The 243,793-nt window shown below is 24.2% G+C and overlaps 8 protein-coding genes across 18 annotated transcripts; 5 read left to right on the top strand and 3 right to left on the bottom strand.

The window, feature by feature from the left end:
• The first annotated feature begins 407 nt into the window (after window positions 1-407).
• Window positions 408-17,238, top strand: LOC129607671 (putative histone-lysine N-methyltransferase 1). 8 transcript variants are annotated; one of them, XR_008696831.1, is made up of 12 exons: window positions 408-497; window positions 5,004-5,379; window positions 7,863-7,997; window positions 8,124-8,202; window positions 8,777-10,652; window positions 10,717-12,117; window positions 12,344-12,808; window positions 12,887-13,672; window positions 13,730-13,956; window positions 14,027-16,304; window positions 16,504-16,686; window positions 17,013-17,144. XR_008696831.1 is itself a non-coding variant. In XM_055518819.1 (11 exons), exons 3-11 carry the CDS (start codon window positions 7,879-7,881, stop codon window positions 17,162-17,164), a joined length of 7,029 nt encoding a protein of 2,342 aa, XP_055374794.1. In that variant the 5' UTR covers window positions 408-497; window positions 5,004-5,379; window positions 7,863-7,878; the 3' UTR covers window positions 17,165-17,238. The 8 variants fall into 8 exon arrangements, 7 of the variants coding, with proteins under 7 accessions (XP_055374794.1, XP_055374787.1, XP_055374793.1 ...); XM_055518819.1 differs by lacking the exon at window positions 16,504-16,686 and having other exon boundaries at window positions 14,027-15,950; window positions 17,013-17,238; XM_055518812.1 differs by lacking the exon at window positions 16,504-16,686 and having other exon boundaries at window positions 17,013-17,238.
• A 6,363-nt stretch (window positions 17,239-23,601) lies between these two features.
• Window positions 23,602-39,356, top strand: LOC129607795 (myb-like protein D). The gene is made up of 6 exons (XM_055518970.1): window positions 23,602-23,651; window positions 35,875-35,998; window positions 36,298-36,379; window positions 36,564-37,797; window positions 37,863-38,750; window positions 38,914-39,356. The coding sequence occupies exons 2-6, from the start codon at window positions 35,886-35,888 to the stop codon at window positions 39,354-39,356; spliced, it is 2,760 nt and encodes a 919-aa protein (XP_055374945.1). The 5' UTR covers window positions 23,602-23,651; window positions 35,875-35,885.
• Window positions 39,357-39,464: 108 nt separating this feature from the next.
• LOC129607715 (uncharacterized) lies at window positions 39,465-42,783 on the top strand. Of its 2 annotated transcripts, XR_008696835.1 has the most exons (5): window positions 39,465-40,021; window positions 40,086-40,303; window positions 40,368-41,603; window positions 41,687-41,808; window positions 41,870-42,783. XR_008696835.1 is itself a non-coding variant. In XM_055518879.1 (4 exons), the coding sequence occupies exons 1-4, from the start codon at window positions 39,490-39,492 to the stop codon at window positions 41,747-41,749; spliced, it is 2,049 nt and encodes a 682-aa protein (XP_055374854.1). In that variant the 5' UTR covers window positions 39,465-39,489; the 3' UTR covers window positions 41,750-42,783. The 2 variants fall into 2 exon arrangements, 1 of the variants encoding a protein (XP_055374854.1); XM_055518879.1 differs by having other exon boundaries at window positions 41,687-42,783.
• Window positions 42,784-46,844: 4,061 nt separating this feature from the next.
• LOC129607794 (putative uncharacterized protein DDB_G0282133) lies at window positions 46,845-54,853 on the bottom strand. The gene is made up of 5 exons (XM_055518969.1): window positions 54,715-54,853; window positions 47,939-48,496; window positions 47,447-47,680; window positions 47,102-47,323; window positions 46,845-46,927 (listed from the first exon to the last, which is right to left on the bottom strand). The coding sequence occupies exons 1-5, from the start codon at window positions 54,851-54,853 to the stop codon at window positions 46,845-46,847; spliced, it is 1,236 nt and encodes a 411-aa protein (XP_055374944.1).
• A 10,098-nt stretch (window positions 54,854-64,951) lies between these two features.
• On the bottom strand, window positions 64,952-65,776 carry LOC129607760 (ragulator complex protein LAMTOR5 homolog). Its single transcript, XM_055518932.1, has 4 exons — window positions 65,643-65,776; window positions 65,519-65,580; window positions 65,343-65,457; window positions 64,952-65,249 (listed from the first exon to the last, which is right to left on the bottom strand). The coding sequence occupies exons 1-4, from the start codon at window positions 65,675-65,677 to the stop codon at window positions 65,180-65,182; spliced, it is 282 nt and encodes a 93-aa protein (XP_055374907.1). The 5' UTR covers window positions 65,678-65,776; the 3' UTR covers window positions 64,952-65,179.
• Window positions 65,777-66,162: 386 nt separating this feature from the next.
• On the top strand, window positions 66,163-68,752 carry LOC129607681 (coatomer subunit delta). The gene is made up of 9 exons (XM_055518834.1): window positions 66,163-66,302; window positions 66,366-66,405; window positions 66,462-66,685; window positions 66,768-67,180; window positions 67,247-67,417; window positions 67,480-67,793; window positions 67,855-67,966; window positions 68,053-68,218; window positions 68,335-68,752. The coding sequence occupies exons 1-9, from the start codon at window positions 66,300-66,302 to the stop codon at window positions 68,461-68,463; spliced, it is 1,572 nt and encodes a 523-aa protein (XP_055374809.1). The 5' UTR covers window positions 66,163-66,299; the 3' UTR covers window positions 68,464-68,752.
• Window positions 68,753-69,731: 979 nt separating this feature from the next.
• Window positions 69,732-216,041, top strand: LOC129607646 (protein vav). 3 transcript variants are annotated; one of them, XM_055518782.1, is made up of 15 exons: window positions 69,732-70,074; window positions 70,667-71,127; window positions 169,990-170,171; window positions 184,234-184,308; window positions 203,491-203,885; window positions 204,036-204,382; window positions 213,118-213,288; window positions 213,376-213,579; window positions 213,704-213,823; window positions 213,903-214,019; window positions 214,085-214,464; window positions 214,567-214,812; window positions 215,074-215,358; window positions 215,431-215,599; window positions 215,804-216,041. In XM_055518782.1, exons 2-15 carry the CDS (start codon window positions 70,912-70,914, stop codon window positions 215,873-215,875), a joined length of 2,979 nt encoding a protein of 992 aa, XP_055374757.1. In that variant the 5' UTR covers window positions 69,732-70,074; window positions 70,667-70,911; the 3' UTR covers window positions 215,876-216,041. The 3 variants fall into 3 exon arrangements, with proteins under 3 accessions (XP_055374757.1, XP_055374756.1, XP_055374758.1); XM_055518781.1 differs by having other exon boundaries at window positions 203,491-204,382; XM_055518783.1 differs by lacking the exons at window positions 203,491-203,885; window positions 204,036-204,382 and adding an exon at window positions 212,685-212,790 and having other exon boundaries at window positions 69,737-70,074.
• LOC129607647 (uncharacterized) lies at window positions 208,893-211,046 on the bottom strand. The gene is made up of 4 exons (XM_055518784.1): window positions 210,809-211,046; window positions 210,259-210,352; window positions 210,050-210,134; window positions 208,893-209,979 (listed from the first exon to the last, which is right to left on the bottom strand). The coding sequence occupies exons 1-4, from the start codon at window positions 210,849-210,851 to the stop codon at window positions 209,125-209,127; spliced, it is 1,077 nt and encodes a 358-aa protein (XP_055374759.1). The 5' UTR covers window positions 210,852-211,046; the 3' UTR covers window positions 208,893-209,124.
• Window positions 216,042-243,793: the final 27,752 nt, after the last annotated feature.

Here is a 243,793-nt window from a genome sequence, read left to right as displayed (position 1 = left end):
GTAAATAAAATATGGAAATATTGAAGACTTCTTCACTCTGGAACTAAGAAAATTAAATGAATTGAAAATATCAAGTTTTTACTATTAATTTTATTGACTTGAAATTTACTTTCAGCCGACTAAGTTTGTAATTTTTTGTCAGCCATCTTTGATGTTATTATATTCGGCTTCAAATATAATATACGGATACAGTATACAAAAAATTTCACCAACACATGCATACACTTAATTCTATAGATTTGTCAGATAAGTTTTCACTTGTTGCTTTATTTATTACATTGCTTCTTGTTAGTCATTCTTAATCTGCATTTCAGACTGGAAAATTTTATAAAAAAATTCAATGAAATAAAATTTTATAAATTCAAAATCAATTAATTACATACATATTTACATACATATTCATGCATAAGTGTTATTATAAGTGATAAAATGAATTTGAAAACGAATTTATTTGATTAAACCCTGTGTTATAAACATACACACGTACATACATTTAAGTAAGTAAGTAAAATGTGTTAAATTTAGAACTAGATTGTTAATTCAATATGGCATCTGCCGAAGTGCCATATTAAAAAAAATCTTATATTTTTGTACATCCATACATACCTATAATCTATATATGTATATATATTGTAAAATATACTCATCTATTATGTACATACATATGTAAACGCATGCATAAAAATATCGAGAAGGTAAAAAATTATTTTAGACATTGTTCGTTTTTTTCTTAACGCTTCATATTGACATACATAGGTATGTATACATGTATATGCATAAGAAAATAAATTCATATGTGTTCATTTCTGTACGACATTTCATACAATGTAATCGTATGTACATATGTATACTGTTATTATATGCCTTTGCAAACATAAATAGGTATGTGAATACACATATATTTGCGTATATGTATGTAAAAAAAAATTATAAAAGCGATAATCTAAATAAAACTTTTAATAAAAATTTTTTCAGTCGACTAAAATTTTTTGCGCTTGCGGTTGTTTTTATTATAGAATATCAGCCGTGACTGAAATATTTTCATTAAATTATTCTGCCTTGAGGTTTAGTCACGTTTGATAATTCAATTGAGGAACATATACTCGAGTATTATAATGCGAACTGAAATATAAAAAAAATAATTAATTTTAAAATTTGCAAAAACAATAAGCAAAAAAAAAAATTCAAAGTGGTATTAATACATAGATACATAAGTAAGTCCACAACTTTGTCGAATATTTCATTTAAAAATAAATATGGCGTGAAATAATTAATATTTTTGTGGCAGACATTTTGATGTTAAAAGCGTCAAAAATTTTATGAGAGAAATGAACAGAAAAAAAATTTTTTTGTGTCAATTTTATTTAAGTTACATAAGAAAACTGACGGATTTGATTTTTTTAATAAGAAAAATTGCATGTGGTAGCAAATAGTTGATTGATATTAGGAATAAAATGGCAGCTATAAAAATATTCTTAAGTGAACATTTCGATTTGAAATTTGTGTGTGAAAAATTTTAATTTCTATTTAAAACATATGTACATATGCATTTCAAAGAAATAGTTTAAATTTAAAAAGAAAAATTATGTATTATTTATGAAAATTTATTCAACATTTCATTATTCGAAGAACTAAAAGTGAAACTAATATGAAATATGTATAGGTGAAAAAGGGACGAATTGAAATTGCAAAAATTATCTACTGCATATAAAAAATTCACAATAACACATACTTGAGTTTGAGTATTATAAATTTAGAGTTCAGTAGAGATTCTTATCTTATTGTAAATTTTTCTTACAAAATCGATTTTTTTTAATAGACTCAAATCGAAAACCAGAGTATCGATCCGTCAAGAAATTGTATGGAATAATTTCGATGCGACAGAAATCGATTCAAAATCCATATAAAAAATTATGAAATGTACTGTGAAAAAATTATGAAATTAAGGAATTCGATTTTTAACCGTTTGAGTGCCAAAAATTTGCATATCTGCCGTGAAAATGCCGTGTAAAAAAGTGACTTTTAAAAAAAAAAAAATCATTTTCTAAAAACTTCTAGATTCTCATCGATAATTAACCGATTTTCTTGATTTTTTCTGTGTTTTTCTGAAGAATTGCAGTAGTTATTGAAATAAAGTAAACAATATAATGAACACAATATTTTATTTAGAAAAAAAAGAGAAAAAAACATGAAATAAAAAGAATTAACAATTGTGTTTTCCTGAACATTCGGTGTTTACCCCTTTCTTACACCGAATACAGATCCATGTTGATGGACGTAGTCCCGCACCATCCTTGTGACTACAAACCACACAGTGACACATCATTACTTTGGTCAGTATAATCATCACCCGACTATCACAAGTTTCGTATTACATTTTACGTATAAGAATCGTTGAATATCAATAAAATAAAATATTATTTGCAAAAAAATATCTACTTCAAAGAATAACACGAGTTAGGATTACAGTGTGAAGAAAAAACACGGCCGGTAAATGCGCACTGTACGCGGGAAGTGACACCTGCGCAATCGACGATTATAAACGTTCGGCACTTTTCGGGAACATTCGATTCGAAGAAATTCGACGATCGCTACTGTAACGGTTAATATGTAAAAAAAAATCCAATTAAAAAAATCGCATATCAAATGCCAAAAAATCAATTCTTTTCACATGTCCAGAGTTCATGTATTAAACAAAAAAAGAGAGTAGAATGATTTTTAGAAAAGTTTACACAAAAAAAAATAAATGTATAACTTAGGAAATTCATTAAAAAAATGAAAATTAAAAATTTTGAGAAAGATGTTGAATATAGTTGAATTTGAGCCTCATTTTATCAGATTACGCTGCATTCTTTATCATTTAGCACATTTAATAAGTTGTAAACAAAAAAAATCATTTTCCCAAAAGTTTTAATTTTACTTTCAGTTATGAAACTACAAAAAAAGATACTTTTTGCTTAATTTTTTTAAAATTGTTTTGTTAAGGCTTTTACGAAAATTTTTTTCAAGTAAAAATTAATTAAAACTAGATTAGAAAAACAAGATTAAAAAAATTTTTTTTTTAATCTTCTGTATTTTATTTTTAAATAGATTTTTATATCAATTACGTTACGCAAATTTAAAAATGAAATTTAAAACTATTTTAAATAAAACAAAAATAAATAAGTAATATTTAGATTAATATATAGTATGTACTTAAGTTATCTGTCGAACTGAAGAATTTTCGAAAACTGTTCTTATGTGCATGTGTATACATACATAATTATACAATTTAAAACAGGACGGTTCGGTTCAAGTGTTAAAATTCTCGGAAGGTGGTTTGCTCTAGATTTTCGAAAGAAAAACACGTTAAGGTGGATTCAGAAACTAAGTTGTAAGGGGTAATGTAGCACATCGAAAAAAAATAGGAGATTTTTTTGAGATAATTAACGTTTTTTGAAATATTTCAAGGTTTTCGATTCAAAATTTCGTGTTTGAGTAATTTTTAATTGAAAACGATAAGTGTGACACCAATCATCCGCATAATGTCATGTAGATCTATCTATATTGACAAAAAAGATTTCGAACACAACTTTGAAGTCACAGATCTTTATGGATAAAAACTTTAAAAGGAATGAAAAAAGTTTTTTATTCATTATTTACAATTAACGCTCTGCAAACGATCCAAAACCGAACGATAAAAAATCTTTTTAATTATAATTGGAGGGAGAATATTCCATTTATTCATCAAGCAAGTGGTATATTGTTATTGAAGAATTGATAAAATAAAACTAACTGTACACATTTACGACAACGGTATTAACCCAAAGAAGACATGTAAGTCTAAAAAACATTGTACATTAATGGTTTATCAACCTCCATGAGTATTGGAATAAGTCGTGGTGCAACAGTCTTAAGAGTAAATTTGAATAAATTAATACTGACCGCTTAAACAAAGAGTTAACCAGTAGATCGCTGAAAAAATATTGTAAAACTTCTTTATTGATTATCTTTTCTTTTCTTTGTTCGTTTGAAAATATAAATAATAATACATAAATAATACATTCATAATTCATAAATAATACATAAATTATAATTTTTGGTTTTAAACATTTGGTTTAATTTTTGATATTTGAATTTAAAATTAATTTTGTGCTCTGATTTTATCTTGATTTTATATTTAAAACCAAATTTTATTTTTACTTTATATCGGCTTTATGTACTTAATTTTAATTTTAATGCGAACTTGATTTCTTGAAATTTTTTTTGTTTACAAAAAAAATTTCAATAACTTTCATTTCCTTTTTTTTTACGTATATATTTAACATTATAAATATTTTTTAATAAGTAGATGACAAATGTCAATTAGTGTGAATTTTTTATATAAGAAATTACTTTTTCTTTTTTAAAAAGCAGATGACAAATGGACATTCGCGAATTATTAAGAAATTAATAAATTTGCTTACGACACACAATATAATCAATATAGCAGAGGAGTCAATATCGCAAACAACGTTTATTTGCAAAAATAATTTCATCTAGTAGATTTTATTTTTTCAAAAAATTTGCTTGCTAAATTGATAATTTAATAATTTTACCTGACAAACATTACGTGAAGCATAAAATCCGAATTTTGGGGATTCATTTGCGGGCTCTCCGGGAACTTTTTTTCATTAAGTTGTAATACCTTTCTGCCCCCTGGAGATTATACCAAGTTACTGGCTCAGCATGTATAGCCATTTTAATCAATAAAATTGCTGCTTCTCAACGTTTTAGTGTAGTCAAGGCCAGCGATGCCTTTTTTGACATTTTGAAGAACCGATTCACATAAGATATAGAATTTTCACATTATCGAGAAACAGAAATTCAATAAAAATACAATATATACGTACAATAATTAACATATTTTGACCATATTAATATTAAACAACAAATATCTGCTAAATTGTTTATTATATTAGTATTTACACATTTGATTGTTAAATATTCTATAATAAATGTTATTAAAATTTTTTATATTTTAGGTTAACTAAACAGTGAACAACATAACTGATTAAACTTATTTCTGAATTAGCAAATAAATAATTTCATGATCAACCAAGCGCAAAAACAAGTACAAAATATGGCTGATTATAAAAAAGTTGCAACACTATTGATAAATCAAATTATAATTACATATTTGAAATGATATCCTTATAGCTATATCAATATGAATTTTTTAAAATCATAGTTTAATAAAATATGTAATTTAAAATATTTTCAAAATAAATGCTTTGTGGTTTAAATCTATGTAGTGTTCATATTGTTTTTTAAATAAAATAAAATTAATAAAATTAAAAAAAAGTGATACAAAGCACAAATAAGAGAAAATCAAATTGGAATTCATGTTATTTTCAAAAAGTAAGTGTGAAATACAATGCAAAGCAACGCATTATAAACCATACATAGAACACGTTTTGTTTAATGTTTCTATTTAAATCTAGTTTACCGGAAGGAGGCAAATCGTAGATCTATGACCATGCAAAAATGGCAAACGATTACAATTTCGAAACTATAGTAACTTATTTGAAAAGTTCTGTTATCTCATTTTTTATTAGCATCCTAATATTTTGTTTAAGGGAACTTAAATGGAAAAAGCTTACGTATTTCCTTTTTACTTCCATGATTACATTTTCATCAAAATCGCGATTTAAATTTTTTGGATCACTTTCCATTCTCGCATCACTTTTAAAAATTACAAATTGTACAAAATTGTACTAAATTAATACAAAATTTTTTTTTCTTTTTTTGTCATTGTTTACAAATTCTAATAACATTTGCGTAAACGATTGCAATTTAAAATTTTTGAATTTTTTTGGTATGACAGGGAATTGGTTTTATTTGATACGTATTAACATACGAGGGCTGTCCCAGAATTATGTAGCCTAACCAAGAAAATACAAAAATTTTGAAAAAAAATAAGCCTGGCAGAAAGCCCTATCATTTTAAGAATTAACTGTCACACTTTTATTTATTTTTTTTTTTTTCAAATTATCGACTATTAATAGTAAAGCTTTTCAGTAAATTTTTAATATGGATAAAATTGGTCATCGTTATGTCATTCAATATTTTTATTTGAAAGTCTTAGCCCAGCCTGTATCAAAAGTGAACTAGATTCTACACTAGGGGAGTCTGCTCCCTCATACGCAATGATTAAAAATTGGGTAGCGCTGTTTAAACGGGGCTCTTATAACATTCTTAAATCTCATGTTTGATTTATGAGATAAAAAATCGTACACGCGGACTATGCTGTGTATAAATGTAGTTGCATATAGAAAATTCTGCAAGAAAAGTTCTGTAATAGTTGTGGAGAGTTCTACACTTGCATACATCTACATTACAGCGGCTACTAAGATTCCCTACATCCACTGCCTTTAGGGGATCGCTAAGAACTTCGAGAAAAATTTTACCTCGTTGCAAATTGGTTTCAGGATAGAAGAGTAGCACGAGCAACTATAAAAACGACTTCGCGGATGAGGTAATTAGGTCACTCATCATGCCAAAGTGCAATGTTTCACATGATGGCGCTCCACTTTTGTTGGTAGGTCTATATCATTAAGTTATAGAGACGGCATGTTAGGTGACATGAGATAGAAAATGAGACTTAAAATGATAAGAAAAGTTCTGAAATAGTTTTAGAGACTTGTATGCATTTGCATTACGGGGGCTACTAAAGTTTATCATTGCTATCGTCCCTGGGCCATCGTTCGGGAAACTTCGAAAAAAAATTCATCTAGATGCAAATAGGTTTCAGGATAGAATAGTACAAGGAACTAGAGAAACGATTTCGCGGATGACCCAATTGGGTCGATCATCATCGCATAGTATATGCACGGACAAACGTCTGTGCGGGGGAAGACAAGGGTGTATTTGAGTGAAAGAGATAACTTCTTCGAATCTATAGAAACGTATCTGAGAGTCGCAAAACTAGACAACTATTAGGAATGTTGAATTCATTATAGTTGTCTAGTACCTTCCGAAGCAGTAAACAGACGCGAGTCACATTGTATTGGTTGCCGATGCATATGGCCGTACAAAGAAATGAAAACCGATATTTCGCAATCAGAGAAATTAAGTATTAAAACACTTTAAGAATATTATAAGGTTGGGAAAGAATTGTGAGAATTTTCACCACTGGCTTGATAAGGCACGGCACATTTAAAGAACATATTAGAAAATTGGCTAAGGTAGACTAAGGAAACCTCAAAACATTATCTAGGGAAATATATGTTGATAGTTAATGTGAATCTAGATTTAAGGGGAGGAGGGGGGGTTGGCTGAAAAATACTGCATAACTTTACCTGTCTGTAGTATCAGTATTATAAAACACATAATGGAAATGCCAAAAATATAGTATATACGTAAAATATAGGAGATGTCACGATCGCAACAAATTTCAGTGAATGATAGAATTTATTTAAAGTTTGCGAAATGATAATGAAATTATTGCAACCTAACAAGCTGTGTCGATCAAAACTGAATATTAGTTGTTTATTTCAGTTTTATTATTTAATAGAAGGAACCAATTGATTTTCTAATACAAAATTCGATTTTAGGAAACTGAATCTTTATTAATTGCGTATTTTTTATTTTTGCCCATATTTAATATGTTGTTTTGGTCACATAATAAATGAGTCGTTGGAGAAAACTGCATTTTTATTACTAATTTGCCTTTATTATCAAATAAACAGATAACTTAAAGCACAAAACATATAAGATGACTTGATACTTGGGTTAACAGTTATATATTTACATACATATATATATATATATATATATATGTAAAATATACCTTATTATAATATAGTGCTTTTTAATATTTTTGTCATATTTTTTTTTTTCAGATAAAAATTACTGAACATGGAAGATAAACGATTTGCAAATTTAAAACAGGATCTACCATTTTTAGAAATGTTAGTTTCTAACATAAAGAATTCACTTGTAGGCAAAATTATAGATGTGATCAAAAATAACGAAGTGTAAGTTATTTATAAAGAGACTAAAAATATAAGAATTAAAAATTGCTCAGAATTTATTTCATTTCATTATAATACAAAATTTGTGAAATTATTCGAAATCTATATAAATGAACGTATTTTTTAAAGGCATTCAACGGTTACCGATGAAAGACTTACAAAAATGAAGAACATAGTAGAACAATTGAAGAAAAAACATAAAATTTCGGTAAGTAAATGCAGTTTTTAACCAAGAAGTGGGATAATTTACAACTTCTTCAAATATTTTAAATAATTTTAGATTATATCAGTTTAATTATATGTAACAGTAATATATGAATAATAAGTAACAATAAAAATATTAAAAATTTTATCATGGAGAAAAATAGAATAGAAATAAAGAAACCTTAATATGTACATACCTAAGCATGTTTAAGAAATAAGTTTTATTTTAAGTACAATTATTGTAGTTCCGTATAATGTTTACCGTTCCTTTGTTTAGCTATTACGCTTTTTTTTTATTTGTTTTTTTTTTTTAATTAAACTTGCTTAAACTAGCTTAGTTATTTGCCACCTAGTTCTTTTCTTTTAGTAATGACAGTTTTTCCTCGATATTTAATATTCAAACAATTATTTAATATGTCTAGTCTTTCAGTTTAATTAAAATTTATTTAAAAATATAAAATAGAATTGAAACACAACAGAAACATAAAATAAATTTAATGTAGAATATGATAAATTAAAAGCATTAGTGTGTTCTATGTACGTATATAAATAGGTACACATTTTTGATTTTTTTTTAGGAGACACAAAACAAAGTTGGCATGGACACCTCAGAAAAATTAAAAATCAAGAAAAATGAAGGAAAAATATTGGATTATATAGATTTGGAAAGTAGTGATGATGACGAGAAAGTGAACCAAAACAAAAGCAATAATGTTCAAAAAAATGAAGATTCTAGTGACGAAGAAATAGAATTTTATGAGGTACAAAATTCTACTTCTAAAACAAATCCTCCAAATCCGGTTAAAACTTCAGAAAATGTTATAAAAGTTGAAAAGGATAAAGATCTTGATAGCGATTTAGAAATTATATCTGACTCTGAAGATTCTTTTCAAATTAAATCGGTTAAATCTAATAAAACTGATATAGAAATAGAGTTTTCCAATCATAATCCAACTGATGAAACAAAAAAAAAATTAGATAGCATAAAAAAAGAAGAAAAATCTCTTTTTACAAGAAGAAATGATCGGAATATATCAGAAAAATTGACTGATAAAAGCGATTCAAATGAATCCCGTGAATTATTGAATGAAAAAAAAGAAAATATTCCAATATCTAAAAATATTAAAGACACTAATATAATAGAACTAGAAGATAGTGATGATGAATCAGATCATTCCCATACAGAATCTCTTCTTTCAATGAACTCCACGGAAATGAATGAAATTGTAGAGAATCTTAAATCAGAGCAAATTGAAAAAATTGCAACAAATGGGAGAAACAAAAGTATTGTCGAAATCAAAGATTTATCTTCAAAACAAGTAAATAAATTAGGTAGACAGGATGTAATGAAAAGTCCCTATTCGAATATTAACAAAAAAGCAAAATGCTCTAATAAGGAAATTTCCTCTTCAAAAGATAAAATATTGGATAAAAACATGGTGAATGAACCGCTTTCTAATAACAACGAGGTCTTGAGCAACGAAAATGATATTATAATGCAATTAGTGCAATTCACAAATAATCTTGAGAAGGGTTTCTCATCACTAATAGAACCAAATACAATTGCTGTTAAACCAAAAAATAGGGATCCGCGATTAAACAAACATTTAAATAACACTATTGAAACAGTAACAAATACTGTACCAGCAAATGTTAATTCTCAAATTATGTTGTCTAAGAGCAATGTTAAGGTTGTATCACCAATATGTCCAGTTCTTGCAGTTCCATCATCATCAATTTCATCTCAGCAACAGTTATCAGTATCGGCACCAATAATATCACTTCAACAATCCTTACCAGTACAGGCATCAATAATTCCAATTCAACAACCAATGCCTGTACCCCCACCATTAATTCAACTTCAACAACCTCCATCAAATATTGAAAAGTTACCCATGGTCGTTATACCACCTTTTCGTAAAACTAATCACCCACAAAATCCTATCACTGTTCCACCGCCTCCATCATATCATAAAGAAGACATTATAAGTGCCTTGGAAAAGTCTGAAATGCTACCAAATCAAAATAATGGAAAAGCCAATAATCTTCAAAATAATAATTCGAAACCTATTTTCACAACATCTAAACAAACTTATGGTGAATACTTGAGACAGCGTGATGAAGCGAAATTAAGAGCTGAAAAGGAAGCTTATGAAAGAGGTCTTAGACAGGCAGAACAATTAGGTTTATATAATTCAGCAGATAATATAAGAAACAAGCAAAAGCAAGAATCAAATCCTCCTGACAAGGAAATAAATAGCGCAGTTCCCACAACGTCAACAAACTCAAAAGTTGTGGATATTGATAAAGGTCGAAAATCAGAAAATAATGAAAAAACAATTGTAAATATTTCTACAAAACCTGATACAAAAGCTTCGGACGTAAATTCTGAAAATAATAATGAAGAAAAGAACAATAAAACAAAATTTGTTAAAAAAAAAGGTAGAATAACAGGTATATTATTTTTTTTAATACATTTCTTACTTTACATTAATTACGATTAATAATCCTTTTCCAGTGTTGTCTGATTCATCTTCAGAAAATGAAGACGAATTCGTAAAAGAACCAGTTCTTAAGAATAAATCAAACGAAAACAAAGGACAAAATGAATTAAACCCAAATAATACAATAGCTTTATTGAAAATATTCACAGATTACTTGGTCGAAAAGCAGATACTAGACGAAAGTAAAATTGAGTCTCTTTTAAAAGATGAGCATTTAAAAAAAATAAGTACACAAAATGAAAAATCTGTTATTACAGAAACAAAGAAAACGCAGAAATGCGATATAATTGATCAAATAGAGACAAAAGAACACATACCAGAAAAAGTTAAGCGAAGTAGAAGGGTTAGTAAAAAATCCACTACAAAATCACATGCAAACGTTTCTGATGTTGCAAATGATAAAATGTCTAGAGAATTAGAGAAGTTGCATGAACAAATTGATGGATTTTATGACCGAGATGAAATATTAGCTGCAGCAGGAAAACATCGTGCTTCATCAAAGTTAGCTTTACAAAAGATGAAGAATAAGACGGCAGAACAATCTCCAAATGACGATGAGTCATCAACAGATGGTGAAACACATACAAATATAATAACTCTTAATAAATCTACAACTGAAGATCAAATTTGTACAATATCAAAAGCGAAATCTATACTGCCATTGCGAAAATCATGTTATGTCCAAATATCAAATAACATTAGTGATCCCAAATTTATAAAAAAAAATAATTATAATAAAAATGATAAAGCTATTGAAATTCAATCATCTCTAAGTGCACTGACTTCTGCACATTATGAGTTACAAAATATTATAACAAATGAAAAATCAAATATAATCGCAAAAGATGATGATTATGATACGGACGATTTTTCATCACACTTAAAGGAAAAAAAAATTAAAAAAAAGTTGAATAAAAAACTAATTTCAAATTCAGTTGTTCCCAAAAGAGAATTAAAAATTATTTTGAAAAGACTCACACCAGAGGAAATTTCTCTCGCATCAAGTACAGATAAAGTACCAGTTCTTAAACCACTGTCAGTAGTACCAGCATTATCTCACTCCCAAACTGATAGATCAAGGAAAAAAAATAATTTCCAGCTAAAAGAAGATATGTTAAATACTAATACAAGTCATCATTGCAAAAATAAAGAATTTATGAAAAAATGTATTCTATGTAATAAAAGTCCTAGAGATATTGTCTCACATTATGTAAATCTTCATTCAAATGAGTCAAATAGTGAAGTGTACTGTGCACGATTACCTAATATTATTGTTGAAAAATTCAAATACGAACATATTATTGGAAAGCTGTTGGAAAAAAATCCATTTAAATACGAAGTTGATTGCATATTTTGTGGTGATAAAATTTTTGGTTTTCATACTGAGCTTTACGAACACTATGCACAACATACAGGTTAGTATGGTTCACTAACCATTAACTAAAAATATAATAAAACTAAGATTTATTTCAATAATTTAAAAAATTTTTGTAAAATGGCCCCTTTGAAATGAATATTTTCAAAGTATTCCTCTCTCTTTACACATCGATAAATATTTTTGAAAACTTATTTTATAATTTTTAAATGAATTTTTTCTTTTTAATTCTTCTTTGAAATATGTGCATACTTTTTTTGTTGTAGGTGAATTTGCTTGGCAATGTAATTCTTGTAATAAGAAATTTCCGTCTAAAAAAGATGTCTTAAAACACTGTAAAACTTCATGCGTAAATGATAGTAAACCACTGAGAATTTATGTTTATAACAAGGAGAGCAAAATTATTGCAACTTTTTGCGCTGCATGTAATTTCATACAATTAAATAAGGCAAACATTATACGGCACTTACAAAATCATCACTTTATTTCAAAAGAACCAGAAAAACTTTGCGAAATGTTAGTGTTGGTCGAATTTTCTAAATCTTCATCAACGACACGCCAATTATGTACTTCATATTCTTCCATTGATGTGAATTTAGAAGATTTTTGCGACAATAATTCTAATGTATATGACGAAAATGAAATAAATATGATTGATATTGAAGAAAAGGTGAAAGAAAATATTAGTTCGAATGCAGAACAAAATTTTTCGACCGCAACCAATGATAATGGTTTGTACCACTATAAATATATATATATATATATATATTTATTTTTCTAATTATTTTCTAATTTCATAAAATTTTAAGATATCGACATAAAGCCTATGGTTATGGAAGAATTAAATGAAATATTTTGTGAAACTTCTACATTACAAAATGGACAAAATGAAACAGAAGAAGATAACATTGAAAACGATGTTGTTGACATAAGAGATGATGATGATGACATAATTTACATTGATTCAGGAGATGATGAAAGTGATGCAACTTTATCAATTAATTCAGATTCAAATTTTATTAGCGTTAGTGATATTCAACATGAATCGACACCATATGTTCATTCGAAGGGAAACTGTCCGTTAAAGCCTTGGCTTAATGATTGTTGTAGTTTAGATAAATCGAAATCTAAAACCATTTTAGCTAATATGGATTTATCAAATTTCTTTAAATGTATAAAATGTAAATTTTCAACAAATGCAGATGATCAAATGCTGAATCATTTAAAAAAACATAGATTGGATAATTTAGTTGGATGCTTATCACAAAACAGTATTGAAGGCGATCAATTTGAATCACGAAACAATGAAGAAAACTTTGAATGTTGTTATTGTGGTGTAAAGTCAAAAGATCCGTCTGACTTAATTTTTCATATAAAATCTGAACATGAGGGTTCAAATGTACAGTGTTCAAAATGTTTTTATAGAAGTTGTTCCATTTTTAGCGTCAAATTGCATATAAAAATGTTTCATCAAAATGATGGTAAAATAATAATATGTGAAGGAACTGAAATTCCTGTTTTAAAGCAGTTTGAAATTATGCTCGAAAAACGTCAACAACATTTAAAGCCTTTTGAATGTCATCTATGCAAAAAAGGTACTTTTTTAATTACTAATATATTTATTAATAATTCAAGCAATTTCAAACTTATAGGTGAAAATACAAAATTCTATCTAAAGAATGATTATGAGAAACATTTTAAAACTATGCATAGATATATGACTATTCCCTCATTAAATAACCGTGGTATGTTGTGTTGTCTATATTGTACGTTTGAGACGAATTTAAAACAGGAAATAGGAAATCATATGGCGAATTACCATCCTAACAGAGAACAATATGTAGCATTTAGATTTAGAAATCCAAAATTTAACAAAAAGGTATTTTGTGAACTTAGCAAACAATATCAGCTTGGAATTATATTCTAACGATTTTATTTCATACAAATAGAAATCTTCTTCCACTCCGGACTCAACATTTTTAGTAGATTTATCAGAATCGGTTCTTAAAAGTAATTTTATCGACCCTGTACTTGCTAATAAGAAAAGAACCAGTATTTCTGCAAGCAAAAGTACGTTGAGGAGCCTTGCAGATAAAAAAAATGAAACAATAAGGTCTATTAAAAATCTTTCAAATGATTTAGCAGTATGTTGTGATTCACAAGAAAATGAGCAGTGTACTGAATTTGCTAATACCCTAGAATCTTGTCAAAATGAGCTCTATGAAATGGCTAAGCTTGCTGTATTTCATACTGGCTTTATTGAAAGTAATTTATATGTTTGTCCAATGCAATATTGTAAACTTCATTTCAACGATTACGAAAATTGGTTTAATCACGTAAAAAGCAAGCATCCGGCTATATTGAATTTGAAATTTAGATGTCCACATTGTCCCAATTTATACGCAACAAATGAATTCAAAGAGCATTTTGATGAGAACCATCTTAAACATAAATATTTTTGTTATATTTGTGGAACTTCTGCCATCTCGAAAGATAAAGTAGAAAATCATTTCCAGGAAAAGCATCAAGTATCAGATACAATATGCAAATTATTATTGCCAAACAACAAGTATACTGAAGAATTTTTCGTAGTTCTGCCAACTGAGGCAAACTGTGATAATAAAACATTAATACTTCATATGAAAAATATATTGATTAAGGTGCCTCATAAAAATTTAAGTACGAAAGAAAAATCAGTGATATTACCGAAATTTGTTGCATTGGAAAGTGAGCGTTATAAATGTCCAGAAAAAAATTGTTCATGGACAACTCAATCAGAAAAGAATTTAGAAGAGCATTTTAAATACATTCATAAAACTAGCAAATCATTTAAATGTTTACACTGTTCTTTTCATATTGATGAAGGAAACCGAGATTTTGATCGTGTAAAAGATCATTTACGTATACATGGAGAAATTTTATATGTTTGCACCAAATGCCGCTTTTTTGATCATCAACGCCAAATTGTACAAAAGCATATTAGAACAATTCATAAACTACATCTGAACATGACCAAAATTGTACGTTCTTTTCGAAATGACGTAGAGAAATGTGTTTATCAAACATGTTTAGAAGAAGGACATATATTTTTATCACTTTCATTTTGTCCAATATGTGAAGAAGATTTAAAAGATCCTGATAAAATTGTAGATCACCTTAAAAGCCAACACTCTGTTGATGTAATCTTTGAATGCCAATATTGCAAAGGACCATTTACAAAGTTGGATTATGTAATTGGTCACATTAATAAAGATCATGACAAAGTTTTAAATATACGGTGCAATTTTGAGTACATAAAAAAGTCCACCTTCGACCAAACAAATATTCAAAACCAAACTGAGGTAAAATCTGTTAAAGAGAACATTTCATTTTCCACAAATAATAAGCGAACAAGAACAGAAGATAATGCAAAAGCTGATTATCTGCAAATTAAAAAAACAAAAATTGAAGATTCAACAACCGAATCGGAAAGAAAATCATTTCACGTATATGTTTGCGAAGAATGTACCTTTGAATCATTTACACGATCAGATTTGATAACACACAAAACGCAGGTACACTCAAATAATTTAGATTCATCGATTGCTTCGTCATCAACATATGAAGGTAGCAATAACAAGAATCAAATAAATTGCCAACATTGTAAATTTAAATGTAATACACAAGAAGCTTTGAATGAACATCAGTTAATAGAGAATCATGTAAATGATAAAGTAACATACCGCTGTAACAACTGCTCTAACAATTTTGAGAATTTAATGGATTTAAAACTACATAATTTAATGGAACATAATGAATTATTAGCTAAAAAACCACAAAAAGTTATTGAAACCGATTTATTACAAAGAGAAAAAATATATCACTGTGAGTTTTGTAAGTTTTTTACAAATTCGGTACTCATAATGAGGGAACATAAATACAAGCACAAAACCATATTTTATAAAAATGAAAATAGAAATACTAATAACAACAATTATAATAACAATAATAACAGTAATACAAATATTAATAATGATAATAGTAATAACAGTAATAGTAATAATAATAATAATAATAATAACAATAATAAAAATAATAACAATAATGAAATTCATGTCAATTCGATATCAAATATTGCACCAAGTAGTTCTATTTCTAGTCATCCTTTAATAAGAGTAAGGCCTATTGAAACCTTGATCGATCCAAAAGTAGCTACTGTCAGGTTACATACGAACGCTTCAAATGAAGGTAAATTTTTTTAAAATCATCTTTTGTATTTTATGTCAAATATATATGTACATATATTTTTAATTGATTTTAATAATATTATTTTCAAATTTTACGTGCATATTTGTCCAAAATTCTTTTAATAACTCGGAACTTATTACGGAACTTATTTTTATTATATTTGAAATACATATAAACATATTTTTTTTCCTTTTGTCAGTAAAATATATGAAAAATCCAAGGACAGGAGCTACAGACCTGAAATAAAATATTTAAAATATTTCAACTAATATAAAATTCTGACGTTATATTAAAATCGCCAATTGTTTTCCAGATACGTTTGTTTCTAAGAAAGGGCTGTAAAACAGACTTTAAAGGAGGCTAGTAAAAAGTACATTGCTAAGTACGTATCCAAAAGTCTCCAAATTTTTGAATATATTTAGAGAATAGGTTTATTTTTTAAATTTAGGTTCAAAAAAGTTGCAGACATGGTTTTTAGGTCATATTTTTAATTTTAAAGTCGCGTAAATTAAGCACTAAGTGATCAGCCAATATATACATACATTTGTTTTGCCCTTCCAAGTTTCTGTCCATAATACTATTTTACTCGAGATGTTTAGCGGTGTGCTTAATTTTGATCTTTGTACTTTACATTTTCTTTAACATTTTAATATCAATTGTAATTCTGCAATCACATATGTATTATAAAATAATTTTATTTCATTTCAGGCGAAAACTATAAAGTACTGCGAAATATTTTAGAAACAAATCTTGATCAATCAAATGTTCAAAGAATACCAACAATAATTACCCAAAAAACTGGCTTATCACATAAAACAACAACACCACCAGTTTCAACTGTATTTCATCAAAATTTATAAATTATAGAACAAAATTTAAGAAAAATTATTTAAAATGCGGAAAACTTAAAATTTAATATAATAAAATTTGGAGCAATCGGTGATATCAAAACATTTTTATGTTGTTGTATAATTATAATAATAATAATAATAATAATGTCTAACTAGATGTGACTTTCGTCTTTTATGAATTATGAACAAATCATTTTTATTAAGAAAATTTTCGCTTCTTATAGATTTAAAGAATTTAAATAATTAAAAATTGAATTTATTATTTTAATCATATTTTTTTTTTTTTTCTCAAATTGCTTCAGATTTTTGAAATGTGTAGAGATTTATGTAAATATTATTATGAAGTGAATAAAATTTGTTCTAGTTAATATTAAAATTTATTTAAAAATCTATGAATTAGTTAGAATAGATAAGAATTGAAATTAATTCAATTGAATTAATATTTTAAATAATCCGTTTTTTCCAATTAAACAAATTTAAAAATTTTATATTTTTATTTGTATTTTATTTTGAAACTTTTGAAATTTTTTATTATTTCTTATCAATTTTTTCTAATTAATATTAGCTTAATTGAAATTGTTTTTGAAAAGTAAATATTTAGGAAAAACTGAAATATTAATAAAAAGAACCAGTATAAAAGAAGACTTTATCTTATTCAAAACAATAAAAATTCAAATAGCGTTAGTTATGTAAGTTGTAAAATATGTAAGTATAGTAATTTTGTATCAAAATTATTTTGTAAGTCCGACTATTAAAATAAGGATTGCTATTAAGTAATATTAACAATAAAAAAATTATGTAGAAATTCAGTGTTGCAAACTAGAAATTTTTAAATTTTAATTATACGTTTTCGATTAAACTAATTTTGCTTCGAATTTAAGTTTAACGTTTTGTTTCTGTTGTAGTAGGGTGTAGAGATTGCGTTACTAAAATATTATTGAACCAAAAACTATATAAATTTATAATTAATTTGTAATAAATTTCTTTAGTATTTAATTTAATAATAGGGGCCATAAGAATTTTTTGCATCAAAGAAGAAAAATGGGTCCTTCATCATTTTTTTTATTCATTTAATTCAATATTTTTTTTAAATGCTTATTTTGAAATTTATGATATGTATATAAATTAAATTGTTTTTTATGAGAACACTAAGGCTTGTTAAATATAAGTTTTTATAATAGATAAATGAACTTGATAAAGTTTTTGTATTCTAAATTCAAGTTTTGTATTTTATTATATATTTAATTTTTAATGAAACAAAAATATTCTCAGAGCAGAAATTTTTCAATTGAAAAACTTGAGATCTGAACAAAAATCATGTAATTTTAATAATTTTATGGGAATGGAAAAAAATGGTACATATGTTGATTTTATTAAATATATATTAAAGTAATATTTATTTTCAATAAAAAATTTAAATTGATTACAATTAATAAAATTGGAAAACAAAAGTTATTCTTTTAATGAAAATAATGAAAATTTTTAATTTGCATCCTGATAATACAAAAAATTTATTTATATTTTTATATTTTCGTTTATTTTTTATATTAATATTTAAAATTGCATTTATATAAATTAATATATAAAAACATATATATCTTAGAAATTTAACAATCCCACAGGTTCAACGTCTGGAAAAACGTTTTAAATTCTTAAAATATTAAGATAATTTTCTAATTACTAAAACAATTATAATTATGTATTAATAAATTTAGTATTATATTATCACATATTTGATTAGAATTTATTTTAGTACATAAAATTTTCAATTATTGTATTACAGAATACCTAATAATAATGATTTTTTTATACACGATATACATTAGCTGATATACATATATCGTTAGCGTATGTATTATATTAGAATTATTAAAAGATAACCGATAAAATCGATAAAATAATTTTTGTACTAAAAAAAAAATCTAGGGGCCTGTCATTATTGTTTTTATTATTCAGATTTTTTCTAAACTTTTATTCATTTTTGTTGTCATAATTAAAAAATGAACTGTTAAAAATAGTTACCAAATGAACTGTTAAAAATAGTTGCCATAAGCTCAGCATCATCATTTTTAAAAATGAATGACATAGCTGTCTATTATTTATTAATTTTTTTTTTCTGTGGTGAAAATTAGTTTTTATCTTTCACTCATTTTTTCACTTTTTTGTGACAATAATGACATAAGATCATAAAAAGTCTATCAAGGCTACAAAATTCATCGAATAAAGCCACAAAGCCAAATTATTTAGTTTAAGAAATTATAAATGCAAAATATTTAAATTATCATCTATATTCTCTGTATTAGACGATGCATAAATTTTTGATGATGAGTTTATATTCAAATTTTACAATTGTGTTGTAAAAACATGCGCAATGTAATTTATATTCTTTCATGTTGTGTTTTTATTTAAGCTTCAATTTTATAAAATTTAGATTTTATAATTTAAATATGAAATTTTTTGTATTTTAATGTTGTTAAGTTAATATTAAAGTATAATTTTCCTTAAAAAAAAATTAAAAAATAAAAAATTGTTTTATTAATAAACAAAAATTTCTAAGATTAAGATTATAGATTTCTTTAATGATTAGGGAGTTTTAAAAATTCAGCCTTAATATGTTATATGATTGAATACAGTTGAGAATTACTGTCAGGAACTAATTATAGGTTACTTTTTCAGAATCTATTAATATCTTACATTTTTCTATGTGATTTTCTTTTTCAAACTTAAATGCTTTAAAACTTTAAATATGCTACGATTCTCGAACTTAGCCTTTTGCAGTTTTGATTTATCGAACATGGTTTCAATTTAGATCAAAGTTAAAAGTGAATTTTCGGAAATCTTCTTCGTTTCTGTTTAATTCAACGGGTATAAGGGGTATTATCGTGCAATATTGAACGAAAGATGCGAATTTGAACATTCAAATTAAAAATTAGCATTCAATTACAAGGAAAGTAGGAACTAATTTTTAAAGTAACAAAAATTTTAAAGTAATTGCTTGTAAATATTGTAAATTTATGAAAAAATTAAAAACGAAATTATTTTTCTTAAGAAACAAAATAAAATTTTAAAAAATGTTGAGATCAGTAATTTTAATTGAACCAATCCATATCAAATTAATTCATAATAAGAGCCATTCATTATAAATTCATATACATATGTATGTAAAATATGTATGTGGTTGCACATGTAAATAAGTAACATACAAACGTAAAATTGTAAGAGAAACAAAATTTTATTTGTATATCCAATTCCAAAGTTGCTTTTTAAAAAAAATTTTTAAAATAAGACTTGGAATACTTCTGATCTAAGGTAGATTTTTAATTTAAAATTTTAAATTATACTTACAACAGCAAAATTAAAAAATCTGATAATTTTTTTGTGTTCCAATTTTAATAATTAATAAAATAATAAGAATTTAATAAGAATTTTATTGTTGACAAAATGCATATGAAAGCATTTGGATGCCATACTTAATATGTACATATGCACGTATGTACTATGGTGAATTTATAATGAAAAAATATGAGAATTTTTTTAGCAATAAAAAAATTGATTTTATAACAAAAATATTCAAAAACAAGAATAAATAGAGTTGACCTTGTCAACTCTGGGTTATCCGTACGAATTAGTTATCCTATGTACGAATAAATATGCCATAACTGACTGTGTGACAGATTATGACTTTAAGTTGCCGTATTACCATATTAATTTATGAAAAATTTCAGTACCATGTGTTTTTCAAAATACTGTGTGCGCCAAACTACTATTGAAATTGTATGGCAGCTACAAGAAAGAGCTAAGAAATTTCAACGAATTTTATCAAGCACATCGGCCCTACTAATATATTCGCTTGTGTGTAATATCAATATTACACCTTTTATAGTTTCTGAGATATGGCCAAATAACTGTTGAAGTTGTACGATAGCTAACAGAAGGAGCCAAGCAATTTCAACGACTTTTATCAAACACATTGGCCCTACTAATATATTCGCTTGTGTGAAATAGCAAAGCTTTTATAGTTTCTGAGATATAGCCAAATAAATTTTGAAGTTGTATGGCAGCTACCCGAACCGGTACCCCGATCATATCCAATTTAAATAGTGTTCTGGAACTTACTACAATAAATCATTTGTGAATATTTCGTGAACTTATGTAGCTCAACTAGTTTTTGAGTTATCGCTGTACATTATTTGTACATACTCATGTACATATACATACATGCATATGTTTTTTTACTAATTACATATGTATGTATGGCCTAAGTTGTAAAATAAATTCAGTGAATTTACTGGAACTGAGTACATATTTTTACATTTTTATTTTAAATTAATGTATTAATTTTATTAAAAAAATTTTATTTTAATGCATACATACATACATAATACATATGTATGTATGTTCATATTACGTACATGCATACGAAATTTTGCAAATGTTTGAAGTTTAATGAGAGTTTGTGATCAGTTTTCCGTAAATAAATATTAAATGTTACATGAATTCTATTTTTAGAAATGTTAAGAAAAAAAAAATTTTTACAGATTAAAATATTAGTCCTAAACAAATATACTTACATACATAATGTGTATTCCTTTATACTTACATACATATGTATGTACTCATAATTTTTTTACATTCTTTACTACGATATTTGAAAATTTTAATTCGGACACATTTAATATGCGTACATACACATGTGTGTATATTAAAAATATAAAATGTTGTGTATGATCGATATGAAATTTTGAAAATATCGTAATATTTTCATGGCATATTTAGAATAATTTTTCTTTAAAATAGTGTTACGTTATTCAAATTACTGAATTTATGAGAAAAATCCTTTATTATCGAAATTGCAACACTGCCTAGCCCTCTACATACTTTGATATTATTCTACGAAAATTCTTTTTTTTTGTTGTTTGTTTTGTTAGTATGTATATATATAGTTTTATTCTATTTGATCGCCATCCATGTCCAGTGTGACATTTTTATGTTATTGCCATATTCATTGGAATTCTGATAAATGATTAATATATTTAATAGAAATATAAAACAATTATGAAATTTTTTTCGAAAATTCGAAACAAACATAGATACTTACATATGTACATTAACAGCATAATCTCGTATCTTATATTTTTTACTCACTTTTTTATTCACTTTCAAATCAGAATTCTCAAGTATTTTCTAATGGATATTTCATTTTGATTTCCAATAAGATTACTCATTTTTTCAATTGGATTTTTGCAATTTTCTCTCAAATTATCGACTGAACGTCTGACTTTCAAATACAAAACGAATAAGGTTTGAATTCATTTTAGAAAAAAACGAGATACACAATATTGAATAATTAATCTGACTCGAAAATTACATTATACAAGAATATGTTAGATAAATTTCTCACTTTCTTTTCACTTTTCGAGTAAAATATCGAAATAGAGAATCGGGCCCTACATATTTATGAAGAAATGAAGTAAGTTTATGTAAGTTATTTTATTAAATAAAAATCTTTTTAATGGGAGCAAATAAACACAAACACATCTATCAAAAATGTCAAAATTGATGTCTTACACAAACAGAATAGAAAAAGTACTATAAAAAAAACGGAAAAAGTACTAAAATAATATAAACAAAATTAAAATGGGTTCGTAAATTGCATGTGAGTGTTCACTGTTCATAACGATTTTCTAGTCAAGAAAACTTTGTATACAAATTTAAATTATAATAATTTTGAGTTCTTAATTTTCCAGGACATAGTATTGTAATAAAGGACGCTGGACCGTAAAAAAAATTCGTTCTATGAATTTTTTTTTTTTTTAAATTTTCGACTGGTAACACTATTGAAAAATATGTAATATCAATGTGTGCAATTTGATCCCCACTTGTTTTTTTTTTTCATAAATTTTTTGCAATTTTACAAATCATAAAATCTTATTTTTTTTGATTTAAAATTAAGTTGTATAAAAAAAAAGCAAACTAAACAAAAACCAAAATACCGTTATTTTCCTTTATAATGCGCATAATTTTCAAAACTTTGTACAGTCTATTGCTGGATAGAATTTGATTTGGTTATTGTCGAATCTCATTGACTTACATAAGTGATTTGAGTTTAGTTTGTACTGTGTGTCTTGTGTTTAAAGAAAATAATAATTTTAATATGTAATTTTTAAACATTTTAAATTGTGATCTGAAAATAAATTGTATTTTAGTTTATAAATATTTTTGTATATCGTAGATTAATTGTGCCAGCAATAAACAATTGTGTTTTTGTTTGTGTTGTACCTGATTGTGCTTTTTTAGTGATTTTAATTAAGTATTTTAAATTTAGTTTAAAAGAATTTTAAATTTAAGAATACCAAATTTAGTACTTATGAATAAATAGGTACATATTTCTTTAATTTTAAATTTACGATATCCTAGCTTCTAGTTTGGAAAAAAAAATCATTGACTAAATTAAAAAAAAAAAATGTATATAGAACTTTTTCGAAAATAAAAGAAGGTAATTTTTTAAAATATTTTCTTATATAATTGTACATACATACATACATACATACATATATATGAATTATATATACATATGTAAGTGCAATTCTGAAAATTTAAAGTTTAATGTTTGTGAAACAGTACTACGTACGATACGATACGCCTCTGTTACACATACTGAATTATATGCACATATTTACGCACATACTTTTTTTTAAATGTTGACATACATACATATTGTATGTTAAATATACATAATATGCTTATTTTAAAAATAAAAAAAAAAAACAGTTTTTAAATTTTGCAGTCATTCATGTGCATATACATATATACATATATACACATTGAGGCTTATTCTGAGTTTTGAATCATTAATTTGATAATTGTAATTATCGTAAAAAATTCGATATTATTGTAAACACAAACCGATTCATGCAAATGATTCGAGTCTATAATAGAAGTTTTTAAATTATTTACGATAAACATACATATTATGTATATCACCATATAAAATTAATTAGATAGATTTAGAAAATTCATAATATCTGGCTTGCTTTTTAAAAAACTGAAAAATAATGTTCTTGTTAAAAATACACATCACCACATACTTATAATAAATACATATGGTATAATTAAAAAATTTTCTAAAAATGTTCAGTTTCTGAAAATTTGTTCAGTATCTCAATCTTATATCTGCTTTTACGATAAATATCTTAATCTATTAGTAATTCGATATTCAAAATAAGATCACTAAGTGGTATCGATAAATATCGTAAAAAGTTCGACATTATTATTGGAAACCTAGACCTTTCATATTTCATATCAAATTCATAAAAATGATGCATGTCAATAAAAAAAAGTTTTTGAATCATTTACGATAAAAATCACTTTGTAATTCGATACTCAGAAATAAGCACTATTATGTATTTTTGAATTTCGTTTCTACCTAAAGTGTAATATCGTTAATTTGCAAAATTTTATTAATATTAAATTTTAAAAGAATTTTCTTTTTCATTTTCCGCTATGTATTAGCAAAACGCTTTTTATTACTTACTTTTTTTTTTTTATTTTATTCATTCATATTTAAATTCGAATCTCAGAGTATAACTTAAGCCTACGAAGTTCAATTGATAACTATTTAAAATTGTTGATGGTAATAAGTTAAATGTGGAATAATTTCGAAATTGGGTAACGAAAAAAGAGAGATTAATTTTCGATAACAGGTTGCAATCTCAATAAAATACACTTTTTTTTTTTTATTTACTATAAATGTTATTTATCTATAAATGTAAATACAGTGTTTCCAATACTTTCTTGCTCAATTTACCACCTTTAGTTCAAAAATTCCCATTTTTGCGCCTTTCCAAATCCTATTCTCTGCCATATAATTTCCCTTTAAGAAATTTTTATTTTATACCCACATATCTATGGCATTTTACTTAAATAAAATTCTTATTTAATAATTTTTTTAATCGCATAACTTAATAATTGTATAATTTAAACAAGTACTTTTCAAACTGTAATACAAGTAAAACTATATCAGATTAAAAACTCCAAAATAAATAATAGGGTTTTTTATTTTTGATCAAATTTTTGGTCTTTTTCACTTGACGTTTTTAAAATTCCCTCAAAATGTGAAATTTCCCATGATTTTATTCTTATTATTGTAACAAATTTATTGCATACTGAAGGACTTTTTTTTTTTCCCCCCTTTCTTATATGAACATTTTGAGTGACGCTGACAAGATAGAAAATTGTTTTATGATGGTGTGTATGTATGTATTTTCATTATTTAAAAATCATGAAATGTCAACTTCTATAATTTGACAGAGAGTAACTCTGTTTACATTTGTGACAATGTCTCTTTACGATCTACATCATATTTTTTCCCATTTGTTAGGTTATATTGCTTTTTAAACTATATTTTTCGTAAATGGAATGCAAATATGTAATTAGATAGAATTCCCAATTTTAAATATACGATATTGAAATCAAAAAAAAAATTATTGTCATTTCTTTTAATGAAAAACGTCATTCATATTTTTATTAAGCGTATTTTTTTTAAAATAGCGCGGTAAAATTTTGATGTTCCGCACTTATAATTTTGAATTAGCTTTATTACTTTTATTACTTTACAGTACAAAAATAATTTTATGTTATGTTGAGAAAAATGATCGTAAAATGAACGAATGTATTTGTGGTTTTTTTTTGGTTTGCAATATTTTTATTTTACAGACACGTTTTGTTTGTTTTTGTTTTTCTTTTTGTTTATTAAAATAAGAAATATTGTTTTATTTTTCTTAACGTATTTTTATTCCTTTGCGAAGTTCAAGACGGAGAAGAAGTTTTGTGTTTCGTAGTTCATAATTAGTATTATTGGAATTTTTTTTTTTTGAAGCTGTTGTGAAATAACTAAAAAATTTTAATTTTTCAATATTGTTTTTAAAAATTTTAAAATTTTGTAAATAGATAAATTTCTCTGTGTACGATATTAAAATTTTAATTGCAAGTGAATAGTGTTTATAAAGGATTTTTGTTGAGTCTTTAATTCACAAATTATATTGTGAATATATAAAAATTATTAAGTACTTAATATACATACTTATGTATGTGAACAATTATATACAACACGAAAGAAATATAAAGTGTAAAAGTACCAACTAAAATTTAAATTTCATATTTGAAAATTGGAAAAAATTTACAGGATTTTTCGTATTAAGGTTTGCAGGCAGATAAATATTTTCAAGAATGGTTCTTTCATAAATTTCCATTAAAAAAATCGTATGTGAGTGCAACTACCGACATACATACATACTTGTTTTCGTGCTACAACCTGTTGAAAAAAAAATCGTCCCCAGATTTTTCTTTCATATAAATAAATGCTAAAAATTTCAGAGTCATGCAAAATAGAGTAACAATTGGACATTTGTTTCAAAGATAGTAGATAATTCATTATTTTTGTTCTTACAATCAGTTAATCATGTTATGTAGTTGGTTTATGGTCATATAATTAAGTCGGATCAAATCCTCTGCATTTAAGGTTAGTTAGTCTTGAGCAAATAAATCAAATATTCTTCTGAGAGAATTAATTGTTAATTATATAAAATACTTACAAAAAATTGAAAATTGTTCTTATAATTTTTTTTTTTTTTTTGCTCAGTCCAATTCAAGAAATAGTAAATTTAATTATTATGTAAATTGTATTGTTTGTGATTAAGATTGAATATCCAAAATATGAATGTTCCATAATATGAAAAATGTAAAGTAATGGGAAAATAAGTATAGTGAATCCAAATTTATTAAAGAACGTTCATTTATGGATTGTAAAATATGATAGCTATTTGCTGTTGAACAAAAACTCAGATGATGAAATATTTACTGAAACAAAAATTCAAAGACCAAACATAAAATCTTCCTGTGTGATCAATTAATGGTTAATAACAAGAGGTATATGCCTCTCTATCGAACATCTAAATTTTAATTCAGTACTTAGCTAATTATTAAACTTAATTAACACGATACATGATTATTGCTCATATATTCGATGTACAAAAACTAATTTGAATTGTCTTTAAAAAAATTTTTGATATTAGAACAGAATTTTTTAACATTTCTCATAGTTGAGCTTCATTAAATATTTCTTAATTATATTCGCTATCCTTGAAATTTAATATTTAAATTCCTCGTATTGCAACAATGAACATATAAATTATTTGGAAAGATCAGGACTTGAAAACTGATTTGCGAGCCGATTTTACATTTTTCACCATATCTATGGAACGAATTGATGGAATTTCTTGAAATTTGATATTTGAGTTCTGGTTGTTACCAAAACTAACTGGCGAACATTTCATTGAATTCGGGTAGCACAAAGCGAAACTCTACTAAGAGTCAAATTTATATTTTTCTAGGTATGTTAACTATAAGCTTACTAATGTCCTAAAAATTGGAAATAAGTATTTAACAGACATTTTTATAATATTCTGTAACACTTTCACTTAACTATACGATACACATTGCGGTCGGTCATGTGCTGATCACATCAAATTTTTTTTAAATATTTTCTTATCCATTTGCAAGTACATGTACATATTACCTTGAGATCGGAAATGTAATAATTTCAAAGCCAAGAATATCAGATCATTTGCTTCATATGTACATAAACATAATATACCTACATAATTATTTTTAAATTGCATATTGTTAAAATTGTAAATATTTTAAAAACATGTGCATTTTTTTTCCAACTTATGTAAAATTGAAATTATAAATTTTAATTAAATTTCATATTCATGAAATAAATATTTTGTATATATATATGTATGTTAAAAAATTTATTAACATACATACTTACATTATAGAAATTAATTTTGTTTATAAAATACAACAGTTTGCTCTTAACTCTAAATTATCGTAAAATTATAAAAATAAGTGTGTAATTTGATTATGATTAACATGTATGTATGTATGTCAATTATGTTTTTATAATATGCAATATTATAATATGTATAGGTATTAATGTTTATATAAAATGTGCAAAATTTATAATTTTGTTCTTGTTGATCTTTCAGTTCAAATGTTTTGAATTTTAATCAAAATTAATTCTAAATGAAATTGGTTACGTCTGTCGATACGGTTCCTCGAATTGTTTTGTGAAATTTTTTCGGAAGTTTTGTATACATTTTATTATTATGTGGGCTATTATGTGTTGTATTGTCCAAGTTTTTATGGATTAATTAAAATTATCTAACACTGCTGTATATCCAATCTAAATTTAATTAATAATCGCACAGCCTCGTATAATATTCAATTTCAAATTCATAAATGATTCATCGAATTTTCGGATATAGCAGTTACTAACTGATATTAGTATTTTAATTATTAACAGTAATTAAATAATATGTTCTGGTAATTAAATAAAAGATAAATTCCAAATTTATACTCATTAAAATGCATTTGATTTATTGCTTTTTTAATCAACATTAATTTTTTAATGAAGTAATTATGTACTTGCAATTATTTAAATATTAATTTTTTTTGAAAAAGTTTTATACTAACAGGTGCTCATTCATTTTATCATAACTCTTTCCATAAGGTATCAGTTGATCCACAAGGTAGCAGTGATTTTAAAAAAGTGGAACTGCAGTAACAGTTTGCTGGGGATGAGCAGGAGCCGGGTTCGCACTATTGCGAATTTCTTCACGGGGCACTGCCCAGTGAAGTACCACCTGCATAGGCTGGGGAAGTCAGGCTCCCCGCTGTGCAGATTTTGTGGGGGTGGCGATGAGACCGCCGTGCACATTCTTTGCGACTGTTCGACACTGGCTGTTCGGCGCCGCAATTGTCTTGGACATGGGACCCCAAGTGTTCGGGAACTGTCGTCCAACTCCATTAGAGATATCTCCAGCTTTGTGGTTGGGACGAGGATACTATAGATGAGAGCGTGGGGAGGCTACAATAAGTCAAGAATGGCTGCGGTGGCTTGGGGGGTTACTCCTGTCCCACTCGGTTCCCTTAAAATCTACAATCTACAAATCTAAGATATCAGTTACGATTTGTTGATGACTAAATTTGTGATTAAATCTGATTCAAATCTGATTGAAATCGTTCGATTTACATTTTACATATTCAATTAATTTTATACTTTTATTTCAAAATTTTTGACAATAAATGTTTTAAATATTTGCAATCTATAAACTGACAAAATGAAATTAACAAGATATTGGGTTTAGTCACGGCACAATTTTGTTAAAAAATTTGGGTGACCGAAAACATAGACTCCTATAATGTACAAGTAATGTTAATATTTTTGTATTTGTGTCTATTGATTATTGTACAAAAAATGAGATTATGTTATTCTTTAGTCCATATATAAATTTCGTACGGGAAGGCTGCGTCGCTGTGCGGTAAAATAATTTATTTGCTTAATTTTATAATATGAGAAACTGTTTATAATTAAAACAGTTTCTGATATTATAAAATTAATAAAACAGTAAAATAGTTACTATCATAGCAGTAATATTTTACTGTTTATAATAACTGCATACCATTTTTTATTTTATTATAAGTTATGGTGTACTAGGCAAAGGACCATGTTTAATTTTACTCTATTTTTTTTTTTTTTTTGCTGTTGCTCTTGGCAAAGATAGTTCTTATCAGTTGATGAAATATTTTTAATCAAATAAAGAATATTTTTTTTTTTAAAGAGATAAGCTGTTTTGAAACTGTTATATAATTTACCACTAAGAATTTTGGAATATAAATAGCGTAAAATTAAGTTCAGTTTTTAGTTTTTAAAGTTATAAGATACGATCAATAACTTAAATCGGGCAAATTATAATTGTAATTAAAAATATTTTTTATTGTAGATAGAAGTGTTTTGTATTCTTATAGGTATTTTATTATGAAAAAAATAATAAATAACATATAAATAATGGTCCTTCTGAAAACGTAGTTCTAACTTAGTTCTAGATTGCAATATGCACGTTTAATAAGAACTGGGTTAACTGTACAAAGCAACGATTTTAAAAAAGTGAAACTGAAGTAGCAGTTTTTTTGAAAACTACAACTGTAAGTAAGACATTTCAGAAATTTTTTGCTACGTGGCATTCTTAATTTTATAACTGCTACGATAGCTTAATTTAATTTCAAACAAGATGAATAATGATGATATAGAAGATTTACTAGAGTAAGTTTTTTTCTTTTTTTTAGTTTCTGTAAAAATTAATCAATATTTACATATAACCTGAGCAATTTACAAAACGAAAAATATTGGGACTCCGACAATTCAAAACATTTAACTCAAATATGGTAAGAAGATGAAAAGGGTTTCAGTGAAAAAGAAAAAAGAAAAAAGAGTATGTTATGACGCCAACGCCACCGGAAAATAGAAAATATTGACCAGAACTTTCCTTTTACAGTAGATAAATGTCATAAAAAATTTAATAAGTTATTTACTACTTATAAAAGGGTAAAAAATCACATTTTTAGAAGAATTTCTAAGTGTTGCATACTAAATAATTTTCAAATAACTATTTAAATTAAAATTTAGTTTATTGTATTGTAAAAGAGTTGACAAAAATTGTGATATTTGAAAAATATGAATTTTAAATTTTGAGTTTTAACGCCCTCAAATTTTTAGAGCATTTTACGCTTGTAAATTTAATTAGGCTATCGATGTTTTTCATTTCAATGCTTTTTTAATATAAAAATTTTCAATTAAACAGATCAATTAAAAATATTGAAAGTAAAAAAAAAATTCGTTGCCGTTAATTAAATTAAAAATGTACGAAAAAAATTCCATATAAATTAAATCAATTTTTAAGAAGCCATTCCTAAATGCAAAGAAAACCCAAGAAGAAGAAATCTGATGTGATTAGCACATAACCGAACGCAATGTGTATTGTCTAGTTAAGTGAAAATGTTACAGAATATTATAGAAAAATTGGAAATAGTCTGTTAAATACTTATTTCCAATTCTTAGGACATTAGTAAGCTTATAGTTAAAATACCTAGAAAAATGTAAATTTGGCTCTTAGTAGAATTTCGCTTTGTGTTACCCGAATTCCCTGAAATGCTCGCCAGTTAGTTTCGGTAACAACCAGAACTCAAATATGAAATTTCAAAAAATTCTATCAATTCGTTCCATAGATACGGTGAAAAATGTAAAATCGGCCCGCAAATCGGATGAGTCCTGATCTTTCCAAAAAATTTATATGTTCATTGTTTTCAGAATATTAAATTTCAATGAAATCGGTTGATTATTTCTCTTTATATACGCAAAAATGTATATTTGGCCCGTAGTAAACGTCCAGCTGCTGAGGCCTGATTTCTTCCAAAAGTTAGGAGGTTTCGCGGTCGGTTTAGTGAAGCTTACATATAAAATTTCAAGTAAATTGGTTTAATATTTTCTTTAAAATGCTCAAAAAAGTAAAACGGGCCCGCTAAAAAGTGCAGTTCCCGAGGCCTGATATATCCCAAAAGTTGATCAATCCGTGCCATGGTCGAAATAAACTAACATATAAAATTTCATCAAAATCGGTTCAGCCGAACTTGAGATACACGCATACACACACAGACCGACAGACCAACAGACCGACGGACCCACAGGTTGCTGAAAATAGTTTACTTACACTTCCCTACTATGGAGAAGTGCATTCCCACACAAAACTCGATATGCAAAATTTGTTGCCATCACATCATCTACCTATTGTATACACAATACGGTCGGTAAAAAACAAATCCACTATTACCTATTCAAAAAGCAGGAAAAAAGAAGATTTTTTTCAAAAACATGTGCGACTGTTTTTAGGATTTCAGTTGATAATAATAATAAGCAACAAAAAAAAAAATTTATTTTTTCTTATCGTTTCCAGTAAATTTCCATAATATTGTTCACAAAACCACAAAAGAAAAAAAACTCATAATTTTCAAAAAAAAAAAAAAAAAACAAACCCAATTATTAATAAATCGTTTTATGTTGTTGTCACGTATACTGGTACATTCCATGCTTGTGACGGCTATGTCGAGTCCATATAATTAGTTGTTGTACACACACATCAGTATAATGTATGGAAAATTTTCCGGGTCAATCATGTACTACGGTACAGGCCTGGCATCGTCAAATAGTTTGACAAACCGGAGAAGATAAATAGCTATTCATACTCGTATATCATGAATGCATGTAAGTGTATAACCTCAAATTTTTGAACCTAATTTTGAAAACAATCGGGTGTCAATTTTGAAAAATGCGGGTGTAAAATCTCGTTCATACAAGAAATCAGATTTCTTAACTGCAACTTTTAGAAATTCATATTTCGGCTTGAAAGCAACTTCTAGTCATATGGTTCATGTCCAAAATAAAAACTTATGATTACACATATTTACATCAATAAAATTCCGTTTTGAATTTAGAACCCAATGTGGAAAACTAAATTATAAATGTAAATTGAAATTTCAAAAAATTTTTAAATAGCTTTAAATTTTTAATAGAAAAAATATGGTATGTATATGTATGTATGAATGAATGTATGTATGAATGTATGTACATATGTATGTATATTCTATAAGAGATTTTTTTGTCAACAAACCATATACATACATACTATGTGCTAGAAATAAAACTAAATTATTTTAAGAACAATTATGTTCCAAGGTCATAAAATTTTTGAGAGTATTTCGGTAATTATCCTTCTTGAATGAATTCCAAAAATTTTGTTATATTTTTCTGTTATAGTATTTTATTGTATTTTATTACATGTTGTGTTTTAGAATTTGCTTTTAGTTCTTTATCAATTTTGTTTTTTGTATCAGGTATGTCCCATTGTTATTATTTGTTCGCAAGGCGTGAAATATTCCCCTCTATTATGAACATCGGTATCGGCCGATATATTATCGGCAGTTCTCATCGGTTTTGGGTTTCTTCTGTATTATGAACCGATACCGATAAAAATATTTCAACCGATTAAAAGAAGCTTTTTCATACAAATTTTTGTTTTTGTAAATTGGAGAAAATGTTTTTTTTTCTAATGACATTTGTTTTCTTTCAAAAGTTATTTTCAAAAAATTTTTAAAACTATTTTGAATTTGGTTTTGATGTGCTAAAAAGTTGTAGTAAGAAAATTATTTTCTGTTAAATTTGTAAAATAAAAGTATACATATATCGGGAAAATGTCACGTGCATTATATTTTGAAAGTGAAGAAACGGTAGTAAGTGAAGAAACGCAAGCTATTCAAAGACGACATATAAGAGATTCAACTAATCCATTGGATTTAGACAACAAAATGTATGTTTATGTACCTATTTTATTTTATTATTTATATAATATGTACACATTTTTTAGGTTTATCCAGAATTTCAGATTATCATTCCTTGCCAGGTTTAAGTCCTCTTCCATTTTTTCTACTAACCGCGCAATTTGTTTTTTGTTGCTTACGATTTTACTCCTAAATAAAATATATGAATAACATTTTGAAAGAAAATAATTTAGAAAAAATGCTTACATTTTAAAAAAGCAATTAATTACACCAGTTTCCTTGATAAAATGAAGATTTTACAAAAAAAAAATCTGTCGTCTAAAAATTTGTACCCGCTTTTAAATCGGTGAAAACCCGACAATTTATCGTTTTCATAATACCAGCTAATACGTTTCCTATACAGGGAAAAAAAGCTTTCCCGACTCCGATAAAATTTACCGATAAACAATGTTGGTAATACAAACACAAAATTTTGCCGATAAATTATCGTTTATCGGCCGATACCGATATACATAATAGAGGGGATTGATATCAGGAAAAAAGAATGCGGGAAAAATTTTGTTTATTTTTTTTTTATACTAAAGAGGAATTATAACCTCAAAGATTTGGATTATATTATATTAAACATTTTCTCCCTCTTCTTCCAAGTATATCATCAAATGATTAATTACCTCTAGTGGATTGGGTTGCCGACGAATTTCTGGACATATGAACCTTCAAACCTAGTAGAGATATTTCTGTTTGATAGCTAACATATTTCCTATCAGGCAACTCAGGTAATCATGAATTGCCAGCTTCAAAAGCGCCAGAGTGATTGCATGAGATTCGATATAGTTAAAGAAGTCTTAAATAATTTTTGTTCGCAAATAATTTTTTTTGTTTTGTATTCTCTGTTGTAAAATTCAAATATTACTTACCGAGATACAATGTATGCTAATTGGCATTCAACATTGTAATATTATGATTAATTATGTCAATGTGTATATGATAATAATTATGTCAATGTGTATATGGTAATTTTTATAGCAATATTTGATTTACACAAAATATGTAAAGGTTTCAATTTCAAGAACAAATAAAAAATAAATTAATCTAAAAATATAAAATTTAAATAAACAAAAATTTGACAAGAACACATTTTGACATCAACATTCAATATGCTTTATTGATTAAACTTATTTCTGAATATCCAAAATAAATATCCTTTTAAGGATAATTGGAAAAACACAATAGTATAAATTTCAATATATGTTTATTGAATTACGACAAATGAATAAATAGTTTAGTTATAAATAAAATAGGCAGCAACTTAATTTTAATACAATAATTCTAAGTAAATAAAAAAAAATTACAATTCTCAATAGCAAGTTAGGAAGTTGGTCAGATTGAATTAATAATTTTATTAGATATGTGTGTACATATATATGTATATATATATATATATATATATATATATATATATATATATTTTGAGTTCAGAATTTCATAAAATTTAAATATTATATGTAGACTGGGGCTTTACTATGTATTTACTAAGTATTTCACGAAAATCAAATTGATTAGTTAGGCTCCCTGGAGTGTGGCTTTCAATTGTTTTAATATTTAAACATCATTAATATATATATATATGACATCATTAAATTAAATTAGGGATGAATTTAAAATTGAATTTAAAAGGAAATTTTCAGAATACAACTGAAATGAAATATAATAAATTAAATTAAAGAAACGTCATTAATTTTTGATTAAAGCAAAAATTATTGTATTTTCTAAATAAATGGCATTAGTCTTAATTTAATAAAGAATTACAGAATAAGTCTAAATTTAAATTTGTAAATAAAAGTTAAAAATTTTCTGCTATGCTAAAATTTTGAAAATTTTTAAAAATTAAAATTTCTTAAATCATTTAATCATTAAGTCTAAGTTAAATATTTTAATATTATTTTCAAAGAAAACAAAAACCTTACACGTTGGCAACGCCGTATAATGATTCTAAATAAAATGTAAAGCTCATGTGAAAAATAACCTTCCAACCTTTTTTGACCTTAAATTACTTCAATGTTTTAAGAAATTTTCAAAAATTTTCAAAATTTTATTAAGATCTTTTTAGTCTTTTAAGGAAATTTCAAGTTAAACACGGTACAATAAAATGTTTTTTTTTTTTCTTTTCACACTGTATGACGTCACAGAGTATGAAACCATTCTGCGGACCCATTCAATTCGATATAATTTTTAATTTTTTTTTTATTTATGTATCTTTAAAAATATCAGTAAAGATTATGTTGTCAAATGTAAATTTAACCCCCCAGCAATTATCGTATTCAGCAATATTTTTATAGAATTAAAAAAAAATTTCTACATTTTAAGTAGGTATGTACATAGTATAAATTTTAAGTATGCCGGGATTTTACAAGTCCAAGTTAATTAAGAACAAAAAAAAATTAATTAAATTTTTCTATTTTATTCTTTCCTACTTCGCACAGATCTTTGCATAATGAAAACTATAAAAGAAAGAATCGAAGATATATACAAACAAATTCCATTTTTGGAAACAATTAAAGATCCAAATGTAAAAAAAGTGGTCAATATTTTAAAAAAAGATATAAGGTACGTTTAAAAGAAAGATTTTCTATTTTCATTTGATTAAGCAATAAGAAAATACATATGTACTCGTATGTATGTATGTTTTTTAAAAATTTTTATTCGAACTGGTAAACAATTTAATAAGTTTACAAATTATACTCGATATATGACTAAAATTTTGAAAATCAAAATAGAAGTCGTGTTTGATGTAGAATGCATATTTGCTTCATTATGTTTAGTTGCCCATTAAAAAATTTTATAAATTCAATCAATATTGTTACAATAACAATTTTATTTAATTCGCAATTTTTATTTGATTTCAGAAATATATTGAATAACCAAGAAAAGCTGGAGAAACTGGAACACTTAATAAAAAAATATAAAACTATATCAGTATATAAAAATGTAAGTATTAAAATTGGAATTCAGTTAATAAATATTTTTATATTTGCAAACAATTTAAAAAAATATACAGTCCCTCTCAATATTTTTTTTTGATTTACAAAAAATAATATTGAATTAAATTATACAGTCCCAATTTTTTTGGATTTACAAACTGTAATATAAATATCTTTTATAATATTTTAAGGCTTTGGAAATAGAAAAAAAATTTACACAACAACAAAGAGAAACTGAAAAGGTAGCACAGCATGAAACAATAGTAATATATAGTAGTGATGAAGAAACAGACAAAACTAAAGATTCTACAGATGATCATCAACAGTATTTAATACCTCCTAATAAAATCAAAAAGGAAAAACTTAATGATTTCAAAGATACAAGAGAAAAGGAAGAAATTCTTTTTACAAGGAGAAAGAAATCAACTGAAAATATTATAACAACTGTTATTGAAATTATTGATAGTGAGGATGAAGTTCTAACTAATTCTAATCATACTTTAGCTAAGCAAAATATTTCAGTTGATAATCTTAAGCTAGAATTAAATGAAAATGAAAATTCGTTTAATGATGAATTAAAAAATAAAAGTATAAGAGAATTAGAGCAAATAGCTCTTAATATTTTGAAAGTAGGTACAAATCGAAACAATACCAATCCTGACAGTACTTCGGTTGACATCAGAGAAAATTTTGTAGAAAATTCATCTAAATCATTAATAATTTCCCAAAATGTTATAACACCTACGGCTAATAATTTATATACAGCAGTTGTACCAGATCAAATTTTTAATATAGGATCTGAAATAAACCAAATTGTAAGATATAATACACCTACTCCAAATATACAAGTTCAAGCAATGTCGACGACCACTGATTTTTCTCCAACTATTTACCATCAAATACCATTGAATTCGTATTCTTCAAATACACTATTTTCTTCAAATTCTGAAATTTCAATTGAAAATAATCAATTTTGTAATATACAACATAATATTGTTGACAGTACTCATTCAACAAATTTATGTTATAATGAAAATTTTATAAGTGCTTCCCAAAATTCAGAAAGTGTCATAATGCCGAACTGTAATAGACGAAAAAATTTAATATCAAATACAGCAGATACATCACAGCCAGTCTCAACAACAAGAAAACGCAAATCATCAAAAGATGAAGATCTGTCTAATAAATCAGAAAATTGCTCTAGTAATAGACAATTTAATAGCAAAAAACTCAAAAGTAATATTTTAACAGACAGTACTTGCACCGACAACATTGTCATAACTAATGTACGATCTATAAATGAGAATGAAGAAAAACAGAAACAAATGACAACAGATGACAATGAACATAACATCTCAAGTAAACCTGCTAAAATAACTAGAAGAAGATTCACATACCATGCTTCAGATCTCAATAAAGTTAAAGGTGAGATTTTAGTTTTGCAATACGTACGTATTAATTTTATTTATATTTAACATTTTGTATTTTAGAATCGAATGATACCTCAATAACCCAAAAAGTGAAACAACCACAAAAGATGAAAGGTAGACGAAAATCAGTTTGTTCTCATCTTGAAAATGATGTTAATTTAAGAGAACTTCATGGCCTCCAAGAGCAATTCTTAAATTGGGGTTATACTTTACCTGAACCCAAAACACATCGTCCTGCATTTAATAAAGCTTTGCAAAAAATAAGACGACATAGCAAAGTTTGGGATGAAGAAGAAATTGCAGATTTATTATCAGACGAAGAAATAAGAAAGCCAAAACAAAGTCGACGTAAGTCTGTTTGTATATCTGAACCTGAATTTGAAAATAATCGCAATTCAAAAGATAAGAATTCCGCATTGAATATTTCTGCAACAGCTAGAAGTAAAGAAAATGAAGAAAAAGAAAGATCCGGTAAAGAGAATATAAAAATTGTTTTGAAAAAAATTAACTGCGAAACATCGGAAAATTGTAATAGTAATCAATTAAAAGATTTACAATTTGAAGTAACAGCAGCAAGCAATATAACTAAATTAGATGAAGTAATTGAAACAAAATCAAAAATATCTAATACACCAAAAATTATATTTAGAAATACAGATCAAAATTTACATTGTTATAATAAGAATTTTATGAGTAAATGTGTAATATGTGATAAAACAGTCAATTCTATAGTTTCTCATTACGTTAACAATCATAATAATATCAAAAATCATGAAATATATTGCTCTCGACTTCCTTATTATTTAATTGAAAAGTATAAAAAAAAAATATTGGAAGCGAAATTAATTAAAATTATTCAACTAAAATATAGATGTAAATGTGCATTTTGTGATAAACAAATTTATGGAGCTCCAAGTGATTTCTATGAACATTATTCTACGCATACAGGTAAAGAAATCTTTTTCTTTATAGACCAATTGAAAACCTCATTCCCTTCAACATTGAAGGCAATTATAAACATTTAACACACAGTTATTTCTGTGAAATTATTACATGAAATATATGTAAGTAATTACATTAAACAATAGATTTCGTACACTTTTTCTTTTAGGTGAATATGCTTGGGAATGCGATAAATGTTGTAAAAAATTGCCTCATGAAACAAAAATGATTGAACATTGCGAACATTGTAAGAAAGGTGGTAATCCTAAAAGAATCTATGCATATCAAGAACAAAGTGAAGTGGTTGGTTCATTTTGTGCTGAATGTAAATTCATTCAATTAAATAAATCGAATGTAATTAAACATTTGGAAAATCATCATTCAATTGCAAGAGAACCAGAAAGATTATGTGAAAGTCTCGTACTTGTAAAATTCTCTGAAAAAGCAAAAATGACTAATATAGAAGAAATATTTGAAAAGAATTTCAGTGAATTAAATACGGAAAGTTTTACAGAACAGAAATTTAATAAACCAAATTCTCAAGAATTGATAACAGTTTTGAATGAACCAGTTTGTGATTATATCAATAATGGTAAGCTTACACAATTTTAAAATAAAAATTAAATTAATTACTTAATTAGAAATATAATATAATATTTTATTAACGTTTTGAAAAAAAAAAAAATAATCCGTAAATATTTCTTTTTTAAAAGATAAATCATGCAGAATCCTGAAAAGTGATTCAATGAATGAAAGTAGTGAAAAACGGTCGAAATGTACACTAACTGAACCTGTAGAAATTGTGACATTGCCTGTACTTTCTGAAATGTATATGATGAAACCATGGCTAAATAATGATAATATTGATGAAAAGAAATCATTTTCAATTTTATCAAAAATAAATTTATTGAATTTTTTTAAATGTATGATGTGTACATTTTCGACAAATTGGGCTGATCAAATGCAAAATCATTTTAAAAGTCATAAAAGTATTAATTTGGAATGTTGTTATTGCAATGTAGTGTTAAATAGACCGCCGGATTTAATTAAACACATGAAAATATACCATGCTTCATGTAATTTTCAATGTAGTAGTTGTTTTTATAGGAGCTACTCAGCATTCCATGTAAAAATTCATATCAAAAAATATCACAAAAAAACTTCTAAAATTATTGTTTGTGATGGTCCAGAGCTTTCAATGAACGCTTTATTTAAGGTAATCATTGAAAGTAGAGAACGTTATTTAAAACCATATACTTGTCATTTATGTAATGAAGGTAAAACAAAAAAATTATATAATCAAAACTATATTTTTTATATGTTATATATTTTTTTTTTTAGGCAAATGTTATTTACAAGAAGATTTGAGAGATCATTTCAAGCGCAATCATTACAATTCAGTATTTTGTAATTGTGATTATCATGGATTATTTTGCTGTTTTTTCTGTCACTTTGAAACTGACTCAATCGAATTGATTGAAATTCATATGGCAGATATTCATGCTGAAAAAGGATTATTTGTTGGTGCCAGGCTTCGAAATCAAAAGTTGGAGAAACATGTACGTAATTGTTAAATGAAAAAAAAAAATTTAAATGTTAACATGAATTTATTTTTAAAAACAGAAGAAATCAATACAACTTTATGATAAATTCAAAATGAATTCAACTGTTATAATTGATTTATCAAATATTCTACATGAAGATCAATTTTTGGAATCCAAATTTCTTAAACAAAAGATGAAAAGAATTTCTGAAAATATGGAAGACTTCAAAAAAATAGCTGAAAACGCAAATGAAACGGTTTGGAGTTCTGATGATTACACATCAAAATATTTAATTAAATATTCATCAAGCTCAAAAGAAAATTTAGATAGATTTACAAGAAATAATTCTTTAGAAAAATTGGAAAAAAACTTTCAGAAATTGACAAAACTAATTGTTTCATCTTTGAATGATAAAGATTTAAAACATCCATATTTTTGTTATTTATGTGGCATTTGTACTACTTCATTGAGTAAGTTGGAAAATCATTTCAGTATAGAACACAAAATACTGCAAATAAAAAGCGAAAAACTTGAACAATATTTTATTGGTATACCAAATGAAATCAACTATAATCGTTTAACTTTATTAATACATATTGTTAATGTATTAGATCTCAAAAAGCATGATATTAAAAATAAAAATAAAAGTAAATCAAATTCAAATAAAAAATTGTTACAATTACCAAAATTTATTCCATTAGAAAAAGGACGTTATAAATGTTTTGAAAAAAATTGTCCATATGGGACACAATCAGAATCTTTATTTTTTGAGAGTCATTTGAAATTAATACACAGATCTATAAAACGTTTTGAATGCATTCACTGTAATTTCAAAATTGATAAGGTAACATGTGATTTTAATGATATTAAAAATCATCTAAGAATGCACTCAGAGATTTTATACACTTGTACAATTTGCTTTTTTTATAATCATCAAAGGCAAATTGTTCAAAAACATGTTAGATTAATGCATAAAGTTGAAATGAATATAACAAATGTTATACGTTCACAAAAACATGATATTGAAGAATATTCTTTTACTACATGTTTAAAAGAAAATGAAAAAATTCTTAAACAACATTTTTGTTTAATATGTGGTATAGATACAATTAAACCTAAAAATTTTATAAAACATTTGGATAAGGATCATTCTATTATAATAATGTACGAATGTCAATATTGTAATAACTTATATAATGTATTAGATAAAATTATTGAGCACAGTAACAAAGACCATAAGAAACCATTGAAAATTCGATGCGAATATGAATATAAAAAGAATATTGATCATACGAATGAAAATTTTAATGAAAGTGTAAGTATATTTATATTTTATTTATTTTATTTTTCATTATTTATATTTTATGCTCATTTTTTTTTTTTTTATGTAAATTTTAGATTGACGAACATTCATCAAAATCAAAAACAAGCAAAAAATATTCAAGAAAGGAAAAAAAATAACTAAAATGTAATCTCACTATAAAACAAAAATTTTGGGAATTTCATCTCCATCTCAATCAGTATTATATACTAGCAATTATTAAAAAAAAAATATGAAAAAATAATTTCATTATATTGTAGTAAAATTCAAAATGAGGAAAAAAATCAATCGAATTTTATACAATCATCAATAATCATAATCCATTGAAAATGAACATGAAAATTAATCGTAAAAAAATACCATCAGCTCTATCATGAATTTCGTTCGTAGCTCTGAAATTCGGAAAATTACTTATATGATTACATTTGGAAATCATATGAAAATTAATCGTAAAAAAATACCATCAGCTCTATCATGAATTTCGTTCGTAGCTCTGAAATTCGGAAAATTACTTATATGATTACATTCGGAAATCGTATTATTAATTATGAATTAGTAAAATTCTGCTCCGAATATTCTTAATGTAGTTATCATAAATTACATTCGTAGTAAAAATTACCCTCGAATGTCTACGAAAGAAATAATCACTCGTAACAAGCAATTTAAAGAGAATAGTCGTTACTCTAACACAGTCGTTATTCTAACATAATTTGAGTTAGTCTAAAACAGTTAGCATGACAGGAAATAAATTCATATTCTCAAAAATTGTTTTTTTTTTTCACTTTTAAAAAATATTCAAAAACTAAATGATACTGCCATTGGTGATTCATAATCTCTACGAAAGAAATTTGTAATAGTACTGAAATTGTAATTGTAATCAAATAGTTATATTCGTAATTCGTAGAATTCTACGAGTGGAATTCATGACAGAGCTGCATATTTTACTCTCCACAAAAAGATACATTTGTATATTAAAGAATCTTTTTCTGTAAAATAATATAGTTTAGTAAATCATAATTTAAAAAAAAACCAAAAACCTGATAATGAATAAGTGATTGTGCTATAAATAATAACATTAATATTTGATCTCAACCAAAAACATTGTCAATTTCGAATTCTTATAGAACAATATAAGTGGCATATAATTAATATAGATTATTATAATATGAAATCATATCAGAAATTATAAAAGTAAATTTTGTATTACTTTATAATTAAAATTGAATTAATGATATTGCAATCTCATTATAAAATAAAATAATTTTTGTAATCATATGACAATTATTTCGAACTTAAATTCTATTAGTTTAACAAGCTATAATACAATTTTTTTTTAAATATATTTTGCATTAAATAACAAAAAAAAATATATTTTATATAAAAAAAAATGTAGATTTTAAATTCAATTTGAAAATTATATGAAATTTATTAAAATTTATAACTTTCTAAGTATTTTTCATAATATAATTTTGTTAAAATTTAAAATATCAATATATTTTTTTTTTTAGTTATTAAGGAATCTATTTGTAATTAAGTACTGTAATAGCAGCGGAGATATGTGTTATAAAATAATTTAATAATTGAAAGAAATTAGAATTTAAACATATTGAAATTTTAAAAGTGCAACTTTTCCAAGAAACCTTAAACCATTATTATTAATTTTTTTGTTTTTGTTTTATAAATTTTATTATTTTACATTACATATCAATAGATTTTATTGTTATATGAATATAAAAAAAATATAATTTTAAAAAATTTATTTTATAAAAAAATTCCATGTCAATATTAAAAATGTACGTACATTAAAAGAAATAATAATTTAATTTAATTTAAATGAAAATTTATTATAAAATTAATTAAATATTTTATTATTATTTAATTTAATATAAAATTCAACATTATATGTCTTTATTTTATATTCTTTTACTTTTAATATTAATAATTTGAAAATTTTGTTTATGCATGTATTAAAAATAATAGATTGTTTTAACAATTTCGTAAATACATTTATATAATTTTAATAAAAAAATATTAATATTTATTATGATCGGCAAAGTGAATGAAATATTTGGCGAATATAAATTTCTGGTATTATTATGTTATGGTTAGCGAATTGGCCTGAATTTTAGGCGAATGGGGCATTCAAATCTGTCGTATGAAAATTCTGTGTGATAAGCTTGACGAATGAAACCAAACCAAAAATATCAAAATAATACATAAGTGTTTTTCTTTATAAGATATTATAGCATTTTATAGTGTTGTAATGGAAAAATCCAAACTATCTATAAATAAGTTTATAAAATTCTTAAAAAAATACTGCACAAAATATTGATTGTTTAATATTAATTTATACGTCAAAAAAGGAATCAAAAACAATTCGAGAATTTAAATAAATTAGTAGACAACAACTACGACATTGCTAAAAAACAATGTACATATGTGTGATATTAATCTCATTATTTTCGGTAGATTTTCGGATGTCTTGCGGTAGCAACATTTTGGATATGGCGAATGAAATCATTCGCCGATAAAATGTCATTCGATTCTCCTAGTTCATTTGATTCGCCTACTCATTCGCTTCGTCGATCATAATAACGAAATATTTGTAATAAATTTTTTTTTTTTTTTCATTAAATACCTATTTTAAGAGCATAATTTCAAAATTATGATGATTAATGTAATAATTTCATTACTATAACAGATTTATTGTAAAATTTAATAATTTTATATTTATTTTGAAAAATGATTATCACAAATATCAGAAAATATCAGTATTAGTTTTTTTTTATTTAAAATGAATGAAATGATTTTTTTTTTTAAGTTTTTCATTTAAAATATTACCAAAAATTTATTTTAAATACAACAAAATGATAATAAGTTTATTTTTGGTTAAAACAAATTTAATTATTCTATTATTAATATTAAAATAAAAATGTAGTGTATAGTATAATATGTTCAAAATAATTTAGTTTCCTTAATTTAATTGTAAAATTGTTGTAACATCTACGATTTTATAAATTATAAGCTTTCCAAAATGTTTTCGAATGTGCCATCGTGCCCACTTACTAATATAAACTTGTTTCAAAGTTCATATTTTTCCATTATAAATTTAAAAAAAAAAATCACATATTTATTTAATTATTTTAATACTTTCAATATTAAAAAAATATTTACTATATTAAAGTAGTAACATGGATATAAAAGTACAAGAAAATTTTTTCTTCTTTAAGAATTAAAATTCTATTCAGTCTAGAATTGGTAAAAAGTAATGGGTACATGATTCATTCACACTATAATTTGTTCATTCACACATTTTATTCGTTTTGTTATTGTAATAGTTTTTAATATTTTTGTTTTCTTTATATTTTTTTTTTCACCTTTTTTAAATGAAATGAGTACTTAATAACCAACATACTAATTTTTTTTAAATTTGTTCTAAATTAAGTTACCAGTAAGCATTTAACATGAACCAAATTTTCCAAAATGTACAAATTAATTAAAAAGTAAAAAATGTAATAATAAAAATTAATTTTATATTTAAAATTTTATAACAAATAATTAAACATTTAAATTAAATAATTAATTTTTATTTAAAAAAAATAATTAACTTTGAAATGAAAGTGCATTTATTTCAAGTGATTTAATAAAAAGCATAGCCTTTTCTCATTATTTTAATTAAATTTATATTTTTTTTTTTATTTTAATATTTAAAGCCTTTTTATAAATTATAAGGGGCGTTTTTAAACAAATTTACATAGCATTTTTTATATTTTTAAACTTAATTCTTTTAAGAGTTTGTAAAGTACCGAATCACTAGAGCTTTGAATAGCAAAGAATGGTTTGAGTGGGATTTAGGCAACAGGTTGTAATTTCGAAAAAATAAACAAAAATGACTATTTAGTGATTTTCATTCCAAAAAAATATGGTTTTCATACAGGATAGAGCTTTGTTAAAGAATTTCTTCGTACAAAATTTTTTCATACAGAATATTAAAAATTTTTTTCTCGGAAATAAGACCTAGCTACTACTTACGTTTATTTCATTATGTAAACTAAATTACAATATTAATATATCCGCATATTAGCTATTTATGTTTGTCAAAGTGTTTGAGCATATTACAACATGAGAAAAGACGAATATGGAAAAGATTCATTTACAGAGAATAAGGGAATGTGTTGTATAAAATGTAGACTTGATTATGCCAAGTTTATGTTAGATTAACCGCAAATTTTTTAACGTCAAAATTTTGTTTTCAGTTTGCAAACTGTCTGACGTATAAAACTTTTACGGACAGAAATGTAGTAAACTTTTTACCCGTAATTGACTTTGAATTTTGATCATCCGTAAACGTCAAAACAAAAAAAAAAATTTTTTAAATTTAAAATAATTTTATACTTACATATTAAAAATTAAGAAAAAAAATATTTTTTATATTATTTTTAACGTAATGATAGTCACTCAATACATCAAATTTATTTGCTGAATTACTACGTCAGACTCTCTGCATGTAAAAAAAAAATCTACAATTTTGACGCTTAATTGCTTTTTTTTAAAGGTTTAAGAATTTAAGCTTTGACTGAAAGTAAAAACGCAGTAGAGTATTCGTAAACTCAGACAACTCAGATTTTGTAAAATTTGACGTTTAATAATTTACCATAACCTTCTCTGGCTTCAGAGTTGCAAATACAATTAGTTCATAATTTAATTGTTGAATATTGCAATAACGCAATATTACTGCTATTTTGAAGTCATGCATTTCTAATAAATGCCTTTAATCTAGTCCAGGACATATTTTTAAAAAATTATACAAATTAATAAATGGGATATTAATGCATAATATTAATAATACATACATATTATATATTCAAGTAAAAACATATTAAATTAAATTTTTTTATTTCATTTTTTAATTTACAAAAAAATTATAATAATAAAATAAAAAAAAAAAAAAAAACTTTACTAACTATAATACTTTCACATAATTTTTTGGAACTATCGTTTCTGTTTTTTTTTTTTCTTGCTAATTAATTTTACATTGTATTTCTTCAATGCTAACACACTTTGTTTCCTTTATCACTTATAAACCTCAAAATTATTATTTTTAATTAATTTAATTTTGTACTATTTTGTCAATGTTGATTTTTTACATTTTTATATTTTCTTTCGTTTTACATAATTTTTTTTTGTCTATATTCTATATTAATTTTAAGTAATTTAAACAATATAAATATTAATTTAATAACGTTTTAATTTTTGCCTCCAATTTGATTCTCCGGTATCAATAATAACAACATCTTCTTCATCATCATAATCATCAGCTAAATTGAAAATTGAATTAAATTGTTGATTACTATTATTATTATTATTATTATTTTGGGTATCATTATTATTATTTGAACAATTATTTTCATGAATTTGTTGAATATTAATACTATTATTATTACTATTACTCATTTCTCTAAATTTCATTACAGTTTTTAATATTTCGGTACGAAATGGTATTATTAAATTTTCATCAATTCTACGTACACTATTTAATAAACTACGAAAGAAATAATCATGTTCATCACAGTTAGTATTTTCTGATTTTTTTAATATATCTAATAATTCATTTAATATATCTGTTTTTTTACGTTTACGTGTTGTTGAACGTTTCATTTTTGGTGATATTTTTGTTGAATTATTTTTATAATCAATTTTTCTTAAATCTTCTGCTGCACCAATTTTATTATTATCAATAATATTATTATGAATTTTATTATTAATATTATTACTTTCATTATTATTATTATTATTATTATTATTGTCATCATCATCATTATTATTATCATCGATACTATCATTAGTAATAAGATTTTTTTTATTATATTCAATTGAATTAAAACGAGAATTATGATAACGATGATTATTATTTATATTAACGGTGGTTGTATTATTACTGTTATTATTATTATAAAATTTTAAATCATCATCATTTTGCATACTATTTGGATTTGGTGATTTTTCAGAATTACTATAATGGCTTTCAACACTTAATAATGCTGTTGGATTTGTATAATTTGTTGCAAAATCTTGTAATTTATAATTAATATCATTATGATTTGTAAAATTAATATTTTTTAAATGTTGTCGATGTTGTCTTTTATTATTATTATTATTTTTATTATTTGTATTTATTGAAATTTGTTCATTTGTTGAAGTTGAAACTAAATTATATCCAATTAAATTTTGTGGATCATTCGATTGTATTGATGATGATGTTACTGGTGTAATTGATGTTGTTGATATTGTTGTTGCTACTGTTGATGATTTTAATGAAAGATTTTTACCAAAATCATCATTTATTGATCCTGTATTATTTGATGAACGTTTTGAAAAATTTATTGTACTATTATTAGGTTCAGATGATGGTGATCTTATTTGAATTTCTAATGGTAAAGATGATAAACGATCATCTAAATTTAATGGAAAATTTGTTTGTTTTTGTAATTGTAATAGAGCAGCATTATCAGCAAAACCAAATTGTGCTTGATATAAATTTAAATAATCAAAACTATTGAATTCATCTAGGCCAGCATTTGAACTACTACTTGATACTGATAATATATTACTATTTTGATCATTATCCCAATTTTTTTTAATTATTGCACTTGTTGAACGTTGTCGTCTCTTTTTTGTTGTAATATTATGACCAGGTATCATTGATGTTGTTGTACAACATTCACTTGATGTTGTATTAACACGTGCTTTACGTGTTGAAAACGGTGCTAAAAAAAGCATACGCTCAAAAAGAGCCCAATATGATTTTTTATTATCAGTTTTTGACATATGCAATTGACGAACAAAATAATCACGTAAATATCTCCATCTCTTTTGACAAACAGGAACTAAAAATAATAAGAAGAAAAATTATGTTAATTAATTTAAGAAAGCAAAAAAAATTTGAAATAAAAAATATTAATGTTTGCTAAGGAAATCCTTAATAATAATGAATGATTAAAGGCGTACTAAAAAATTACAAAATTTTATAAATTCCCTTCAAACATAATTTAATTTAAGTAACAAATATTACAAACAAAACTCTTATTCAATTTAATGAAAAATTTCATTTATGAGTCATCATCTTTTATGTTATGAATGCAATTCAATATTGATTAAATCATCTTATATAACGGTAGAATTATAACAATTAATTGTGGCATTATTCATAAAGTTCCCAACACGTTGTTAATTTTTCTCTTTTAGGCTTATTTATTTTATTACTCTCATTAATTGTTATAACGTTTACTCATATCCTTGAATCAGTAAACTGTTATACACTCAACTATTAATAATTAATTACATATATTTTTAGCCATTTTATAGGTTATGTTTACTCATGTATAACAGAATTCATGAACAAGAATAAACGTTTCATATTTGAGATATTATATACATATTATTACATATTCACGCCTAATTGTATGCAATTTTGAATAAATAAATATTAGGCAGTTAGAAAATATGAAAAATATTCAAGTGTAATTTCCTTAAATTCTTAAAATACCAATAATTAATATATAAATCACATAAAACTATATATCATATACAATAAATAATAAAAAAAGAATTTTATTTACGTATATATGTATGTATATAGCAATAAAAGAACGAATATAACAATATAACAATAATTATTATTATGATTTTCTATTCAAAGAAACTGGTTTTTTTTTTTTTTGTACCTCGTTAGTTATAGTATTATTCGTACATAATATGCAATTTATAACTATTTTATTTACAAAATATTTTCATGTGAAGGGGGAGGGAGAGAAGGAGGAGGAGGGAATATGAGGATATAATAAAGGGGGCAGAGATGTAAAATTAATGTTATACATAATCAAATTCCTATATTCCTATAAATATTATACATATATTATATTATAATAATTTTATGATGTATAAGGGTTTGTAATATTGTAAGCACATATGTATAAGAGTTAGGACATTAAAATTTTGTTATTAATGATACTATATCTTGTTTCTCTTTTACACCTGGTTGCTATTTAGAAAAATAGTCATAATCATAAACAAATTTCTGAAAATTTTGCAAAATTTTCTATTATTTTATAATGCTAATTTAAATTCTCTTCTAATCCTATACAAATCTCTTTTTCTTTATTAATTTTTAGTTCTCAATTTCGGCACAAATTATATTCTCTAATCGCAATTTTGTCTCACAGCACTCTCATACGAATCTAGTATCGAATAAATTTAATGTAAAAAAGCTTTTTTGATTTTTTTTTTTTTTATTTAATTTTAATTCTTATCTGTGTGTATTTTACGTTAGTATTAACGGTTAGTGGAGCATATACCAATATTACTGTACGATAGAATACAATGTAGAAGGCACGTATAACATATATTTATATGTAGTATATCCACGTTTGTATGTATAAAAACAAATTTAACATATGTATATATACAATAAGAATAATAATAATAAAAAAAATGCAATGTAATTTCAAGGTTTTTTTCGTTAGAAAAACGCGAATAAAAAATTGTTAACCAAAACAAAAGTTTAATTTATTGAATCATTTTATGTAGTTGAGAAAAGAAACAAAAAAAAAAAAACAATAATAATAATAACAATAAAAAGAATAACAACAATTAAAGAAAACAAAAAAGCTAACAAAAATATTAATCAGCAACAAAAATAACCACCATTAGTGGGAACTTTTAGAATTTTTATTATAGTTATTAAGAATCTTACCTTATATTACAAAAAAAAAAAAAAATGTGCGAATATGTGGTGTATATGTTTGTACAAATGTGATCATACATTTATATATTATATAAAATTGCCTGCCATGTATATGTGTATGTATGTGATCAATAATAGTAAGTATACTTAATATTTCTATACAACATATTCGATTATAATGAGCAATTTAGTATACATAGACCTATAAAAATAATTCCCTAATCGGCAACCCATACTTCATATTCAGTACGATATTTTAAGTTTGCTTCCGTTTAAATATGTGTGTAATGTATAATATTCTAAACTATGTATATATAGACTTTAGTGATTTGGATTGAGAGTAGTTTTGTAGCTAATTAGCGATATTAGTAAATTTGATCTTAAATTTTCGTTCTTAGGCACGATATTCCTGAAATTTTTAGAAAATATTAGGTAGTAAAACGAAGGTGAGGCAAATGTCTTTTAACTGGAAAAGACCGGTTGCATATTAATAATGCACAATTTCGGATAATAAATTTTAAAAAAATTTTATTCTGGTCAATTTTCTAATTTTTTAGACCCCATGGTTTTTGCCTGATATTATTCCTGAGATTTTTTCATTATTATGTTATATCAAAAAAGGTGATAAGAATATAAGGCTCGGTTTTCTGTAAAAAAAAACGATAGGTTAGTAATGTGGAATTATGAGTAAAGGACAATGAAATGAAAATTTATTAGTAAAATTTTGATTTTTTACTGTTAAATATCTCTGACACTAAAAAGTCTTCGACCCCACTGACATATACTAATTGAAGAGGAATTTCATGAGCTTCAAAATTAATATACAAAGCAATATTTGCAGTTTTATCAATAAAAATATGAAAATTAGACGGTTTTCAGAAATTCCGACTTTGAGGATTTTTAATTTGAAAAGGAAGATCCAAAAAGCAAAATGTCACTACAGATGTTTTTGTTCCTCTGGAGGCATTCTATTAACTTGTTACGGGAGTACTATCGAGTCCTCGGACACCATATATAAGGAAAATGTTAGAATTACTGTGGTTTCGTTCCTTTTTTCTTTCTGACTTTTTATAAGCAGCCTTTTTATATATAACAATAATGTCACTCTAACATGCTAACTATGTAAATATAAATAATGACATACAATTCAGCTTATAACTTGTATTTGCTGAATTGCGTAGAAATAACAAAATTAATTTTTTATAGTCAAATTTTGTTTGACAATTTAATTGTGACATAATTAGTGATTAAGATTGGCGACCACTGAAAAATTGGTTAATTGTGTGTATGTATCGTTGTGTATGTAGTATATGTATATCGACAAAAAAATGTTTCTCTATAGAATAATAATTTATTATTTAGTTGTCTTGTCTTAAATATCCAAGTATTCAAATCATATTGGTTTAAAAGTTATAATTAATAACACTACACAAAAAAAAAACAAAAGTAAAATAAAACAAAATAGTAGAAAAAAATAATAGTAAAAAAAAAATACGGGATGCTTTTTTGATTTTAAAGTACAATGACAACAATACATGCGTTCACCGTTCATTTTATAATTGTTTGTGTGCATGTATATGAATACACAAAGGAATTAAGAAATATATTTGATAGACATTTAGTTATAACTAACTATAAGTATATAAGAAATATTTTCTAATTATGCACAAATATATATTTAGTTAATAATGTCGGTATATTAAGCTATGTGTATAAATGCGGAGTCTGAAAATGCACTATTAATATTATTATAGTTTTACCATATGTATGGTTTGAGTTAAATATAAAATGTACATAGTTAGTTATCAGTAAGTTCATGTTCATACTTACACCTGAATAATTACATAATTACTTAACGCAAATTAATTTAATTATAGTTTAACGCCATATCGTAATTTTTAAACTTAAATTATTGTACAATAGAGCAACTTAGATATGGGAGTATTTAAACAAATTCAAATATGTGTATGTAATACATTATTTTGCATATAATTAGGCGAAAAAGTAATTAAGTGATAAGAATTATTGAGTATTTATAGCTTTCTGTAAATGAACCTATTTACACGTTTATGCAATGAGCGAATACACAAGCACAGATAGCATTTTCCTAATACTACTCACATCCTCTCTTCGGTAAATAAATTTTATTTTTGTTTGAGAAAGAGCGTAAGAAGCATAAAAGAAGGACTGTGTGTTGGAACACATTTTTCATCTTAAATCTGAAAGGGTTAACATTTTCTTAGTTTGTTTTATATTCAATAAGATCATTTAACTAAACGTATATCAGCATTTATTTGGAATATTAAATATAGTTGATTCAGCAGCAATTTCAATTAAAATACATTAAGTATTTATAATGTCTTTGATGCTACTCAATAAATCACTGCCATCTACCGGCATATTGTAAAACATGCATATATATTATAAGAGAGTGGTTTAAAAATAATCGAACTAAATAACAGAATTATATAAATTTTATACAATATAACAAGTAAAATTAATTTTAAATATAATGTAATTAATTAAAAATCATGCATTTACAATAAACGAGCATGTCAAATTTGAAATTTATCGTAAATTTCCCGTATTTACATATATGTATGTGTATTTACATAGAATTATTATAATTAGAAACATTAAAAAAAAAATATTATTGAATTAATTTAAAAAAATTTTTTTTAAAATTGCAGAACATTTAATTTTTATTTTTATATGTTTTTTTGCTTTTTTTTTTCTATTTAGAGGTCGAACAACTAGTTTCGGACTTTCACGTCCATAATATTATAAAATAATAATAATAATAATATACGATACGATATAATTACGTAACATAAAAATGAAAATAAAAGCAAAGAAAACAAGAAAACAAGAAGAAAAAAAAAAAGAACATAAAGATTTAAAATTGACGGATTAAACGCGTTTCTGTTTAGCTTTTAGATTTTTTTTTTCATCTCTTTGCTATTTTTAAGATATTTTTTTTCTTAACAAAGTTGAAAGAGAGAAAAAAAATCAAAGTAACGAAAAAAAAAACAACAAGAGTTCGGTATACAACACAACGGTTGCTATTAAAGTGATCAAATCGTGATTTCCTGGTTTTATTTTAAATTCATTATTACTACTTTTTTTTTTGTGTGTATTTTGTATTTTTTTTTTTCTTATTATTCTGAATGTTTTCATGTTTTTGCTTAAAAAAAATCAAGAACTTTTTGTTTTAATACTTTGTAAATTGCAGAGAAGTGATTGTGTGGGAAATTTTTTTCAAAATAAAAATTATTAATGCAATTTTATTTTTTTTATTTTTTATTATACTTAAATTATACTTTATGTTTGTGAACTTTAAATATTTTTTAATATAAAATGTAAAATCATTTAATACATTATAATTATATATGTAAATATATAATATATATGTATATATATATATATAAATGCAATAAACGTGATTAAATAATAAATTTATTAATTGAGAAATTAATATTTTATTCAGCAATTAAAATTACTATTGCTGAATAGCTCATTTTGACAGCTTAGTTCAAATTCGTATTTTGATATACTTCTTATAGAATAAAATCAGTTGGAAGTTTGGGCGAAACTTCATATCTATTTGTTCGAAATTGCGTGAAAAGCAAAAAATATGACAGAAATATCTTTTCTATATTCTTTTAAATAAAATATTGTGACTAGTATTTAAAACAAGAAAAAAATTTTTATTAACCCCTTAAATTCTTTTAAAATATGACAAAAATTTTAGGATAATCAGGGGTATAACAGAGCCTGCTCCTGTATACCCCATCTTTGATTTCACCTTAAATTTGAGTATTCATTCAAAACAACGCTATCGAGTGATCAATACAAGTAATATTTAAAAATATGTAATATCAAGGCACAGTTAGTACAAATGCTGGTAATGTCATATAAAATTGTGACAACTGTATATCGTTACTTTTAATTGGTTTGTTCAGCTTTATATATTTTTGATTTGAATTTCAAATTTGACAAGAAAAATTTTCACAAAATCACTTCACCCTATATTATGCTATGCAGTATTCTTGAGTTCTTTAATGTAATAATAAACAATGTTATTCTTAAACTAAATTCAGCAATTTATGATTAAGCTGAATTAGATTTAAAACAAAAAATATACAATATTGCAATTTGTAGCTCACAATAATTATAAAAATAAAAGAAAATATGTAAATATAGAGGCGCTCATTGCTTAATGTAAAAAAAAAACCTGGTAAAAATTGAAAATAAATCATTTTAATTTATTCAGCAATGTGTTTTCAATAGCTGAATGCTATGTTTATATTTTATGAATATTAAATTACAGAAAGCTGCATAAAATTATTAATATTAACTTACCAGATAATTGCATAGCATTTGATATTTTTTCCCATACTTGTTTAACATGATCCTTATTACTATAAAAAACATCTGTTTTATCATATATACATGGCTCGGATTCAACTAAATCAATTAATCTTATATTAAGTTCATCCATTATTTTTATTGATATTATTTTCTATAAATTAATTTTAATAAATATACTAAAAACGAATTAAAAAATTTAACCAAAAATAGTAGAGAATTTTTGTCAACTATTTTATTTATTTACACTGTATATACATACATACATAAATGTTGTATATATGTTTATTGTATACTATTAATAACATTTATAAAAAAAAAATTTTAAATAATTGTTTAATCACAACATTTTCTTGTTCTGTTAAAAATGTCTAGGTAATAAGTAAGTCCTAGTTATTTTCAGCGCGTAGCTGTCTGTATATATTGTTATGATTTCGAATTCCAAAAATCCAAAATCTCTGGTTATTATTGCAATAGTAATCCAATATTCTTGTATAATAGAAATAATTTTTATTTACTAAAATGTGTGTATCACACACACATACACAAATAAAAATAATTTAATACAATAAAAGTTTTTTTTTTTAAATATATAAACGAAACGTACGGAATACGTAATAGCGGCGTACAATAATAAATTACAAAAATCGTTGAAAACGTACGTCAATACATACAATACAAACGTACAAATAAATTCCGCCGTTTCGTTTCAAAACATCAAAATTAATATGAAAAGCACCATTATAGCAGCAGCAGTTAAACAATTTATGTAAGAATTTTTTTTAACAAATGAACAACAAAAAACAACAACAAGAAAATAAAAAATAATTTAAAAAAATTCTCTTTGTTTTCTAGCAATGTTGTTTTTTTGTTCTGTTTTATTTTTCTTGTTTTCATAAAATTTGTAAATATGCCGCTCGCCCGCCCGCCTTTCTTCAACCAAAAAAAAAAAAAAACGCGAACGATCCGGATTCCGGAAAGTTGAAAGATCAACAATAACAAATGATAAAAAAAAAATACTACAGAAAGCGTGTAAAACTTAAGATCAAAAATAATAAAAAAAAAATTTAAACTTATTATTTTTTTTTTTAAATTTTCTTTAAAAATTTTGTATTTTGAGAAAAAACCAAACGAAATAAATAACACAAAAAAGAAAAAAATAAAAAACAATAAAAAATAGCGAAAAGCGGACTTAGACTTACAACAACCTCGCAATTTGAATGAGTAAGCCAGACTACACTGTGTACACTCTTTAAAAAAAAAATAAACCTTAACTTTAACTAGTCGTAGAGCAGAGACGTTTCACATTCGCTTTTTTATGTTTTGTTATTTTGTTAGTTTGGTTGCTGGTGTTTGGCGTATTTTTTTTAATGTACGTAAAATTCTGTTTTTGTTTTTCTTATTTTTTTATTCTTGTTATTCTCGTGTTTAAAAAAAAAAATGTTTTTTTTTTTTCGTTTTGTTGCCTTTTTGCCTTTATGACTATTATTTAATTTTTTTTTTCCATAATAATATTCTCGTATCGTACGTATGTACAGATTCAACACGATAGAAAACCGTGACAATACAATATACAAATATATATATATTCATATATATATAATATATAACAAGCTCGCGTATCAAAACACTATGTATAGGTACAGGGTATATCACATTTCATGTACACGTTAAAATCAGAAATTTACTTTTTGTTTTTAAAAAATAGTAGCGCATATGAATTGCAATAGTTCTGCATTAATACACAATTCAGCTTGAAAATTCTAATTCATTATGCAAGAATAGTGCGTAACATTGCACTACTAAAAATTTCAAATAAAAAAAATAAAAAAATAGTGTTAGTGAGACAAAAATAATGAAAAATTTCAAAGTAACGGCAACACTTATTTATAAAATAATTAAAATTGTGATAATTAAAATTGTAAAATTATATTTAAAAATGCGGATTTGTGTTACACGCAATTACCATTTCATATTCATACTATTTAAGTGCTATTTTTTCCTCTTACCAAAAAGTTTATATACATACATATTTTTATTTGTTGCCACAGTCTTATAAGAAAAGGAATTTTTAATTTAGTTCAACTGCAGTGCAGTTCTAAGTATAGTCGAATATGCTTGTTTTGGAATCCGGAAAAGTAAATATGATGCCTGCAGATCAGTTCAATCGCTATACCGCAACTAAATTTCACAAGGTATGTTGTTATATCTAAAAATTTTAAAAATTTATTTTATCACAAAAAGTGAAGGCGTTTTTCATGTTATTCAAAATAAAACTCCATAACACTTTCATACTTTTTCCTTTTTCCATCACAGAAATGTTCATTCAATTTCAAACAGTCAACTACATATGTATTAGTATAATTTTGTTTCATCATTTGTCCACTTTTTTTTCCAGTGTCAATTTCTAAATAAGGTACACAAATTGAATTCGTTTTCATTTCCAACATTTCTCCATGATTATGAGATCCTTAAAGAAATAAAATTAAGAAATGATTAAGAAATAATACATGCATACATACATACCTATAAATCCTTCAATACATTTTCTTTTTGTAAATTTTAAATTCAGCTACAATTTAAACAGATTCAATACTGTTATAATCTAATATTTTATTTTATTGAAAATTTTTATTTTTAATTGAAAACTTAATTTTCAATTAAAAATAAAAATTATTTCACATGAAAAATCTAAAAAAAAAAATTTAAAATTCAAATAAAGTACAGCGACAACGACTGTCAAAATCAAAAAACAACAACAGTGTTAGCACTATAATGCGTAAATACAATTCGGCTCTTTGTTGGTATGTAACACTCTCAACTAGACGCTCCCATATAAAAATATGGGTAATACCTAAATACTCGTATAATACGCACTTTTATGTGGGTAATTACCCTACAAGAGGTATTGGTAATTAAAAATAAAAATTGCTAATGGAAATCTTCCTAAGCACCAGTTTATCTTATCTACAATTTCATTTAATCTAATAAATCAGCACATTATAAGGCATTAACATAACATTACTGCAATTTCAATATGAGTGAGTGAGCAAAAAAAAATTTCTATGATAGTAAAAAAATTTGAATTTCTGATATTTTTATTTGGACGCACTCTGTGTGTACATACTTGAGTATGAGATTTTATTTTTTTATTATTCTGTAATTTTTTTTTTTAACCTGAAGCTTGAATATATTTAAGACGAGTTGTTTGCGCCGTTCACTCACTCACTACATTTTATAATACTTTTTTTTTTTTTTAATTTAACTCGCTATAACGAATGCTAAAATTTTTTTTATCTGTTTTTCATGTTTTTTGTTTTTTTTAACTAACTATTATTTTTGTTGAATTTACTATTGTAGCGCAATAAGCGGCAGTAAAATAACAACAACAACAAAAAACCTAGTTACTTACATTATTTCTACAATAGTACTTTTAATATTATCTTAAAAAAAATATATTATATGCATAAATATACACACAATCATAAATAACGTACACTTAAAGAAGAAAACAACAAAAAAAAAACGCAAAAAAAAGAAACAAACAAAAAAGCGCTCTCCGTATTTTAAATGCAAAAAATAAAATAAAAAAAGCAAATCGCGTTTTTTCAATGATCTTTACTTTACTTGCTTTTTAAACTTTAAAATTACAAAAAAAAAAAATTAATATTCTCTCCCCCATCATCATTCAACAAACAATATAAAAACAGAAAATGAGCAGAAAAACAACAGAAAAAAAAGTTGTTTAATTTTCATTTTTATTATAAAATATTTCGCTTGCTTTTAGAGATTGTGTATAGAAGTCGAAAAAGTTTAGTTTTCAGTCTAGCATACTTTATTATTGAATTGAATGATAATAATACCATAAAAGATAGAATATGAGTAAGAGCTAGTGCTTCAAATCTACTGTATATGTAGCATATTTGCTCATTTTTCAAAAGATTTTATGCCACAATAGCTGAGTTCCATTGACGTTTTGAAACTATTCATGATTATGCACATCAGACGAATTGCATATGCCAAATATCAATTATCATACAAATGAATATTACATGAAAGAACCAAAAACATGAGTAGATTGTAAATGAAATAGTCTTTTTGGGTAAATCAATAAAACATAATCTTAACTTTTATAATTTAATGTCAAAACAACTCCAAAAACACAAAATATCTCTGTTGTATGTGACTCTGTTATAAATGGCTCTGTACCATTTGTACCTGAACAAGTATATGTATATGTATGTATAATAAAAAATAATATTAATATTCTACTTTTTTTTATCTTAGTTCGCTCCAGGGAGGAATATAGGGCTGGTGCGTGATTTTGTAGATAACCATGAACCAGTTTTTTACGTCATTGAGTTTACTAGGTAAGTGACGAGTCTACCGTAAAATATACTCTATTTACCTCAGTTCAGTATTAAATAGTTGTTGGAAAATTATAATATCCTATAAATTGTACTTCTTTTTGAACATTTTAAAATTTCCCAAAGGTAACACTACTAAAACCCATACTATAATACAGTAGTACGGTGTTGAATGTTCAACAATCATATTGTGTCTTTTTTATTCTGTATATAATAAATTAAAAGAATATTGAGAAGAGAATACTAACTAGAGATTAGAGAACTACAATATAAAAGTATAAAATACAAAAATGTATATATACATGAGTATGACGTATGCAGTCTGAGAAGCAAATATTATTAAAGGTATACCCGTATGCAATACAAAAATACAAATACGGTACGAGTAATAAATTAAGAAGAAGTAAGAGATAAAAATTTATAATAATTATTAATTAATTTATAATGAGATGAAATTAAACATTTTTTTTTTCGTTATTATTGTTTGAACTTGTCAATTTTGTTATTATTAGAAGGTGAGTTCATAAATTTCAACATAATAGTATTAATTAATAATATCCTATTTTTATTAGCATAAAATAATGAGCATTTATAATAGCTGTATTGTCAAAAAATTTATTTTTTATTCTATGAAATAATAAAAATATAAAGAAAATAAAGTAGTTATAGTGATAATTATAATTTTATTTGAAATTACTAATAATTACAATTATTAAATTTCTTATCTGAACTTTAATGTATCATTAAAATTTTTTAGGTAAACAACCTCAGGCTGACGCGCGGCTATCGAGGGTATATTTAGGTCACTTACCAGTGCAGTAATTTTGATTTTAAATATAATTAAAACCAATTCAATAGTACTAAAATAAATTAATAATAATTGGCAGCTCTATGCACCTTTATGATGCGCAATTCAGCTTATATGAACTAGACGCTGACTAGTACATCATAACCGTATTGGTACATTTTTGTTTTTCAAAAAAATGGTTTTCATTTCCGCTAAAATATATGCAACGCCAAAGCTCATCTCATATACGGTCTGAACAGTTAAGTATTATATACTTGTTAAAATTAAGAACTAGAGAATGATTAACGAATATCATTAATTTTATTACAAAATGTCAGTGGTAAGAATATACAAAATTCAGTATGAATGAAATGTCAAACTCAATACTGCAAAAAAAATTGCAATTTCTATAATATACAAGTAGCAAACTAAGCGAGTATCTACATTCGAATTTATATTTAATAAATGTATATACTAAAATTGTATACGAGCATGGACGGATTCGCGATCATTAAACGAGAGGAAAAAAAAGGAAAAGTAATAAAGTTGGGTCAAACCAATGGTTTGTATTGTAGCACTTTTCCCTTCAGCAAGTGAAAATTCTGCTTTTAAATACAGTCTATGTATACCTATCACACATTCTAAAAATTATTTTCATTCATATACAAAACTCTTTCTAGGATTGCATATATTTAGGATGACGCATATATGCAGTGTTTGAAATAAAGCAAAAATTAATATAAAAAGGGATTAACATAATGCTCGATTTTAAGGGTTAATTGTGTGAGTTAAGAAAAATAATTATATTTTTTAATGTCATGGATTTTACCGTTAGCTTTTTGTGTTTATAGAAATTTGAAAAAGCTTGCGGTTTCGGAAATATAAGGTGTCAAAAATTCAAATTTTACAAATTTCAAGAGGCAACAACTTGAGAGGGGAAGGAGATGGAAAAAAATTTTCTTCCAACGAAATAAATTATTTATTAAGGTCTAAAAGCCCCTAAAGTTTCAATCTTCTACAGACTAGGATCTAGAAGAAAAACGAGATCAAAAATTTGGAAAAAACGGACTTTAGATAACGGTAAATTTGAGCGGCCATTTTGTTTTTCTAAAGTTAACCTTTAGTATACCCCGCTAGGGGAAGCATGCCACTGCCTTTCTGCGTTTGCTAAATTTGAAAAATCCTTATGGTTTCATTGCACTAAATAGTTAAAGAATGCATTTTTAGGGTTTCGGGGGGGTATAATTTCTAAAGGGGGGGAGATAGATAAAAATTTTGTTCTACGAAAATAAGTTTCTAGTAAAACTCTATGTACGTACAAAATTTCAGCTTTCTATCTTCAAGGGTGTAGAAGTTTTGTAAACAGACACACGGACAGACGGACGGACGGACGGACGGACAGAGTGAAACTAATAAGCACTTTTTTTCAAAATTTTTTTGGAAAAGTGCTAAAAAGAAACAAATTCTTATACTGACGAGAGATAAATTGATTGTTATTAAGATTAGATTTACGGGTATGGCAGGTAAAGGACGTTAACAAAATTTTTTTTTTGTTTTACAATATTTAAAGTATATTTTGTTTTTTATTTCATGTTCGTATGCATTTATCTATCTTATACTCATAAATAGCTTTCAAAAAATACTGTTTCAAGCCCAAATGATGTGATGTTAAAGGTGGCAAAAAGCAAAAAAAAACAAAAACAAAAATACATAGGTAACAGTCTTATACTTAAAATTTTAGTTGTTCTTTTCAATTTTTATTGTTATTTTTCTAGGTGAGCTCATACTTTTTGATGTAAGTATATACTTTATTTCTGTAATTTTTATTTGAAAGCTATTCATGTACAAATGTGTGTAAATTTGTAACTGAGTAAATCACATTTGTATGTGTACATACACATAATTTGATTGCGTCGTTTAACACTGTTATTGTCAAAATTGCTTATATTTAGGAGTTTGGGCTGCTGTATATTGTTATACTATTAAAATTTACATATATTATTTACACTAAATAAATCAAGTTGAAGTCGATTTTGCATTTTTGAACCATTGTTTATTTTGAACAAATTTGTAAGAAAGTGTGGATGTCAAAGGTAACTTATTGTTTCTAGGTACATATGTATGTATGTTTAAAACGGATTGTAGCTGGAATGTTTATTAACACAATATTGAACTCATTTATGGTTTGAAATCTACAATTGGAACATCAGGGCTAGTTACAACACTTGTAAGCTCTCATAAAAAATAATAATAAACAATTTTTTGTAAAATCAAAATTAAAAATTGAATTGAAAAATTTTAGATTATTTGCTATTGGGCCCCGCGAGGCTCCGCAAATATCAAATCCGTTTTTGCTGTTTTGTTTTTTATTTTAGTGATGGTTAATAAAGTTGCTATGTTGTGTTCAAAAATATTAACAAAATTATTTTACTATTTTTGATATTAAATTTTTTTTTTCGATTTGAAAAATTTGGAAACCAATATTGTTAAATTTTTTTCTCAGGTGGAAATATTCACACATCTATGTATATACACAATCATACAATTATACACCTGCATAATTGTGTGGCAACAAAGTAAAACTACTAATCAGACAGAATTAGAAATTTCGAGTAAATTAAGTTGAAAAATTTTTAGATTGTTTGTGGGAAAATTGTTCTTAGAACTGCTCAATGAACTCTGCAATACAATTTAAAATATAGTTTAAAATTAAGTTTATACAATTTTTGGTCAAATTTTTTAATTTGACTTGAACATCTCAAAATTTACTGAATTGAACGGTAAGTTTGTTAAATTTGAATTTAAAAAATTTCTGGTAAAATTAAAATTTTCTTGCTCAGTTGAATTACATAAATAGTTTTGTCTTATTGCCACAGAAATAATAAAATTTTAATAACATTACGTATACATATATTATGGGAATTAATAGCTCGTTATGTAAGTATAATAATAATGGTTAGTTGAAAGTACATTATATTTATACACAATATATGTATATATAATATACATACATACATATGTATATTGTAAAAAGTTATAATGTTAAACTGTTCTGCACTATAATAGAGGTGATCTTTTCAGTCGCTTATTTCTTTTTTTAATTTTTCTCTTTGCTATTGAAAAATATTTCATTTTATACATATATAGAGCTACATAAATGACTGTATATATGTATATTCCAAAATACAAAAACAAAAATAATAGTAAAATGCAGAAGCATAATAGTAAAATATATAGAAGCGTTATTGGTACAATGTACGTGGTGCTATGTATGAATTTAAAGTCTTGCATAGCACTAAATCTTGTTAAATTTGTAATTTCAAATATCTAGAGAGAGAGAGATGGATGGGCTTGGTTAAATTTTTATTTTTCATTTATTTATTTACTTCTTTAATTTTATTATTTTATTTCGTTTTTATTTTATGTTATATATGAAAAAAACGTGCATCTTATTATATTCTCATTAGCTCTATGGTTGATATTAAACATTTTAACATTTGCAATCACAAAATGAGATTAATTAGGAATAAGGATGTTACCTATTTTTACAAAATGTTGCTACATACATATTGTTTATGCATAAATTTAAGTTTCTAATCTCATTTTAATTGCCCATTGCAATTAAAAATAAAATATTATTGCGTTTAGGTTTAAGGTAACCAAAAATTCGCTTAACTAATGATTTGCTTTATAGAATTTTTATTTTCATATTCGACAAAATAAATTCCAATTCCAGCTATTTACATTATCATTGCTTTGGGAATAAAAGAGTTTTTGAAATTGCAAATGGTCTTAGGTCAGTTTAAAAATAAACCATTCATATAATGGAATGCGTCAGAGGAAATTTTGTTAGATTCCCTTATTAACTATATTATAAAGAGTGAGTAAATTAGTAGTGTTATAAATAATAGTGTCTTATTAACATATAAAGTAATTTTAAAATACAAAAAAAAATAATAGTAGGTATTTATTTTTTCCCATGAATCAAGAACCAATTTCTAGCATATCATTTTTTTTTCAAATAATCTTAATTTCCAATTACATGATAATATTAATCACATTTATAATTAATTATTTGTTTCAAAAGCTCTTTCAAATCAATATTTAAAATATTATTCTTTCTTTCTTAGAACAGAAAACTCCTGATCCCATAAATTTGCTTAAAAATAACAAGTTATTAATTACAAAAAAAAAAAACCAAAATTGCATCTTAAATCAATCAATTAAAATTAGAAATAACTATTAGTATATGAGTTAGTAAATGTGTTAAAAAAATATGTATATATATATATGTTAGTTTTAATATAATTAAATGATTTGTTGTAAGTTTGCAATTACATAGAGTGTGCAAGTATGTATATAAATATTTAATTACTGGTACATATGTACATACATACAAATAATTAATATATTATATCTAGAGAAACATATTTAAATTCTAATTAACTCAAACCTGTATTTTTTTTTTAAATTTTGAATTTAAATAGAATTATTCAATAAATTTCACTATAATGATTTTAACATTTTCTGCATTATTAATTAGATTTTTCACATAAAATACCTAATTCATACATACATATTATTATTTTATATAATTGTCTGTATGTACTTAGATTATAAACCTGATTATTGCAGCAATTCAATAAAAACAATAAATCGGTTCCGTCTTGCAAAATATATTTAATAATAAAATAAATTATTAATTTTTGGTGTAAAAAAACTTAAGTGATTTGGAAAAGAAGAAAGCTAAATGTATGCCTTTTATCGCTTTTAATCAATTTAGCAGTTGATTCCTTATTCAGTAAATTAAAGTATTCCTTGGTCAGTAATAAATATTATTAATACAAATTTGTAATTTCTGAAGTGTTATGAATAATGTAAACGCAAAATAGAACACCTATCAGCATTTAATTCAAACGAGAATTGAGACACCAATCAGTGGTTAATTCAAATGCTAAATGAGACACCAATCAGTATCTAATTCAAATTCGAATTGAATTACGCACTGTTTGGTACTTCATTTTACATCGTACATTGCGTTCAATTAAATGACAAAGTGCATAATTTGAGATTTATTAAAAAAATTACAAACTAAGGATTCTAAACATTTTTCTTTAATATGTATACTATAATATTTCAGGTGTTTAATTACATAAATATGAAACCTAAATAACAATTCCGTATTATTTTTATAAAATATTCTGTTTTAATTTAATATTATATTCAATGTATAAATTATATTTTATGTATATCATACGATTTGCTTAAATTAAAAATAATAATAAAACAAAATAAAAGTACCCAGTTATTTGGGTCCAGTTGATTGCTTATAAATAACACCAGTAAGTCCACCGTATTTATGTATTAAACAAGTTCTATAAAAAAATATTTAATTTTTTTAAAAATTTATGACATTTTTGAGTTATAATACATATATATTATCTAAAGAACATTAAAAATTTTATTACTTATTTCCATAATCTAAAGAAATAACTGGTGGATTAGCGTTTGGTTCTAATTTACAAGCTTGCTCTGAGATAGCGATTGCAATTCCAGCTGCTTTTGTTGATATATTACCTTTTGCTAAAAATTATTTAAAATAATTTTAATAATTCATTAAAGTTTTATGAGATTGATGGATTACCACTTAAACATAATCCCTGTTTATCAGCAAAAAGACACCCAATTGTATTCGGAGTTGAAATTCTATAAAGGTATATTATATTAAAAAAAAATTGTTTATTTTAAAATTTATAAAAGATTATTACATTTCATTTATGGTTTTATCTAAAGTTTGTTCCATTCTGTTATTGGAAATTCTTATTTAAAATTTACAAATATGTATGTGTTTTTTTATGTTACAAGAAAATTTTATTTTATTAATCTAAAATGAATTGATTTCGAAATATAAATAAATCAATGTCAGAAAAAGAGAGTCAGCTGACATTGAAAATGAAATCACAGTGTTGACGCATTTCAATTTTTGGCAAATTTCAAAAGTTTTTTGTTGAACTAGGTTACTATATTCTTACTGTATAATAACTAGAATAATTAAAAATTTTAATAAAATTCACTATTAATATCTGACACAGAAATTTTATTTCTTCTTGATTTTGCTATGAGAAATCGAATGAAAATTGCATAAACGCATTCATAAAAAATTTATGGACATCTCAAATTCACATTTAGTTTATTTTTTTGCCAGTTGGTAGCCTTGCAAATGTTTACTACAAAGTTTTTATTTTGACAACTGACATTTTTTGTATGTGTCACACATATTGACATTTTTGACATTTAACATCCCAGCACACGTCACCGAAAATCCGAAATCTTCGTAAGGAATTTTTTGGATTTATAAGTTTTTTGATTATATTTAAAAATTTGGAAAATTTAGAATCAAATTTCAATCTAATTTTGTATTTAAAATGGTAAGCTTTTTATAATGTGAAACTTGTAATAAATATGTTAATGTTATTAAATAATATTTTCAGGTTCTTATCGCGTCAGCAGTATGTACCAAAAGCGGCAAAGGTAAATAAAAGAAAACGCATGTTATAATTAAATTTCTTATTAAAAAATTTGCTTAGTAATAATTTCAAGGCAATTTGTTGAAATGACCAAAGCAAGAATTGAAGGTCTGTTAGCTGCTTTTCCAAAGTTGATGACAACTGGAAAACAGCACACATTTGTTGAGACGGATTCAGTGCGTTATGTCTATCAACCGATGGAAAAATTGTATATGTTACTTATTACAACAAAAGCTAGTAACATTTTAGAAGATTTGGAAACTTTACGTTTATTTTCTAAAGTTGTTAGTATTTTTCGCCTTTTTTTATTTTGAAGCTATAATTAGATAACTAAGTCTTATTGTAAACAAAAATTTATCTTTTTAGATACCAGAGTATTGCCACTCACTAGAAGAAAAAGAAATAGTAGAAAATGCATTCAATTTAATATTTGCTTTTGATGAAATTGTTGCATTAGGTTATCGAGAAAGTGTTAATTTAGCACAAATTAAAACTTTCGTTGAAATGGATTCGCACGAAGAAAAAGTTTATCAAGCGGTTCGACAATCACAAGAAAGGGAAGCAAAACAAAAAATGAGAGAAAAAGCAAAAGAATTGCAAAGGCAACGAATGGAAGCAGCAAAACGTGGTGGAGGTATTGGAAATTCTGGGTCGAAACGTGGTTACTATGGTTTCGGTGATGGTTTTGGTTCTTCAGGTGGAATCAGTAATACAACAGCAATTACTACCCCATCGATCGATGTATCTAGTAACGATATAAAGCCAACAGTTAATCCAACGTAACTAAAATAAATTTCAAAATAAAATAAAATGTAATTCGAAACACAAAAATAATATAATTTTAGTAAACCGGCATCTAAGAATGCTTTGAAACTTGGCGGAAAATCTAAAGATGTGGATACTTTTGTAGATCAACTTAAAAGTGAAGGTGAAAAGATTTCTAATCTAACTCCAGCTTCAGTTACTCCTAGTGCTGTATCAAAACCGAAAATCGCTTCTGACGTTCATACGGAAAGGTAATATCTAATTAATAGTCATTAATTAATATCTTAAAAGAAAAATTTAAAAACTTTTGTAGTGTTCATTTGAAAATGGAAGATAAAATTGTGGTTCGGCTCGGTCGTGACGGAGGTCTACAAACGTTTGAATTATCTGGTTTGTTAACATTAAGAATTTCTGACGAAAAATTCGGAAAAATTAAAGTAGCGTTAGAAAATAACGATACTCGTGGAATTCAATTACAAACACATCCCAACGTTGATAAAGAATTGTTTAAGTCGAAATGTTGTATTGGTCTTAAAAATCCCGCAAAACCTTTCCCATTAAACACTGACGTGGGTGTCCTTAAATGGAGGTATCAAACTCAAGATGATTCAGCTGTACCACTTACAAGTAATTTAGTTGAAAAAAAAATTTTATTCTAAAGAAATAATTAATTTAATTTTTATTTTAGTTAATTGTTGGCCATCTGAAAATGGAGATGGTGGGTGTGATGTTAATATTGAATATGAATTAGAATGTCAAAGATTAGAATTGCAAGATGTTTGTATAACAATTCCGTTACCGTAAGTATATTTTTATATTAATTTTTGAATTTTTTTAAATTAATGCAAATTCGTTGTTATTTATAATTGTTTTTTGCTTTCTTTAGAATGTCAGTACATCCAAATGTTGGCGAATGTGATGGAACATATACTTTTGATTCCAGAAAACATAATTTACAATGGAATTTGCCTATAATTGATGCTTCAAATAAAGCTGGATCTTTAGAATTTAGTTGTGCATCTTCAATTCCAGGAGATTTCTTCCCATTGCAGGTACTTTATCTTCACTTAAGTAACATTAATATTAATATTTTAAACTATCAGCGCTAGTATTTTAAGCAAATTTTGATTTTTTTTATTGATTTAATTATTTGTTTACATATTTTAAGGTATCATTTGTTTCAAAAACGCCATATGCTGATTTGAAAGCAAAAGAAGTTATTGCACTTGAAGATGAAACACCAGTTAAATTCTCTAAAGAAACATTCCTTTTTGTTGATAAATATGAAATAGTTTAAAAAATAATTTAAAATTAAAATTGATAAACTATTATCAACAATATAGTTCTTATAAAAAAAAAACATTTAATAAAAAAAGCAAGGAAAAAAAAAATATTTACTTCCCCTTTTTGAAGTGTTAAAACAAAAAAAAAAAATTTAGGTGAAATAGAAAGAAATGACCATTTTATGTACGTACATAATTATATATTAATACAATGTAAAAACAAAATGTATTTTTTGTTTACAAAATTATTTGCATTAAAATATTTGTTTAATTTACGATTTATGATTTATTCGCAATAAAGTTATATAAATTCTAATAAAATCTCTTTTCATACACTAGCAAGAATTCAAATTGTGTAGGTCCAACAGTAGTATAGAAGAAGAATTAGGATAATTGGAATGCTTAATACCTCAATATAGAAAAACAAGTTGACTATTTAAAATTTGATTTGGTTTTGTATAATTTCAATGAATTTTTCGGTTTAAATATAAATTAAATTAATCAAATTGTAAAATAATTTACACATGAAAGCCTTTAAATGATATTTCTTCAGCTCCAGCAACTGTCAATAATATTCAATTAGATATTTTAAACACATTGGATAATTTCCTTGAATATTTAGCTTAATTAAAAATATCTTTTTAATTTATTCAATTCTATATATTATTTAAAAATATGTAAATCAAATTGATTCTGTATGTTAATTTACAAAATTAATTTATTTACGAAAATAAAAAAAAAAAATTTCAATTCTATATATTGTAGATCTGACATTAAAATAAAATTTTTCGATTATTTAAATATCGATTCAATACAATTTTTCTGTTTTTTATATTGACATTTTGTGACAATTTATTTTTTTTCTCTTTTTCACTTATTCTGATTATTTTGATTTTGTTTCTTTTTATTTGACATAAATACAGGCAGGAAATGTCATTTGTGTGGAATTTGTGAATTAATACGGTTGGTGTAGTTTCTTTTTTATCTAAAATATTTTAAACGTTCTTCCGTCGGATTCGGAGATATTTTTTATTACTTTTTGTTTTCCTTATTATTATTATTATTTAAATTTGATGGAATTTTAAGAAGAATAATATGTCTATTTAATTATAATAAGAAAGAAAAGAATAGAAAAAAATAAACTATTCTAATTGTGACTTAAATAATATTTTATTTTTTTTTGAAATTAAAAAAAGTAATTTTAAAATTTAAGAAAGAAATTTAAAGATAAGGAAATTTTTGAAATTATTTTTTTTTTTTTGGGAGAAGTGTAAAATAAATGAAAGAATTGTAAAAAAAAAAAAATTATTTTCCTGTTTTTATTATTATTTTTTTTAATTTTAACTTTGTTTTTTTATTCCCGTAAAATGATTAAGTTATAAATGTACAAACAAATATGATATTGGGCTTTGTTAGTGTGTTGTGATTCTATAAACATACAAAGTGTTTGACCATTTATGTAAAACAGCAAAATTAAATAATAATAATAATAAAAAAAAACTAAATAATCTACAAAACAAGAGAGAGAAATACAAAAAAAAAAAAAAAATAACAAAACAAAGCCTCACCCTATATCGTACTCTTACATAGCGCAAAGAATAAACATTTTGGCATATCCGTCTATGGTTTATCCAAAAAGAATTTAATTTATTTCTAATATAAAATGGAATAAATATATAACCATATATATATATATATATGTAAAATGTATATATATGGACATAATATATTGTTGTCTAAATAAATATAATATAGAAACAATAATAATAATAATAATAATAAAAATTTTGCCTACAATTATTTAAAATTAAAAATTATTTTAATAAAATTTTTTCTTCTGTAATTATTTATGGCTTAGGCCTTATTTATATCCAGTAGAATTATATTAATAATTATGTATATATTATTTGAATATATTTGTATGTAATATGTGAATAAACATACAACTTCATACATGATATTTAAATGAATATTAATTTTTTTTGTAATTTGTTATATTTGAAACAATTTAAATAAATAAAATTACATATTGTTTGTATGTACGTAATATATGAAGTGTATTTATTGAGACAAAGCTTAAAATTTCTTTTAATTTCTCAATTAATTTTAGTAGATACCAATTTGAAATATGCCATTTATTTAAAACTGCCTACTACATAAATTAACTAGATATAACAGATTATTTTATATAAAAATTTTTTTTTTTAAATATTACAGAAATTAATCATAAATGTTTATATAAAGTGATGTTTAAATAAAATATAAATTCTACTTGGAGACACAAAACAAAAAAAAAATAATCAACAATTAAAAAAAAAATTCTATTTTTTTTTTTTTTTGTTTCATATGAAATACAATCCAATACAATTTAAAAGAATAATAAAAATAAACAATAAAAAAAAAAAACACAAGTGACAAGAAACAAGTAGAAGAAAAATAAGAATAAACAAAAAAAAACAAAAATGGCTATGTCAGAAAATCTATGGCGGGAATGTTCTGCCTGGTTAACGCGATGTAAAATTTTAGCACCAGATCATAAAGCTAATTGGAAAACATCTGAAATACGTGTTTTAGCATTAACATTACGTGATGGTGTATTATTATGTAATTTATTAACATTTTTAGATCCAGAATCAATTGATCCAAGAGATATACATAAGAAACCACAAATGGCACAGGTATGTAAAAATGAAAAAAGAATTTTCTTATTTTCAAAAATAAATTTGTTTACATTCATATTCTAATTCAAATAATATTCAGATGAATGCATATTGGCCTATTTCAGTATAGTCATTTTCTAATCAGAATTTATTTTAATTTTAGGTGATTTTTGAATTTATTTGAAGCTGACTTGTTTTTAGTTCAATAATGAGAAGAAAATAATTGTTTATATTTTATGAATTAAAAGTGCCCACTTAGGTGACTATGGCTTGATACGATCTGGTGATTTTCGTATTACGTTCATATTCACAATTAAATATTTAGTATTTGATTAGGAATTATAATTTCACATTATTTATTCAAATAATTTCTTACAGTGAACAATTTTTTATACTTAAATGAATAGAAGTACGTCCTCATAGTATATATGATTGTACTTTTAAGTAAATGGGTAAATTATCTATACATATTATCTATATATTGTAAAAATATATCATGTTATTAATGTTTTTATTTAACATTTTAAAAAATAATGAATACCTAACTTGATTTTTCCAATTTTAGAATGAATGTCAAATACTTATTTAAAAAAAAAATAGCACTCAACAAATTTCAATTTTTATATTATTAGTGTATAGACTAAATTATGGCTAGCAAATTTAAAATTACAAATAAAAATTCAATTTTAACATGTTATAGTTTGATTAGAATTCATAATATTTGAATAAACTCAAAGATGCAACATTTGTTATTAAAGCAAATGGACGTAAAATTACATGTAATTGTAAAAGCAATAATATTATATTTTATGTAAATAAGAAGTAAGCCTAAATATATTGTACATGCATATACATATAATTTAATTATAACAAGTAAATTCTTATCGTACAACAACTTTTTACTTATTTAATGATAAAAATTCAACAAAAAAAAAAAATTATACTTATATGTAAGGGAAAGAAAATATTTTAATGCAAATGAAGAAGAAAATTTTTTATTTTCTGAAGATAAAAAACAAGTTCACACTAAGAGTTTTTGATAATATTCTGTAAATTTTTAAAAAATTTTTCATATTTAATTCATAATTATTCTGTAATTATTTTATAAAATGCTTCTTTAGCTTTTATTTTAGCTCATTACCTATGATAGTTAAAGAAATTCTTCTTAGCTATTTTCAAAATCTTAATTTTAGTAAAATTATCGTAAGTACTTATGTAATTATTTAAACTGAGTAGGTAATATGTAGATAATAATAATTGGTCACTGAAAGTGTTGCATAAGAACTGTAATTGTAAAATGTTTTCATTTATAACAGTTTAATTCTGAATATTAAAAAATTAAAATGTAAATTTTTAAAACAAGTTAAGTAGAACCTGCTTACATACTAGTTACAGACGTTTCATTTTAATGTATAATTCAAAAGTGTATTAAACACACTTTTTAAAAGAAAGTGGTTTTTGACTTGAAAGCAACAGGTTTATTTTATAAAACAAATTTAGTTGTAATAAAGCATATGAAGCACCTACAATTTTTTGTATGTAATACAAAATAATTAATTATTTATTAAAATTAACCTTTATTACTCGCATCACATACAATGAATTTATTAAAATAATGAATCAAAACTTGTTGCATTTAATCTTTTTTAAAAAAAAAAATTAGTATAGAATTATTAGATAACCTTAATTTGTAAATATACACGAGCTAGACATACTTAGTTGAATAACTATCCCTTGAACAAAATTGTTATACTTTGGTAAAATAAATAAATTATATTAAGTAATATAAATACGATACTTAGTATAATAATAATAAAATAATTACGATATTGAGTAACAGTTAATACGATATTGAGTAACTAAAATTTTTCTGAGTATGACTATTTAATAACATTATTTTAGCGGGAAAAATTCTATTATTTCTCATGTATATTCGAAAATTTAATTACTTTTAGAAATAATTACAATTACTTACATGGGAAATTCATTGAATAAATTTGTGAGAATGAAAAAACGAATTTTTGGTACTCATTTTATTAAGTTACTAATCTTATTTCTTTATATTGTTCTTATATAATGTATGCAACGACCAGACAATTTTAAATTCAATTTTTAAAATAAATTTTCATTTCCAAATTATTCTTAATGGTTTATCTATATATTTTTTACAAAAATAATTATTAGAACCCTTTTGTTTCCATTGAAATATTAAAAATGACCTTGATTTTTTTTTTTATTCTTATTAAGTACTTATCAAAAATTATTTTAGTAACCTAAAAATATTGAATACTTAATTTCTTAAGTAAGTACACAAGATGTAAGTTATTGGTATTTTGTTATTTTTATTTTTTTTTTTACTTGTGTATCCTTAAAAATTTTATTAATTGATCCTTAAAAACATGGCTATTTTCGTTATTCTTTGAATTTCAAATTTTTATTTTGGAATCATTTATTTTTAGAATTATTCACTTTAAATTGTCCAAGTGTAGGTTTCATTTAAAAGCGTAGTATTCAATTTTTTTTATTTCTTAATTAAGAAATTCAAAATTATTTAATTAGGTATACAAGTTCTTCTTTACAATTTCTAAATTTTCGTTTTCGGTTTACTAAATTCCATTTATTTTTGATTTCGTAATATAATGCTGCTATGTGTTTCAAGTGGTCTAATCAATAAAATATTTATTCTTGATAAAGAATTTCTCTTTTTTGTAATTCGTAAATCTATTTATAGTTTATTGATTTTTGTGAAATTTTACCATAATCTTTTTTTTTCTTTGCTGTGGCTATCTATATAGGTAAATATTAAAAGCTGATAAGAAAAAATTTCTTCTAATTTGATATGAAAAAATCAATTTCAAAAATGAGTAATTGTTATTACAAAAGTAATTTATTTAAATGTTGATAAGTAACTAAGTATTGTATTTACTTATATATTGTGTGGGTACTTGAAATTTTAGGTACTTAAGTATTTATCTATTAAGTTGTTGTTGTGGAAAAGTGAATTTAATGTTACAAAATATTGAAATTTTAGCTGATAATTGATTTTGTATATTTAAATTAGTAAAAGAATACAGAAAAAGAAAACTTTGTCAATGAAAAATTAAAAAAAAATTGATGTAAATACTTGCCGCAAACTAGACATTGTAGAAGTTTCTTAATTAATATTATTAAAAATAGAAAATGAATTTTTGATTTTAATATTAATAACCGAATATTGATGGTATTTTTATGGTATGTTTTGTATAAATAAATCAGCTGTTTATGATCCAGTGTTTATTGTATTTCTGCGTATCTTAAGTATTTTCGTAATGATAGGGTAAATTAATCATTCCGCTGCAAGCTTAAGTAATAATACTTTCAGAAATAGACATAAATTCAAAATTTAATCCAGTTCAGCTCAGTTATGTAATAAGCTAACACTAGATTTCTCCAGAACTATGGAATGAGAAGTGTAATTGCACCTTTTAAATTGAACCATGACTCAGGAAAGCAACTATACTTATTAGGATTGGGATCACCAATAATTCTTCTAAATGAGTTTTGTAGTACTTATGGTCAAAACAATAATTACTGAAACTATTCAATTTATAATAACAAAATTTCGCAAAAGCGAATTAAGCAACAATTTTGTATATGTAATTAAAATTGTATAAGTTCTTATAGAATTTGCATTTATTTGTAATTTCTGCAAATTTGCAGAATAATTTAATTTAATATCAGAAATAGTGTTAAAAATTCGAGGTCTAGATTACAAAAAATTGACAAAAATGATTTCAAGAATAAAATTACAATTCAAATTTAGTTGGAAATTTTAACTCCTATTTGTGTTCAGTTCATTTTCATATTCAGCCTAATGAAATTACAATTTAATTGTGCTATTAATTCTTATTAATTAATTTAAAATGTTTTTCATTTACAATATTCTTAACTTTAAATAACACTTAGTTAAATAACACAATTTCCTGCCAAATAAAATATTAATTATAACTAAATATAAGTAAGTACAAAGTACCTACTTATAATTAATTATAAATAACAGTTAATTCGAAAGTTTTTTTTTTGTTTCATTTAAGTATTTTATTCTTGTCCATTTCGTTATAAGTTTTTTTTGTATTGAAATATTTTGCATTTAAGTATCGAATTGAATAAATATTTGCAAGTTTTTAACGTTACTATATTTGTGAAAATATTAATAATTACTTAAGTATTTATTTGTTTTTTTTTTTTTTTTAAGTTTATTTGTATATAAGTACTTTGTACTTATATAGAAAGAAAAATGACTAATAGAGGCTAGCAATTATAATTTGTAGACAATATTATTATTATTTTTATTCATCTATTGTCTTTATAATGTTTTGATTTAGAAAGAAATTGAATAGTTATTAAGTAATTGGGGAATAATTTAATTAAATGTAAAAATAATTTAATATTATAAGTACTTAGTTATATAGTTACATTACAATGTGAATAATGTGCTCGTATCAATGACCCAATTTCGATTATCCGCTTAGAATCATTTATAATTTATAGAATAATGTCATTTTAAAACCAACTAACGTACTTATATAACAACGTCATACAATCTGATATGTTGGAATTACATTTGTGCTACCACATTATGTGAACAATTTTAATAATTCTCCCATTTATATTGCAATTTGTTATTTGAAAAGTTTATCTCGTGTTAGAAAATTCTTAAAAATCTACTTAATACTCAATTTTTATTTCAATCTTTAAAAATAATTTCAATTTTGTGGCAATATTAAACAATTTATTTCTAAAGTGCCTACTGAATTTTTTTTAATTTTTTTGGAAATCTTAATTATAATTTGATACTGTCTATACAATATTCACATAATATAAGATTATGATGATTTTTTCTTTGTTCTTTTTAAATTAAAATAAACATTTTATGAATCAAAGAATTTTAATATTAACATTCTTTATATTAATTGTTTGAGAATTTTGTTAAATTTTAAAATGTTTAACCCTATACAGCTATAAAGCTTATTTTTGTCACACAATTAATTACAACATACTATTTTTATAATCTTAGTAAAAATGATCATACTTATATAATTATTTAAATTAAAATTAAACCTTTATACAGTTCACGTTCAAAAATTTGTTATACTTATACCCAACACTCAATAATACAATAATTTATTGTTAGTTCTAAAGACTTCCTAATTTTATTTAATGGTGAATTTTTAAAACACTTTTATTTATTAAATGGGTATTTTAAATTTTGTTAAAAAACCAAAAAAAAACAAGTAATTTTTGACTGATAACATTACACTTTGACAACATTGTTTATCTCAAATTTTCAAAATCCCTTAAAATTTTTTTGTAAATTTTTCCAAATTTTCAAATTAGAATTAATGTGTTGCCGAGAGATATTTGTACTATGTACATTTTTTCATTAAATAAACTTACTACTTAATAGACTGATTAATCCCAAAGGGTACATAATAGAGGGTTAAGCGAATCTCATATGTTATTAAATACGATATAAACATTTATCGTATATTATGTATGTGTTTATATCCTGTTTAAAATAATAATGATTTTTTAATGAATGTTTTCAATAATAAATTTCTTACAAAATAATTTCATTGATCTTTAAGTGTACTCGTATTTTATTTGAGAAATTTTTCAATTTTCTTTACCGTTCTTCAAATATTGAATAGAGTAAAAAATACAAAAACACAAACACAATTAAAAACAAAAATTTGTTTCTGTTTATTTTTGGTATGTTTAAGAAAAAAAAAACAAATATTTTTTAAAACAAAATTATTTACTTTCTTGTCTATTTGACTGACTTTGTCTTATTTAGAATTTCAAAATTTCGAATTCATATACAGCGAATATTTTTCGAGAATTTTGAAAGGATTATATTTTGGTGTTCTACTTCGCCCACTTTTAGGGGCCAGCAATTATTTAACACCTTTTAATAGTTAACTCCAATAATTACCAAAATTTTAATTAATTGTAATATTTCCCTTTAATTTATTAATGGTGGGGTGTTATCGCTTCTGTCGAAATTCTATTCTAGATAATTTAATTCTAATGTATATCCGAGTCACAAATCAGTTTTAAAACTTCTACATCGTCAAAGACAACTACCATATACTTATTCTACATGTATACTTTATTGTTATTATCATACTGCATTTGAAAACAATAATGTATTAAGAACGCATGTATGTATTTTAAATATTCAACTCCTAAAAGTATGCAAAATTAAAATTTTTAAAAATGCATTGATTTAAAAGTTCTTATTTAAAATTTCTTTTAAATTTCATTCAACTTTTCAGTTTTTTAATTACAATTTTGATATCTTCATTCATTTCTAATTGAATTTTTTAATTAAAATTCTTTAATTATAATTTTATAACAGCTTGAATGAATTTTAACAGGAAATGTGCTTTATTGAACATTAACTTTTATTTTCATTAACAATAGATGGCCTAAAACTAACAAGTGACATTTACTTGTTTTGACAACAAATAAAAAGTAAACAAAAAAAAATAGCAAAAATTCAAACTCTTAAATTTTTTTTTTACTTTTGGAATTATTGATAGAGCAAAAGAAATCTAGGATTCGCTTAATAGACTGTTCAAGTTACCTAAAATACTTCAATTTCAGGCTCAAATATCTTTTAAAAAAATTCTGTCATTTTTTCTTTTAAATTCTTTTAGGTTTCATATTTTTACTTAGGCTCTTTAAAGTTAATTTTAAAGGCATTTGAAAATTTCTTTTGTTTACGGTAAATGCCATTGCATTGAAATTTAATTTTAACAGATTTTGGCTTTTATTTTTTTTTTTACTTGGGGTAAATTAAATGTCTAAAAAGGTCAACAAATTTTTTTCTTTTACGTTCAACTTCGTTCATTGACTTTACATTAGGGTTTTTTTTTTTTTTGGGCGTAAAAGAAAATTTTTCTCCTCTTTCTTGAGTTATGGTGAAAGTTTTTCGATTTTTTGTTTTTATGAAAAAGTTAAAAATTTTTTTAATGTTTTTTTAGTTATCGTTTTTATCAGTTTATCGGTCTCTTTCAGCTTAACTTTTCTGTTTTTTTTTAATGTCCTTTTTTTAAAAAATTCATTATCCTTTACCTGAATGGCATTTACAAATTTATTTTTAAAGTATATGTAATTTATTTTATGAAAATTATGATAACAAAAAAAAAAATTTACATTAAATATTAAAATGAGCTCATTGTATTTAATCGAAGACTATAAAAGTTAACGATTTTTGAATAATAAAATTAGATTATGATGGTGTTGTTGACAAATGTCATCTTGTAAAACACGAAAAAAACAAGAAGAAGCATAAAACACAATGTTGGTCGTAAGAAAATATTATTAATTTTGATAGTCAATAAACCGAGGGCAAACACCTTATTGCAGATCTGATTTGATATCGTCTTATTAATCAATCGAAATTTTTTGCCAGAATAAGTTTCGCCGTCAACAAATCCAACAATTTTATTAAATATTTCAATAAACAAAGTTGAAAAGTTAAATTTACTCAAATGAGAGTCATAGAATGAAAATTTCACTGTAATTAGTAATCAATGATCAATTTTACAGTTAGAATCATTTAAAAATGGCTAAAATATCACCTACCTTTAATTCAAATCAAAATATCAATATCTCTCATTTATTGCAGTAACATGCGATTTTTTATAATAATTTGATTAGAATTTCTAATAAATTTCTAATAATTTGATAACTAAGCCCTAAGGCATTAAAATTTTGAATTATATTCAATTGTTTTGATTCGTGGTAATTGTTTGAGAAAACTCCAAATTTCCGATGATATAAGTTTTGTATGTATTGTAGATAGAGTGAGTTTTCAGCTCGTGTACTTGTGTTCAAATGTTATTTTTGAACTAATTTTAACGAAAAATATTGTTGTCTCGAATATATGTATAAAAGTGAGGTTAAAATTTTTTTTTGGTTTGTGCGGTTAACAGAAATAATTTCCAAAATTACTATGAAAATTTAATAAAAAAAAATTTATTCAAAAAATTAACAAGAAGTTATGAGTAATCGCACAAGCTACACGATTATTACCATATACTGAAGACAGCAGTTAAAACAATTGAGAACGTGAGCACAAAAGGCACAGTAATTTTAGAAAAACATTCTCGATTGACTGAGAATATTGAATATTCTCGTTTGTAGTAGGCTTGTGTGAAGTCTTTTCAAGCCTAGTATGAATGTGATATGCTAATACTCTATTTCCGTTTTGGAATCTAATGTTAACCCTTTAATGCATGAATGTTTCTTTACTTTTTAAGTAGCAGAGCAAAATTGTCTGCCATCTTATTTATTGAAATTTCAACATTCAAATTTTCAAAACTCAAACTTTTGCTCTCTCGTGTTTATCTATTATCTTCATACTATTATAGGTCTCAAAGAGTTAGGGCTGAATCAATAAAGTATATTATAATGGGAAAGAACTCGAATAATTATTAGTTTTTTTTTTTATTAATTTTTCAGCACGTTTTCTATATTATTTCAAAATTAAATTTTTAATTTCAAATTTAAATTAAATATTTAATTATATTTTTCTTAGAAAATTCATCTTCAGTTTCATAAAGATATTGTTGTCTAGTTTAGTAGAAGTAAAACTTATTTTTTTTTATGATAAGTAAGCACAAATATTAATTACATACATTTTAATACTATTTTCAATTATAATATAGCTTATAGTCGAACACAAGTAAGTGTATATAATAAATTGTATGCGCATCTTTGGGGAAAAACTTTTCAATTGAAATGGAAAATTAATGTATAATTTTTAAATATTAAGAGTGTAAGCGAAAAACATTAGAAGTGGGAGGTATAGTATTCGCATCGAGTTTTACAAATCGAGACTTAAGCAGGCCTATGCATTTTTTCTGTGTTAGTTCAATTGGAAAACACTACTAAATTTAAAAAGATAACAGTGTCAGCCTTTTAACAGTAACAGTATTGCTTTTTTGTAAATGAATTGTTTTGCTTGTACTTTTATTTCGGTCCCGTGCTACTTTCGATTTAGCTTAGACTTATTAATAAATTTTGCCAAATATTTTTAATTTTGAAAAATTTGACTGTCGATTATATGCTGTTCACATCATTGTTATAATTTTTTTTTTCTGTGTAATTCTCAAAACAATGTACACAAAATATTAATTTTAATGTCCAAGCATAATGCTTATTATTTTGTTTTTTTCTTGTTTTATAATATTCTCACTATATACATACAAATATAAAATAAAATTATTCTAAAAATAGTTTCCTTTTTAAAAATTAACCGTATTTGTATATACATATATACTTACATACTACGGAATTTGTAGTGGTATAGTAAATTTTGAATATAAATTGAAAAATAAAGTTCTCAAATGAATTTTTCAAGGTAAAATTCACTACTTTATATTATTTAAACGTGAATTCATTTGTATAAATTAATTGTACATAATCTTGTAAATATAAAATTATATTAATAAATAATAAAAATGTTTGTTTTCTCTTAAGTATTAAAATTGTGCGTTTCTAAATGAAATTCTCTCCGTAAAAATTTTATTAAAAATATTATTTAGAAAATAATAAATTTGTTTTTTTTTTTTTTTTAAATAGAATTATTTATTTTTCATAGATTTAAATTATATCTTATATAATACAAAGAGATTTAAGATAATTTTCCGGGTAACTAACATTGTATATATAAGAATAATTAAATCATAGGCCGAATTTGTAGAGTATGAAAATTGTTATAATAATTTGCACTTGTATGAGCTTAAAATATAAAAATTTTTAAATTAAAATTTAGAATTTTCTATTGACATTAATAAGTGTAAAAGAAAATTGAATTACTTATTTTCAATTAATTAGAACTATTTCGGGACTACTAGGAATATTTAAGGAAATCGATCGCATAAGAAGGCTATATTTTTCATCTTGCCGATTATTTAGTCATTGCGAGTACCAGCGAATTTTAATACAAGATAGTAATGAAAAAGTTGTTAAAATCTTTAAAAAATTTATCGTTTTTAAATAATCAATAATAGTAGCATGGTAGCAATGAAGTAGCATCATTAATTTCATACCATTTAATTCATTTCTTCTGAAACAATGTAATTTCATTAACCCCATTAACTATGGCATGTTAATTATTTTTACTACCGCAAATATGAGACCAACAGGCTGCATTTTTGGCTGCATTTTTGGAGGAAATGAAGTTGAACGCTTAATAATTTCAAATAATGATTTTTTCTGAGTATAGACTCCATTACACCCAGAAAAATATTCACAAATATTTTCTTATATATTTGAAAATTTTTTTCTTTTTTAGTTTAGAAATTTTGTTAATTTTGTTATAAAAGAATTAGATAATTTTCAATTGATTTTTAAGTTTACTATGGCAATTAGTTAAAGAACGACGCAATACGATGATCTCCTTGATATTTTTCGCGGAAACATTCCATATACAGTGAATAGGAATGAATAAAATTTCAATCATTTTACTCATTTATTTTTTCACTCACAAGCAATATTTACTTTAATACCACGACTCTTTTCAATGTTTTGGTGTTATTGTATGATTTTAAGAATATGGTAGTATTAAATCAAGCGACAGGTTATTGTTCGTGTTTTGTCACCAACATTAACTAAAAAAATGCAATATTTTCAAAATTAATTTGGAAAATATATGATTTAGGTTAGGAAAATTGTTACATCTGTTAAGTAAAAACATACAAAATTATTCCGTTTCCACACTTGACAATAAAAGAAATATGAAAATTGTTTAAGTTGACAAAATACATATATTAACGTCTCTCTTATTAGGGCGTGTAAAATTATTAAAACAATGGGTTTTGATTTATTTACCAAAAAAAAAAAAAAAAAATCCCCTTGCGTTTGAATTAAAGTCACGTATCCTTAGACATTTTTTGCACAAAATTTTTCCTTCAATTAACAACACCTTTGCTTGTATACTATTGTATATACTAAAACATCTTCAATAATTCAAAAAGAGTAGGGGTGTAAAAAGGTAAATTTGTAATTTTTTATTTACAAAAAAAAAAAAAAACGTCGAAAAAAATTCTTATATGTATAATTTTTTACGGTAAATTTAGTAAGTCACGTACAATTTATTTCTACCTGCGATTTAACGGTACTTAAGTTGTATGGGGGTAGCTTTTGGGTTAAATTGAAGTTAAATATATTAAAAGAACCGTAAAATTACAATTAACCTAAACTTACAAATTCATTTATTAATAAAATAAGAAAATAAAAAATTTTACAAGGCGTTTAAAATTTTAAAGTGTGACATTTACAAAATGGCGCACCATATATTTTTTATTATTCATAAATAACAATTTTTTGTTTTCTTCCAAAGTTATTTAAGTTAGTTAAATTACCTATATATTTGTGTGTTATAAGTTTGGAATTGTAGATTAATATTATATTGAATACAGGTTAAAGGTCACAATTTTTAAACATTAAATTGTGAATATATTTTAGTTTTAATAATTTGAACTTTAACTTCTAAATATGACGTTTAAAATATAATTACTGAAACACAAGCTTGCTTTATCAATAAATGATTCTCACATACATACATATATACATCTTGATATTTAAATTTTAGATTACAATATTGTGCAGGGGAACTTATTTAAATTAATTGTTCGAGAACATAGTATATTAAACTTAATTTATATTGTATGTGAGTATAAGTATAAAAATTATTTTAGGTATTATGAATTAATTATCACATGCTTGAGTAATTTTGTGATTAAATCAAAACTAATTTTGTTTTTTTTTTTTTTGGAATTTGCGCTTACGAATTCATCATTATCAATTAGAGTTTTTTGTTAATCACTCGAACCAAAATTTTACATTTCTCAGATGCTTACAAATGCTAATTTAGTCTAGAAAATTTCCCTTTCAATTTGGTATTGCTTATACTAATACTCTCATTTTTCGGAATTTTAATATATATTTTCGAAAATTTATTCAAAAATATTTGTTGTCTCTTGCAGTTTTATAATATCAAAGCACAAATGATTTTTGTGGAAATTTAAGAAATTTTTGTTATCAAAACCTTTACATTACATTTTAACATTTTTCTACAAAAAAAATAAAATTAAATACAGACTATGCATATTGATATATCGAAATCGAAAGATTGTTTATTTAAATTTCGAATATTAATTTTCGAAAGCACATTAAATTTTAAATTTTAATTTTTAGAGATTGCAAAATAATTGGGAGAGTTCTATAATTTTAATTATAGAACTCTCCCAATTCAGGTTTACATGAAATAAACACAAATTAGTAATTACCCACTTATTTCCTTCTCACATATTGAGAGTAACAAAATCGAGTTATACATTATTTTCTTACACAATATCGAACAACTCAAAGTAACCAAAAAATTTAATGAAGATTGTAACGCTTTTTTACTCTCCAATTAAAATATGTGTACATTAATAAGAGGTACTCGTATATTTTTATAGCAATTTATACTCTCAAATATGCTGACTTAATATTTTTGATCGATTAATCATTACTCTTGAAAATATAATAGAGAGAGTCCGCTAGGAGTCTCTATTATCGCAATTTTTTTTTTAATTACGTGTAATTACTCTCAACATTTTGAATCTACTATTAAAGCATAGTTAATTAAAATATGTAATTAATTCTATTATTATATAATAATTTAAAATATAGAGAAAATTTTTTTTTATAATTATTAACAATAATATTAAATTGATAATTAATTAAATTTGAATTGATTAGTTTCTATGTAGAAATTCTATATTAAATTCTATACAGTCTAATTATATAATCAATTAAAATAATATTAATATTTTTAATTAAAAAATTTGTTATTGATTAGATTTGATAACTTCATTATTATTATAAAATTTAATAATAAATTTTCGACGGTGATTTTTATATTTAATAATTTTTAAAGGTTTTTAACATCATAATTAAAGTAAATAAACTTTTGTATACAAAATGAATTCATTTATAAATTTTTCATATTATTTTTTCTTAATAAGGTTCATTGATTCCAATATTTTAATGAATTTCTTTTTCAATAATTAATTTTCATCATTATTACTTATATATATATATATATATATAAGTAATAATGATATATATACTTAATTATATATATATAAAAGATTAATATATTCTCTAACATAGTGCAGAGTACTTTATAAAATAAGTGTGTAAAAAATCTATGAGAATTTATGTATGTAAGGATATATATAGTGAAAGAGGGTAATTATTACTATTACTTACATAAATCTCATCAAAAATATACGTATATATATATATATAAACATATCTACTTATTATTTTATTAAATATCAGATTTAAAGCTTGTTCGGTTTAATAAAACTTTTACTTACGATATAATCAATTTAAAAAAAATTTTTTTTTTTTGTTATCCTATTAAATAAATATTCTTTTAAGTAGCTTAAATAAGTCTTACCCCATATACATTCATATTAGGTATAAGTATATATTATAGTATATGTACATAATTGACTTGAAGAGAAAATATCGTAGGATAAAATTCTTATATATATAGTGCAATTATTTCTTTCACTCTGTATAATATAAATTTTAATTAAAATATTACTTTATTAACGATTGAATCTAAAAAAAAGTGTAAAAGAGAAAATTTTTTTTTGGAATTAAGAGAGGGAATTATTAGTATTAAATAAGGCATATAAGATATAAATGAGAGTAGATACTCATTTACTGTTTTATACTCCACCTATGTGGTGAGAAGAAAACAATTAATGAGTGTCATTATACGTATTCGTATACAAAATAATTTGAAAAGAGTTGAATGCTGTTCGTATTACAGGAGCACATTTTAATCTCATTATTTTTCAAATAGTCTATTAGGGACTTGTAATTTATGTGAAAAATTTTGTAATTTTCAGTTGTGGAAAATAACTGGCTTATTGATACTTCATGATATCTAGTTTATTCGAAACTCTAAGGAAAAGGTTTACCAAACAACCTTGGATTATGGGTAGGAAAATCCATTGGTACATCTTGGTTTGGTATAAAATTTTAATTACCATTTAAAACGAAAATCTAATTTAGTTAAATATGTATACAATATTACCGATTTATGATAAAAATTAATAAAATTTGAATAATTTATGAGACTGTCTTTACTCTTCTAGAATATTTCTTGTGAGCAAACAAGTTTCTATTTTTATTTTTCTAACTATATATAAATATTCTCCCTCTTGTATCCTCCTACATAATTTTAAAATAATATATAACACAACTAATAACTAACGGGTGTAAGTTTAATTTGAGCTATAACAGAAAATTGAATATTTACGGTTATTTAAACAAAAAAACAAAAAAAAAAATAAGAAAAATAAAAAAAAAAATAAAATTTTCAAAAACTCTCATTTTAGGTGACTAACTTTAAAGGTATTTAAAATTTTTCAAGAAAGAGAAAAAAAAGGATACTAAAGAAGCTTGATATCCTTTTTGAATTTTTTTTTTAAGCAAGATTATACGTACAAGACTTATTTAAAGGTAAAATCCTTAATTTTCTTCAAAATAAAATTGAATCATAGTTTTCTTTGGTATACAAAAATAAGGTCCTTATTTTGTCGTTTTCTTCTGTGTCAATTTTAATTGGAGCAAAATTATGGATTTTAAGGTTATATTTTAAAAGTTCTATGAAATTGATATGGAAATCATGTAATTGGGAAACAAAATTAAAATTAAAAATTTCGCCAAGTGAGAAAAAGTCTGGAAAAACACGGACTAGTTGTCAATTAATAATTTAAATGACAATTAGTCCGTACTTTTCATGCCTACGTTAACAACATTTTCTTACGCGTTCTAGTAATAATTCCGAGCAAAATTACGACTGCCTGATTATGCAGACTTTTAGCAAACAATTTAAATTTTTTTTAAATAACCAGATTTTTTACACATTCCAAAATTTTTTCTAGCTAATAAACTATAAATCTTAAAAAATTTGTTTATTTTATAGTCTGACTTGACTTTGTTTTTTAATAAATTTAGGAGGACGGCAAGGGAAAATAAAACATATTGGATTAGTCTAGAAAGAGAAAAAAACAAATTTTTATTTTGTTTACATGAAAGTTTTTGTTTGTAGTAACAACGAAAATTTATTAAGGCAAAATATGCTTTTAATGCTTGAATAAACCTAATAAAATTATGAAATTAACCCTAAGGATTAATTTGAGTTTTATGAGTAGTTAGGTACTTATATAATTATAAAACATTGTATATATATTACATTATATATATTGATTTTCTATATATCATACTTACATACATCTATAAATAAAATTGTTAGTCGTGTTATATATAGGTAATTACTTTGTTTTCTTTTTTGTTTTAATATAATTTTAAATGGTTTTAATTGTGGAATAAATTTAGGTGTAATTAATTGAAGAGAAGATTAAATAAGGGATTGTTTGATGAATAAATTATAATTAAAAAAAATGTAAAATTATGGGTATATGGGTTATTAGAACTGCTTAAACTTGTTGCTGAGTTACCGGAGTTAATTAAAATAAGTTATGTTTTTTAGCAAAGTTTTTCACCACAGTAGAGGTCAGAACCATTAATAAGTAGCAACTTGTATCCCGATAAAACTTTGTATTACACATACAACATAACAACATACAACGTAAAAACATCCAATGTAACAATATAGACAACATACAACACACCAAATACAACATACAACATACAAAATACAACATACAACATACTAACATACAACATACAACATACTAACATACAACATACAACGTACAACATACAACATACAACATTCAACATACAACATTCAACATACAAAATACAACATACAACATACAACATACAACATACAACATGCAACATACAACATACAACATACAACATACAACATACAACGTACAACGTACAACATACAACATACAACATTCAACATACAACATACAACATACAAAATACAACATACAACATACAACATACAACATACAACATGCAACATACAACATACAACATACAACATACAACATACAACGTACAACATACAACATACAACATACAACATACAACATACAATATACAACATATAACATACTAACATACGACATATAACATACAACACACAACATACAACATATAACATACACAACACACGGCGCACACGTCTTAAACACGCAACATACAGAATAATTGGTTTCAAAATTCTACAAAATTTTACGTACAGGGTTTTGTTCTGCAAGCCGGCGTTTGAATGCGGTGTATATTTAAAAAATGTGTCTCAAAATTTGTCAAACAATTATTGCACTCACTTTTTATGATTTTAATTTTTCTAAAGACTCCACACTATTGTTCTCTTATTCTGCTCGAATTTTAGTATGGTTATTATTCAATATAAATTCTCAAACACTTAATTAAAGAGTATGAGACAATTAAGTAAGCAAAATTTTTGTATGTTAGAATCCTCAAATGAATTTGCATGTGTAATTTCAGTTTCTTAGAAAAACGCATAAGAAATCATTAAAATTCATTAATTTTTTTTTCATTTTTTCTTTTATAAAATATTTTAATTATCATTGGGAATGGTTTTAAAATATTTTTCGCAAATTTTTAAATAAAAAAAAATATGAGATTTTCATTTAACTTTGTTACGCAGCCCTCCCCCTTTTAAATAATTAAAAGTTTAAAGCTTTAAATAACGGCAAATAATAAATACGCCATTTTAAAAAAAAAAATTACTAGGAAATTTTGTAAAAAGAAAATTTGAAAATTGAGAGAAAAAAAAATTGTTTTTTTTTTTTTTTCTTCTTGTTTAATGAGTTTGCAAGGAGAATGAAAATTTACTTGTACAAGGATCAAAAGACTTTACTTAAAAAAGTTTTTTTTTTTTTTGTCATGACATTAACAATTTTTTTTTAATGTACACATTCATTTTCTGAGTGTATAAATTTTTTTTTGTAAATTTCATTGGAATTTTTTAAACTGAGGAATTCTTTTTTTTTTGTTTTCCTTTTCCATCTCAATCAATCTTTATCATAATTAATTTTTATTAAGGATAATATGATGAATATACTTTAAAAAGAAACAAAAGTTTTAAATCAAAGTTTCTCTGTATAAATATTTTTAAATATAAAAAATCAAAGAAATAAGAAGTTTTTTGATAAATTGGTAATTTGGTTTTGGGAGAATGGGAATTGCAGGAAATGATTTAAGTGAAAGAAAATTGTTTAAAACATGTGTAATTTCTTAGAATTTTGTTTATGGGAAATTCGAAGATTTTTGCTGCAAAATATTTTTTTGCATAGTTGCCGTTTAATTTAAATGAAAATTTCAATGGCTTTATTGTAATTTCTAGTAAAAAAACTATATGAAATTATTTAGTTTTTTTTTTAATTCTCTTTAAAATTAAAATAAATTAAACAAGTCAGAAATAAAATTTTTTTGTGTCCCGAAAATTATGCAATTTTTTGAAAATATATTTTATTGTACGCCAAGACAATAAAATAAATTGGTTGAATAAATAAAAACGCCAAATTGGTTTTTAAAAATTTCATTCAAAGAATTCGAGTGAAATGTTAATAAACGTAAGCGTGTGGGAGAGAAGGATGCTAATGAACATAGCTATATTCTCGTTCTAATTAGAATTAACCTAATCAAATTACTAAATTCAAAATGACTTTCATTTTTAAAATTTTTTCCAAATAATTTTTAAATTTTAGAAGGACCTGAATAATATATGAGTCATTTTAATGTTGATATTAAATTAGATTTTTTTTTTTGTAACGAATGAACTAAACCCTTATTTTTTTTTCTGTGTGGTGTCTCTGGTGAGACGATTTTCTTTATGAAAATTTCCAATTTGTTGTGTCCAAAATTATATTTTCAATATTTTATTCCACGTTTACATACTATGCTCCTTTATCTACGTAAATCTATTTTACGGTATTATAAACATATTATGCAAATTTTTTGTTCATCAAGGACTTTTTTTTATAAATTTTTTCTTATTTTTTTATTAAAAATTCTATTAAATTGTGTTGATTTTTAACAATAAAAAATTTAAAAATTTTTTCTCAAACTTAAAGTTTTTTTTTTATAATTTTGATATAAGCCAGACAACATGTACAATATTTTCAGCTTTTACAATAAATAATTTGATTTATTTGAAATATTTTATGAAATTTATATAATTTTATAAAATAAATGTGTAAAATGAATTAATAGTATGTGTTGAAAGAGTTCTGAAAATATTTGAATGGATTATTGTGAATAATCTAAAATTATAATGTAGTAATAAGAAGAAGGGGGCCCCATCCGGATATCAACGTGGAGCCGATGCACCAGGTCAAGGTAAGAAATCGCTAATATTTTAATTTAGTGAATATTTTGAACTGCACTCTTTTTTTATAGTTTTCTCTCAAGAAATCTCTATAAAAGTATCCACGCTTTCCGTTTGGTTGTTGACATTCTCAATAATTATAGGCATATATCTAGTAAAAAAAAAACTTGTGTTTTTCTTATATTAAATTACCACAATAAAAATTTTCTCCCAGAATTATACTATTAACAGTGCCAAAAATATTAATATATTTAAGGGGAATAATTTCTTTTAAATTTGTTTACACAGTCAACAATTAAATGTAATTATGTTGCTTTTAGTAAACATTGTATAAATATACTGTGTATAAATTTGTTCTATTTTGTAAATAAATATAAAAAAATTCTACCTTTATACAAATTTATTTCATTTACGGGAAATTATACAATATATGGTAATTCTATGTTTAGTAAATCAACAAAATAATTTGTTGTATACAATGAAAATTTTCGACAAAAATTATATTGTTTAATTTTCTTACCTTACTGTAAATATTTTTGTCAAAAAAAAAAATATACCTTATTAGATTTTACTTGTATACATATGCATATACACATAACGTAAATAAAGTCAATAAATTAAATATATGAGATTACGACAAATTGAACACACAGAGATACTATAATTGAGTTTTTTCTCTATTTCTCTCGTATACAAGGTGGCAAGATAAAAGACAGTTCTGAAATTTAAATTAGATTAGAGGATCGTATCAATGAGAATACTAGTTTATGGATATGCAAGATGTGCTAAAATTAGCGAAAGATGCAATGTCATATGAAATCATTTAAAAATTTAAAATTAACTAATGTTGATATTCAAGAAGAAAATCTTGTCTTGCACTCTCCAAATCATATTAGTCATGTGCCTTTATAAAACAAGAACGGAATTGTGTTTAAGCCTCTTTAGTTTAGAACCTGCTTAACTGTGAACATTGTCTCCTTGCAAAAGTTATACTTGCTCATGAGAGTCTATCTGTACAATGGTATACATATAGTAGTGCACATTGAAACTAGACATCCTGTATATAGTAAAATTTATTTTGACTAAAAGTTACATTTATACATACTCGTATATGTGATAGTGAATAGGATGAATTCGAAAAATGATTATCATATGATGACGACGTGTCGTCCTAAGAGTCCTTTTTTTTTCATTTTTTTTTTTTACTTGTAATTTGTTTTTTTCTTATTTTTTCGATGTTTCGTTTTTGATGTTTTCCATAATGTAGATGAGAGAATTATATGCCATAGTATATCGTATATATACTTACATACGAACGTCTTCATCTATATGGAATGATAGGGATATATGTAAATATGCAGACATATGAGACTTTCAAACTCGTGTCACATAATATAACAATTGAAAATGTTGAAGCAACGCCTTAGACACAAGAGACTTTTTCAAACAAAAAATATTTCTTAATTTTTGCTTATTTCAATGTAAGAAGTATATATTTATAGTATATTATATATATACATATATATATATACTATAAATATATTATATGTATATATATATATATATATATATATATATATATATATATATATGTATATATATATATAACATATATATATATATATATATATATGTATATATATATATAACATATATATATATATATATATATATATATATATATATGTTATATATAAAAAATTTGTATATGAATTTGTGTGTACATTAAAATATATGCGAAAGTATGAGCTAAGAAACTTATACACGAATCCTAGAATCAGTCGGAGACGATTTTTATACAAGCAGTACACAATGCTTGTTGGAAATAAATTTCGGCATAATGTTTTATACGGGCCTTGATGTGATTATTATATGGAATCACTCAAGATTTATGCTGTATTGTAGCCATTTGGGTTGTCATCTACCTACTGAACATATTCTTTATGGTTAATAATATAGTTTTATAGTATAGTATTAAATTCATGGATCTTATTAATCAGACAACTGTTATTCCGTATATACTTGTTATTCCGTAATCACCCTATATATTTATAAGAATATTCTTTCATTATTCTTTTGAACTTACAAATAATATTTTTGTAGAATGAATCAATCATTCATAATAAAAATAATACAATTTTAGTCCTTTAGGATTCTTACCCAGGATTACGTTCACTATATTACAATATTTTGACAGACAGCTTACAGTTATATTATACAAAAATGAATATAAAAAATGAAATACAAAAATTAAAGTTGAAAATTTTTTATTCATATTATTTGATTAAGATAGCGACGTTATGTTGCAGGTTGATCTTTAAGGTTTAATTTCAAAAGTTCATTATAGTTTAAAGGATCATAAGTTTATACAAAATTTAAATGATATTCCTTATATGAGTTTATTTTATGCAATTAATCTTCGAATTGAGTAGCACTTGTTTAATTGAAATTATAAGTAAATTCTAGGAGATTTCATTATAAAGTAGGGGTTATAACCTGAAATATTGTTAATAATTTCTTAAAATTTCCTCCTTCTTTTACTTTGCATTCTGTTTATCTTAAATTTCTATATTTTTCTATATTAAGTGTGTTTGTTTTTTTATCAAGGATACTTGAATGTATATGGTGAGTTTGTTGAAGAAATTATGCAGTAAAAGCTGTCATTTAAAATATTTCTATAAATCATTCTCATTCTTTTCTATATATCAAAATATTGCTGTATAAATTTTATCTCAAAGACTCTTTCCTTCTTTATCGTAAAGTAACGGTAGTTGAATATTAAAAGTATAATATGTTAAGTAAAATAATTGAAAAGAAATGAGAAAAGAAGAGAGGAAATGTCATTTATAGGTCTCAAATTTTTTCGTGGTATTTTCCTTTTAAACGCCTCTTTTGTTTTTTCATCCAAGGCTGCCCACGATAATTTTTAGGAATTTGTTTTCACTTTAAATTTTTCCGGTGTTTGTCAATGAAAGTGAAGTGTCCTGCGAATATAGAAATCATTTTTAAATTTAATTTTTTTCAATAAATTTACATATAATTTAAAATGGCGAATAATAATTGGATCCAGTCAGAAAGTTTTAGGTCAATGATAGTTAATAATGTGAAAAGAAAATTTTATCAGTGCGATAATGAAAAAATTTATGAGTCAAAGGTAATTTAAATTTAAAAAATTGAAATGTAGAACGCGGAAAACTTTTCTTTTATGAGTTTTTGAATTGAATGGAAAAATTGTTATTGTAAATTGCGTTAAGCTTTGATTTTGATTAAATTTTGTTAAAAAATATGAAAAGAAAATTTGACTTGAATTTTTAAAATTTTGATTTTGATTTTTTTTTTTTTACTTGTGTATAACCTTTGATATTTTTTTTAACAAAGTATATAAAATTTTGGAGTATAGGATTTTTATATACCTTTCGTTCTAAAGATTACTTTTTTGGGTTCTGCGAATATTCAAATGCGAACGAAAGATATAAGTGTATATAGTTTTTTTTTTTTTTTTGCTTTTTCATGGTGATAAATCGCGCGAGGAAATTGTTCTTGTTTTTTTTTTTCTTGAAACGAACTTATTGTAGGTTGATGGTTATTAATTTTTGAATATCTTAATTTCTTCTTAAGATTAATAGTGGGAATTAAGATTGTTATGTAGGCGAATTTATTTTAAGGCAAGTTGTATATATCTTTACCTGGATAATGAGGAAAATATCCTGGTTTGTTAATTAGAAATAAAGTGTGTATGTTGTTATTTTTCTCAAAAATTTATGTTTAAAGTATTCTGAATGAAATTCTGATCCAATCGCCTAAGTTAATATGCTTTAATAATCATCATAAAATGAAATTTGTTCAACTGTTTCTATAATTTCTGCTTTTATATCAAAAAGCAAATTTTTAATCTCATATTTTCTGAGTGTATACCAGTATCGGCAGTGATTTCGCTCTTTCATCAAAAATATTCGCTTTAATATTCAAAAAGCAATAGTTTAGTGTAATTTAGGTGCCTGCCGCGCATCACATTTTAAATACATATACCAATATGTTGTTACACTGAGAAAAATTTTTGTAAGAAAATGATAAATCCTAATATATAAATAATTTCTTTAAAAAAAGATTTTTCGAACTACAAGCTAATGGTCTTATAATTGATTTATTGTTACTATTGGATTCTTCCCCTATAAATATGCAATTAAAAATTTTTTTTTTCCATTATTGTATTTTTCTCTCTAATTTTATTAAAATAAAAAATATTCTTTTGCAATATTAATAAGAAAAACATAAAATATTTTTTAAATTTATGACGATTTTTAAAGTACTTATTATAAATATTATTTTAACATTTTATTTGATGTCATGAACTTAACAAATTAAAAGTCAAAAATCAATAAATCAGAAAGAGAAGGAAGAATGTTATGATTTTCTCAACAAAAGTTAAAAATTCTGTTTTTTCTCATTTTTGTTTTGTTGGTTTTTTATTTAAAAAAGTTCAAGGTTTACGTCAAGTATACAATACGTATAACAATTCTTACTTAATAACTTCCTACTGATTTCAATTTATTTAATTTAATAAAAACTTAAATTTATTGGTTTTCCTATATTATAAAAATTTCTTTTTAATGTTTTAGGGAATGAAAACTTTTTAATACATAATAATATTTTTATTTTTATTTAAATTTATATTTTCTTTAAAAAAAATAAATTTATTTTATATTTTAATTTGTTAATGAATTTATTGAAATACTTTTTATCAAAATTCAAAATTTATTTACAATTTTTACTGAGTTACGAGTAATAACAAATTTCTTTTTATAATATTTTATTCAGAATTTAAAAGTACATTTAGTAGCATGTGAGAGCGTAATAAATTTTCAAATGGAAATAATGTTGTAATTTTATATCCTTTTTTTTTGTTTGTTCGTTAATAAATAAACACCTTTTTTCGGTAAATTTATGCATTTTAAGGCATTAACAACAACTATTTTTGTTTGTTTGTGTTTTCTTTGTGGGATTATTTATTTTTTAAAATGAAGAATTTTATTTGTAGGGTTTTCTAATTTACTTTTTAATTTATTTACCATTGTATTAGTGAAAATGTAAGTAAATAAGAGCAATGTAGAGGTTATAAAATTGAAATGGTTGTAGTTAAATTTTTATTCCGGTTGAATTTTATTCTGGATATTTTGACTATCCTTATTATTTTTATAGAAAAACTTGTATAATTTTTAAAAGTGTATATTTTGAGTATGATTTTAGCCTAGTACCTAAAATATGGTTGATTTTCATAAAAAAATTCACTTAATCCTTCTTTTTAAGAAATTTGGGTTTTACGATATTTACGATATATTAATATCGTAAATATCGTAAGTTTACGATATTACAAAATTTAATATTTTGTACCGTTTTCACATTGAAAAATTGATAAATTTACAATGATAGGTAAATTTACGCAGAATATTATAGGAATATATGTGTTAATAATATTAAGATTATTTCCGACACCGTTGTATATGATCTAATTGAATTCCTAAACAATTTTATATAATATTGTTCATATTATTTTTTAAATAGAGGTAAGAAAATACAATTCAAACAAAAAAAAAAGCAAAAATCATCGCTGATATTTTCGCAGACACTCAATTTACGATTTAATATAGGATTTCTGAAAATCCAAATACACTTCAAATTGTTTAAGAAAGAAAACGAAAGTTACTAAAAATAAAATGTGACCATAAATTTGTGAAAAAAATATTTTTTATATCCTTATTATCATCACAGGATTTACAATAATTCCAAATACAATAAAAAAAAAAATACGAACAATATCACTTTTATACTTTTACGTTTTTTCTTTGCTATCTCAATTACATTGTTTTACTTTCGTTTCTGAAGGATGAACCAAAAAAAAAATCATGAATTTTGAATATGAAAGTAAAAAAATCCGTAAAGATAAAACAATGCGGCGGCGAGTATGGAAAAAGAAAATAAAATGAAAATTGACAATGCTCTCTTTTATTTTTTCGCCTTATGAAAGGATTTTGTTTTTTCAATCCAATTAAAAGCTATAGACGGTCATTTCAATCTAATAGTCGTATCAAAAAGTGTCGTTGATTTTATAATTTTTATTTTGGTTTGAAAAAAGATGAAATTAATTTGACTTTTTTATATTCTTTTTCAGATTATTTTTAATATTTCTTAGAAATTGAGCTTAAAAAAATTATAAAAACAAAACTGAATTTTTCTAATATGAAAGAACGTTATGAATGGATAAATGAAAATCTCTTTCGCTTTAAAATTTAAATTTGAGAATTAAATTGCAACATTTTTTATTCAATAAATAATTTTATTAAGTTTATTTTAAAAATATTTTTAAATTTATTGCAAAAAAAGAAGAAGAAAATCGGATTATCCAAATCAAAAGGAATGGATCAGAAAATTAAATCCCAAATTATTGGTATATTGAAAAATTTCTATTGTTCATTTCTTTTCTTCACCGACTAAGAAGATTGTATAAATTTCATGTAATAATTTCACATAATTTTCAAGTAATAAGAATTTCATTCGCAATTATATGCATGACAGTAATTCAAATAACAATTAATGTTTACAAGTAAAAATATCACTGTAGGCAACAGCATAGCAAATTTTACATATATATAACTATACATTTATTTTATATTTTGTGAGAGGGAGTTTATAAATTTGGAGAGTGTGTAAATCTGAGTTGCTATAAAAATTGACAAATGATAATATAAAAATCATAAAAATCAAAGTACATATATTTATGATAATGAACTACTATTATTATTATTCTTATGTGGTTAACTGTTGACATTAACTGATTATATGTACATATATGTGTGCTCAGAGAGCATATGACAAGTGAGTGAATGAAAGAATGAATGAACGAATGAATGATTAATGTGTTTATGATTAAAATGATGATTTTATTAGTTTTTTGTATTGAATATGAATACTTTGAGAATTATTTTCTCTATGTTACACTTGTTTAATGTTGAAATTCTTATGAACGAAAAATTCTTATATGAATAAATCAAAATAAGGAATTGTGTTCACTAACATTATTTCTTTTTGATTTTTTATTACTTTAGAATCACTCTCGTTTCTCTTTGACAAAAAATCACGCTACACATTTTATTAGAATTAGTTTTATATGCTATTATCGCATTTCTTCCCATTTTGTATTGCAAGGTTAAGTAGTGATGAACCGTATCAAAACTGTAAATTGCAATTTAAATTCTTGATGCGATCGTGGTTGTTTATTGTTTTTTAATTTCTATAAACTTTTCTAAACGTCTTTCTTTTAATAAGGCATTTACTTTGTATTTGTAAAGAAAATACGAGTTAATTTCAAATATTGCAACAACTTTTGCAAATATTTAACACTAACCAGTTTAAATTAAAAATATCATAAAGGAAAAAAATCTAATAATATCAATCAATTGCAAAAGTTTTTTAATTAACTATTAGAAATTTTTCATCTTAAATATTCATTTTAATTTTAATTATTTCAAGTATACATGTTGTACGGTGTTTGTATTGGAAAAGTTTATATATATCTAGAGGTTTCAAAATAAATTCTTCACTATAATTTTATAATCGATTTTTTTTTTGTTAATAAAACCTATTTTGTGGATTGCGGTTTTCTCTTTTAAAATAAATATATTTTTTTTATTTTTCAATAAGTATAAATGAAATTAGGGAAAAAAACATGTGTTTCCAGTGATTTCTAAAGGTTTGTATTTTCGAAAAGCATAAGCAGTAATTGTATTTTGCATAAATAGGCTTCCCACTTACACTTTCCGAAAAAATAAAGTCTCATTATACGAACAAAATTGGTGTCGATTAAAGACTACGTTGAATGACTAAATGACATTCACTTACATTTTGAACCGTTGAGCTAACAAAATAAGTACCTTAGAATAAGACTTTTAAAATTTAGAAAAAAAATCGGTATTTCACAGAGTGTTTATAGAGAAATATTTCTTTCATTTTGGTTAATTAGACCTATTTCAATTATCAATTATTTTAACTATGGTAGGATTTGTATATATAAATATTGATTTCTTCAAAACTCTTTTAGAATTGTTTGAAATCATAGAAACGTAAATTTACAATAATACAGTTCATAAACCAAATTCAGTCTGGACTTCAACCACACTAGATTCATGACTTGAACCACACTAAATTACTTAATGTAAATGAACTCAAATGGATAAAGTTTGAGAAATTCTGTTAAATTTCACTAATGTTCCTAATATTTATTACATTGTTAAAGTAATAATTTATTTTTGAAAAATTTAATTTAAAAATTCATTTTAAAATCACCTGATACCCATTATCTATAGATGTTCAATACTAAATATTTAACAAATATTCAAACATTATTTTATTTTAATTCTGATAAATCATTTCATATGATTGTATATGGGTATATAAAATTAATTTTCATATAAAAATTTAAATAGCACAAAAAGGAGTTTTAAAAATATTTTCGTACAATTTATTTCTTATATCCTTTATTATAGACCAAAGAAAGAACCTTGAAAAAGAAGAAAAAAATTTTTATTTTAAATTAGATTTTGGTTTTAGAAAAATTGTTTAAAAACAAATTGTTCTTTAGGTTTTTTATTATAATTTTGAAAAATTTTCTTTGTTTTTAATTAAAATTTTAAAAATCATATAGACCTCCTTTCCTTTTCCTTTACAGATTATTAGTACAAGAGGCGTATAATTTTACTTCAGCTTTTTCTATAAATTCCATAACTATTATAGAATGTAATATTAAAATATAATGGATAAAAAAATTTGGCTTAATTAAAATCCGACTACTGGCTTCTTCCACTCTTTTAAAACGTTCGACTCATCAGTTCTTCTGGTTTTTTAATTGGCTTCAGTTGTTTAATCATTTCTTAATCCTTGACCTATTATACCATCTTTATAATAATACACACTTTTATTTATATATAAATAGTATTAATCAAATTGTTATATTATGCGTATAATTATATTTATATGGTATACATCTATAATGTGCCTGTAGCTATAATGTTACTTAATATTATGACAATTTTTTTTTCATTACACTTTTTCATCCTTTGTAATATTTTATTCCTTATGATGAAAATTAACAATTTGATTATATAAAATATGAAACATTAAAAAGAAAAAAAGTAAATGTTGCTCTCATGACATTTTCATATAATAATTTATGACATTCATATATATTTTATTAATGTTTCTGATAAGTGATACTGTTTCAACTTTCGGAAACATCCTAATTCTTATGTATATTGTAAATGATTATACTTAATAATTGAATTTCGTATATTAATCCAATTTTTAAATTTCCTTTATATACAGTCTGTTTTACATTCCATTTATTGTTCGTGTAAAAGATTATATTGGTAATATAATAAAACCTATGTTTTAGTTTTTAAAAATTTTACAAGGTTATAATTTTTTACAATACAAATTTTAGCCATTTTACGCAAATAACGCATTTGTTTTTCAATATTTTTGTTTAAAATCAACTTTGTCTCTGGATGAATTTAAATTGTTTTATTATTTTTTGAATTTTTGTGTTTTATTTAAGTAATTATTAATTTTTTTTATTTAAGTTACATAGTTGTAATCGAGACCTTTAAAATAAATGCTGGTTGAAGTATGTGCGTTTTCGTTAAGTAGAGGCTTTTGCCTCGAAAAAAGTCCTTTCTCAGGTCGATTCATGGATTTGTGATGTCATAATCTATTTTTCACCATTCAAAATGTTGGTTTTTTCTTTATATACGCAGATTTATGACATTCATATATATTTTATTAATGTTTCTGATAAATGATACTGTTTCAACTTTCGGAAGCATCCCAATTCTTATGTATATTGTAATTGATTATACTTAATAATTGAATTTCGTATATTAACCTAATTTTTAAATTTTCTTTATATATAGTCTGTTTTATATTCCATTTATTGTTCGTGTAAAAGATTATATTGGTAATATAATAAAACCTATGTTTTAATTTTTAAAAATTTTACAAGGTTATAATTTTTTACAATACAAATTTTAGCCATTTTACGCAAATAACGCATTTGTTTTTCAATATTTTTGTTTAAAATCAACTTTGTCTCTGGACGAATTTAAATTGTTTTATTATGTTTTGAATTTTTGTGTTTTATTTAAGTAATTATTAATTTTTTTTATTTAAGTTACATAGTTCTTATCGAGACCTTTAAAATAAATGCTGGTTGAAGTATGTGCGTTTTCGTTAAGTAGAGGCTTTTGCCTCGAAAAAAGTCCTTTCTCAGGTCGATTCATGGATTTGTGATGTCATAATCTATTTTTCACCATTCAAAATGTTGGTTTTTTCTTTATATACGCAGATTTATGACATTCATATATATTTTATTAATGTTTCTGATACGTGATACTGTTTCAACTTTCGGAAACATCCCAATTCTTATGCATATTGTAATTGATTATACTTAATAATTGAATTTCGTATATTAATCCAATTTCTAATTTCCTTTATTTATAGTCTGTTTTATATTCCATTTATTGTTCGTGTAAAAGATTATATTGGTAATATAATAAAACCTATGTTTTAATTTTTAAAAATTTTACAAGGTTATAATTTTTTACAATACAAATTTTAGCCATTTTACGCAAATAACGCATTTGTTTTTCAATATTTTTGTTTAAAATCAACTTTGTCTCTGGACGAATTTAAATTGTTTTATTATGTTTTGAATTTTTGTGTTTTATTTAAGTAATTATTAATTTTTTTTATTTAAGTTACATAGTTCTTATCGAGACCTTTAAAATAAATGCTGGTTGAAGTATGTGCGTTTTCGTTAAGTAGAGGCTTTTGCCTCGAAAAAAGTCCTTTCTCAGGTCGATTCATGGATTTGTGATGTCATAATCTATTTTTCACCATTCAAAATGTTGGTTTTTTCTTTATATACGCAGATTTATGACATTCATATATATTTTATTAATGCTTCTGATAAATGATACTGTTTCAACTTTCGGAAACATCCCAATTCTTATGTATATTGTAATTGATTATACTTAATAATTGAATTTCGTATATTAATATAATTTTTAAATTTTCTTTATATACAGTCTGTTTTATATTCCATTTATTGTTCGTGTAAAAGATTATATTGGTAATATAATAAAACCTATGTTTTAATTTTTAAAAATTTTACAAGGTTATAATTTTTTACAATACAAATTTTAGCCATTTTACGCAAATAACGCATTTGTTTTTCAATATTTTTGTTTAAAATCAATTTTGTCTCTGGACGAATTTAAATTGTTTTATTATGTTTTGAATTTTTGTGTTTTATTTAAGTAATTATTAATTTTTTTTATTTAAGTTACATTGTTGTAATCGAGACCTTTAAAATAAATGCTGGTTGAAGTATGTGCGTTTTCGTTAAGTAGAGGCTTTTGCCTCGAAAAAAGTCCTTCCTCAGGTCGATTCATGGATTTGTGATGTCATAATCTATTTTTCACCATTCAAAATGTTGGTTTTTTCTTTATATACGCAGATTTATGACATTCATATATATTTTATTAATGTTTCTGATAAATGATACTGTTTCAACTTTCGGAAACATCCCAATTCTTATGTATATTGTAATTGATTATACTTAATAATTGAATTTCGTATATTCATCTAATTTGTAAATTTTTTTTATATATAGTCTGTTTTATATTCCATTTATTGTTCATGTAAAAGATTATATTGGTAATATAATGAAACCTGTGTTTTAATTTTTAAAAATTTTACAAGGTTATAATTTTTTACAATACAAATTTTAGCCATTTTACCCAAATAACGCATTTGTTTTTCAATATTTTTGTTTAAAATCAACTTTGTCTCTGGACGAATTTAAATTGTTTTATTATGTTTTGAATTTTTGTGTTTTATTTAAGTAATTATTAATTTTTTTTATTTAAGTTACATTGTTGTAATCGAGACCTTTAAAATAAATGCTGGTTGAAGTATGTGCGTTTTCGTTAAGTAGAGGCTTTTGCCTCGAAAAAAGTCCTTTCTCAGGTCGATTCATGGATTTGTGATGTCATAATCTATTTTTCACCATTCAGAATGTTGGTTTTTTCTTTATATACGCAGAGTAGGTGTTAATGTACAAAACTGAAAATATTTATTTTTATAATTTCTTCAAAGACAAAAAAAGGAAATAAAAAAAAAGCACGATAATCCTTAGGGAATGACCGAAAAATCTTGTTTGAGAAAATTTTACCAAAAATTATTTTAAGAGTTTTTTTTATGTTCCTTTACGATCAGTTATTTTTAGTAACACACAAAATGTTTATTTATAGAATTAATTTTTTTTTCATAATTTCATGTTATGCTGTAATTTTGTTCGTCATAATTATTTCGACTTGTTTATAAATAAAACAATAAGGAATATAAGCAAATTTTAATAAGGCACGAAGTTTATTTTTTATGTTAAAAAGCAAACTCTTAATTTTAATTTTTAACAAAAACTTTTTAATTTTTGCTCTAATTTTTCTTTTATTTTCAATTTCCATATCGAAACCATAAGAATCTCATGGATTTTTAATTAAATTTAGTAGAATGAATAAAAAAAACTTATTTTTTCCTTCTTATATGTGTAGGAAGTCGTACACACATAAGGAATTCATTGAATTTATTATGAAATTAAAAAGAAGAAGAATAAGAATGAACAGGATTCTTTCAGAAGAAATACATATAAGTTTTTTTTTTATCTTATATTAAAACATTTTTATATACAAAAATTTATTGGTTTTTTTTCTCTAAGCAAAATTTTTTTACTAGCCAAATATATTAGACTTATTTCCTTTAATAAATGTTTTTTAACTCCCAAATTAATTTAGTGTTTTTTTTTTTTGGGAAAATTGTGTTTGATATGGAAATTTTTCCACATTTTAATAAATTATATCTTAAAATATTATTTTAATAAATAAAGCACGGCCGTTCTTTACTAGGCCTCACAAATTTGAAAGTGGAAATTTTTGCTGGAAATCGTAGGGCGGGTATGTTAATGGTCACCAAGACTTCCTACCTTCGTTCACCAGACTGACTGCTGTCAAGTTCTTGTTATTGTAAAGAGGCAGCAAAAAAGCATTTTAGTTTCTTTTAATAAATATGTATGATCTTATCTTTCCGCTGCTACTGCTATAGAAGAGATTCTTCCTTTCGGAACCCAAGACTCCTGATTCAGGTACTACGCCGTCTGTTGTTTTTCCTTCATCCAGTAATTGAAACGTTGTAAAATTCATGCAATTCATTTTAAATCAAATTCTTGTCAGTACATTCGGTGTTAAGATGTATTTTTAAGTTAGAATTCTTTAATTAAGTAATAATTTAAGCTTATACAATTGAATTAAATTCGTAGATTTATAATTAAATTGTATAAGCTTGAAAATCAAATTAAACTTTTAATTAAATGAGTTAATTCCAAAAATATTAATAATGCTCACACATTAAAAAAATTCTTAGTTTAAAATTCATAAAAATTTAATATGTCTTAATATTTAAAATTTTTATTAAGAAGTTAAAGAAATTTCTCCAATTTTTTTTCCAAATAAACAAAGTAATTAATTTAATTTTTTCAATTTTTCTTTTACTTTATAATTTCTCACATTAAACATCTTTGTTTAAAAATTTTCTTTATATTAACTTAACAATTTTGATAACATCCTTTTTTTTTGACATCTTGCTTTTCCACCCAATCTTTCTTTCCCATCCACACATAACATAGAATGAAAACAAAACCTTAAAATTGAATAAGAAAAACAAAATAATAAGTTTGAAAACTTGATTTATTAATTTAAATTACTTCATATAATTTGTTAAAATAAATATGCAAACAAATAATAAAGAAAAAGAGTTGGAGGAATCACTTGAAAATTTTCTTATATTTTTTTTTTTAATAAAATTTTCCATTATCAATTCTTTTAAATTTAATTTAAGAAAAAAAAAATATTCATACAATAACAAGGCAGACAGATCAAAAGAGTCTTAGAAAAATATGAAGAAACCCTGCAAAAAAAAGTTCTTGTTTTCCAATTAAATTCAAAAACAATTTCCACAATTTTTGTTTTACCTTGTTAAAAAAAATAACAGAAATAAAAATTAAGAATAAAAGAACATAATAATTTCGATCATAAAATTTCGAAAATTCTCGGATTTAATTTTGGCCTTCAATTCGAAAAATTTACATGAATTTTAGAATGTGAAATGTAAACAGCGCCAAGTCCTTGCTTATTTAATCGGTGAGGAACAATAAATCCTATTTTATTTTGAAGAACAGTTGCACTGCTGTTAAAAAAAATCCATTATACATTTTGGTATTAGTAAATTTTATTAAGAAAGAATTGGTTATTTTAGTCGAATTTGTACATAATGAAAAAGTATTTAATATGGGTGTTTCAACAATATCATTTATCATCAATGTCACTCTTTCTATTTGATTTTTTATGTTTTATTTCTCTAATATAAATTTAAAACAAGTTCAACACTTTTTCTAATTTATTAAATTACTTTTACTGCCTTCCTGCTTTTATATCATATACTTGATTCTAAACATAACATAAATAAGATTTTCGCTCTTTTATATTTTCTTTTGGGATTTATTTTGTTATATAAAAGCAATTTGTTTTTATTTTATTGTTGAAAAATATATTCATATAATATATATTTATATGTGCATATAAGTATTATGTATTTTCGAACCCAAGTTGACATTAAGACACCTACTTATATGTAATATTTGAAGATATTATCAGCATTATGACATATTATTACTCTTACTCTGTCCCATATGTTCATTATATTTTTGAGTTTTCCTCATAATAATTTTATATTTTAATGAAATTCATGTAAAATAACTATACATATACATATATGCATGCGTTTATGTACTGGGATAAATATTTTATCAGGTATATGAAAATAATGTAAATATGTACGTTAATGTGTCTTGTTTATTATTATTATTGTGTTTATAATTTAAATTCACATTTTGTTTAATTTACGATATTGAGTGTATTATATAAGCTTTCTTTTATATAAGTATAGAAAAACGGTGTTACATGTTAATTGAAGTTATTTAAATTGTATTCGAAAATTTTGTTAGTAATTAAGAAATTTGAAATAGAAGTTTTTGTTTTAGCCAATTGATACGCGGGATGAAAATTCGGTATTAAATTTTGAGGTTTCGATTCTGAATTTAATATTAACTTCATTATTGCGAATTTACTCTGACTCCAAGACTCAATTCAACCGCAATTGTTACTACGGTTCGAACTCCGAATCCGATTAAAACTCTTACTTTGATTTCGAATCCAAATTCAAGTTCTACTTTGACTTTGACTCTAGCAGTGGTTAACTTGACTCTAATTCTAACAAATTGTGAATTTATTACCGTTTTCAATGATTGATTCAACTGCAACTCTGATTCGGAATCCCAATTTTACCCCCACTCCGACTCAGACTCTTGCTTTAATTATGGATCCGACTGGGAATGTCACTACAAACCCCACTCTCAATTCAAGTTTCTATTCACAATGTACTTCAAACTCTTTTGAATCTGATATTGAAATGGGTTAACCTTTAGCCTTCGACTCTGTACACACAAATCCTTTTTTGGAATCGGCGTAGGTATATTTAACAATGATAGCCGTTCCTATTGTTAATAATAAAGTTTTTGAATAATTATTAAATACGTTATACCTATGTGCGGTTTAAGCCTAATTTTTCATTTCTAAAGTCTTCTCTAAATCTCAAGTTCTTTTAGTTTCCTAATAATATTAAATTTATAAATTTGCACCTCTAATAATAAAAATAAAATTTTGTTGTTGTTCTTATGACAATATAAGTATGCAATTATAAAAGTTTCATTATTATTAAAAAGTTGAAAAATTATTAAAAGTCAAAGTCTGCATAAGTAGCAGAATTTTTATTTTTCTTTTTTTTTTTATAAGAAATATAAAAAATTTAATGATGTGTTTCTATGCCATTATTTTCAATAAAAATTATTAAAGCATCTTTATCTTTTACGATAATATTTATATAAAACTTTTGTCATTTAATTTACGAAATTGGAAACTTTTTTCATACTATAAAAATAATAAAGAGAGTTGATAGTTATTTAGATTTGTATATAAACCGTTACATAATATACCTAATATGTATGTGTTTGTGTAAAATTTAGGTTAATATTTAAAGATATTTAAAAGGTTAATAACTGTTAACGTGTTTTTCTTTTTTATTGAACCAAAAACCAAAGTAAATGTTTTGTTTACTAAAATTTTTAATGATTGTTATAGGTTTTTATTTAAATGACGGTTACTGTATATGTAAGAGAAAGATAAATACTTGAAAAGGACTGTGTGAAAGGGGAGAAATACTTGGAGAAAGATATTGTACTAGTGTTATGCTTTAAGAAAATTTTTATATAAAATTATCACTAATTTTTGATAGAAAGTACTAAGTGTGAAATTTCAATGTTAAATTTCAAAAAACATTAAAATATTGGAATTTCCCATCTGATGTATTAGCTACCTTTCTTTGATAGTCTACTTCAATGTCGCTTAATTAAATATTTCTTTCATTAAATCAACATCTACTACAACAACATCTACTGATCCTCAATCAGATTTCAACTTCGACTTAAACTCCGATTCCTATTTTGACTTCGACTCCGATTCTTATTCCGATTTTGACTCCGACTCTGATTCTCAATCCGATTTCAACTTCGGCTTGAACTCCGACTTCTATTTTGACTTCGACTCCGATTCTGACTCCGACTTTTGATTCCGAATTTTATTCCGATTTTGTCTCCGAATTTGATTCAGACTCCCATTTTTACTCAACTCAAATTCTAGCAGACTTTGATTCTTGAGTTTGAATCTGATTATAATTCCAACATCGTTTCTGATTCGGATTTCTTTTGTCTCTACTCCGACTGTGGCTTATAATCCGACTTCGATGCCAATTATTTTATTTCTGTAGGTATTTTAGAATTACAAATCCAATTAATTAAAGATAACTTCGGCAGTTATTTATACCAAAAAATATCAAAATCACTCGAAAATGAAAAAAAATTGTTTATGTGAAATTCAAATGTTATTTCCATGGTTTTTTCAACCAAATCTCGGGGGATTTGGATATTGTATTGCATAATATACTTAAATAGAGGACAAATATTTTTCTCAAGGTTGAATTTCTTCATAGCACAAGTTGGAAGTGTACTAATACACTTTTTTTAATAGTTCATTTAGAATAACAAAGCATTAATGTTCTTCTTTTTATTTGATAATTACTTTTATACTACACGACTTATAATATTTAAACAATTTGAATCCGGATGAAATTTTACTTTATTGGGTTAGTTTAAATACCATAGTTATTAAATTTATGTTTAAGGCTCATGTTACAATTTTATAATGAAATTAGATAAGAGGAGGGTAACTTACATAATTTCTTTACATTTTTTCTGCATTCTTATGTAATTTAAATGCGTAAATTTTTATGTGTTTTCAGTTATAAAATTTTTCGGTTTGGTTATTTTGCGACACAAGAAAAAAAAAAAAAAGCGAAAGTGTAATCTTCCGGATATACAAAAAAAAAAAAACAAAAATACACACAAGAAGAAAAACAGGGAATAAAAGAAAAACTGTTGCTCTCAAGGGTCAGGATGTTTTTGTGTTTTTATTAGTGTATTTTTTTTGTGTAATAAAATTGAAAAAGGAAAACTGATATTTCATTAAGGGATATAAAAGACAAGAAAAACAAAAAAAAAATGGTAATAATAAAATTCTTTTAACAAGAATTTGTGGGATGTTTGACTTTAATTCAAGTTATTTTCCAAAAATTGGGTTATCGTAAATGATTAATTATTATGGATTTTTTTTTTTTTGATATTTTCCTTGATTTAGTATTTGAAATTATATGGCGTCTGTGATTCGGGTTTGCTCCTGAAGTTATTTATGTAAATTTCATTTTGATATATTCTTTTGCACATCCCACATAAACGTGCGTTATGGAAGCACCAGGAATTTTTATTTAAATCTTATTCAACTAGAAATTATCAATGGTGCACCGCTTTGTATACCATCAACTAAATCATTCGGGTTTTCAATTAAAATATGAAAATACTTTATAATTAGTACAAAACGAAGGTTAATCTCATGTCAACTTATGCCTTCGAGCATCTTTTATTGCCTAATATTGTTGATATAATTAATAGAAATCTATTCCAACAACAGTTTTTTACTGACAAACTTGTAGATTTCTCTAGTGGGCGGCGATATAATCATGAATTTAATTTGAACTCGCTAATTTTATTAATTTTTTTGATATCTTATTAGTATACAGTTGATTATTCTGCACAGACATGTACATATTCACATCCTTGCAAAATCTATCAAAACCATCAAAATATTATTAAACATATTAAAAAGTTCTTCCTCTTAAATGAATTTTTCAAAAATTATTTAAAAAAAAAAATTAAATTCTCAAATTTTTAAAGTATTTGCCACTCATTTTAAATTCTTTAAGTGTGTTAAAACTTTAATATGTTCATAATCTTTTATGCTACTTAAATATATACCCGCATATAGCATATTATATACTCATATTTATTTATTTCTGGCTATTAGCTTCGGGATACAAACTAATATTATTGGTTTTTGTGTGAGAGAAAAAAAAAAGGAAAAAAATCCAATAAAATTCAAATCTTTTAACATGATTTAACATTTTTTTTTTCTTGTGCTTTCCTCCCAATTGTTCAACGATGTGTTAAGTGTACAAACAGCAAGACATACCGAATGTACATATTTTGTATATAATATTAAAATGTACATAAGAAATAAAAAATAAAGAATGAAAAAAATTAAAAAGAAATCTTGAAAGAGTAAAAATGGGGTAGAAAAAAAAAGAAAAAATAAAATATACCGCATTCAAATAACCTGTAAAAAGAAGGCAATGGGAGGAAAAATAAAGTTGGGTCAAACCAATGGTTTGTATTGTAGCACTTTTCCCTTCAACAAGTGAAAATTCTGCTTTTAAATACAGTCTATGTATACATATCACACTATTAAAATTATTTTCATTCATATACAAAACTATTCCAAGGATTGCATATATTTAGGATGAACGATTTATGCAGTCTTTGAAATAAAGGAAAAATTAATATAAAAAGGGGTTAACATAATGCTCGATTTTAAGGGTTAATTGTGTGAGTTAAGGAAAATAATTATATTTTTTAATGTCATGGAATTTACCGTTAGCTTTTTGTGTTTATAGAAATTTGAAAAAACGTGCGATTTCGGAAATATAAGGTGTCAAAAATTCAAATTTTACAAATTTCAAGGGGCGATAACTTGAGAGGGGGTGGAGATGGAAAAAAATTTTCTTCTAACGAAATGAACTATTTGTTAATGTCTAAAAGCCCATAAATTTTCAAGCTTCTAAAAGCTGGGGTCTAGAAGAAAAACGACATCAAAAATTTGGAAAAAAAGGACTTTAGATAACGGTAAATTTGAACGGCCATTTTGTTTTTCTAAAGTTCAACTGTAGTATACCGCGCTAGGGAAAGCAAGCCGCTGCCTTTCTGCGTTTGCAAAATTTCCAAAATGCTTATGGTTTCATTGCAACAAATAGTTAAAAAAGGCCATTTTTAAGGTTTTGGGGGGGTATAACTTCTAGAGGGGGGGAGATAGGTAAGAATTTTGTTCTACGGAAGTGAGTTTCTAGTAAAGATCTATGTACATATAAAATTTCAGCTTTCTATCTTCAAGGGTGTAGAAGTTTTGTAAACAAAAAAAGTGTCCACGGACGGACGGACGGACGGACGGACGGACGGACGGACGGACGGACGGACAGAGTGAAACTAATAAGCACTTTTTTCAAAAAATTTTTTGGAAAAGTGCTAAAAAGGATTTCAAAAACTTAGAATTCTTAAAAAAAAAACCGAATTCAAATACCTAATTTGGTAATCAAACAATATTACGTATGTATCCTTAAAGCATTTACTGTATAAAATAAGAAAATCAAAAGAAAAAAAAGAAGGGTTTGCTTCATCACTGTTTTAGGGTAATCAATTTTTTAAAAATTTTTGAAGAAATTTTTGTTGTACTGATCTATTCCTTTTCCTTCGAATCGCCTTCTTAAACAAATTGCCTCAGTGTTCGAATTGCCCCAACAATTGCCTCGATAGGGAAATCGTCCAACTGCCTGAATTGTCCCAATAGTGAAATCGTCGCAGTAGTCATATTGGCTAATTGGTGGGTAGACCAATAGCCTTAGCAGTCCGCCTCAGTAGTCGAATTGTTTCAGTGGTAAAATTGTATCAGAAGCCTGTCTGGCACAATAGTAAAATCACCTCGGTGGCTCAGTTGTCTCAGTAGTCGAATCGCCTCAGTAGTGAAATAGACCTCATTAGCCGAATTATTCCTATAACCGTATTGCCTCAGTAATGAAATCGCATCAGTGGCTCAATTGTCCTAGTAATGGAATCGACGCAGTATTAAAATCACCTTAGTAATCGAAAAAATATCGTGCTTTAATAAAGTTGCGAAGATTTTTTTTTAAAATTTTTCTTAAAAATTTACAACCAACAATTTTCCAAAAAAACAACTCTTCTAATTCTTACCCCAAAATATCCCAAATTACACAATCAAAGTGTAGTCTATTTAAAGTTTATAATTTGAATATAATACGATTGGAATGACAATTTTATTATACCCATATAACACGTTTGTTTAATATACACTGTAAAAAATTTTCGTGTTATAGAAAATATTTCACTAATCAATCTTTGAAATTATGTTTGTCCATTTAAATTATCTTGCAAAAGAGCAATGTTGCTCCATGAATAAGTAAAATCACTTCGCAGAGTACCTATTGTACTCTAGGAGAGTACTTTATTTTACTGGAAATTTTTTTTTCCAGTAAAATCGTAATTTTTCTTGAAAATTTTATATTTTTTTTTTCAATTTCACTGTAAATTAGCTCCTTCATCGACTAAATTGTAAAATTACCAAATATAAATTAAATTTTTTTTGCAGTGTATATTTCAAATGTGATTACAAATTCAAAAAATGAAATCCAAACTTCAAAAAATAGAGCAAACAAAAAAAAAAAAGAGTAATTTCTTTTATCTTGTGCACATTATTTAAGTATATACTCGTATATTATTAAAAAACATTTTTTGAATCAAAATGCTCTTGTGCTCTTTATATGTAATCTTTGATTCGTTACGACACTTTAGAGTAAAATAAATTTAAGAATAATACTAGAACTGTTTCTACTTATGTACACATACATAATATTCTTTTCATACCTTATTTATATCCTGATTATCATTTTATTCGTTTAATCCTTATACATCACATAGTATAAAATTTATTTTCCCATAATACCAAAAAAAAAAAGTAATACATGTATACATATATATAAATATTTTGTCCGCCCGCCTCAAATGGGAATATTTTACTAATTCAAAACATGTTCAGTACAACAAAAAGCAAAAAAAAAAACAAAACAAAAAATAAGGATCAACAAAAATTAAATAGAAAGAGGAAAAAGAAAAATAGAAAAAAAAAAAAATGGAATAGAAAATTAAAGAAGAAAGGACGAATAAACTTTATGATGTATTGACTATTCTGGAATTTAGATATTCTTAAATAGGGTATTAAAAAATTTTAGGAAAGTTTTTCTTTTTTTTTCAAGTATTTCTCTTCCCAATATTTTTCTCTTTTAAAATAGACCTTATGTCACTTAAAGAAATGAAGACAAAACTAAGTAAGATTTGTTGGCAAAAACTTGTTTCGATTATTTATTTGTCTTTTTGTTTTGAATTTGGTTCTTTTTTGGTATTCTTTTTGTTTTTAGTTTATAAAATTTGCATTTTTCGAATATTTTTATTGCAATAAATTATTTGTTTCTTCGTTTATGCTATAAAATTCTATCCAAATGCTATAAAATTTGGTTCCAATATCACCAATAGCCAATCTAACTGTAAACATAAATTCTACACTACCCCAGCTGGAATCCGGAGATACTGTGCAATGAGGTGGACGCAAAAACTGGAGATTCCGAAAAATCACATCAAATTGGCAGATGTTTTTCTTATTTGGACAAAAAAAATATTATTTTATTAATTAAAAAAATTAAACATATACTAGTTCAAAAGTCCTGTCCAAGAATACTAAGCTGCAGCAGTACAAGACTCTTGTTCTTCCGGTTTTAATTTATGGCTCGGAAACTTGTACATTGTTCAGGAAAAGTGAGCAATGTCTTGGTGTTTTTAAGCGAAAGATTCTTCGTCGCATTAAGTACCCCAGCAAAGAAGAGGAGAGTGTTCGATTCCAGACCCGAAGGATAGATAAATCGAGGTAGGCCGCAACTTCGTTGGAGGGACAAAACTTCGGCGGGTTTGGAAAACCTTCGTGTTTCCAATTGCAAGAGAGCCGCCCCGGACCGTGGTTGATGGAAGAAAATGTTAAGTCAGGTTCAGGACCTTTATGGTCTGTAACGCCTAGTAAGAAGAAGAAGAAAAAACATATGGTACTATTCATATTTTAAATAACTTTCATACCCTCTTCGTGCCATTCTCTATGCGGACAATGGTGCTCGGTAAAACAGTTTTACTCCTTCAGTGCCGTTATTTTGTAAGCTGAATCTAGTTGTTTTCATGCAAATATTACTTTTAACATAAATTTTTATCCCTAAACAGTGGTGGTTTGTAGTTAAATGTGGCATGTGCGATAGGTTAGCCGAAAATTAGCAGACATATACAGTTTTGTTATAAACACACCGTAACCATCAGGTCTTCATTAAACGTTCGATTACAGATTGCCTATTTAGGCTTCCCGGAAACCTATCTTAATTAAATAGTTTTCTTTAAATATGCCATTCTTGTTTCTAAATCAAAAAATTCTTTTTTTCAAATTTGAAAGACTCTAAAAACTAAATTTATTTAAATTTAGGAAGATTTTAGTTTCAAATGCTGAAATCCTTTAGTGTACGTAATAACTATGATGTTAACAAATGAACTTTTAGTCTCACACATAAATTTTATAGTGCTCAAAATTTTTCTTCCAAACAAACTTATTTAAAAATAAATTTCATTAAATATTTCTGAAAATAACTAGGCTATTTCATTATTACTAAAAATTTAAATTACATTTTTAATATTCTGGTTTACAAACTTCAAGTATTTTGCGGAAAAAATTTCCTATATTACGTAAAATCAAAGTAGAGAATGGCAAAATTCTTTAGAATTTTTAAATATATTTCGTATTCTACTATTTCTACAACGAGAGTTCCAATACAATTTTAGTTTTATTATCCTTTTTGTTATGTAATTTCACCGCAATGATTTTGTACAATTAAAAATTATATAATTTATTTTATCCTTGTTACTTATAATAATCCCTTGATAAAGTTGACAGATCATGTATTTTTGTGGCTTTTATTTTTTTATCATCTTTATAGTTATTATTCATTTTATGAATTATTGTTATAAGAATTGTGTTTTCTAGGACGATTTGGTGGTTTTAATATAAAAATGTTATTGTGTGTGTGTTGTTTTTTACATGAAAATTTATTGGTTTTCTTGTCTATATCGAAAAAATAAATATTTGGTATTTAGAAAAATGAACTCAATTTTAATTTTATTAATTTTTTTTTTCTATCATATTTACAAAAGTATTGACGGAAATGCTCTTATGAAGCCAATATTTTGCTCGACTCTCTCGTCTAATTGACAATCCATTTTTTCGCCGAATTTTCATCATTATTATGGTCTCCATGTTGGAAAATATGAAATTTTATTAGGCAAACAGAAGGAAGCTCTCAGTTAAGAAAGAAATTTCTAGGTAATCGCAGTATTCCCTAGGGTTATTATCCTTAAAATTCTAGCTCTTTTTAACTTACTACATGTAAAATATTGTAAGACGACTTATTTCTTTTATACAAATGTCAGAATTTCTATTAAAATTATAATTAAGCAAATAATCCGTTAACTCAAATCGGGATTTTTCTTTAAAATTTTCAAGTAATTTCTCTTCTACACCTTTACCTTACTGCTGTGTTACGGTAGATCAAATTGCCCGTTACCTAATATTTTTTTTATTAGAATAAAAATTTTTTTTAGCAAGCTAATTCACATTTTTATAGAACGAGAAATATTTGGTTAACACTGTTATTTTAAGTGTACTCTCAAAAATATGCAATATAAGAAAATCTGACCATTTAACAGTGATATTCGTTATTTTGAGTATTAAGGTCTACAACTATATAAAAAGGCGCTCTAGACTTAAATTGCCATATTTAAGAGCTATAGGAAGGCGAGTATTCTACCACTGAATTACCGATGTATAACCACTTAACGAAAATGTGCTATTGTACACGAAATATTTTTTTAATCGATTGCATTCATTTTTTTTTTGCCGTGGTATAAAATTTCGTCTTTTGCCCTCTTTTCTTTTTTTTACAATTGAACTCATAAAAATGTGGGTTTAAATTTTGTTTATTGTGTTATGAAATCCTTTCCTATAATAAATAAAATACTGCTCTTTTGTTAGCAAAATTTAACGAATTCACGTTTTCAATTTATTGATAAACTCTTAGAAATAGTTCTTCTCTGTGTAGTGTAGTTGTATAAGTGATTTCACATACATATACTCATGTGTATATTATGTTCATTATAGTTTGTAATTTGAAATGAATCCTTAATAAAATAGAACATATTACATGTATAGTACACGTACGTTAATCTATATGTGAATTCTTGTCTGTGTAAGTGCATTTAATGTAAATTTTGCATTTAATGCAAAAAAAAATTTGTTTTTTTTTTTTTTCGTTCTCAATTGTCTCTTTTTATCGAGATTTCTCTTCAAGTGAAAATCTTTAAATTGAATTTAATTTTTATAAATTTCATTATAAAAGAATAAAATTTGTTGGTAACAATTTATTTTGGATGTGTTTTCGTGATGGTTGCGATGGTTGTGACGGTTGGATATTGAAATTTAATTTTTATTGTACACAAATTGAGGTAGTATGCTTACATTATTTAGGATGTGTAAGGTTGGATGTGATGATGTAAGAAATATTTATTACATGGCGTTGAAATATTCTTATTTATTTTGGAAAATTGATGATATTGTGTAAATTTAAATTGAATATTTTGAAGATATCGTATAGAGGAAGAGAAAGAGAGAGAGAGAGAGAGGGAAAGAAAAAGAGAAAGTGAGAGCGAGCGAGACTGTACAATAAATTTGTAAATAATTTAAAATTCGAAAGGAACACGTAAATCTTTTTATGTTCTTTAAAATTTTATAAACTTTGAGATATTTTACAAATTAGGTACAAGTTCATTTTGTATTCTTATTTGTATTTTATGCATATATTAATGTTTTGAAGGTTCTTCATACCGTTGTACATGAAAATGGAATTTGACAGGGATTTATTTTTTTTTTTCTGTTTTTTGAAAAATTAACAAATGCACTTATGAATAAAATATTCTTGAATTATCTGTTTGAAGAATATAATATGATTGATATGTTGATAAGAAAAGGTGGTAGGGTAGAACAAATTTTATCGAACCATAGACTTTCGGCTGGCTCGGATTCCATACGGTGTGAGGTGAATTATTGAAAGAAATAAAAAAAAAAACTGTTGGAATCAATTATAACACTCAAGGGTGTCCTACAAGACCAAGGATATTTAATAAAACAAGGGATTTTATAGTATGCCAGCATAAAGAGCGATCATGCTTACAAATTTTGTGAAAGAGAAAGAATACATCTACCTAGGTATATAGATAGATGCTAGTTAAAAAAATAATTACTGCGATGAAGCTTTGATTTGCCGAACCTTACAAGTTTTCTCAAGTTAAAATTATTATAAAAATAGATGCTTAACACCCACGCAAAGTGACGAGATTATTCGGGTCCAATACAAAATCTATTCAATTTAGAGGATAATTTTATCCTTTCTGGCTCAATATATAATCTATAATTTTATCGTTTAAGGAAAGGATCTGGCTTACAAAATCTCATATCTACCGTCGTCAGTTTGCCAATTAAAGCTTTACACTCATCCAGAAGATGTAGTAATGAATTTTCTACTTCCCCCTTTAATAATAAGGTACTTAATATTTGCTTAAACTGTTTAATATTTGCGCGTTTATTTTTTTTAATCGAATATTTGCCATAACTAATTTATTTTTAAATTAATATTTAATATAAATTTTTAAATTAATATGACAATTTGCATATTTTTTATTAAGTGCAAATTTATTATAACTAATTATTAGTTGGTGTATGTCAACAGTAATCATTGCGTTTAATTGGCAATTTAATATTAATAACCACAAAATGCATATTTATAAGTACTTAGATATATATTATGTAATTAAGTTATGTGGGCGAATATTAAAAGTACCGCAAAATTCCTATAATTGACTTCATATTAAATTTTAATTTATTTAAAAAGGAATTTTTTATTTAACTTTTTCTGTTTCTAATAATTTAATTTTTTTTTTATTCTTTCAGGTAAGACAATCGTAATTATATGGCAATGACAATATGGCAAAAACAAAATTTCATAATTTTCCATATATGGCCGGGGTATGAAGTTTTATTTTTAATATTTCAATTATCCTGTATATCTTTAAATTCTTAAATTTAGTATAACAAATTCGTAGTTAGTTTAAGGAAAATATTTTTGAATTTAAAATCATATATGTATGTCTGTCTTCAGAAGAGGATTAGGTTGCTAACTGTTTAGGAATTAGTGTTGCTAACCCTTTCTTGCTCAAAAATTCTGATTTTTTCAGTACTGTATTTAAGTAAAATATATATTTATGCATTTATATACGATTTTTAGCCTTTTTCCCTTGAAGGTTTCGAAATTCCCTCAATATGGGTAATTTCCCACGATTTGGTAAAAATGTTCTGAATATAATAAATTCTGACTACCGAATTAAAAGAGCAGGAGAGCAATATTATTTAAGAATAAAATTTATTGTAATTGTTGTCTGTATAGAGCTTAAACCACAATTGTCCCGTATTAGACTGATCAAACCTATAGAAATTTTATGCGTGGTTTATGTTATCGCTTTTTTTTTTCAAGAGAATAATTTACTCAATTTCTTGCATTATACTGCAAAAGAGAAAACCCATAATAAATCGACTATACTTTTGTTTTATCACTATATATTGGGACTAAGTACTATATGCAATTAAATACTGAATTGCGACCACAGAATCCCTCTTAAATCTTTTCCATTATCCCAATTTATTCTTTATTGTTCATTTACTTTTAACATTTTATCGAAGTGCAACTGTAGTGGAATAAATTTAAAATGTTTTTTTAAATTATTTATTATAGAAAAAAAAATTCTTCTACTTCTACTCACCAATAAAACAAAATTGGTTTTCATTTGTTGTATAAGTTTGAATTTAAGAAAATGAAACAAAGTTATACTTTGTCTTCTACATTTTTGCATCTTTCAAGCACAATTTTTTCTCCATTTTTTTGCACTTTTGATTCTCAATAAAAAACGAAAATGGGTGAAAAACTTTTAACTATGTAAAAGAAAATGGAAACTTTTTTTCAAAGATTTTCTAAAATATTTTGAAACGTTATGTAAGCATGACTGGATTATAGGGTAAACTCAAAAAAACTAATAAAACTTTTTTGATATTGTTTTTTTTTTTTGTTGAAAGAAGAAAATAAAAACGAAAATTACCAGAAATTCGGAAAAATAAGTCAAAAATTTTTCATTGTTTGCTTTGAAACCACAAAAACTTATTCGATTCCAAATTTACTTTTGATTTGAATTGCTGACAGTATATTTATGATGACATATAGATTAACGGTAATTGAATAAATGCAATAAAATTAGAAACAAATTTCAATAAAATAACAATAGAAGTTTTTGAGGAGTGTTTTTGTCAACTTAATTTGGTCATTGAAAAAATTGGCCAAATTGTAGAGAGCCATAATCTCAGTTTTGTGCCGTAGTATTTTTTTTCTCCTAAATATTGAAGGTTTAATTGATACAATTGATGCTTTTGTTTTTATTGGCCTGTCCGGAGTTTAAACCTGAGAACATTTGGTTGAAATACAATTGCCATAACAACTGCACAATTGGTCAGGTAAGTGATGGATTAGAAGTTGTAATAATACGCGCTCAAGTGTTTCTTATAGCGACTCTTTTGTTTGTTTATTCGGATGGCATGAACCAAGTCAATTGAATAAGCTTTATTAAAATTTTGCTTTTTCCTTTACCTTCAAAAGAAGAACAGTGCAGTTTAATCAATTCATTTTAAATCAAACGACTCCTTATCCGATTCTTTACTAAAAATTTTATACGAAATTTGGTTATTGGTTCGTTTTCAAAAGGTATGATTAGCGTATTGTTGTGTAATGTGATACCTGGACACTGGACCCGGCTCTGACAAAAAGTGAGCCCAATTTTTTGGTAAACAAATACGGAAAAAATTAGAAATTTTTTTTTTGAAATATAATTTTTCTTTTTTAAGTTTTCAACGCCGCCCATTGCATGTGCTTATTTTGCATATATCGTAGATCCGGTGCTGCCTGGACATATTGTGTAATATGTTCCATCTTCAATTCTCTTAGGATTATGACCGTTTGGCCAATACTTTTCATATAAATTTATTATACGGATTTCTTATAGAATATTAACTAACCCGAATCAAACCATTTTCAATTTCATTCAGGGTTAAATTTTGTGTCAAAAATAAAGTAGTGTAAAAAATATATAAGAAGAAAGAGTAAAAAAATAGATGAGATCTTGATCATATTTCAGTACCAATTTCACTTATATCTTTTACTTTACTTTCATACAATTTTCATTCTTTATATTATTATTTTTTTCACTTACTGTTTTCAATTGAGTAAACACTTTGTGTGTAGGTACAAGTATAATAAAAATATATTTGAGACATCTGAGTTTACCTTTTTTATGCTTTAAAAAAAATTTATGATTTTTAACATTTTGTTTTCGTTTTTTTTACGAGTTTTTAACGATCCGCACTTACATACACATTGTTAATGCAAGTGAATGTTTTAGCAACTACAATAAAAACCAATTCAATAAAACACACATTTTAAGGAAAACCCGTATATATAAAATATCAATGACATTGATATTAATGTTTATCCACACCTGCTCTCCTCATACATAATGCCGTCTATACACACATAAATACATAATAAAATGATAATAGTGTTAGTGATATATTAAGCTGGTAAATATAATTGAATTACCGTTAATGGGTTTTTATATTACAAAATGAGGTATTAAATTAGAGTGAAAAACTATTGGTACATTGGTACGAAACAAATAATAAAAATAGAGAAGAAAGTAAGAAAAATTTCTGCATTTTGTAAAAGATTTATGAGTACATACGCTTTACTTTTTATTTTTAACATTTATATAAATGCAGTTAAGCTCTTGGTTAATATTTTATAGTTTTTTAAATATTTAATTACAAATTAAAATTGTAATAGTACTGTATAACTATTAAATTACAAACAGTTTTAAAATTTTCTATAAATTTAAAGTATAAAATATGGGTTGCAGTATTTTAAGTTACGAATTAGAAAATACGTGAATTAGATATACGAGTACGTGATAATGTTGGCAGTGAACGTGATGATGTTGAGAGAAGAGTGTAACACAAGTGTAATGAAACCTTTCTTGTCGAACAATGTTACAACTTTAATTTCTCTTTAAATCGAATTTATTTAAATTATCTTTCTTAACCGCTTTATATTCTTAATATTTGATTTTTCTACTGATATTTTGGCATTCTCGATTCATTATTCATTGAGCTTTCATGACTCTATTCCTTTCAACACTACGAGGGCTGTCCCAGAATAAAGTCGCCTAACCAAGAAAACACAAAAATTTTGAAAAAAAAATAAGCCTGGCAGAAAGCCCTTTCATTTTAAGGATTAACTGTCACACTTTTATTTTTTTTTTTCTTTTCGGATTACCGACTATTAATAGTGAAGCTTTTCAGTAAATTTTTAATATGTCTTAGAAAGCTCTTAGTCCACCCGGTATCAAAAGTGAACTAGATTCTAGACTATGGGAGTCTGCTCCCTCATATGCAATGATTAAAAATTGGGTAGCGCAGTTTAAACGTACAAGCTGTGAAGATGAACATCGCACTGGTCGACCAAATGGGGTCACCATGCCAGAAACGGTTAAAAAAATTCACAAAATTATGCTAGACGACCGTCGATTGAAAGTGCGTGAGTTAGCTGATATAGTAGGCTTATCAAAAAAAGCTGTACATCGGATATTGACCGAAAATTTGAACATGAAAAAGCTTTGCGCAAGATGGGTGCCGCGTTTACTCACAATCCACCACAAACAACATCGTGAGGATGTTTCAATGAACTGTTTGGCCATGTTTACTAAAAATAAGACCGAATTTTTGCGTCAATTTATAACAATGGATGAAACATGGGTTCATCATTACACTCCTGAAACAAAAGAGCAGTCGAAACAGTGCTCCAGGAGGGGAGAACTTGCTCCAAAGAAGGCAAAAACAACTTTATCGCCTGGAAAAGTATGTATGACTCAAATTATATATGCTGCCGCATTATGCGATCAGTTGTGTGCATTCACTGAATGGCTAATAGACAATAATAACAATAGTTTTCCAGTCGTTTAAAGATTTTATTGAATTTCGGTAGTTATTGAACACACATTCTTAAAAATTGCAATATTTCTTGTATAGCTACTTCAGTAATAATTATTGAATTATTGAGAACATACATACATATATATGTGTCTGTATAAATACTCCACTGTACTTTTAACTACATATCATACTTTTCATTGTTAATTGAGAATTTATTTGTATTACAAATTTTTATAAAATTACAAACAGTTGTAATTTGTATGTAGCAATATGTAAGTGCGGAATATTTTCGTATTATAATATATAATATATGAGTGTATATGTATATGTACATAAATGTAGTTAATAAAATTATAAATAACTAAGTGTGCTAAAGTATCCAATATCAATTTTATAAGAGCATTTTATAAAATAATGAAGAACAATAGGTATAAGGATCATATGTTCATTTCACTGTTATGCTATTGTTACTGACATCAAATATTTTTATATTGTTATTATTATTATTAGAGAGAAAGTAATTGCAATTATAAAATTGTATTAAATTTTTAGAAATTAGCATACATATATATACTATATAAATATATATATGTATATTTATATATGAATACATAAATATACTGTACATATGCAATGTGATTGTGTATATTGTTTTGCATAAGAGAAAGACAATTTAATTGATACTGTACGAGTATAAATTATAGAGAGATATAACAAATAATGTGAGTAATACATACTTGTATGATTAAGTGCGTGCAAGTCAATATATGTAATAAAATGTTATACAACTTGTTTGAATGTATAAATATCTATTTTTAATTAGTTTATGTATGTGGGTACATAAAAGTTAACTGAAATAATTATATTCTATTGAATATTTTAATAACGTGAATTGAATGTAAAATATTTTTAAATAAATTCCAAAATTTATTTAAAATCGTTGCTATATTTGTTTACAATTACATATGTGTGGTTGTATGTGTGTGCTGTGAATAATAAATCCCAGTCAGTTTTTTTTTTTAAATTTTTGTGTATGATTAAATTATATAGACCTATGCACGTCAAATACTTGGTTACTTTTTAAAAAGGTAAGACCTCACCATCTGCCTTGTCCATCTTTTTCAGGTGGACTGAACAATAGTTTCAAAACTGGACGACCAAGTGTGGTCGCTATCCCCCACACCAATAGAGATATAAATTTTTTTGAGTGAGATAGGGCCGGGCAATTGTCCCAATGGTCGACTCTGGCTCGTTCTTCCAACCCATTCAAGATATGCTGGATTCTTGTTTTTGACACCTTAATAAAATGAGTTAATTTATAATTTCCGTTTATGTCGCGGCACTCATATTAAAGTTAGCTTGTCCTACCTAGTCAGGACATTAAAAGCATCAAAGCACTCTTTTAGCAATTCGAATTCCACTATATTTGGCGAAAGGATCCCAAGAACATCCCAACTATTTGAGATTTCTCGTGATATACTCCAGAGATCAAGATTTCATACACATCTAGTGTTGTATAACTACAATGCAATACAAGTGATTACTTTTAGATAATTAGAATGCTATTGTTAAAATTTTCTGAAAATAGCATCTTATATACCATTAAGTCGTTATCAATCAATTTTATTTCAAACTCATATTTGTTTACAACCTATATACGGTTTTTATTGATCTAAGTTTTTATCCCAATTATTTTAAGTAAGTAGCAACCGGGTGCATTGAATACTTTTCTTAATTTACTTGTAAAATGTTTTTGTACTTGAACAAATTTGAATATTAAGTAAATATTTTGTGTAATTGTATATTTGATAAATACCAAAATTCTAATTGGGAAAATTTATTAAAACATATACAGGTATATACAGGTATACATTATTTATATAGTATTTTGTTGCATTATATTCGAGTAAGTACACAATTGAGGATATAAACTAGTATCAATTACTGTAACTATACGTGTATATTGATAAATTCGAATATTGTTTACATATTTTCGAATTTGGTTTCTGGTATATTAAAATAGATTCTATAAATGAAAATTTTGCGTGGGTATGTTGTTTCTGTTTAGGTATATAGAAGACATACATTTATGTGTGTATATATACAAAGTATATGAATGAGTAGAATACACAAGTAGAGAATAAACAAAAGATTATAAATTTGAAATAGTTTGTTGTTTCTCTTGTTATTAAGGATTCTATCATAAGGAATTTTAGAAATGTTTCGGAAAAAATATTATGGGAAACTTTTTGTTTTTGTAAGAAAATTGTGGTTTTGGGTATTGTCTTTGTGTATACCCTTTATTATGATGATGCTTAATTATATTTTAAATGATGAAATTATAAAACATACTCAAAATTTTTTTTATACCCCAATTGTTAACTTTTGTTTTTTTTTTTTTTTTTGGGAAATTTGAATTTAAAATAAGTACATTTTTTTAATATTTCCCATGAGTGTAGTAAATAAAATGAGGTTAAAATTTTTTTTTTCTCACAAAGTATGTAGTGAATGAATTTATTAATCTTTTAAACTTTTATACTTTATCAACCCAATAAAATTCTAATTTCTTATATAACTATGGGTACATAATTTATATTTCAAGTATATTGGGATTACTTAAGTATTTTTGGGGTTTTTATGAAGATTCCGGCCTTTTTTTAATAATTTCTGAAAGAAGAAGATTAGGTTATTGCTTAATAATTTGGTGCAGAGTTGGTTACCAAAAAATTTATGGTGACAAAATAAATCATATAAGAAAAGGTTCTTTAATATTTTAGAATTTCCAATAATTGGTGAAAATTTTTTTCTCCTTTTTTTGTTGGAAAATCGAACTTGCCAGTGAAAGTCGATTTTTGCCTTAAAATCTTCCAAAACTTGTATTTGAGATTTGTGGTATATTTAAAGGGCTACACAATGGGCTATGGATTTAATGTGAACGAAACAAAAGTTTTTTTCCCCCCCACCACAAATTTTGTTATTAACACCTATATTCTAACAAAAGTTTTTGAACATAGTTCCATTGGCATATCTCGATTGGTACATCTAACAGTCACCACAATAGAAGTTAGTACTTTGGTTGATCAGAATTTTTAAATCTGAAATTATATCTCTGATTAAATAACCCTCGTTATATCAATCGGAAATAGTGGCGATTCGAAGTTTTAAGCGAAAATTTTTGTTCTATTCGAAAAGTTTTTGATTTTCTATATGTACATTAATGGTTTTATTTAATTTTGTGAGTATACCTGGGTTATTCTACTTTAATTATTTAAAATGCATACTTAAATTTTTTCTCATTATGAAAGTTAAATGTAAATCCTTTGACTTCTTGATTTTAATATTAAAATTTTCAATTTTTTTTCTACACATTTTGCATTTTCAACATTAAAACTTTAATCTGAAAACTTCTTATATCAGAAAATATTTTTTCTTTTTAATTCTTAAAAATTATGTTCAAGTCAACTTTTAGGATTTAAATTGTATTATTTACTAGTTTTTCTATACTTGCGTATACAATAAATTTCTTCATTGTAAAAATATTTATTTAAAAAATTTTTTCTTATTTTGTATTTAATATGGTCTTCCAAGGTTCTCTCCTCTGTATATACTTACGGGAAATCTATATAGAAAAATTTTTTGAATTTATGGAAAAGAAAAATGAAAATTTTCTTTAGTAAAGTTTTTCAATTTATTGATTTTTTTTTTATTAAATGAAAGAAAATCACAAAAACAACCTTTGTAAAAAAAAAAAATGTGTAAACCTTTTAGTAAAAAAAAATTTTTTCCGGATATTTTCTAATTTTTTAATACATTAGATTTTGCAAACCTCATATGATTATATAAGATTATGTCTGGACAATGCAAAGAGATAAATTGTTCGGTAATTTTTAACACTGTAAAATTTTATATTTTTCAATTTGAATTCAGTCTGATTTTAAAGGAAAATTTTTGCTCAATGGCCTTGTTAAAATGTGCTTTGAGTATAAATTAAGTCTCAATTTTAGATTTCATTTTTGAATTAAATTCTAATTTTTTATAATTTTTCTAATAACATTTTAAATTAAATTCTTACGGAATAGTAATAGAAATATAAGGACTTTCAAACTTCCAAACATTGAAATGTTAATAAGTCTGCAACTCTGTTAATTTGCAAATCTGTATGGTTTATCAAATTATATTTACTTTTTTTTAAAAGCTGTGAACCCGGAACTATTTTGAATTAAATAAATTAAATATTTTCAGTACAAAAAAAAAAACGTTAACCAGTAAAGGGTTAAAATTTCGCCCGCGTGTACCGAGAATTCTTACATAAAACAAGAAATCTCAAATATTTTATGGAATCACAAAAATTTCTAAAATTTAAAATTTTTCCATTTTTTCTAAATTAAAAAATTTTCAATTAGAAAATTGAGATTTTTAATTAACTTTGAATTAAATGAGGTAAATTATATACAACTGGATTCTTTAATTAAATGCATTCAATAAACAGACCCGGTTCTGACTTTTCAAACGCCCTACACGGCTTCCGAAAAGTTCACCCATCGCTTTTAAAGCAATGAACAGTAAACAAACATTACATATTACGCATAATAATTACGGTTCTACTTTTCAGCGCTCATTGCATATGATTACTATGCATATATAGTTCATCCGGCGCTGTCAATAACCATAGTGAAACTATAAATTGTTAAGGTAATCAAAACTAAACTATATTTTTAATATAGCAATATTTCTAGAATTTTATAGAATTAACAGAAATTTATCCTATTATAGTTCTTGCTTGCTATATTTTGCAAAAAGAAAATGAAAATATCGTGAAATTTAATATTCTGCCATAATTATTTTTTTTTTCCCAATATTTTATTAAATTTCATGGAATTTAGCAATTTACTTTGTATTATTTTCTCTTTGATGTTATACAACAAAGTGTAAGACTGTGTTTACTCTTCAATTTTTGTCAGATTGTGACATTTTGAAAATTTTGCGTAAATTTTTTTTGTTTGGAAGGAATTTAATTTCTCCCCTTTTGTTTTTCATTAATTTTTCGTTTTTCTATAGAAAATTTTTAATTAAAATGTTTTACTGTAATTTTTTTTTTTTGGAAATTTAAGACTGGCAATTGAAAGCCAAAGTATTAATTTCATTTTAGTTTGAATTTTCACCAATATTGTTTTCTTTTATTTCTGGAATTTTTCAAGAAACTTTGAAAGCTGAAAGCTTTTAATCATATTTTCAATTAATTGCTATATGTGTGTATGTTAAGTTTTTTTTTTAGCATTAACCATGGGTTCTAAGTGATAATTGAATTGATGTTGTATTTAGCCAGTTAAGATTATTAAAATATTACTTCTCAACTATTGTGGTTGGTTTGGAAGTAATACGTCAACGAAGTGTTAAACAATACTGGTGCGCTAAGTGGAATATAAGGCAAAGAGCTACGACGTAATTAATAGAGAATGCTCAGAATTATAAAGTTGAAAATTGTGAACGCACAAAATTTTCGGATATCAGAAACTAAAATTTCAACAAGGGTTAATTATTCTGATTTATTTGTTTTTACAATTAACCGGCTGTGAAACTGATACACTTCATAATGTAAGGTCGCTTATTACGTGGCAATTCCAGAGATATTTTCGTCAATAATTGAATTTTTTTTTAAGTTTCCACGAAATAGTTTTACCTGCTTGTATAAACGTTTCGTTAGCCTACGTAAAAAGAGAAGAGAGTAATTAGAATTTGTGGAAATTATAAGAAAATACTGCGGTTAAAATTTTTTCATTTCATTTCAATTTTAACGTCATCAAATTATAAATTTTAAATATTCTTGCTTTCTTAATCATTTTATGTATTTTTAATAGATTCACCGTCATCAAAACTGCACTCATTTATTCCTACAATAAGAAGTAAGCACGTTCTAGAAGTTTCCGTGTGACGGCGTAACTGTACTTTCTAGAAAATACGTGCAAAATAGAAAAATTTAACAAACATTTTTACGTAGCTGTGTGGTTTATAAAAATTTTTTTAACATATTATAATATTTTTTCTAAACAGTAATTCCAAACCACAGGAAATATTTACATTACAATCATAACAAATCATATTATTGGTTTTGCAGAAAACAATAACAATTGGTGTTAGGAATTTCTCTAATTAAATTCGAGTTTTAATTGAAAATTTTTAAGTTAGGTTAAGCGGCGCGTTGTTATTTACAATCAGAAACTCTCAAAAAACATAGGTATATAAGGTAGCATAATGCTGCGATTCAATTCTTCACTTCAATTGTTTTCACTCCATCAACCACTCCGAAGGAATGGAATTTGCATATCTTACAGCCCGAAGTGAGTGTTTCCCTTTGTGACTGTTTTAAATGTGTATTTGCTAATTCAATTAAATTATTAGTTATTTTTGAAGCTCACTCCAATCCATAGAATATAATGGTGTAAGATTGTGGCCTTATCGAGATACATCACAGATTTGAATTCTTTAATTTACTCTTTTCATAGAATAAATGACGCCATTCATCGGATTCTAAAATATCCAAAACGATTCGCGGATTTTACGTGGAAAAAATTTTATTCTTATATTTGAAATTAAAAAATTTGTGTTGCTTGTAATGTTTTTGATTCAAGGCAAGAATTATCGACCACCTAAAATGAAAATAGAAAATGATGTAGACGATTATAATTTCATTAGTTGCCAATTTCCTCGTTCTTTTTTTTCTATATCTGAAAAAACGAATCGGATATCCTGGTAATAAACTAGTAATATTTTCTCTTCTTTTTCTTTTGTTCTAATTTAATTGAGTTTTTAAAATAGTTATTCAATGTTGTCAGTGTTTTTTTCTTTGCTTCTCATTATACACACTTTCATTTGACAATTTTAATTCAGCAGTCAAAGTATCCTTGGTTTCATTTTAACTTTTACCAATTATCCTTTTGTAATAAGAATTTTTCTTTTACCGCAACATGTTCTATTCCATGTTTATATATATATATTTTTCTCTTTGCATTCTAAATTTTTTATATTTCGGTTTTGTATGAAATTTGCTGTTTCTTCTTCCAATATTTCCGTACCTTTATAATTTTTTGCTTTGATATTTTCCTTTTGTAATCATATGAAGCCGAAAACGAAAATAAGAAAAAAAATTTAGTTAAAACTGATGGTTGTAAAATAGCACATTTCCAAGTTAAAATGAAACCAAGCAAAATTGCATAACCGAATCAATATTTTATTGTTATTGCATATTTTTAGGATCATCATTTATTCATGGAATTGTACCATTAAATTGGGTTAGTTACAATCTTTATTTGTTACTGTAGTGTGTTTTCTTTGCTGTTTGGCAGTAGAAAATGAATTTCACTTCTTCTCTTGTTTTGAATTTTTAAAAAATACTTGTCATTTCAACCTTTTTTAATTTTCGAAGTGGGGATGTTAGGTAAAAAATTTCTTCCAATGCAAATAATTTTCTTATCAAAATCCTGAACCTAACCCTAATCCTGAACTGTCAGTTGTCACGTTGTATTATTTTTTTTTTTTGGTTGGCCACACTTTACCACACAAATGGCACAAAATTCAAATCCTTCGTCAATTTTGAGACATCATTTAAAATTCCACCTCTTTATCTTTAAGTGTGTAGGAGTTTTTTGAATAGACGTACTGTAGAACGTACAGACAGTCGAACAGATGGACAGTGAGAAATTATTAGGCACATTTGTGTTTTTCTCAATATTATTAGAAATGTTTGTACTCGTATACTAACCATGAAGAAGAAAGTAACTAGTATAATATTTTAAAAATAACAATTCTATTATTAGAATTCGTTGGTAATCATTACGTTTTTTAATTGTATATGACATTATATATGTATGTGTATATAGGAAAAATTATTCAATATTTAAAAGGTATTTTTGTAAACTTTACGTAATCATTAATATATTTTTGTTAAAATTACTGGTAAAAAGTAGTGGTAAATAAAATACTTTTGGTATCTTTTTAATTAAAAAATTGAGTTAAGAGAATAGAAAAGAAAATTTCAATGATAAAGAAATAAAACTAATTTTAAAAACGTTTTGGTTGGGATAGGTATTTACCACAACGCCAAAATAAATATTATTTTACTTGGAACTATAAACGAAGGATAATATTATCCTTGGAAGCTATAAATAGAAGAGAACCTAAAGTTCATAAATTGTTCATATATATCGAATTTTTATTTGGATTTCAAAGAATTTTTAGTAGATTTTTAAAATCTAGGTTTTGGAAATTTCAAAAAGAAAAAAATCAATTTAAAAATAATTGCTGTAAATGTCAAAATTATATAGGGCTAAATAATTGAAAGTGGACTTGTATTTCCTTGTTACAGGCGACTATTTATTAATCTTTTTATGGAAAATTAGTTATAAAAGTTAGGAAAAAGCGGATTTATGCGACTTTTCTATAATAGATTTTTGGAAATCAGTTCATAGTCAACATTGTTTAGAAAAACCCCCCATATTCTTACTTGAACTTTCGAACCGACGAATTATGGTTTTCTTAATTTTGTTTTCTAAAAAATTTTTTTTATGTATTCCTCATTGCCGTTGTGAGGATAAGGCTTCCACATATCCTCTAAATCTTACTCTGTTTTGTGCTAAATACTTAACCTCTGACCATGTTTTTCCACATGATTCAACTTCTTTTAACATTTTTCTACGCCATGTATTGCAAGGTCTACCTACTATCCTTATGCTTTGTAGATTCCACTCCAAAGCTTGTTCCAATATTGTGTTGTTAGTTTTCCGTTGAATGTGACCTAAACATCTGCACTTTCTTTCTTTTATTGTTATATCTATTGGTTTCTGTTCTGTAATTGCCTAGAGTTCTACATTTTTTATTGTCATTGGTCAGAACATTTTACATATTTTCCTCAGACATTTATTTATGTATATCTGTATTTTGTTGATATAGGTTGTGTCAGTCAATAATGTTTCACAATCATATAGTAGTGTTGCTTTTACACAGGTGTTTAATACTTTAATTTTTGTGTTTCAGGGTGGGCAGGGTGACTTCCAGACATGTAACAGTCTGTTGAATGTTGATTTTACGTTACACAATTTGTGTTCAATGTCCTTTTTTTGTACCTTCATCCTTCGAATTGTGGTCATTTTGGAATCTAAAATATTTTTGCTCTATAAACTTTTTAATTAATAACTAAGATGTTTTTTTCCTGTCTCATTTTCCTGTTTGTTTTTTTAAATTTAAAAAATAAATTTTCAATATTTTTCTTAAAAAAACAAAAATATTCTTTTGAAAAATTGAAGTTTCCTCTACAGAACTATTGTTAATGATACCACAAAGACGGAAGAAAGAACATTTTTATGTGGGTACAAAATATTTCTGTTTTTTTTTTTATTTTCTATCTATATTATAGGGGCGAAAAATGTGTGGGGTCTATTTTCATTTTAAAGTTTTGCAATTTTTCTTTTTTTATGACTTTCCGATTCTTCGCGTTTATTGAATTTTCATTAAATATATTTTGTATTTGCGATATTATCCTATTTGTCAATTTAATCCTTGTTTTTTTCGAAGATATTAAAAATTAAAGCTTTAAAATTATAAATTGTAAAAAAAAATTTAGTTTTTTTTTTTAGTGTGGTGTTTTTAATTTTAAAAATTGAATATTGCATATTATTGGTGGATTTAATAAGATTAAATTATTTTTTCATTGATGGAAAGTGGCTGTTGCAGCACATATTGAATTGTATGTGTCAATTTTAAAGCATTTAAAGGATTACAGATATTTTCAATGAGAGTTAAAATTGTTTATAATTTGAATAATTTTTTAAAGATACTTAACTACTTATGAAATTAAATTTATATATGAAATTGATGCGCATAAAACATAAAATAAGGCAAGTAATCTCAAATAAAAAAAATCGAAAAAAAACTATTCGAGCAGAGATAGCACTTAATGATTGACGTTACATGATAAGAACAACACGATAACACGCAAGACGTGCGCAAAATATTGTTATCTTTTTTTGAAGAACAGAGAAGGCATTTTATTATAATCGACCTTACGTGACAAGCATAACACACAAGGCATTCGCAAAATATTGTTATCTTTTTTTGAAGAACATAGAAGGCATTTTATTACAATCGACCTTACGTGATAAGCATAACTCGCAAGGCATTCGCAAAGCATTTTTATTTTTTTTTGAACAGAGAAGGTATTTTATTACAATCGGCCTTACGTTAAAAGCATAACACGCAAGACGTTCGCAAAACATTATTATCTTTTTTTGAAGAGAGAAGTCATTTAATTACAATCGGCCTTACGTGATAAGCATAACACGCAAGACGTACGCAAGACGTTGTTGTCTCTTCTCAAGCAAACATTGAATTTTATCACAATTTCCGTTAGAGAATGATTAGAAACGCATATTAGATAAGATGTACGCAATTGCTGCGGTAAATAATTACGGTAATAATTTGCAGTAAAAATTTGTTGTTTACCGTTTTATTTCATATTTTATTTCTTTTATTTTGATTTTAAATTTTTTTTTGTTTTTTTGAGTTTTTATTTCATTTTATTAGTTTTCCATGGAGAATTTCTCAATTTCATTGAAAATTTTCTCTTCTTTCTTTTCAAAAATAACCTTTAAACTATAAATTCACTTTGGTTGCTGTAATGCTGCACACCGTCATAAACAAAAAAAAAATATTTAATTATTAAATGTTATTAATATTACTAACGTATTTTTTCTTAAAAAGAAAGAAAGAGAGAGAACAAAAAAAATTACATTTATTTTTTTAAATTAATTCTTTTATTTTTTGTAATTATGTTTTTTTTTTCTTTCTCTCTTAATATTTATTTAACCTAAATTCCATTACGCCTTCATACTTGTTATTATTTCATCCATTACTGTATTACATTACGCCTTTGAATATCATTTTTTTTTGTGTTCTGTTGTTCACCTTCATAATATATTAAAAAAAAAATTTCTGTTAATTTCTAAAGGATTTTTGTGTTTTTCTCTTGGGTTTTATATATGAATATTTTTTTTATTGTTTTGTTTTTGTTGCTCTACCTTCATCCTGGATTGTATTTTATTTTCATCTGAATTAATAATTTTTCTTTTTTTTTGTACATAATTCCATTTTTGTTTCATTTATGGTTTTAATTTAATTTGTTTTCTTAACTTGTCATGTACATAACATTTGATAGTAAAATTATAATAATAAAAAATAAAAATATGTTTCTTTTAATAACAAAGAGAGAATTATAAAATAAAATGAATAATAAATTAAAATTTTAGTATATTAAACACGTGGAGAACATCAATACGTAACATATTATTCTATAGAGATAAGGTTAATGCATAGTGGTATGCTATTGAAAAGATTGATTGCATTGGCTCGGAACTTGGAGAATTTTATTCTAATTTTTTCCATTTAAATATTATTCCATTTAAATATTATTTAACTATTATTTTGTAACGTATGTTTTGATTCCAATTATTCCAATATTCTATACGATTAAATTCAACTTTTGTTCCAAGTAATTTTTCAATTCGTTTCAACTTATTATCAAATACATGTAATTTTTCAAATTGTACCAATTAATTTTCCAATATGTCACAACTAATATTCCAGTTTGTTCCAATGTATTTTCCAATACATGTAATTTTCCAATTTGTACCAACTAATTTTCCAAATTGTTCCAACTAATTTTCCAATTTGTTCCAAGTAATTTTCCAATATCTACCAAATAATTTTCTAATTCGATTATATTTGCAATTCAAATAAATAAGATTGAAATTTGAATTTAATCAAATTCAAAATTGAGCCTTTGTAAGCCGCTTTCGCATATTCTCAAAATCAATATATAATACTTGTCGTTTAAAAGCTTACGTAATTGAATTGCAAAAATCTAATTTAATTTTTCAGAGTTTCGACAAATTTAATTTGATTCTATTAATTTTTTTTTAAATCTCAATTCATACTTCTTCTCGAAATCAGGCTAGTTTTATTTCTTTAGACCTTAATTTTCTAAATTTATAAATTTTTTTAAATTTATTCATGAACATTTAAAATTTACTAATAAATTGTAACCAGATTAGTTTGTCTTTTCTAAAGTATTTTTCAGTGTAACCAATGAGATATCAATTGATTTTTAATGCTATTATAGGATTTTTGTATTCTACATAAACTTACTTTGAAAAAAAAAATGAGAACTACAAAACCAAAAAATTTTAATTTTGAATTTCTCTTATATAAAATATCTATTTTAGATTATTGATGACAAGAGAAGGAATATAAATTATCATCTATGATGATGATGAGAAGAGACGGAGAAAGATAAAAGAGTGGGAGAAAATATATTTTTTTATGTCAAGCATTAATACTTTCCCCCCCCCCCCCTCTCCCTCTCTCTAGCTCTTTACAAATATCAAATAAAATTGAAAATAAAATTGAAAATATCCTGTTGCTCTTTTAATGATTTCTTAAAAATAACAAAGAGCATCATAATAAAGCAACAAAAATAACAAGAGAAATAAAAAAAATATGAACGGAAAGAGAGTTAGAAGAAGTGAGAGAGAGGAGAGAAAGAGCTTGAAAAAAAATATATATGATGTAACAAACAAAGGTTAGAAATTTTCTTTGAAAAAGTTTAAGGTATGAAAATGAAAATTATAACAAAAAAAAAGAAAAAAAAAATTGATAAGTACGAAAGAGAGCTCTTAACATTTTGTGATCTTTTGGAAGAAAAAAGCATAAAAAAAAAAATTCATCATTTTTTAATTTTTGTTTTTTACTACTTGCTATTTTTTTTGGTTTGTTGCTGCTGTTTTTTTTCTTTTCTTATTTTCCAACCCCATTTAAGAAAGGAAAATTTGATAGTAAAGTAAATATTTTCCATTTGATCCCTTTATGTGTGTGTGTATTCTTTGTTATTTTTGATATTTTGTTTTGTTCTCTTGTTTGCTCCTGTTTTGTACAGGTAAACAAAATATTCTAAATATTTTTTTTTTCTAATATACGAAAAATGTTTACAATAAAAAAAAAAAAAGATCAATAAATTTGTTTTGAAATGTACTTAAAAATTTTATTTAAAAATATCGTTTTTTTTTTATTTAGTCGGTCTATTTTACTGTTGTGGTAAATGCTGTTGAAATTGGTTGAATATGTGTTTGATTTTTTATTCCAAAATTGCAATTTAGGCAATTAAATTGATTGCTGAGCATGTCGCTGCTCAGTCATAGAAGTCATAAGTTATAGAAATCGGCCTAAATTGTGAGAAAGTCGTACTCTGGCAATTTAAAAATTTTTCGGTAAAAGAACAGTTATTAGAGTCAATGGCTAAATACTCATATAAACAAAGAGTAAATTATTATAGTTAATTTTTATATTCTTTAATATTAGAATTAAAAGTCCCCCCAATAAAATAATCAAAATCCTCGATAAATATTTGGATTGTTTTATTATAAATCTTTGGACTGTAATATTTCAACACTCTAACCCACAACATTAATATAGTTGGAATAATAAAATTAAAAAAGAAAAATTAATCCACTTTATATTTGTTATACAATTTTTAATTTTATAATTCAATTCCTATTATTTCACAAAGTATTTTAATCCAATACGAGAAATTACATTTTTGATTTGAGCCAAAACAGCGAATATAATAATATTGCATATACTGCGGGCATTGTATATAGTTCAGCACTGTAGTTGCGTAATATTTAATGTGCGGGCGTTTTAGAACAAAATTCTTGTTATTCTTTTATTATTGGTTTTACACACTTAATAACCCTTCATTTCTTATTCAAAATAGTTTTTTTTTTTAAAGTTGTCCTTTTAATACAACAATAAAAAAGTAACCATTACGATAATAATTTTATTTCCTGTGTGTTTATTCACTAAAATCCACAACAAAACAGAGGAATAAAAATACTACTAGCAGAAAATTGTTTAAGGTCACCGCAATTCTTATTTTTCTGAAGAAAATCCTTTAAAAAGGAAGCAAAATATTTTTCATAGTCTCATCGTCATTTAATTTTTTGCTATTCTTGTATAACGTTAATATGTCTGTGTACGTGTATTATAATATTTTTCTTATATTACTTATTATTTTTCTTATTTTATATTCATTTATTTTTTATGATTTTATAATAACATTTTAAAAGGATAAATTTATATAAAATTCATTTTAAAATTTTTAATATTACCATAGTTATTATATGGTTGGTTTATTTTCTGCAATGGAGTATATAGAATGTAATAAAATTGTTGAAAACCATTAAGGAATTAATTTATTAATAATAATAATAATAATAAGTAGAATTTTGCATTCAAAATCATTATTAGAAAAATAATGTAAAAGAAAAATGTTAGTAATAAAAATTTTATTTTCTTTTTTATAGTGTAAATTTAATTATTTTTTATTTTATATTTGTATACAGAGAATATGCAAAATTTGACCTTTAATATTAATCATTTTGTTTTTATCAACGTAAAATTATCAACACAATCTAAATGGAATATAAGGAGAGGAGCAAAGTAAAGTGTGCATAGGGTTGATTTTATTTTGTTTAATTAGTAACCATTTAAAAGATGGTTTTTCTTATGAAAAAATTCATTGTATCAAGTACCACAGAATATTTTAGTATGAAAGAACACGCGGAGGGGGGGGAGGGGTTTAAAAATGTGATCTTAAAAATAAATATTTTAAAATTTCCATGAATTTGCAGCAAAAAGAATAAAATTCCAAATAAGTGAATTAGTTTTCCTTTTGTTTCCAATAATTTTGAAATTTCCTGGAGATTTTCTGCTTTCATAATATTTCTATTATAAAAATTCATTACTTAATCGAGGAGATTAAAATTTCTTTTCAAATAATTAGTGTCGGATTTATTATAATTTTTTATAATTTATAGATTTTTAGTTGAGATGATAAATCCCTTTACGAGAAATAATTCATTGCATGAAATATTTTTATATGGCAGTATAATTTTTTAATAGAGACAATATAAAACCAGGTAAAACAAATCAACTTGCATACTTTTAGGAGAAATTATTTAAATCACATTGAAAATATTTTCTCACGTTCTTTTTCTGCCGGAATTAGTATACCAATTCATATTTTTAAGTAAAGAAGAGTGAAATTCTACGAAGGACGATGAAATACAAGGAAAAAAGAAATTGCATACTTCTAGGGGTAATTTATATTTCTAACATTTTTTCTCATTTAAAAAATTCTTAAAGAGATTTTATAATTTTTCTTTTAATATTTTCAATTTTTTCATTTTCTTAATCAAATTTCATATATAATATTACTTAACAATTTTCTTAAAACTTCAATTTCAGTATAACAATAAATTAAAATTCCATGCTAATTGTTATCGTATTTATAACCTTATTGGACGAAGTTTTCCAAAACTCATAATTAAAGAAGTTTTATTTATGTAAACTGCATAAAAATTTAAAAAAAGTGAAAGTGTAATGATTGATTGAATTACAGTTTTGCAACAAAATCATTCATCAATCCACGTATTTTGCATTTATGCACTTAAAAATAACATTCCACCACACTTTCATACACACATAAAATATTTATTTTATAAAAAATACAATATGAGGATCATTTGTTAATGTTACAGAATATTTACATAAACATAACATAAAAAAAAAGCAAAAAATAAAATGAAGAGTGAAAAAAAATATTGCCAAAATTTATGCAATATTTCATAAATTTCAACAACATAAGAGCATATAAAATGTTTCTTTTTCCCATAAAAAATTAAATATTTTGTACAAAAAATAACTTTTTGTAATAACGAGGAAAACAAAGAAAAAAAAAATATTTTCAACATATTTTTGTGAAAATACACTTTTTTCCTTGTTTTTAAATGAGAATTAATTATTTTCCCTATTATCGTTAATAACAGGATATTTTATTTCTTCAAGGTTTTCTTCATGTACCTTATTCATTTTATTGTTTTTAAGTGTATACTCATACCTATTTAAAATGTCTTCATGTAAATACATATATACATGCCATTCATATGTATATACAGCATATTTTGTGTATAGTAATATTTTTAACCCTTAAGCATTAACGTAAAAAGAGCATGCTTTAACGCCAAACTAGGAGACGTTTACTATAGGAGCGGTTATGTAAGCGGTTAATAAAAAATTATAGCAGGCTGTTATTTTGAAAATAATGTTCTCCTTAGTTGACTAATAGTATTCTGCATTTGTTAGAGAAGAACAGTGTAAACGAACGAAAGAGATATTTAAAGAACAATTCTTTGAAAATCACTTATAGGTTAAATATATGATATTTATTACGCCCCTTTTGAATATTTATAAAGTATTCGAGAATGATACAAAAAATTCAAGGAGAGAGTGAGAGAAAATAAAAATTTTTTCACATCTGTGATTGATACTGGGTTCTGCCGCGAGACTTACGCTAGCGGTAAAGGGTTAAACATAAATATAAAACCTCATCTAAATATCTTTATTACACATATAAATGCATTAAGAAACAATGGAAAACAAAGAAGAAATACATATAACTTAAATGAGAATAAAAAACAAGAATATCTTTAAAATTTACCATAAAAATCATGTACGTCAAAATTTATCTTTCCTTTATCTTTAGACGCTGATAATGAAAATGCAATGAATATAAGAACTATATGTATATGCACTTGTATAAAAATATATTTATGGGTGTTTTTCTGCATTTTTGTATTATACAAGAAACTGGAGTGAAGGATTCAAAATGAATAAAAGATGTGCATGATATTCATTAAACTTTTTCTTTCATATCTGTTTTTCGTGTAATATGCACCGCAAAACTTTGTATGCTGAACACATTTTTTCTTCTCTTTTGTGTTAACTTTGTTTTTCAAATTTATTTAGGGGAGTTTTTCTCTGGTTTCTTCTCTAAAAAAAACTCCAAAAAATAAAAACTTTTAAATTAAAAAACAAGAATTTTAGTATTGGATAGATGATATTGGAGCATAATATGAAAATTGTTATTTAATTTGTAATTTAATCCCTTTAAAATTTCATTACAAGTTTGAAGTTCATTTTAAACGAAAAATTATTTAAAAAATAATTTCCATGAATTTTTATTCGAATATTTTACGAAAATTTTTAAATTTACGAAATGAGAACGATCTAATATATTAATCTTTTGATCATAATGTAATTTTGCATAAATTTAGGAGGATTATTAAATTAAATGGTAGCAATTCACCATCTTTTGTGTGTTAATAATTCTGGGAAAAACGAGGTGACAAAAAATTTAATTTAATTTATTAATTTTATTGCATTTAATAGAAATTACTCTTGAACGCCTATTTAAAAAAGAAATATCCTAGCGTTATGCAGAATTAAATTTTTGAAAATATTTGCTGTTTTTTATGGTCCTTTTATATAATTTTTTTAAACACCTTTTCTTATTAATATTTTGTAAAAGCGCTTGGTATTGACTACAATAATAAAAGTATAGCAAGAACAAATTTCTAAATTTCTTATCGTTTTTATGTAAAACCTTATTAAAATTTCTTTAGCGTGTTGCATGAAAATTTTCTGACATTTTCTCTCACTCTCTCTCGTTTTTCCCCCCCCCACTGCTTTCTGGCAATCCCAAATGATACTCGCTAATTTTTAAAAAGTTCAATGAATTGGTGACAAAGTGTGGTGTAAAATTTTAAATGGTGTTAAAGTTTTTTTTTCCTTTACTTTATTTTATATGCGGGTGTACTGGTAAAAATTTAAAGTCGATGAAAGAAAAGAGGATGATAAACAAAAAATATTTAGGGAAAACAAGAAAACAAAAAAAACATAAACAACAGACATACTCAAAAAATGCTCTGACATATAGGGTCATTCTTATTTCATTCAAGATTAGAGAGTTTATTTATTTGTTACAAAGAATTACAAAAAAATAAAAGGGGATTTTCTTCATACGTGTGTTTGTGTGTGAGGATTTCTAAAGATATGTGTTTCAAATTAAATTTATCTTACATTATTATTGTTGCAAAGGATATTTTGTATTTTATTATTATATTATATATTATGGTGATCAAATAAATATTTCAACTAAAAATATTTAACCCATTTTGGAAAAATGTTCATAAAATGACAATTGTGGATGGTGATGCGGAGTTGATAAAAAATTTTGGGTGATTTTGGTGACCACGTTTTCGAAATTAAAAAAAAACCTGTGATTTTGAAATTCCTACTCTTTGACACTAGTTACTCTATACCCAACAGTTAAATTTGAACTCCGAATTTTCAGTTTCCATTTATCGTCTTCGATGTTGATCTTTTGTTTCTTACTCTTCGACTACGATTGTTTGACACTGAGTGTTCAACTCCGAACCTGATTAACTTTTCTAAACTAACTCTTCGATTTTGTTATCAGAGAATATCGTAATTTGGACTCCGAATTTTTGAGTTTGAGTTTTAGACTCCGAACCTGAATAACTACTAGTTTAGTTTCTAAACTCTAATTTTTGGACTTAGTCTGATGTCGCCTTAATTTTTGAATGATTCTAAATTAGAATCATAGTCGCTTATTCGACTATGATTCTTCGGTTCCGATTTTTCGAATTCTTTGATTATTGCGATTGGTAATATTGGGTTAATATTATTTTTATGAGCATATGTGTACATACATATTAAATGTGTTCGACTATATAAGCCAGCAGAATGTATTCCCTTAAGGGGATTAAATATAAATTTCATTTTATATTTTTTTATGTTATTTTCTATTGTTTTTTACTTTGGCAATATATTTTGAGTTTTGTTATAGAAGACAGTTTTTTTGTTTTGTGTGTTTCAAAAGTTTTTTAGTTTAAAAATAATATTTCATCAACTAATTTTTTTTTACAGTTTGTGTTTAAAAATATTTTCATATAAATATATTCTGCAACTCTACATATATACAAACTATAAGTATTTAATGTCAAAAAATAATTAAATCATATATTAAAAATTTTATATAATTATGTTTGCATTTTTTTAAAAGTAAAATTTTGAATATAAAGATATTTAAAAGTTAAAAGACAAGTTCTTATTAATAATTATATTTTGCTGTCGACCACTTTCCGTTTTTACGAGATCAAATGCCAAATATGCTTCTCATATTGTTACTTGAATTATTCTTGCTGTTTCTATACAATATCGGCGACCTGGCAGAGATTGAGTCTCACTTCTTCGGGCGCGCTGCGAACTTAGGGAATGTAAGGGATCTCAGCCGGTTTTTGAAAAGTTCAGACCGTTCGAATGGGAGGCAGAAAAGGAGGAGATCCGGCGGTAACACAACGTGCTTAAGTAACTTAAATGAACTCTTCGGCTGGTCACGTCAACTTAATCAAATCTTGTATAAAGTAATTCTTGACATTTCTTTATTTACTTAAAAATTGTAACAGTATTTACCAAGCTGAACATATCAAATGAAGTGAAACACAAAATTTCAAAAAGAAGTTCACCTGCAGATTTTCTGTACTATTATATAAGAGCAAACTAATTCATACTTCTTTTGTTATTGCACAAAGGAAAAATTTAATAATAGAAGATAAAAATTTTAAAATATTTCTATTTCAATTTGTTTTATAAAAATGAAAATTTCTTTTTTGTTTTTCTTCCCAAAATAAATTAAAAAATCTTTATTATATTTTTACTTAATGTACCCAGAAAAACAATTTCATTTTCTCTACTTTCATTTTTAATGTATTGTGAAAGTAAACTATTATTATTGTTATTATTTTTGTTGCTTTTGAATAAACTAGATCAAGATTCAAGAAGGAAAATACCAAGGATTTAATATTTTCTCTCATATGAAATAATGCTAAAATTGTATTTGACTGTAATTTTATGAAATCCACATAATAGTCTCAATATATTTAAAAATTATATTTGGCTCTCTGTCTTTAATATAAGAACATGTTTTGTTGAAGATTAAGTTCGAAAATATTTAACAAAATTTCTTAAAATATTGACAATTTAGTTTTAGTTTTTGTAATTGAAACTAAAACGAATTTTAATTTAAAACTATGTGTTGCATTTTTAAAATTCCAACAATTTTCAAGAATTTCAGCATCCCATATCATAAAAACTATCTATGTATATTTAAATGTTCAGTTCTTATGAGAGAATTCAGAACCATTATCCACCCTTGGTTTTCAATTGCAATTTCTTTGATTTAACAATGACAATACCGAACGTATATGATTATAGTTTTGTATTTTACATGCTTGTATTTTTGGAATTTTTCCAACACAAATGAACAAATAAATTGCATATATGTAGGCGTACATTTTAATAACAATAATTCTTAAAAAAAAAAGTTATTATATAAATTGTTGTTTAAAAAAGAAAGAAATAATAATTAAAATTTGTAAATTTTTACTTATATATTGTAGGCTTTGATGCCTTTTTTCGTTTACATTCTGTCAGTCTTTTTTTTATTTAATATTTTTTTATATAGATTTATGTAAGATCTAAATGGAAAGCAAATAATGAAAATAGAATCCTTTTTATAAAATGAAATGCTATTTTCTATTAAAAAAAAATATATTACATGTGAAAATCTATATAATAATTAAAGTGTGCACAAAAAAACTCGTCATCATTCAACAATGTACTCATCTAATGAGAAGTTTACCACTTTTAATTTAAAGTGCCACTTGAAGGTTGTTTTTTTTTGGTAAATTGCTGTTCTATAAAATTTAAATAATTTTAAAATCAAATGGTTTCAAAAATTGTAGAAAATTAAAAATTTTGAATTGGTAGTTCTAATTACTGCTGTCAGTTCCATTTTCTAAACTGTAGTAAACATCATACGTTAACACAACAATTTTTGCTTCAATTAAAAGTTTTCACCACTTACCACTAATTTACCATTTTCCTGATATTTATATGAAATATGTTTATAAATTGCTATAACATTTTATTAATTTTGATTCCGTTTACTGTAATATTGCATGTAAGATTAATATAAAATTTAAATTATTTTTTGTTAGAATGAAGGTTTTCGGTGGCTTCCATTTATCAGTCGGAATCACAAGTATCATTTAACAACAATACCTTCAATCAATTCATTTTTTTTTTTATTTAAATTTATTTACGAAAAAATTCTAACTGTGCTCTACTATGGGGGACATGAAAAATTTCAATGCCAGGAACATTTCCTTCATTAATTTCCAAAAAACGTTGAAAACCCGACTGCTCTCTGATTTCATCTTCAATCTCATTTCTCAACATCCACTACGATATTTTGCCTTTGACGCTCTGACTTCTATTCTTCAACTCCTACTCTTCGACTCCGACTCTTCGACTCCGACTCTTCGACTCTAACTCTTCGACTTCGACTCCGGCTCTTCGACTCCGACTCTTCGAATCCAACTCCGACTCTTTGACCCCGGCTCTTCGCATCCGACTCTTCGATTCCGACTCTTCGACTCCGACTCTTTAACTCCGACTCTTCGACCCCGACACTCCGACTCTTTGACCCCGGCTCTTCGCATCCGACTCTTCGATTCCGACTCTTCGACTCCGACTCTTTAACTCCGACTCTTCGACTCTGTGATTCCGACTCTTCGACTCCGACTCTTTGACTCCGACTCTTCGACTTCAACCTTTTGGCTCCAGCTTTTCGACTCCGATTCTCTGATTTTTAATGTTCTGTTTCGATTATTCAACTCTGACTATTCGATGTCGACGTTTCGGTTCAGATTCTAGGACTACACGTCCCATATTTAAATCTAGAAAATAAAAATGTATGCCGTTCATTAGAGTAGGCTAGCTTAGTATACTATTGTGACAGCATTTCATTTTCTTCTTTATTTATATTAGAGCAGTTTAAATTAAAGGTTGTTTAGACTGTGCACGCTATTCTTTAACACACAAACTTTATATAGGATATTAAAAAATTAATAGGATATAAAAAAATTAAAAATTCTTTAATATTATTAAATTTATTCGATATTTTCAAAGTTGGTTAAATGTATTTGACACTATACTTAATCTTGTATTATTGGAAAAGTTTCAAAAAGTAAATGTAGTGTTCTTTTGAAGATAAAAGAATTTTTTTTTTTAAATTCTTTTTCTCTTCTTTATTTTGAAATCATAATCATACGAGGTTGCAGAGTGCACCTTAACTTTTATGTGTCATAAAATTTATAATAAGTAGTAGATAAGTTTAGTTTGTTTTTTTATTCATATCCTTTTTATTGGAATTTTAATCTTTGCTTGTGTATATGTGCATATGATTTTAAGATTTAATACTTTGCAAGAAACTAGTATATTGGTATTGGGTAATTGGGAGCAATAAATCTAGTTTCAATGCTTGAAATGTAAAGAGTTTAATGTGGTAAAATTTGATATATAAGGCTCGTTTAATATAAAAATGTCCTCAGTTTTCAAATATTTTTGCATAGCTTTTTCCTAATTTATCGATTCTAGAGAAACGGCGCTTTTAACAATTTTTTAATTTAAGCAACATTCATGATTGCAATTTTGAATGTGCATCAATTTATTCCACTTTTATGTGAATTCTTAATTTTTACGAATTTCAATAAAATTTATTATTAAATTTAATATTTTGACAATTTTTATTATGTAAATTTTTAGATATTGTAAAATATTGTAAAAAAATACATAAGATGTTTACAAAGCATCACAAAATTTAATAAAATTTTACAAATTGAATTCTCCACCTATATCATTTAGTATCTCATATTTTTGTAATATTATTGATTAAGTTTCATCACTGATTATACCCGATTATACATAAATGTTAATTTAAAATATTTAAGTAAATATAAAACTCATATATGTATAAGTATTCGTAAAAGAAATCAATATTAGCTATAAACTTTTACTGGTGTGCACATAGAATAAGTGTTTGCTTCAATGATTTTGGCATGCCTTATGTAATAACATCAAACACACCTACACATGTATTTGCTTTGGTGTATAATGTAAGTGTCAAATATAAGGTGTAAAATATAACATTATGGAAGGCACTTGTTCTTTCTTTAAAAAAAAATTTTGGTCTAAAAGACTATTTTTTTTGTTTTAAACAAAAACATTCTCTACATATTAAAAATGAAAATTTATGTTAAATGAATATTTTTTCAAGGATATATAAGGATATTTTAACACAATTTTTTATTCTTATTTAATATATGTGCATATTATATAATACAGTGTGTCCATAATTGGATGGTATTTCCAAATTTACACTGCGTATAGTAGAACGAATTCGGACGGGTAAAAAATAAATGAAATTTTTTAGAATTTCAATAATTTTTGTTCCAACTGCAGTCTAACATATAAGATGAGACATTCCGGGATGAAGTGCAAACTTATATTTCGGACTTTCATTCACCAATAGTTGGGCAGAAATTTTAAGAATTAACATGAAAGCAAAATCTGAGTAAAAATTATTTTCTAATATTCTATTGCTCATGTACTCCGGAAAGACTAACGAATTTTTACCACTCTGTGTATTCACACATATTGTTATAATGTATGGAATTTTCGTTTTAAATTAATTCAAGTTAGAATGTTCCATTTTGAAAGCTAAAATAAGCAAAGAGGGAAATTTCAAAGTCAACAATTTTGGAATTCATTAAAAAAATTCATTTTTATATTTTTGGTACTTACCTATCTAGCTGTGTATGTAGTTGTACGTGTAATTATATGGTGATAACACAGGTTAAATATAGTTGGAAAGAAATCCATAGCTTTCATTTGGACCTTCAAAATTTTTAATAATGCTCTTTTTTTTAACATTTATCAAATAAATTCTTCTAAGAGAGAAGAATTTAATTTAATTTTTAAAATTTTTTACTAAGCACGTAATAATTTATGTAAATTTATAAAGGCCATACAATATAGATTTTAGATCTGCATCTACTACTTATTTTGCTTTGATGAAAAAAAGAGATCTATCGGATTAAAGCAGAAAAATCATGAATAATTATTATGCGTTTTCAAAAAGGATTCGGAGGGCATTGAAAACTTTTTTAAAAAATTTCTTTAATAAAAAATTTCAAAAAAATTTGTTTTAAATCAATTCAGATTTGTTGTCTTAGACACACAGAAAAATAAAAATGCAAGTAATGAAAATTTATTGAATTTTACAAACAAACATTGAAGGTTTTACAATAAAGTAAAGTTTCCCTTGAGAATAGGAAAAAAAAAATAATCAATTTTGTTTTCTCTCTATAATGCAAATATTATGAAAAATATCGGCTCTTGTCTTTTGTATATGCAATAAAAGAGATTGTAAAAAGATGTGTAAATGAAAGGGATAAAATAAATTTTTTTAGTGTTTTGTGTGTGTGTGGGTGTAAATATGAATAATTTCCTTTAAGTAATGTATTTGTGCTTTGTATATAAAAATTTTTTTCTTTTAATGTTAATTGTCCGCATATAAAAGTTTGTTTATACAATCATTATGGCTATTTTAATTTTTTAATAAAATATTTGATTTTTATATTAAAAAATTTTTGATGTTTTTCATTTTTATGAATAATAAAATTTGATAAATATTTTTCATCATTGTTAATATAAATGGAAGATAATTTTATGCTAGTAAATTTTAATAATGTGTTGTATAAGTTTTTATAATATGGGGAACTGACTGCGTTGTGAATGCAAAGTCAAAGAAATCAAATGAATATCCTCAAATTTTTTTGAAAAAATACTCTCCTTTTACATTTTTAATTTTAAAAGGGTTTCTTTGTACACCTTTTCAAATTACGCTCGTTTTGCGTAATTACCCTCGATTCGCGTAATTACCCTCGATTCGCGTAATTACTCTCAAGACGCGCAATTAACCTCAATTCGCGTCATTACCCTCGATTTGCGTAATTACCCTCAAGGCGCGTAATTCCCCTCTATTCGCGTAATTACGCTCTATTGGCGTAATTACCCTCCACTTGATCTTTTGAGTTAAAAATGAAAGTGCATACTTAATTGTTGATTATTCCATTAGTGTTTGTGTAATTGTGACATTCGTAGGGATTTGAGTGTGCCTGAAGTAAATGATAAAATAAGAAACTGCCCTATGAAACATATAGGACTCGTTTGGAGCAGCATGTAAATATTGAGACCTATCGACTAATAGAGGAGAGAGTCAGGGTAGAAAGAATAAAGCAACTGAGACAAATTGGCTTAGCTTAAAGTTTTCGAGGCAGCATTTCTGTGTTTTCCTTGCCGGAACAAGAACAAGAAATTACGATATGGAACAAAACTAATGGTTAGATAGTGGTAGTGTTTTAAAATTTTTTTTTTATTTTTAAATTAGAATTTACCAAATTTTACAGGTTTTTGAAAATTCAATTGGATTTCAATTGAAAGTCGACTTTAATTGCAGACATTTTTTTATGTCCTAATATATAATTTTTGGTTTCAAAAAAGACCTTATATAAGAAATTTCTGTAAATGTATTTGCATGTATAAAAATTTATTAATTTCTTATGTTATTTTAAAGTTAAATTTTAATATTCCAAATACAAATATAAATATTATGTTTTAAAGCAAAAATCATGGTCATTATCTTTCTCTTCAACATATAACTACCCAAAATCGTGTACATGGCATCGTTTTGTTCACTTCAATATTGTAATCGTTTATGATTAATCATGCTTTTGATCATTTATAAATACATATAGCTTAAAATTGTAATTTTATATTTTCTTCCGAATATTCTCTATATATAATATTAACTTTATATTATGTCAGAGTATCCTTGAATAAATCATTAATAATGTAATATACTGTGTACTCATTATTTTGTACTACATCACCAAAATCAGAATATTTTTAAATGAATACGAATGTGAAACTGATTTTTAATTAAAATAATTACACGTACTTGATGATATGCAAAAAAAAAAAAAAAATCATTTTTGAGTATATTTTGTTAAAGTTAAATTTTAATAAAGTACATTTTAATTACCTGTTTGTGTATACACGCATTTGTTTTACATAAAATGTAAATGAATTTGACTATATTACCTGTGCATTTTTAATGTGTATAATATTTTTTTTCGACATAATGACTAGTAAATATTGAATTTTCCTAAGAAAACAATTTGCTGGAATAAAATTTTGTAGTGAAAATCTCGACTTGATTAATTAAAATGAGTAAACGAAATGATTTTTGCAAAAATTTAGAATTTCAATGAATTTATGAAGTTTTTTCAAATATTTCTCGAATGATATTTATTTTATCCTCAAATTTTAATACTCTGGAATAATTTGCTTGAATAAATTCTTAAAAATGGTGTATTCATAGTTTTGCGCAGTTAAAATTCAAAAGTTAATTTAATATTCAATTCGAAATGAAAAAAGTGTGATTAAGTATAAATTTTAATTAATAAATTGTGTGTTTAGTAGAAGCACTGTTGCAGTAAGGAAAGAGACAACCCATGCCACCGCTTGGAACTAGACCTTCAAACTTAAACTCTCTTAGAGGATAGAGAATTCGTGGAAAGTATGATGTATGTGCTCTAGTACCTCAACATTCTGGCGATTCCGTGTAATATACGATGATTGAACACCCAGTCTATTGGTCGTGTTAGTTATTAAAAACGGTCTAATTAAGGTCCACATAATTCCTGCATTGCATCCATTTAATATTTTTTTTTGTCATTTATTCAACTTTAATCCTTAAAAGTCAAATTTCTGTCAAACTTATCCTACACATTCGTATAGTATACATATTTATACTTTCAAATAATATCAAGGAATTTTATTTCTATGTTTTTTTTAAAGCGGATTAAAATTAAGTACATGAGAAATATTTTAAAGTTTATATACAAGTAGAACAATGTTGGTTTGTCCTAATCTACAAATATGCGTATATATATGTATATATATATATATATATTCATTACTGTACAAATTAATATGAAATTAAGAATTGAATGCAAAAAATCGGTTGCGTTATATGCTATTTTGTTGCATTTCGCCTAAAAATATGCAAAAAAAATATTTTTCAATTTTTCAGAAAAAACTGTTTTTATAGATATAATTTTAAATTTTCATGTAAATTTTTTGAATTTGGATTTAAATTTTTGTGAATTCATTCATAATAGTAGAGTGAAATCTAAAATTTAAATAAAATTGGACAGTTAGTTTGACCAAAGATTTCGTATATTTATATATGAAAAATTTCAATGCCATTACATGATTTTAATCCGCTTAAATAATTTTGGGAATAAAATCATTTTGTGTTGTTTTTAGAATTTAAACGCTGTGTTTATATGTGTTGATTGTGTGCAAAAGCAAATAAGAGAGGAATGTTTGTGCTATTTGCTTGTATGAAAGCTGCTCATCATTGTTATGATAGCGGTTTTTTATTAAAAAAGGATAATTTTAAATAAATTTATTAAATAAAATTTTAAATATAGAATTTAAAAATCGAATTAAATAATATATTTTTGGAAATTCAAAGAATTTAATCGAATTCATTCTTGTAAAAGGGACATTGTTCTTGGCTAGATGAATATACGCTATTGTTATTCCGAACTTGTATTAATTGACACTCAATTAGGCTAATGTACTGACAAAAAAGTCAATTTTTATAAAATGTTGAAAATGTGCTAAAAAACACTGAAAAATGTTCTAAAATAATATTTAAGATTGTTAACCTTAAATATGCGTACAATTTTCCATGTTAAATTTCCCATGAATTAGGTTACTAATTAATAGAAAATGTATGTATAAAATATGTGTGTGTATATGTGTTTAAAATCTACATTTTCATTTTGAAATTCTTAATTAATTTAATTTCTTTTTACTCAATGTTTTGCAATATTTTAATAGGATTAGAAAGAAATAGATGAAATTTTTAATGAAAATGTTTAAACTTTACTACACACATATTTAGTATGGTATTAAGTGAATTGAATTGTGTATATATATTTTTGTGAATTTGTGTGTAATATACGATTTAATATATTTTATTTAATGTTTTCCCGCTATATAATGAACAAATTAATTAATTTGTGTTTTCAGATGCAAATTTCACATTTTAAATTTAACATATATGAATAATTAGGTCGTTTACTGTGATAAAGTACGTACACCTGTGTATTTGTGTTATGCACGTATTATGAAGCGATATGTATATTCTCAAATCATACCTAACTAACATATGTAGTTGCACACGCATATATATAATTTGAAAATCTTTGTATAACTTATTTAAGGTTATTTTTAATTGAAATCCAATTAACATTTTAAAAATTAGTCATTAATAAAATATTACACTGTTTTTAAGAATATGAACTTTAAAATGAGTTGAAAATACTTTAAAGTACATTTATTTTAAAATAAATTATTGTTAAACGGAATTATATTAGAGAAGGTAGGGCGGCTCCTGAATCATTGAGTGTAAGTCACTTTCTAATTGAAAATGAAATTTTGCATGCAAATGATGCTTGATTCTTAAGTATTTCCGTTGACACTTGTTATACGCGTATATTCAAATTAATTTGAAATATTCAAAAATTTTCATTATAAATAAATTTTGAGTACTCAATTTTCCATAAACAATTTAAATAATTAAATAATAAATTTTTAAAAAAAATTCAATGACATCTTAAAATATGAAGTTTCTTTTATATTCTTTTAACAAAACTACAAGAGAGCATTTACAGAAGTAAAAGATTTTTCTACATTTTCTTTAAGTTTTTCACATTTAATCTTTTGCTTCTTGTTATTTATTCTATTCTGTTGCAATTTAATTTAAAAGAGAGCGTTTATAAGTACATACGAGTACATGCATTATAATTTGTATGAAGTTTTTAAAATTTATTCAAAGAGAATTTTAAAGTATTTTCTTATGGTAATTATAAAAATAAATATTTTTTAGTTTTTTAATTTGAATTTGTTAATATTTTTTTTTTAAACTTTTATTCTGTTGTTCATACAATAAATTTTTTGTTTTCTTGTGTACTTACGATTAAAAGAAGAAAATGTATAAGATGCAGAATGTATACCAAATCAAAATGTAATTATTTTAGTTTAAAAATTGAAAAAATACAGTAAAATGGAATTAGAGGGTACAATCAATACAATAAGAAAAAAATTTTTAAATACACTTTAAAAAAATTGTTTGTTGAATTTTACCTTAATTTGCTGGAAGACAGATTAAGTTAACGATTTAAGTGATGTCATGGTTGACAGTTTATAAAATGTTTTGAATTTGGTTTCTGATTTGGAAAATGAGGAATGATTACTAGTAAATAGCCTTTATTTTAAATTATTTCAATAAAATGAAAGAATTTTCAATACCATTTCCTAATATAGAGCACAAACAATTGCAAAATCACATCACGTTGAAGGTTTTTTAAATTGTATGAGCCCTTGAATGAACTCTACATATCATTTACGTTGAATAAATTTAGATTGTACTGTGGTTGTTGTCTTATATATTTTTGAAAGAAAATTTCAAAAGACAACAATAAAGTTGAATGATAAACTTATATTGTGGAAAAGTTCCTGAAACTCTGAAAAACAAAAGCTTGTAGATATACATACCCCAAAAAACCATTTAACTTTAACAGGAACGTTAAATAAATTGTAGAATATTTTTTTATAATAAAATATAAATTTCATTCACGACGTACAAATGTGTATGTATATAGGTATGTTATTTTATAAGGATATTTTAAAGGAAACTGCAACAATAATAATGAGTTTTTAACATGACATTATTACGAATGCTTATTTTCATTGACATTTAATTGCAATTTGTGTTTAAAAATAACAAAAGAGTAATTAAGTTGAAAATGATAGTTAAGTTTTTATTCTTTTTTTTTAATTTACTTCTTTTTTTAATAATAATAATTTTTACCAAGGATTTTAGAGTATTAAATATAGACAAAGTTTTAAAATGTTGAATGAAGACTATTTAATTTAAGCTTAAAATACGAGTACGCCTTGATAGTAATTTATTGAAGATTGAGGAAAATAAAATTTTTGCAGTCCTTTAATTTCACGAATCAAACTAGAAATATACTTCTATCCATCCACATAATTGTTTTCCGAACGCGATATATCAAGTCAGACATATGAATTCCTAAGAGTACTCAATCACCTCCCAAAAGAGAGTGAATCATTGAAGTTTATCAACGAGTCTTTGGTTGGTTCTAAAATGGTTTTGGTTTCCCACTTCTAGTTAGCACGCTATAATTTTCAGCTTACTTTATTGAGGCTGCAATTGAAGCTGAACTTTTTGTGAATAAGTAGGTTTATTTCCAACCATATCGGTATATCTATTGTATATCTCTTCCGCAGTCTCTGTGAATGCATAGCCATTTATCCAGAACTATCGATATAGTTACTTATCCGCTTACATTTATTTGCGTCTATTCCTCGTATTTTTAACAATTCGGAAAAACCTGAATACGTAACGTTATCAAAAGCGCCATTTATTTCCAGAAAGTAGCCATGGCATTCTTATAAAACTTGATTAAATTAGTTTTCTTCTTTTTGGTTTTTTCTTCTCAATTCAGTAAAATTTACGTAATAACCTCCATCCATAAGTAAAAAATTTACTACTAAACTCTACTTAATATCCTTACACAGTAAGCTACAAATGAAATTTCTTCTTTAATATTTAAATTAATAACATTACTGGAAATGAGTGAGAAAGATGCTAATAGGCCTATTAATGTGGTAAAAGAAGCAGTCAAATTCATTTTATTTGAATTTCTCCAATTAATTTGATGTGATTTTTTTTCTTAATTTTAGTAATTAAGTAAAATTGATTGGAATATTTCAAATTAGCATAGAGAATTTTTATAGCATACAATAACATTTTATGAGAATGAAAGAAAAAGAGAGAGGGGGAGGGAAAAAAGTAAATAGAAAATAAGGAAAAGATTGTGTGAGAGAGAATGAAGAGAGGCAAAAATAGAGAGAGAAATAAAAAAGCATTCGCAAAAATTTTATTGCTACCACTTAATCAGACGTACTTAATGTTGTGTGAAACGATAAGAAATGTTTGTAGAAAAAATTGAGAACAATTTAATCTAAAGTAAGTAAAATTTAAATTTTATATAAAGAATGTTGTTGGTATACAATTTTAATATTAGGGAAATGTTGAGAAGTTATTAAAGAGTGAAATTCTTAGGAATTGAGATGCAGATATATATGTTCGAAATGAGCTCATAAATCTTTTTTATATAAAATATTTTAACTTACCACATAAAATTTAAAGTTATACTTTTAAATTGTTTGTGTAAAGTATGCTACGCTAACAAACATGATCAGGGGAATACTTGTCCGCATAAAGTGCGTACCATATTTGCCACTAACCAGTTTATATAAGCTTCAGCCGTTCTAGTTTTTGATTCTTATTTAAAAAGGAATTTGGAAGTAAACTATTTAACGAACACGCCAACTTTTATTGCCAACCAGCCAGAAATTAAATCTGTGTGAGACGATAAGGGTTAAATTAAAAAAAATCAAATTTCAATATCTATTAAATTTCCGATTTTTTAAATCACTAAGACTCATACTACATGAGGGTACACATTAAATTTACAAATCTATGAAAAAAAACAACTGAAAATCTGAAAAAGAATCCTTGATCTAAATATTTTAATTCGAAGTTAAAAGTTACATATACATAAATGGAGCAACCTAATTTAGAAAAGCAAGTATAATAAATGTAATCTTAAAAAAATAATTTTCATATAAAATTTAACCGTTTATTACCGAAATTATTTTAAATTATTCAACGGCTTTACAAATTTCTTAGCTTCTATTTTTTCTTTCCTCTTTAAGAATTTTAAATATATTTTAAGTATAATAATGGCATTTTTCATGGAAGTTTCCGCAATCTTATTGGAAAAGGTGAAAAAAAAAGAAAAAACAAAATGAGAGAAGAGGGAAAAAAAATATTGAAAATTTTTTTTCTCTAACAAAAAAAAAAGTTGTATGCTGTCCTCTTTGTTTTTTTTTTCAAAATTCCATAATCTATTTTTCTAAAAATAAAATTGAAAATATCAAAAATTCCCGGAAGAATATATATATATATATATATATATATATATACACATTTTTATAGGTAATAACGATATTCTAGTAAACACACACAAACACAATATGTTTTATAAATTTTTTTGCCTTTAAGACATAAAAAACAGGCAACAATCTTAATATTTCCATATTGAAAGGAAAGCTTTACAACAACATACCTCAATTCAATCAATAAATTAAATAAAAGAAGAAACTCGAAGGAAAATCTAAGGGGTTAGAAATTGTACGGATACAAACAGTTTTTCAAAATGTTAACTGCGATGTAGGAAAACTCTATAACATAAACAGTTAGAGAATAAAGATGTAGTTGTACGTTAAAGAAAAAATTCAAAGAGAAATGTAAAAAATTCTATAGTTAGGAATACCATCTGAAATATATATTTTTATATAAATGAAAAATTCGGAGAATAAACCGAATATTGAAACTTTATTTTGCTGACTTCCTATTTACACTGTCGTGCGACTGTGACGGAGTTAGATCCAAAGACTCAAATAAAATTCTCAACATAAAATTCTCAAGAATTCGGAAAAATTTCGAAAATTCGGACTAATTTCGAAAATTCGGACTAATTTCGGAAATTCGGACTAATTTCGGAAATTCGGATAAAATTCGGAAAAAATGTATTTAGATTATTTTTGAACTTTTAATCAACTTAAGGTTATTTGGTATCCCTATAATTCTAGTAAATTTCAACAAAGTTTATTTGATTTTGTACGTTTATAAAAAAAAATCATTTATTTTATGATGCGAATTTTTTTTTCTCTTTTATTAACAAAAAAATTTACAGGATATTTCTTTATATCCTGTTGATAGGTTTTTTTTTATGATAATTCCGGTATATTTCAATTTGATGAAACGCAAAATATGAAATTCATATTTTTAGCAAAAAAAAAACAGAAGAGAAAGAAACAGAGAAACAAGAACAGATCCAGGAAGAAAACAATAAAAAAGTTACTAACCTGTTTGTCGTATTGCCTTGTTTATTTATTGTTTTTTTTTCATTTTTCGATTCAGAATCAAATTTTATATGTATACATTGGTATAATATAACGGTAATATAGTATTGCTACTTTCTATTTACCTTTACATACATATTAAATTATATTTGAATTGTACGCCATTGTTACTTTATTGATTCTAATATTATAGAATTGTGTACACACAAGTACGTACACCCTATACACATTTTATTTAACTTTAAAGGAACATTATTTTACGATATTCTTCTTAAATAAATATAGGTTTATAAAAGAACCAAATAAATATGTGCATATGTGAGTATGAATTTGACTAAATAATGTATTTTTTTTTTGATAATCTAAATAAAATTGAGTGTAGGTGAAGAATATTGAAATTAATATCATTGTAAAAAAAAAAAGGATGTGTTTACTGGTCGATGAGTGAATAGGGTAACATGATAGCATAATAATATTAAAAAAAATTACATTTTTTTTTTTAAATTATATTGGTAATAATATAAAATAAATGATTGTAAAATTTGATATTTCGAGAAATTATAGGCACACGTATAGGATACGTATAGGATTTTGAGAGAAGAACCAGGAAATGATTTTGTTAGTGTATGTGTGTGTGTAACTATATACGCATTTAGGTTTTGCGTTTTTATATTTTTAATGAAATAATAAAGGCAGGTTTTATGGGTACCTATAATCTGATTTCAAATTTTTAAAATATTGAATAGGTGTAATTTAATTCTTACGTATACAGTTACATGATTTTTCTGTCAATGATTTTTTGTAAGAATTTTTAAATTAATATTAAATTTATGATTTTGATTATTTGAAATCCTATATATATTTATTGATTATTATTTTATTATTATTTGAATGACAATACTGTTGATTGTTATTTAAAAAAATAAAAAAAATAATGCATTTTTTCCCTCTTTGGAGGTGGAAAGAGTTGACGAGAACTGGCGGCACTTCGTCGTCCATGCTATAAGCTATTAGTATGGGTGTACTCACTGGACGTTGCCTCTTGTTTGTCTATGTAAAAAGGATGGGAAAAACAAAGAACGGTGTCAGAAAAAAATAACGATGCCTGTCTGGTGGAGCATGAAAAGGTGGAGCACTTTATTATTTAAATGCGACGTGGTTGCTCGCTTACGACTAAAGTGCTTCGGAAGGGGCTTTGTGATCCTTTTCACCTTTTTTACCCGGTCTGTAATTTTGAAATTTATGTAAAAGAATTTAGTATTATAATTATATTTTAATTAATTCTGTAATTTGATCCACTTTTGCCCTAGTTAGGATTATTTAGTTATTTATTCTCATCCTAGAGGTATGCAATCAAATATACTACAGAATACGTATAGATACGTATAGAAGATTTTTATATTCTTCATGTCCATTGACTTAATTGACATGTTTGTGAATAAACTCATTAATAAAGCATTAAATATTAATAAAATTTTCTAATTTAATTAATTGAATTCAATTGGTAGTGATTAAAGATTAATGCATTGCAAATCACGTTGACATAATTAAATTAATTGTATTGGTATTAATAATTTAAAAATTAGATTATAAATGAGATTTTGTTCACATTAAATCTAAATGGAAAATTATAATGGGAGGGAGGGATTATGATTGTATTTGTATACGAAATAATTTTAAAAAGGACCTCAAAAATAATTTTTTTTTTATTGTTTTTTAATTAAAATATAAAAATGCAAAGGTCATCTGCAGTTTACTCGTTTTTTATTTCAAAGGTGATAAAAATTTATTTAACATTAACAAACAGAAAAGCAAAACAGAAAACAAAAATGTCCTTAAACAATTTTTTATATTTTAATTATTATTTTGGAACTTTTGTTTATATAAAAATTTTTTATTTAAATTTTCCATTTTATTTGAGTTAAATTCAAGGTAACTAAATAGTTAAATTTAATTTTTGTATTTATATGTAAATATTTTAAAAATGTGGCGGGAATTGCCTATATTTTTAATTTAGTTTGTTTTGAATTTCGCAAATCTCCAGATATCTCCATTTGTTTAAAAGTTTTTTTTCATATTCTTTTGATATTAAGGAGTTTTAGTTTTCAATTAAGTTCCAGTAGAGTTTGATACAGTAAAGATTTGATAGCTTGGATTAAATTTCTATTATTAACTGACTGCTGGCCAAATCTGCGCATTATCAGATTTTCCCCTTAGAAAAACACTGTAAATTTCATTAATTTCTCCGGCCATTCAAACATTGGTAGATCAGAGAATACAAGAACAGCTGAGCGGTGCCAATAATATTAAATTAATGCAAATGTATAAAAGTGTAGATTATGTTTAACTTTAATTCAGAACTTAACGTACACTGATTAAGCATATTTAACGTCATTTTTTCTAATTAAAAAATGAAATTTTTTGCATATTATTCGCGTTTTACACTTTACATGAACTAATTTCAAAAAATTATAAAAATACACAATGTACGCATATGATTTCGATAGTGTAACGTTAAAATTCAAGTTTTCTTCACAAATTTTAATTAGTTTCTTTATTTCAGAACAAACTGAAATGAAAGTTTTCAATGCTTTCAAGATTTATGTGTCCATGCGTAAGATTTGTGTTTAACCAAAATGTTGATAATTCGCTGTTAATTAAAATATTAATTAAGTAAAAATTATGTGAATTTTCTTATATAACTTTTAATAATATTGTGAAAATTTTGAGGTTGTCTTTGATTGTTTAATATTATTTTGGGAAAATTTCGATTTTTTTTAAAAATATTATTAATGAAAGTTTATTCAATGATTTGTGCACCAAGTATTTTTTTATTTTTGGAAATTTTTCATATTTGAATTATTGGAAATTGCTGTAATTAATTGGTATTTATATGAATTGAATTTTTAATTAAGTAATTCAACATTGGATGCGTATTTTTTATAATTTTAGAACACTCGACTGTGATGTAGATTTTTGTATACAATGTTGCTAATACTCGTACGTCTACGGAAAATAGTTATGCTAACTTATGACTGCTCACATAGTAGTCATTAAATATATTTTTAATTTTAGACATGTACCGAAAATAATTTGACAATATTACCCAAAAAATTTACCCAAATTACCCAAACATTTACCCAAATTACCCAAACATTTACCCAAATTACCCAAACATTTTCTAATACTTTTTTAATTATCTTTTTAATTACTGAATTCAATAGAATTTTCATAATTTATAATAGTTTAATAATTGATTTTATAAGTATTTAAATAAGAAATTATGCTTATTAAGAGTCTATTATAGACGTACATATATAAGTATATAGATTATACAAAGTTATTATTCATTGTAATCATAATTATCCTTTGTATTTTTGAATATAGACCAACAATATATAAACAATAATTTTTTTATAATTAATTATTCAAATACGAATTAGAAATAATGAAAATTAATGCGTAATATTATCCGTTTAAATATACAAAATTTAATTATCTCATTCTAATATTAAAAATTTTTTTTTTTCCAATAAGTTTAATTAAAAATTTTTAATTAATTTTCCACAAAATAATTACATAAAAAGAAATATTATTTAAATAAGAAAAATTTTTTAACGTAATTGTATAATATCGTAATTGTAATAGTAAAAGAAATTGTTAAATTAACAAAATGAATGAAAATGGTGAAATTTTTTACACCAAAAAAACGAATTACTTTGAAATATAATCAAAGAAAGTGTTATAGGTTTTGTTAGAACATAATTATATTGAATATTTTATAAAAGAAAAATTTTTTTTATTTTAGCCCTTTAAAACCTTATGCAATTAATTCAATTAATTTAATAGAAAAATTTTTAATAATATTTTTAATATAACAATTCTACTTTTTATAGTTTTGCGTGCTTAAGTACTTGTAAAATAAATTGTAAAATTTATAACTTCATTTGTTTATTCTCAGAAAATATTCTTTTATTTTTTTATATGTATATTTTGTTTATTTTTGTATCAAACCTGGATCTTGTTGTATTGTGTAAACAATTTCGATTATACAAGGTGTTACGGTAAAAAATTACATCATTTAATTTAACAATCTTAAGAATTTCTTGAAGAATGTAGACTAATACTTTGGTACCGAGTAGAATTTCAATAATTTGTGCAAAAATTATATAAAAATTCTTAAGAACAAAATGATTTATATTAAAATTCAAAAATCAAACCTTTATATATGAATGTAGAGCAAGTCTTACAAAATATATCTACTTTTACAAAGCGATAATTGAGAGAGCATGTCACCGGCTCATGTATGATTTGTGCTGTATGAGCGATTTTATGTGTATTAAACAGTTAATTAACATTTAATATCTTTTAAACTGTATATCCTTTGTTATTAAATTATAATTATAATGAAAGTCAAATAAAGATCAAGTGGAGGTTGTAGATTGCAGAATTGGGCAATGATGCATCCCACCATGAGCGTCCAGTGTCCTGCCTACAGCAACTTTCCTGAAGGGGTGTCCAACAACGACATGCCCACTACCCAGAGTCCGCCCAATATGGCCCCTCTCTTATGGATCAACGCTCCACACTCACTGAGAATATGCACTATAGCCTCTTCCCCTCCATCAGAGTACCTGCAGGACTCGGCGGTACTTAAACCGAGCTTACTTAGATGTTTTCTAAGCTTTGACAGAGGAAACCTGTGAGAATTTTGACATCATTCCGCGGCATTCTTATCTTAAATAGTAGAGTAGAGGTTAATTGATTTTTTAAATTTTGATTTCAGCAATAACAATTTTTCCGAAAATATGCCAGCATTAAGGCATAGTTTTTTTTGTTTTGAAAGCATTGCACACAAAATAGGGTGTACAGCGACCGACATCACGTAACTGATGGTATTTTCTTATTATGAGTACGTCGTAAGCAATTTATTAAGAAGTGATTTTTGTTATCCTATTCCTTAATGATTTGAAGAGTCAAACGGTAGCTCTTTACAAACAATTGATTTCATTCCAACTTTTTGTTTTTTTGGAGTTGACAATTCAGTATTACTATACATATTCAAAGTCAGAATCAATTTCCGGCATTCCGGAATTAAATTTCCTCTTGAAGTTAAAGAGTTCGTCAAAAAATAAATTTTCTATTTTGTTTTCCGCCGATACCGCACAATTTTTTCAACAAAAAAAAATTTTTTTAAGATTTTTTTTATTTTTTAAACTTTTTTCTCTTAATAATTTTTTTTATGGCTTAACAACTGTAAAACCATAAAATAGGTCATAAGAAAAACTTTTTTTTTATACATCAATAATACTTGTAAATTCATGGCTTTTAAACATTTTTTATTTTTTTACATCAGGAACACTTAAATTCGCTATAAACTATATTAAAAGCGAACAAAAAAAATTTATATTTAAAAATCCTTGGAATCGAATTCAAAGTTAATATTTTGCAATAAGTTTGAATTTATTGTAATATTTCTCTTTTATTAAATTTGATGTTAAAAATATTTATGAATTTTAAGTAGTACTTAAGTAGCGATCTATTAATAAAAAGTTGAATTAATGATTTTTAATCTAAGAGATTAACAGTAAATGTAAATTTACTTACATACTTCTGATCCTTAATATTTATTTACTTCAATTATATTTTCATGAGTGTTCGAATATAAATATTGCAATATAACAAATGGGGTATTTGTTTAAGCTTTAGAATTGAAAATAGTGAAATATTGCATACTTTTAGGGAAATTATTGATCTATATACCTGTTTTTTTTGTGGGAAATCATCCTGTATTCTCAATTACATCCTGTATTAGTATTACAAACTTAGTTGTATTGTTTATACATTGAAATGCCTTGCAATATCAAATTGTCTCAACTAATAAACGACATGCAATCCAAATCTTAAACATGAATTCTAGAATAGATAGATTATAAAATATTGAAAATCAAGGTCACATGTTATATAAAATTTTATGACAAGAGTAGACATTTTGTCAAAGGTTGAAAATGTTTCTCTCAATTAAAATTTTGGAGAATAGCCAAATTTTGAAGAAATTTTTAAAATAAAAAATTTTTTACTTTATATAAGAAACTACTTGCTCTATTGAAATAAGGAACATTTACGGAAGAGAATAACAAATAAGAAACTGAAAATAAGAAACGAAAATAATTTTTAAGATAAAATATTTTTTTTGACAATTTTCCTTATAAATATTATCCTTTTTTCGCACAGTCCATTTTATACAAGATACAAGGTTTTTTGAATTATTTTATTATAATAGAACCTATAAAAACCTTAAGTATGATTGTATTGTATTGCATTTAAATCAATCGACATCTACACTACACGTAGCATCTTGTGACACAAAACCATAGAAAATCTGTTTTGTTTTGGTTGGGAGAATCAACAATAATTTTTTAAAGCAACAATGCATGCGGTACGTAATTTAAATTTTTGTGTTGCCCACAAATTTGAATCGCGACTGAAAAGGTTAAAATATTTTGAATTTTTTTCATATTATGGTCAAGAATTATGTTCAAACTTCTATTGTTGTGGTGTACTAAATATTAATGCATATTTTTAATAGTTTGTTAAATTGAAATGTAACGAAGTTGAACGAAAATTTAAAAGGAATTTAATGGCAATATTAAAAAAAAAGAAAGTTAGTCTAAATGTTATGTAATTTTTTTTGACCATGAAAATTAAAAGTACCGTAAAATACATTTATAATAATAATTTTTCTATGTGTACACATTCATGACAATTAATATCACAAGCTTTTCACATAAATGCAACAAATACAAAATAACAGAAGTCTAGACGTCGCCATAAAGTTTGGTAACGAAAACAAAAGAAAAAAACTTTTTAAATATGATTTTTTTCAAAATTTAAATTATATTATGCTTATCTGATATAATATCAGAACTGAAAATCTTGTATAACTTCGAAAATATTTGAGGAAAAAAGCGTTCGGAATGCTAGAGGAGCCTTGCAGGACTTCGACAAGTTAGAGGCTTTTGGGAAATTATGACCACGGGCTCCTTATGAAAATAATAGGATTCGGCAGGAATCAGGTGAGAACTCTCACCGGGATCATGACGGGACATTGTAGGCTTAGTGGTTACCTTAGAAAGCTTGGCCTAGAAGAGAAGGTGCTTATAGGTTTTGTGGAGGCTGGATGAGGACTAATCCGTACACCTTTTGAGGGAATGTGGGGACCCCGCCTGCATGAGAAGGGAGGTACTGATACAACAAATATGATTTAAAATATGCTCCCATACAAAAGTTTTATCTACTCCTGCGGGGCTATACAATGGTATACAGCTATGCATATAGATACGAGACAGGGAGTATATTTAAAATTTCAATTATGGGAAGTACTTATATATACTTATATAGGAAAAAACTGATTCAAGAGGTTATTTATTTGAATAGGTATATTTGATGAGCTGTCATTTACCCAACACTGCTTGTTAATAATAAAATAAAGGTCATTTCCGAATTTCATGAATTTTAATTAATTTTTAATTTAAAGCCGTTACCAATAACTAAAAATGAATTAAAACTGTTCATTTAATAAAAATTTTGTGTAAAATAAATTCAAATTAATTTGAATTTTTTATTTTTCTTTTTAAATAAATTGTAATTAAAATTTTGTCATCTTTTAAGATTAAGAGACAAAAAAAAATTTATTACCCACAAAAAGGAAAAACAGCAAATTTTTAATTTGAAATTATTGAAGGTTAATTTTTTATTTACTTTTTATCAGATTTTTTCCTACTTCCAAATTATTTAAATAAATTAAAATTTCAATTAAAAAAATTTTCAAAGACAAATTTCTATGGTTTCTCACCTCCTGTTTGTTTGTGTTTTTTATCAATTTTTTATTTAATCTGAAAAAATTTGTGATTTTATTGATTTTTGTATTAAATTGAAAGTTTATTGCGAAAATAAATCACAAGAATTTAAGGATAAATAGAAAATTTCGTAGTAATACATTCGGAAATTTTTTAATTTCAAAGTTCTTAGACAAACAAACATTTGTATTTCCGGCAATATTTTGAGCACAGAATTTTTATTTATTTTAATAAATTAAAAATTTACATTTTCCTCAAATTTTTATAAAATGTCACTTAGCACATTTTTATTATAGATTTTCGAAAATACTTATTATTTCTAATATTAAATATTTTCCTCAATTAAATTAATTTAAATACTTTAAAATTCCGTTCCGGTTCTTACAACTATAATTATATTACAGGAAAATATATTTCAAAATCACACACATACTAAAAATTTTTATTCAATTATCCTTTAATTTCTCATACATATTAAATAGTTTTGTTGTCGAATGCAAGCATGCCTGCTGCGTAACTATTAAATTATGTAAAAATTGTGGTAATTTTTATTAAATTTCTCTCAACTCTTATTTTTTCTTTGGTCTTGAGAACCACTTGAGTGCAGTAAAAAATTAATATTGCTCTCATATTGTGTTATTAATTTTCTCTATATGTAATTTATTCCTTAATTGAATTTTAATGAGTTAAAAGAGTTGTATAGGTATATATTGGCAATATTCTTATCATATAATGAATAATATTATAAATATACATACTTATATGTGTATAATAAGCCACTACATATATTATATGTAGTGTGAATATACAGTCATTAATAAGTACAAATTTACAATATCTGCTTTGCTTTGCACTATTATAAAAATATTTTAACAGTATGGTTTAAGTCTACCCACCATAGAGTTTGTGTATTGCACTGCACTGTTACAGAAATTATGCGGAAAATTAATAAATTTATTCAAGAAATTTTAAAAGACCTAGTATATAATTTACATAATAAGAAGTGGTGAATTGGGGAAGTATTCAAATTCAAAGCGTAAAACTATTCTGTTATATCCAATTTAATTAACCCTATTTACACAAAATATGTTCAACTTCTTCCTTGACTCCTTAAAAAATTATCTTATTTTATTTATTGGGGTTGACTTTAATATACTTACAGAAAAAAAAAACTACTCATCAATTTATTTATTTTGTAATTTAATAATATTTCCCAATATTCATAAGGAGAGGCAGGGGGGGGGGGGGGCGAAATTAATAGAACAATATGTTTCACATCGAACACATCTATATTTCATTTAAAAAAGGACTTTTTAAGTATAATATGACATGGACATGATACACTTAAGTATTCAACAATATGTTTGATTTGATAGTATTAAATATGTTAAAAATCCTTGGAGGGAAAATAATAAAAACCACAATATTTAGCCAAAAAAAAAAGGGATATTTTAAAATATCCTTAAAATTTTTTTTTTTATATTTTTGTTTTTGTTTTTTCTAAACTAATAACTTTTTAAAAAGGTTATGCACGTTATTATATTATATAAAAGGTCATAAGGGGCTATTATTATAGTTTTCTATAATATATATTTACTTATTAGCTATATATGAGAGTAAATTGTATATTTGTGTATGAATAAAAAATTTTAATATTAAAAGCTATTTTAACATTGTCTCTTTATAGTGAAACAGAGGTTACTTTAATAAATTCTATTTATAATAGAGGGTTAACATTAAAAAAATTTATAAGTATAATAAAAAATTTGCTGTTCAGAGAAATGTGAGTGTATATATAAAACATTAAATGTGACGAAATGGTATTTCATTTAATTGAAAAACTTGTTAATATTGTGGTATAGAGATGGTATAATTTGGAATTAGGTGGTTATTAAAAAATTATGTAATGTGATATTGTGATTTATGATAATAATTTTTAGATAGAGCTTGGATATAGTTCTAAATTTATGTTAACTGTAATGAATAGTTCTATACTTAGCAGTAATTCTAGAATAATAACTTTGAATGTGATATTGGAAATATGTCTAATGCGACAAGGGAAATGTGGCCAAAGCTAAATTTACGTAGTACAAGAGATCTTTTATTATCTTTTTGACTGTAATATCGGGCTCATATTAGAGTCAATTCTAACAGGGCATGGCGGAACATGGCGAAATATTATCTAATTGGGGAAAATGCCAGGGTTTTTATATAGCCAGGTGTAACAAAGCGAGCAAAGAAACCATTATTACCTGTCATGCTCATATTATTCAGTGCTGATGAATTTAAAGCAAATATTTCTTGACTAGTTTTTGAGCGATTCATGTTGGTTTGAATAAGGTGAGTAAGGGAAGAGATTTGGTAGTATCACAATGGATCTAGATAGCCTTATTGTATTCTTCAGGAAAGTACATCAACCTAAAATTAGCCTCTCTAAACTGGCCCAAAAATATAAGTGAGTTTTGTAATGTAATTCCGAATTCTTGTGAAATTATAGATAAGATAGAATAGTATCAACAAATTTATCCTTAACATAATCGAAAACAATTAATTTTCTTAAGGAATAATTGTTAGAAATGTTCTCTGTAAAGATTATAAATATTATTTGAAATGATAATTTTTTAAAATCAAAAAGGATAAATTATTATTCCTTTAGTGAAAAGGTCAATAAATTTAATTAAATCAAAGAAAATAATAAATTTTTTTCACTATAAATTTTGAATATAAAAGTTGTGTATATATGTGTTTGTATATTTTTATTGTTCTGTATAACAGAATACATTTATTATCAAAGTTGAAATGAGTAAAAGCATAAAAATTTCTTAAAAAGGATTATTGTGTTTCACACTGTTAATTTTTTTTTTTATTCAAATAATATTTTAATGAAATTATATTTAAATATTAATATTTCTGTAATGCAAAATTTACTATTTTTAATAAAATAAGAGAAAAGAGCGGAGAACAATTTCTATTGTTAAACTAAATGATGAATTTTTCATATTGAAATATTTATTTTTGAATCTTAAAGAAAAATGTAGACATAAAAATATTTGAAAATCAATAATAAAAGAATTGATAACTAAAGAAATTTTTCTAAAAATAATTTTTGATATTGAAAAAAAAAAAAAAAGAGACAATAAATACTGGTAGTCCTATAGACAATTTAATGAATGCCCCATGGTGTATCTTTGAGCTCTTCCCGATTCTCTGTCACATTCTCGTCAACAAGACACGTTAAAACACCAACAAAACCCGTTAAAACCCCATTAAACTGAGATACTTTCTGTTAAATGCTAACAAACATCGCATTCTTACCTTATTCCTCTTTGTCAAGACAGCATATGTTGTTTCATAAATTAATGAGCTATACCAAAGTTGTTTCTCATCTTTGTTTCCTTATTTTTAATTTCTTCATTGTAAGAAACATCAAACAGTTTATTTTTGTAATGCCGACTTCCATAACTTGTCTGGTTGGTTCGTCGATCCTTACATTTCTTTTAAAGTTACAGTGCTCTAGAACCCAGCTTAGAGTCACTCCATATCGCATATTGCCGACGAAGTAACTTCCCACCGTTCAACAATAAAGGAATCCAGTTCCTTAAGATCTATCCTCTTTTTCACATAAACTATGACGCTATCACTCGCTACATAATCAACCGTCTCCAAATTTATTGGAGGACTGCGAGCACTATAGTCTGAGATAACACTACTGTAATCCAGTAAAAAACCCAGCCTTATCTCCGAAGCTCATTTTCTCATAGAATGCCGTGGTTCAACTAGTCTTAGAAACATCAGTGTAAAAAGAGAAATTTCCGCAATGAGGAACTCTCCTCACAGTTTTTTCCGCTCTGGAAGAAGAGAATCAAATATTAATTTAGTTTGCACATTTCTGAAGTCCAAATCATATTATGCCGCATATTTCTGCCAAATTATTCACTTATTACCTATAGAACCAAGTCAAGTAAAACTTCCATGCACCTGGATGGTGCCGTACTGCAAGTCCGTAAGTGTTTTAAATGATAAAAATATAAAATTTTTCTATGTAAATTCATTAAATAAAATTTATTCACATATGCAGTTTTAATTTTCTATTAAATTTACCTACATACTTGCATTTTGCTCCATTAAATGCAAAATATTTTTTGCTATATGGGAATAAATTCTATTTAAACATGGTTAAATAGTTTAAGGAACAACTAAATATAAGTGAAAAGATTTATATTTCACATAATATTCGAAAAGCTCACATGAGAATAATAATTATTAGGAGTATAAAAGGATGAAAAAACAGGGAAAAAAATGAAATAAAAAATTTTCCCCAATGGCGTTTTAAAAATTTTTTTTAATTTTTTTTTTTTTTGTTGTATCGTTATTCAAATGAATTATTTTGCATTTGTTGAATTTTAAGGTTAGAATATAGAAAATATTTGACTTTTGATATTTTAGGTTTGGTTAAGTTTTCTTATTAAATCCAGAAATATCTGGCGCCATGTTCTTATTGAATTACAAAATTAAACTCTATATAATTAAATTATAATAAAATGTTATGCAAATAGAATGTAGGATGAAAAATTTTTATGAAATCTGATAAATCTAATAAGAATTCTTTTATATTTAATTATTCAGATACTCCGGACCAAGACCATATCTCTTGTCCATACGTCTTATAAAATATATAAAAATTGTTTCCATATTGAAAAACTTGCATAAAAATGCAACGAATTCTCTCCATTATAAGGCATGAGTTTTAAAAAAATAGGGTTGCGGCTATTCCTTTAGAATCTGATTAGGAAACTTGAAATGAGCGTACAATATTAACATACTCATTTAAATATTTCTGTGCTACAAGTTTTAAAATGCTGTATAAGGAGACGATAAATGCATCAAAAAATGTGTTAAAAACGATAAACGCGCATCAAAATTTTGTGAATTGATTACCATAAGTGTTATAAATTATCGTCTTTTACATCACATACAACTCATTCAACTATCACGAACATTTCAATATTAATTTCGAAGAAATTTTCCTCAACTTCAATTATTTGTGTTTTACGCGTAATTGTGTGAATGACAATTTGGTATACTGTAATATTAAAATTCTATTGAACACTGAATGTAGATGATTTAAAAGATGGTTAACTTTTATTTTTATTTTTTAATTAAAATATAAAATTAAAGAAAATAATATTAAATGTTTCTGAGAAGTCTTGATTTAGTTCTAATTCTAAATATTTTAATTACAATTGGTAGAGTGGGATGTACATGCGGTATAACAATTACGTTTGAATTTCAATTTTTCTAAAATTACTCGTACGACAATAAAACGCATAATTTTTAAATTATGAAAACTCTCTATATATTGCGTCAAAACAATATTATATTTATATCACCAAGGATATTTTTCAACTTTTAAAACTTTGTATAACAAAATATATGTGTATAACAGTTTGTATAACAGTTTTCTGTTATATGTACTTTATAAGAGAAGGAACCCAATATTCGACTACTTATTTTCTTTTAACAAATTTTAACCATTTCCAAATTTGTATAACATCTCTTCCTTTCCTTCTACGAAGAGAGAATAAAGGAAGTCTTCAATTTTCGATTTTATACGAAATCTCATTATTATATGAGTTGTTACTTAACCGAGATTCCATTTGATTTAAAATTCTAACACTCTAAAAAAATTTTTTTTTCTAAAACTAGTTTATTTTGAAGCAAGTTAATTATTGTAATTTTCAATATGGCACGAATAAACGATCAAAATTTGCTCTCTAGAATAATAAATTTTATTATATCCATATAATTTACATCTATTTACTGAATATGGAATCATATACAGAGAGAAATAGAGAGAGAGAGAGGGATTAATAATATTGAAATTCTGTTATATATATTTTGTTTTTATTTGTCATCATAATGTATGTATGTCACAGCACGATTTAATTTGTACCCCTAACTGAGTGGTAAATATTATGTTTTAATCCTGTGGAGAGAAAATGTTATATGCGTTACAATACGTTTGTATACATACAATGTAAATATATGGTTGAAATTATTAAGTGTATATGCAAAGCAATTTTCTGATAAATTAATTTTATCTATATATATGTGTACATATATATTTTCGAACACATATGTGGGGCTACTGTGCAAAATATCTTATAATTGAATTCATTTCGGTTGATTTTCTTTTAAAAATTGAATTTTGTTACATTAAGGATATTTTTAGTATGTGAAACATGAAGTGAACATAATTGAAAATTTAATTATGTCCAACAGTTTTAACAATAAAAATTTTTTTTTGGAATATTGTAGGAATATCGGGACATAAAATGGAATTTAGAGACGAAAATTTGGGGATTTTTTTTTTTGAGTAATTCTATTAAAAATTTTTAATAATTGCATTTTATTTATCCATTAAATTTTCTTTGTTATTGAGAGTATAATTTTTTGGAATATTTCTTTATTATAATAAAATTTAAATTTAATTAATAATTTTTAATGGAAATCTATATGATTTAATTAAATATTTTTATTAAATTTTAGACTAATTTATTGGGATGTTGCGTCAACGTAGAAATTATTCAATTTATTCTTTGAACTAAAAAAATACTGAGAGAAAATAATATTAGATTATTGTTAACATCGTGGATTTTTTTTGTTGATCGGGATTCTTTTGATAGGTGATCTTTAATTCATTTTGTTATACGAAAAAATAATTGTATTATAAAAAAATAATGCGAGTATTAACATAAAAAATTTGTGTATTTCCATATATCAAAATAGTCCAAATGTTATGTAAAGTTCTATAGAAGCAAAACCAATCTATGATTCTTTTAGAACAAACTGTATAACAGAATTGAATTTTCTTGAAAATTTTGAATGAAATCTTATAACCCCATAAAATTTTTCAATATCATTCGTGCACTATAGTGTATTTTCGAAAATTCATGAATATCCGAGGTAAAATAGCTAAAGTATTTTTAAGTTCATAAATTATTTCCACGTATTTTATATTTTATAGTTATAGTTGTAAGGATTGTATGAGTGCAATAGTAAAAATACAAAAAAAAATATTGTTCTTAAGTGAAATTTAGGACACGAAATTTGCATATCAATATTCTACTATTACTTAAAATACTAATATTATTTGATTTTCGTTCTCTTTTTTTTTTTTTGGCTCATTTCCAACAAATTTTGAGCAAAAGTGTGAGCTTTATAATACCAGCTTGTTTATTTATACGCTTTGTTCGTCCGGCCATTTGATGCTTAATTTTCAAATTCGGTAAACGTACTGTCAATGTATTTTCCTAAGTCGTAATTCGGACGGCTCCGTAACTTCAACAAAATCTTCCCCACTCAATGTTATCCTAAGTCCTTAAATTAAAAATTAATATTTCTTAAATCATTATCACATTATATTGCATATTGACAGTGTAAGCCTCCTACATATATGTCATATGTATAAATATTGCATATTTTTAGGAGGAAGCTAAACCTCCTCAATATATGTAATTGGTGACAAAAAATTTATTTCAATAGAATATTGTTTTCATTGTTTAGAATCGTATCTACTTAGTAAAATATCAGTTTTAGATCAAAAATTATTAAAAGAAAATGTGCCACTTTGTAAATAAAAAGTTTAATCAACTGCAAATTTTGTTCTTATTTCAAATTATGGAAATCTCTTTCAAAAAGTATAACTAACTATATTTCTTTATGAAATTTAAAAATTCAAGAAGTCACGTAATTCTGAATATGCATCCATTTTGAAAATAAAATCATTTTTTATTATATATAGAGTAAATTTTTTTAAAATAATTTTTATTTTTATTTAGTGAGATAAAATTCGATATACGGTACGTTTAAATATTCATATTTTGTTTTTCTTTAAGTACTAATTTCATTCGATTATCGTATTAAAGTTAAAAAAAAAAAGTATTTTAGTATCTTTATATGAAACTTTCTATTATTGATATTATTCTTGGGATATGAAATCACGTACATACGTTAAAATCCTTAATTCGTGCGTCATGTTTTTATTCATTTACTATTTTCAATGAAGTAAGTATCTTATAAGGATGTGCATTGTAAATGTTTTTGCATATAAATTATGAACTTTTAACTGGCACCATCTTATTATGTTGAGAGTAGATAGTTGGGTTTAGTTTTGTATATTATGTGGGTTAAAGTGCTATTCTTTCAATATAAATTTAGAATTTAAAGATTTATTCAAACGTATTTGAATTTATTTTTAATATTTGAATAATTAAGAAAAATTTTAATTAGCCTTGAATTCGTTAATGCACTGATAACAGTAATTTTCAATTTCACGTAAATATGAATTTCTGTAAGCTATTGTCGTGCAACTTAGCAATAGAGCAAAATTATATAAGAAAATAGAACAACCTAAAACACGGTAAGAAAATTGTTTCATAGAAAATCGGTTACCTCTTCGATGGGAGAATATTGTTGCTGTAACAGATCTCTTGCCGGTGCATTGTCTCATCTTCGAGTAGGTCAGAAGAATCGGCTATTCATAAATATTCTTTGTAGTATCTGGCGTGATGGCGAGGAGGAAGAGGACGAAACGATGGCCTGCCTCCTATTTTTATACCGCACGTTTGCGAACTCCAAATAAATATTTCTTGTGTTTCTCTTCTTTCAGCCTACTAAGATCTTAGCGAATTTGATTGCTAGGAATTTAAACCCGTTTTCGATAATTAAATTTTCCCTCGCAGAACCGCGACAGCCTTGTTCGGCTTCCTTTTAATTCTTTTAAGTATACGCTCAATTACAATAAATATTTTTTTTAAGAAAAAATTAAAAATTTTTTTTTTTCTTTATTTTTCTTTTACAGTTTCTCTGTTGCATTAATATTAAATTATTTTTGGATGCATGTAAAAATCATTTTGGATTAAGAGAATCGGATTTATTTGAACCAACAATGCTTTATGATTTAACAAATTTTCATCGTGTTCTATTAACATTAGCAAAATTATCACAATGCCGTAAGGTACAGCAATTACATCCAAATTTAATGTAAGTATTTGTTTTTTTTTTCTTTAAATATTTTGGAATATTGTAAATGTAGTAAATATAGGTTAAAAGAAATTTATAGAATAGCTCGATCTTGTGCTTACTGGACTTGATTTTTTCACCTTGTTGCCTATGGTATGATTTCAAATATAAATTTCATTCTTGAAACTATGACTATAGATTAAAAAATTCTCTAGCATTTTTGTTGAAATTCAATAAATTTTCCAATATTATTGAACATTTAAAATTTCTTATTAATTGTTAATTTTCAATTGAATTTCGAAAAATTCATATTTCAAGTATTTTATTTTTAAGGATATATGAGAAAATAATTTATTTGTTTTGCAATTTCCAATTTTAATATCCTGAATTTAAATGGAATATTATTGAATTAAATTGAATATTGCCTTATAGAATTTATTTGTGAATTGTTAACTATATTTGAGGAAATTCGCTGTTTTCTATAGTTAAGATTATTAATTTAGATTTGAAAATTTAAGATGATCAAATTTTCGATGAAGGAAATTATATTTTAAATAATAATTGAATAAATATTTTTAACAAAAATTTTCATATTGTTAAAAAAAAATTGGCAATATGGCAAAAATATTTTTTTTTTCTATGAATTTTTTTACAATAATTTTTTGTTGTTGTTTTCTGCGTGTATAGTTTGTTCGATTAATTTTTTTTTAATATTCAAAAATAAATTTATATTGGCAATTGCTCATTACTCCGTATATATATACTTACTCTATTGTAATTCTTAGAAATTTTCATTTGCAAATCTTTTTAGAATTTCACAGAAAAAAAAAATTACTTATTTTTTTTTTATTCGCTTTCAAATTAAGTTTGATTTCTTCAAGGACATTTTGTTGGTTTTTACATTTTTGTTGTTTTTTTTTTCCATATTATGTACTTAATATCATGATTTTCCTATCTATTCTAATTTTCTCGATATTCTATATAGAAAAACTAATTTGAAAGCAATGGGAATTGAAGCGAATACTCTCGTAGGAGAGATTTTAAAAATGAATTATTGCTTATGTTTTTTTTTTTTCTATATTTTCTCATCTATTCTAATAATAAAAATTATCAAGGATAATACATAAATATTATACATATTTAAATATTATGTGGATGTTTCTGTAAAACTACGTTATAGGTCAAGGTTTATATTTTTACAAGAATGAAAATTATTTGCTTTTTTAGGATATTTGAGAAAAAAGAATATATAGGGGAAAAATATACTTATTAATTTTATTTTGTTTGTTTATTAAGGCAAGCCAAATTGGAATTGCCATAAATATTTCTTAATTTGTAAGAGTACAGTCTAATGATAACTCATGTTTTATTCTTCCTCACCTCTATAATTGTCTTAAATTGTTTTTGAAGCTTCTTACATGGAGACTTTTTAGTTTGTCAGCAGGAAGATCCTCTCAATGTTATGACCTTATATACTTTACATTTCTGTTTATTTTTGCTCCTTTACTTCCCTTTAATTACTCTCTCCACATTTTTCTTTAACTTTCCAAAATTTTGTATATCGCCAACTGTATTTAGTTTAAAAATCATCACATTTTTTTCCAAATTTGAGATTAAAATAAATTTAATTTTCATCATTGGCATTCCAGTTCGCATTCTATTCTGCCATAATTGGTAACTTTTCCAATAATGTCGGCAGCAGTTATTTCTCTGTTATTCAATTTCAAAATTGAATGAATAGATATTTCAATTTATTCCTATTTTGTTTCTAAGTGTAATTTTTCAAGTCACTAAAGCATAACATTAAAAGTTCTGTTATCATTCATCTCCCATTAACTTAAAGAAGTTAGCAATCCTAGAAATATGCATAAAATTCTTTAAATGAAAAAATTTGCACGAAATTAATTCAATACCTGCTTAGTTCGAAAAATTCTTAAAATACCTAAATTTTAAAAATTCTTAAAATTTTTTTGGAATTATGTTTTAACTCACTCATTTGAATATTTTGCTTGGAAACTTCATGAGTTTGGCTAATTTTCATTGTTGTTACCAGGAAATTTGCTTTTTTATAAATCAAAGACAAAAGCTTACCCTAAAACCTTGAATTTTGTTTTATGTATTTGTTTTTTTGTTAATCCTTTTGTTGTTTTTGATTTGAAATAAAAAGTAAAGCAAATAAATTTTTTTTATTTGTTTGGTATTACAAAATAGTCTAGAAAAAAAAAAAAAAATAATTCGCAGAAATTTTTTTTTTTGAAAAAAATAAAATATTTTTTTTCGCATACTTGTAGGAGAGAAATAATGGAAAAACAAAGAATTTCTTAGAAATTGTTTGTTTTTTTGTTTTATTATCGATTTAATTTGGACATGGCACTTAAATAATATTGCAAGGTTAACGCAATATAAGCGTTGCGCATAAATTTACCATTAACTAACAAGTTACATAGAGATCTAAATGTTAAAGGCAATTTAACATCAATGCTTTTAGGAAACTAAAATGGAATTATCAACTGGAATAGTGAAGGTCTAATAAATTTGATATTCTGTAATGTTCGTACGTTTTTGTATGCGGTGAGGCAGTTTAAGTAGGGCCGATGAACTCGAATACTTTTTCAGTGGTTATTGTAACAGCAATTTCTGGCCGGTTCTACCATGTTGAGGAGATCATAATATAGGCCGGAAAACTAAAAGAATCTCAAAAGGCTTAATATAACAGATTAAGACCTATGATCAATAAATTTAACCACTAAGTCTTGAGATATTGTACGGTCCATTCTCAGTAGGCGTTTTGGTAGCCAGGGGTACGGAGTTTCTTTGATACCAGGTCAACTTAGACAGCAAAACATAACAAAACAAACAAACGAACAGGTAAACATCGACATGACACTAGCACAACGGGAATGTACTGACATGTCACAAGCCACAATAAAACGATATAATCGAGATGTGAGATTCAAATCAGAAACAAGATACGACAAAGAAAGATATGAGAAATATTCCCCCTACACCCACTCAGCAAAAGAAAATTTCTATCCTGCCTTATTTAGAACTGCAAAATCATACGAGCAAAAAAAACACTCCAACGCCAAAATAGGAAGAGGAGAATCTTGGCAACCAAACAACTTTGCTTGCCACCTTTAGAAAATCTGAAAGATTTGTATGACTTCAGAAAGGAGGGATCTTAGTGGTACCGGTGAATACAATTGTATTAGTCTCCTTTATATAATCCCATTAGTCTACCTTTTAAGTGCATACTTCTTTTATACAATCGCATTAGTGTTACCGTCAGTGCTTCTGAGAGGTTGCCTCACAAATCCTTTAATAGCTAATAAATTGAATTTTATTTTTTTTTAACTATAAATTCGTTTTTATTGCTCAAATCAAATCTCTTGAGTGATTATCATAAAAATTATTTAAGTGTCTAAAAGGTATCTTATGAGGACCCCCAAAAAAAGAGCACTTAAATATTTGACACGTTTGTTTTTAATTACAAAATTATTCCTTTTTCCTTTATGAATTAAATAAAATCAAAATTTTAATTTATTAAAAATAGAATAATAAAAAAAAATCTTTTGTTCGAGTTTCTAAAGCAAGATTTCATATTGAATGAAGAGGAAATGAAATTAATTATAATATAAAAAAATAATTATTGAAAAATTCCGAAATTGAATCAATAAATATAACGCACAGACATGAAATGGTGATAATAATCAAAAAAGGAAAATAAAATCCATTAAAGGACATCCCTAATTATATAAAACATAATGAAGAAAAAAAAAAAACGGAATGAAATAAAATTTGAACTGCGAGAGTTTTTTTTTTCCCTTCTTCTATTCCTATTGGTATCGTAGTTTCTCTTGTGAGTGCGGCTACACCGTGAATAGTAGTGAGGAAAAGACTAGTATTGCTTTACTATCCAATACCATATGGCACAATTTTTAACAACATAACATGGTGTTTATTTAAAGCTAAACTACTTCCTATGAAAATTCGGGTTTTAAAACGAAAATTTGAAATCTCAGTTAATTGCTCAACTTTTTGTTGAGCACCGTCAAATAGGTGCCTAAGCAATTCTTAGATCATAATATCCACTGAGTACCGTTTAAAAATTCTGTAACGATTTTATGTTATTTTGGAGGACAAACACTATGAAACTTTAAAAAAAAAAATTTAATTTCAGAAAGTGGTCCATCATAGGGCGCCAGTATTATATTTTTGAAGCAAATTTAGGAAAAATATTTAATTCAATTGAATTTTAAAGCCTCGTCTCAATCAATAAAATAAACTATTTTTTTTTTTTTTTTTTGGAAAAAATTAGTTTTTAGGAATAACTGGGCCCTCATTGGGGGCCAATTGTTTTTTTTTTTTTTTTTTTTTTGAGAATAAAAAATTTTATATAAAAAAATTTCACCATCTCTTCTGCAGCTCTTCTGTAACACTAGTACCAATTTATTTGTTTAGCACGTTTAAACATCATTGGGGAAATGGACAATCTGGCGGCCCCGTCTTATGAATTTTACATTAAATTTTTTCATCTTGATAATTGTCGTCGTTGTTATATCTCCCTCCTTCCCCCATTTTATTTTTTAATAGAAAAATAAAATTGTTCAGTGGAATGAAATTAAAGTGTGCTGAGTTAAAAATAACATTTTTTCTTTTCATTTAAATGTCAACTATATTTTGGGGAGGGGGGGGGACAAAAACAATAAGGACTAAAAGTATATTTTATAATTTATGCATTGAAAGAGTAGATTTTTTTTTTCGAATTTCTTTATATAAAGAGGCTTACACAAAAACAATCTAATTTTATTTTAGGTTAGAATTATTTATTTATTTTTTTTAGTTGTTTTTGTTTTTATTTCTCCTTTTCAATTCTTGGAATCTTCTTTTCGTTTTGTTTTCATTATAGGTGTTAATAAGAAAAAGCACTTTATGATCAAAGATTTTTTTTTTTCTTTTTTTAATTAAAACGTGCCTCATTTAGATTAGGGTCAATTAAAATATCCTTGTAATGATTATGTAAGGAAATATTTAATAAAGTTAAGTCGAATAAAAGAATTAAAAATTTTTAGTCCCCTTCTATAATAGAGAAGAGAAAGGTCAGATATACACTCAAATATTCAAATATTGACTTTAAAGGTATAAAATTTTTTTTGGTAACAGAAGGTGAAGAATGGTTTAAAATTGTGAAATAAAAAAATATAAAAGAAAAAAAGAAAAGAGGTCCTTAAGAGGCTTTGTTTTCTTGTTTTTTTAAATTAAAATAACAAAAAATATTTTTAATTTTCATTCAAATTTTTTATCTTTTATAAGCCAATAATTTGTCCTTTTTCCCTAATCTTAATATCTGTTAGGTTTTTGTTCTATTCTTTTGAAATAAATTTATAAATAAATCCTAATTAAAAAAAAATACAATATTTTCTACAAGAAATTAAAAATATGCTTAGGAAATTCAAGAATTTTAATGAAAAAACGTAATTTATTTGGAATGTATGGGAGTGTTTGTTATTAACCCTTTTCGTTGCACGGGTTACTTTAAGATAACTTATTCTTTTAACCTGAAATTTCTATCCATTTTCAGACACCATGTTTGATTTCCATTACGAAAGTTGGCAGTTTTGTTCTGTATCAGGCAGAGTCCAGAAAAGTAGTTCTAGTGTATGACATTCTTAAATTCTTAAACTTCATAATAAATTTATTGCCAAATAAAATTTTAGTGTATTTTTAATACATTTCAGTTTGATGTGAATTTTTGATTTTCAATCTGGATGTTAGGGTTATTGAAATCACGTAAAATATTTGTATTTTATTTTATTTACATAATTCAGTAACTAAAGGGTTAAATATTTTGTTTAATTAATTTTTATTTTTATACATTTAAGAAAAATTAAAATAAAGCAGCTGTTTTTGATGGGACTTTTTTTTGTTATTATGTAAAGAAATTTAATATTAAAACAGGTTACTTAATATTTAGAAATAAAGTTTTCATTAACACGGCCGTATTATTGAGAAACAAGTATGAGAATGGGAGAATAATATTAAATCCTCTGAATAAGTATAATAAAAAATTCCATAACCTGAAAATTTTTTAACTCATCTCTTACAGTTTTGAAAATTATTGAGAAAACAAGTATAGGGTTAAAAATCTTATTCAAAATTTCGAAATTCCTTATATTAAAACAAACATATTCAATTGAAATATTTTTATTTTTATGGCCGTCATTCAATCTTAATCAAATTTTATATTCATTTTTAATATTATACTATACGTCACATACAATCGCATATATGACTATATCACGTACGTTCTATAATAAAATTTTTTATATTGTTTATCCTTTATATATATCGTAACAAATATTTAGAATTTTTTTGCTGGAAATTGATTGCTATTTTAAAATCCAATTTTATTATTGTCATAAAATCCTAGATAATAATAAAAATTTTGTTACCGACCGTATTGTGTAAACAATAGGTAGGTTATGTGATGGCAACAAATTTTGCATATCGAGTTTTCGGTGGGAACGTACTTCTCCATAGTAGGGAAGTGTAAATAAACTATTTTTAGCAACCTGTCGGTCTGTCGGTCTGTCGGTCTGTCGGTCTGTCGGTCTGTCGGTCTGTCGGTCTGTGTGTGCACGCGTGTATCTCAAGTTCGGCTGAACCGATTTTGATGAAATTTTATATGTAAGTTTATTTCCACCATGGCACGGATCGATCAACTTTTGGTATATATCAGGCCTCGGGAACTGCACTTTTTAGCGGGCCTGTTTTACATTTTTGAGCATATTGAAGAACATATTCAACCGATTTACTTGAAATTTCATATATAAGTTTTGCTCTACCGGCGATGAAACCTCCTAACTTTTGGAAGAAATCAGGCGTCAGCAACTGGACGTTTACTACGGGCCAAATATACATTTTTGTGTATATAAAGAGAAATAATCAACCGATTTCATTGAAATTTAATATTTGAATTCCTTGTATTAAAACAATGAACATGTAAATTTTTTGGAAAGATCAGGGCTCGAAAACTGATCTGCGGGCCGATTTTACATTTTTCACCATATCTACGGAACGAATTGATGGAGTTTCTTGAAATTTGATATTTGAGTTCTGATTGTTACCGAAACTAAATGGCGAGCATTTCAGGGAATTCGGGTAACACAAAGCGAAACTCTACTAAGAGCCAAATTTACATTTTTCTAGGTATGCTAACTATAAGCTTACTAATGTCCTAAAAATTGGAAAGAAGTATTTAACAGACATTTTTATAATATTCTGTAACACTTTCACTTAACTAGACAATACACATTGCGGTCGGTTATGTGCTGACCACATCAGATTTTTTTTTTTGTTTTGGTACAATAACATATGGTTCTATTGCATATATGTAGGCGTTTATTAATATTTTCTTCTTCTATCTTGAATTTTTATTAATTTATATTTATGAATGTAAAATTTTAGTATGTTTGTCTAGTATTTTGTTTTTAACAAAATTTTCGTATTCAAAATAATTAATTTAATAAAAAAAAAAAAAAAAAAAAAAATATTTTATATTAGAATGATTTTTACAAAAAAAATTATATTGGTTTTCTCCTATATGAAAAATTTGAAAATTGTTTGGGTATTTCTTAAATGAGAAAATAGATTCAAGTAATTTGTTTACAATGAATTATTTGGAAATGAAAATTTAGAATTATGAGTATATTTGGAAAAAAATTTAATAAAAATAATTTTAAAATTTCAAAAGAATTTTTTAAAATTATTGTTTTTAAAATTTTTGAATTGATTTTTAAGAGTTTAAGAGAATATTTCAATGTTATTATTGGGTTTTACATAAAATAACTGGGTTATATAATAATTATTTTTGCCCAATTAACTTATAAGTATATTTATTTGAGTCAGTTAATTTGGAATATTATTTTTGCATTAAGTTTTTTGTTTACTGAAATTTTAATTTAAAAATTTTATAATTTTTTTCAAGTTTGACCTGGGTCTTATTGGAATATTTGAATTCCTCATATAATATTTAAAATCTTCGTGCCAATTTTTCGCTAATTCGTCTATGCGGAAGTTTATTCTATACAAACTTATGATGCATTTTTGGATCCAGCATCATATAACAAAATATTGTATAAGATTTCTAGTAAAAATTTGTTGTCTAACTCAAATATGTGACTAAATTTGAACTAACATCCCAAAATTTAGGTTCGAAATTTGAACCTTTATTTAATTTTAATAAATTATTTTAAAATAACTATTCTTTCAAATACTTCAATATTAAATCCGACAACATATCCTTAAATAAACATATGCAATTATTTATGTATGATAATAAAATTAATATTTTGCAATCCACCTTCAACACATTTGAATAATTTACATAATTAACAGGCTATGATATTGTACCTGTGTTCACAAATAACTATAGAATAATTGTAAAATTCAATTAAAATATACTATATCTATATATACATTATTATTCTATAATATTATTGTTCTTTCACATTTATACCTAAATTTATATTCTTTATATTAATTTTTCTTCCTACGATTCTAATATGTGTGTGTATAACACTATAATGTAAAAAGGATCGAGGAAATTCAATTTCCTTTTTTTGTTCAGGAACATTGGAATAAAAACACAAGTACAAGAAAACAAAAAAAACATTCAAACACCTACACAAATATGCACATACATAATTTATTATCGTAAACATTATTATGATTGTTTTTGTTATATACTTTCATTCGACTTTGTTATAATAATGTAAGTACTTAAATATATGCATACAACACAAGATATTTATATTGTAATTTAATATGCGAGGACAGAGAGTGAGAGTGAGTTGAAAAATTGTCAACACGCCTTTAATGTTATGTGTTGAAAAAAAAAATGGGAATGATCTTTTTTTTCAGTTTTGTTTTTTTCTCCCCTTGTTTGCAATTTTCCGTCTTTGATGTGAAATTGGCTGGAAAAATTTTTTATTTAATGAAATTTGCTTAATTTATTATATTTGACTTTCTATTTGATTTTTTTTAAATAATTTATTTTAAATTTAAAAAATGGTCTAAAAAAATTTTATGAAGTACTGAGATTTAGCAGATTTTTTTTTTTTAAAATTAGTAAAAATATTTTGTTTTTCTGCTAAAAATATTTTTCAAAATATTTTCGAAACTCAAATCCTTATCATTCTCTTGTTTCTAAAGATATAAGGAAATTTTAATATAATTAAGGCAAACACCTGCCGGCCATAATAGTCGTCATATACGGCAAAGTATGAAAATATCAGAAAAATTCGGCTAAAATTGGCATTATAATCTGTCAAAAAAAAAAAAAATTAAGATAAAATCAGCAAAATTAGAAAATTGAAATTTCATATTGAAAATTAATTTTTGTGCTAAGTAATTGAAAATAATTATTATTTTCTTCATATGGCAACCGTAGTTTGCATTATAGTGCTACTAAGAAGTGAAATTTTGCTAAATTTAGCATTAAATCTGTCAAAAAAGAATTAGTAATAATTTCAAATTGTTGTTCAATGCTGTATACTGTTCTAAGTTTAATTATTTTTTATCTCCCATTTTCACTTATAATCTGCTTATATTACTTATTACTTACTTATTTATATACTTGTGTTTACTTGAAAAATTCAAAATATTCTTCTTAATAAAGGTTAAATTTCATTTTGTTTAAAATATTTTTTTTTTTCACACAAATTTTAAAAATTCATAACTGACCCTTATTGTAGATTCTATTTTTAATTTTATTTACTTTTAAGAATCTTATATAACAAAGAAATATTATATACATATTTCAAAAGTAAACAAAAATATTAGAATAAAATTATGCTAACTTGAAATTTTTACTCTCCCTTCTCTATTATAGATGAATGTATAAGTAAATTTACTATTGTTAATTTAATACTGTTATGTTAATGAAGTGTAAAGGTGTTAACCCTAACCGATTAAATAAATGGTTTCCTTTTGATTAAGTTTCTTATATTTTCTTGTGTATACATAAAAGTTTATGAAAATTAGAAGACAAGTATATATTGTTGTGCTATGTGTTATACTTGTATATAAAAGAGTGAAAGAAAATGATAAAAAAAATTATGAAAGTAGAGATGGCAATTTGTATATTTTGATTGATACAAATATGACATTCATTTTTGACACTAATATATCATTTAAATTCAGGTGTTAAATTTTGAAAAAAAGGAAAGAAAAAGAGTTTCTGTTTGCTCGAAGAGGAAAGAATATTAAATTTTAATTAAATTAATTTAAAATTTTGGAATGTAGGGGAACAATTTCGAAAGGGAATGTCGAAATGTTTTTAAATTGCTTTCGGTAGATAAATGAGAAATTCTACAATACTCGATGTTTTTGTGTAGAGATTTTAAAATATTTTTTTTGTAATATTTAAGAGGATTTTTAATTGTAAATATAGATAAGAAATTATGTAGAAAGATTGCTTGTTAAGAGAGAATTAGAGAATATCGGGCAAAAAATGTTTGCGTGCGTGTTTTTTGACCAGATAGACCCGAGTCCTTTGCAAAATCGGTTTAAATCTCTGGCATATGCATTGGCCAGGTCTGTAACCCGCATAAGAAAATACAAAAATCTTCTACCTCACCCGTGCCAAAGCTGATTATGGGAACAGGTGATGAGCCACCGTTTCCTCTTCCTTCTTGTCACTCCAGCAGGGATCGTTAGCGCCCCGCTCATCCTCCTCGTATGTTCGCCATGATGTAAATAAGTGGCTTACATTATATTGTGTTTGTATATACTTATTTCAAAGGTAAATTTCCATGTTAAATATTAATTTGCGCCTTCGTAAATAATATTATTTAAAAACAAGCATGTTTATTAATTTTATTTAATAAATTGGAAATTAAAAGTTAATTTAATTTATATAAAATCATATTTTGTTAAATTTTTTTTTTCATATAAAATTTTATTATTTTAATGGAATATTAAAAAAAAAAATTATTTCTTAAAAATTTTTTGTTTTCTTTTCAAATTATTATTAAATTTCATTTTCCTTCATATTTTATTCATTTAATTTTCAATGAAATGTAAATGTGTTTTTGATATTTTATTTAATATTTTGCAAGAAATTTTCAATTGCTTATATAAATGTTATTTTTAATTTTCACTAATACTGCTTTATTTTTGCTTTATGAGAATTTGATCGTCAGCAACTTATCAACTTTGTATGTCAGCAGTATTTTCTCAATATTAATTCTGAGAATCAGAAATGATCCGCTCAACTCTATTATGTAGTATGTTGAGCTATACTGTTATTTTTTCTATTCATATATCTCTTATCTCATTCTCTCTTTGAATTTTTTAGAGAAATTGAGTATTCGAAATGGAGTGTGAAAGTGGCAAAACATTGTGTCAGTTGTGTGAGAAACATTGCGATTATAAGAAGTGCTAAGAAACTGTTAATAGTAATATTAGAGAATAATGATAATATGATCGATATCTGATCTATAATCTGATTTCCTTGAAAGCCTTAAGCTAAATTTAATCATAAATTTAATTTTTGAAAAATTTCTAATAATAAAAATTTCATTTCTAATATATTTAATTACTCCTTTGTTCTATATTGCAAGCAAATAAATATAATTAGAGTTTTAAAAGCTCTGTTAAAATTTTTAAGGTGATTTACAAGGATATTCTATAAATATAAGGATATATTATATTATTTATCACTTCCTACATTGCACTAAAATTTAAAATTACATGTAAAACCGGATGGCATTTTGAAAAAAAGAAATTGGTATTAAAAATTTTCAAAAATAAATCAAACATTATAAACTTCTATTTTTAAATGAAAATAATGAAAAATATATAGAGAATATTAATATCATTCTAAAAATACAATAGAAATAAGTAGATCCTGTAAATAAAATTATAAATTAATAGAATTTTCCATATCAAAGAAAAAATTTTTTTCAAGATAAATTTTTTACTAAAAATGAACGAGGACGAATTCATTTGCTGAAAAAAAAAATGTAGAAATGTGAAAATAATTTTTTTTTCTGTGTAATTTTTAATTATAAATATAAACTTAAGTTTCATGATAAATATAAATTTAAATATAATGAGATTTTCTTTTTTTTTTGCTATAGGTATACGCCCTCATATACAATTCAATATAGTTTGCATAATTCAAGAATTTTTCGGGAGAAAAAAATGGAAAAATAAATCACCAAGTTTTTTTCTTTTTTAGTCATAAACTTTTCTAGTCCTGTTTTTTTTTGTCACCTATATATGACTGGCTTTTGTCTTCTACTTTTAATGTGTATAATAAAAAAGTAGTTAATCAAATGTACGGTTTGTAAAATGGCACATTTCCACCATGGTTTTGAACTTGTATTACTAAAATTTAAGGGCTAAATAATCAAATTTTGAAGTAATACTCATTTCCTTATAAATTTGCATAACTTTAGGAGGAATCTTAAACCGATAGTATTCAAAAAATTTTATAATACCGCAAAAATTTAATTTAATAACAGTGGGGATTCTGTGTATCAAATAAAGAAATCAATACGACATTTTGTCGTAAAATATTCTAAAAATTTTATTATAGACACGAATCATTTGTATGAATTGGTTTGTGTTTACAATAATAATATCGAACTTTTTACGATAATTAATACTATCATCTAATAATTTAATAAACAGAATAAGCTGCAGTATAGATGAGAGTATACTACCTTTAGATGAGAGTATGATTACAGTTACGTTTTTACTCATATCATTCCCAAATTATACTTTTGTGCAAAATTACTCTAGTTTTTTTTTTTTGGAAACTTACGCAGGTAGTCACCAAAATGAAGAAATTATATAATACTCGAATACTACTGTAATATTCACTCGATTTTAGTAGATAGATTAGGTAAATTCGTGCGTTTGTCATTGTGGGAACGATATAGTAATTTCATGAACCTTTGAATGTTGGAGAAATATCAGACTGAATGCCAATTATTTTGTAAAACTTGTGGTAACTGGCCCTTTCTAAGGTGCAAGAACAAGGAAATTTAATTGATCTCAAATAAAATACCATACTATATACTTGGCGGACATACTGAAACGAATAGGCACGTTTGCTTGCAAATTCTAATTTTTTTGTCGTTCTAAAAATAAGTAAATAAAAGGACAATATAATCATAATAGAAAAGGAGGAAGAAAAGAAAAACAAATACCCAAAAAAAAATATGATAATGATAACAATTTGTTTCATTTTTGAAATTTACATAAAAACAAAATGACAACTAAAGTAACAAAAAAATATTAAGAGAATTTGTTGCCTATTAATGTCAAATTATGTTCATTATCCTTAAAATATACACGCATACGTACATACATACATAATATTATTTTATGACATAAAATTATTTTCATTATAAATTAGATTAGAGGTGAAAATTTGGGTTTTCTTTTAATTATTTAAAATCATACTTATATAAAAATTGTAGAGTCATTAATATTTTTTTAGTATTTAATATTAAAGATTGCCCTTTTTTTTTAGAACTAATGAATTTTACTCATGAAATTATATGACATATATTAAGTAATTGTATTCTAAATTAATCTAGCATTAGAAATCTGTATGCGTTTGTATCTGTAATCTGTATGAGACTTAACGCTCTTCCAATATGCCTTATATGAGTTTAAAATATTGAAATCAGGCTAATTAGGTATGATTATTTGATATACTAAAGAATTTATTAAACTCTGCCAATTCTCTGCCATGCACCTGACATATGAGACTTAACAACCGATGAGGCTGATCACACAATATTTAATCATTTTTCTTTATTATTTTACGACCATTTGTTTTCAATCATCCCTATAATAAACAGCATTGCCAATTATCTATAAAATGAAGTTAAATTTTCCAAAAAATTATTATTAAATACCAATTCTTAAAATTCTTTAGTTTATCAATTACATTAATATTTACATAAATATTTATTATATCGTAATTTTAACGTATTTAAACACACCTACACACAACTATAAAAAAAAAAAAATAATAATTTTTTTCTCATTTTTACAATTGTAGGGGTTTTAATGTTCAGCTGTCACAAAATGAAAGAAGTCATTCAGATGAAGCAATTTATAGGGATTTACATTCAACGTAAGTATTTAATATTTATATACACACATACATACCATTATATAAAAGTACAATATATAAAATACGCACTAGTACAAGCAAAATTACGTTACAAAATTTTTGGTTTCGTAAATTCTTATTATAAATTTGAGTTTCAATTTTTTTTTTTTCGTTGGTTTTCGTTTTTTCCGTTTTTGTTGTTTTGAATTATTTATGATAAAGTTTTTGTATTAAGATAGAAAAGGCAAAAGTAGAAAACCAGAAATGTAAAAAAAAAAATTTTTTTTTTGTTTGTTTGATATTTTTTATTTCCTACACAAAAACGAATTCGGAATTCGGCTTTTGTTATAAGGATTTTTTTCTTTTTTGTTGAAGAAAAAATTACACGCAACAAAATAGACCATTAACTGGATTAGGTCAGTCTCGTATTTTTTTTTTATCATTTCACTATTATCATTTTTGCTTTTTTTTTCAAATTCCATTTTTATTAGAACATTATCCTTATTTTCCTTTTTATTTATTTACCTTAAGCAACAATATTACATTATGTGGGATTCTTGTGCTTTTTTTTTTGATAAATCCCACTCTTTTTTATTTTCTTTATTATTTTTCTCTCTGTTGTTTTCTCTTTTCACTCCTCTCACTATTCTTGTAATGAATGGTGGAAGAAGTGTAGTACTGTAGTAGAGTAATAGAATTGTTTTCACTTCTGCCTTTCATAATGGTAAAGAAGCAAAAGCAATGTCATAATAACAGTAGAGAAACATAACAGTGAAGAAAGAGAAATTATTTTGTCATTTGAATTCTTTCTAATTTAATTTTTTTTTTTACAGAAGTTTTACCATACAGATCGTTTTCTCTATTTTCAATTACTTTATAAAAATTGTACAAATGTTGTTGTTGTTAATGTTATCGTGGGAAATGAAAATAAAATGAATGTAGGCAAGAAAAATTAGAGAGGCCAAAAAAGAAACAAAAAATGAAATGAATTATTGTTTTCGTATTTATTGAATAGTTAAGAATATTTTTTGACTTTCGCTTGCTGTAGTAAATTTTGACATACATACGTATAGAAAGAGAAGTATATTATTATTGTGTGTATATGTTATTATTGTTAAGAAATTTTGAGATAAAGAAATTATGGCTATTTTATTTATTTATAGTTTTTTTTTTTTTGCAAATGAAGTGCAAATATCAAAAGTTTAATGGGGTGAAAAGTAAATTTAAGTGGAGAGTGTGAGAGAGAAGAATAGAGAGAAATAGAGACGATATTAATATGTATGTAGTTAAAATGGATGACATAACAAATTAGTTTCAATAAATTTTAATTAAAATAAATACAATAATAATTAATAATGTTAATACACAGGATAAATTTAGATGTCTTATATATTATTAAAAAAAATTAAGATATAATTTATTAAAATTAGTTGTAATAGAGTAGATGTGGGTTGTTTCTCTTTAGAAACATTATGAATGTAATCAGAAGCAAACCATAAAAGAGTAGAAATGATTTTATAATTTTTAAATGTATTCGAGTCTCGTTTTTGTTAAAAGAAATTGATTTGTATAGAAGGGTGATTTTTGCATTTAATACTGGTTGAAGTTTATTTCGAGTGTCGAATTATTAAGTTTTTTTATTGGACACCCGTGCGTCACTTTTACGAATCGAATTGTGTCAAATATCGCACTTTTGAAATTCGGCACTCTGGAGTTAAAATCTCTGAATGATTCTCTTCCCTCATTTTCTCATGATTACGTCACTCATACTTTCTTTTTTTTTGTGAAAAAAAAACAAATTCTTAAATATCAAATTATTATTCTCAGAAAATCATTTTAAAATTCAAAAGGATCCTATTATTTTATTTGACTTATTCTTTCTTATATTTTTTCTTTTTTATGTTTTACAATCTTTGGTTAGACTATGCTACAAAGAAATAAAATGAGTATGGAAAAAAAATTTTGTTTTTTTTTTGAAGTTGAAAATAACATCATAAAGCTATTAAGGAATTTCCTTTGAAATTGTAAAAATTAGTTAAAAACAAGGTAAAAAAAAAAAATATAAAGAAAAAAAAAATCTAAATACCTGATAATATTTTAGCATTTTGTTGTTAAGGACATTGATCTTAAAATAAGCAAAAAAAAACAGGAGAAAAAAAACCCAAAAAAAATGAGAAAAATAACTTTTGTTTTCAATTATTCTCTTTCTTTCCTTTGTATGTCAGCAGTATTCTTGTTTTTTTTGTGTGGTGACTGATTTTTAGAAACAATTACTTCGCATTTCTCACTCCTCTCTTCTCTATTTTTTGTTGCCATATTTTTTTCATAAGACTTCAATTCCCCTGCTTTATAGAATATATGAGTAAAAAGTGCTGTTAGAATTCTTATTTTTACAATTTTTTGATTTTACTTCATCAGATTTCATTTCAAATAAAATATTACATTTTAATAATAATAATTTATGTACATTAATATATTTTTACAAATATACGATATACAACGATATACGATATACATTTGAACATATATACGATATACATAAATAGAGATTGACGTTATAGACAATGAGAGAGAGGGATAGAGACAATATTTTTAAATTATATTATTTTATTTTATGAATATTTATGGGATTTTAAGTTTTTTGTAATATAGAAAAGTGTACTTCATTTTGTTATACTGCATATGTACTGCATATAGCGTATGTGTCTCTTTCAATATTTTATGTAAATTGATGTTGAGCAAAATATGAAAAATGAGTCTGGTCTATATTACCGAACCCTGAATTATAAAAAGAATATAAAAATTTCGTTAACATTTATTGTTAGTCGAATGTTTCCTTGTATTACACTTAAATTAGCAAAAAAAAGAAATGCAAAATATTATGTTATAACACAAAATGTAGAATAATAGGAATTGCATATTATTAGGCTATTAATAATCTAATGAAATCGAAATAAATCTATGATTAGCACTTAATTAAAAAATTATAATATGCCTATAAGCTAAAAAATTATTTTAGAAAATAAAATTTTCCTTTATTATTCTTTGTCTTGTCTCATTTTGATAATTAACCGTAGGCAAGTAATATCATATTAATTTTTGTCGACACATGCACATAATAAATCTATACACACTTTTAAAAATTAATTAATAAAATAATTATTATATAAATGACATATGGGCTATATTATCAGATTTAGTCAATTATTGTTTAATTCTAGGAAAATAATTAAATCAATTTTAGACAATATTTCCATGTGTTCATTTAAAATAGTCCTTGGTCATTATTATGTAATATGTACAAAAAATTTTGAAGAGTGTTATAGTATGTATATACTTGCATTCATATACGTATATATGGGTTTGTATGCATGTACCTATACAGAGGGATTCATCAAATTTTCTTAAAATCTTTGCAGCACTGAAACGGTTCCGTTTTAACAGTACGTTCCAAAAAAAAAAATTTTTACTCATTACACGATCGTTTACCCGATGGTGTATGGCTCTTAATTTGTTTTTGAATCGTCCGGTTTATATTTCAAACAAGTTATAAAAAGAAAATAAAATGGAAACGTTTTTTTAAATATTTTTGCCTAAAAGTATGCAATTTTTTTTTTTAATTTACATGTACTTTTAAAATTTATTAGTTAATTTTCTTTAAATTTTTGGCAACTTCAGATCACAGATCATTGCGTTTTCCTAAAATTTTTCTTAAAACTTTTTGATTTATTTCTGTTTAATGATGTGTGTGCTTCTTGTGTGAGCCGTAGAATGCCAATACAAATTAGAACACGTCTTTAAGGACATTATCCAGGAACACATTAAAATTTTTTGCTTTAATATTAAAGTGTTATTTAATATTATTTTAAAATTAATACTTCGGAACTATATAAATATCCTTATATTATATAAATTAAATGTGATGGCTTTAAATGAAAAACAAAAATAGGTCATTGAATTCTAATTTTTGTTAATTGCCATATATTCGAGATTAGTTTAAATCTCTGGCAAACATGAATAAAATTTATTTTTCTAAGAAAAGCAAACAATAAAACAATATGGGCATGAAAATTTTGAATGCGTATAAAATTTATTTACGCATTTCATTTTTATACAATACAAAGATTTATACAAAATGTTAAACTATTAAAATTAAATTGAAATCATGTACATAAATTTGTAATCTTTATAGGCATTAAAAATATTATCAAAAATCTAAAATAAAAATTATCCGGGCTATCAAATCAAATTAAATAAAGATAACTTTATAATTTATAAGCTTATGTATTAATTTTTAGCAGGAATATCGAATTTCCATATAAAATCGATTAATTTAGAAAATAATGAAAAAAATAAATTTGGATAATACCAGTGGTTTGTAAAGCAGTATTTTTGCGTTAAATAAGTAAAATTACTATATTTTCATTAACATACCAAATATTATTGCAATATTTTATATTATCAATATAAAATATTGCATACTTTTAGGGGAATAATCATAATTTTAAAAGAAGCGTTAATATGATGGTCGAATCCACTGAGTAATTAAGAGAGTTATAAGACAATTAATTACAATTTTTTTTTGTTGGAAGCACATTAATTTCTTTTTGTTTTGGATAAGCTTGCAAATTCGGAAATAGAAGGTGGCTAAAATTGAAGTTTTACCGAATTCCAGAGAAAATACTTAATAGCGGGAGGGAAGTAATGTAAAACAAGGCTAATTCTATATTATGATTAATTTTAATGGTTATTTTGTCATTTTAATCTTTAACTATGCTTTGCTACGTTTGTGAAATTTAAATAATGTTTGTGCTTTCAATATAAAAATTTGTCCGAAAATGGCAATTTTGGGACTTTAAGTGACAATAACTTTTCTAGGTTTAGAGGGTATATAAAATTTTTGTTAACATATAATTCAGGATGGCCGTACTGAATGAAACTAATAATCACTTTTTTTGCTGGCAAAATACTGAAAAGAATAAAGAAAATAAAATTTTAATGATAAGAAACAACAAATTTGTCTCAAGGATTTTCCAATAAATTCAATTTTATTACAATCAAATTCTTGTACATTATATTGTTATATAAATTTTCTTTGTATATAAAAATTTATATATACAGGAGTATTACGGCAGTAGGTTGAAATGTACAAGAACAAAATTTTCTTATTCTTGCTCTTATTATTATTATTTTTTTTTTATAATGTCCTTATAATATCCGTTCTTATATTATTAATCTTTATCGATTCTTATATAGATTTTTTTTTTGATTTTATTTTGGTACATGATATACACGTATAATGTCAGATTGAAGGATTATTATTAAACTAAAAATATAAGTAGCCATACATGCATAGACAAATGCACGTATAAGATAAGAATTAGATAGGCTCTATTTGATTTCAAAAATATAAATTATATTATTTTGAGTATAAATGACCAGTCTGAATATATTCATGTATACAGGATCGCATATAAGCATCATACATATGTATATTATCAGTAAATGACTATAAATGTGTCAGAACAGAGATTATTAAAATCTTATTTAACTATATAAGGGAAAATTCATATCGATATGTCGATAAGTGTGTGTGCGTTAAAATTATATTACGTATTTGGAGAAAAAAATTTATATTTTTCCAGGAAATCCGAGTATCACAATAGCAAAAATTTTAAGTATAATAAAAGTCAGTTTATTTTTTTTTTTTTCTATAAATAGTACAATTTTTTTTGTGTGGTTTCTAATTTCATTACAGCTAATATAAAAGATTTTATTACGCATAATATGTGTAGCATACTTTTACATTGAAGGTAACGTTACGTGATAAAATTTTTATAGAATTTCATTGAAACTGATAAACAATTGTGTTAAATTTACTATATGTACACATATCAATCATATAACAGAATTATTAGAATTTAGAAGATTTTAAGAATTCTATACCAGTTGGAGGGAGAACAATTAAATTCCTATAAAATTTTCTCTATTAATTATTAGCTATTCTATATTACTTTAAAATTTAATTAATTTACAAATTTAATTTTGAAAAAATCTTGTTTTGAAAACTTACGCTTTAAAGCAAAAGAAGCAATATCAGTGTTGTTGCGTTGTCGCTTTACTTAAGTGGGATCTATTGCTTGTTTTGACGTCGAATACTACCAACTACTTCTTGTTTTCATATCTCTTGCTCTCTTCCAGTTTTTTTCGTATATTTTCAGCAAAATATGTTGCATATATAGCAAAGGTTCATTGTATATTAGCAGTATAAGTGTAATTGAAAAACGACTGGGCGGCACTATGTGGCTTAGATTAAATCCGGGTAAAATTACGGTGATAACTATTAATATAGGCGAAAGAAGTTCGTACACTTTCTGATGTCTGTGCCGTTCAGTCTTGTGAGGAGGTATGAGTACAATAATGTCTTATAGCCTGTTATCGGAGCGTTGAACTTATACTGTATTACTTTCGTAGTAGGTGGGTAATAGCGTTGAACATATACCATATTTTATAGTAGAATGATAGACTAAATAATTTTAGGCAGGCACAATTATGTTATATTGTATTAGGTGCCGGAGTATCGTAGAGGGTAATGAGATATCCGATGTTTTAGTAAGGAATCGGAATCAGCCTGCAGATGATTTGAAGAGGGCTTAAAAAAAGAGATTAAAAAGGTGAAATCAATGAGATTCTTAGAGAAATTTTCCGAGTCTTTCATACACTAAAAGTCTTTTGGGTGACTGATTACGATCAAAACCGATTTAAGAAATTTATTGCGTGAAAATTCTTACGGGTCCCCAGACTGGTCAATGTTGACTTGACTAAAACCCTGAAAGACAAGTGGTCGAATGCAATTGCAGAATCTGTAAGGAGATGGAGCAATCCACTGTATACGTTCTTGGAGAATACGGAGTGCTTGTTGATCTAAAAAAGAAGAAGGTTTATTGTGGGTAATTACGCACACTTTATTACAATAAAAAAAATTTATTTTTATTATTTCTAATATTAAAATCACTAAAAATTGAGTATCTACGATGCACGTTCTGGGATTATGTCGAGTATTTATTGATCTAAAAAAGAACAAGATCTATTGTGGGTAATTACCCAAATTTTATTACATAAAAATTTATTTTTATCATTTCTAATATTAAAATCACTAAAAATTGAATACAAATTTTTAAGCATATTTTTTCTCAACCTTTTATTCAAAAACACTTGGTAGTCATCGTCACTTTAATGCCTAATTATATTATAAGAAGAGTAAAATTTTTAAAATTAAATTTGAATATTATCTAGTCCTTTTTCATCCTTTTTGCTTTTGAAAATAACCTTCTATTATGTCATATGGGAATAAAATTTTTTTTTATTATATTTTTTTAATTTCTCATCATAATACCAAAAATGAAAATTCAAATAAAAAAGTTCATTGAAATTATATAGCTAGCTATATGAAATTCAAGTTCATTGCTAAAAAATTATAATTGAATTGAATTGAATTGAAAAGCAAAAAAAAAAAATGTCACCTGAATTAGATTTTTATTTTTAACAGATTTTTCTTTAATAATACATGAAATAATAAATTTGAATTGAAACAAAAGAAGTACGAGATATTATATAGGGACTGACTATAGCAACTCCTTTGAGATTTCCCTTTTTGTATAAGATTTCAATATAAAATATAAGAATCTTGAATTCAATTTTGAAAATTCTTCAAGATAAAAATAAAAGTCTATGTAGCTATATAAAAATAATGAAGAAAACCTTTATCAAAGGTCGACATTTTATTTTATTGTTTTAAGTTTTGTTTGATTTTATATATGTACACTCAAAGAAATCTCATGTATAATTAGGGATTTTCAAATTAAATTCAATGAGAGTAAAAATTGTTGACAATTTTTGATTGGCATTTTTTCTCAAGTACCACCAGGGTTCCTTCATTTTTTTTGAAAAATTTTACTTATTTCCTTAAAATCATCAATTTTTTTATTTTAAAAATTATTTTAAAGGTAATTCTTGTTTTATTTTTTCAATTCAAATGAAATTTTTCAATAAATGCCAATATTATTATTTTAAAATACCTTTAAATGAATTGAAATTTTCGGAATTTAATTCTCATGCATAATATTAATTGGAAACGAAGTTTATTCAAAGTAATTTCAATTCTATTGTAAGTATTTTGAGTTCTTCAATTTTCAAGGATTATTAAAATTTATTTGAAAATTTCATTATAATTTAGGTATACTAAAATATAAAAGTTGTTCTTTTAAAACTAAAATGAAAATTAAAAATACTATTAAATTACAGAAGAAAATTTCGAGGAATTTTAAAATTATTTTTTCGTGGAATTTTCGTGAATATTTAGTAATGGATTGAAAACTTTCGTTAAATATGAGAATTTTGTTCTGATTTTAATTACTACTTATATTCAAAAGAGAGTTATTTAACAATTTAAGGTGAATTTGTTCAAAATACATCCATGAATATTGAATTATTTTAAGGAATGCAAATATTGAGATTGAAAATTTTTTATATTTAAAATTAAATTTCAAATTTTAATTCAAAAATATTATTTTGAAAATTCTTATTCATTAATTTGTTCTCATTCAATAGGATTTCCAATCCAACCCAAAATTTAAATGGAATTTTTATGATTTTGAAAAAAAATTTCCCAAATCCAAAAAATAATGTTATTATTTAATTTATGAAAATTAATGCTAACATTTAATTTTTTTTAAGAAAACCAGAAAATAATTGCAAAATGAGGAATTGTTGAGGCTCGCTTTGAGTCATTTTCCTTAAAATCGTAAATTTTCGGTCCCAAAAATGATTATGTAAGCGAGGAATTACTGTACATGGAATTTCCTTTCATAGGCTAAACAGTGTTGTAAAGCGTGGTGTTAATGTACATGGGATTTCTTTTTATAGAGTAAACAGTGTTGTAAAGCTGGGGATTATTGTACATGGAACTTTCTTTATAGAGTTAATGCTGTTGTGTGCTTTATAGTTTCGCAAATATAGCTTCTTATCAAACACTACAGAATTTTTCAAAAATATTTTTAAATTTCTATGAAATTTTGAAAATTTATTTTTCTGCAATGCGAATTAAATTTAATTTAAATTTTTGTTTTTGTAAAAATTTTCTCAGTGTATCATACTTAATACACACATGATAACATTTACATATATTGTTAAATAATGTCGCTATAGGGAAAATACAAAAAAAAGGAGAAAAGAATTCGCCTACGTACGTTGAACACGGGCGCGTTGAATCATCGAGACGTATGAAATTTTTTTTTTTTAATAAAAATTATGAATGAATGAAAAAAAAAAAAGAAAAAAAGGAACAAAAAAAAATTCAATTCCAAGAAAATTTTTCTAATAATTTTTCATTTCTTAAACTAAAATTCGTTTTTTTTTTTTTAAGTATATTCAGTCGCCGCCACCGCCGCTACTACTGCCGAAAAAATCCTCAGCAGGTTAACAAAATTACATTCAAAATGAAATCGTATAAATAGACTTTAATTTTTTTTTTTTTTTTTTACTTTTTCATCTCATTTTGCTGTTATAACATTAAAAATTTTTGCTCTTATAACCTTTTACATATTCTTCTCAATTTCTTATGACATCCAACTGTTTTATATATTAATTTCCCAAAAATGTACCAATTTACAATTGACTCTAAGTGTGAGAAAATATTATATAAAATATAAATTGTATTTAATAATGAGAGAATAACTGAGAACTGTATGAGAAGACTAGAAGTAAAAAAAAAATAATAATAAAATGGCGATGAAAATTAATTGAGTACCAACATAGGAAGAAATTTTTATTAAGAAAACAATATGAGTGTAATAAAAATCTACTCTATACCATGATATTACTTATATTTTATAATTTTTTTTTTTATCTATATTAAAAATGGATATTCAAGGATATTATTTTAAGGATAATATAATAATATAAATATAAAGAAATATTAATAAAAGTCTCCAGCATTTTTTTTTATTTCAATTTGCAAAATATCCAATTTTATTTAATTAAGAAATTTAATTAATGATATTAAAATATCATTATATATAATTAAACTTAATATATATTATATATATGTATATTGAAAATTATAAATAATAGTAAAGTAATAATTGCCATATATACACGTTTTATAACTCAAGGACATTTTTTTTTTTTCATATTTAATTTTTAATTAATGTTAATATAATAGTTAATTAGGCACGATTTTCTACTGAAATAATTAAAAATTATTGATATATATTGTATGTTTATGTATGTATATAGTAGGAGTATAAATTATAAATTAGTAAGAGTAATAATTTGCTTCCCGTAGATCTAAATTTATTGACGGTATTGTTTTTGAAATATAAGATTATTATTAATCTTAATTAGAAAAAAGGAATAATAAATTTATTAATTTTCCATTTTTAACCCATTGAAACCCGATTGAAATTTTTATGTGTTTAGGATGTGAAATTGCAAATTTTTATTGAAGCATAGAAAAATTCATAGATGGGATCAGAAATTACTAACGCAAAATCATATTCATAAATAAATCATGAATTATGAAGTTGTAAACTCTTACAGTTGTGGACTCATCTCGAATAGGATTGAATGTCATATTATCTGATTTGTTTTTTTTTTTGATAAACCATGATATTATACACGTCCGGATATTAATACTAGATTTCGGCCTTAGAAAAAATTACCAAAATGAAGAAATAGAGCACACATATGGGGTAGAAGTAGTATGGAATCAAAATTGCAAATGCTTTCAAATAAAGGGTCTAAAATACAATTTTTCCAATTATATTCCGTCCTAAATATATTTTCGTAAAGGTGTTAATAACTAATTTTTACTTTTATTAAAATTTGTTAAAAAAAAATTTAATTTATACAGTAATAGAATTTGCTCTAGTATTGCGAAAAATTCCTCATTGTACTGCAAACAATACTGAAACCAGAAATGATTAAACCAATAAATTGTTTTTTGTTCTGTATTAATTTGAATCATGTTTCATATTTGAGTTAAAATTTTTATTAAATATCTTAGTTAAGTAAAAAGTGATCAATTTGCTTTTCGACATTATTTCTTATGGGATTATTAACATGACATCCAAATTACTACAATATCGTATTTACAAAAATTTTCCGATTAACGTTATACACTCTCTACTTTCTGATTTCAATTTCTATTTTACAATCGAATTCATATACGTATATATAAAATGTATGGTTTTAATTGTAAAACCGCATTAAACTATACACATTGTCTGTCTCTTATATAAAACAAATTAAGTGCACAAATATTTTAACACTAAATTAACCTTAAAACCTACTAAAAAAAAATTTTTAAATTCTTTTATAAACCCAATATATAAAATATGTTCTGTCATACTCGTATATTAACCCAATTCCTTTTAAACTCAAAATAAGTGGGTAGAACGTATATGAAATGCTTAAAAAAGAAATAAGAATTTTTAAGTTGTTAATGCTTTTATAAAACATTTTATATACAAAATATATAATAAATTTATAGTATAACAGTTTACGGTATGTATATATATATATATACAACATGCAATTACATAAGTGTCGTATTTAAGAAGAATTTCTATTCCAAAATAATCAATAAATTATTTCTGCTTGAATAAGGAGAGTAAAAAAGAAAATCCCTTTAAAAAGATTTTAAAGGTAATCGAAATTTTTCTTTTTTATTTATAAAAGAGTCCTTAAAGTATTTATTTTTATTTACGCCATATAAATTACCGATTATTACATACGTACATACTTACATAAATTTTTTTAAAAATTTTATTCTTTGTCTTTTTGTAATTGTTTTGTTATACATAGATTAAGTACAATTGTTAAAAGTACTTTTTTTTTTATTTTCTAGTCTAATGGTCTTGTAGAGTACACTAGGTTTAAACAACTTTAATATTTTTTTTGTTATACAAGTTTTATAAATTAAATTAAATGTATTTAATTGGAATTGAATTTTTTTTTCAAATATCTAAAATTTGTTGCAAAAATTAATTCGTGTTTTAAGAATATTAATTGTATTTTTGCTCTAAAAATTAAATGTCATTGAGTTTTGGAATATTTGGAATTAATTTTTAAAATTTAATAAAATAATTTGGTTGAAATTTTGCAGGATAGCTACAATTAAAACTCACCTTCTAGAGAAATTTTTGATTGGGGCAATGGTGGGGACAAAATTACTTCGAAAATTATCGGAAAACGAGTTTAATACAGTGACTAATTTAGAGGGTCTTATACAGAATTGGCAAGTTGCGTTTAAATGTTCACGATTTAGAACAACTATTATTTTGGAAATGTACGAGAGCGGATGAGGGGAAGGGGGATAATTAAAAATTTTGTTCTGCAGGCAAATAATTTTCAATTTCCAATATTTAAAATTCATTCTTGAAAGGCATATATAAAAACAAAATCTCTAAAGACGAATTTCTATGAAAAGAAATATGGAGAACAGACAGACAGTGTGGTATGATAGACAAACAATGTTGTTTTCTAGTGATAAAGAGTATGCTGGTCAAACAAAATTTTAAAATTTTAACATTTGACTGCACATACATAAAAATCTTAAATTCTTTTAAATTAAATTTAAATTTTTTATCCTTTTTGTTTTTTTTTTCCCATTTGTATTATTGTTTAAACTTACAAAATTTATTTGTGGTTTTATAGAATTGCTGAATTCAGTTTAAACATAAATTACCGATACTAGAATTTAGTAATTATGAGTAATTTCCCCAAAAAAGATAATTTACATTTTTTTTTAATATTAAATTGTGTATTCATTGCTCACATCATTACTCACATCATTGCTATTATAACAGCACATAACAATTCCAATTATTTATTGTGAAGCACTCTGCTTTATAAAAATATTTTCAATTAAATTATAATATATTATATAGGAAATATGTAAAAAAATCATTCATTTATAGATTTATATATATATAAAATAAAAGGATATTTTAATTATTTAAGTACATTTGCATATAAAAAAAAAATTATAATTTATTATGTTATGATCCTTGTTGTACATTTGAACAGTATAACAATAATTTATTTCATTAGACTTATCATACATATATACAATATATATGGCCTTAAAATAATTTGTGCCCAACCTTAAAATATTTACAATAGATTTAATATTTCATATATGTATAAAGGTTTCCATATATTTTATGTTCGAATGCACTTATGATATCATGGGCTTAAATTAAAACATAAAATCTCATATATTCAAGGGAAATACAGGAAGAAATCTACTTCCCCCCCGTACATTGTATAAAAATTTAAGGAAATTTATAATTTGAAGGTAAAAATTATTTTTTTCGTGCACTAAATTAGAATTTAATTTTTTTCTTGTTGTTTTTGTAAGGCTGGAATTTTGTAATTTTCTGTAATAATTATTTATGTCTGGTTATTATGAAATCTGAAATTTTTTTCCTTGATCTTTGGTTATGACACATAATCTATATTGTGTTTGGTTGAATTAAAGGAATGACCTTAGAATTTTATTTTTATTGTTATAAATTTTTCTCATTAAGGACATTGTTTTTGAAGTCAGAAAAATAATTGCTTGCTAATTGGTTCGTCTGTTCAACTGTCTCCTCTCAAATCTTGCATACATCTTTTAAGGCAGTGATTCCAAAAGTGGTTTATATAGACTCCCAGGGGTTCTTGAAGATCTGCTACGGGTCTACAAAAAAAAATATGAATTTAATATTAATAAGTTTCAGCAGTACCTTGCTACTGTTAGAAGTTTAAATCTATTAAAGAAAATAGCAGGGGGTCTATCAAAAATTGAAAAAACACAACACTCTCTCTTCTGCTTGGGAACTTCTGCTTTAATGTATGGAATTGAAATTTTATAGTTAAATCAATTTTTGTTTGAATGTTTTTTTTCCCAATATATCTCGTTTCGAACAACTAATATCATCGTATATAATATATTTGAACAAAATCATTTATTGAATATTCCTCCTAGAGATATGCAATTACATATAGTAATAATAATGTATTAGTTTTCCAATTAAATTCTGTAGTTCTAAGGAAAAATAGTTTAAATTTTAAAAATGTGTTTCGAATAAATTCTTAACTAACTTAATTAAATTGACTAAATTTTGATATAAAGCATAGAAACTAAAGGTCTTGCACAGAATCCGAATTCGAAATGAAATTAAGAACAATTGAATTTGTTTTAGACAATTTTTGTGTTATAATTGTTTTTGTCTTAAATTGAAATGTGCTATTTTATGAGCAAAAATTTTGCTCTACTTTATTATGTTTGCTTCTCCAATTTGAATGTACGAGTATAAGTACAATATAAATTTTATATATGAATAAAAAAATATGACAAAAAAATGGTTGACTGTTAAGTGAACAATTCTTTTGTTTTGGATTTTTTTCTTTTCGAAAATGAATGTTTATTATAATAAGCGTTTTAAAAAAAGTTTTAGTGGTTATGAAAAATTAAAAAAATATTTTTTTTTTCTCCTTTCACATTTTCATACAAAAAAAAAAAGAGATAAGAGAATTTAAATAGTTTTTATAAAAAAAAATAGTTTTTTCTTATTTTTTGTACATTTTTTTTTAAATTTCATAGGAAAAAGGATAATTAAATTTTATAGTACAGTAGGTATATGCACAACATTAATGAATAGAACAATTGAGAAATTCAACAAGAAGGCTCTTGTTTTCTTTTTTCTTTAATTTTTAGTGTAATTCCCCTATAAAAACTATATGATCTAGGGATGACCTCGTTATTTCCATAGTTTTACATAATTTTATTGTTTTCAAGTGTATTTGTTGCTAGTCAAGGTTTGTTTTATGCTATTATGCGTATATTACGTACATTATAATGGACAATGAATAAATAAATAAAAAAATTTATTAAAAATTTTTCATTATTTTCCTATTATTTTATTTAAATCCAAAAGGAATTCTATATATTGCGATAAGGAGGAAAATTTACATGCAAAAAATTATTCAAGATTAAATGGTTTTTTAAGTTCTATTAAAAGTTATATGGGTTGTTCAGCATTTTATTTTTAAAGACCAGTTCAAGAAGTAATGGAATAGAAAAATTTTTGCAAAAAAATATTAAATATTTTAGAAAGAATTTTAAGAGTAAACATTAAAGTTATTAAATTTTCGTGTTTCTTAGTTTAAAGGCCAGCTGATATATTAGCTACTAAAACTAAAAAAAAAAAATTTTTATTGCATACTTATAGGATTTTGTTTTATATTCTCATTAGAAAATTCCTATATTTTTCAGTAACTTTTAAAAAATATATTTTTTTTTTAAATATATAAAATTTTTTGGTAGTTTTGAAGAATAACAAAATTTATTTTCATTAGAAATATGTAGAATAAACAAAAAAATATAAAATTTAATTAATTAAAAAATAATATTTTCATAAAATGTGAATGTTTTCTCTTTAAACTTATTTAAATTTTATTTCTTGTTGGTCTAAAATTTAATATAAACGTGTTTAAGCAATATTATTGCAAAAAAAATGTTTAAATATGTTAGGAATTAAGTAGAATGTAGAAAAAATTAAATTGCATATTTATAGGGATTTTGGTATTTGTCATTCTAATTCGGTTTCATGTTAATTGATATGGTTGAAAAGGTTAAAAATATAATATTTTTCATTTAATAAAACTGAGATTCATAGAGAAATTAAATTTTTCTTCTAGAATTTGTTTTGTTATAAACTTGTCTAATTAAAAATTGTTACTGTTTTTAATACGATCTATATTTACATAATTATAGTATTTATTTAGAATAGCTAGCTATTAGAATTCTCCATAGAAAAATTGTAATAAATATGAAATAAAAAAAAAAGACATGAAAACTTTAATGCTCACGATTAGGTGAAAAATATTAATTTTTTTTTTGTTGGTCTCTTTCCGTGTTAAAAGTATACGACCGTCTACATAAATAAAAAAAACGTATTTTAATTATTTGACCATAAATTTTAATTCCTGTCTGTTGGTGTAAAATATTTTTAATTTTTATTTTTTTTTTTTTGTTTTAATACCACTCCCTGCAGGAGTGACAACCATTTAAATATTACGGTAAAATTTTTCTATTTTTTTTTTTTAAATCATTATTAGCTTGCATTATGTTCCATAAATTATGATAAAAATGAAAAATTTGCATATTTTTAGGAGAGAGTATTGTTTTTTAGCCTTGAATTATTTCTTTTTCAATTCTTTATAATTTTTATGCTGTCGAGTGAAAAACTTGGAAAAAAATTTGAATTCTTTAAAAGATTTTTTTTTTCGAAAAACTTCTTTTTTTATTTTCTGTGAACTTTGGTGCAAGATAACGGAATGAAGTTTGTAAAACTTTGAAATATTTTATGAGGCTGATAAAAAATGTTAGGGAAAGAAAAAAACTTTAAATATTCTTGAAAAATTTTTTTTTTGAATTTCTTAAAAATTTTGTGTTTAAAATTTATTGTTTCTTTCGTTTTTGTTTGTTAGTCGAATACTTAAGGTTTGACATACAAAAATCTGGATTTTCTGAAATTTTCTGGAACCATAAGTTTTAACAATGTAAAAATATATATATTTTTTTTTAATAATTCTCATAGGTTCTAATAGGTTTTTAACAAATTTTAGTTAATTTGTAGATTTTTTTTTTCATATTATACGTTGTTCATACCGGTGTTGTCGTAAACACGCTTTCATACATGTTTGAAACACATTTAACTTTAATTTTTAAATGATACTCGTATTTTTTTTTATTCTTGAATAAATTGTATAGATTTTTACTAATTATTATTGATTATTTATCTATTTTGATTTTATTATTGGTTACATGTGAATTTGAATTCTCTTTCATGTTCGAAATCATACCGCATATTTCAAATTCTCAATAATATCATTCGAACTTTACTTCTGATTTGTTTGGCATCTTCGTGTTCGCTTAATATATAATACAGAGAATATAGAGTAACACTATTTCAGTCTGAGTTCACCAGGATGTACCAGAACAACTCTTTTTTTTTTTATAGAATATGCTAATGAAAATTTTTATAAATTTTGGATTCAGAAGCGCTCTGTATAATAAAAGCTTGAATTTTTCAGATTTTCTAATAGAAGGAAATATTTTTCGATTGCGTTTATTGCATAGTTTCTTAATAATTAATTAATAAGAGAATTTTTTTGTGCAAAACTAATATTCATATTTTAAAGTTAGGTCCAATTTGCTTTTCCAATTTTCTCTTAATAATGCAAGTATACAAATTCTAAATTGCTATATTATGCATACCGCAAGCAATTTATAAACGTTTCAATTGTATACTCAGTATAGTTGTTTCGAAGTTTTAATAAATTTCTTTATCATCAATCAAAAAAGAAATCAATCGAATCAAGAAAATATTACAAATCAAAATCTAAAAATAGTTAAAACAAATTAAAAATCATTTAAAACAAATGATTCTATAATTTATTCAGAATAATTTTCTAAAGAGAAAGTTTAATAAAAACTTTTTAGTTTTGAATAAAATTAACATTGAAATCAGAATATTTTCTCTTTTTTTTTTTTTATATTTTTTATGAAATATTGCAATTCATAAATATTACGAATATTTTTCCTATGAATTAATTGTTCATTGTCAATTTAAATTTTGTATACATTTCATATAAAAGAATGAAGAAGAAATAATAATTGTAGATTCTCTACAACATATAGTGCCAATTATAAATTTAAAAAAAAAAAATAAAAAATTTAAATGTAGCATGCTAATTTCGGAATAGTTCTTTGTTGTAATAGTAAACTAAACAATTCTGGAATTAAATTTATTAGAATGTTACCAGAGGAGATGGAAAATTTTTGTTTGTAATTGAATTTTTAAAAGATTTAACAAATTTGATCCAGAAGAGCAAGAGTATTTTGACTATTATTTTTCAGTTGTGTTATTATTACGATTAGGTTGACAAATCAGAAAAAATTTGCTTTTAAATGTAGGCTTTTAGGCCTACAAAAAATTCAGTTGAAATATTCATAGGCACCGATGAGTTCATTATTCTAATTTTACCAAAATTTTTCATGTATATATGAAAGAATTTTTTTGTAAAATTTGCAATTCTGATTTAAGATTAATTTTATTTTTTTGGCTAATGTATTTTTGAAAATTCAATACTGTGTTGACAATTCTAAGGAAACCCAAAAAAAAAAAATTTTTTTTACGTCATGTACTGAGAAAAAATTTGAAGTGGCCGTACTATTTTAAAATCAGAAATGTTCTTAGGAAAAAGCTTTTTTTAAAAAATAGTCATGGCTGACGCCAAAGGAATTACAAATTCCCTTTTTTTTTCATGTTTCTTGCATGACAAATTGGCAATGCATATTCGATTTTCAAAAGTACTGCTATGTCAGGAATTAATTTTTAAAAAATACTTTCATGGCACTTTTTATGAAACAAGTACTTTTTACTAGAAAAATTAGAAATTAATTTTCAACAACACGGTTACTTATTGGATCAATTCCCCTATTCCTGTATGTCATAATTGAAATGTCATAAAATTGTTATGCTACGGCAACACTATATTTTAATTAATATTTTTAATACTCTTGTAACTTGTGATATTTAGATAACTGGTTTCTATTTTTGTATACAATTTTCAATTTATTTCTTTTTGTTTTTTTCATATTTTGTGTTTTTTTTTTTTGTTTTCATTATTATTATGGATTTTTACTGTTTTATGAATATTTGTTTTAGTCTTGTATTATGACATTAACTATACATATATAAATAAAGTAATAAAAAAAATTATATAAAAGTAATTGAAAATAATTAATTGATTACTTTATAAAAAAATATTATTTGTACTCATTAAAATTGTTTCGTTTCATTAAATTGACACATAAACAAGCTACTTACAATCCATTTTTTGACATGTAGGTACTTACGTAATAATTATGTTTTTTTTATTTATTTTACAATGTAAATAAATAAATTAATATAAAATAAATATTCTTGTCTTTTTTTTTGTTTTGTTTTGTTTTCTATTCGAATTATTTGTAATTGGTAAAAAAAAAAATTGAACAATAATAAAATTTAATATATTGTGTAATAAAACAAAATATGTATAACAATTTATATACATCGAATTAATTAAAACACAAAAAAAAATATGTAGTGATGATAGAGAGAAAAGGAGTAAAAAGCCTACTAATAATGATTCAGCTAGTAGCATTGAAGAGGACGAAGATGATGATGGTGATAATGATAATAATAAAAATCAAGATGATAAAGAAAATATTGATAATAATAAAATAAAAGATAATGATATTAATTGTTGTAGCAGTAGTAGTTGTAATAATATCGAATTAAATGATAGTGATAATTGTATTAATAATGATATAATTGATGATAATACAAATGGTGCTAATAATCAATTAATAATAAATAATGATGATGAAAATAGTGATATTATAATTAATGATAAATCATCATCAGATACATCAGTAACAACAACAACAATAAATGGTCATCATAATCATCATCGTCATCATCATCATCATCATCATCAAGGTGATAATAATTATGATGAAATTGATGAAAAATTAAAAAGTGATAAGAATGATGATAATGATATTAATAATGAAAAAAATGATAATAATAATTTAAATATAATAAAAAAAAATAATAAAAAATTTTTATTAAAAAGTTCAACATCATTAGGTTCAACAATAAATTTATTAGCAACAACAACAACAATAATAACAACAACAATATCATCAACAACACCAACAACAACAACAATAACAAATACAATACAAACAAATAATAAAATAATTGCAACAAAACAATTATCAGATACAATTAAAAATTGTTGTTTAGAAAATAAATTAACATTTGAACAACAAAATATTATTGATAATAATAATAGTTTAGCTGTTGCTGCTGCACAATGGGGTATTATGTCACATTCGGATACATCAGATTATTTAAATGATATTGATTTTGAAGAAGAGAAACGTATCTACGAAGATTTATGTTATGTCACGTTTTCATCAAATTTACCCGAGGTTATTATTAAATGTTATAAATTTTTGTTTTCGTTTTTCGTTTATTTTTTTTTTTTTTTTTTGTTGTAGAATAATAATTCAACAATATGCTATATTAATTATGTAGTATGTTACATGAGAGTAAATTTATATGTTATACAAATATAAATATTGTATATGTATATTGAAATTTTTTAATTTTGTAAACATTAAAATGTGTAATGTTAAGAAATATAAATATTACAATATATTATTAATATGTTTGTATGCGTATTGTATATACAGGCATCTGTCAAATATCACGGTATTCGGACTACACAAAAGAGTGAAAGTTTTTTTTCGAAATATTTAGTTTTTAAGTTAGAAATGGAAAGCTGTAAACGTTATTAATTTTAATTTTATATGAAAATTATAAAATTTTGCAATTCTAGCGTCTAAAATTAATATTTGAATTTTAGGAATTATATTACGAATTTTAGGAATTTTTTCCGAATTTCGTATAAAGTCGAGTCTTGACTCGACCTCTTTCACGCTTTTTCAAATAAAGTCAAGTTTCCGAGCAAGATCAAATTTCATTTCAATTCTGAAAAAATATAGATTATTGTAATTGATCTTCAAAAATGTTCTTGGATCTAATAATCTAACAAATTTTCGTAATTAAAGGAGACTATGCAAAGAATTATATTAAACTCTTAATCTCATTTATGTAATTTCATTGTTCAAGAGAAAGAAACAAAATAACCGTGTTATTTGACGGATGCTTGTACTTAGAAAGATAAATAAATATATTTGAAAGTAGATGGTTGGTTTACATCCTGTTTTAAACAAAAAAAAAAAAAAAAATTGTTTTATTTTTATTTTTTTTTTTATTTATTTAAGTAATCTTCTTTTTTTCCTTTTGCTTTTCTTCCGATTCTTAAGAATTTTTAATCTGCTTGCAGTTCAATTGTTTTGTTTTCTTGTTTTTGCTCTATTTGTTTTTTTTTTTTTTTGAAGAAGTATAAATAGAGTATATTTTTTTATATAATAGTTTTATGTGTTATGAAAGGGCTGTTAACATGTTACGTAACGCAATTTTTGGTATTATTTTTAAAGTGAATAATAAGAAATTGTTGAATGCCTAGTCCCTTTAGTGTTGCGTAATATGTGAATAGCCTTTTATATAAAGCATTCAATGAATGGCCTTTTTGCAGTTTTATTTTGTTACAGAATAAAATTTCAGATTTTTAATTTATATGCCTTCTACTTCGTAGTTGAGATTTTGCAATAAGTTACATTTAGTTTAAAAAATCTAAAATTGTGATAATATATTATTAAATTCATTAATTAAATTGTTATATAATTATAATTTAAAATCGAACTAAATTAAATATCAGAGCTAATTCCGAGATTTCTCCAATTGATAGCGATATTTATCACTAAAAATTTTAAAATGCATATTGTAAACAGAAATTTTTTGTCTAAATTTTTTTTTTTGTATTGGCAGCAATAGTATCAAATTTTTTCTGTGTAAATATCGCAATCATTTTCTAAATCGATTCTAAGAATAAGCCTAATTGTCAGATAAGAGTCACTTTCATGTGACTGTGAATTGTCACATAACAGTCACTTTTATTTAACAAACAAGTTTATTCTGACAAAGTTCACAATACAAATTCCAATTTTCTGTCAAAAATTAATATTTAATTTAATATTTCATACACATATTTTGTATATTTAACTAAGATTTCTAATAAGAAAACAAAAACTCGTGTATATTTTATAAAATTTTTCATTTTAATTTCATTTTTTAATAAAATATTGATTTTTAATTTTTTAGAAATTAAAAACAAAAGTGTAGACAAATTTTTCGTTTTTCTTTTTTTCAAATTATTTACGTAAAAACACGTGTGCATTTAATAAAAATTTTTTAAAGAAAATTCATTATTCTATACTTAAATTTTGTTTGTAAATAAAAATGAGAAGGAAATCTTATTTATCAATAATTTGTTTTCCATGAAAATTCGGTTTTCTTATTTTTTTAAGCTTATATAATTATTAGACTTGTTTGTAATCTGATATATTTTCTTTAGAATTTAAATTGATTCCAAAAAAAAAAAAATGAAATAATAAAATTTTTTTGTATACAAAATATTGGTTCACTTTAAAACATAATTGTGTTAATTATTTATTTATTTATTGCATGAGCCTTTGTTTTTTTACAAATTCATATTTTAAATCGTAATCGAATTTTCAAATTATTCATAATTTCTAAAATAGGTAAGTATGAAAGTAATTTATTGTTTTTGTATTAAAAATTTTTATTTTGATTTATTTAAGAATTAAATAGAGAAATAAAATTTAAAATTTCTGATTTTTATTTCTGCTATACGATTTTAAAAGATTTAAATTTAGAAGTCTTAATGGAAACTGAAATATTTGAGATTATAATCATAATATTCCAAATTGTTTAATATAGACTTATATCTGTTTTGTTTCTAAATTCAAAAATTTTATTAAATTTAAAAAAATATGATAAATAACATTTTCTTTTATGCAAAGGCAAATTGAACGAATTAAATTGTACTGTTTTACATTTAATATTTATTATCCTTTTTCTATACTATTATTCATCTGGTTCTGAAAATCTTGTAAAATCATCGTGATATTGTAAATATTTGAAAAAAAAAAATGCTTAAATGGATAATTAATTATAATACAAATTAAATGTAAAATATATTATTAATACGTTTAATACCTATTATTGTCTAAAGTCTTAGGTGTATTTTTACAAAAAAAAAAAAAAGATAGCAAAAATTTTAATTATGGTCTAACCCCTAAGGTGTTTAATATAAAAAATTTCCATTTCAAATGAATAGGAAATGTATTTTTAAAATAGTAATAGTCTCAATTATTGTGATCATTTCATAAAATTTCCAATACTTTCATAAAATACTTTCATAAAAAGACCAATACTTTCATAAAATTTCAATTTTATCATTATTTGGAATTTATCCAAATTACAATTTTGTTTAAATGATCAGCCATATCTCGCGGGTGTACAATAATAATGTTATGTTGAAATTCTTTAAAAAGATGATTATTCGCCATCCTAAAAAGTTAATATATTTTTAATAACAATAATAATAAAAGTTTTAAAGTAATTATAAATTTTGAAAAAATCTTCTATTTTACATAAATTTCGCATTTTAAATAAGTATAATGTATAACATATGCAATATATGTAGTTCAATAAAACTTTAATACCTTACACTTACTTATTTATTTATTTTAAAATTCTGGTGATTTATTCTAGTAATACATACATATAAATTGATAGTTAAGTAATTGTATTAAAGGTCTGGAAAAATTATTATTTAACTTGATATACTTGATCAAATATCAACTATCCTTAAAAGAAAAATTTAATATTTTATTGTAACATTCTTCAAAAATGATAAAATACGCAATTTATAAAGAAATTTCAAAAAATACTACGTATCAGAATCAAGTGTTGTAAATAACAATAACCTTATATTCGTATATAAAAGAATATTATTCGAATTCAATTTAATTTATTTTCATCTAGTATTATCTAAGTTTTCATATGACTTTATTCAAATTATAATAATAATGATAATAAAGGAAAAAACTTGTATAAATTACTATTTTATTTTTATAAATTTCCTATTCTCTTATACATATCAAATGTATTGTTCTTTTTTAACTCATATAAAATAAGAAAAAAAATTTTACAAAGAAAAAAAAAACTTATATGACCTTTAAGTTAAGATCTTCTCAATATAAATTGAATTTTATTTATTATGTGTGTATATATGTACATTTATTTTCAATAAAAGAAAATAGAAAAAAAAAAAATTTCTTTTTAAGGACATTTTTCCATAAATACGAGTAGTAAACTTATTCATATTATTGTTATAAATTAAACAATTACGTGTTTGGGATTTATTGTTTTATATTTTTGTAATATGATATACCCATTATATAACAATATATTATTACATATTATTTATTTATGTAATATTTTTTACGTAATATTTATTTCTCAATTTAAAATGCCAAGACGATTTAATAAAAATTAAATTTTAAAAGTGTAAAACAAAAAATTAAATAATGAATACATAAAAGATTTTTTTATATATGATAAAAATTTAGATTTTTGGAATAATTTTCATTGAGCATGTTAATACTCGTACTTTAATAAATTTCTTAAATAAGAAATTCTAAGACATACATTTAAAATCAAATAATTTGTAATACCTCATTCGGTTTAAATGTGCATATTATGAAAATTTTTAAATTTCTTCCAAATGCACTTTGGTTATATTGTAGTCTGAAATAATTTATTTAAGTTTGTAAATTTATTATTGCTTAACAAAAAAAAATGTATTTCAATAAAAAATTTGTAAAATTCAAAATTTTTTTTATGAAATTTCATTACATTCCTTAAGTTAAAAATTATATTTTTAAATTGAAATGAAAATTAAATATTTTCAGATAATTTTATATTGTGTATTTATTGTTTGTCCTGACAAATACATATAATATGAACATATTAACAAATTAATACATTTTAATATATAGTAATAATAATTTGACATTAAAATTAATTAAAAATGTTTTGAACTCAGATGCATTTAATATTTTTGAATATTAAAACGTACTAAACGTATGTTCCAAATAACTAAAAACATAATTTAGATATTTTACTAGATTCTTTCGTTTGATTTTTTTTTTAGGTAAACTTTTCAATTATTCTGATGTTAATCAGTATCACTGCTATCATAACTACTAGAATCATATTCTTCGTTATCAATTAAATTTGAAACATTAATATTGGGATATTCTTGTTTAATAACTTTGGCAAATATTTCACAAAATACATTCAATTTTTTAGATAAACGATTTGCTGATAATTTATGACTAGAATAATTACGTTTTAAACGTTTTAATTTTTTTTTAAGTTTACGATATTTTCTTTTATTTTTATTTATTAAATTTATTCTACTTGATATATCTGATAAAGATGGTTTTCTTTTTTGAGATTTTTCTTTGGTTTTAATTGATGATGATGTTGGTGGTGATGTTAATGTAGAAGGACCGGGTTCTAATATTGATACTCTTGTCGATTTAATAACTGGTTGTTGTTGCTGTTGTAATTGTAGATCATCAACATCAATTAATAATTGTTGTGGTGATTTTATTATATTTTTGTTAAGTTGCTCATCATTTATATTTAAATTTTTTTTATTAGATGTTATTAAATCATTACTTGAATTAACATTTGATATAGATGATGATGATGATGGTACAGCAACATTTAATGTTACCATTGGTTCATCATTTTCAGAAGAATCCCTTGAATTTGATAATTGTTGTTGATTTTGTGATACATAACGTGAATGATTATTGGTGGTGATAATTTCTCCTCCAGTTATTGATTGATTTAATGTTTCATTTTCAATTTCTTCAAGTATAATACTTTTATAATCTTTTTGAATTTTTTCTTTAACTTTAATCCAACGATGAATTTTATCAAAAAATTCCCATTCAGCTGTTAGTAAATCTAAAGTTTCATTATCAATATAATTATTGATTGCATGTCTTTGAACTAGGTTCTAGAAAGGAGATAAAAATTTAAAACAATTTACAAATTTTCAGAACTGATCATGTTTTTTTTCCAATTACTTTATATTTTGTTAAAATATTTGTCCATTGTTTTCTAACAAATAATACATCAAATGATTCCATATCAGATACTTTCGTTAGCTTTCTAAAATATAAATAATTTTTAATTATTCATGTAGGTTGAGTATTGATATTTAATAGGCAAACAAATAAAATTCATAAATTGTTTTCATTAAAAGTATTGTTTTTATTATTAAATTTCGTATCACCTCCAGGAATCCGCTAAATTGAAAGCTTTTTTGTTGAATAATACATCCAATGTTATTCGATTATCCACTAATTTTCTTTTATGTTCTAAGGACCCTAGAAATAAGTATAAAATATAAATATATAAGCATGTTCTAAAAAAAATATTGAAAAAAGAAATGTCAAAATATAGAACAACAAAAATTTGAGAACACATGGTGCCCTAATTTAGATTTTTTTTAAATTTTAATTGCTCGTGACCAAAGTGCATTGGTAAATTCAATGCAAATAGCCGTTTATCTATCTAAATCAACTATTTTGAAACTATTATTTCCGCAGGTATTCCTATTGTACATAATATTTTGTATACCTTAATGGTTTTAAAACAAATCACAAAATACTAGCAGCAGTTGGTTACAATCAATAATTATTTTTTCTTGTTATGCCCGTAAAATATAAGAACAATTGTGAAGTAAAGAAGTTTTTCAAATAAATTTCAATATCGTGTCATATTTGCAAATTTACAAAAACAATCATAAAATTAAATATTAAATTTTAAATTTTAATACTTACATTTTTTATTAGTTCTTGTTTTTGCATATGAATGCATTTCCATCTTGATGAAATTATAAATTTCGCGATTTCAAAATTTATTGAAAAAGTAGCTCGTAATATTTTTTAATTTGATTTTTTTAATTATTATCAATTATATTTGTAATTAAATATGTTTTTTTTTATATAAATTTCAAGAAATTTCTTTCCAGTCCTCCAAATTTTAGGTACACCATGCGCACAATATGAGAAGTAAAAATATTCTAAAAAGAAACGTCACGTTCTAAAGAGAATATGACGTTTCTAAAATATCAAATGTTTTTTTTTTTCAGCTACATATAAGCATATAACTAGAAAACAACAAAACACATGTATGTATATCATATCGCTGAATATGCTTATAATGTTTTTCGTTTGAAAAGTTCTCATTTTTTTTCTCTCTCTATCTTGCATGACAGTTTTATAGGAAAATGTTGCTCAAAATAATATTTTTCCAAATGATATATTCACAATTGTAGGTGTAGTAGTTCACAATAGGAATTTAAAAAACGTGGAACGTGGAAAAAAATATGAATGTTTAAGGAAATTTTTATTTTGAATTAATTTGAACTAGAATAAGAATTTCAAATTAAATAATCTGAATTTAAAAATTAATTATATTAAAATTTCAAAAAAGATAATTAAATACAAAAATTAAGTTAAAAAGTATATTGAAATGACAAATTTTGAAATTATTTTGAAATTCTTCTGAACAAATATTTCTGTTTTAGGAAATATCCGTAAAAAGTACCAACTTTGGAAATTCAAAAACAAAGTTTGTAATTTGCGCTAAATATTTCCTGGAATTGTGATTTTATGTACTTATTTAAGATTCAAACATTTTTTTATTATTTAAAAATACTATTGACTTTTTCAAATTTTTCTTATCATTTTTCGAAATTTTTTTCCTTTACAGGAAGTAAAATACAAACAAAATTATTATTTCAAATTTTGAATTGTGAATAAACAAAATTAAATAAAATTGAATTGTGAATGAATAATTCGTTATTTGTCATTTCATTTTGGAGTCACGTGTTTTGTCATCACTCCATATTACATATTATTTTGTTTCCCTTTTTTGTTTTTGGTTTTGGATGTTAAATAATAATTATGAATGAAAAAGTAAACAAACTATGGAAAATGTTTGGTTTTTTTTTTTTGTTGGTAACATTTTAGTTAAGTTAAAAACCAGAAAGCGCAAAATGTGGTTGTGTGGTTATGTTATGAATGAATGCTAGTATTCCTATAAAATATTTTGGCAACAAGTAAAAATAGTAAATTTAAGTGTGTATACAATAGAACTAAACACCATACTACCTAATTGTACTTGTTGCTTCTCCAATATTAATTGAATCTTTCATAACAGTGCTTTTCAAACAGTAAGATATTGAGTTTTCTCTATTTATTATTCTTAGATAATTAATGCTAGAAAATAAGGAAATTGCGTCAAAAATTTATCATGTATATTTGAAACGATATTAAGTTGTGATTTGTTAAGTATGTAATTGGGTTAATAAAGATAACCTCAATCAAAAATTATATTAACTACAATTTTAAAATAACATTTAGAAAATTTATAATTAATCGTTGCCAGTAAATTAAAAGTATTGAAAAAAATAATTGATGTGCCTGAATTAAATAAAGTTTTATTAAAATTTAATTTTGACAAATAAAAAATTTTTTATTTTATAGCATGAAAAATTATATTTTCAAAATTAATTTTTTTTTCTTTGTTATTTTTAATTTATTTTTTATTTTATATTTTCTTTCTCTTTTATGTTTGTTTTATCTACATATTCTGAAACTTATTTTGGATATTTTGCTCAACAAAAACAAAATAATTCTACCATTTGTGTAGAACTTCGGATCATAGTCATGTTAACGGTCATGCTGAAGATCTTGATACAAAAGAAGAGGAAGTGTATCAAGATTTATGTGCAATACAAAGAGCCAGTAGAAATCAGGTATCTATAAATGAAGAAAATAAAATATTGATTGCATTTAGTTAATTTGAGCGTTTTAAAACTATTGTCGCGCTTCTATTAAGCGCTGCGATAAATTTTAACGTATTAGTCAAGTGAACGCAAACGCAATCATATTAACAGACATTTTTGTATAAAATTCATGTTGTTAAATTTAATGTAAGTATTGCATGATATTTTATACATAATATTTATTAAAATTATGTAGCTTATCAAAATATAAAGAAAGTAGATGTAGAATATTATTAAATAAATATAAACTAAAACTAAATTTAATACTTTATTAATTTTTCTTTTAAAAATATTTAGTTAACATCTTCAAGTGCTAGTTTTGAGCAAAGAGATTATGTTATACGGGAACTAGTCGATACAGAATCTAATTATTTGGATGTATTAAATGCATTACGGGATAAGTTTATGCAGCCAATGGAGAAAATGTTAACAAAAGAAGAAATAAAAATTATTTTTCCAAGGATATCAGTAAGTTTTATTTTATTGTTTTTAATAATTGAAATAATTTCCTTAAATTTTTATACAATATTACTTAATCTTTAATAAATATTTTAGGAATTATCAGCAATTCATACAAAATTTTTGGAAAAATTACGTGAAGCTATTTTACCAAATACAAAACTTAAACTAAGTCAAGTATTTTTAGAATTTCGTGAACCGTTTTTAATTTATGGAGAATATTGTTCGAATGTTACAAATGCAATTGATACGTTGTGTGATATATGTAAATGTAATAGTCTATTTGAACAATTGGTCATGGTAAGAATTTCGAAAATTGATAGTATTGCATGTCAAGATCAAATTTATTTTGTATTCCTTGTTAATTGAATTAAAATCTAATTCTTTTTTTAATTTTAATTCTTTACTTGTTTTTTATAAATAGCAATGTGAAAAAGAATATAATGTTGGAAAATTACAATTAAGGGATATATTATCAGTGCCAATGCAGAGAATTCTCAAATATCATTTATTATTAGATAAATTAGTTAAAGAAACATCACCAGTAAGAATTTTAACAATTTTATAAAATTTATTTTTACTACACATGTTTTTCAATTTAATTAATATTATTCATCTTTTAGGTACATGATGATTTTAGAGGTTTAGAAAGAGCCAAAGAAGCAATGGTTGATGTTGCTCAATATATTAATGAAGTTAAACGTGATTCAGAGCATTTAGCTATTATACAAAAAGTTAAGGTAAAAATTTTGGCAATTTTAATTAATAAAAATAATTTACAAATATTTAAAATTTTCGATTTTAGGACAGTATAGTAGATTTACAATTACCACATGGTAATGATTTACCACAATATGGGCATTTAAAATTAGATGGAGAATTTCAAATAAAAGCGCATGATGATCAAAAAACAAAACATCGTTATGCATTCATTTTTGAAAAATTAATTATATTAGTAAAAGTTTTAAGTACAAAAACTGGTGAAACTCAATATACATATAGGGATGCATTAAATTTATCTGATTATCGTGTTGAATTTGCTCATACACGAAAAACTTTAGGACGGGATACACGCTTTAAATGTCAATTACTTTTGGCTCATAAATCAAAGAGGACTGCATATACATTATATTTAAAATCGGAAACAGAAAGAAATAAGTGGTGTAAAGCTCTCAATGAGGCAATGTAAGTATACATATACAGACTTTTTACATCATTGTGCATATGGTATTATTAATTTAACATGCTTTATTATTTTTTTTTTTTTTTTTGCATTTATAATTTTAGAGATAATTTAGATCCACCCGGTTGCCGAAGTACGAATCATAAATTTGATATAACAACATTTGAAGTTCCTGTTATCTGTCGACATTGTTCAAAATTTTTAAAAGGACGTATACATCAAGGATATCGATGTAGAGTTTGTGAAATAGCTGTACATAAAGGTTGTATATCATCGACAGGTCGATGTAAACAAAATCCAGTTAGTTTACCACCACCAGTATGTGATCGTCAGTTATCTGAATATAATTGGTATGAAATATTTAATACCCCCTTCAATTTATATAAAACTATAACTATATACAGTATGTGTCTAAAGTGAAGAAATCTACTTTTAGTTTTAAATAAAATATAATAAATGTGTTGTTTTTCAACTTGGCTTTCTCGAAATTTCAATTATTTAAGTCGTTAAAGCAAGACAAAAACTATAAAAATTTATTTAAAACTAAAAATAGATTTAAATGCATACGTGTGTATGTTTTTTAAAAATAATATTTTGTTTTTTAAATATAGGTTTGCTGGTCCAATGGATCGTGATACAGCTGCTGCTAGATTGGAAACTAGTAAAATTGGAACATATTTATTAAGAGTTCGACCCCAAGGCGCCCTTAATCCAAATGAAACAATGTATGCACTTAGTTTAAAAACCGATGATCATGTCATTAAACATATGAAAATTAATCAAAAACAAGATGGTGATACGGTTATATATTGTTTGTCTTCAAGACGTCATTTTCGTACAATTGTCGAATTAGTATCGTATTATGAAAGAAATGATTTGGGCGAAAATTTTGCTGGGTAAGAAAAAAGACAAAAGATTAATATTGATTTGTTTGGTAATTTACAAATTATTTTAAATTTTTATTTTAGCTTAAATCAATCATTACAATGGCCATTTAAAGAAGTTATAGCAACTGCAAAATATGACTTTGAACCAAGAGGTTCAAATCAATTACAATTAAAAGAAGGCTGCCAAGTTTTAGTTATTGGAAAAGATGGTGATAGTAAAGGATGGTGGCGTGGTAAAATTGGAGACACAGTATGTTTTAAAAACAAATTCTATTTTTAAAGTCTTTTGTGGCATTTTAAATTTATTATACAAAACTAACCACATTTTTTATATAATTTTGTGACTAATTATAGTAGTTAAAAAAATTAGTTTTACTTTAAATTTCAATTTAAATTTATTATACTTATTAATTGTATATGTATATAGAATAATTATATTATTTTTAAATTTTAGGTTGGATATTTTCCTAAAGATTATGTGCAAGAGCATTCATTCGATGAAATCAGACAAAATGAACATCTATGATATTATAATTATTTTGTTTATATTGATCCAGCAGCATCTTCAATACGACATAATAGTAATATTAGTCAAAACTGATTCATTAAATTATTAGTTAATTTAGAATGTATGTATTAAAAAAAACATACAATATTAGATATTTTATTTAAAATCATGTTTAACAATTAAAATGTATAATAGGGAAAAAAATCGATAAAAATACCTTTTATTGTATTTACATTTAGATTTAAAATTTTAGAATGTTAGTCATAAATATATACATATATATATATATATATATATATATATATATATATATATATATATATATATATATAAATATATATAAATATATTATAATATTTAAAAATTTCGAATTTTAAAAATAAACTTCAAAATATAATTTGAATATTTTGAAAAAGAGTATACATATATTCCGGTATATTCATAAATAAACATAAGAATATTATTATATTAAAATAATAAATATGTAATTTAATATATTTTAATATTTAAATAAATATATAAAAAATAATTAAAAAATTCGGTAATGTAACTAAAGAGCTTTAAAAGAAATTATTATTATATAAGTAAATGACTTACAGAAAATATTAATATACAAAATCCTGTGTACAATAAATTTTGTTTTACATACATATATGAAATATATTAGAAAAGTATAGATTTGGTCAGTAGTTATCAAACATAATTTCAAAAAATTGTATACATAAATAATTTTGTTTTTTGATTCAATTAATTGAATCTATATAGAATCGAAATATTATCTGAATTTTTTCAATGCATTTTGTTGAAAATTTCAAATTTCTAATACGAATTCATTTGGAAAACTAAAGTACTTGTATAATTCTTCTTAACCTAACTAAAATAATTTTTTATTCTTTAACCTGAAAGCAAGAAATATAAATTTCTGTGGTTTTATATATATTAATGTTACTGTATATCATACATAAAATATTTATTTGGTTTTTGAGAAAAAAACTTAATTATTGGTTTTTTGTAAACGTACTTTGCTAAAGGTACATAATTACAATTCCTCACTATTACGGATATAGTTTGTTGAAATTTTAAATAATGGAGTAACTTAATTAAACAATAAATCACATTTATTTTGCTTATATTATGTATACATTTTAACATCCAAATATCTTACAAAAAACAAAAATAAATTATTTGACTGAAAAGAAATTAAATTGCCAACTAAATTTGAGTTTTACTTTAAACTTCCATATTTGCTTTAGATTCTTAAACCACATATTGTAAAAAATATAATATATTTTATAAAATTTTAAAAAATTATGATTTTTTATATAAATCACCAGAATCTACAAATAGAATGAAAATAGTGTTCCACTTTTTAGTTTTTGTGAAAACATAAAACAAAATATCTTTTCAAGTTATTAAGTAAAATACAAACTTTGTACATATTTGAGATAATTCATAATTAATATTTTTAAAATGTTAACTGCTTTAAGTATGCTAACAAATTTTATATAATATTTGAAAAATCTTAGTAATTGACTAAACAGAAAACATTAATTCAGTTGAGATTCACAACAAAAGTTTCGAACAACTATTTACCTAAATCGAATTATCTTTATATTAGAGCGCCTAATAGTAATATAATACGGAAAACTTTAAAAATATTGTAGATATATAAAAATTATTTTTGGAAAATTCATGATATTTCATGTAATCAATAAAAAAAAAAAATTGTTATTTAAATATAAAATTTAACTAAAATAAATAAAATTTGGAAAATCAAATTATATTAAAATAAGAAATTAAAAAAATCGAAATATCAATATATTATATAATTGATTCGACATACAAAATACAATTATAATTTATTGTATATCAAAAAGTTTAAAAAATTATAAGAGAAAAATTAAAACAAAGTAATGTGATGAAAATTTAATGTCCATACAGAAATTTTACCATAAGGTCAAATGCATAGAAATAGAGATATTGTATGAAGCTTTCTATATATTCCTAGCATATTCCACAAATTAAATATTTAATAATAAAAGAAAAAAGTTAAAATCAATAAATATACATATAAAATGTAATTAAATTGAAAAAAAAAAAATTAAAAATTAAAAATAATTTTTAATAATTTATGAATATCATTTACATTTCATTCTAAGCTATAATATTAATAAAAATAATGAAATTCCACTTCAAATGTGATGATATAAACCTGAATTTGCATTGTTTTTGCACGTAATGAAAGAATCATAATTCATCTTTATTCTTTTAGAGCCATGTCAGTTGTCATGCGATAATAATAAAAAATTTGGTAATTCTAGACTAAAAATCTACTTGAACTGAATATCATCTTATTATCTCAAGTGATGTATTTAATAGAATATGGTTAGATATTCATTGATTCAGTTAATTTAGTTTATATTTGAGATTATAAATTTTAATTAATTTACATACCCAGACAAACAGTTTCTATGAAAGAAACATTTTTGTTAATTGAATCAATAATTTGTAATATAAGTCCTCATAATGAAAGTTCCCTGAATTCCATTGGAAAAACCTTTGAAATAATTTATTGTGTAGTTTTTTCCGAAATATACGAAATTATCAAATAATATTATAATAAAATGAAATGTAAATGATATTATAGAATATTTTCATAGGTTCATTATTTACGAAACGACGAATACGTTGCCTGAATTTTAGTTAAAAAAAAAATATTTTTATATAACAAAAAAAAAAAACAAATTTAATTTTGGTTTCAAAATATTTATTAAGCAAAAACATTTTTTTGTTGTTTCATTAAATAAATTATTTAAAAACAAAACAATTTATAAAAATTAAAAGAAATTAATTTTAAAATTAAAAACATAAAAACTAAAAATTTATAAAATATTTATGTAGGTAGATTATATTTATGTAATAACAAAAAAAATTTGTATGAATTTTTAAATGTTACAAGAAAAGAAATGCATGTACACATATTTATATACATTTATATATATGTATAAAAGTATATTTGCCAAATAGTTTAACTAATATTAAAGCCGAAAATTAAAGAGTGAGTTTTAAATATTTGGAAAATTGAAAATAGTATATTTTTTCATTGAAAGGAAAATATTTTTGTGCTGGCAAATTATTTGTCAGTAATTAAAGATAAAAATCTAAAAATTATAATTTGACACTTGTATTTCAGTTCTTCCATAAATGAAGGCTAAAATTTTCTTTTTAATTTTTGTTAATTTTATTTTTTATATATATGTGAAGAAAATTTTACATCTCATAAATTAATTGTGCCATATTTAAACTTAAATTAATTTTGTAGAAATATAAAATGAAAAAAAAAAAGTACAATAATAGAATTAAATCAATTAATTTTTTACTATAAAGTTGTAAAATTTCTTTAAGTTACTATAAAACATAAAATTATTTATATTTCTGTATTTTTTCGTTTCTCACCCGAAATAAATATTTTCAATTAAAAATCAATAACAGAAAATATTAAAATGACCTTTTGATTTTTTTAAATTTCAAGAGTTTTTCAATTTTAAAAATTCAATGATTTTGGAAATAAAACATTATTTTACATTCGAATTGAAATATTTAATATTTTTAAATATTTCAATATGCGAACATTTTATTTTTTATAAAGGCAAACATTAATTGAAAACAAAATTAGAATATTACTTTAATTTTATAATTTTATTATAAAAACAATACGCACTCGAAATTTTCATCTATAATATTTTATAGAAATTATTATTATGCTATCGACGAAATACATAATATTTAAATAACTATTAAAAAAAAATAATTATGTGAATTTCGAAAAAAAAAAATTAATTCACTCTCTTGTATTTAAAATTTTCATATTAATGTTTTATTAAAAATTGTGTAAAATTGTGTTATACATATATAACTATACCGCTATATTATAAATTTAATATATCAAAAATTAAAAAAAAAAAGAACAAAAAAAAAAAAAAACAAATACAAAAAGGTTGTTTAGTCCTATCTAATTAATTAATTAAAATTAATTCAAAATAAAAATCAAATAAATAAAAAATTTTTCTCTTTAGCTTAATTAATCAAAATGTTTAATAAGAAACAAAAAAAAATTTGTATCCTTTTCGAAAAAACAGACAAAAAAAAACCAAAATATGAATTTTTGATAAATATCTTCTATGAAAAATAATTAAGTGAAAATATTAAACGAATCCATTTTATTGATACTATTTGAAAAAAAAAATATTAGTCCTATAAAAATTAATGTAATAAAAGCATGCGAAAAATGCGGCCTAATCAAATATAAATTCAAAGAAAACAAAAACAAAAAAAAAAAAAAAAAAACCGAAAATTAAAAATATAAAAAATTAATGGAAAAATAAATATAATAAATAATATTAAATTAGCTATTCTTAATTGAGAAGCATTTAATTTAATTTTTTTGTATTTATGCGAGTATTAGAATTTGATCTGTTCTGCAAATCTGTTCGAACATTGCTGGTTTCATGTTACACGAAAAAATTCTTTATTTCACCTTATTTTTCATTCAATAAAATTTGAGAACAATTGTAATAAAAATGCTAATTTTAATTTAAGATCAAAAATCTTTATGAAATATATTTTGAAAAAAAAAAAAAAAAAAACAAACTGGAATAAGAATTTAATCTTTATCTAGTATTATTGAAAATTATTTGTATTACAATTTTATTAATATTATTTGTTTTCAATTTATATGATTTTAATATTGGAATTTTCCTTCATTTAAAAAAATTTGATATTAATTTCTTTTTTTTATATCTTTGATTAAAAAATATGAACATTTTGTTTTTATTTTTAATTATATTACACGTTTATATTATGTTAATTAAAATTATGTTTTTTTTCAAACAGAATGAAAAAATAATAAATTTCGTATGTTAAATAAAAAATTTTTAAAAATAAAACTTAAAAATTGAGAAATCAGAAATTAAAAATAATTTTTTGTTTTGTGAAAAAATTATAATGTACAATTGCAAAAGTTGGTAAAGAACAAACAAATTAAATAAATAATATTTAAATAAAAAATATTGAAATAGAGAAGTTTTATATAAAAAATGTATTTTTAGAATTTTTTCTTATTTTTGTTAATTTATTTTGATTACCATTAATTCAATAAAATATTTCAAATTAGTTTATTGAACAGTTTGTACTGAAATTAAATACAAAACAATTATAATTTTAAAATTAAAAATTTTTGCAAAAATAAAAATATTCTCTATTTGGAATATTCAAAAATATAAATTTGTCATTATAAAAATAGTTATAAATTGCTTTTATTTTTTTTTTTTAGAATTATCAGATGATTAAGTACATATTTTATTATATTGTTCAACATATTTCACAAATAATGATATTTTAAATGATTTCTTTTTGATCTTAAATTTAGAATTAAATAAAATTTTGTTTTCTTTAAAATCTCATTTTAAAAAATTTTTAAAATCATACGAAATCTCATTTTAAAAATTTTATATTAAATTATAATTAGCCAAAAATCAAAAAATTAACTAATTAAATAATATATATATATTTTTTTTAAAAATAAATTGGAATTACTTAAATATGAAAGTTTTGCATTTAATTGATATATGAAGCACTAAAAATTTTTCATTTTTAAATTTAAGAATCTTAATTTTAAAAAAAAATACTTTTGTAAATTTTTATTTTTAATTTGCTTTAAAAAAATGTTAATAAAATTTTTTGAATATTTCAATTATAATATTTTGAAAAATTTAATTAAATAAAATTATAAGATTACAGCATTTAATACATACAATATAGTTTATTAAATAATTTTCTATTTTACATTCCAAAAGTATAATTTTTCAATTATTGCTATGATCAATTTAATCAATTTAATAAATATTCTTTAAAAATTTATGCTATTTTAATGCATGCATAGTACTTCATAATAATAATATTATATTAATAATAAATATTTATTTAAATATAATAAATTAATTTTTTTTTAAATTTTTGTTTTTACTCGATTCTTACATAATTTAAATCAAATAAAATATATTAATTTATAAAATATTGCATTTTTATATTATTTAGAAATTTTGGTATTCTACAATATTATAATTATTTGAAAGGAGTAAGAATAAAGTTCTAAAATTAAATGAAACCCCATGAGGAAGTTTAAAATAAAAATTTAAACTAAATTATATACAAAAATAATATAATAATTCAAAAACATAATTCAAATAATTAAAAATGTCTTATAAAAGAATGACAAAAAAAAAAAAGTTAAAATTATTATAATATTGTAAATTTGTTAAGATAAAATGGTATATATTAAATAAAAAAAAATTAAAAATAATAATAAAATTTTCAATAATTAAAAATTTATATTTTCTAAATATAAAAATAAATTTAGGAAATAAAATGCAAAAACTATTATTGTAAACTATTTAGCCAATTAATTAATGTGCTAAAATGAGTCAAAATGTGAAATTAAGAGATAAAAACAAAAATTCAAAAATTATAATTAATAATAATTTTTGTGTTAAATTATAAATAATTTAATACAATTATAATTTATAACATAAGAAATAATTTTTCTTTAATATTTAAATTATTATTTTCCATTTAATTTAATTTAAATTTTTAATATTTTGAATATTATGTATTAAATGTTCTTATTTCTAAAAAAAAAATTCTTAATTATTTTTAATAATATAAAGGAGTTTATTACTATAAATTCTTTTATTAAAAAATATTAAAAAATTTTAATTATGCTATATTAATATATATTAATAATAATGTATTTAATTTTAAATGTCCTTTTTAATTATATTATTAATTTTACAAATGAAAAATTTAATTATGGTAATTAAATTTTTCATTTGAAATCATTTATAAAAAATATAAAATATTATAAAATATATTAAAATATTTATCTGATTCCTGATTCATTCTTTAAATGAATCAGAGATCATTTTCAATTTACTGATCCCTGATCCATTCTTTAAATGGATCCTGGATCAGTGAAATTTTTTGATCAATTGTTGAAATAGATAGGGTTTTATCTTTTAATTGAAACAATATCCCGCAGTTAATTTTAAATTTTTAAAATTTTTTAGAAAACAAAGCAAAATTTTCTGTTTCCGTTTCCAGTTGTAAAATTGTTAAACGTAGAATTAACAAATTATATAATAGAAAAAATAGAAATTAGACATAAAGCTAAAATTTTAAATTTTTTCACATCAAGTTTTTTTCATAAACTTTTGATACACTCATATTTCTTTGCGACTTCAGATCTTATTTATTTTAAGAACATTTGCCATTTGGCCTCATCTTTTTAAATTAAAAATTTTACTGATCAATGAATTAAGTAACAGTATAGAAATTAGACATAATATGCTTTTATAAATTTTGTATTAGACGCATCATTTGTGATAATGAAAACCTGAAATGTATTGAAGTTTTATTCTTACAATTTCGAATTTTCAAATTAATTTTATTCTGAAAATTATAAAATAAATTGAATAATATAGTATTAGCTCAAGTGATGCGCCTAAAATGTCATATGGATGATATTTTTATTTAAAAAATTTCAATATTTTTGTTGAACTATTTTCATCTTAACTTTTACAAGGCTCTTTTACAGTCCTCTTTCTTGTATAAAATAAAGGACATTTAAAATTATTTGAATTTTTTAAATTTTTTAACATTATTAAATGTTATTATTATTGAATATAGTTTAGTATAATTAAATATTATTTAAATATAAAAAAAAAACCAGAAAAAAAAATTAAAAAAATTATATATATATGTATTAAATTAAGGTAAAAAGAAAAGAAAATTGTTATTTACACTTATTATCGTATTATTATTAAAAAAACAAAAACAAAATATTATTATTTTAGTATATTAATTTTAATGTTGATGTTTCTTTGTAGTAAATATTATTATTTTAAAATGAATAAAAAGAAAAATGAAATTTTTTTAAACGTAAAAGTTAAATTAAATCAGTTTTTTTTTAATTAAAAAATAAAATTTAAAATATTATTAAAGTTTTTCAGGTTTTTATCGGACTATTGTCTGCATTTCTTATTGTAAGCGTCCAAAACCTAAAATTTTCTATTATATTTGAAAAAATAGTCAATATATTTTAATAAAATTTTTTATTTTAAGTTTGCTGGAGCTGAAACAGAATAAAACGGAAAGTTTTTTTAAAGAAATTTGAACATAAGAATAACACGTGAATTGAAGTTCACTAATCATTTTTGATTGTTATTTGTAGCTAAAAATAATTAGTTCTCGTAAAATTTTAGAGCAAACTACAAAAAAGTGAGAAAAATTAGGCCTTAAGGTAAACATTTTACTACAATAGCAGCTACTCCACTGTTGAGTTTTTACCATTGCTTGTAATTGCCGCCTTAGTTTATTTTTATAGTTCAGTTCCGTTTAAAAAGTGAAGGAATTAATGCGGTTTTAATAAAATTCAATCAAATGATTAAGTCCTTTAAGAGTGAAGTAAAAAATTATTTTAAAATTACAGTTTTATTATGCTTTCAATTAGAATTCTTTAATTTTTGAAATTGAATAATTTTGCTATAAAAATTTGGTTACATCTATACATATGATTCCATTCAGACCTCTTCTAAAGTTTTTCAAATAATATTTATAATTTAAATGAAAATAATTATGTAAAAATAAATTTTTGCTTAATTTTAATAAAATTGCTTAAATTTACGATATCTTATTTAATTTGTTTGCATGTTAAAATTATTTTATTCATTTTTAAAATAAAAAATTTCGTTATTGGTGTACATTTTTGTACACGAAAGATAATAAATAAGAATAGTAATAATAATAATAATATAAAAATGTATATTTTTTTTTTCAATAAGAATTAATAATTTATTCATGATACTTAATGAAATTTTTAGGTCCTTTTTAATAATTAAATAAAAATTTCAATAGGATTTCGTGCAATTAAATGAAAAATATTTTTTTGTATTAATTTCCGAATGACCAAAATTTTACAAAAAAATTTATTTTATAACATAACGTTGCCTTGGAATTTTTAATAATTTACTAATTTTGATTATTCCTTTTCTTTTTGTTATGTAAATAGTTTCTATTATAGCTTTTTTATTTTGTAAATTTTGTTTACAAATTCTATTGATTATGTATGCTTCACTTGATCTACAAACAATTATTAGAAATTCAATAAGATTTAAAATTTTTATTTTGATTTGTTTTTTTCGCACATTTTCTTGAAATTGGAATATTTTAGCTTAGCATTTTTTTAAAATTTACAAAGTACTCAATATTTTTTTTTTGTAAATATCAATATAATGGAAAATTGGTAGATTTTTTGAATGTATAAATAATTTTTTTATAAAATTTTTGGGATTTCGTTTATTATTGATTTCATTATAATTGATCGAGGAGTTGTTGTACTTTGTTCAAATTATAATTTTGAGGTAATTGGGAGTTTTTAGAAGACTATCGCAAAGAATTAATGTTTCAATTAAATTTACAATTCCGTATCATAATTGAAAGGGAGATGAATATTTTAAATATTAGACTTTTACTTGTAACTTTGTATTTTCTTTGGATTCTTAATCGATTCTTAAGAAATTCAGGTTCTTTTGCACGAGACTGAAGATGTTGGGATCTGCCGGTATTACAACGGGCCTATTCGGTATATATAAATGTTTTTTTGGCAGTTAACTAAATCTAATCTGACTTACTTACATTTTCATTTTCGGTGGCCTGGGTGTTGCAGGTACTGAAATGAGGGGGAGCAGATTCCGATTTACCTTCTAAATGAGCGTGAAGCGTTGATCTTTAAGAAAGGAATCACAGTTTTTTGTAGGATATCTCTGCGGAAAAGTTGCTCGAATTGTTCAAAAGTATGATCTCGAACTTTTAAATCGCGGCGCTTCATCGACCCATTCTGCCATTCAATTTAATCTAATCTAATCTTGGGGGGGCAGTGATAAGATCTTATAGTTTTCTGTTATAATTTTATTACTATTGCGTATTCTTACAAATGTTATCGTTTTTTTTTTTGTTTACAAAAAAAATAAAGAAAATAAAAATAAGAATATTGAAAATAAAAAACGCAAAAAAATAAAAAAAATGCATAGTGTGTACGGAAAAAAAAATTATGGAATGAGAAAATAAAATTCACGAAAATGTTCTTATAACCACGGAATTCATTTTAAAGACATTATTATCAGATTGATGAAGGTTTGGGTATTCCATAGTAATTTCCTTTTGAAAAACTTTTGTTGTTTTTTTTTTTATGTTTACGCAAACATTAAAATAATTCGATTTCGCCTTAAATAAATCCCTTCGTTTTTCAATTTTCAATGTGAATAATATGTGTATATTCTTTAAGTATAAATAATAGAGGCAATTATAAGCAGAGGCGAATAGCGACACAAGATTAATTTCTAAAAATTTTGAAGGTAAGATAAAAATTTTTTTTTAAATTTTGAATTTAATATTTCTGGAAGAGTAAGAAAACTTGAGAGTTCTTTATAATTATAATAATCTTGCAATTAAGTAATTAAATACAGGTACAAGGCGGCACAATTGTCCGGTACGAGTGGATTAAATTATTAATAAGCGTCTACAATCTGACATAATCGCGTTACAGTTATATGTAACGCTATTATATTAGACTGTAGGTTATGTATATTTTATCTTTCAAAAAAAATTATGAAAATTCGGCAGCAAAATAATAAGAGTGTTTAAATTAGCAATTTAAAATAGATTTCTTTTAGAGAATATATTAAATTCAATCGATTCTTCACTATGTAATTAGCTATTGTGAATTTAATTTTCTGTTTTCAGTGGTTGGTATATGACAGCGTATGTTGTTCGTTACTTACTCGTAATTCATAAAACAAAAATGATGCTCGACGCCCCATGTCGAGCGTCATTTGTTATTTAAAGCTGAAATAATTACTATTAAAAATAACCTATCTGTTTGTAATTTTCCGGATTATCGTATATTTTGTTTTTATCGTAAATCTGCACCTTGTTTTATGCAATTTAATATTTTAAATATTTTTTGTTTTTGCTGTTCTTTATTTTGTTTGTCTGTACATTGCTGCGCTATTTCAAAAATTAAAAAGATTTTTTCCTATTTGCTTTTTCCTCCTTCCCCTTAATTCTTTATTTGGCTTTTAATTTGTCATTAAAAAAAAAAAATTTATTATTTTTGTTATTGAATTTTTCTTTTTGTTTTATGAAACCTTGAATGTTTTTTTCCTTCTTTTGTTCAAATTATTCTTTTCTTCTTTTGTTTTCTGTTTCGTCACTGTTCCAGATCCCTGGTACAAAATAATGCACAAAAAAAAAAAAAAAACTCTCTCTTTGTATAAAGAACATAAATTAAATATAATATTTATCCTATATTTATTGTGGTGTTTTATTATTTTAGGAATAAAACAACAATAAAATAAAAGAAAAAAAAAACAAAAATCGAAACAAATAAAAGAAAATTTAGAATAAAACACGGCGAAAAATATATTTGAATAATTTGTACAAGGATAAAGAAAGAAATGAAAAAAAAAATGAAAATTTGTTTTTTTTTTCTCTCTTTAAGGATATTAAGAAAATAAAAGCAGAAAAATAATAAAAAAAAAAAAATAAACATAAAATTATAAAGGAAAAGCGAGCGAATAAGAAGTTAACAAATGAATGAAAATTGAGAAAATAAAGAAGCTTAAAATTGAAATAACAAATTTGATATTTTATTACTGAAATAAAAAAAAAAACAAAAACAAAAAAATGAAATGAAGATAAGAGAAAAAAATTCCTTATATTTACCTTTGTGCGTAAATTTTTATAAGGTTGAATATCAGCGTATCAATGAGAGCAAATAGACCATATTGTTGATATTTGAAAATGAGAACAACAAATATCTTATAAATGAGAGTTAGAGTTAAAAATGCTAATAAATTCTCTTTGAGTCGAGACGGTGGCAAAGTATAAGAATATTTTAAATCCTTACAAAATTTTTTAACTTCGATTAAAAAAATTATTCAAATTTTTACGATATTAAATGAGATAAGAAATAGAAAATTAGAAGAATTTTGTTGCAAACAGCCAAAAATTTACATATGGAACGAAAATTTTATTCAGCTATTAGATCTGAAAATTTTCAATTAAAAGTTTTTTTTTTTAGAACTACAACATCTATACTTCTTGAAATACTGTAAGAATACTTTTAAATGGCCAATAAATGGAGGCATACCATATTCAATATTGTATTAACGAATTGATCGTTAAAACGTTTTTAACCTTTTATTAGGTTATTGACTTGAATAATAAAAACATAATTTTAATTGCTGAATAAAATGAGCTGACTTACATAAACGTAACATACCTTCGTAATCGAAATCGTAATAATATCGTATCGATACAAAATTCAGCAATTAGTATTCATAAGCTGAATTATTCATTAATATAGTGCTATTACAATTCCGATCTCAGGAATAATTTTTGATTGCTGAATAAAACAATTTTGATAATTAATATTAGACACAATTTTAAGTACTGCGAATAAATCAATTTGATATTTTTAATAGAATTTCAATTGCTGAATAAATGAAATTAATGAAAATAATAAAATTTTAATTGCTGAATAAAACGGACTTCACTTTAGTAACACAATATTAATTGCTGAATACGACAATTTCACTTTAGTAACATAATATTAATTGCTGAATACAATAATTTCACTTTAGTAACACAATATTAATTGCTGAATACAACATTTTCATTTTAGTAATATAATTTTAATTGCTGAATGAACCAATATGGTATTAGTAAGACAATTTTAATTGCTGAATAAATTAATTAGTTAATGGTAAGACAAATTTAATTGCTGAATAAGTTTAACTAACCTTTGATTTACCGTTAAGAGATTTACTTAATATATTATTTTTCATTTACATCTCAATTTTTCTTTTCAATAATTCAATAAAAAGATTAGTATATGTATATGGTCACTATATAAATGTCAAAATAATATTATTTTGTTTTATTACCCTGGTTTGTAATGTAATATATATATACGTGAAAAATATACATATATATATATATATATATACATATAGAAAATATACAGGTATTTATTTTAACATTTTGAAAGAATATTGATGAATGTGTTTTAAGATAATTTAAGAAAATATCTACCTTAATTTATTTGTGTACAATGAAAATGTTTTTATATATATACACACATATATACAAATATATATTGGTATTAAAATAATATTTATATTTGATATATTTCGTTTTAAATGAAGAATATAAAACCAGAATACAGAAAAAATAAAATTATAATAAATTTATTCAAAAAAGAGAAAAAAGAAAAACAGGAAAATTGTCGATTTTCTCTCTCTCTAACACAAATTATAAACGCGTTTATCTTTGAATTTTTCAGAATTTTAAATAATATATTTGTGTTGTTTATTGTAAAAGACAGGTGTATAAATTTGTTAAATATATATACCTATATATGTATATATTTTTAAGATGAAGAATATGCGTGATTATGAGAAAAATGAAAATGAATCATGTATTAATAAAGATGCAAGATTCGAAGTGATTTTGAGATTATCAAAGATTTTGTTTTTTTTTTTTCAAAAGAACGTCCTTTAAAATTTTATTTATGATTATTTATTTTCTCTCAAATATATTACAAAAAATTTGTATTTATTTACATACAAAATTTCAATATTAATAAATTATCATTTAATTTTTTTTTTTATTATTATTTTGATATCATAATTTTAAATAAATTTTATGATATTCAATATTGAATTTATATTTTTTATGTATAGTAATAAAAAATATAAATTTAAATTAATTTTAAAGGTTATAATATATTTGTAAACCGCAAAATGTTGCATAATGACAGAATTTCATTCAATTTATATAGAAAATTTGAAGGTGGGAAGGGGTAGGGGCGGGAAAACATTTACTATTTTTTTGATTTAATATAAAATAATAATTAATTACTCTACTAATTTTTTTGTTATAACAGATTTCCACCTCTATATAATAATTAATTTAATTAAAAAATGCTAGTGTTATAGGATATTGAAAAAAATAAATTCAGAATTAAATGAAAATAGCTATATATTAATGGTTTCGTGGCTCGTTTATTAATTAACAGATAGATTTTTGTAGATTTTAGATTTTTAGGGAACCGAGTGGGGTAAGAAGATCCCCCCGAAATACTGTAGCAATTTGAGACGTATTGTAGCCTCCTTATTGTAACCGTTTCTAGTATAAATAGATTTTAGATTTTTAGGGAACCGAGTGGGGTAAGAGAATCCCCCCGAAATACTGTAGCAATTTGAGACTTATTGTAGCCTCCTTATTTTAACCATTCCAAGTATAAAGCTCAAGATATTCGCAAAAGTGTTGAACAGCAGTTCTCGAACACTTAGAAAACCCTGTCCAAAAACAATATTAATTGGTACTAAACAGTCTCAGGATAATAATTTTCAAATATAATTTATTTAACAAAAATTTATAAGGTATACGTCTTAAAGAAATACGAGTATTAATCAGTTTGTTCCCAGTCCTCTTCCAATTACTGTAGCTTTCCCATGAAGCCCTTCCATGAGTTTTACCGTGATATTATCGCGTGTATCACAATTTTTAATAAAGATTCCGATTTCACATGTGTTATATGTTTTAGTCCTGATATTGTTATATTGTATCTTACTATATTTCTTACCCAAATGAATGGACACCATATTAAACTAGAATTAAACGATATAATTTTTATTTTGAATTTATTTGTGGCTTAATTAATTTATTATACTGGTAATTTTGGAAATTTATATTATGTGCTAGGTAAATCTATATATGAGCTACATATGTATATGAGTTACTTATAAAACAAAATATTTATAAATTTTGAATGGTCTTTTGAGGTAATTTTATTCATTAATCTAAATATTAATTATTTTATTGAATTTATAAAAATTTTTTAATTAAAACTCAACACTGTAATTTGAGGAAATTTTCATAGTATTTTGTTAATAAATATTCAAGAATATTAAAAATTTTCTTGCTATTAATTTCAAAAATTAATTTTAATTTTAACAATAATTAAATTTTTAATTTAAAACTTTCTTAAATACCCAAAAAATGTACGGCATATATAGGGAAAAATATACAGCAAAAAAAAAAAAACCAAAATACAGCCTAGAAATATGTGATAATTTTAAAACCTTGATAAAATTCATTTGAACAAAAAAGGACCTTATTAAAGGATATTATTTAAAAAGAATAAAGAAAATTTCAATTTTCTCAATTAGAAAAATTTATTTTTTTTTTTTGTTGTTTCCTTTATTTGTCATTTTCGGTCTGAAAAGCTTTTCTATTTTAACGAAAATTCTTCAATTCGACATTTTGTTTTAAAATTTTATTTTAAAATAATACAAGAATTCTCATTACATATACAAATATACAAATACAATGAGATTTATAACAATTTTTGATTCATTGTAAAATTATAAAAGAAGAGAGAACCTAAAACCTTGACAGCATTTTTTGAATTTTGAATGAAGGTCCCTATTTTAAATAACGTGCGGTCTATATGACTATTGTTAAAATAAAAAGCTTGTATAAAAATATAACAAAAATTTTTTTTATTAATTTGTAATATAATGTGTACATATAAGTATAAATCAAAAGAATTATGACTTTGTAGTACAGTATTGTATAACAAAATTGTATAACAAAATATGAAAAATATTTATTTTTATTATTTGTTGTCATTTGTTAATTGGAGAACAAAATATCAAAATTCACCTATTATATTCACGTATTATACGTATAACAGTTTTAACTTTAAAATAGTGAGGGGAGTTTTTCTGCCTTTAACTCGTTCCTTTGATTACGTCATCCATCTGTTCTGCAGTTGCATGAAGAAATTTCCATTAAGATAAATTAGTAGTGTAATAGGCACATTCTTATTGATTCCGCAACTATGATGTTGTATTAGTAAAATTCATAATATAGTGAGGGGAGGTTTTATACGGAGATTTTAGAAATTATAAAAAAAGTATTCTACAATATTGGGAAAAATATTTTGAATAACATAAAATTATTCATTTCAATTGAATTTGTCCGAATGCAAGTTGAATTTTGTTAGAAGAAATTACTACGTTACACAAATTTAAACTTTTATACTCATATCTTCGTAATGTCTGCATTTGTTACCAATACAGGGTATTGACATATACTGGTGCATTACCCTATTACACTACTTATGTAAATCTTTGTTGGTATGAAAAATAAATTGTTCTAATATAAGCCTCTGTTACAACAAGTCTAAAGGGTAGAGGCTCTGTTATAACCAGTCTAAAGGCTAGTTTCTATTGAAATAAGGCTACAATTTTTGCTCTGTTTTGCGTTTTAGGAGACATTTGTAAATTTTCAAGATTGACTTTAAAAAATGCACCCTAATGCTGGTCAGAAAATTAAAATATTCAATTTACTGGTCTCCAAGTAGCAAATACTCTGGTAACATTTTATTGATGTGTTAGTAATATGGAATGAAATTGGATAGAAATTAATTTTTAAAATATCAAATTTTGCTTAGAAAGAATTTTAGTTTGCAAACAATTTTTTTTTTAAATTGCAAGACTCAAGAATAAACACCATAGAACAGAATTGTTGTTCATTGAAATTTAAATTTTTTTTAATAAAATATTTATTAATTATTCCAATAAAGATTAAAATTCTATTTATAATCCTAAATGTCTAATTTTATAGAATTTTTAATGAAATTTTTCTAAAATTTTAGAATCATTTCAGTTTGATAGCTATTTGCAGTACAATATTTTAGGAAATTTTATTTTGCGCCTAATTATATGCTATATATTTAAATAAATTTTTAATAACAAACTGTGTGACTTGTGAAATTTAAATTAAAAATTTTCAAAAACAATATTAATGGTATAATAAAAATGACACTATCTAGCTAGGCTATGCTATTATAAATTCAAAAACTTGTTTTTTAATTAAATTTATTTTAATTTATAGATTTAATTAAAAAAAATTGTTTTTTGTTTGAAATTTTTGTATAAATTTAATTTAACACTTAAGTATTTTATTTTGAAAATTTATTTCAATATTAATTTATAATGTTTTAGTATGGTGTCATTAAAATGGTTTGTCGGAAATTTTCTTATTTGTTAGAATGTATGTGCATAGGAGGTATTTTAAATGAATGAAAATTTTATGTGTGTAACATTTTAGAAAAATAAATGAAAAAGGATTATTCTTGTTCTGATTATTCTTGTACTACAGCTGATGGCTCAAATAATTTGAGTTCATATTGTATGAAATTTATAAATATAGGATAGGTTGTTATAGTTGATAGAATAAATCAGCTAAGGTACAGGTGCTAAAATACAGGAGTTTTAAATACCACAAATTATAAAGCAAATGAGACAGAGCATACTCCCATGCAGGCGAAGAAGAAATATTCAGCAATTAAACGCTTTGCAATTGTACGTAATTTATTTACCTATTCTTACCGTGTTTCAAAAATCTCGTAACAAAATCTACACAAATTATCTGTAACCAATTCTTAAATCGGGTGTATGCCAAAACGTTAACTGTCGCCTTATATATATATACCTACCAGACATATCAATCATATACTTAGTTTAAATTATGAAAATCTAGCTTTGAAATCGGAGAATCGAATTTCTTGATAATAATAACGAAGAAGCCTTATTAAAATCGTAAGGCTTGTGTTTAATAAGCCCTCTACCAAATTCTTTAATAAAGTTATTTTACCTATAGCCTGCTATTGTCCACTATAATCTCCTTTAGATAATAAATTTTATGATGAGAAAATAAAGAGCTTTTTATGTGCTACATACGTCATGTTATATTGAATAAAATGCTGTTATAATAAGAAAAATAAGAGAAAATGAATTATCTTGTACAATTTAAGTGCTGCAATAATAGCATGAGAAGAGATGAAAGGAAAAGGAAGAGTGGAAAGAGCAATGATATTTTTTGATATTTTTTTTTTTTTATTTTTTATGGTCGCTTATGTACTCGTATATAATTCAGTTAGTTTTATGAAATTGCTATAAATAAATTTTGTATTGGATTTTTTTTGTTTCTCCTCTCTTTTAAAACAATTTCCCATTATCCTTAAACTACATCCATGTACATATATATATATATATATATATTTTATTTCGGTTGTTATTTTTTTCTGGTTTATTGTTTTTTTTTCTTCTCTAAAAACCCACTTATAGCTTACCTTTATTATTTCTTCTTATATGGTACCCAATTCACCTTTATGAGAACCAGTCAACATATTTTTAACCTTAGAATTTTTTTTTTTCTTTTTTACATTAATTTTTCTCCTTTTTAAAGAATTGAACAACTTATAATTTATAACCTTTTTGACATTAGAAAGAATGGAATGGAAAAAGAAAAAATAAGGAAATGTGGAGGAAAAAAAAAACATTGCAAGAGAAATATAAAAAATAAAATCAGAAAACAAAAAATCAGGGAAGAAAAGGATACGATGCCTAAAGGATGTTTGAATGTTTTTGTATTCTTTCGTCAATGTTTTGATAATTTTTCTTCCTTTATTTTAAATTTATTCAAAAAGGATTTCATTTCTTACCTTCTACATTTTTTTGTTTTTCTGTTTATTATTTAGCTTCAAGACTTATTCCTTTTTGAACTTGTTATTTGTTTCTAGTTTATTTGCTATAGTAAGAAAAATAAGGAAAAAAAAAAAGAACAATAATAAATATAAGAAAAGTATAAAATTTAAAAGAGTAAACTGATAGCTTCTGTTTAGTTCAACTGTCTAAAATTCTAAATTTCTCTTGAGGATAATATCAGAAAGCTTGTCCATTTGGATATTAAGTAGAAGAAAATTCTTATAATATAAAAGTCGATACTTTTGACAACTGGACTTATTTTTTTTTCTTTTGAAATGGAATACCCGAATTTTTCTGAGTGAATATTATTAATTTTTTTGATCTATTTTAACAGGGGAATATTGTTTTTTTTTTCCAATTTTAAATATTGTTTTCAATTTAATAAAGAAAAAGGTAGTTTAATATATAAAGTTGAGAGAGAGAAAGATCAGTTTAATATAGACAGAATTGAGTAAGTTCATTCAGCATAGCAGTGAAGTAAAATTAGAAAGGAAACCAAAGCTACTCGTATATTGAGGATAATTACATCTGTTATAATGATAAAGAAAATTTAGACGTAATTTTCACAATATTTTGATTTATATAGGACAATACCTTAACCCTAATCCGTCGTTCAAGTAAAATTTTAGAATTTAAATTTATTTGAAAAAAAAAAAAAATTGCATACTTTTAGGGGCATTCAGTCATTTTGCTTCTACCGAATAAATTATTCAACATTTCTTTATTTTTTTTTTTGAAAAGGTTATAGAAGGCTTTTAAAATTATTTTTGTGTTAGCAATAACGAACTCTATGCAATTTTGAAAATATAACAGTCTCGAATTTTTACAAAATTTCCAATTTGGAAATTAAATCTTAAAATTATTATAAAATATTCTAGATTAATTTTAATGAATTAACAATATTCTAATTGGAAAAAAAAAACCACACATTTATTTTTAGAATTTCCTATATGCCCTTAAATATGGACCCTAAAGTATCCTTAAGCGATTAACCAAATTAATCCATTTATAATAAAAAATCAAATATTTATAACCATAAAAATATTGTTAAGAGAGGCAATAAATTTTTTTAAGGATTTTTAAAAAAATTTACTTATCCTTTACATAAAAATCAAATAAAAAAAAAATTATTGTTAATATTTTTCAAAAAAAAAAAAAAAAAAAAAAATGTATTAAGGATTAAAAAGTTAATAAACAACCGTTATTATGTAAACGGTAAAAAAATTTACCGTTATTAGCCTTTTTATTTTTTCCGGTTTGCCATTGTTTTCTTTAAACAATTTTTCTCTGTTTTCTTTTGGTTATTTTTTTTTTTTATTATTGTTTTTCGAATGTATTGAACTGACGATATTTTAAGTTTTTTGGTTTTTTCATGCTCTCCCATTTCACTTAAATTCTAATATGTTTGTAAGTAAGTCATATTTTAATACATGTATACATAATACATAAATAAATTGCATATACAGGATGTCTCGTATCAAAGTAGTATTCTTGATACTCAGAGTGGCAGGTCTTAAGACTCTCATGTGTAGACAAAATTTTTGTATGAAGATGTTGTTCATAGCTCAACATGCTAATTTCAACTGATTTTTTTTATTTTTCGCCCGGATATGATAATAATCCGAGCTATTAATTTTTAGAAATGTGAGAGAAACCAGATTTTTAAGTTAAATATATTCATAACAGAAAGGAGTCATTATTAGTTTGAAAGAATGTTTTACAATATTTTTAAGCCACTAAAAAAAAAAAAATTTGGTATAAAATCACATATTCAGTAAACTATTTTACTCTCAAACCAGAACAGATAGGAAGATGACCCATATGCCAAATCAAAGGTTAATAGACAAGGTTATCAGCTGTATTAAAATTAGAGAAATCACCAATGCTACGTCACGTAGAAAATTAACGTTTTTTAAATTAAGATTTCTAAATAATGTAGATATTCATAAGAAAGTCTTTATTTTGAAATTTCCAAATTATATTTAAAAAAATATGGCTGTCTAAAATAGGCACGGAGTTAAAACTAAATTTTTAAAAATTAAAAAAATCAGTCAGAATTGATTTTAAGCCCCGATAATTCCGAACCTGTTGAGCTGTCAATATCGTTTCCATACAAAATTTTTGTCTACTCATGAGTACCTATGCAATGGTATATAATAGATCCTTTTGATATTAGACACCCTGAATATAGGACTTTACACATAACATTTACTTTCCTTTGGTAAGATTTTAAAAACAAAAAAAAAAAATTGGTTATCGGTTTCTTGTGGTTTCTTATTTATTTATTTTCTTTTTTTTTTATTTTCTCGGTGTTTTATTTCTAAAAAAAAATGTTTACAATCTTCCAGTAAAATTGTTTTTTTCTCCTTTTCAAAAATAAACAAAAAAGAATCGAACAAGAAGCCGGGAGGGGCGAGTAGAACAGTGGAAGATGAGGGGCAAATTATATGGCCCCCTTGTATTTTGAATATTATTATTTTAACCACTATTACGATATTTGTTTTTTTTTTGTGCTGTTTTGTTATTTCTTAAAGGTTATCCAAGCAAATTTAAACAATAATAATAAAAGGACCTTTCAAAAAAATTAAAAAAATTTTTTTTTTTTTTAGAATTAAAAAAACAACATGGAAAAATTAGGTGAAATATATGAAATAAAATATTTAGTTATGGTTAGGATTTATGCAAAAATTATTTTTGAAATTAAACCTAAAGAATAAGAAAAACAAAAAAAACAAAAAAAGAAAGAAAATCTGGAAAATTTCCAATTCAAATTTTTAACCTTTAAAATTTTGTTTGTTTTGCTTGCAAATATGGCTGTTGTTTTAAATCCTTATATATACATAAAAAAAGGATATAGACGAGAAGTGAAAAGGATGACAAAAAAAAAGGGAAATAATTAAGGTCAAGTGTTCTTATCTTATAATGTAGATAATAGGGAAAAAAAGGGAAATTTCGAGAAATTTTTATTTTTCGGGTAAAAAATATTTAAAAACCAGGAAAAGCTGGCAAAATAAAATAAAAGGATTTTTCTGTGTGTACCAAATTTTTTTTAATATTGCCTCCAATATATTGGATTTTTAAATTTATTTCTTTAAAAATATTGGAAAAATTTAAGTAGAACAATTCGGACCAAGTCAACAGAGAAGAAAAGATTTCAATTGATTTTTTTAGGTAAAATTCAGGAATTTTTTATTGATTCACGGCCAATTTTTAAAGAAGGAAAAAATCAATTCCGAAATTTCCCTCTAAATTCGAATTTAATATTTTATATTAAAAATTTTTTCTGCAAAAAATTTCAAAATATTTTAAAATATTAGAAAATTTTTGAGTTTTTGAGGAAACAAACTGAAATATAAACGAATGGGTTATTTACGAGGATATTGCATTTGTTTGTAAATTTTTTAAAACTTTCAAATAACTCGCCCTTCAAAATTACCAAAAAATCTCATTTTCACTTTTTTATCTTCCCGAAACTATATAAGTTTCTTCAAATTTCTAGAATAGTAAAAAATGGCATTAATATCCCCATTATAATAAGCGAAACGAATGGTTAGCGAATTCGCTAAGATTTTTTAGCGAAATATTCTGTGTGACAAAATTGGCGAATAAAATTAAAAATCAAAATAAATAATTTTTTTTTTTCATCATAATTATTATCTAATTTTAGAATATGATAATGTCATTTTTTAATACCTTTAGCTTTGTAACGCTTTAGATTTGGAGTACAAAAATATTCGCCGATTATAATTTGAAATATGATTAGATTCGCCTAATTCATTTGATTCGCCAAGTCATTTATTTTAGATCATAATAAGCGTATAAATCTAAAAAAAAATTGCCTATTGTCTTTGAAAAAAAAGTAATAATTATTTATAACTTAAGACATCTGAAATAAGCCGTTGAATTCGATTATTGTTTTAACAATATTGCACTAGTTTTTATTCTCATCCTAGATTTATGCAATTCTGAGATTTATTGTACATACTGTTAGGATGAGTAAGCCGATATAATAATGAATCTGTTACCAAATTTTTATGATAGTATTTGTTGTGTCTTCAGTGATTTTTAATATTGTGATAATGGAATCATGGTAAGGATCAATTTCGATTAATAATCAAATAGATCAATATGATTATGAAAATTGTTCAAGTCAGTAATCAATTATTTAGTTTTACTATCATTTAAATCAAATTTTTCTTTTTTACAAAGTCATTTAGTTTTGCACAGTCAAAAGTATAGTTGAAACTTAAATCGAAATTTAAAAATCTTTTGGAAATCTTAGACGTTTCCACCTTAAATATAGAAATATGGGTTTGGAAAAGAAAAAAAATTTTACCAAGTTTCAAATGAGTTTTCGATTAACTTTTTGGTTTTTTTTTCCAAATCATCAAAGAAAACAAAGAAAAATCATGGAAATGGAAAATAAAGAAAGATAAAAATGAATTGTAATGTTTGTAAAATCCAATAAAAATCTTTTTCCTTTACTTGGTGTTCCTTGGTTTTTTAATGTAACGGATGTGAACACGCACGAAGTGATTATACAACCATTTTATTTTTCCTCTGTATATGTGTTTGAGTAACTATTATTTTACTAATATAAAATATTATATGCACATATAAAATAAGTAAGTTGCAAAAAAAAAAGTTCATATCATTCTTAAAATACTAAAAAATTTTTTTTTGGTTTTATATTTTTTGTGTTACTTTATAAAAAAAAGCAGGTGTTGTCAACAATGTGCATGTCTTTCCAATTATTTGAAACGAGTTGACACTAGCGTGTGATTTTTTTGTAGTTGATTCATTTACTACATGAGCTGAATGATAGATGCTTCAGTAAAATGCTCTTTGATGTTTGTCATTCGATGGTTGGGACATGAACTAATGCTAATTCAAAAAAATAAATACAGATGTCACTTTTATATGTAGTATTTATTTACAGCATTCATTTGTATACTGTCATTTTCTACTATTTCTACAACAGGAAAGCAGCTATACAACTTGGAATATACAGAGTGGGATATGAGTTCTAGTTTAAAGTTAGTTTTATATTGGGTGAAAAACAATCCTTTTCAAAATGTACTCGTATCTCACACACTCTTAATTTATCATAGATTTCCATTTCATCTCATTCTTATGATATTCCTGGAATCACAGACTTCCACTAATTAAAAAATTCAATGTTTTTTCTTGGGGTGGGAAATGTGGGTTTTGGTAAGGTTTATTCCGTAAAATATGGAATACAAAATTTTTAATCCATATTTCTTTATATTTTTTTTTACTACAAATTCTCTAAATTGCAGAAAATTTAAAAGAAAGAAACCTTATAACTTTGCCGAAATCTTAAATTCGGTAAAATTGGACGACTTTTTTAATGTACCCATGGAATTTATCCAATGAAAGTTATAGTAAAATAAGCTCAAATTATCTTCGTTGCTTTTATCTTACTTTTGAAGGAACTTTTAATTCTACTGGATATTGGAAAATTAAGAAGTTTATTTAAAAATTTATTGCGAGATTAAGTTTCCGCGCTCTTCTCCCCCTAATTCTCTCACTGCCCTTTTTCATAACTCAATATTTTTTCATAATTGAAAACCAAATTGTCTGTTGTATTGAAAACCAAATTGTCAATATTTTCTTGCTTTCTGCAAAAGAATGTTGTTATATTATTAGTGCTCATTATATGAAAAAGGTTGCCAACTACAGTAACTATTTTATATATATGTATACTATTTTTCATATTTATATTGTTGATATGTTCAGAATTTAGAATAATGCTGAATGTTATGTGATTGTTTTTTTTTTTTTACTAGCTATTTCATAATGGTTTTTCTAGTTAGTTTATTCTTATATTGTAATAGGATGATTTTATATACACACGTTCACGTACGTTTTGCAACTTATACGGTATACCTACGAGAATCTACACTATATACAAATCCTTAAAAATACAAATATAGTCTAAAATATACTCATATTATCTATCCATCCGTGGATATAGTAACATACATAATATATGTAAAAAATTTAAGAAGAAAATTTTTTCTAAATCCTTTACGTGACCAAGTAGGAAATATAAAATATTAAGGACGACAGTGGAAATAAGATTGGTATAGGAGCAACAGGAGGAGAATGGAGGAACAACTTAATATTTAAATGCAATAGTTTATCTAAGATTTTTAATTTTAAATTCTAAAACAAAAAAAAAAAAATTAAATAAGAAAATTTTTGGATTTTAATTTTAAATTTTGTATTCTTTAAGGTTGAACTCTTTTTAACAATTGAATAGGTTTTTAGTGATTTCTGAAAAAAAATAAAGACGACAAAAATTTTATTCTTGTGACTTAAAAATTTTTTGGAAATTGAAAGTGAATTTAATTCTTATTTTCTTGTTATTGTTGCTAAAATCCTTAAGAATTTTAAGAATAAATTGCAAGAAAAACCTGAAATTCTTTAAATATTTTATCCTTTTTGTTTTTCATTATTGTTGATTGCTTCCTTAAATTTCTTTAATATTTTAGAATTTTCTTGTTGATTACCGTTATTTATGAATTTTCTTTAAATTATTTAACAGATAAATGTATGAATGTGTGTATGACGATTAAATATTTAAAAATGATAAAATCAATTTTCTATTTTGAAGCAATCACTTATTAAGTAGTGCGGCTTTTTGAATATTTCTCGAGTACTATATGAATTGAATTCTTCATTATATGTGATAATTCTGATATAAGTACCATAGTAATGAAATATATATATATAGATGTTTGTTTTCTCATTTATACTTGAATCAATTTCATTTTCAAGTTGTGGTATAAGAAAAAAATTTTCTATTATCATTCAATATTGTTGATATCATTGTGTGTATTAGTGTAAGTCATTGGGTACATGATGGAGGAAAAATATAAGAGTTATTTGTTTGTATTGTTATTGCGGTAATTGTGTTGTCATATAAGTTTAAATTCATAATATTTAAAAGAGAGTATCAGAATAAAAATTTCAATAAGTTTTTTAAAGAAAAAAAAAATTTGCCTAATATTGTACGGCTATAATATATTGGAAATAGTAAAAAATTTCCATTATCGTTAGTTGGTTGTGATCAGTGACACATTCAGCTTCCTTTTTAAAGTTATGGCATGAAAACTACTTTTACTATTGAATAGGAATTACGCATAATACGTCATAAAATTATAAAATAATGCGTTTATTGTATGAACGTTCCAATTTGCAGTAAATTCTGGTTTTTGGGATGGTTATTACATTAACGCCCCCTAAATATAATTCGGTATTGAGTTATATTTCCCTAAGACTTGTACTTTATCGAAAGAAACAATGTATTTATTTAATTTTTTTTCAAATAGATCTGGAAAAGAATATTTCTTCGGCATATTCTAATAAATACTCAAGGATTCCCGCTAATCTTATTCTGTTCTGATATTGCACTGTGCTCTTTTATTGTGAATGAAGTCTATTAAATATAATTGTGTGTTATATAGAACAATATAAAAGTATAATCAAAATAATTTTTCAATTTTAAAATTAAGTATACCACTTGATAATTTTAACGAAAAACCACAATATTTTGTTAAGTTAACTGTTATATCATATTTGTATATCTATAATATGAAATACGAGTATTTCTAAAATTATTTTGTTATACAATTTAAGAATCAAAAAAAATTTCTAAACATATTTTGAGGTTATTTTTAGAATTAAAGTTCATTTATTTAGCATAAATAATGCAAAATTTTAAATCAAATAGAATTTGATCCTTAAATTAATGATTTTACTTTTACTATTTATTTTCTATTATCTGTTATATTTGATTTGGTATTAGTTGAAAATATTATGGAATTCCAAGAGATGATCAAGTAGTTTATACAGTTTATTTAACTATGGGGTATATAAGGAATTATAAGCTTATGCGCCAATAATATTTTTGAAATTTAAAATTTTCTATGATAATTGAATTATGATGAATTTTAGAATATTTTAATTATTAAAATAGATAAAATTCTTAATACTAGTGTTGAAGATTTTTTATATTAAATTTATTATAGCCATGCACTTGATTTATTCTGATTGTTAATAAATTGAATTAGATTGAATGAATTTTTGATTTCTGTTAAAGGATATTTGGAATATTTGGAAAATTATTGAAAAATTTAAAGGGAAAGTATAAAGCTGTTTGATATAGATGCTCTGGTGTTCATGAATGTGATACTAAAAAAATTTTTTTTGAAAACAGTCTGATATTTTGAAATAAATTGTTCTTTTCGTATAAAATTTTGATAATTATATGGGATATTTTTTTCAGTCGGCAGTATTGATATCAAAAATTTCTTAAAAATTTTTTGTAATAAAGCCAAATTAATCCAAGTTATTAAATGAATTATTAAAGTAGCACTATTAGAAATAAATATTAACTTTGCTTAAGATCTCATTATTCTCATTATTATAATCAAATTAAAGTAATAATATCATTACAAAAGAGTCTGCGAATTACACGTTCTCAAGATCTTTTTTAATAATTTCATAAAATTTTCTTAAAGTCTCAATTAAATTATGTTATTTTTTTGGGGGGGGGCCTTAAATTTTAAATTAAATCTTATAATAATTATAATAATTAAATTATAATTTTCAATAAAAAATATAATAATAATGAATATTATGGTTATGAAATTAATTTGTTATACCATAATATTTTGGTGTCTTTAATAATAATTATGTTTTTAAAGTAAAATGTACACAATTTGTTACGAGTGTATTGAAATTTAATCAAAGTTTTTGGTTTTTTTTTTCTTTATTATGTTCAGATTTTCTTGTAATTAATCAAGATTTATTAATATAAATCACGAGATATGTACTTATTAAGAAAGTTTTTTTTTTGTACTTAAATTGTACAATAAATTGATTAATGATGTTATTTTATGATTAATGCAATTAATTGGAAAATATGTCATATATAATTAAAGTATGAATTTTTTTTATTATTACAGAATTTAATATAACGAAGTTGCATTTAATAAAATTATTTATAAAGAGCACATTATTTTTAAATGATATTGAATATTTAAATTGTATATAATAATATTTTAAAATTGCATATTTCCAGGGGCACCTTTCTATAATTTTGTGTTTAAGATTAAGTAAAAGGAATTTATATGAACATTTTAAATAAGAATATCTATTAAACTATTCT

This window comes from Condylostylus longicornis, unplaced genomic scaffold, assembly GCF_029603195.1.
Source record: "Condylostylus longicornis isolate FDR11 unplaced genomic scaffold, ASM2960319v2 ptg000028l, whole genome shotgun sequence".
Taxonomy (NCBI): domain Eukaryota; kingdom Metazoa; phylum Arthropoda; class Insecta; order Diptera; family Dolichopodidae; genus Condylostylus; species Condylostylus longicornis.
The sequence above is the reverse complement of the archived record's forward strand: the minus strand, read 5'-3'. Positions and strand labels throughout refer to the sequence as shown.

What these genes read in the sequence shown, in the direction of transcription:
- LOC129607671 (XM_055518812.1), top strand. Translation starts at nt 7,879, where the DNA reads ATGGAAGATAAACGATTTGCAAATTTAAAACAGGATCTACCATTTTTA. An exon ending in AGAAAAAACATAAAATTTCG is followed by an intron (nt 8,203 to 8,776) that starts GTAAGTAAATGC and finishes ATTTTTTTTTAG; the next exon opens with GAGACACAAAACAAAGTTGG. An exon ending in GACCGCAACCAATGATAATG is followed by an intron (nt 12,809 to 12,886) that starts GTTTGTACCACT and finishes TAAAATTTTAAG; the next exon opens with ATATCGACATAAAGCCTATG.
- LOC129607795 (XM_055518970.1), top strand. Translation starts at nt 35,886, where the DNA reads ATGAAAACTATAAAAGAAAGAATCGAAGATATATACAAACAAATTCCA. An exon ending in AGATCTCAATAAAGTTAAAG is followed by an intron (nt 37,798 to 37,862) that starts GTGAGATTTTAG and finishes TTTGTATTTTAG; the next exon opens with AATCGAATGATACCTCAATA. An exon ending in ACATTATTCTACGCATACAG is followed by an intron (nt 38,751 to 38,913) that starts GTAAAGAAATCT and finishes TTTTTCTTTTAG; the next exon opens with GTGAATATGCTTGGGAATGC.
- LOC129607715 (XM_055518879.1), top strand. Translation starts at nt 39,490, where the DNA reads ATGAATGAAAGTAGTGAAAAACGGTCGAAATGTACACTAACTGAACCT. An exon ending in TTGTCATTTATGTAATGAAG is followed by an intron (nt 40,022 to 40,085) that starts GTAAAACAAAAA and finishes TTTTTTTTTTAG; the next exon opens with GCAAATGTTATTTACAAGAA. An exon ending in ATGAAAATTTTAATGAAAGT is followed by an intron (nt 41,604 to 41,686) that starts GTAAGTATATTT and finishes TGTAAATTTTAG; the next exon opens with ATTGACGAACATTCATCAAA.
- LOC129607794 (XM_055518969.1), bottom strand. Translation starts at nt 54,853, where the DNA reads ATGGATGAACTTAATATAAGATTAATTGATTTAGTTGAATCCGAGCCA. An exon ending in ATCAATAAATGATGATTTTG is followed by an intron (nt 47,681 to 47,938) that starts GTAAAAATCTTT and finishes ATAAATTACAAG; the next exon opens with ATTTTGCAACAAATTATACA. An exon ending in AAATCTTATTACTAATGATA is followed by an intron (nt 47,324 to 47,446) that starts GTATCGATGATA and finishes AAATTGGTGCAG; the next exon opens with CAGAAGATTTAAGAAAAATT.
- LOC129607760 (XM_055518932.1), bottom strand. Translation starts at nt 65,677, where the DNA reads ATGGAACAAACTTTAGATAAAACCATAAATGAAAT. An exon ending in ACAGGGATTATGTTTAAGTG is followed by an intron (nt 65,458 to 65,518) that starts GTAATCCATCAA and finishes AATAATTTTTAG; the next exon opens with CAAAAGGTAATATATCAACA. An exon ending in TCTTTAGATTATGGAAATAA is followed by an intron (nt 65,250 to 65,342) that starts GTAATAAAATTT and finishes ATTTTTTTATAG; the next exon opens with AACTTGTTTAATACATAAAT.
- LOC129607681 (XM_055518834.1), top strand. An exon ending in TTCAGCTGTACCACTTACAA is followed by an intron (nt 67,794 to 67,854) that starts GTAATTTAGTTG and finishes TTTTTATTTTAG; the next exon opens with TTAATTGTTGGCCATCTGAA. An exon ending in TGTATAACAATTCCGTTACC is followed by an intron (nt 67,967 to 68,052) that starts GTAAGTATATTT and finishes TGCTTTCTTTAG; the next exon opens with AATGTCAGTACATCCAAATG.
- LOC129607646 (XM_055518781.1), top strand. Translation starts at nt 70,912, where the DNA reads ATGGCTATGTCAGAAAATCTATGGCGGGAATGTTCTGCCTGGTTAACG. An exon ending in AGAAACCACAAATGGCACAG is followed by an intron (nt 71,128 to 169,989) that starts GTATGTAAAAAT and finishes TTTCTTTTACAG; the next exon opens with TTTCTCTGTTGCATTAATAT. An exon ending in TATTTGAACAATTGGTCATG is followed by an intron (nt 213,580 to 213,703) that starts GTAAGAATTTCG and finishes TTTTATAAATAG; the next exon opens with CAATGTGAAAAAGAATATAA.
- LOC129607647 (XM_055518784.1), bottom strand. Translation starts at nt 210,851, where the DNA reads ATGGAAATGCATTCATATGCAAAAACAAGAACTAATAAAAAAT. An exon ending in AACAAGAACTAATAAAAAAT is followed by an intron (nt 210,353 to 210,808) that starts GTAAGTATTAAA and finishes ACTTATTTCTAG; the next exon opens with GGTCCTTAGAACATAAAAGA. An exon ending in ATATTTTAACAAAATATAAA is followed by an intron (nt 209,980 to 210,049) that starts GTAATTGGAAAA and finishes TCTCCTTTCTAG; the next exon opens with AACCTAGTTCAAAGACATGC.